Source organism: Corvus moneduloides, chromosome 3 (assembly GCF_009650955.1).
Source record: "Corvus moneduloides isolate bCorMon1 chromosome 3, bCorMon1.pri, whole genome shotgun sequence".
In the NCBI taxonomy this organism is placed as follows: Eukaryota; Metazoa; Chordata; class Aves; order Passeriformes; family Corvidae; genus Corvus; species Corvus moneduloides.
In genome coordinates this window covers 96,743,267-97,005,435 of record NC_045478.1, presented here as the reverse complement: position 1 = coordinate 97,005,435, position 262,169 = coordinate 96,743,267, and the positions used below count along the sequence as shown (strand labels likewise).

At 39.4% G+C, this 262,169-nt stretch overlaps 2 protein-coding genes and 1 long non-coding RNA gene across 5 annotated transcripts; 2 read left to right on the top strand and 1 right to left on the bottom strand.

Moving 5' to 3' along the window:
* Positions 1–14,152: 14,152 nt before the first annotated feature.
* Positions 14,153–29,101, bottom strand: KCNG3 (potassium voltage-gated channel modifier subfamily G member 3). Of its 2 annotated transcripts, none has more exons than XM_032102863.1 (2): positions 28,358–29,101; positions 14,153–19,669 (listed from the first exon to the last, which is right to left on the bottom strand). In XM_032102863.1, exons 1-2 carry the CDS (start codon positions 28,999–29,001, stop codon positions 19,024–19,026), a joined length of 1,290 nt encoding a protein of 429 aa, XP_031958754.1. In that variant the 5' UTR covers positions 29,002–29,101; the 3' UTR covers positions 14,153–19,023. The 2 variants fall into 2 exon arrangements, with proteins under 2 accessions (XP_031958754.1, XP_031958755.1); XM_032102864.1 differs by having other exon boundaries at positions 28,391–29,100.
* Positions 29,102–55,018: 25,917 nt separating this feature from the next.
* MTA3 (metastasis associated 1 family member 3) lies at positions 55,019–191,738 on the top strand. Of its 2 annotated transcripts, XM_032102861.1 has the most exons (20): positions 55,020–55,137; positions 57,267–57,334; positions 59,213–59,306; positions 78,212–78,338; positions 91,676–91,739; positions 92,799–92,916; positions 108,896–108,998; positions 118,381–118,480; positions 123,314–123,502; positions 128,584–128,658; positions 133,646–133,704; positions 136,283–136,407; positions 137,306–137,457; positions 137,956–138,178; positions 146,370–146,456; positions 151,254–151,400; positions 162,855–162,886; positions 170,107–170,261; positions 174,895–174,922; positions 187,378–187,482. In XM_032102861.1, exons 1-20 carry the CDS (start codon positions 55,110–55,112, stop codon positions 187,387–187,389), a joined length of 1,986 nt encoding a protein of 661 aa, XP_031958752.1. In that variant the 5' UTR covers positions 55,020–55,109; the 3' UTR covers positions 187,390–187,482. The 2 variants fall into 2 exon arrangements, with proteins under 2 accessions (XP_031958751.1, XP_031958752.1); XM_032102860.1 differs by lacking the exon at positions 174,895–174,922 and having other exon boundaries at positions 55,019–55,137; positions 187,378–191,738.
* Positions 191,739–202,536: 10,798 nt separating this feature from the next.
* Positions 202,537–212,843, top strand: LOC116442071. The gene is made up of 3 exons (XR_004239366.1): positions 202,537–202,679; positions 204,672–204,674; positions 212,833–212,843. It is a non-coding gene; the product is annotated as an uncharacterized LOC116442071 (long non-coding RNA).
* The last annotated feature ends 49,326 nt before the right edge of the window (positions 212,844–262,169 follow it).

The following is a 262,169-nucleotide window of genomic DNA, read 5'->3' as shown; positions in this document are numbered from 1 at the left end:
CGGCAGCGGGAGGGACGGTGGGGGCGGGATAGCGGACAGGAGCGGGAGGGGCGGAGGGGGCGTGGTTCGTTCCAGCCAATCAGCGCAGGCGGGAGGCGAGGCCCCGCCCACACCGGGTGCCGGGGCGGGGCGGGGGCGGGAGCGCGCGGGGCTCTCGCGCCCCCCGGCCGGGCTCGTGCGCGCCTCACGGCGCTCGGGGCGCGGGCGCTGCTGGGCGGGGACGCGGCGCTCGCCGGGCCGGGCCGGGCCGGGCGGGGACGGGACGGGACGCTGTCCGCAGAGTCCCGTTCGTTACCCGCTGTGCAACAAGCCGGGAACCACAGGCTCACTTAGGTTGGAAAAGACCTCCGGGAGCATCGCGTCCAACCTATGAGCGATCACCACCGTGAACTAGACCGCGGCACCGAGTGCCACGTCCAGCCTTTCCTTAAACACCTCCAGGGGTGGCGAGTCCAGCACCTCCCCGGGCAGCGCTTTGCAGTGCCCAGTCGCTCTTGGGAAGAAATTCCAACCTAAACCTCCCCAGGCGCAGCTTGAGGTCATGTCCTCTCATCCTGCCGCTGGCTCCCGGGGAGGAGAGACCGACCCCCACCTGGCTGCAGCCTCCGTTTAGGGAACTGTAGGGTGACAAGGTCACCCGCGAGCCTCCCTTTTTTCTCCCTCAACACCCCCAGCTCCCGCAGCTGCTCTCATAGGACTTGTGCTCCAGACCCTTCCCCAGCTCCATTGCTCTTCTCTGGACACACTCCAACACCTCAATGTCCTTCCTGAATTGAGGGGCTCAGACCTGGACACAGGACTCGATGTGTGGCCTCACCAGTACTGAGTACAGGGGAAGAATCTCTTCCTTGTTCCTGCTGGTCACGCTATTGCTGATACAACCACGATGGAGAGAGAAATTGAATATTTATTTCAGAGTTGCACAAGCCTGGGTCCTCGGTGGTGTTCCATAAATCAAGGACACCAACAACCAAGACTTTTTACTTTGTATGTATTTTAGCAAACAAAGGCATTAATGTTAATTGGCTGGAAGTTACGTAGTTCACTTATTAATTAGTATTCCATTTTGTATTTGTCATTGATTTTCTTGTTTCCCATAGTAATTTCACGTACGTGTGCTCAGTCTTTCTCTTCTCTTGGGTCTGTGGCTTTCTTGAGTTGGTGGTCTGAGTCAGTGGTCGCCATCTCCCTCTCCCAGGATTACCTTTTACCCAGTCGGAGCTAATTCAGCACAGTTGCCAAGTGGTTTTCCTTATCTTGGGAGCCTACAAAGATCAAACAACATCCTTTCTTAAGAAAATTTTTACATATTTCACATTTTGCAACAGATACAGTAGTGGTTTTGTTTTCTGGAACTAAATCGCTGTGTCTCCACTCCAACAAGTGATTCACATGTCTCTTATAGGGATTCCCTTCTCTCCTGCCATCTTCAGAAAACATCTGACATGTTTAAGTCATTGCATAAAATAGGGCTTTTGCTAAACAAAGCATCATAAACTGGGGGGATGTGATACAGTGCTGCTTCTATTTGTGAATTTAGTGTTGCTGAGAAGTCAGCAGCCCCTCAGCTGCCATGGGACGCAGCGCAGCCTGGCCCTGCACAGAGCTCATGGGCCTGTGGTGTTCCTCAATCCCTCTGTGCCTGCCTTGGATGCCAGGCAGGTGCCATCTGGCATGCAGTTAGTGACCCAGAGCATCCTGCTGGGACAAGTTTAACAGCATGAATTCATGGCTGGAGTTTGTGCTGTGAGTTGGCTAAGACTAAACATACTGAGGCCTGGCTGAAAAGGATCATTTGTTGGTAATGTTTAATCATTAGTGACCCCCACCAGTTAGATCATTGCCTATTGAGAGTCTTCAAAACATGCAGTTTTGAAGATATGTTTGCTATAAAAATATCTGTGGTCATGCACTCAGGGAAAACTATTAAAATCTACTTTGCTTATAAACTGGGGGAAGATCTATTCATAGGAGATATTTTAGAAAGTAAAATACCCATATAAAATATGTGTGATATGATTTCTTTACCCACCCGTGTAACGCCTTCTACTTAGGTTTTAGAATTTGAGTTTGGGAGTGGCAAAAGGGAGCCTTGAGTTTTCTTGGGTTTACTCCCTTTTGAACAGACACATCCAACACAGGATAGCCACTGTTCAGTGACAGGGGAGGCCCTTGGGACCCTTGCATACCCATTTACTTGTGAGAGCTTGTGAGAGCAGGGCCATGCCTGGGTCTTTGCTGCACCAGTTCTTACCTGTGCCTGTTGCCCTGAAGGCAGGTTTTCTTCTTGGTGAAATTTCAAGCCCACAAACCCTGTCTGTGCTGTTCTCCTATTGAGAGAATCAGCCGTGTGCTCCCTACGTGACGCCCTGAGTCGATGTTCTGGCTCTGGGTTAAGAACAATAACTGGAGAGGATATGTTATTTGCTCAGTAAGTAGAAAATTTATGGAAATATTTTGTAAATGTTACAGGAGGAATTGTGAAATCCCTGTAGCTTTTCAAGACTAGGCAGTATTAACGAACTGGAAGACGTGCTGCATAATTTATGGTTGAAAAGAATTTGCTAATCAGGGTTCTATTTATTCCTGAGAAAAACAAACTAAAAGTGGTTTGATTACAAGTCTGCCTGTAATGGAGCAGAAGACCCTGAGGGTGTGGTCCCCATATCCTTTTAGAGTAGAATGATGTGAATCAGGGATAGGTTTGTGTGGTAGCAGTCCTGACCTTTTGAAATCCATGGGATCTAGTTTATATTATAATGATTCTGGGCATATTTGTCTGCAGATGTACTACAGCATTTGCCAGAAGAAATAGGTGTGCCTGGTAAGCTCAGTCACTAAAATTGTGTTGTATTTTGTTCTTCTGTCTTTTTTTCTGGTATGAATGCTTGCTACGGTACCAGAGGAGCACGGGCTTGGTGGCAGGTCATGCCTTGAGATAGCACCATTGAATAACTAGTTCTTGCTTCATTGTTGCTCTTGAATCAAGTTCTTGAAAAGTCGTTCAATATTGACTGAAAGCCACAGAAAGAAAAGGTTTGTGCCCTGGAGCTCCAAGGAAGCTGTGAAAAACGAACAGATTTATTCTCTTTTTCAGTTAATCAATTTAAGTCTTGATGCTTAAAAGTAAGCTGTGAAACTTTGCTGCTGCAAGCTGTTGGAACAAAACCTAGATGTGATCTCTCCCTTGTTTTAGTTCACAAAATTGAAGATGGGGAATTATTTACCTTGCAAGAGAAATGCATGGGAGGATGACATGAATAAAATTACAGTTACACATGGAGGTTCTGCTGTTGTTTGTGTACCATGGGAGCATGAGAACATTCCACGTCCAAAAAAAAAGCATAAAGTCTTTCCTTTAAAGGAAAAAAACTTGGTTTTGTCTTAGACTTCTGGTTCATCATTTGCTTTAGTCTCTAGACTTTTGCCAAGACTGCTTTGCTTATCAGGCTTGCTGACATAGTGGATAATCAGACAAGTAAAACTTGCTGCCATAGGAAGTTATTGGGGCAAAATGAGGCCACTCACCCTGGAAGGGTTCAAAGAAAGATTGGGCATTTTTGAAGACCATAAAACTTCATACAGTTAACATAAACAAAATGTCCTAGAAGGAAAAGACTTCCTGCTTTGGACTTTAACCTGAGGTCTCACTTTTAGGCACAGAGACAAAAAATTCATTTGGCAGTTGGACATCTAGTCTGTTAGGGACCCGTGTGGTATTGGCAGCAGCTAAGGAAGATAGGGTCCTGTAGTTTATTCCCTTTTTTCCAGATTTTAAAGATCACTGGTGTCATACGTGCAAGTTTGTTCCTGGAATAGCACTAACATTATGTTTCAAGATTAGTAGATCTCTGAGAGTGAATGAAGGAAGCAGAGTACCTTGATCTTATTCTTCTTTTTTGTTGTTGTTGCTGTGATTGTTGTATTTATTTTCTTTTTGAGGATAAAATAAACAAAAAACCAAAACCTTAATCAGTTTGCTTAATGAACAAACCCTTCATATGCTGATCATTATTTCAGCACAGATGTCTGTAACTCAAATTCTGTCAATCTGCCCATGCAACTCTGTTCTTGAATTGCTGAGAACAACTGTGTGGGTGGATTTAGAACATAAAATTGCCATGTGCACTTATGTTTTGTTTATGCAGTACTCATTTTTAAGAGTACTAGGTTGGATTTGCTTAATATTTGCTTTGTGTGTGTGTATACATAATATTTACAAACCCCCAAACTAGGAGATGATCTCCAAGATAAACTATATTAGTGCAAGAGGCTGATATTGTAAACATGTTCCATTTGATTTATCAACTGAAATAAATAAATTAAATATGTACACAGACTAATGTGGTAGTTACCTCTAAAACCTGTGCCTGAATTTATTGGTGCTTTTTCACCCATAGGTACTCCATACAGCAGAGATGACTGTTGGAAATGGGCTTCTATTGGTGACTAAGAGATTTCTCTTGCATATATCTATCAATACTGAAAATTAATAAAAATTGTAGAGTTTTTATTTTAAAGTGGTAGTAGACTTAAAATATTAATATAAATTCAACTAAAGTTTTTACTGTGTAACTTTCTTGTAACAGAACTCTTGCCTTTTTCTTGAAGGAGATGGTATTAGGGAGGCAGCCATTTTTATCTTCTCTATAAATTTAGAAATAATTCTGTGTTTCATTTCTGTTTCCTGGGCACTTCTTTGTCTTGCAATAAGGCTTCTACATGTGAAATACTTGATAGCAATTGTTGTTTACTAGCAATTTTGGCAATGAGGGCATTGTGTCCACTGTTGTATGATGGAGAGCAGGAATCTTTTTTAAGGTGTTGAATCTTATCTGGGGGTATCTACCTCTTGTTATATATGTATAGTATTCTTTTCAGGTTCTCATGCAGAGCTTGCCTGAGAAAGTAAATGAAAGAATTGAAACCTTTATGATGTCATTATTGTAAAGCCTGAAGAATGAATAGCACTTCTGGGGCAGTAAGTTGTGTTTTTTATAGACAGTTTCTCTGCAGTTCTGTATTACCTGAATAAAGGCAGAATGGAAACTGTGAAAACAATGCTTTTTTCCAGGTGAGCCATTAAGTGTTCTTTTATCCTCAAGTTTCTGGATGTGAAAAGCATTAGAGGAACCTACTGCAGTAAATATTGATTTTGATACTTTTCAGCTTTGTTGTCACTACTTTTTTTTTCCCCTTGATTTTCAGAATTGCAAAACGAAAGGTAACTTTTTCATCTGATTGAGACATTAATGTTGGCTGTCAGTAAAATAACAATTACCTAAAAGCCCTGTTCATTCTACTTTTGAGAAAGTAAATGCAACATCCCCAGGCCCTATGTCTATGGCTTATAATACTTCCTGGTTTTAAAATGCTGTACTGTAAAGCTGGGTATTTTGCCTCTTGCTGCTGACTTTGACACGGATAACCAGAGTTCAAACCTTCTGTATGCGTCCTTTCTGCTGCAATACATTTTCTTCTTTTATAACCAGTAGGGAAAGCTCATGATTGCAGTACCTTATTCCTGAACTTTTCCTTTAAACACTGTATGCGTAGTGAAATAGGTTCCCAAATAAAATGAGTGCTATCTCTGGACATTGAGAGGTAAAATGCACCTTTGAGGTTTTCTGTTTTCATAGTACTACCAAAATCTTCTTTCCCCTCTTCCTTTTCCCTGCCTGGGCTGTAAGCATTTCTCTCTCAAATAATCTACAGTCCACAGCAAAAGTTTCTTTTACTCAGATATGTTATAGATACTGGAGGAAGATGCATTATCCTTGTATTTAATTTCTTCTTGTGAGCATTTTCATGTGCAAATTCACAGATTAAAGTCCAGAGACAACCACATCCTCAGTGCAGTTTTATAACAAACTTTCCTGAATAAGGCAAGATTATGTTATAGACAAAAAGCCAAACCAACAGAAACCTCCCTTGTGATTATGTTAGAGGAAATGATCTGTTCAAATGTGTCATTTGAAACAGATTGATAGAAAGGTGTTGTGATGGGCTGGAGGAGGATCCCATGCAGTGTTTCTCAGTATTAACAACTAAAATACAGTTGGACTGGAACTGCATGGGACAGTTTATGCCAGGGGGCTTGGGTGGAATACCTTAGTCTTTTGCTTTCTTGGCCCAGTGCCCACTTGTCAGTCATACTTAATTTTAGTTGTTATCAGTCATATTTCAGAACCAGCTATATTTGGACTTAATCTACCCTTTTCCAACAATGACACTGCTCTGTATTTACTCTAGCAGTTCCTTGGAGAAGGAATTAATCAATGAACATGTAGGCTTGCCAACACCAGCTGCTCAAAAATCATGAAATTGGGGTTTTAAAATTTGTTAGTTTATTAATATTTTAGTACATGATCATGTTTTACCACTTCTTTGGCACATCTCAGGATATAAGGAACATGCATAGATGAAAGTCGCCTTTCACATGATGAGTTTTAGTAACAATTTTCGTAAGTAATAAATGTCAAAATTGGAAACTTCTGTGTTGGAATGTCCTGAAGATATAAACTGTTAGAGCTCCCCCCTCAAATTAGGGCAAAGTGATCTCTTGGTTCGTGCTGAGGCAATACTCTTTGATAGAATGCAATGACTTCATGCTGTTCAGGAACAAGCAAGAATAACAGAAGTTTTTCCACCAGAGGATCAGTGTTTCATACGAATTCACCAGCTGGTGCCATCAAGTAGCAGTACTTTACACCTAAGCATCTTTGTGAGAGCACTAGCTATGTCTTGTAAAATGTTTTGGTTGTATTTTAGCTAAGCATGTGTCTAAGATGCAGAGCCAAAGCCAGGGTTGCTCCTGGACACAGTTTTCCATGGGAAGGAAACTCTTACAGCCTTTGGCTGAGTCTCTAGATGCATGAATAGGAAACCCGGACCTTGTGCAGGCAAGAAACAGCCCAAGAAAAGTCTGGACCTGCAACTCTGCTGAAATGTCTGCAGTTTTATGGATCTAAAAATGTAAAACAAAAGTTGTCCAGTGTATTAGAGAGGGGAAACTGAAATATAAGGAGCAAAGGGACAAATTTTCTCCAGACGTATTCAGCAGAGAAGATTCAATCAGAAATATGCTTTTGGAGTGAAGCTCCAAGTCATACTTGTGCTTTGGTTTGTATCCCTGAGCAGGCTTGGAGCTCACAAATGGGGTATCATTTTGGATGAAGCTGGGCTTCCTGGCTGACTGTAAGATGCACTTAAATAACACAATGTGCTCCAGATGGTGTGGGTCTCAGGTTCTCAGCATAATCTCTTTCATTCTGCACATTGCTCCTCTTCTGCCCACTGTTTCCAACAGTAAATACAGCCTAGTAAATTGTGGAAGATGGGATGTGAGGATGGAGTTTCTAGATCCTAATACCTGCCTAGAATCCCATTCACAGCTACTTCCTATAAGCTCTTCTTCCAAGTACTGCCGTGGGATAAAGCCATTCAGAGCTGGCTGAGCTATCACTTTGCTCAGGCAAAAGGTCCATCTTGGCTCAGATTTTTTGTCAGCAGCCTGCATTCTAAGAGGTTTCTATTTGACTATTCACAAACAAAAAGACATACTTAAATTTAGTAATACCAATGTCAGTTGTCTGGTTAGTTGATAAACCTTTCTGATAGAAAACATTCTTTATTTATGAATCGTTTAGCACATCAGACATAACATAAAAATAGATTTCTGCCATGAGATCAGTGTCTCCTGCATTGAAAATAATGCACGGTTTTGACGAAATTTATTTTTGAGGATTGTATTCTGCCAGCAGCAGGAACCATTACCCTATGATATCTTTCAGCTAACAGCCTCCTAATTATCTTTCCCACAGCATCCTGTAGTCTTGCTGACATTCTGTAAGCATGTCACTTTTATGGATTAGTCTCTTCAGATGGTAGTGTAACTCAGGCCTGTTTCAGGAAGCCTTGAAGGTGTTTTGATGTGTCTCCCCTTTGCCTTGCCACATGATCAATGATGGGTTTTCCTTTTCAAATACTCTGTCTGCTGTTGTATACCTGTCTGTGCTTTCTTACTGCCATCAGCATAGTGATACTGTAAAACTGGGAGAACAAGCAGACAAAAGAACTATCTACCTCCTTATCACAGCATTTCCCTGCGCGGGAGAAAGAAGTTCAGAAGATTAGGTAACAGCGTGGGAGAACACTGGTAAACTCCCATGTGAGGGGAAGAGGTAAGCTCAGTAACAGCTCTGCTGGGAAGAGGACTGAAGTGTGCTGGAGTGAGTAGAGTAACAGCAGGGAAAGCTGAAAAGAACTGTTCCTGAGCCAAGTCCTTGCACACATTAAAGGGTTGGATAGTTGCAGAAATAGGGAGCCCTCCAAGTAAATGCTGCCGGCAACATCTGCCTCTGCATTGTGCAGGAACTTTTCTTTGGCAGAACACACACAGCCTTACAGAGCCTATAGATAGATTGGGGTTCTTTGTACTGTGCTTTGCATCTCTATTTATAGTTTCCTCCCAAGGAAGACACGACCTGTGTGAGTGCAGGTTTCTGTAGGTGGATGGAAGCACTTGCTGACCACACAACATCTGAGTAAAAATTTTCCTGGAAATGTGTCTTTTGACAATATCCTCCCTCCTAGATTTTTCACAGTAAATTTTGCTGAACCATATCTGGCTCCCTTGTCTTGCGTAGGTTCTGTGATGGCAATTGCTCACGGAGGGTTTCATTTGGCTCCATATGTAGCAGCCTAGGCTTTTAAAATGGGAAAATCTGAATTCTGTTTTCACAGGGAATATCAGAGCTTGCAGTACCATTGGTGGGGCAGGCATATTCTTTTTAGAGTGCTGTATCCTATTCTACAGCCCTGAGGGAACTGAAAAGGAGTGGTGAGGAGGTGTAGAAATAGAGATTTGGCACCATGATTTTACATGCTTTTTGCTTTACATACTCTTGATTGTTTCCCCTTCCGACAGTTCACTTTTGCAGATTTTTGCAGTGTGGATCTGATGTGATTATGCTTTCCTGAAGGATTCCCCATCTTCTTTAGGCTACAGTGTTTGTTGCTCACTGTTCAAAGGCAGAAGGGAAACGTATCTATGCATCCTCAGAATTGCTAGAAGCACCACTTTGACTCCATTAAATTGCTTGTCCTAGATCCAGTTGCCACCAAAGGGATGTGAGATGATTATAATTTGAACCTACAAACTCAATCTTCCTAGCACTCGCTAAACACTTGCCTTGTAATGCAGAGATTACACTAACATAATAGGAACCCAATTACTACAAGTTCTTTCTTTGCTTTCACAGGTTATTGAATTAATAGAACCATGTTAGGAGGGCTTTAGGGCGAAATGAACTGAGATGAGCTCAGCTGTTTGGAGCATGGTGCTAATAACCACGATTGTGGGTTTGATCCCTGTGTGGCCCATTCACTTAAGAGCCGGACTTTTTGGCCCTTGTGGGTCCCTTCCAACTCAGCATATTCTGTGATTCTGTGATATGTAATGAGATTACATGCTTGCCTTACAAGAAAGTGTCGTGAGTAGAGACAAGGGAAACAGTCTCTAAATGCTATTAAAAGCATTTTATTTGAGATCCCATATACTTTCAGTGTAATCTAGTAGCTGATATTGATTCACACATAAACCAGTTTGACCTTTAGGACAATATCTATGTGTGTTCCCTTTTGCTCCCTTTTGGATGACTGCAGTCTTAAAGTTTAAAAAACTTTCTTAAAGCTGGTTAAAAAAAAAGCATAAAATATGATTTGCACATCTCATAGATAAGGAGAAAACAAAAGACCTAGTAGAGAGTTTATGGATTATTGAAGACTACTGGTAAATAACTGCAGGTTTTTACAATGGACTTGATCAATTTTTCCTCTGAACTGTAACATTCAAGCTGACTATCTTTTCATTCAGGAGAACTGTATCTCTCATTTGAGCAGTGAAAACTGTAGTGCTTATCTTCTTGCTCCAGTCTCCCAGAAAATTTATATTGTTTTAGCTGGGCTTTTGTTTCATGCTCTTTTTGAAAAGCAAAATAGTAAGTATTGTTTGTAGTATATTCTTCTTTAAAATAGTAGGAGAAAATGAATAAGGATGTCACTTTGGAACCCAAGTTGCAGAGCTGAACACAGGAGCATTTGCTGCATGTGTTACTGACAGCCTTGGAGCACGAGGATTTGGCTGACATGGTGCTGGCCACAGCTTCAGTCTGTGGCAGCAGCAAAAGGTTGTGTTTAGGGTAGCAGCTCTCATGATTAAAGGCAGGGTAGGGACTCTCCATGCTGAGATGGCACACTTTCATGGGAGTTTCCAGTGGTCGTCTCTGAAAGGAAAGAGTGTGGCTTTTGGGGAGGTTTTAAGTCAAAGCCCTCTGTATAATTTTGTGTGTATTTTGAACTGTTGCCTGCAGAATTCAGTCCCTGGGACCACCCCTAGTGTGGATACCTTATGCTTTCTGGTAATCATTAGCACTCCACCGAAAGGGAAGCAACTGCTGAGTGGCACAAGACAGTGCCAGAGTCTCTCTTATTCTACTGATCCAAGAGACTGTGTCTGCATGGAGACACATTCGGAAAATGTTTAGAGGGAAGTAGTAAATCATAAGTGTTGGTGATACAAGTTGTTGTCACAGTGTGTAATCCAAAGAAATGGGTCAAAGGTTTTCTTTTTAGCAAAGTAGGCAGGTATTAGTTGGTTTACACTTGCCATGCATGAGTGGCCCGGGGAACTGCTTTTAGCACAGGTCCTTGAGGGACAGGATGCTTGATTTAAATAAGAATATGCCTATGGAAATGAAGGTAGGAGAGCAAAGAAGGGGCAGGACGTGATAGCAGATACGTGGGCTGGCACTGTGCTTTAGTAATACTTGGTGCCAGCACAGAAGCCTGCTGGTGTGGCTGGCAGCAGAAAGAAAATGGGGCAGCTAGGAAAAGGATAAAAACCAAAGGGGAAAGAAACGGGATGGAAAGTGAGTCACTTGGAAGGGACTTCATTGCACAGAGCCTTTTGCATTGTTTGGTTTCATTTTTGTAACCTCTCTCTATCCATCTGCCTTATTTCCTTTTTTCATTAGTCTTCCACCTGCTCTCCATAATATTCCTGTAGTTCACATGACAATCCTGAATTCTAAATAGGGCTAAGTCTCCAAACAGGGAACATAAATATAGCAAGTCTCCTTACAGATATTAAACTGCTTTCTTCAGTACAGCAGTGAAAGCCTAACAGTTTCCAGGACTGGTAGTTGCTTCGAGCATGACTTTATTACATGCTGGTGGAAGTGGATTAGCCACTTAAAGTGTTCTGTCCAAGTCTGGCCAGTTTGTTTTACAGCTTCTTGGTAGAAACAGCAGTTTAGAGTAATCAATCAAAAAAGCAAAGTGCAAATCTGCAAGTGCAACATCCCGTTGGTAATGCAGCTCTCAAGTCCACCCTGTTGGCAGAAGCAGGTGGCCAAAGGCAGATAGGTGTTCTTTACTGCAGAGTTGAGAAGGGATTTGGATGGCACCAGGATAAGACTCTGGACCAAGGATGGAATGAGGATGATTTAGACTATTTTGTATTCTTTGTAAGAGCTTTGCTTTGCATGACTGTTTTTTTCCCATTATATATGACATTTACTGTGGAGGAGGAGAGAGCTTCTTGTCCTACACTGACACAGAGAAATGTATGGATATTTATTCTAAGCTATGTAATGTGAACTGCATTTCAAATGTGAATGAGACAGTCTGTATGAAGAGAAGGCAAAGGTAACAGCAGCCTCAGTCTGTGGATGTTAATATTTAACCTTAATGCTTCTTGAGTGAGGATTAGGTGAAAGCAGAAAGAAAAAGGTCTAAGAAAACAACATAGAGATGCTGAAGATGGAGTCTGCTTTAAAGAGGGGAGCAGATGAGTTCATGGTCCTTGGTCTTGTGTTGAGGGCAACTTGGTATTTACATTCAAGAGTTTGTCTTCCATAACCCAGATGACAAACAGATTTTCTAAAACAAAACAAAATTCATCTTAGCTAAATTTCATTCACTGCTGGTTACCTGGCTCCCTTGGAGAAGATTCTTCCTTTTAGACATACCTGGTTTTTAAGCGTCTTTAGTCAATGGAGAACAAAAGGCTGCTGTGACCTATAGGCTGAGTTTCTATCAGAGAACCAAAGAGGTAAAGGCACTGCACCCAAAGGCAGGGATACTCAAGGAATCCATATAAGTTTGAGAGCTATGAGCAAGAATCTCTGGCTGGAATCCAGATTTGTATTTATTTTAATTTAAGTAGTTTTGTTAGTGCTGCCTTTCGGTAAGCCTCTGCATGACTATACTTAGTGATTACATTGTTGGGATTGTTTTTTTCTTTTAATCTTTAATGGCATGTGTACAGTAGCATCCTTTTATAGCATCAAGGATTCAAGATGCTATAATAAATAATGGCCCTAATAAATGGCCCCAATTTTACTCATTCATAATATCCCATCAAATGTCATCAAATTCAAATATTAAACCCTAATGACAAAAATCCTGGTTAGACACTCTGCTGTCTTGGCACAGCCAGTGCAGCTGACAAGGCCTTTAGCAATGTAGAAAAAACTGCCTTCTAAGTGCTGCATTCTCTGGGAGCCTCTCTGAATTGAGGAGAAAAAAAAAAAGTATTTCAACACTTAGTACTTAACAGTATATCAGGCTCAATAGATAAGCTACACTCATGCTCCCAAGAAATGTCATCTTTCTTTCTTGCACTCTTACCTGCTTTGAATCGTGTTCCAGTATTGAATTGTAAGGGTTTTGGGAACAGCATTGCAATTTTTACCTGTAGCTGTAGAGTCCTTAGTACAACAGAAAACTGGTCCTCTCTGTGGCTCCTGGTTACTACAATATTGGTAAAGGAGCAGTGCAAAAAATATAAAAGCAGAAGTGGAGGATTGCTGGAGTGCATGGGAAAGAATTCCAATATTCAAGTTCTAGATTTCCTAGATTTTAATGATCTTCTTTAGTGTTTTCTTTTCAAAAGTCTTATGGCAAAAACATGTAAAAAATGTTCCCCAAGGCAGAAAGAATCAATCTTATTTGGGGGAGTTCTGTGCATTTTACATTTTGTATCTCAAATTGATGGAAGGTGCAAGTGCTGAGCATATCTGCAAAACAATAACTGTGTTTAAACATTAAAAAAACCCTTCTGCTTCCAAATATTTTAGAAGTCCTTTGAGGAAAAACACTTCTAAAACATACTTCTATGACTATGTGGACATCTGCTTTACTTCTTCTGTTCCTTTGCTGACTGATTTTATGCAAAACTAATAAATAACAGAACTAAAAATGCTCATGGTTTCTAAATGAAAAGTCTGTTCATTCTCATAATAATGCAGAGGCTTGATACCAGAATAGTTTGTAATGCAGTGATCTCTTAAAATATTCAACCTTTTCTTTTTACAAGAACACTAGTTATGAAGTACTTTTTTGTGGAAGTACTTTTGAAATGGCTGCATTTAAAGCATCAAGAGAGTGTCTCATATCCATTCACAGTAATGCAAGGATTGCACTGCTGAAATCTCTGGTTGTGTTGACATTCCAGAATTTACACTGTGTTGATGTTTGGGGGTTTTTTTAATATAAAAAAAATCAGTGGACTTGAAGCCAAATTCAGTCAATTTTTCTGGATTTGTTTTTAAAAATAATCCCTGAGGAATAATATATGTGTTACATGGCTGCTTTTCATTTTGTTTTGACAGTTCTACAGTCCATAGTTATGATAGATCTTCATATCTTACTGAAGAATAACCCTGTGGATGTTTAATTTTAATTTTTGCTTCAGACTTCTGGCTCAAATATTCAAATTTTATATTGATGATAACTCCTGGGTTCTAAATGGCAGACTTCTCAGTAGCCAAAAATTGTTAAAGGAAGAAGTTTTTGCAGAGGTACAGTACCAATATGAATAGCCATAGAATTTACTTGTTTAAAAGAACACATTTTATAAACATTTGTGTTTTGACCACTAGTCCATGAAATATAGCAACAAGACCAGGAAATTTTATTACATTATTTTATCTATTTAAATATGTATTCACATAAAGCCCCCCCATTTATTACCTTTTCAAATTATAGAGTACATTTTTCTTTACAGATAACCAGACAATATATAAAACGAGGGATCTATGAAATTATGAACCTTTGCATTTGTAAAGAATAAAGGACTCTAAAAAGTGTAGTTGCAAACATTCAAATTTTATTGATTTGACCACCACAGATTCATCTTCTGTGCTCTTAACATTTGTTGTCACGCAGATTGTCTGTCTTGGTTGCTCGTTGTGCAGCTTGTTGATGCTTAACCTGTCTGTCATCTGAAACACACTCCCTAATTTGTGTTGAACGTTTTTACTATAAGACCAGTGTCTTGTTATTTTTCCATGTGGGCTGGGCCAGCTCTTTGGCTACTGGAAGCTGTTACAGCTCTAGCAAAGCTGGAAGACTTTTCACACTAAGTCTCTGTATTTTAAACAGGGATTTGTTTTATGTAGCAAGTTTAACTATCATCACGTATCCTGACCTGCATGTTTGCTTTTACAGACAAATAACAGAAAATGAGAGCCAGTTTCCTTTTTTAGAATCAGTGAAAACTTTTTAATAAAGCAGCATCTTTCTTTACTATGCATAGCTTATTTAACTTTCCAGCAAGTGTCTCCTTAGCAGCTCATCTGAAATAATAGTTCTAAAAATTTCAAGTGATCCTGAACCTCTTAGGTGAGATAAAATTCAGAGCACAGCAGACCTTGTTCGTTATGCTGGTTCCCAGGAAACTGGCAGGGTTTGGCTGCTGAATTAGCTGGCTGCTGTGTGCATATGTCCACTTCCTGGAAGGCATTCAGATCTGGTAAGATTTTTGTAGTTGTTACCCAAAAGGGAAGGGGCCATTGTTTTGAACCCACAAGGACTTCAGTTTTACTTTGGAATAGAAATACCAGTTCCTTTAGAGGTATGAATTGCATACATGATATGAAAAAGCGGTGCCTTTTCTTTTAAATACATGGATATCAAGATAGGAATCTTGCATTAACAGCATTTTAATCTTTCTCAAACTTGCTGCTATGCACACCAGTATAAGCCACTGTACAATAAGGATTAATATCACATTTTTATATGGCTCATCCCTATGCTGATGAGACTGTTTAGTATCATCAGTCAACCAAACTAATTTTCTTTTTGGTGGGTACTCATCAAGACAATATTGTTTTCAAGCTTTACATCAAGGAAAAGGATAATCTTCCATTCATTGTGATATTTGGGATGATGCTTCATGTAGAACTGTAGAAGAAAAATACCCTAGAGAGCTTTCCATTTCAGTGACTTCATTAACAATCAAGTGCTTTTAAGTGACACACAGTACTTTGAAGGATTACAGCCAATATATAGTTCCCAATAAATCAGTCGTAGGGTTTGAACTGAGTATATAATGTATGATTAACCTTTACTGCCAGCAAACAGTGGCAGTTGAATGGCAGTTCAAAACTCATTAACTTTGGTTTCCATTTTAGATGAACCAAAGTGCTGGATCACAATTGTACAGTGTGTCTTCATTTTTCTTCAGTTTTATTCTATTTGTATTTCATCTAATTTGTTCCAGATGTGAATGTTTCCAAGAGAAACTGCCCATGAAGTCTTTTATTGTATAGGGTTCAAACTGGCAATGATTAGAGATGAGCCAGCTTGTCTTCACTTGGCTTTTGGCTTTGAAATGCTGTACTTTGAAATAGAGTGCTGCACACCATGTCTGCATAAAACATGGTCTCCAGAAAATTTTAATAAAACAGTTTCAACTGTTTAAAAATATGCTTATTTTTGACTACACATATAATTCATATTTTGTAAAGTTTCACTAAAAAAACCCACTGGTCCATTGAAAATAAGATGATATATATTACTAGAAGTCAGGCATCCTATTTACCCTATAAAATTCTGGCTTAAGGCTACCATGAAGATTACTTTATTTCAGCTTGATTTGTAAGGAAACTAAAGTCTACACACTGATAACCATACAACAATAAAAAGAGAAAGAAAAAAACTAACCCAAAAACCCCCACAAACAAACAAAAAACACAAACAAAAACCCACAACAACCCCACCCCAGGATCTCTCCATAGTGGGTTTATATACAACAGTTTGAAAATATTTTATTATAACTCAAATTAAAAAATACATCAGGTCATTCTGTTCACATTTTGCCATATAAAAATTGAACACAAACTGTTCAAAAAAACATAATAGGACAATCTCCACAGACTTACTCCTTTACACAGTTATTTTCATTAGATTTATATTTTTACACTGGGAAAGGATTCTTATCTGAAAAACACTTCATAAAGTATGAAACATTTTATTTGTATACCATATATAGCCTGGATCATTGAAAACTTCCTGTCCTTAATTGCTTATGCAAAATGATTCATGGTGCAAATTGGTATTCACAAGTTATTATGTGCATTAATTTATATTTTTCCTTTCTAGAGGCATCTAAAGATTAGATTTCTAGGTAGTGCTGAAACACATTTTATGTTGTCTTGAAATCAAGATTGCAACATACTTTATATTCACATTCTGTATGGATTTTAAGCTATCGTCATCATGATGATGGCTTGGGTGTTTTGTGGAAGAGGGTTGTATCTCAGAGTATTGGTTTGGTAAATACAATACATGGACAAAAGACTAAGTACGATTTAAGGAGTTTTATGACAAACAGTATTTTTCCCACACATTAAAAACAGCACATGAAAATCTGTAGGGCTAAGTTCTTATGTGGTATTTTTAACCTAGAGAAAAAAAAAAAAAGCAAAATAGAAAAAACCCTGCAATTTTCTCCTTAGAAATGGTTTTGATACCGTCAAAATAACTTTTCATTAGAAGATGAAAATGTCATTTTCTTCAACATCTGTGTTTGGACTAAAGTCTGAAATTTTAATTTTGTCAAGGAGGAAATTTTTTGTGAGGAATAAAAAAACCCCCAAACATTTCAACTGACTATAATATATAATATATGCAGGATATATATATAGGTACACATGCAGGAATACAGAGCCAGCATCTCCACTGGTGTAAAACATCTAAATGTCTCTGGAGTCACTACTTGCCTAACTAACATCAGCTGTGAATCTCACCTAAGAAAGAAATTTTTGCTGATCTCATATTCACCTCTCTGTGGAATCCTGGAGCAGGTTTCTGAGCAACATGATTTTGATAGAAAAGGCATAAATATAGCAGTGTAGGGAACTACAGAGCTAACCTTCTGAACACACCAGTGGCAAGAAACAGAGGTATGGCTGTAACAGTACTTAACAATGGATTCTTGAAGGGAAAGTCAAGCTTGTCTGTAGGAAGGCTACTAAAGTTCTTTCCAGGTCTTCAGAAAAATTGTGTTTGCAATGTGATTCTTTAAGACTACTTAAGACTAAGACCACTTAAAATGATAATGATTCTTTCAGGTCTCAGGGTAGAACCTTCAATGTATCGGTTACTGATCAATGTAGCAGGTTTATTTGAGTGAGCAATTCCAGAGAAGTGTTTCTAGGTGGTACTCATTTCACAATTACGTGTATAAAAGATGCCTCTACAGCACAGTAAGAGTAAATGCAGTATTTTCAGGCAAGCACACAAACTTCAGCTGTGCTGATGACTCTGAACTTTCATGTTAGCATGAAAGCTCCCTGTTGATGTTTATTGGTACCCAAATTTGTAAAGCTGTACCTTAATGTGTTTTAGTATCTAACTGCACATTTCTACATAGCAGCCTTTCAGAATTATACTGAACAACGCTATTAAGCAGAACTACACAAGAAATGTAGTGAGCAATATTTCAGAACCTAACTCGATTCATTTTCATTTTCTAGTAACGTTGAAGAATACACCATTTTGCCAAGTGCAACTCACACTTCTATATTTTACTTTCTTTGGTATGCTCTGGGCTTTTTACAGTTGTTTCTAAGACTTCCATTGAGGTGGATCCTTCAGTAAGGATTACAGAATTTAAGATGATGAAGAGTCTTACCTGACAGGGAGCAGGTACTCTTGTTTTCCAGTGCTTGCTCCAGGCCGCTTCAAATGATGGAATGTTACAATTTGTCTTAAGAGAACTTTCACTATGGTATCTATGTTTAAGATATGTGGGGCACAGAGGAGGTCAGGGAGGGAAAATCTGTGCTTGAGTATGTAACTTCAGGTGGATGGAGTTGAACTGAAAGCATGTAAAATTTGTAGAGCTCCCCCACTAACCTACCAGGAAATATATATATCAATCCCTGATTTCTTCTGCTGACCTTTATAGAATACAATACTTGCTTCTACTTACAATTGGGTTCTAGAGAAGAAATTAATTGTGACCTAAAGAAGTCCTTGCTTAAAACATTTAGAGGTTCACTTCTTGCACTTCTTTGTGAACTCTCAAATTCAGAGAAATGCCACTGAATTTACTGGTTTACAGAAGATTTGTGTGCTTCCTCAAAGATCAGAATCAGGCCTCAAGGGTTTTTTGTCCTACAGACCCATATCCTTCATCTTTCCTGAGTCACAGAACCAGCTCTACTTTGTTGCAAAGCATAAAAGTAGCAGTGATTCTCCTTCAATATATAATTTGGTTATCTGAGTTAAAAGTGGAGATGCTTCAGGCAAAAAGCTATCAATGCCTCTGTGAAGCATTTAATATTGAAATCTTTGAAAAACTTCTGCTACACGTTGCTTAGAATGGTTTAGGATATAATTACAGGAATGACAGATCTCAGTGTTAAGCCCATTTTTTGTTCTGTTTTTTTGTGGGAAGGCAAACTGAACACCAAACTGGTCTGGTTGAGGACTTCTGAATCCTCTTTTGTTAATTTTGTTCTCTCAAATTTGAAACATCACTCCCTCTCCTTGCAAGGTGCTCAAGGCAGATGGACATCCTTCCTGTCTGAATGGTGACGGGCTTTCTCCAGGCTGGTGAGAATGTTGTTCCACAGGACCATCCAGTCAAGGAGGACACACGAAGGGACCTTCCGCCATTCTCTTCTAAGACAAAGCTTAGCAAGTAAGTACAACAGAATGCAAGTTGGGTCAATTTAGGAATTCAGCAGAGAGGCTTCTACTGTACCTAGCAGATCGGAACTTGAGCTCATGGTAGCATTGCACAAAGCTGTGATAAATGAAAGTGATCGGCAGGGCTAATAAAACGATGCCACTAACCACACAAATTCCTCCAAGAATCCTTCCTGGTACAGTGATGGGACACATGTCACCGTAACCAACTGTGGTCATCGAGATGATCACCCACCAACAAGCAGCAGGAATGCTGGCATAATCCTTATTCTTTGTTCCCAAGTCCAGCCCATTTTCAAGAAGCTGTGAAAGTGCACTGAAAATTGCCATAGCAACACAGATAAAGACAAGTAGCATCACCATCTCTCTGTAACAACGCTTCAGAGTCAGACCAAGTGTTTGAAGGCCAATGAAATGACGGGCCAGTTTAATCACCCAAAAAATTCTCATCATTCTTAAGACCCTCAAGGTGACTCCAGCCCTCTGAAGCTGTGAATTTTCCCCTGTAAAAACAGTCATTAGAACAGAGATGTAGTAAGGAGTAATTGCCAGCAAATCAATGATGTTGAGAGGTCTTCTGACAAACTCACACTTGTTTTTGGAGACGATGAACCTCACAATGCATTCTGCAGTGAACCAGCCTATGCAGATAGCTTCAATTATCCTGCCAAAAGAAACAAAGACAGTATTTATGCTCTGTGCAAAGGCTTCAGGAGATGTTTGGTTTGTTCACAGATATTACCAAAGTGACACCTGGACTTTCACAGACAACAAACAGAAAGCCATGCCATCCTTATCCTGCAGCTGGCACTGGATTTCAGCAATTAACCTGAGAGTCTAGTGAATGTTTAAACTGATAATTGCTGAAAAACTCACTCACTGATCATTTTCTTTGAATTATGGATTGCTACTAATCATAGTACTAGGCAAATATGCCTGCAAAAACTGGAGCCTTACAGGAGACGGTAGGACACCAATGCCAATATGTAACCTTATCTAGAAGAGCTGGGTTTGGGGTTTTGGTGGGTTTTTTTGCTCATTGAGTTTTGGGGCATTTTTTAAATTTTTGTTTATTTTTTTAAGTTTGTGAGGCCTGATCCACTTGGGAATGCCAAGGGTTGTAGATCAGTGAACTGTCTGGTTATGAACAGCAATGTATAGAACCAGACTGCTAAACTAAAATGGAAGCGCAGATGGAGTAAGCAGGAATAAGTATTTGCATTGGGTAATTAATGCAAATTTGTTTTTTAGGAACACACCTAAACCAGTCTACCTGATCTGCATCCCAAACAGGGTCTAACCTAGAACCATATCACAACTATATAGATATTACCACTAAATACAGATGTATTTTATTTTTCATTAGTGCATACATAAAGTGCTAAGCTTGTGGCCTCTCATTTACCACTATGCTCTGCATTACTGAATTTTCTCTTTTGCTTTAAATGTAACTCCACCTAAACTACATTGCAGCAATAATGTCAAGGTAACCAAGTGTTAAGGTAATAGGCAAGATCATCTTCTTGCCCAATGCAGAAGAAATCCTGGAAGGGGATTTCAGTATGCTCTTAAATATTTTGAAGTCCCAGTGCATTGAATGAGACTTGAGAATATCTCAACTTTAAACTGGTGGAAGGTAGAAACAGAAGATAAAAATGTCGCTCAGAGATTATTTAGTAACTGTTGTGCATGTGGTCACAAATCTCCCTAAGATTTCAGACTGTGCTCACTTTTTGTAATACCTGAGGGCATGGAAGCTAATCTTTACCTCCATTTATCTTTTTCACCAACAGTCTGAGCAAAGAAAAAGACCATCCCTGATACCTTCTCATACCAACAGCTCTGAAACCAAAGTGGTGTGAGATCAGAGATTCAAAAATACTGCCAGAAAATAATACAACCAGAGCTTTTTCAGTACTGCAAGGACTCTTAACAAGGTAGTGTCTGTTGAAACATACTGATTTGCAAGTGATAATCCAACTGTCATTTCAAAATTAAAATTTTTCTTCCCTAACACATCTGCATAATTTTTTACCAGTTCTGAAATCTATTGTTATTATTAAGATAGTGGCCCGTTAGAAAGACCGTATTCTTCTCTAACTGATGTAATTATAGACTCTACAAACTAACTTTTTCATAGAAGTTTTACACATTAAAATTTTATTTATTTTTTATTAATTTAATTTTTTGTTTATTCTTTTTAGTTTTAAGCTAAAATTAGAAGAAACAGTAACAATGACTTGATGTAAAGTCATAAGGTGCATTGTAATTTTAGCCAAGTAAATTTAAATGAACATAAATTGATTACTTATTTCTTCACATAAAATTGGACCGTGTTTTTCTTTTTTCATGAATAACAATGAAAGTTCTGTAAGCAAGTGGTCTTTTTTCACAAAGGGCTTGTAGAACACTAGTTCATGTTAGTACCTTTTAATGGAAAGACCTTTGAAATTCAGTTTGCTCTTAAGAATCAGGTGTTCGCTTAGAAATTAAGCTTTTGAAAACTTCCTTATTGTTTGAAAAAAAATCAAGAAAAAAAGCTTAATGGGTAAGTTTACTTAAACCCTTTTTACATATGATGAGGAAATACCTAAGACTTTCCCAATAAAATCAAACAGCAATATGATGGTAATGGACAAACCAATGACATCTAAATGTACTTAGATGTTGGCTAGTTGAGATCTCATGCAATGATTAAAAGAAAAATTGTATATGGATAGAAAGTTGCAGCCAGGAATGTTCAACAATTCCAACAGGCTATTTCTTTACATTTTATGATATTTCTCTGGTAGTGTTGTCTGTATTCTATGATATGAAGGATTTAAATGAAAAAGAAATTTTTAATTATACAATTTAAAGCTTTTTCACTTGGTATTTCCTCCTGATGCCCTGATAATGTCAGAAACATGACTCCTCCATTTTGTCACCCCTTAGACAGGTTATCTCTGAGTTGAGCTGAAAGGAAGTTAAGTCCTGATCGTTGTGATACAGTACAAATTTTCTTTATGGATCAACATTGATTCAGTAGTCATATAACTTTGGGGAATAGTTGTACAAGTAAAAGTCCATGAAATATGATCAATCCATAGTTTTACTCTGGCAGTTCCTGGGACAAGAAATACTGTAAATCAGTTATACTTCAGTAGGAAGGACTGAAGAAGTATTTTATTGTAGAATGGATTTGAAGTGAGCTAAGGAACGTCACTGATGCAAAAATGACAAAGCAAGATCAAGGCAGTGGGGGATACGTTAATGCCACTCCGTCATAACTTGCACTTCCATTTCCCCATTTTGCATCCATCTTTTTTTCTCCTGGCTGGGAAGAAGATAATGAAGAAGGGTGTCCCTTATTTTTTTCCTTCCTCTACTTACTTTTCAGCCATCAGTGAAACATTTTTCATTTTTCTTCTCTCGTCACTCCTTTTTTGCCTGTGTAGATGGATTTTGGCAGTACTGGTGAATCACACAAAAGAGTGCTTTGGTGAGAAAAACTAGAAACCTCTGGCATGTTGGGAAATCTGGAGTGCTACATTCTACATTTCCACTTTCAGATCAAGTCTCCTCTTCTTGCAGTGACTTATCCTTATAGTTAACCTTATTAGTGGATAAAAACATCTAATAAGGAAAGCAATTTTAACAGTTAATCCTTAAGAGAACTTAACAGAGTATGAAGTTAAATAAAAGGCATGTACTCAGAAGACTAAAGTATATGTGTTTTCCATAATCAATTCTTAAAATATTTTCTGGATATTCACAGGACAGATTGCTTTTATTGCCTATGTTTAGAATAATGCTGTATTAAAATCTATAATGATATAATTAAATAGTGACTTTTTTTGGTAAAAATACAGTACCTATTTTATAATCTTTCATCACAGTTTTCGGTTAGTTGCGTTTTTTCAGTTTTAAAATAGCTGGTATCCAAAAAGGAGAGGGGTAGTTAAAAAGAAAGTTATAAAATGTTTCCTTGAAGATTCCCCACAAATTTTATAAATAATCAGAGAAAATACTAAGTCCTAATTTTTATTCAGTTACAGGCTATTTCTGCTCCAACTTACTGTTCATTGTCCCAGACCTAAGCACATGAAAGAGGGTTTTCGTCCTAAAATTTTAAGCTGCTTGACACTTAACAGACTTTCAAGATTGCCCTAATGAGTCTTTTGTCCATAAATGGAAAATCAAGCCTTTGCAAGCCTTGTTCCTCCTGTAATCCCATCACTGTTCGCTTTTCTGTTCCATATGATAACTTTCTCTCAGAATAAGCTACTTTATGTACAATGAGTTAAACCACTTCAGAAATAATTTTTTTCAAACACTAACAAGATTAGTTTGTTATTACAAAAAAACCCCCCATGTTGTAACTATCTTAGAATTGTTTCAACTTAGCAATATTCTTTGCCTCTTGCAATATTCTTGCCATCTTGCAAATTTGTATACTTTCAATAACCCCGGTGAGCTGGTTGAAATCGAGCCAAAATATTCCTTAGTGGCACTATTATCTATTAAGCTTGTAAATAAAACATACACAGCAACAGGATACATGAGGAAAACAGATGATATGATTAAAGACAGTATATGACAGGATTAAAGATTAAAGTCTGTCAGCACTGATTTGTTAAATTGTCGCTAAAGCCTATTTCCATGTAAAGCACATTAAACCTGAAAAATGTCCAAGCAGTAGCCAGAATGATAAAATTCCTGCTCAGGAAGACTCCTAAGTGATTTCAGCAAATGTTCGGGGTTTTTCAATCCTTTAGAAATGAAGGGCTTCCTTCCCACTACAAACTGTGGAGTAAATGCCACAGAACAGCTAGTTTCCCTGAAGTAAAAACCCTGCTGGCTTTTTTTCCATTCTGTCCCTGCTTTGGTAGGAATCATATGTTGTCATGCATTAAACCCTGGTGCTTTGTGTGGGAGGCTGTAATGACCCAGCAGTCCTCAGCGAAGGGGCAAATCCCTTTCATAGCTGAAGGGGAAACCTGAGTACGAACATCTTGAGCCCTGAGATCCTCAGCATCTTTTCCATATGTGTTGAACACGACTGGCACCTAATCCTGGTGAGTCTAAGGCTCTGCTGTGCTCAGGCAGTGATATATAGCTGTTCATTATTTCACCTCTATTTTTCAAAGAGCTGGTAAATTCAATAGAATCCATGTCTGTGTTTTTAACCTAGGTCCGTAGTTCCATTCTTTACCTTCAGCCCACTGTTTTAGCCTAGCAAAAATGTGGTATTCAAGTTAGATCTTGTCCAGAAAAGGAGTTCCTACTGTTTTTTGAAGAGATGTTGAACATGAACATTCAGGTGTTCTGAAATTCCACCACTATGAAGGAATAATAATTTTTGTATGTCTAAAATTCAAATGCAATTTTTTAGGCTGATATTTTGCAGAGATTAAAAAAAGCTCACTGGCACTTGATGAGAGATGCTGTTTGGAGAAACTATGGTGTTTATTTGCTTTTGCTTAAGAACACAGCAATCATGTAGGCTTGATAAGTCAGTGATTACTTCAGTACAAACTTAATCACAATTATTAAGTGGAAAGGGGACAACCATCTCTTCTTACTGCTAACAAGCTACTCGTATTTAGCATTAGAAAAATAGTTTTAAGGCAGGTAGATAGAACTATGCTGTCAGTAAGTCAAGCAGCTTCAAGTGATTTCCTATTACAGGCTCAAGAAGCTCTCCCTAGAAGATTGCGCTCCCAATCAGTGTATGGACAGGTCCCTGAGCAGAGACTCACAGTATGCATCTGTTGGCACAGTTCAGAGGACAGCAAAGATGACTTGAAATTGCCAGAAGCAACAGAAGGCATTCCTGCTGTCTGCTCCTAAACTCTGCAAATCTAATGCAAATCTTTAGCTCTCGTAAGTGGAACTTGCCAAGGCAGGGAAAGGAGCAAAAATCTTAGAATGAAATAAATTTAATAACTCATCCCTTATCCTGAGAACAGGCCTAGGAAAGGCAACCCCTCTGCAATCAGGGAATTATATTTCAGTGTCTGTAATATCTGTGAAATTCTGAGGTCAGATTCCTCATCCATCTCTCCTTGAAAAAAGCTTACTCGCGGAGTTCTCTGTTGCCCTCTAAAGGGTGTTATCACAAGGGATCAGAAATAGCCATAGCTGTTCATCCTTTGAGAGTGTGGTCACCCTGAAAAGGCATAACAACGCACTGGTTTCTGAGAAAAGTTTGGTGGACTCGATTCCTCTTCTGCTGAAGAGGTGTTCATACAAGGAAAACAAACACAGCTGGTGTTAGCTGGCAGCACCAGTAACCCTCACTGCAAACCTCATTAAAGAGGCTGATTTTGTAAATGCCAGAGTTAGTGACCCCCTCACTTGCTGAGATGATGTCCAGGTAAACTGGAGACACACTGCTGGTCAGCTGCTTTCACTACGGCTGTCCAAAGCAGTCTTGGGAATGGTTACCATGGGAGTCAGCCACAGAAATTATCCATGTGCCACCTTTCTGACATAGCACACTGAGGCAAGGGCAGGGAGGCTTACTGTGAGAGACTGAAAATATCAGAGTTGCTGGGTTTTGTGAGGTGGTTCTCACATCACCTCCGTGGCTTATGCTGAGCTGAATAACTGATTACATCCAAATCTACAGCCTAAGGATTTCTAGATTAGCCCATTCAATTTTCACTCCTAAAACTTTTCAAAATACATTTTTGGAATAGTGTACAATCTTCATACTAGTATTACAGTGCCATGCAAGTCAAAACTCACTTGTGTACAGCATTAATGTAACAATTTCTCTTGGGAAAAAAAATTCAAATTTTTCTATTACTATGTTAGATAGAATCTCTTTATTTTGATGAGGAACATTGTTTGATAAACAAGACAGAATTTGGTTTCAAACTTTTAAATGTGTCAGAAACAAGTGGACAGACTCTTAAAAGCCTTCTCAGCTAAGAGGGACTGTATTGCCAGAGTATGCAATCCCAGAAACTTCCATGGGATTTCTGTGGTCAGACTTTCAAAGAAGCCACTTAGCTACTTAGGTTTTGCAAACCCAATTAATTTTAAATGAAATAACTACAAGCAAAAGAAATCATAAGCACATAAAGGAAAATAAATTCAGATGACAACTGGACATGTTAGATACAATCCTGTGGCATGTGTAAGTAGTGATAACTAAACTGGACCACTCACTTAAAAGCAACTGTAGAAAACACACTGTTTCTTCTAGCTATAACAGGCTTTTTAGCAATGATGCAGCATGTGCAAAAAAGAGAGGAGTGGCTCCACCTTGGTGGTCACCTGTGGACAGAGAGGTGCACATTTTGTCTATTTTCCGTGTGTTTGCCATCAGATTGGGATCAGTTCCTGTGCAGTCAGGGTGCATGGGTTAAATGACCCAGTCTGTACTGGTGCTTATATGTGACAGACTTTTGTGACACGGGTAGAAACTTTCCAGCTGCTACTTTTAGTTATCTCTATTTTTTGTTGCAATAACATGGACTACTATAGCTGGTACAGAAGAAACTCACCCCATTATTGGTAGTCGTCCTTTTGGTTCTAAAAGCAGCCCTCACTGCCCTGGGAACTGTTTGGCTATAGTGCATCTTACAAGTACTTAGGACCTAATCCTTCTAACACTTGTTACACAACCTGCAATTGCTCAGAAGAGTGATATTATGATCTTGAAGACAAAGGCACTATAAAATAAAAATTACACATCCTATGCCATGGCTGAATGCAAGCTGAATGCAAGCTGAACTCTTTCAGTATGAGAAAACTTGTTGTTGATTCCCCCACCATGAAGATGTGAACAAAGACGTGACTGATGCGGTTAATGCTATGTAGTTGCATCTATTTTCCTGTGCCTCTTGGGAGTATCTCAGCTCTTTGCTGCTGTACAGAGAGGTCAGCCGCAGAATCTACTCTTTGAAATAACCTTGCAAAGCTAAAGTAAGGTGTTTTAACTGGAGGAACCTCTAGGACCTTCTTTTGACATATCTGAATCAGGAATCAACAGCTTCTCAAACTGCATCTGCCTTCTTTTTGTTCATAGAATTAATTCTTTGGCTCAACTACAATGAGAAATACAGGTACAGTTTTCCATTAAGCTAATGGAAACTATGAAAATACTTTCCAAGGTATTAATCTGGCTACTAAGATATAATATATCACGTTCCAATTAACTCTATGGTAAAAGATGATGATTTCATAATGACAAGGCTGCAATTTCACTGTAGTGCCCTTTTAGCAGAGCAGAAGCTAAAAACTTTTTGTTGAATATCCTGTCTGTTTTAAAAGAAGGGAGAAGCCAGCAAATACCAGAAATGTTTACTTCTTTCTTTATATGTCAGTCTTATTTATGGGAGAAATTCTACAAGACTGGTCTCACTTTTGTTCTCCAGGAAACAGGGAAGAGGAAGGAGAGAGAGAGGGAACAGAAGAGTGAGTGCAAGAGTTGCATCAATATAACCCTAATCTGAGGTCACAAGCAGATGGAAAAAGGTTTGTTCCTACTAGTAAGGCTCAGGAATGAGTCTTATACCCCATGCCCTGTTTTCTGCAACTGTTTTGCAATGTTTATTATGCTTAAAGGATATTAAAGGAAATGTAAACATCTGTTACATTCATACACTGGGGCGCTTGAATGATGCATTTGCAAGAGCTCAATGTGCAGTTTGATCATCTCCTATGTTCCCCACATAGAGAATCTGAGATAGAAAGGGAGGAGGGGGGGTAAGGCTGTTCCCACATACAAGATTTTACCAGAGCAGAATCGTAACAGGCACTGGATCTGCTCCAGCAGAAGGACCTGAACGAATACATGCAGAGTACTTACAGGATTGGTCTTTTCCCAAAGGAAAGGACAACGGAATTGCATTCTTTTGGGGGGTTATTTTCTTTTTTTTTCCACAATCGTAAGGCCTAAATTGATTTTCCGAGTGTCTGAAGTTCTCTATGTGGTCCCGTGTCTCCTTAAAGGGGGCAATAAGAGCTCCAAGATCCTGCACGGAGGGGCACCCTCACTGCGAATAGGAGCCGTATCCCGATGGCCCCGTTCCGTGCCAGCCTGCCCAGACCCGAGCCTGCCGCCGGCCCCGGCCCGCCTGCAGCGCGGCCGCTCCGGGCGTCCCCCGCCCGTCCCCTGCGCTCGGGGCCACGGGTGCCCGGCAGAGCCCGGTGGGAGCCGGAGATGCGGAGCAGCGCCACTCCCCCGACACTCCGACATCCCTCCCCGGCCCCCAGCTCAGGGCCGGAGTTTCAAGGCGCGCAGACGATCTCCGCCGGCGGCGGCTACTGCCACGGACCGTCAAGACAAGGAGCAGGAAGGACACACTGGACGGGACACACGGGGACCGGACAGCGGGAAAATAAAGGATCCTCCTACCCTGAGGGCTCCCTCACTGACTCTGCTGTGTACCTGCTCTGCTCCTCCACGCTGCGGTTCTCCGCCGCCCGCCACTCGGGCAGGGTGCTGGCGCACAGCACCACCATGGACACAATGACGAAGAGGATGGAGACGGTGGCCAGGACCTGGGCGGCCACGGAAGACGTGGGCTCCTCAAAAGTCCTCCTCATCCTCTCGAGCCACTTCCCGCCCTCGGCTCCCGGTGGCCGCCGGCCCTTGCCCTCGAGGCCGCCATTCGGCTCCTCCGCCGCGTAGTAGGTGCACGTCTCGGACATGCGGTCGTCGAGGCGGCGCTGGCAGCAGTAGTCGAGGTGGGAGCCCTCCAGCCCCCAGTAGATCATCTCGTTGTAGAAGGAGAGCTCGCACATGTGCGGCACGAAGCGCAGGTGGCCGTGCCGGACGTACAGCATGATGAAGCCGAAGGCCTCTGAGTGCCGGTCGAAGAAGTATTCGTTCCGCTCCCGGTCGTAGTCGTCGCACACCTCCAGAACGTCCTGCTCCGAGAGGCAGCCGTGCAGGCGGCTCACCCGGCGCAGCGGGAAATCCTTCAGCACCTCCCGGGAGAAGGAGTACCGGGTGCCCCCGACGTTCAACACCACCGAGGGACCGCGGCCAAAGTTCATGGCTTGGGCGGGACGGAGGAGGGGAACGGCGGGCAGGGCAGAGCGGCGAGGCGGGGGGCAGCGCGGGCGGCAGCGGCTGCCCCGGCTCCGGCTCTGCGCGCACCGCTGGCGGCTCCCGCTCGGCGACGGGGCGGGCAGCGGGCGGGGAGGGAGGCAGGGAGGGAGGGACAGCGGGAGAGACGCCGCCGCGGGCGCCCCAGCGGCCGCGCAGGAGCGGAGCGGAGCGCGGCGGAACGCGCGTCCCCCCGGCGATGCCGCTCGCAGGTGCGGGCGCGGCTCAGCGCCGGCGGGCAGACGCCTCCGCGGGGCCCCGCCGGGGCGGGGGCGCGGCCGTGGGCATGGCGGGGCCGGGGAGCTCCGCGCCCGGCGCCGCTCCGCTGCGCTCCGCCGCGCTCCGCCGGTGCCGGCTGGCAGGCGAGCGAGGGGCGGCGCGGCGACGGCGGGGTGGGGACACGCCTCCTCCCCCGCCCGCGCACATGGAGCGGAGCGGGGCTCCCGCCGCCCCCCGCCGCCCCCCGCCCTCCGGGCACCCCTCCCTGCAGAGGGTTTCGGCGCGGAGCGGGGCCCGTCCCCGCCAGCCCCGCTGTCCGCCCCGCGAAACGGCACTTGCTCGAAGTTGTCCGCTAAACGCAAGTAACACTTTGTGGGCGTTCTTCCCCCCCCTCAAAAAAAGCTCGAAGTGAAGTGTTTGAGCACGATGCAGCTCTCTCCTTGTTCGCCGCAGCCGACGGCCAGCGCCAGTCACTCGCAGCTCGTTGGTTCGCCTGCCGGGGCGGCGGGCGGTCCCGGCTCCCTGTGCCCGGCAGGGCTGAGCGGCGGCGGGCAGCGGTGGCCGCAGCGCCGGGCTTCCCTGCAACACGCAGGGTTCTTGTCACAGCCCGTCCGCCCCGGCCCTCCACCGTGCACATCTGGGTAGGGAGACTCTTCTCTTCTTCCTCCTCAGATAGTGCATGGACACCAGGAAGAGCCAGGTGCATTGGGCAGTCTTCTTCCCTGGTTCTGCCCGTCCTGGTCTCAGGTCTCTGCTCCTGCAGCTTCCTGTGTTCCGGTGTCCTGCACCTGTTCACAAGATTAAAGCAATTATTAGCTGCTACGACCCTGTCTGCACTCTAAAGCTTTGATTTTATTTGACTGCATTAAGTAGAGGGAGTTAATTTCTGCTACTGATGTTTTTTTTTTTTAATTGCTTTTTTACCTGAATATGACAGTTTTTCAAGCTGAAGTATTTCCTAGGCTCATTAACATCTGCAGTATCTTGGGCTAAAAGCAGGCAAGACGCAGCTCTCCCTTTCTATGAGATGCTTCCAAGTTGTCAGGAGAAAGGGCAGGTGAGTATGTCTTTTCCAAACCAGTGCCAAAGATTTGCCACTCAAGTGTTGTGTCTTTAAAAGGGCATCCAGGTTAAACAGTGCTTTACCATCCCCATTCTTTGTCGCTCTAGATATATGCACTTTATGAGTTGTTCTTGCTGCCATGTTACTTTATCAGCTGAAATTTCTAAGGCATATTTGGGTGTATCAAAATAAAGGAATCGTCGTCTAATTGTGTAGTAAAAATTGGGGTTTTTTTTTAAAAATGAGAAGGATATTAAGCGCTACTATTTTTAAGCCAATTTTTCATGTTCTAAAATATACTTCTAAAGAGACTCTAATAAATGTCTCCGTTCCCACGAAGAGAATCCCGCCATCTCTGGCTGTTGTACAGTGTGACCACGAGAGGGCGCGGTTAGTCATTGTTCCCTGTTCTGTTTCCCGGTTTTCACAAGAAACCCACCCCAAACTCCAAAATGCTGTCAAGTACACACACCAGCGTGTTGTGACACAGTAAGGTCATTTATGATGTCTGCTTAGTCGTGCTGATGTCTGTTTTCATATAGCTGAAAAGGTTTTTCCTTCCGGCAGCTGCGTTCATAGAACCATCAAATCATTTCCATTAGAAAAGATCTTGAAGATCCTCGAGTCCGGCCATTAAGCCAGCACTGCCAAGTCCACCACTAAACCATGTCCCTGAGCACCACATCTCCACATATTTTAAATATCTCCAGGGATGGTGACTCAACCACTTCCCTGGTACAGTTAATGTATTTTTCTCTTTGTTAATTTTATAAGCAGCAAACGCTATTTTAAAGTTCTTCTCCTCTCTTTGATGTATACCTTCTGTATTTCATTCTTTCATGTACAATCACTAGAAAATCTACTTAAAAAATTAAATAGCAAAACCTGACTGGAACTCTGACAGCGCTAATGAGTTATCCAGGTGCTTTTGACTTTGCAATTTGTCAGGCTTCCTGCTCCATATGTTCTAACCATCCCTCATAGGGAGCTTGCAGAGGAAGAGAGCAGAGTACAAATAACAGGGCTTGAAGACTCATATTTACTATCTGTATTGAAATATTGGTTAGAGTGTATGTTCTAGAAATTTCTTCAAGAGGAACAAAGCTTTTTGTGCTGTGTTTAGAAGCTGTCTGGCAGGACAGGTAAAGTGCTGGCCTGAAAAGACTTTATCATTAAAGTTCATTTCTTGATAAGGCATTGTGGGTTGATTTAATGCCTATTCCTATCTCTGGTTTTCAGGTTTTTTTAAGTGTAGAATATAATTATTTCCTCCTTCAGAATTACATTGTCAAATAATATAAGCAAAGCTAACCTGGAAACAATGATATTTTCTTTTCCTCTGTAGTTTGACATGTTCAACTTTAGTTATTTTAGTTATAACTACTCTCCAATTGAGGAGAGTTTTCCGAGTGAGCTGGTGTCAACAACTGTAAAGTACATCTTCTCAGAGCAGGAGCAGCAATTTACCAGGAACAAAACCTCAGATTTTAGACAGAATTTGCGGGTTTTGAGTAAATGTTCTGATTTCTTGCGTTTTGAGATCCAACCCCATTGGAGTTGTGAAATAGCAGATTTGTTGTTGTACTGGATCTGCCTAATTTTCCAGGAGACTTCACTGAGTGTAAACTATTTTTTTTTTTTGGTGGTGGTGGTGTTTAATTTTGTGACTGAATGGCTCAAGAAATTTGAAGAAATAGGATGCAGAGCCAAAACATTGAAGATTTTGTGTGATCATAAGCAAAACATTTAGTAATATATTAACAGATTTTTTTTTTAAAGGCAATTCTGGAACAGAAAGTGTGTTTGAAAGTTCCATCTGTCATGATTTGAAAAATGGTACATAATTGGTGAAAAAAACAGGTGAGCAAATAAATCCATTGAGGTCAACATAAAAAGGAGCTAAGACTATTCAGCCTATATGTAAAATATTAAAGTATGAAGCATAAAGGCAAACTTTAGAAGGATTTAGCAGGCTAATGATGTAAAATATAATTAAGACCTCTTTCAAGTAGTTGGGTTCAGGTGGTTGTGGTGTTGGTTTGTTCTTGGTTTAGTTTGAGTTTTTAGGTTCTGGATATACTGCCAGGATGCTGAATCAAAGCAATTACGTTTTTCCTGGTGTTATTGTTGTTATCCTTTGCTGCCCAGGAGGAACTTCACAATTAATAGTAATTATGTAAAACTAGCTTTCTTTGTGTCAACATTTATTTTCATGGCTTGCACTGTGCTATTGCATCCTAGGGGTATTTAATGAACTTGAAATATTTTCTACAGCTTCTAAATCTTTCTGGCTCCATGCTGAGACCATTGCTCTGTGTTCTGAGTGCAGCTCTATGGTTGCTTTTAGAGAACAGAGTCTTTACTTGCATTTTGCATGTGAACAAAGTGGTATATTTTGATGGCAGGCATTTTTCATAACTTGGGATGAGATTCTCTTCCTACTGAGGTAGCTACTGAATGCTGTTGACTTCAATGCAAGCAAAATTGGCTTTTAGTGGGTTGTCTTGTCAGGAATCTTGATTATTTTTATGACTACAACATGTAGGAACTCTAGTTGTGGAGCAGGTTGCCATGATGATAGACTTGTAAACACAGAACAAAAAATCTTCCTGGCTGGAGAGTATATAGTATATAACATGTAAAATTGTGGGGGGAAAACCCCAATCTCTTTGGTAATAAACATACTGCCACATTTAGCCATCTCTCTTTTAATTATTTGGAAAGGCAATATATAAAGAACAGAACAAATGCTTCAAAAGGTTCTGCATGCACAGATGGACTATAGTTTGCATTTATCTTACATTTAGGGCTTGGGAAAAAATGGTTTCAAATAGATGATTTTTTTTTTTCTTTAATCTCACTTCTCTGCACCAAATCCCCTCTGGTTTGTGGGCTACATAGAAAACCTTTCAGGAGGTGAGCCTATTGCCACATATAATTACCAAACAAATGGTCTAATGACAGATGCAGGCTTGTCAGTGGCACCTGACATAAGAGTACAAGTTCCCTTGTCACTGAGGCACTTATAAAAATCTGAATAATTTTGAATATAAGTGTTTCTAAAAATGGATGAATGACATTTAGTAGGGAGCTGGGTATTCACATATATATACATGTGCACAGAGTACAATCTGTAGTTGACATTTATAATGAGACTAACTTCATGAAACGTGATAACAGTTTGGGAAATTTGGCTGTGAGCAATTATGATTTGATACTAGAGACTTGATGTATTTGTAGGTCAGACTGTGAGAGACAACTGCCTTCTCTGTTTTCCTTCGCCTCCATATTGAGAAACTACCAGCAAAACTTCTTGTCCCTGATTCTAGGCTAATTACTGCACATTTTCTATGATCATTGAATCAAATGAAGCCCTTTTGGGCAGACATAGTTACTAACTGGGAGGGTAAACCAGTTTGTTACATCTGAACTCCAGGCAGGCAGATACAAAGCCCAGAGAGGACATTTCTCGCCTGAGGAAGGTGATTAGAAGGAGACTTGCTAATGGATAATTCAAAGGCATGAACATATCCTCACAGGAACGTACAAAACGGGAATGTGTTTTCATACCAGAGAGATTCTTTTCTAAATTCCTACCAAGGAGAAGGGAAACAGCCTGAAGAGAAGATGGAGAGAAATATTGGGATTTGGAGAAGCCAAGTATGTGTGTGAAACCAAAGTGAATACCTCAGAATAGGAAGAAAACTGGTCCAGCTAAATATAAGCATTATTTTGTCACAATCTTATTACCCCCCCCCCCCCTTTTTTTTTTAAACTAGCTGACATAAAGGGCTGATGTTGTGCTTTTTTTGCTGTTTGGGTTTTTTTTTTCCACTTGCACCCTCAGCAAAGGCCATGAGCTCAGTTCACTTACCTAAACATACAGGAGTTAATGCCACTTGAGATGCCCTCCTTTTTCTCCCTAGTAACTAGCTAGATGGCAAGAGAAAATGTCCCCAGGTTGCACCAGGGAAGGTTTAGGTTGGATATTAGGATACATTTATTCAGCAAAAGGGATGCTAAGTGTTGGAAAGACTGCCCAGGGAAGTGGTTGAGTCACCTGGAGGTATTGAAAAGACATGTAGGTGTGGCACTTAAGGACGTGGTTTAGGGATGGACTTGGCGGTGCTGGGGTAATGGTTGGGCTCAATCATCTAAGAGGTCTTTTCCAACCGAAATGATTGCAGGATTCTGTGATTTACCCAATTCTCCACCTGCTGCTCCAGTAGTGCATGAGCCTTTTTTGTCCTGTCTGACAGCCCCTGTCAATGTCCAGCATGCCATACAGGGGACACTTGATGCCTCAGTTAGGTAACTGAACTGAGCCCTCGGCATCTGTTAGGCCTCTTTGAAGCACAGGATCAGAAGCTTGGAAGCTGTGTTGGTTGGGTCTCAGGTCAGAAGCCCTGGGGAGTCACCCATGGCCTTTGGGAAGGGAATTAAGACAGCTGGGACACCAAAATTCCATTGCTGGAGACTTCTGCAGAGCCACTGAAAACAGCACACATAGCTCTGACTGCTTATTTAAAGGAGGTGGAAAGCCTGGAGGTCTAATTAGGTGAGATGTAATCACAGTGAGTTAGTGTCTCACAAACAGGGTTTTACTGGATCTGTGGAAAAAATATTCTGAAGTGAAGTTTCTGGAAATGCTGGTTAATTTATTTTATTCCTTAGTGAGAAATGCTATACTTCTTCATTTTAGGTATTGAAACTTTTAGCAGAAGGAGAGGAGAGTTAGAAACTCTGTCTTGCTATTATGCTTCTCTAAACTTCACACTTCAGAGGGAATAAAGTTAAATGAAGCATTTTTGAAAACCGTTTCTTTTTTTTCATTCATTATTAATAGGGGAAATATTTCCTTCTTCTGCTCTTCACAAATGCAGCATTGTTAACTACTGTCCACTTGATTGTACCAAATTACAATAAGTGGTGCAGGATAAGGTCTTGCCTAACACTCAGACATACAAAATTCAGTATTTCTAGCTGTGTAATGGAGATAATGGTGTGAGCACTTTAACTTCCAACTCTGGGACATAACCCAGTCTCTTGCATCATTTAGCAAACATTTTACCTCTTACATGGAGATACTTATTTCTAAAAGGAATTATTCAGCTTTTTTATCATACATGTTCTTTCAGAGGTCCCAGAAACTCTTCCTGTTGACTATACAAGTTTATGAAAATGATCAAGCTTGCTAACTTAGATAAATATTTGGATGACTATTTAGAACTCTAAGAGGATGCTCAGGTTCTTAAAATACTAAATCTGCAGTCAAATACTCATCCAGTTAAAATTAATAAACTCTTAGTGTAAATCCTTTGATTCTTGGAGAAAATGAGATCAGACATCTTTTCAAACACCATTTTTTCCTGAGCCTCTTGGAGCACTGGAGAGTGCAGGGAGCTGTTACCCTTTTTCAGGACACAGGCAGACCTGGTTCTGCAGCTCAATGAGGTGTTAAAACCTTCCTGTTATCAGAGCTTCAGGAACAAGTGGAGCATGGCTCGATTACAGCTGCAGGAGAGCCAATAAAGCCGCTCTGTCCTGAGCTCGCAGCACAGGATGTTAAAAGGCAGCTTGATCCTCGTGGCTGGGCAAAAATAAGCTAAAGATCCCTCACTACTTTCTATAACTTATCTGCAAAATATTGGAGAGAACTCTGGCTTCCAGCAGATAGGTTATAAAACTGGGTTGCAGGTAGGCAATTGCAGGCAGGTCTTCCCAGGTGCCGACATAATCACCATCCACATCTAAACAAATTATATAGATGTTCCCCAAGTTCACTGGTGCAAGTTAGTATTTGCTTTCAGGAGCAGTAACTGCTCACCCTTTGCATCAAGTGACTCTCTCCTAAATGATGCAAGAGACTGGATTATGTCCCGGAGTTGGAAGTTAAAGTGCTCACACCATTATCTCCATTACACAGCTAGAAATGTCTCATAGCCAGAATGAGTGTGTCTTTCTCTGCCTTCATTCTATGAAGGTATAGTGTTCCTCATAAGGGTATTTTTCAATTACGACTTCAAGGTGTCATCACCAATGATTTGGATCAGGTACAAATCCTTGTGACAAAAATCCGCCAGAATGATCTGGTAGATTGAGCACCATTTAGACAGAAGAGATAGTGCAATAGCTGAGAATCTGGCTCTCAAGATTAAAACAACTGCATGAGAACATATTTTTATTTATTTCACACTGTGAAAATATTAATTTGTTTACAGTTTTTATGCTGTATTGTTCTCTGGTATAAGTTACTGCAGCTTCATTTTGTGCAAGTACCGATTTTGTGATTTTTTTTTTTTAAACGTGTATTTTTGCCTATTTCAACACACTTTTGTTTCTCTGCTGGCAACTGCAGATCCTACCTACGTGCAGACCTGCCCCCACATTTTAAGTCAAGTGTCACTAAAGTCACAGATTCTGAGTCATTTTGTGGAAAGCTGCAATATATTGACTAATTGTTCTTTTCCTGCTGGTTACAGGAGGGGAAGGTAAATTCCACATGCTCTCTTTCGGGAGGGAGGAGTGGGATTTGGGGAAGGAGCAGTTTGCCTGTGGTATCCCTCTATAATATGTGTCACATTTATAATAAAATTGCAGTTGAAAAAGACCCATCACATGGTGTGTTGGGAAGTGCTGCTGGTGGACTCTGCAGTGCTCAAAACCAGTTGTGTCAGGCTGAAATCCAACGGCAAGTGGGCCAGCTGCATTGTTGTAATGGCCACCACCTCTCTGGCTCAGCTGCTGATGTAGCTGCAGGATGTAAAGCTAATTAGCCAGCATCAGCAATTTAGTCAGCCCCTAATTCCCCTGCTTCCCGTGGTAATAAACTGTGAAACTGAGCTGCTGAGGCTGGCGTGACTTTGGCACAACTTTGCCATCTAGTTAGGGCTGACTCTGGCCTTGAGAGAGGGGAAAAAACTAAACGTCACAACAATGGTGAGAAAACAGATCTTTTCTGGAAATGATGGCTAAGAAACAAATTGGTAATGTTGTGTGCAGAGCCATGCAAACTTATTCTGATAAAGATTTTTGGTAAATTTGGGTTTTTGTATGTTAAGCTGCCCAGACAGATTTATAGATGTGCCTTTGCGGGAGCCAGAATAAAATAGATTGCTCATTGCAGATTCTAAATTGTGGTTTCCTTTGATCCATGTGAGTTTGTTTTGTGTTTCTTCTTCTTTTTTTTTGTTTTTTTATCTATTGCACAAACAAGGCAGGAGACATCAGTAATCTTGTAATCATAGCAAGGAAAATTTTGTACATGTCTCTTTAGAAAAGCTTAGCATGAATTGATGAGACGCACTGCTTTATGTTGCACTTCAATGAATATGATATTGGACTGACTCTCAAAAGTGGGAAATTATAGTAAATAGCATAGAAGCTTGTTTCAGAAGACTCCAATCCCTTAGCAGCAAGTCTCTGCCCTTAGACTGCAGCATTCAGCTGGAGGAACTTCTTTCTCTTTGGAGGTTTGGACTTTATTTATTTATCTATTTATTTTTATGTTGTATTGTGGCATTATGCTGAAGACTTCAAAACATGACCTTAAGATCGTGTTGTTTTCTTATTTTTCTGAAGAGTATTGTTACCAAATCATTAACACATCTTTCCCTCACCATGTCTGAATGTGACTCTTTCTCTTTCTTCTGTCGTTTTTAGAAATTCTATCTTGTTTAAACATTTGTGCTGCAAAACAGACTTCAAACTGGGAACTGACATCTCGTGTTTGCACTGCAGTTTGTTTGATTGCTTTCCTCCTATAGTTAAATCTTTTATTTGGAGATCTGTCTTTAGTTCACCAATTTATATCACTGGTTGTCTGTGTCTTCTTCCTAACTCATTTTGTAATTCATAGACTAGATTTTTTTTTTTTCTTCAAAAGAGAAGAATAGGGAAAATAAGCTTAAAAAAACCCCCAAAACACAAAATAGAACAAGTTAAAAAAAAATGAACCAATTAAAACCCCCCAAAACTGACAAAAACATTGGACTGAAATCCTGTGCTTCTGTTTTCCAGGAGCTGTACTAGGAACTCTTTTCGAGTCTCCTTTTCAGTAAGCCATACATTCTTCCACTCTCCTTCTCTCTTCTTAGCCCCAGGCATCTTTTTCTAAAAAGAGGATGGTGAGGAATTCCCCAGTCAGCCTGGGCTGTGGTCACCCATTCTAAAATGTGTGCAGTTGCCGTGGTCTCATTTCAGCAGAAATTAAGGATGTGCCAGATCCTGGTGCTTTTTTATTATTTGCAGAGATTATTTGGAAAATGTTCCTTACAACCTCCTCATCTCTCAAATTCAGCATTTCAGTGGCTTCATAAAACATGAAAAACACGCAGCCAAATGTGTAGTTGGATTGTCTGCTCACACAGCTGATTTTTGCAGCATCTTACACTTCTGTTATTTCCTGAGGAGCAATCCTTGAAAGCCGAGAGGAAGACAAGCCTGAGGAGCTGTATTTCTAACCCTGCACTTCTCGGTGGCTTTGTGGGAGTGAGCATGTTGAAGTGTCCCAGTATTCTTCCTCCCAGTGTGCCAGAGAGGCCTGGCAGACCAGTTACCAGCCTGAAGCTTATGATTTCCTATCCCATACTAGGGCAGAATAGACCTGTGCAGTCTTCCTTTCATGGGGTTGGGTCTTAAAAGATTCAACCTACTGCTGTGTTTTGTATTCATGTAACCAAGTTCTTGTGCTTTCCCCAAGAGTGTGATTCCTGTGGATGAACTCAACCATACCAATATAGTTATTCTGAATTTACAGAGGTGTGACAGAGTTAATAACAGATCAGTATTTCTGAGTCTCTGTAGGCAAATAAAATAATACAGTTGCATTGCTAATAATGATGGTCAGACTAGTATTATTAATATGCCAGTATATGCTGTATTTAATGAATTTAGGAGATAAATTGTTGCAGAAATTGTGACCGTTTAGGTCAACTGGCTCAAGAGACAGATATTGTGAGTAACAGAACAATTATTTCTCATGGTAAGTGTAGGCATTAGATTCTTTGATTATCTTTCTGACGTAAAAGCAATCCTCTTTGTCTCCTACAACAGAGAAGTAATTCTATAGTAAAAAAGAAAATAGCTCTTGGGTTCCTTAAACCTCACAGGACAAATTTCAGCCTAGCATGAACTTTTACTGCTGAGTTGTAGACCTTGGAAGAGGGGCTGGTAATGGAAATAGTGATGGAGAAAATTTTAGAGTTGTGAATGGTGATATGATGGATTCTCTGTGTCTTGAAGTTTTGCACTTGTGGGGGATTGCAAGATTGGTGTGTCTGAAAAAGCAGCACTGCCTTTTGCTATTCAGAACAGCAGACTCCACCAGAAAGTGAATACACAATTCCAGAAAGGTTATGAAGAACTGTAGTTACTTTTGTCCTCTTTGGTGGGGAAATAATTTTGGTGAAAGAGTAACAGTGTTTCCAAATGTTTGTAGGAAATGGCTCATCCCTGAACAAAGTTCTTGAACTATGCACTCCATTCAGAAATGTTTTTGAATTTGTTAAGGACTAATACAGCAGCAAATACTCCTTTCAGTCCTTGTGATGCTTTCATCAGAGAAATCTGTAGGTGAATAAGAAAGATACTCACAGCAGAGTTTGTCCATAAAGAAAAAGAGGGACTTAAACTACAAGTTGATACTTTGATTTTTACATTTTGATGTATGAGGAAAGGTGTAAAGGCCTTTCAAAGGGCTTTTTTGAAAGTCCTGATTACTATTAAGCAGTGTGCCTCTTCAAATTTTAAAGCTAGAACTAACATAAACTTCACATATTCAGTGCTTTATAGATTACATCAGGCTTGCTAAAGAGCAAGGTAAGAGCTCAGGTAAAATGTCAGATTAAGTAGTGTAAAGCCCATGGATTCCATCCTATGCAAGGCAACACTGGCCCTGCCCAGACACTTCGCCTCCTGCTTCCCCCCCAGAACAGATCATTATGCTGTATTCAGTCATTTGTTGATTTCTTTTCTAAACAGAAAGTGATCATAGCAGAACACACACTGTTTTGTTCAGAAGAAAATATTCCTCAATCAATCATAAATAACCTTTCTCATCCCAAAATGTTGGGCAGCTGCCAAAGAGGACCCCAATCAAAACATGAAATCTTCTGAAAATATTCATTAAAGATGTTATATCCTGAAAGGCTTGACAGTCACTATGGCTGGGATATTTTTATTGCAACTTTCCCCTCCCTGTCATGGTGTACTGTTTTCAACTGGTTTAATGGAGCAGTCCCTAGGGAACTGATGTTATGAATAATTATTATGAGAGTTATGCAGTGTAAGTACTTACTGTGTGAGTATTCTCCAGCATGGAAAAGTTGGAAGGCCTCCTACCTGTATGGAGTGTTATGTATCACCTGGTTGATGTCCACGAAAGCAGATGGCATTCAGCATCTGTTAGACTGCGCTCCCCAGTCATGGGCTTGCATGTTGACCTTGGTGTATTCATGGACCCAGCCAACCCTCAGAGGGATGTGAGTATCCATTTGGAAAGAAGTGCAGAACTTTTGAAAGCAGATCTGAGAAACACACGTGAGCAGGTTTCTTCTGTCCCAGTGTATTTGTGATTTAGCAGTACGAGCTGTGTTCGTTTCCTCTGTGATGGCTTCTGGGCATTTCACATACACATATGTTTGTACTTTGATTTGGCTGCTGGTGATTATTCTGGTGAAATTCAGGAACTGGTTTCAGTGAAAATAGTCCTGGATATCTTGCTGACTAATTTTGGGGTGGGATTTTTTGGTTCTGGGGTTTTTTTTTGGATGGGGTTGGTTGGTTGGTTGGTTTTTGTGGGGTTCTGGTGGTTTTGTTTTTGTTATTGCTGCACATATTCATTAATTTAACAACTTTTACAGATCCCTAAAGGGGAAGTAGATGTAACAGTATAAAAGGGGATTATTCCAGTGTAGATTATTCTTGTGTTAGAAGAAAAGGAAACCAAGCATACTGTACGCATGGGAGTCCATGATTTCTTCCTCCTATCATGTCTCTTTTAAGGAATTTTTGAGTTTTATCCTAAAGCAGAACTTGCAGGATGGACCCTGAAATTTGCAGAGTTGTGTGGCAGAACCACTGGACGAAGGGCTCTAGTTTTTTCAAAGAGCATACTATGAAAGATGCTTCTTTGGTCATATTCATCTTGAAGAGCAGGAATTTGTGTTTTCCTCTAGAAGTTCTCCCCATTACTGGTTCCTTACATCAGAGTAGTTGGTTGGATAGCTTTGAGGAAGACAGGGGAATAAAACCATTAAATTTTGGCTCTCTGTGTTTGTTAGTCTCAGCTGTATGTTGTACCTTTGCATCCCAAAGGAGCTTCATAAGGAGAAGAGAGCTGATGCACCCTGGTTTTTGTTTATATTGAAATATAAATGATAAAAACATCTTGCTTGCAAGAGTGTAAAATATTCTTTTGTATTCTAGAAAATATTGTAGAATATTAAAACTCAGATACTTTCAGACTCTTAATCTTGGGTATCCAGATTTTACAGGTTTCCATTCCTAGCTGTAACCCAAGCTGCAAAAGGGCTTAGTTGCAGAGGCTAAAGAATAGTGAAAGGCTCATATGATAAATGGGTCTAAGGACTGTAGAGTCAAATATCTTCAGTCTGACAGAGAGAAAATAAAACTTCTCAGCCTGAGGATGGATGTGACAGATCTTCATGTAGTAGAGTTGGCATCTGCCTTTCTGACAAAAAAGAATTAATTGCAATAGTGGGGGGATTTTTACTGAATGTGGATGTTTCAGAAGCAGGTGATATGTTCAGGGTTTTTTTTTTGATTGTGCTTATTTGGTAAAAACAGTCAAATTCGGCACAGATTTGCCTATTGTTTTGTCTGTTTTGGCACAAACAGCCATTATTAAAGAGCTTACTTGCAGAACGTATCAGTTAGGCTCATTGCTATAGGAAATATGTAAAATCTCCTGTTCTCTTGCTGTATTGCGGGAATACTCAGAGTTTTCTGAGTGCACAAGTGTTCTCCATCAGCCCATTGTGTGCTGTGGGGAAGGGGGTTTTCAAGCTGTTTATTTCCTCTTGCCAAGCAAAACATAGCTGATTTAAAACAAACAAAATAATTCCAAACAACAATAAAAACCATGCCAGCTTTGCAACTAGGCATCCTCTAGTTCTTGCAGTATCCCTTGTGTTACCACCTATTGCCTGGAGTACTAACTCTACCTGCAGTAACCTACCTGTCTAGACGCATGTTCCTTGTTCTTTCCACTCATCCTGAGAAAATACTTCATGAACTTCGCTGGTTTGAGACAGGTATTTGATTGTCTCTAAGTAAAAGATTCAAATGCAGCGGCAATACTTTCCAAAATACCAGCAGTACTGCCATTGTGCTGAGTGCTGCGCTCTTTGTCACCATTCCCCAGACTGGTTTTTGGAAGTAAGTCATCCAGTCAAACACCTGTTCATCATGCAGGCAAGCTGACCTCCTCTGTCATACCACCTGTTGTTAGAAATAAAGGTCACTTGAACACAAATTTAAATTCACTGTGTGCAAGCAGGCATGATGCCCTTGATATAAGAGGAAGGTGTGTGTGTTATAGCACTGATAAATGTGTCCCTGAGACTCATCCAGCCTGAATTCAGAACGGAGCAATGAGTGATCGTGTTCTCGCTGCACTGAGCTGGAGACCTGCTACCTGCATAAGGAAATTGTTCTGATTTTCAACACTAAAGGTAGAACTGGTACCTGAAAATTTCAGGTCAAATGCATCTGTAATGGAAACACCAGGCAGTCTTTAGAGACACAGGAAGGCACTGAGGGTACACTTCAATAAGTTGCACTTTGGTGTTGCCTGCCTGAGATCATTCAAGCTCCAGAAAAACTGAACTGAACAGATGCTGAGTCCTTAAATTAATTCTGCTCAGATGAATGTACTGTACTCTACTTAAATAGGTGTCATTAAGCACCTTTCACAGCTTTTTAGCAGGTGTTAAGCACAAAAAATAGATCAGTTGAAAGAAAGGGAGAGATAAAGAGTAAATTTGCTGTGGATTGTTTAATATCTATCCAGTATTGTGTTGAAGTCCAAAATGGCTTCATTTCGGAGTGCTGCAGATGTGTGCAATGCTCCAGTGTGCTTCCAGCTGCTCTCATTAGCAACCTTGCTTGTGTTAGAGATTAAAAAGCTGTGCAATGGTATTGTTTCAGCTCCACTGGAGTCAACCACAAAATTCACTTGGACTTGAACAGAAACTAGACATAAACCTAGGGGTTTTCTACAACTGGCAAACAGAATGGGGTACAAAACTGAATCCTAGAGCTGAAAGCTTTTTCTCCTTTAAGATGTGGATTGGAAGGTAAATTGGTAGCACTAACAAAAGCTCTAGATTGGTAAATCTTATTTTTTCTTTTTAAATCTGATTAAGAAATAAGATATTTTCTCTGTTACTGAGATTGTTATCAAGAACTGAGAGTTATGCCTCTGGAGTGGAAGAAATACGTCTAGCCTTTACTAGAAGATTAATGATAAAACCTACTTTACCATCCCTCCCTCCCTCCCTCAAACCTAAAGTAATTTTTCCATTGCAACAGAATGGTTTTCAATGAAGCAAATTCAGTCACAACAGGAAGACAGGTACATGCAGGTCCAGTTCTGACTTAATTTGCACAAAAAAAAAAAAAAAAAAAAAAAAGGAGAACACCTTGATTCAATTGTATGATTTATAGGAAATGAAATTATGTGTGGTGCCAAAGAAGTGCCTTTTGGTAGGCTACAGCACCAATCTATATAACACTATGATAGTTATTGAAAAACCATTACCTGAGATCTGGTTTTAGCTACCCTCTCAATTAATAACTTGTTGCCAACCATGAGCACCATTTTTATCTGTACATTGATTTAGTGAAGTTCTTACGACTTTAAGATTTGGATTCAACATTTAAATCTGCAGGCTACTAGTAATTCAGCAATTAGCTTTAAGCTATTGTTTAAATCATAGTTAATGAAAATAGTGACATATTTAGCTAAGAATCTCTTGAGAGATCTGACTCAGAGTCAATAAAAAAGCCAACGTTATTTCTGATACCAAGAGAAGATGATTTTTTTCTTGTGAGAGGTTTGAGATTTTTTTTCTGATTTATATAGAAGTTGGTGCGGAAGAATCTCTTAGAGATTGCACCTACAGTTTCTGTTTTGTAGAGGCAGCTATAAGTTTCAATTGCTTGGGATAATAAACCCTGAATTTTGTATTACTGTAAATAGAAAAGCCCCCACCTTATATAATGTTTGTTGCAAAATGGTAGTTCTGTAAGTTTTTTATAAATATAATCATGACTATTGATGTGGAAAAATATTTTTGTTTTGTGACTAATTAAGTGACACCAATATGAATTCTGTCTCTGCTATAAATTCACTAGTGAGGTTTTGCAAGCTATGGTGTGTCTTTGCATTGGTAGGGAAAAAAAAGTGCCTGTAGTTTTAGCTGCCTGTAAGTCAGTCTGATCAGTGTGCAACTGCGTTAGCTGGTATGCTTGTTCACATGAGAGCAAAGTGACTTTGTACAGACTACATCTTATTTTTGAGCTACAGGACAAGTCCATAAACTACCCAAGTCCTTGGTGGTGGCAATTCAGTCTCAGTGTAGCAGTTTAGGCTGATAAGAAATGATCACTTGTGAAGTCCTTTGTATTTTGTTTAACTTTTTGCATGGATTATGTGCACACAGCCAGTTTATTTGTTGTGGGAAAGTTTTACTAGCAAGGGAGCAGGATTTCCTTGGTGTGAACTCATGAACTTGAACTGCTGAATGTTTCCTGTGCTTCAAAATTACCTGTGCAAAAAAAAAAGTCACCCCAAAAACAAACAAACAAACAAACCAACAAACCCTCTAAGGTGCCATAGGTATGGCCCAAGGATGCGAAAGGCCTTTTCCTTCCTATTGCATTAGCATGAGGGTGAGCCTCTGTGAAAACTCCATAGGAAGATGAACATTTTTTATGAAGGTTCAAGCAACTCCTTCTTCAATGTTTCTGTTGATTTCAGTAAGATGTTCCTACCTGTAAGATCCTGAAGTATTTCAATCTGAAATACGCACCTCTATCAATATATTTTAGTTTAGTCCTCTTGACTGTCAGTATAATCATTAATAAACGAGTGATTTAGGAGGATTTGTCTTCAGTTCTGGTATCTGTTGTGAGGAAGCTTATAGGCTGGACATTTTTTGGTGGCGGAGCTGGTGTTGTTGTCCTGGGTTGCAGTGTATTCTATTACCATCCCCATCAGCTGTTGAAATCAGGTGGGGCAGTGTTTCCTTGCCTCCTCCCCCCAGACTATCTTTCTGTTAATTGCCCATCATTGTCCTGCTGCCTGACTCAGAGATAACTCCCTCCGGACTATCTTCTGTTAATGAGCCTAATCAACACTTTGCCTCATGACTCGTTACCCCATTGTGAGATGCTCCACCCAGAGGGAGGAACCAAGCATCCCAGCGTGGATATAAGCTGAGGCTGAACACCAGAGAGAGGGGCTTCCCACTGGATTTCCAGAGGACAGGAGCTACACAGCCACCACTGGACTTCCAGAGGAAGAGCAGACTGTTTCACTACAGGATCACTGCTTCAGAGGACTGCAGCCACCATTCTACCAGACTGCTACCACCACCCTGCCTAACAGGGTGTCAGGTTGTACCTTGACTCTGTCAGTTTGATAGTGTTTTCTTTTACCTTTTTTTTCTCCTTTTCTTTAATTTCCATTAAATTGTTATTCTGACTTGGTGCCTCCCACTGGTTTGTTTTCAAACTAGCACATAATTTGGCGCCCAACGTGGGGCAGCTCTGAGAGAAAGTCAGAATTACAATTTTGTGTTAACGGAAACCTATTCACCATGGTGCTCAGCTTGTCTATGTGGGTACTGTATCTTGCTCTCTATATTTTTCCTCACATGGGGAACTACCTGCCTGTAGTATTACTCCTGTTAAAACCAGGGAATGGTATGAGAATTGCTTTAATGGTTTATTATGTCTACAGCATAATAACCTGTGAGGCGATGAATACCATTCGGAGTATATACTCAGTTTTGTTTGGCTGTCCTAGTCTGGGCTCCTATGTCTGGGATCTCCTCAACAATCGCACCCAGCCCCTGGTGGGAGGAGTAGAGAGTGGTTTCTTCCAGCCTTTCAGGCCAGGCACAGCAGTTTTTGAAAATATTGAATTCCCTCTGGATGTCAAAGACGGCATAAACTTGCTGTCAGTTCTGCTTTGTCTTCTCTGTACAGCCTGCACCATGTACACCATGCTTAGAATCAGAGCTATGGCACAGCATCCTCAGGATGAGGGAGGGAAAAAGAGCAGAGCAACAAACACCATGCCTACGCAGACTGACACAGAGGAGAAAGGAACCCAGATGCAAAGCAACAGCGTCCATGTCTACGCAGACTGTCACCGAGGAGAAAGAACCCAGATGCAAGACAACAGCGTCCATGTCTACGCAGACTGACACAGAGGAGAAAGAAACCAAATGCAAAACAACAGCGTCCATGTCCACGCAGACTGACACAGAGGAGAAAGAACCCAGACACAAGACAACAGCGTCCATGTCCACGCAGACTGACACAGAGGAGAAAGAACCCAGACGCAAGAAAACAGCGTCCATGTCCACGCAGACTGACACAGAGGAGAAGGGAACCAAAAGCACTGTCAGCGTCCCCACGCAAACCATCACTGAACCAGAACAGCCTAAACCGATTGCAGTTGCCCCCGTGCAGAAGAAGAAATCAAAAAGCAAATCAGTCCGCATAGTGACTGACGAGGATGCAGCAGGACCTTCGCACCCAGCAGAAGAGGCAGAGCCAGAGATCATCACTCGGTCGCTATCCCTGGGTGAGCTGCGAGACCTGCGGAGGGAATTCACCCGCCAGACGAACGAGTCTATCCTGACCTGGCTGCTCCGCATCTGGGACGCTGCAGCCAATGACACCATTCTGGACGGAAGTGAGGCCAGGCAACTGGGATCTCTGTCCCGGGATGTGGTCATTGACCAGGGGATCGGGAGAACCCAAGAAACCCTCAGCCTCTGGCGGCGACTGCTTACAAGTGTAAGGGACAGGTACCTTTGTAAAGAAGACCTCCAGGTGCACCAAGGAAAATGGAGCACAATGGAACAAGGTATCCGGTGCCTGAGGGAATTGGCTGTGCTGGAGATCATTTTCTCAGAAGATGAGAGATTTCCTAAGAGCCCAGATGGTGTCCAGTGCACGTCACAGATGTGGCTGAGGTTCGCACGCCTTGGACCAGAGATATACTCCCGTTACCTGGCAACACTGCAATGGAGGGAAGGCGAGGACAGGGTGGGCGTCTTGGTGAACAAACTGAGGATTTACGAGGACACCGTCACAGCCCCGTTTCGCACCCATGTCTCATCCGTGGAAACAAGTCTTTTGGCTGAGCAAGTCCGGAGCTTGATTGAAGAAGGCCATCAGAAACTGAAAAAGGAACTTAAGGAAGAGATTTACCACATCCCACCAGAACCAACAAGAGTCTCTGCCATTAGGAGCCGGCGACCCCCAACCAGGGAGAGAGGATACACCCCACGAGGTAATCTCTGGTTTTTCCTTCGGGAACATGGAGAAGACATGAGTAAGTGGGATGGAAAACCCACCTCCTCCTTAGCAGCTCGGGTACGTGAACTAAAAAGAGGGACAACTACCACAAGAAGCGCATCTAGAGTCAACATTGCTCCGGTCTCCCGCACACAGAACTCCAGACGGTACCGGAATGATACTATGACCGATCCTCTTGAAGGGACCTCAGGAACGTATTCACCGGAAGGGAGCAACATGCAACATGACCAGGAATAGAGGGGCCCTGCCTCTAGCCAGGTAGAGGAAAGGGAGAATCGGGTCTTTTGGACTGTGTGGGTCCGATGGCCTGGCACATCTGACCCACAAAGATACACGGCTTTGGTTGACACCGGTGCTCAATGTACTCTGATGCCATCAAGGTATGTGGGAGCAGAACCCATTTCTATTTCTGGGGTGACAGGAGGATCCCAGCAGCTGACTGTACTGGAAGCTGAAGTGAGTTTAACTGGGAACGAGTGGCAGAAACACCCCATCGTGACTGGCCCGGAGGCCCCGTGCATTCTCGGCATAGACTATCTCAGAAATGGATATTTCAAGGACCCAAAAGGACATCGTTGGGCTTTTGGGATAGCTGCTGTGGAGACAGAAGATATCAGACAACTGAGTACATTGCCTGGCCTCTCTGATGACCCCTCTGCCGTGGGACTGCTAAGAGTTGCAGAACAACAGGTGCCAATCGCCACAGCAACAGTGCACCGTCGGCAATACCGCACCGACAGAGACTCTATGGTTCCCATCCATGAGATGATTCGCAAACTGGAGAGCCAAGGGGTGGTCAGCAAGGCCCATTCACCTTTCAACAGCCCTATATGGCCAGTGCGTAAGTCCAGTGGAGAATGGAGGCTGACGGTGGACTACCGTGGCCTGAATGAGGTCACGCCACCATTGAGTGCCGCTGTGCCAGACATGTTGGAACTTCAGTACGAGCTGGAGTCCAAAGCAGCGAAGTGGTACGCCACTATTGACATTGCCAATGCCTTCTTCTCCATTCCTTTGGCAGCAGAATGCAGGCCCCAGTTTGCTTTTACCTGGAAGGGTGTGCAATACACCTGGAACCGACTGCCCCAGGGGTGGAAGCACAGTCCCACCATTTGCCACGGACTGATCCAGACTGCATTGGAAAAGGGTGAGGCTCCAGAACATCTGCAATACATCGATGACATCATCGTGTGGGGAAACACAGCAAAGGAAGTGTTTGAGAAAGGAGAGAAAATCATCCAGATTCTCCTGGAAGCTGGCTTTGCCATCAAAAGGAGCAAAGTCAAGGGACCTGCCCAAGAGATCCAGTTCCTGGGAGTAAAGTGGCAAGATGGACGACGTCAGATTCCCACCGAGGTCATCAATAAGATCACTGCGATGTCTCCACCGACCAGCAAGAAGGAAACACAAGCTTTCCTAGGCGCCATAGGTTTCTGGAGGATGCACATTCCCGAGTACAGCCAGATCGTGAGCCCTCTCTACCTGGTTACCCGCAAGAAGAATGATTTCCACTGGGGCCCCGAACAGCAGCAAGCCTTTGCCCAGATCAAGCAGGAAATCGCTCATGCGGTAGCCCTTGGCCCAGTCAGGACAGGACCAGAGGTGAAGAACGTGCTCTACTCTGCAGCCGGGAACAATGGTCTGTCCTGGAGCCTCTGGCAGAAGGTGCCTGGTGAGACTCGTGGCCGACCACTGGGATTCTGGAGCCGAAGCTGCAGAGGGTCTGAAGCTAACTACACTCCCACAGAGAAGGAAATCTTGGCAGCCTATGAAGGAGTCCAAGCTGCCTCAGAAGTAATCGGCACTGAAGCACAGTTGCTTCTGGCACCCCGACTACCGGTGCTGGGTTGGATGTTCAAGGGAGAGGTTCCTTCCACGCATCATGCCACCGACACCACATGGAGCAAGTGGATCGCCCTCATCACACAGCGTGCCCGTATTGGAAACCCGAATCGCCCTGGGATTCTAGAAATTATAACAAACTGGCCTGAAGGTGAGACTTTTGGATTATCCTCTGAAGAAGAGGAAGAGCAAGTGACTCGTGCTGAGGAAGCCCCACCATATAATGAGCTACCGGAGACTGAAAGACGTTATGCCCTCTTCACTGATGGTTCCTGCCGAATTGTAGGCGCTAACCGGAAGTGGAAAGCTGCAGTATAGAGCCCCACACGACGAGTTGCACAAGCTACCGAGGGACAAGGTGGATCGAGTCAGGTTGCAGAGCTTAAAGCCGTCCAGCTGGCTTTGGATATCGCTGAACGAGAGAAGTGGCCGAGGCTCTATCTCTACACCGACTCATGGATGGTAGCTAATGCTCTGTGGGGATGGCTGGATCGCTGGAGAAAAGCCAACTGGCAGCGCAGAGGGAAACCCATCTGGGCCGCTGAGATTTGGCAGGACATCGCCGCCCGAGTAGAGAAGCTGACCGTGAAGGTTCGACACGTGGATGCGCACGTACCCAAGAGTCGGGCTAATGAAGAGCATCGCAACAATGAGCAGGTGGACCGAGCTGCCAAGGTGAAAGTATCACAGGTGGATCTGGACTGGCAGCACAAGGGAGAATTATTCCTAGCTCGTTGGGCCCATGATGCCTCTGGTCATCAGGGGAGAGATGCAACATACCGATGGGCCCGTGACCGAGGGGTGGACCTTTCCATGGACAGCATCTCACAGGTCATCCACAGTTGTGAGACCTGTGCTGCAATCAAACAGGCCAAGCGGGTGAAGCCTCTGTGGTATGGTGGACGATGGTCAAAGTACAGGTATGGTGAAGCCTGGCAAGTTGACTACATCACCCTTCCCCAAACCCGCCAAGGCAAGCACTACGTGTTGACCATGGTTGAAGCAACCACTGGATGGCTGGAGACCTACCCTGTGCCTCATGCTACAGCCCGGAACACCATCCTGGGCCTGGAAAAGCAAGTCCTGTGGAGACATGGCACCCCTGACAGGATCGAGTCAGACAACGGGACTCATTTTAAGAACAGCCTCATCAACACCTGGGCCAGAGAACACGGTATCGAATGGATATATCATATTCCTTATCATGCACCAGCTGCTGGAAAAGTTGAACGCTGCAATGGACTACTTAAAACTACCCTAAAGGCACTTGGTGGGGGGACCTTCAAAAATTGGGAAGTGAACTTAGCAAAGGCCACCTGGATAGTCAATACCCGAGGGTCCATCAATCGAGCTGGTCCTGCCGAGTCTGAACCCTTGCACACAGCGGATGGAGATAGAGTCCCTGCGGTACACCTGAGAGGTATTTTAGGAAAGACTGTTTGGATTAATCCCACCTCAGGCAAAGACAAACCCATCCGTGGGATTGTCTTTGCTCAAGGACCTGGTTGCACTTGGTGGGTAATGCAGAAAGATGGGGAAACCCGTTGTGTACCACAAGGAGACCTAATCTTAGGTGAGAACGGTGTGTAGGTTTCACTGTGTATATATATATATATATATGTATGTGTGTTTTAGAGTTTAAGAAGGTATTGATTTGGGATAATGTAGATGGTAATAGAATAAGGGGTGGATAATGTCCTGGGTTGCAGTGTATTCTATTACCATCCCCATCAGCTGTTGAAATCAGGTGGGGCAGTGTTTCCTTGCCTCCTCCCCCCAGACTATCTTTCTGTTAATTGCCCATCATTGTCCTGCCGCCTGACTCAGAGATAACTCCCTCCGGACTATCTTCTGTTAATGAGCCTAATCAACACTTTGCCTCATGACTCGTTACCCCATTGTGAGATGCTCCACCCAGAGGGAGGAACCAAGCATCCCAGCGTGGATATAAGCTGAGGCTGAACACCAGAGAGAGGGGCTTCCCACTGGATTTCCAGAGGACAGGAGCTACACAGCCACCACTGGACTTCCAGAGGAAGAGCAGACTGTTTCACTACAGGATCACTGCTTCAGAGGACTGCAGCCACCATTCTACCAGACTGCTACCACCACCCTGCCTAACAGGGTGTCAGGTTGTACCTTGACTCTGTCAGTTTGATAGTGTTTTCTTTTACCTTTTTTTTCTCCTTTTCTTTAATTTCCATTAAATTGTTATTCTGACTTGGTGCCTCCCACTGGTTTGTTTTCAAACTAGCACAGTTGTTTAGATTCAGGTTTTTTGAAATTAAGGAACTTTTGAAATCGGGAAACTTTGAAATTAAGTTCTGTGGACACAAAACAGGATACTGTAAAACAGCTGCAATGGAAGTTCCCTTATTCTATGACTTCATGGAATGATAAAGTTACCAGAGCTTTGTAAAACTTTCATTGTGCCTCTGCAATAGTGGAAAATGAGAAAATTCAATTTGAAAAATGAAAATTCAGGAATAAAATTCTCTGATAGCAGATTCCCATTACCTTTGTCCACCTAATTCTACATATAAGAAAGAAGCCTTAAATTGCCTATGAAGAAAAGGTGAAACTTTTTGTACTATCTCTAATGGGAAAAAAATTATTTCATAATAGTGTTCTTTTAAATGCATTAAGAAAACTGTATAGCTCCAGTCAGCCTAATAGGTATGTAATGGACATGATTTAGATGCATCTGATGAGGCTAAAGTGAAAAAGCCAGAAAAAGAGGCTGGATAAGTGAACAGACACTGTGTTGGGAATACCATGAAAGGTCCTCAGTCATCTCTTCTCTCAGTGCCTGATGTCCATCTCCTTCAGGACTGCTGATCTAGCTTACCATGGGGGCAATTGGGCAGCCAGGACATGGAACTAGTCCATACTTTAAAATGATCCTTTTAACACTCCATTCTTTCCTTCTTGGCTTTTCTTTGGAGGACCATGAGGAGGAACGATGGGCTGCTCACGGTGGCACAACAAAGAAAATTGTAGAATGAAGCTCTCAGGTAACCTATGTATCTAACAGGAATAATCTGTATCTTCAATTAAGTTGCCACAGAAATGTGGTTTCTTTCGAGCAGCATAAGTAATCTCAGTCTATAGCTAAATACAGTTCCTATACCAGGTTAAGACAAGGCTCTTATCTGTTTCTTTTTTTCTCAAGAGTCTTGTGGTTGGAACAAGTGTTTTCCATTCTATTTAATCTAGAAAAATGGAGATGTTTACATAACTTTAATTTTTCCCATTCTGTACACTGAGAGAACACTGAAAATAAACTGTATCCAGGCTTTTGTCTGTGTTACACCAAAGTAAAATGTGCTGCCAGTCCTGCAGCTCTGTATCCACTAACTAGCTGTGCCCACTCCCAAAGCAGTGACCTTGGACTATGGACGTACGGGACACCTCAGCCTGGAGCTGGCTGTATGAGCCGTGTTACTGTGAACAGTGAGGCCCAGGGATTCAGTACTAAGCTGTATAAATGTCGCTCTTTCTCTCTTTATCTGGTCTGTGGTGCAGCCTTAGGCTGGCAACTGCAAGTAAGGGTGGTTTTCTTACTATTTCAGGCTGTCAGCCTCAAAGGACAGGCTGGGGCCATAGGTTCCCTGGGCTGCTCTCTCACGTTCTGGACCTTCAGGAACTGCCTTCCTCTTCCATAGGCCATGCCTTCAGCTGACAGAAGCAATGGTCTGTTTCTATCCAAATCCACACCTTGCTGGGTGAGGGGAGGTTGTAAACTTCCGAGTGTGGGGAATTCCCCTAATGTCCAAGTGCGGACTTAAAATGAGGAAAATAGCTTGGAGGCATTTTGTTTAATTGATAATGGTTGTGACAAACCAACTATTTGAATTAACTGTTCTCTTGCCTTGAAAGTTTAACCTGTTTCATTTATCCAAGCAGTAAACCAGAAGAGTAAAAAATAACACCTCAAGTCTCTGCTAAGGTCATGTTTTTGTGCCTCTGGAAATACCCGGCTAGACCGAGTTGGTACTTCCCAAGAGTTTCTGCTGACTTTATTTTCAGCTCCCGCAGATATTCAACAGAGGAAAATACCCTTTTTTTCCTTCCAGTGCTTGAATGTGCTGCTGCTTTTAAAGGAAGAATAAATCACTGTATCATATGCCTGTTTCATCTGTTTCAGAAATTTGTTACTCAGTTGCTGCTTTGACACAAAGTTGTAGTCACTTGGCAAATTAAAGGCCTCCTAGAAGTAGACAAAAACTTAAATTCATAGTCCCAGATTTGCTTAAAGGAGAAAGTGAAGAAAGGATATGATCGTTTGAAAAACCAGAGATCATCCTCCTTCTAATCAACACATTTTCCTGCATCTCAGGATGAAGTGAAATCTTAGCTTGGTAATGCTCAAGCTGCACACGTAAATATTCAGGACATAAAACAAACAATAAATCATCCCCTTCCTTGCAGAAAGATGAAAACAAGCATTTCTCTTCCAAGGAAGCAGGCCACAGCACGATCAATTTGTTAGTAAAGTGTATGGATTGTTTCTTATGGTGCGAACTTTGTATAAACGGGGGGGGGAGTACTGATGGTTTTGAAGCATCTCTCTCTCATCGGATTATTTGTAAGCATCTCTTTCGACGCTTCCTAACTCTGAGACGAGCTACTGGATTCATATTTATTCTGTAGTAGATGTTTTCTGCTGCCTGTTGCGAGCAGGCTTCCTCCTGCGAACGGCGGAGAGCTCCTCCGTGCCCGGGGCGGGCTGAGGGCGCCGGAGCCGCCCGCGGGACCGCGCTCCGGAGGCGAACAAAGGGGCCGCCAAACCCATCACCAACAGGTGCTGCGCAAGAAACAAACTTTCTCTGGGATACTACTCGGAGTTGCCAAAGGGGAGAGATCCCTCGGCCGCTTCGGGGACGAGGCAAACGCCAAAAAGCCGCCAGACCCGGAGAGGGCCGGAGAGGAGAGGGACAAAGCGGCGAGAGCCCGCAAAACGTGGCGTGCTTCGGGCACGGCGGGGAGCGCGGCCGCGCACCCGCACCTCCCCCGGCACCGCCCGGCCCGGCCCGGGCCGCCCCACCCCACCTGCGGCCGGGCCCTGCCCGCGACCCGCCCCGGGGCCGGTGCGCGGGGGGAGCGGCGGGGGCGGCCGTTTAACCCCTTCCCCGCCGGCGGCTCCGGAAGCGGCGGCGGCGGCCCCGTGGGGCGCTGTGTCCTGCGCCCGGGCGGGGAGGGGTGGCGGCGCGGGGTGGGGGCGAGCGCGGCGCGGGGGGGCGGCGGCGGGAGCCGCTCCCTCCTTGCCCAGCCCGGCCCGGCAGAGGCGGCAGGAGGAGGAGGAGGAGGAGGAGGAGGAGGAGGAGGAGGAGGGCGGCGCAGAGCGCAGACATGGCGGCCAACATGTACCGAGTGGGAGGTATGTGGGGACACAGCAGCGCCCGCCCGGAGCCCCCCGCGCACGGCCGGGGGGCCCCGCCGGGCCGCGGGCCGTGCGCGCCGCGCCGGGGAGAAGAGCGGCGCCCCGGCCCCTCGCGCTGGCGCGTCCCCGAGCGGGGCGGCCGGGCCCGGGCAGGCGGCGGGAGGCGGCAGCCGGTCCGGCAAAGGGTCGCCGGGCCCTCCGCGGGGCGGAGGGGGAGGACGCAGGTTCCTCCCCCGCCAGCTCCGTGCGCCGGGTGGGAGCCCGGCCCCCGCCGCCGAGGAGAAGAAGGGCAGCGCCGCCCTCCGCGGGGAAGGGGGGAGCGGCGCCGCGGGCTTCCAGCCCCCGCACCGCGGCGCGGCCGGGCACAGCCTCTCTTCGCGCCTCGCCTCCTTCCCCGGAGAGCGGCGGAGGGGCCGCCCGCGGGGCGAGCGAGGGGCCGCCTGTCCGGCCGTGCGCCCCCGGGCCGGGCCGGCCCCGCCGCGGCCTGGCGGGCCCTGCTGGCGCGGTGCGGTGCGGGGCGGTGCGCACGGGCAGCCGGCGCCCACCCCGGGGGGCGCTTCCCTCCGTGCCGCTCCCCTGCCCCTTCCCTCCCTCCCACGGCGGAGTTTCTCCGCGCCTTCCTTGGTCTGCCGGGGATAAATAATTAATCCGGCTGTGTAACCGGGGGATTTCTGTCAGCTTCCCTGCTTACAGCCGTGACCCCTGAGGAGCGCCCTGATACGTGACTGCTTAGCGAAGGGAGGAGGGGAGGGGGCATTTAGGCGGTGAAAAACACTGCAAACGTTTGTCTTCTCACCCGCAGCCTCTCGAAAATGACACGGATAACTTTCGCTCCCTCACGGAGGGAACGAACGTGACAGTGTGCCCAGCTCTGTGGCTCAGGTGCACCGCTCAAGTTAGGTGTGCAGTACTGGGTGCTCAAAAATCGCTCTGTCCTCCTGCTCTCTCCACAGCCAGAGCTGAGAGGGAAGATGTGTGGAAATGAGGGGTGACAATAGTTTGAATCCCTTTCTGCTAATGTTTTGAGATATGATGATAGCCACAAATATTCCATCTTCATGCTTCCTCATTAGGGTATTTAGACTGTAGTCCCATCAGCCTTTACTCAGGAAAGTAATCCTTCTCTGAGCAGGTAGTGGGTAGGGTTTGCCTCTTTGGTCACCAATTCTCTTTTTTTTCGTTGTAATCTAAATAAGCAATCGTGAATATACAGAGATCATATTCTTTCATTAGAACTGCCTGAAGTTCATTTTCATTGTACTGTAGTGTCAAAGCATTGCAGAAGACTTTCCTACATCATTATAGTTTCTCTTTAAAAATAAAGTTTGCAAGGTGCATGGCGCAGAAGTCCAATATCAAATTTAAAGTGTGGCTGGCATTTGATGGGTACTTTTTCATTGAACAAAAATAAGTTTTCAGAAAACTATTGAAGGAAATGTGCTGCATGTCAATTCTTTGTATATTATACGGGAGCAGCTTTCAGGATATGAGTAAACTTCCATACACTCTATGAAAATATTTTTGTTTTGATGCTGGAAGAGATTTTGTCCTGGAAGATCCTTGCTAATCTCATGACAATTGCTGCTTAATATAGTTTGCATTTTACTGGACAGAGATGACAACAAGAGCAAATATCATAAAATACATTATCATACATTACAAATATTACAAATATCATACATTACTCATTGGGACAACTGTACTGCCACATCACCGGATAATAAATGTTAAGTGGCATCTCTTACAGAAATATTAATCTCCATAATACAGAAACTCCCTAAAGTGCTCCCTTTTTAAATCTCCCCTAGTTGATTGAGAGAAGTTGCTTCTTCTCTGTCAAGATTTATGAAGTGTGTGGATTACTGGATTACAGTGTAAGCTTCAACACAAGGCATTTAACTTTTTTTCCAGCATGGTTGTTAAAGCAGGTGTAGTGCAGTTATAACCAGAATTTAGGAACAAATTATGCTAAATCTCAGTGTAGAAATACATCCCTGTCCCAACATTCATGAAGAAATCTCAGTGCTTTGAGAACTTTTAGGTTTAGGAAAAAGTTTTTGCACTAATAATGATACGTCTTTACATATTTTTCAGTGTTTCAGCAACTTTCCCTTTTTTCCTTGCAGATTATGTTTATTTTGAAAATTCTTCCAGCAATCCATATCTCATTAGGAGAATTGAAGAACTCAACAAGGTACAAATATCTAAGATTCTTTCTTGACCTTTGATAGCAGTCAGTGTGCTTGTCAGAAACTGAGAATTATTTCCATCCCATAAGATTTCTCCTGTGGTAGGGTCTTCTGGTCGGGTTTTTTATTTATTTTTTATTTTTTTTTTTTTAACTTCCTTGACATTCGCTATGTGTATGTTTCAGTTACTGAAAACTTGCTATGTGATATCCTGTAATTCTGTGCTGTTACCTAAGGAAACACCCAGCTGCTCATTCCTGGTGAACAGAATTACTCTGCTGCAAAAAATTTCAAACGAATTCTATGAATTCTTATGGAAATGAATGAATTTAATTCTCTGGCTGACGAGGACACTGTGAATCCATCTGGAATGACAGCCATCATGTAATGTGTCTGCTTTTAGATAGATGTGTAAAGAGCTGGAAGGTACCAGCGAGACTTTTCAGTGATCAAATAACAGAATATGTGACTTCTGTGGCTGTTCATTGCTCTGGCAGCTGTGAGTGAAGAATGGGCTTTTGAATACAGACTGTGTTCTCTGTCTTTATCCTGAGTGTATTTTCTTTAAAAATGGAGGCTCTGTTGAATGTCATTTTGGGGAAAGCAAGATTATTTCTCTTCACTCTTACACTACTAAGAATAGTGTGGCGTTTCTATATGTATTATTTTTTTTTCTTACTTTTCCCTCAAGCAGTATTAAAATTACTGATGCACTACATCAAAAGTTAATTGTCAAAATGCCCTTTATGGTATAAATAATGATTAAGATTTTTTTTTCCCAGTGGTTAGAATGTAGATTAAAAAATTGGTGACCTGCATGTGGTTTTCTTCTTATTAACGAAACATAGCACTACTCCATAGCAGACATCAGCCACGTTAACTGTTAGTGCTGTCCAACACAACATCTTCTGAACCTGTGCATGGCAAATCATTTTGGACTTTTATAGGAGAAGAGTATTTTTTATTCACAGTAATTGACGTGATTCCAATCATGTTTTGAATGTAATGTTTATTATCTTTAAACTGCACTGCTGTAATTTAATCTTGCTCATGCAGGGTTAAACAGAGTCATGTATTGTTTTTTTTTCTTAAAGAGAGGTTGGAGGTTGTAGTCCTGACATCTTAAATGTGAATAGTTTGCTTTCAAGTGTTAAAGGTATAGAGCAAACATGGAGATGTTATGTGGATGTGTAATGAAATGCTTTGATTATTGTTCTACCAGGGACAGTATTTTTTGGTAAGAAACTTAATTGAAACATTATACTTTTCAGTTTTAAATAAGTAACTCAAGGTAAAAAAGTACTTTTGTATCCTCCAAGAAGGAGGATATAGTTCTTCAAATATTAGTAAATTCTTTACATCATCAAGCTGAAGAGCATGGTCCCCATAATGAGTCATGAAAACAACATTGAACTAAATAGCTCTTTTATTTTAGGAGCTGTTGTGACTTTTCAAATAAACCTTTCAGAATTCTTTCAAGAAGACTTTTTCAATAAATGTTATATTCAATGGCATGCTGAAAAAATGCCAGAGTACTTTGAAATATACATTTCTGTCTAAAGCTGGTTTGCAAAGAAATGTTCACAAGGTTCTAAAATTTCTGAAGGATTCTTACATTAGCATGATACTGGCATTGCATCTCTGAACAGCTGAATAATGTAGAAATTCTGAGCACTAATTGTAGTTATTCCTCTTGTCTGGTCTGAAATTGGTACTGGCCTCTCTCAAGAAAATTTTATTTATTGGAGTAATTCCATTGATTTCAGCTTGACTGATCATGAAAGAACGACTGATAGAGGAGCACTCCAAGCAGAGAGCATTTAATTTGTATTACTCAGCTGAGGAGGGATACATTCTGACCTGATTTTATCTTTCTTTTGTAGACTGCCAATGGAAACGTGGAAGCAAAAGTGGTGTGTTTTTACAGGCGAAGAGATATTTCTAACAGCCTTATAATGCTTGCAGATAAGCATGCTAGTAAGTAGATGGTACAGGGCATTTTTTCTTACTAACACAGCCTGCTCAATTTCTGCAGCTGCTTAACCTTGCATTTTTTTTGCCATGTGAAATATATATTTATGTTAGGCATTTATTAATATCCAGTTAGTTGCTCAGTATTATCTGATACTATCCTGCTCCTATCAGTTGCTTCTGGGAGTTAAGTTCAGCTGTATCCATGCGATTGAGGCTGTTCATCTGGGAAAAAAAAAAAAAAAAAGAATGTATCTTTTCATCTGGGAGATACAGCTGGATTTCTTGTTTTTATGTCAAAAGTAATTCTTGGTTGTAAGTCAATTTAGGCTTAAGAGCTCTTGTAAATATCTTACATGACTTTTTGGATTTAGACATAAACATGTATTGCTTGACGTAAAGAATGAAATGTATCATTGAAGACTGAAAATCACTGGAGGTTGTAAAAGAGCTGTTATGTGCATTTATGCTAAATGTAGATATTAGTAAAAAAATAAGGGATTTGGGTTTTTTTTCTTTTCCTTTTTTTTCCAGAAAAACAACAAGTGGTAATAGGTGAAAAAAGCCCCATTTTTCAACATGAACCTAACTTTTTTAGTATCTGCCATTTGGTATGCAAGTGAAATACAGTATTGTTCCATAACTTTTTGATGAAAAATATAATTCTGAAGAGAAAAAAATATGATTCTGAAAATATAATTCCGAACCTAAAAATCTGAGATGTTTGAGAAAACAGTGATTTGCAAAATACTGCAGTCATGTTTGTAAATAACTGGTGTGAAGTATGTCAACATCCCATAAATTTCTTGCCATATGCTATTAAGTACCATTTTGATTATATATGATGCTTGAGTTTTCAAAATTAATCTGTGAGTAAATTATGTAGGGGTTATAAATCTGTAATTTTTCAGGATGAATCTCTTGAAAGACATTACGTAATGCCAACTTTTTAATGCAGATATATAATAGCATAATTAGGTGCTTTAAAAATACCCTGCAATTTGTTTAATATCCAGCTCTGGTAATTTTGCTCATCCCAGCATGGTTAGTGAAGAGAAACAGCCAACCTTTGGGTTTTGTTCTATTTTTTATTGGTCCTGGAGAAGGGGAGGTGATTTGAGTACAGAGTATGAAGTACTCGCTTGGCTTTTATAGGAAGATGATACATCTCGTTTATGTATTAAGGGAATGATTTAATGTTTTTCTAATATAGTTGGGTACACTCTAGAGTTATTTGTGACCTATTTTTGGTCATGTTCATCAGCCCCCGCAATCATTACTTTTTGAATTCTTCCACCTGAAATGTACAGAAACGTAGAACTTAAGGTCAGCTTCACTAAACTTTTAGCACTTTTTTTTTTTTTGTTTTTCTTTTCTAATGGAGGGGCAAGAAAGTATGAAAAGGATAACAATTTTACTGGAAATATTTTTTTATTTTAATTTGGCTTTTAAAACATGAATCTTGTAAATTTTTTTTTAGTTGGCTTATTTTTTAGAAAAGGGTATGTTAGTTCTGTGGGTATCATTCCATCTGGAAAAGTGAATAAGGTTTTTCTATTTCCTGTGCGAGTTTTAGATTGCCATTTTGTCAGCACTTTGATATAAAGGATTTGTTGATGGTGTGTTGCTCTTCTCCTATATCATACTAGGGGTTTGTTGGTGTCACTAGAAGTGCCATAGAATCTTCCATCATGTTTTCTCTGTTGGGATCCCCTTGTGGGTTTGTAGTGAGAAAACAGAAATGTGATTTCCAGCTGGTTCAACAATCATCTTTAGAATGCCTGTGTCTCACCGGTTATGAGCCTTCTAACCCAGTGCTCTTATGAATGAGGTTTCTCTGTGAAGGTTTTCTCTGGACACAATGTTTCTGTTCTGACCAATCTCTGGACTCTGTAGTGCCACGTTCTTTTAGGAGATGTTTGTTACAGTTACAGGGGACAGCACACAGTGAAGGATTGCTCGGCTAGAGCTTCCTATAGCTCATAGAGCAGATGTAGTTAAATGTCAAATCACTTTAAAGGCTTTCGTTCTGGAATAACACAGTGTTCTGTTTAGAAATATGGTGTGTGTAAACAAAATATTTGTATATTTATGAATTGAATGTTTTGGAAATGTTTTATATAGCTAAACATGTTGGCACTTCAACACTTCTACCTGGTTTGGTATAATAGAAATGCTAAAAGATACAAGTTTCTTAAGGCATGGAAATTCAACTTCAGCCACTGATTTCTCCTGTGTACCTGTTTGGAGAAGTTTTTTAAATATAAGATCTACTTGATCTTTCCTAATGATATTTTGTATTGCTAGCATTGGGTTTTTTTTTTTTTTTTTCCTTTTATGATTGAGAAAATGGATCTGAGTTATGTACTTCTTAAGATTTTGGCAGGTGGGGGTTGGTGTTTTTTTGACTCAAGGTTATATTTTGAGATGTAGGCATGGTCCCATTTACTAAAAGAAGAAAACAGCTTTGCAAGAAAATATCTTGGAACTTTAAAAAAAATTTTGATCACTTGAAAAAGTTTCAGAATTATTCTAAAGAATGTTTGGTAAAATTGGAATAAAGCTGATCCATGACACTATCACTAGTAAAGAGTCAGTATATTGTTTTCCTAGGGTGTTTTTTTTGTTGTTGTTGGGGTTTTTTTTTGTTTTTTGTTCAGTGGTTTTTTGGTTTGGTTTTTTTTAAAATTTGGTTGGGGATTTTTTGCGCTTTTTTGTTTGTTTGTTTGCTTTTGTTTTAAGTTGTCTTCCAAAATGTTTCAAGATATTGTAACAAATTGAGGGAGGAAAATCAAGTTTTCCTTAGGCCATTCTAAAATGCTCAGGTACAGAGGAGTTCCCTTGTTTTCAAAGAGTGTCACTAATCTGTGAGGAAATTGTATTGCCTTCTTTTTTTCTCTGGTATTCCGGGTGGAATTTAATTAAGGAAATTTTTATTTGTCTACCAGCATCATGTATGACATCAGTCTAGATCTGGGAATAGTTCTAGAAGCTGACTGTAGCCACTTAAATCCAGGATTTTGGAATGTTTTATGGGCAATTCAGGACTTTTATGTTTTTTCACCTTTGATTTATGTTACTATAAAATAGAGTTTATGGTAAGGTCAACTTGAAATACAAACGAAAAGACATTCCAGGATCGGCTTCTTGATCCTGTGCAACCTCCTGAGCTTAGTAAGGGAGTTCTTTTGGGGTGCTAACACTCACCAGCACTTAGGTTATAGTCACCACCACAGGATCACTGTAAGGGGGTCATTCCTTTCTTGGCATGAAAGAAGTGACCAGCAGAGTAAGGCTTACTGTGAAGGGAAAAGAAGGAAGAGATGAGTAGAGGATGGCAAGCAGGACAAGAGCGATTGCAACAGGTACCCAAGTGCGTAAGCGAGTGAACTTGGAGAGGTGGGACAGAAACACCCAGCTCATTAAAATGGGTGAAGCAAACATGGAGATGTTTGCTAACTAAATGGTGTGATTGAGAAATTGCCAGCTGAATCTATAAAATGTAGATGATTCTTTCTTAAGGAGAGATAATCTAAGCATTTTAGGGCAAAGTTTTAATAGCTGTGGAGAGGAGACTGTATTAGCTTTGTACCAGCAGTTTTGGGGTTTTTGGTTTTGGGTTACCGTGAAGGGCTCAAGTTCTGTATTTCCTTCTTTTGCAATAGATTTATCATAGAATCATAGAATATTCTGTATTAGAAGGGACACATGAGGATAATTGGGTCCAACTCCTGCCCCTGCAGAGGGACCATTCCAAGAACCATACAGTATTTGAGGTTTATTCACTACTACTTTCTTGAAGCTGAGTAGGGCGACCTAAGTGCCTGATGCCAGTTTTTGCAGTCCTTTACACTTTGAGTTCTTTATCTGATTGTGTGCTATCATGTAATACTGTGTCTGAAGTCATTCTCTTGTTGCAACTCCTCAGCCAGCTTTTGCCTAGTCAACCATCTGGTGAGGATATAAAAAAAATTACTGTTGTTGGAGTCCTTCATCTTCTGATTTATTAAGAGGGTTTGTTTCATTTAGGTGTGCTGAGATGCTGACTAAATGCCAAGAATATTTCTGGGCCTGTGATAAAGCCCATGCAGAATTTATTTTTTCTCATTAACACAATTGATATTCTTTGTGAATGAGACAGGACTTAGTTAAAAAAAAAATCTGAGATGCTGGTTTCATTGACTGAGATGAAAGATAAAATGAAATTTTTCTAGATTACAGAAGCTGGCATAAAAGAATATTTTTCAACCTCAATTCTTTTTAGAGATCACGTATTGGCTTTACTTCTTGTTGCACATTTTTTAGGACTTTTATTCTTTTGCTCTTGATCAGTCATGTTTCATGTCACATTGCTTTGCAAATGGTGTTTTCTGCTACAGAATTTTTGTACATGGTAGATATCTAGGAGGAAAGGAGTCCTGCTAGTGGTTCCTGGTTAGACAATCATTAGGGTTGGAAAAGACCTCCAAGATCCAGCCTTTGACTGAACACTGCCATGCCCACTAAACTTTATCATCAAATGCTGGAGTCTGTACTCAGTTCTGACCTTTGTATGACATTGGTGTGTTGCAATCAGAAACAAATCCAGTATTCTCTCTGTACTTTAGTTTATTCGCCTGTAAAATAATGCTCCTATTAGAAGTTCTTATTAAAGTTGGGGAAAAATATTTAATATGCCAATACGTTTTTATAGTTGCTGTTAAAATATCTCAAAGCGCCTTACAAGCACTTGGAGATTATTTTCTGTATAATATCAAGAATGCTCCAGCATTCCTGGAAATGGCTTGATCTTGCAGAGGAGTTTAGCTGCTGCTGAGCCTTCTTACCTTCACTTAAAGGTGCTTTGTATTTGAGGGGAGGAATATTTTGCATATCGTCTATGTTAATTGCCAGCACTCCAGATGCATCCAAGAGAATGAAGCTGTTAATACTCCATCTGATTTTTGAGAAGCATTTTATTTCAGTAGAGCAGTAGGCTGGAAGGTATCATAGAAGATGTTAAGAAAATGAGCTTAGCTTGAGAAGTAGTGTTTAGTAGATTACTCACTGATGTTCCCAAATATACACAAAACTGAAATGTGAATTCTTTTCATGTGTTATCAGGTTTTTTAACATATGGTTGCATAGTGGTTTTCTTAATACTCACCTCCAGGAAAAACACAAGAATTTTTCCTGCCCTCTTCAACAATCAAAAAAATACAATTTAAAAACTTGTGTCAAAAAAATTATGGATGTGGAGACCCTTGGGGTTCAGGCAAGAGCTCAAGAGTAAAATGTCTGAAACACTGTGTTGTTCAGTGTTCTGTTATCTTAGTCACATATTTGACTCAGTATAATTCAAAACATTTATAAAATACTATAGCTGGACTATTTCTGTCCAATCAGATTGTAACACAACCAGAAACTTGGTGGATTTTTTTTTTTTTTTGGTTGTGGTTCTTTTTCATCATAGCAGTTCTTGTACATCAAACTAAACAGTTATTAATAAAGAATACAATGTTTCTTTAATCACAATCCCTTTTCTGAAAAATCACTTTAGGATGATTTTTCCTGTTACCTAATTCAAGTCACATAATGTCTTAGCATAAAAAGTATGTTTTGACTGGAGATTTTATTTGAAATCTTAAATTGTCTTTTTTTTGGTTCCAGTACTTCCCTTGATACCTGTTATCTTTGCAGCCTATGTTCAGAAGCACCTTCAGTAAAATGAACCCAAGAGACAAATATTAACTCTTGTACTGCATACAATCCATTTTCTCTACCTTGATAGTTTTAAATGTTGAAATAATTCATAGTTTCTTTAAAAAAAAATCCCAGACAACAAAAATCAACCCCCTGGTGAATGCTTATTTGTATCCTGTGTACAGCTTCCAGGAAATGAATTAAGATAGTTTATTTGCTTTACTGGTGGGCTTGTAGAGACTGGCATCCGTCCTGTAGAAAAGGATGCACTAAGGCATAGAGAGTTCTTAGTTACCCTTTCAAGGGAGTTAAGGTTTAAATAGCTGCCTATTTAGTAGGTGCTCTTTTGAGTGAAAAGACAGCATTGCATCAGTCTTGATACAAATAAAACAGAAACAAAACTCTTTTGGTCTTGCTTGTGGTCATGTGGATGCAAAAAACCAAAGCAAAATAAATCTTTAGAGCTCAAGAGCTCAATTGATTTGTGTCTCTTACAGTAGTGTAAGTAACATTTCCATGGAATTTTGTGGCTTTTGGAAAGTTTTCTGTTAGGTTACAGTTCATTTTTTGTAATTGTACTTGGTGAGAAGGCCTCTCTTTCTTGCTGCTAAGAAAAGAGATCTGTTGATATTACCCTGTGATGAAGGATACCATTTTTCCGGTTGGATAGGAGGGAAAGGAGCTAAGGCCTGGAAAGACAGAGCTGGGAATGAAAGGTAGGAGAATCTCTTGAAGTGTGTATAAGGAAGAAGGCTTGGCTGCTAGATATGCCTGAGGAGTGGGTGAGCAGACTTGTGTAACTGGTTCAGTGAGATACTGCCCTGTTAATCTCAAGGCTTCTGTAAATATAAACTTGTGTTTTGTTGGCAGCTCAGTGTCCCTGGCTCTGTCATCTCTGTCCACACACGCACCAAGAATTAGGAGAAAGTTAGTTTCAACCTCACATAGTTGCCCTCTTTTCTTTGAGGACAAGAAAGGCTTTTCAGAAGTCCCTGTCTGTGAGCAACTCATCAGAAGGCTCTTGGGTTTGTTTTGAAGATGGGGTGTTGAACAGAGACAAAACCAAGTATAGGAAGCCAGGAAATTTAGGTGTATGGGTTCTGATGTTGCTTTTGTTGGAATTTTACATGTTAATACTTATTTACAGACATCTGATAGAGACATGTAAACTAAGCAGTAACAAATTCAGGTATGTTGTGTTGCTTCTGGGAATCCCGAAGTCTGTGATGTGGGAGAGACACACCCTAGGAGGACCATTTAAGGATGATACAGATAACAAATTCTTTAATCAGTGGCAGAGTAGCTTTTATGCTAAGGCCCTTATATTAGTGTAACTATCACTTTCACTGAAAATGAGCTTGGGGTTTTTTGTGAGGAAGACATGATCTCTGATCTCCTGAGACAAGGGAATATCAAGTTTTCCTTCATTTACCCAAGAGGATGCCATCAATTTTAATTTATTTGAAGAGGGGGGAAAAATTCAGAACTTGCTGAAATACAACAAGCCTTGTCAAAAACTACTTCCTTGTCACCAAGGAGAAACTTGTCTCAAGGCTCCCAATTATTCTTTTCAAGGGTGCTTGGGGTAGTCTCATAAATTATGTGTTTTCTTCATTTGATTTTTGTTCAAGAACTTGTGAGTATTTTTTCTCCTCAAGAGTAAAAGCAATAAAGAAGCAGTAATTAGTGTTTTCTTCTGACAATATCTGAGTCTTCTTTTCATGACTGACATTTTAGAATTAGTAGTTATATTGTCTTATTAACAAGTTTACTGTCAGCCCCAAGTATCTTGTGGAATTATTAACTTCTCTATCTGTTCAGGCTCCTCCTTTGGTGCAGAATGGCTTGTCAGATTGTGAATGTTAATGATCTTCTCTTAATGGATGAATGGATTTACAACTAAGTTCATCATTTTAGGAGTTCCTAGATTTTATAGAAAACTTGCATAAAACTTGCCTAAAAAGGGGTTTTTTCTCACCTGAGAATGTGTGATCTGCATTTAGATCATGCATGGATTCTTCACATATTAAAAATTGTCCACTCCATGCAATCTGTATAACTACATCTTAAGTGTTGCATGTTCTGTCCAGCTGTTAACTGCTAGCTTCATCTTTAGACCTCTGAAGTATAAACTTACAATTTGGGCGAGTGTGTGTAGATTAATTTTCTTTCAAATTCAAAAATCTTATTTTCTGAACACACAGTTTAAGAGGTTTGAATACATTGCTGCCAATTTCTCTGAACGTAAAAACAAACTAAACCTAAAATCTGGATTAATTTTAGTGAATTTGCTGTGAGGAGTGGAAAGCTGTAAAATATCAGGTCATATTTATGCTTAAAACTGTTTAATAGATATATGAAGCTCAGTTTTTATTTTTATTTTAAATACCAGAAGTATTTATTTAGTATGTTTCCTTGGTAAGAACTCAGTAGGGTACAAAAGGTGTCATTTTTTTGAGCTCTACTCCCAAAATAAATTTTTCACATTTGAGTCTTTAGAAGGAGACAGTATTCACAGAAAATTGCCAAAGCATTGTGCATTCCCCTATTTCCCTGTGTTCCTAAGGATTCATTTCCTCATGGTCAACTTTAAATACATGTGCCATTGTTACCGTACTTATTCAGGGATTCTTCTGATTTGTGGAAAACATGTAACTCTTTTCTCTCAGCTGCTTTCCTGCCTCTTTTGTGTTTCTTAATTGTGCAGGCAAGTGATCCTACACTGTTTTCTTGGTACCCCCAAAATACTTGTAGTATTTAAACTGATATTATTGATCATAACTTTTTGTCTCATGAAGATAAATAGGATGTTTCACACCTCCTAGATTTCCATAGTCTCAAATGGTTCTACTTCTTCATTTTTTTCCCTTGGCTCCTAATTTTAAGTGACTTTTCCCACTTTCTTCCCAGTGCACCCACACTGTACCAAAGCACCTGAGGCATAAATTTTAGACTACAAAAACATTGCTAGGTTATCTCTATCTGTAAAGCTCCAATTAGAGATGCATTTCACATCTTCAAAGAGTTCTCTGATAGTCTAATTGAATCAGTAGTTTATATAATTTATAAATCTGAATGATGTAAACTCACTATTAATATAGAAAGACTTTTTCCCATCATGCAGTGGCAGTTAAATGTGTGATTTGGGAATCAGGTCTGAAGATTTACAGGCTTTCCAGCAGTAATTCTTGAATGTCTGTACTATGCAGTGGGATGAAATCTGCAATAGCTGCCCTTGGTAATACTCATGCATGCCTGTAACTGCACACATGCTGGTAGAGGTGGAGCTTTTTAGCTTGAGCAAGGCTCTGTGTGAGAATGGGTGTAGTGCTTCCTACCCAAGCTGATTCATGCAGTGCTGTGTGTATATATATCTATGATGTGAGGTATTATGGACTAGGTAGAAGTAGCAGATAAGATTAACGTGTAAAGTGGTTGTGTGGTTTGTCTCTTTCTGTGTGGTAAACTCTCTTTCTCTTAAATGTAGCCTGCACGAGTAACAGGACTCAAAGTTAGCAAATATGTTGAGTTTGTCATGTCCCAAACCACATGGAGTGGGTGGCCAGAATGGCTGTGCTATTTAACAGTGCTGTTTGTCTGTTTGATCAGTACTTTTTTTTTTTACCTCAGCTGCTGTTTGTAACCCTCTCTGATCAAGCAAAGATTTGTAGTGTGAATCTGCTTTGCTTCTGGTTTTGATATGCAACACAAATGATTCTGTGATCCTTGCAGTGACATTGTTTTGTACTAATGCAGAATACAAAAAAAAGATTGAGTAGTAAAAAGCACAATTTTTTCAGTAAAAGCCTGTTCTACATTATCAAATTCCTAAAAGAGTTTGGGGAGCTAAGTAGTTCATTTTGGCTGTCACCTACTGCCTGAATCCAAAACCTGTTTGAAGATTTATCACAGTACATAAGATGCACAGTTGCTGGGCATTATGCCTTCATATATCTGGGGGTTATGTGAGTGCATGTGCCTTTTCTACTTGTACAACAGGTTAAACATCTATCCAAAACCAGCCCAACTAAATTAGCTAACTTCCCATTTTTGATATGCTGAATGATAGAATTAATTTTTAATTTGCCTGTTCTTGTTTTTGTGAAGGATTGTGATAGTGATATGCAATGCTGAAGGGAGTCATGTTTCAGTTTCCTGCATTAAAAGTGCAGCCTTGTTTTGGCTTAAACCAGGGTAGAAATAGTGTTGGCAGAGTCAGTGACCTGTAACCTAGACCTACAGAGTACTGTGGCCCTTGGCTGTGTGGCAGTTCCTTTAGGCAGATCCTTTGACTGGTGCTGCTGTCAGGAGTGAAATCCTGATGCAGTTATTCTCAGTAGGCCCTCAAGAGGCCAAGGACTCAGTTGCCAAGTATAATACAATAAAAAAGGTTTTGATATATGGGCAGCTTTCATATTTATATTTTCCTTCAAATGGGGGCTAGCTTCATATACCTTCATAATGCTCTCCCCTTTCTTTTTGTTTTTAATTTTTGTTTTTAATGAGTGGAAAAAAAGCCGGAATCAGAATACTGAATATTTACCAAGTATGAGATGAATAAGTGAAGATTTTTGATATTTTACTTGCTGCAACAAAAATGGTATTTAAATGTATTGTCTACAAAGCAAAGTACTGAGAGTAGAAGAAAAATTTCATTGGTTTACTTGGGATTGGCATATGTTTTAAAATTTGACCAGTTAATACAAGGTGATGTTTATTCCTACACTGTTTTGTTTGTTTATTTTTCCTCCTGGCATCAGAATTAATGAATTAAAAGGCTTTAATAATTTAAAGTACTACATATATTTACACTTCTCTCAGTTCATATGTATAGTTCCTGTAAATTTTGATCGCATTATCTCTGTACACCAAGGATATAATGTATTCTGGGAGGTAAATCTCTAGCATGGTTGAAGATGGAAAAGAGATGGAAAAAAAATGATCCTTTAAGTCTTACACAGACCATCAGAGTGAATGAACTCCTCTTCCTGGTTGTCTTGTCAGGTCTATAGGCAGAAAAGCTTTCTTACCATGTTGGCATCAAGCAGGCATTCTCTTGGAAAATATTGTTCTCGTTTCCTAATCCCACACATAGAGCCTTAATGTGTCTTTATTAAGTTTACCCAAGAGCAGGATATACAAATCCTTTTCTTTGTTTTTCTTTCCTTCTCATTCTTTTTATTTTCTCCCTAATTCTTATTTCCTTCCTGCAAAAAAATCCAACAAAATTCAGCCCTTCTGTAAGGAGATACTGTAGAAGATAAATAATTTGTGTTTTATAAGCAGAATCATATGCCATTCTGAGTAGGGGTAGGAGAGTGCTTGTACAATCTGTGCCTTTTCATCTCTGCCAACAAATTTTGAAAAGTTGTTTATCAGCTTTGAGGATGTGAACTGAATGTTAGAAAAGCAGTTTAGATCTCTGAAACTCTGTGGTTATTGTCACACAGTGGAAGAAAATGCCAGTGTAGATTTTAAACCTGGACTTTGGATTCTTACAGAAAACGTAAGAGATTTTTTGTGTGCTTAGTTCTTGTGCTACATTTATTATTTTTTATATATTTGCTCTGCAAGGAGAGACAACCATGCAGCTTGTAAACCATCTAGATCAAACAGACCTGTTGCCTATGCTAAAGGGAAGACGATCTTAACAAGATATGAGCAGGAGTTTCACATGGAAAGGGTGGCAATCTAAGAGATGGGAAAAATTATTAATAGCAGCTGTCTCAGGAAAATGAGAGATACAGACCTCCCTTTTCTTAAAGTCAGGTGTAATAATTATTTATGCAGGTTACATGGCAGTGTTGCAGGTAGCCTTTGGATTTCTTGAGCCAGATGATGGATTAAGAAAGTTTTTTCTTGGGCACTGTCAGATTCACCACATACACTTTTGCTTATGGTGGTCTGCCAGCCTGGATTTGAGGGTAGAACTAAAATTTCCTTTCTTTCCCACACAGCTCTAAACATATGTACACTTTGGAAAAACTACTAATTGACTTCTGATTCATCTGATGAGCTGGATACCAGTAATTGGATGTTCATCGTGTTGCAAATAGCAGTGTCCATGGCACAGTTTTGAGTCTGCTGCTTGCTGCTACTAATGAGCTGCTTAAAGAAACACCATACAGGACTGTGGCTTCACACATCCTGCAGCAGCTTGCTGCAGTTCATACAGATGTACACGTGACCAAGCACACCTTGAGCCCTGTAACAGGATATTTTCTCATTTGGAAGAATTTGCATTTGAATAGGTGGTACAGAAGTCAGGTAAAAGGGGGAAAACCTAGTTGAGGTTTATCATATAGAATGCCCAGCTCTTTCAGCACTGCTGGCATATTATTGTTCTCATGAAGGTCTGTGGGACCCTTCTGTTCTGTAGTGTTGTTACAAACTAGCTTGAAGTGCTGAAAAATGGTTAAAGAACTATTGTGCTTGCTCTTGCATTTATTCATGTTATATTTAATTTATTAGGATCTATTTATTATGTAGCACATCATGATTCATACTACTTATGGAGGTAATCCTTCCTTGCTTTCCACCCACAAGCTCCTTGCTCTCAAAAATCTGCAGAACCAGTTATCAAAAAACCACCACCCATCAAGTTTTGGAAGGTGAACTTTTCTGCTAATGAAAGATGTGATGGTTTCCATAAAATATTTTGCTACAGGCCTGTGATAAACATGATATAATTGCTCAATTGCTTGTGGCTGACTATTATCCTGGAAATTGTTATTATTGTAATATGCTACTTGGAAGTACATAAAAAACCATTTTGCATTATTTTGGAAATAATTTTTATTGTTTGAGAGTAGATGTGGCATATTAGTTCTTAATGGCTGTACAGTAGTTATTACTTTGTTTTGTGACCTCCTTTAGAAATATAATGATGAGGTAGTGTGGGAGGATCACCTTGGATAATTGTGTAGGAAAACTGGATAATCCCTTAGAGGCCACATGTATGTCCATGCTATCCAGCAGGAATTAAAAGCAGACCTGTTCCCTATAAACACAAGTGATCACATTTTTTACCTGCCTGCAAAAGTGCTCAGATTCATACTTTCAATAGTAATATTCTATTTAAATGACTTGTAATCCGTACAAACTGTGCTTTGGATTTCTTATCCTATTTGAAAGTAATAGCAAATATCAAATTGATGTTAGATATTCTAACACTCATCTGAACGTTGCCACAGATGTGGTATAAGTAAAGCTAATTAATTCAGCTTTGGGAAATGCTTCCTTAGGCAAATTGACAGTGCATAGTCTAGCTCACAAAGTTGATTAAGTGGCCTTACTACAGCTTTAGGGGTTAAATATCACAACTAAGTTAGTACAGTGAAACATGTGGCAAGAAGCCTCATGCAAATGAGCAAATTGGCCAACTGCTAACTTAAGAGAGCTCTTCATTCACAGCCTGAATAAAGTTGTTCAGATGGTGAGACTTACTGTTTTTCTTTTGTATGAAATTTGGCAGTAATTAGATTTACTCCCTCTCCCCCAAAATCTGTATTTGTAATTGTTGCTGCTGTAGCATCTAACTGCCAAATGTGCACTTGAAGTTGTTGCTGCAACCATCTAAGCTTAGAGAGACTTATGCACAGCCACCTTTCCTTTGATGTGTGTGGTAAACTCGCTGCTCTTCGGCATTCTCAGCTTTTTATCTGTAGGTTTGAAAATATGTTGTTGATACCGGGTATGTGTATAATTTTTGGGCTGAGTGTAGAAGAAAAAGGTATACAGGAAAGGAAGAAAGTTTGGAAAGGTTTCTGAAAGTGATGCTTTCTTTGAATTGAAATTCTGTTCTAATACTGGTCTAATACAATTTTAAAAGTATTTTAGCAAACAGTGAAACGGCTGTAACTCCACAAATGGTGGTGGTGATTTGAATCTCTGCATTTAGGCTTGCATAAGCCAGATGTAGCTAAGCTGAGGTATGGTTTCAACAGTAGAAGCAATTAAGTTTAAGAGGTAGAAAGTTAATGCACTGTAGCTTTGGGTACTCTGCCGTTTTAATTCAGCGTTGGTCTGTCCTGCTGTTGAAAGGAGTAGTCTTGTTTTTTCCCATTATGTCTTTCCAGTCTCCTAGTTCTGCTTTTTTCTCTTTCTCTTGTTCTTTATTTTCTTTTCTTGGTAGATCCACTAGGCCAAGCAATTGGAATTGACCTGGGACATCTGGGTGAATAAAAAACTAATTGCATGGTCTGAGTCAGAGGGTGGTGGTGAAGCATCCAGACTGTGTGTGGAGTCCCATGGGAATCTCTGTGGGGACCTGTCTTTACCAGTGGCTGGAGCAGGCAATGTGGTGCACTCTTATCATGTTTGCAGGTGACACAAGAATGGGGGGATGACCCGGGGGTGGCTTGAGGGAAGGGCTGGTATTCAGAGATTCCTAGAAAGCAGGAGGAGTGGTATGTCAAGAACATGAAGATGGTCAGCAGGGACAAATGCCAAGTCTTGCACCTGGGAAGGAAGAGCTCCTGGTAGGGATATAAGCTGGGGCTTGGGGGAGCAGCTCTGCAGGAAAGGCCCTGAGGCTGCCGGCAGACAATAACTTCCTGACAATGAAGGGAGTTGGCCAAGAGCATCCTGGGCAGTACCACCAGGCACAAATCCAACAGATCGAGGCAAGAGATTATCCTCCCTTTGCATCTCATCGAGGGATATCGCATCCAGTTTTAGGTTCCTGATAAAGGAAAGTTGCTGATAAATTGGAATGCATTCAGCAAAAACCACCATGATGGACACTTGCCCTTCTAGGAGAGTCACCTGGAATTGAACTTGCTCGGCTTGGAGAAGATGTGGACTCCCAGTGCCTTTGGGGAGGTTATAGACCAGAAGATGGAGCTGGACTCTTGGCGGTGACTAAATTGAAATGGGAGTGATTCAGATTAGATATGGGTAGAAGCTTTTCACCATTACTGTGTGATGGAGAGGTTGTGTAGTCTCTTGTCTTCAGAGATTTTCAGTTGCTGAGTTAACATGGGCTGACCTCACAACTGAGCCTACTTGGAAGAGTAGCTTGTGCTAGAGACCTCCTGAGACCCTTTTCAGCCTGTTGTCATGATTTTTGATTGAATGTCCAGATCTGAACTCTAGCTGGAAAGAATGCTGCCAGCATTTTGGTGGCAGTAGAGGGAGAACTTTCTCCTTTCTTTTAATATTGAAGATTTACTCCTCCTCCCTGAAGATAGTCTTCAATGTTTAAACAAATCTCTCTTACTCTCTTCTGCAATACACAAAGGGAGCACATGGGGGCTTATTTTGATTTAGTTAAAGAAGAGTAGCGTGTCTGAGGAATTTACCTTGTTTTGCTAGCTGATGATTAACTATACAGTTCTTTGAGCTGCATTTAAACCTCTAAATGTCTTTCAGGACATTTAAAAAGTTGTTTTAAAAGAAATTTTTAACTAAATAGGAGTATTGTATTTCTAGAGACTTGCCCTCAGTTTATTTTTATTTTAGTTGCAAAAACAAGCAATTCTTCCTCATAGCAAGCTTCACTCATCACATAACTATAAGCAAAGACACTGTATTCAAAATTTAGGTGACACAGACAGCTCTCTCTTCTTCTCAGGCTCACTAACACCACCATTTTCTAACAGTGCATCCTACAAATTAAGTGGAAGAGGGAAAAAAAGAGAGTGTTCATCATGTTTTGAAAAGTGGTGATGCATATGTAAAAAGAATGAGGATTACCATTTCTTTCCAGTATCCATTGCTTGACTGAGTCAGTTAAGTCTCATTTACATCAGATGGGAAAGGGAAAGTTGCACGCAGTCCATGAAAGTATCACCAGATCACTCTGGTTTTCAGGATCACAGTAATTATTTACCATTGATGATTAGAAAACCCACATGTAATAAATAGACCACAAGTTTTAAAAGCTCACTGGAGGTGCCTGCTTTTGCTCACCAGGACTTTTCTTTTAAATAATGAAATATTTCTTGTAAACCAGGAAAAATACTAAAAAACAACATTCTCTTAAATTTTGCCCAAGGCCTAAAGGGGATTGTGTGATTTTTTTCAAAAAGTGATTGTATTCATCTTTGGAGTCATACCTAAGAGTTTCAATATAATATTTAGCTGAGCAATTTTAAATTTATTTTTTTGTCTCTCTAATCATGGAACAATGAGGTCTGTGTATGTCATCGCCATAATCCTGCATAAAAATGTTTGCTTGCTCTGAGCTGTTGCCTCTCTTCCCTTGCTGAATGCTGAAATGTGCTTATCTTGGTGGGTACTTTATGATTTCCTGTAGGTACCTTCTATTTCACTCCTTTTGATAGAAATAATCTCTCCTTGGATGGCAAATGAAATTCACATGTGCTGTAAATCAAGTCAAAAATGTGACAAGATCTCTAAGAGTTCTGCAAGGTTGTTACCACTTTCCTTCTAATGGGTGTTAAGGCCAGATCATTGCAAAAACCTGCTTCAAAAGCAGCTCTCTGAAGGTTTCTTCAGATGCAGAATTCTTTGTATTGCCATCAAGCAAATTTAGCTTTCTCCCTTCTTTATGCTATCCAGTTTCCTTTCCTGGTATAGGTTTGTGTGACTCCTGGGACAAGCTATTACCTGTTTTACAAAATCCTACTGTTAGCATTGGTTTTATATTTTAAAGCTGAAGCAGGAAATTGTAAAATTATCCCAATGGTAAATTGTGTTGAGTGGATGGAGCTGTTCTGTGTCTGGCCGTGGTTTCCTCTACTTAGTACTGAGTTGCCAGATCATCATGTGTAAAACATCTGTTTTATTTCTAAAAATACAAGAGAAAAAGTTACATTGTTTCATGTTTAGGTTTGGAGTGTTTTAAGAGATCGGTCTAAGAGACATTTGGTTTAAGCTTCAGGCTCTTGGATCAGCATTTTCATGTCTTATGTAAGATTAGTGCAATAAATTTGATTCAAGGTGGTGGGTTTTCTTCTTGATTTTTTAATTTAAATTCTTACTTGAGGAAGATATTGAGATGAGTGTAGCTGTCTAAAGCTGTTTTAAACTCTGGAATATCAGCCCATATTGTCCTGTGTTTTGTGCCTTATCTACAGTCAAATGCTTTTTTATATGTTGACCAAACTTGGGTTTGGATGCCTGAATTACTTAGAAAAAAACCCCAAACACAAGGTAACTAAAAGAAACATTAATGCTTGAAATTGGAAATCAAAATGTATCTTGCAATGGTCACTTATTGTAATAAACAGTTGTAGAAATTAATTGCTGGAAACATTGGTGTGATTTAACCCCAACCAGCAGCAAAACGCCACACAGCTGTTGGCTCACTTCCCCCAGGTGGGATGGGGGAGAGAATTGGAATTAGTAAACAAAGTAAAACAAGGAATTATTCACTGCTTCCCACGGGCAGGGAGGTGTTCATCCATCCCCAGGACAGCCGGGGTCTGTGACACACAGCAGTGAGTTGGGAAGGCAAAACATCATCACTCTGAATGTCCCCACTTCCCTCTTCTTTCCCCCACCTTTATATGCTGCTCATGATGCCATGTGGTGTGGGACATCCCTTTGGTCAGTCGGGGTCAGGTGTCCCCTCCCGGCTCCTTGTGCCCCTCCAGCGTCCTTGTTGGTGGGGTGCTATGAGGAGCAGAAAAGGCCTTGGCTTTGGGTAACCTGTGCTCAGCAATAACAAAAACATCCCTGTGTTATCAGCACTGTTTCCAGCAAAAATCCATAACACAGCCCTACACTAGCCACTGTGAAGAAAATTAACTGTATCCCAGCCAAAACCAGCAAAACATGAACCTTTTAACACAAATTTATATTTTTTAAAATAATTACTTGCCTAATTAAAAAATGCTTTGCCTTGGCATAGATTTTTGTAAAGATTTATTCATCATCAGTATTATAGATGCCAAAATAATTCAAAATTGAGTTATAGTCTGGCTTGAACCTGTCCATGTGTCGGTGAAGTTGTGGGTTGTCAGGTGAGATGGGCGAAATTCTTGTTTTCATTTTTGTTCTCTTGTTCTCTCTCTCCACAAAATATGCCAAAACAAGGAAGGGGGTGGGGGTGTCTGCAGCAAGATAGACCTAAAGTAGAATTGGGTTTGAAGAAGTTGGTTATATCAGGGTGTGTTGTTATATCACTTTTATGAAAAGAACTGTTAGAAGTGGAATTGACTACACACAGGCATGATTAAAAAAAGTAGTAGTGTTGCATTTGGAGAGAACTGTGGTTGCTATGAGGGTTCAGGCAGGCTTCATTTTGAAATAGTGTCTGTAGGTTGGTTGTAAAAATGGTTATTATTAGTAGAGAGGGTGAGGTCCTCTGTTGTAGGTAGTTACGTGAAATACTATCTCATGCTGAGGTTCTGTTGTTGAGTTTCTGAGAAATGTTTTGTAAACTACACCTGGTTTTGTAGGTGATGGATAATTTACCAGGCAGAAAAGTTAGAGAAGTTATTAAAAGGTCTGTATTTTTGCATCCCTTATTCAGAGAGACTTTTTGCCCTTTTTGGGATGCTAGAGGAAGTCCAGATTCAGGTTCCACATGTCCCAAAAATCCACTAGGAGGGCAGATTTCAGCCATCAAGATCCCAGGATAGGTCTTTTGGAGAGCCTGCCATTGTGTTACATGTTACCAAGCACTGGGAACTTCAACTCTATATGTGGTTCTATCGAGTATCTGCTTTTATTTCTTCCTGTCTAGCTTAAAAGAGAAATAACTTTAAATCTTATTTAAATATGCAAATTTAACACACTGCGTTTGTTGTCAATATCTAAGAAGGTAATGGAATAATAGAAGACACTAGGCTTTTTCAGTTTTCTTAGACTGATTTTCCAGTCTTAGACTGCAATTATGTGTAGTAAATTTCAGTTCATAGAAAGTGTGCTTTCCTCCAGGACTTCTGTAAAAGTTTTAGTAGTAGTAATACTGGCAAGAGAAAGTCAAACCCAAAACTGGTCAACAAGCAAGAGAAAAAAACAGAGGAAAGAAGACGAAAAAGGAATGAGTAATGTTGACAGGATTGTTCTTAAACTGTGTGAAAGACATCAATGCGTAGTACAGTAGGAGAGGAGCATAATTTTTTTAAAGAGTTGAAGTGTATAATTCAAAATACTTAACATTCTGTCAAGTTACATAAACTGTAGTCTTGTTAAACTCATCTTTTCTTTGAAATACTAAAGGAGGTTGCTAAGGGGTGGGGGGGATGTCAAATGAAATGGTTGCAATGATGTTATGCAACAGAGTTAATTTCGACCTACGCTCTGCTTCTCTGCAGAAGAAGTTGAAGAAGAGTCTGAAACTACAATTGAGGTTGATTTGACTGATAAACAGAAACATCAGTTGAAGCACAGAGAGCTTTTCCTTTCTCGCCAGTATGAGTCCCTACCAGCAACGCATATCAGGTAAGAAGTAGTAAATACAATTTCTCTGTGTGTTCTGCTGGGCGGATTGCCTGCCAGTAGCCCACCTGCTTGAATGCTTCAGCCTTGCAAAAGGGCGCCGTTGGTCTTGGCTGAGTTGGTCCAGGTTGTCCCATGAACTGCTTTGGAAGCGCCTTTGTTTTTTCCTTCTGTTACTTGATGTTTGAGCCTTGACCATTTTGTCTGGCCAGGGAAACAGCAGATGGGTTTGGAAAGGAGGCAGTGGCTCAGTGGTCAGATCTGCAGTTTAGGGCTGCATGCATGTAAAATTAAAATTGCCCCAACTTCAGAATGTGAAGAAGCCATGACTTGAGTTTGGCTAAATGTTGCAGAAACATTTCAAGTATTGTTTTAAATTGCCTTTAATATTAATGTAGGGAAGAAGCTTGCTAAAGGTCGAAAAGTGTTTGTTGATTTCTTTCTGTAAATGACCTAGGTGCTCATGTCATCGTCTATTTAGCAGTCAAGAAAGCTTTTTTTTGTGTTGGGAAGAGTGGATGATGAATCTAGAAACGGAAAAGAAACAGCACAGTGATGGGGGGAGTCTAGTTTAGGGTGAAACAATGCATTCTCACATTGCATTCTTAACGAATTTTCATTTTCTCATTACATCCAGCTGCCCCCAGCTATTTCAGACCATAAATGTCTAAAGGCTACCAAAAAAAAGTAGATATTGTCCAACAGCAGAAACACTTTATATGTGCATATTTATTTTCTCTCTTACTGGCAAATCACATAATCACGGAATATTCAAATCACATAAACACTGAATATGTTGGAATGGACCCACAAGCACCACTGAGTCCAGCTCCTGGCCCTGCACAGGACCATCCCCAAGAGTCACACAATGTGTCTGAGAGCATAGTCCAAATGCTTCTTGAGCTCTGCCAGGCTGCCTGGTGCTGTGACCACTTCCCTGGGGAGCCTCTTCCAGTGCCCAACCACCCTCTGGGTGAAGAACCTTCTCCTGATATCCAACCTAAACCTCCCCTGACACAGCTTCAGGCCACTCCCTTGGGTCCTGTCACTGGTCACCACAGAGATGTTGCTTCTCTCTCTCACTGACAACACAAAAACTGGAAGTTGGAAAATTTTGTATTAATTTTCTGTGCTTGATTCAGCTACTTGTTCTGAGTTTGAGAAAGTCATTTAACTGTCAATTTTCTGCTGCTCCAACTATAGCATGGAGATAATAATCCTGTGCAGTTTCTTTTACTTACTTTGACATTTAGATATTGAAATAAGGTATTCTCCTTGCAGAGGGAAGATTGCATAGAAGAAGTATTGTAAATGTCTTCTCACCTTACAACTCGGGGAGCAAATACAATAGAGGTTCTCCAGTGCATAGTTCACAAAGAAGGCAGAAAAACACGTGAATTCATAGTACATGCCACACAGCACAGCAGGCAAAAGCAGAGTGATGACTTGCATCTACTTTTCAGAACAGATGAATGTTGTAGGACTGTGCTGTCACGTGTTACTAAGACCTTTACCAAACAAATTCTGGAACAAGCTTGATGTAGATAATGACGTTTCAGCAACCTTAACTCTGTTTTAAAAAGAAACAAGAAGGCAAATACACTATAAAATATGCCTTATTTAGCTTTTTAACTTACTGTGTTCACATTCTGTGATTCTCAGTAGTTTTCTTAACTTTTAGTAATTAGCTCATCCTGTAAAGATAATAGAAATACTGAGAAGGTGGTACTCCTCTAACTTTCTTCCATCATTTTTTCACTCCAGAATACTCAAGGATGCAGATATCACGGCCTCTCTGGGTGTCTATTTCAGTGTTTGATGACTGTTGTGAATTTTTTTTCCCTGTCATCTGTTTGGGATTTCACTTGCTGAAATTTAGTGTCTACTGCCTTGTGTCCTATCACCGTACTTCTCCAAAAGGAGCCTGGCTCCATCTTAGTTATCTATCTTTTCATTAGCTAATTGAACAAAGCAGTAGAATTTCTCCCTTTAGTTGTCATACCTTAAGAGTGAACAAATCCAGTTTAATATCGTCTGCAGACTTGTTGAAAGTGTATTCAGGTTAATAAAGATATTAAACTGTTTGCTCCAGGGTCAGCAATTGGGGAATGCCCCCAGTAACCGGGTGCCAGCTGGACTTTGTATCACTCACCACAGCCTTTTCAGTCTGATGTTTTTTTCCAAGCTTAATTGTCTACTTATCTAGTCCATGTGTTTCCAATCTGCTTGAAGGACGCTGGAACACTGCAGGCCTTGCTCAAGTCAGGTTCAATGACATTCTCTTTTGTCACTGGTCTACCAAGCCGGTTGCCTCCATAGAGAAAGCGAGGGGATATTTGTGCAATAAAAAAGCCAGGGTAGCTCCATGATGTGGGCCTTTGCTCTAAGCACCTGCAGTTTAGCCCTGAGATAGGAAAAACTGGATTTACAGGAATAAATGACACTGTGGTATGGAGTGAAGATGGGAGGTTGGAGATCAGTTCTCTCAAGAGTAAGAACACAAAACCTCAACCCCTCTGGAAGGGACAGGAGAAAGTTTTAAGTCAATTTTAAGAGACTGGAGGAGGTTTTTGGCAGCTACAGATCTTAAACTTTTCATGACATCTTCAGCCAAGAAGAGTGTCTGAGTGTAATTGCCTTTTTGTTGTCATTTAAGGAATAAAAGAATTTTACCTAGTACGCTTTTATTTAGTTTTTGCTAATATGGTTTTGCTGCTTTTGTTTTGTCTTCTTAACTTTATCCTTTTTACATTTTTCAAACTGAATGGCAGAGGAAATTATACCTCCTTCCCTCTGAAAAATCCTATCACTAAGGTTGCTTTTATTCTAGTTCACAATTCCAAATACAGTGATGTCTCATTTATACACCTGTTGCTGTTACTTTGTAGTTGAGTTACCTTGCAGTTACTTTAGTGGGTTAGATTTCTTTTATGTGCATGTCTAATTCTGAAGCTCTTTGGTCTGCAATGGTGGGTTTTGAATAATTCTGATGCCATTTGTTTGCTCTTGTATTAGTGAAATACAGTTTCATTCCTTATTCTGATATTTTTATTTTATTGTATATACATTATATGTAACTTTTATTATATGTAATTTGTTTTGTTAGAAATGCTGGGATTTTTTAGACTTCATCTTGTCTTCCCTTTAAATTAGGTGTCACTATGCCATTTCAGTAGCTTTAGGGAGCAGTATAAGTTTTGGCATAAAAAGCACCCCAAGATCCAGATTTAGAAAATAATTAGTAGTAGGTATTGTAGTAGTAATCAAACATGGCAGTGCTGCCTTGTGGACAGAGTTCTTGCAGTGGAATGTATTTCAGAAGGTGGAATTGCCTAGCTGGGTGCAGCACTGTTCTGGAGTCATGGTGTGTGGTACAGTACAAGTTCATGCATCAGTCTGGGGATCAAAGACAAGGCTTGTTACCTTCGTGCCCACTTGTCAAGTTACAAGTGAAATTATTGCCTCCCCTGTCTGCTCAAATGTGTGCAGTCAGTAACACCCCTCCAGTGGATTATCTCTTTCTTTCATAATCCCTGCGTATTACAGGTGCAGTTTTGCCAGACTCTGTAATCCCACATGTCTTTGTCACAGCTGTCCTGCCAGCTGGACTCCCTGAGCCACCCTCCTTGATTAATGTCACGCAGTGAATGCACCCAGGATTGGTGCAGGTGGCTCCTATAAGCAGTGCCATCCCAGAGAGGGGCTGAGTTGAGCCAGTGCTGTGTACATGGGGTTTCAGAGGTTTGAGCATTATCAAATACAGCATTTTGGAAAGGCATGAAAAGTTATGGGGGGAAAAATGGTGAAAGTTGTCCGGAAGTTGAAATTGTTTGCCAGTGTTGTAAAATTCACCGTAAAACTTAGCATGTAGTGAGAGTGGGTCCTTGTATAAAAATCTGCAAATGGTTATCTTTTTGGAGATGCACTGGGTTGTCTGACTTGTGATTTGGGCTTTATATTTATTTTTCACTCTTAAGCTCTCAAGAGTTAATAGGTATTAAACATGTTTAGAGTGTTGTAAAAGATTGCATTAGCTTCTAAGTTAATTTGTAATTGCTCTAAAGTTTAATATTTCTTATGAATAGTGAAGCAGCATTTATTTATACATCAAGGTTCATCTTACCATTTCAATACCTTTGCTTATTTCTTGTTTGCTTATATGGTGTTTTAGTCTTGGGGTCGTGGGTTTTTTTTTTAGGTAAGATGGTGATGACGATTATATTTTAAGTGTTTGGAAAGCATACATAAGTCAAGCACTCTCAGATGTCATAAGAAAATCAGGGGTGAATCTTTTGGGCTGCTTTATACTGTAATAACAACCCCCACCCCCTTCAGAAAAAAAAAAAAAAATACTTGCATTTAATTTTACATGTGCAGGATATCTGTGCATTATGTAGATGTTTGTCATTATGGGGTTTGTTCAAAAACTAGTAAATTTGCACTGTAATCTTTAATAGGGAGTGTTTATTCAATCTGCAATTGGATGAACTAAGTGTTTCTTGTGCTTTTTAGAGGATCATATTTGTTGCTTGACATAAACAGCAAATTCAAGTTTTCTGTGCACCTATGGCCTTTAACTCAGAAACACTTTCTGAGCTTTGATTCTGAAATCTTTTTACACATACCCTGTATTTTAAAAACTGACAAACAAAAGACAAAACCAAGAAAAGAACCCTCCAAACTATCTTAAGATGGTCTAGGCTTGGTTTATTGCTTCTGTTCCAACACAGAAAGGACTTCATGAGCCTTTTAAAAATTGTGATTGCATAAGATAGCTATATTAAAAGCTGATTAATATGATTGGGGAGAATGTGAGTATTTTTGCAGAATGACTGTGCATTTGTGACATTAAAGAGCATCCAAATAGTCAGATCATGAGAAGAGTTCTCCAACTTTGATTAAGAAATTTGGACCTTCTGCATATTTTTATATGCAAGCATACAAAAAAGTGTACTTGAACTTCTAAAATATTAGTCTATAAGGGCCTTGGTTTCCCTCTTTTGACATTATTCTGATCAGTAATGCAGTCCAGAACACAGTGTTAATTTTTTTTTTTAGTTTCGTGTTTTGTTTGTTTTAATTGTTTGGTGATGGTGGTTTTGTGTTATTTTGTTGGTTGTGTTTTTGGCTGTTGTTAAATGGTACCCTTGCTCTTGGGCAGACTAAAGGAACTTTGATTGGTACCACTTTGTAGGCATAGCAGAAAAAGCAGCTTAAGAATGTGCAGTTTATAAGAACATGCCATGCTTACAAACTGTATCAGTGTGATGCTTTTTAGATGTGTTATAAATGACTCAGTTGTTTGAAGTATCAATATTAGTGAGTCCTGATGAGATCATGAAGAAGAAAGAACAGCAAAAAAGAAAGTTGGGTGATAAAACTGAGATTTAGAGAAATACTTTTCTTCTGAATGTGGGATTCCTTCATTCAAAACACAACAAATGATCTGAAGCTCAAGATAGATACGGCAGGTCATTTTATAGTGTTGCTTTTCAAGACAGGCCACTTTAGAATTTAGTGGTATTACCACAGGATTTCTAGGTTTGGCATTCCTGGCAAACTAGACGTTTCTGCATACAGGGTGTGTGGGTATATATACAAATTTTAGCTACTTTTTAAAAGCTTACTATGAGCCTTATAAGCCTGATTATTTTCTGGCATAAATCAGACTGGATAAGGAATGAATTTGTTTTGCATAGGTATATGCTTACCTGCTCATTTGGATTGTTGAGCAAAGTATTCTTCCTTTCTGGATTGAGTTTATTTGGAGGAAAGGGACCTTTGAAGCATGTCTGACTTTTTTTTTTTTTTTTTTTCCCAATAGGATTCAAAATATTCTTACTTGAATTAAAATGAAAATTCAGTCTAGGAGAGAATTCTGTTTTCAGATGTGGTCAATAGCCAGTACTAGTAACAGTGTAAGAAAAAGTATATTTATCAGTGGAAAACTGTCACTTAAATATCTGAAAATCAGTACATATTTCCCTGTAGTGATATAATTACAAAGTAGGAGCCTTTCATATGGTGCAAAACTTTTATGCTCAGTTGCATGGAGTGATGTGTGTTGCTTCTGAGCTGGGCAACTTGTAATGGACTTGATGATCTTAAAAGTGTTTTCCAACCTAAATAGTTTCATGATTGTATGAAAAATCATTCCTAACCAGCCTCCTGTGGTTTTGTTCAATTCATGTGCATCACTGCTGCTGTGCTAAAAGGGAACAATTTTTTTACTTTTAAGCATGAATTAGTCCCTAGAGAAAATATATCAATGACTTGAGTTTGCAACAATGCAGTTTCCAGTTTACAGCAAGTACATCTACAGTTATGCTTGTTTTGAGATATCAAAATATGCAGTTTTACTATGGCTGCATCAAGAAAATATTTACCTTTTAATTACTTTTAAATCCATGTCAGCTGGGCACGATTGCTCTGTAAATGTTACCAATTTCAAGTGGTCAAAATTAGCACTCTAGCTCTAATTAAAACTGAATTTTTTGACTAAAAGCCACACTCAGTATAAAAATCCTGGGCCATGCATATGATCTGTGCATGTGTTCAGATGCCAGGCATTTACTAGTTCATTTAGATGTGCATAAATCAGTTTGCCATGCATTCTATTTTTAATTTTATTTGATCAAGCATGTATTAATCAGATAATATCAAGTTTATTGATTTATCTTTTGGCCACAGATACACAATCTTGTACTCTTCAGAAGATTGGCATTATTTTGTCAGAGGCGCAGATCCCAGTAGTAGTCACCTAGCGAATACTTTTGGTTTTTGTTTGGGTTTTCTTCTTCATGTTTGAGATGGCTCTGTAAATGAACAGAGACAAACTTGAGCCAATTCATTATGAATCAATACAATGCAGAAAATTTTTTTTGTCAATTCCAAATTTTGATTAAATATTTTAAAAGTCAAAATGTAGTTAGGGATCTATTATAGGCTTAAATCACTATGATGATGGGGTTTTTTTTGTTTTTAGTGTTAAGCAATAGCTTGCTCTCCAGTTAATCTCTTTGCAGTCTTGTGAACTTGAAATTTGCTATAAAGACATTGGTATGTGTCTGTCAGCATCATTCTGTGCCCCTTAAACTGTGCTTCAAAGTAAAATGCACAGGTACTCTTAATATTGGCTTCCAGTGACTGGGGAATCAATTTCATATAATTAGTAGAAGCTCTTTGAGCTCCACAGTTCCCACTCTGTGGTTTGGTGATCATCATTGCAATTTAGGCTGCTTGTAAGGGATCGAGACTTGGCTCAAACTGGATGTTTCATTGGAAATCTTCAGGACACTTTCTCATTTAAGAGAGTTCAGGAAAAAAAGTACTGTTATTTCAGGTAGCTCTCTCTTTCTTTACTTAGTATCTGTACCTTTCCCACTCCTCCTTTTCTCCCTTTATGCTGGATACGAGAAAGATTACTCTTGAGTTCTACTCCTGCACCTGCTCCTTTCTACCCCTCTTCATTACGCACCTTCATTTTAGTTTAATCTCTGATTGTCACTGAAGTAACAGCATATGTTAAAATCAAATCAGATTTTTCTCACAAGCATAATATTTCCTAATATTCTTTCCTGTTATTTTATTTTCAGACTGTCTAGCTAGTGACTCATGCTTCTGTGTTCCAAATGTCTACCAAGACACTAACATTTCTTGATGCAGATAATCAAGATACAATTGGTATATATCTGTACAAAATCATCCAACATAATTCTGTCATATTCAGGAGAGCAATTAATAATTGTTATTTCCAAGTCTCTGGGGTCATGCCTGCATGTGTTTTTTTCTTTCTGCCGCTTGTATCTGAATTAGCAATGCATTTAAAGTTTCATTGACTTGGTGGGAACCCAGAGCAATGAGTTCTGAGAGTTCTTGCACTGTGTCATTGTCATAGGCTACATCTTCATTCCAATAGGAGATTTCATTGGCATGGTACTGAACCCATGAGGTTGCCTTTCTCTACTCCTATCATTCATGCTGGTTAGCAGGCAGCAGGTGTTTTGTTTCTCATCATTTCTTTCTGTATTTTTTTTTTTTTGCATACCTCCTGTTCCAAGAAATCCTTGTTTTAAAAAAATTAGTATCTCATGGGCTGTCTTACTCATCTGGTGAAAATGTGAAGAAATAGCCTGCAAGAACAGCAGAACGGGAATTGTAGAGGCTTTCCACTGGTGTGCTGATGATGCCTTTTCCTGGTCTTAAAATCAAGAGTCATACACAGTTAAAAGGGAAAAAGGGATTTTACCTTGGTATTTATTTTAAGGATCCTTAGGTGCACATGTCCAGGTCAAATGCACCGAAATGCACACTCCCAAAAGATCTGGTATAACATTATGGGTTTTACTAATTAGCATATCTATCAAAAATTCCCCAATGAGACGCTTGAATGAGCCCCCCTCCCCAAGGAGCTTTCCCCTGGATGGTTCTATCTTAGTTTACAGAATGTGTTCTGGAGAGGACCTTGGGGTCTGGTCCCCTACCTACGAAGCTTCTAAAATGTTTAGTCTCTCAGCTTGACAAACAAGTCCAAGAATGTAGGCAAAAAGCACTAAGAATACAGAAGTTGTAAAAAGGTATAACAGGGGTATAAAAGAAAAGGCAAAAAAAATCTTCATGGCATCACTGAAACCAACAGGGACTGTAAAAAAATGAAGAAGTTGCTGTTGATTTCGATTCATTTTGATAGTTTTAAAATAGAAATGTTTGCATCAGCTTTTTAAAAATGTAGGTAGAGATTTTAATCTATATTTTTGAGTACTTTGAGAAAAAGGTCTTTAAAGAACAATTACCCAGACAGTGCAAACAAGAAGGCATTTAAGTGTATCTTCTGGGCAGTTTGGTGTTTTGCTCTAGGTTGTTTAACCAGACTATACTGAAGTCTTTTCATAACATTGTCTGGTGTAATTCTTGAGCTGGTTATCATCATCTTTTGCCTTCATTGTAACAGCTTAGTAAGGGCAGTCTTGTCCTTTTCTCATCTAAATGTTGATGTCAGAATCTTGTCTAAAGTATGTTCCCACATTTTTCATTCCTCTATTTGGTCTCACTGAAATATGGTACTTTTTTGTCTTTAGTTTTCAAGATCTCTTAGGTCTTAGCTTACTCTCTGTGAAGTCTCTACTTCAGGACTGGCATGGTAACTGACATCTCACGTAGAATGTTGATTTTCATTAGGTCCTTATTGAAACTCAAAAAGTCTCACAAAGCTGTCATTTATTTGTTAGAATTTAATTCTCCTTTTCTTTGTTCCACAGTAAACAGTCCCCCACCCATCCAAGGTAATATAGTTCCCTAAAACAGGGAGGGGAGGAAAACAAATCCTTATGTTCCCCACAATGAGACTTCTATCTAACATGATGACTAGTATTTCTTACCATTTCCTTTTAATCCTCACTAGTGTCTCTGTGCTTTGAGGTTTCAGCTGTAGATGGTTAGAGGTTTGGTTTTGGGACTGTATGGTCCTAGCTTTCAGCTGTTGAAGAAATCCTTTCCTACAAAATCATTAAGGCACTTTTTCTATAGTATGATTTTTGTGAAGAGAGAGAGTGAGTCTCATTTCTATATTGTAACAGAAGGACTTCCCTGGGGTATGGAAGTAGGTTGTATGCATGGAAAAATAGCTTGTCAGGCATCCCTTAGCTGATGGGTGTAAATGATCAGGAATCGTCAACCCACTGGTGAAGTCACCTGGGACATACAAAAAAAACTTACAAGCAGACAAAAGCTTCTAACAAATGAGAGTGAAGGAGGGTGTTGCATGTGAAAAGAGCTTTCACATGATTAATGCTTTAAAGAAAAAAGTTATGAGTTGTGGCTCTGGCTACTAGGACAGGTGAAGAAATTCAATCCTAAGTGTTTTATATGATAGAAGCTGGCAAATACCATGAGCACATATATACAGTCAAGTTTTATTGTCTCCTTTTACTGCAAGACCTCTAAATTACTTTTTGTTGCTGTCTGATTTAATAATATAATAAGTTTTGTTGACATAGTTGTCAGCTCAATGGAACAACTCTTTATTTATGACCAGTTTAAATATGAAGTACATCTAAGAGCAGAAAGAATTCTGGAGGCACAACTTAATCTCATCAAAATTAAATTGTAATGAAGACATAAAAGCTAACTTACTTTTTTGTTTGCTGTTTGTGTATTGCTGAGGTTGCTGAAACTTTCCCTCAACATTCCTACAAGATAAATTTTGCCTAATTCTGTAGGAAATAAAAACAAATTTTCTGAATATTTTTAATTTGAGAAAAAGGACCAAACCAGATATGTCATCTTAACATCAAGACCCTTTGATGCTGTTAACTAATAATTCACCTTGGTGATACCAGTTAAGTCAAGAATGCTGCTTGTTGGAGGAATACAGCTTAGATCAGACAATCAGAGTCACATAAGAGGAGGAAGGTTTCATACGTGAAAAAACAGTAGACAACTCTTCATTTATTTATTTAATTATTTTTTTAAAGCCAGCTCTTTGTAGTTTTTACCTGAGTTTTGTTCAGTTTAGTGACAGATTTCAGGCAGGAGACTCCAATAGAACAATGAAACTGTGGCATTGTATGCCTTCAGTCTAAGTAATACTCAAATTGCACAGACAGTAGGATTTCTGAAAGAAGAGAGTATAATTTTATTTTGGTGTGTGACTGATTTCATAATCTGGTAAATGCAGCGTACACGCTCTTTCATTTGTTTTTGTAGGTAGCTAGCTCCCCCTTTCTTTTCTCTGTCTAGTTTAGAATAGTCAGATTTTATCCTGTTATATTGATTATTTATTTGATATAGCTCTTTCTGTCCCAATTTTCTGAAATTATTTACAAACATTAAGGAATGAAGCTCCAGAACTCTGTAAGGAGGAAAATATTGGTTTTAAATCCAGAGAAGCTATGGGTTTTCAGAAACATCCCTTAAAGAAATTACTCCCAAGTCGCCTTGTAATGTGGTTTAAATGACATTAACTTTTTCTCCAGGGCTTTTTGATTTTTAGTATTGAAGAAAGGGTGAAAAGTGCAGTGGTGGTAGGAGAATATTAAGGGGCATATTACTGCAAATCAATATTCACTTAAGTTATTTCCTTAGCATCCGTGACTGAGGGGTGCTGGAAACAATACAATTAACTAGATGCTTGGTTCAACCCAGCAGGGCATTTGCAGCTAGACAGAGAAGCTTTTCCTCCGATGGGAAAGAAAGAGAGGAGTTACATAAACAGAAGCTTTTATAAGTTTGGTAAAGATTCTAAATCACTTATATTAAGTATTGCAGGTTTCTAGATTACAGAAATGGGTAACTGTAATATAGAGAATCAAAATTAGAAAAAAATCTGTGATTTACCTGTTTTCAAATGTGAGTTTTGTTGGTTTTTTATTTTTATTTTAGTGTCTGCTGCAGTTCTAGTACTGTCTTTATTGAGACACAAGTCCCTGCAGTAAGAGGTCATATATGCATACAAAACATTACCTCTGTAACCTCTGTGGCTCCAGCCGTTAGATGGTTAAAGTGCTGTACAAAGAAATGTAACATCCAACAGAAATTCACTCACTTAGAAGACATGCTGCAGGGACTAATCTTGTGTCTTAATGAAATAAAATGAATTTTTTAACGGACCAGCAATAAAAGATGAGGTCGGTCAATAAAATACTCTTGCAGTCGCGATGGCAGTGAAGCAGTGAATGCCTCTGTGGTAATTGGAGTTAAAGAAGGGCAGGCTGTAGTGGAGAGAGAGAGCATACTAGACCTCTATGGAATAGAAGCAGACTGGAAAGGTATACTCCTGGTTAGCCTTTTACATTAAAAACCCCAATAAAATATTAAAATAAAGTTGGAAAACTGACTTCGTGCTACAGCATAATTAATTTTTAGAAGTGAAGGCTCTGGAATTATCAAGGCCAAAGGTTTCAAAAGCACCGTCAAGGAAATGGGGTATCGAGGAGGTTTTCTACTTCTCCACTGCAGGAGGCTTTTCCTCCGCTGTTTATTGTGCTCAGGCTTTCTTTCTCCTCTTCCCATCATTTCTCTTTGTTGATGTGGTTCTCCTGACAGGTATGACAATGAGGAGGAATTCCGGAGGTAATGTGTGGCTTATCCCCCTTTCCCAGGATGTGCAGTGGCAGTGATTAAGGCATTAGCTGGCTATGTTCACTTAATGATCGGCCATTAGCAATCGGCTTCTAATGCCTCTGGTTGAGCTTAGAGTCAGCATTCCCTGACTTGAACGACAGGTTTTTTACAATACCTGCTTTGGTGTTATCTTAAAATGAAGATGGTGTCTTCAAACAATTACTTTTTCTCTATTTGTATTCTGGTCTGTTCCCTGAGGGAAGATGGGAGATGGTTGTTGGGGCATAGTTCCTGTAACTGTATGTATAAGGGCACAGGAACCTCCTGGCAAATACCAACTAAACTGAGTAAAATTTAGGTGCATGAAATACGAGGTGCTGTATGTAAGGGGTAACAAATATATCTTCATATATATACACACATACGTACATACATATATATGTATAAAATGGTCGTTCAGTTGTAAATGGTAACATAAAAATGCGAGTTGTTACCAAGACGATTCAGCACACTTTAAATTTTTCATCCACATCCATGAGTGTTTCTTTAAAATACCATTTGTTAAAAATAATTCTGCAGGTTATTCTGCAGAGAAGCTGGAGACAGAGGAATTTGAGGCAAGGCAATGCTGGGGGAGATGGGGATGAGAAGGGGGTGAGGGCGGTGGGGTCAAACTCCCATTGCCTTGACTACTTGTGTTACACATGGGCAGGTCTGTACCACTGCTGAGCAACAGGAGGCTGCACAGAAACGCGGTTGTTAGCACTTTAATGTGGGCATAGAAGAAACTAATAGAGTTCCATGATTCATTATTAAAAATAGTTCCATTCAAAAGAGAAAAGTGCTTTGTTTTTACAGCCTCAAAGGTAAAACCTTATGTTCTTTCCACTTTGGGTTGTTTGTTTTCAGATTATATACTAAAAATACTGGAGATAAGTCACTTGGACTGGTGTTTCTTTAATCCAGGCCTTTTTATTAATTATATGTGTATGTATTGTTTGCCATTGTACCTCTTCTCTTTCTTTGCTTCTCCATTACTGAAACTATATCCCAGTTTGTATGTATTTGAATGCTCGAGTCAATACAGCCATTTATTTTGATGCTTTGATGTTAATTTTGGTATTTTTAAAGTATGGCAATGTTTATTTTTATATTTTATAATATTTTTATATTTTTAGTGTAGAAGATTAAGATATATCTGGATTGTTTTCTTATAAAAAACTCTTTACTTGAAATTTGAACTTTTTACTAAGCAGCTGTTCTTGCTTGTCTTTCTGTAGGGGAAAATGCAGTGTTGCACTTCTGAATGAGACAGAATCTGTGCTGTCATACCTGGAGAAAGAGGTAATTGTGGTTTCTATTAAATATTAGGATGGGTTTAATTTTCTTTTACAGCTGCATTTTTAATAAATGGACAAACAACACTTTGAAGATCTTATTTTGAAAAATAGTTTAGAAAAATTAGTTGCTCAAAACACTGATTTTAAAATGTTATTGGATAAAAAATTAATTGACACTCTTAAATGATAGGTTTCTTATGAATATGTTTGTATTTAGAAAATAATTAATTTAAAGTAATTCAATGCGGCATCTTACAGAAGAAAAATATAGAGATGTTTTCCTGTAGTCGATACTGAAGGGAGAATTCACATGGTGCTTTTTATTCCTCCTTAATCTTTCCTTTTTTTTTCTTTTATTGTATGGAAAGTATCTCCTCACCTTCCTCTAGAAGGTACTTAGGATGCTGAGCTTTACCAGAGAGAAAGAAATTTCCCCAAGAATTTGAAAGATAACTGTATTGCAAAATGCCTTCAAAATAAACATATTTTTCTTTGGAATGTCTTAATATAACATCAGGAAGACAGTGGTTTGTAACTGAAATTAACATGCCTTTATTTTTAAATTCCTACACCAAACCACTGATAATCAGTAAAAATATTTCTGAGAGCAGGACTTGGCCTATACTTATGTGATTGTTCCACATTTGCCAATACTGTTTTAGTGCCTGAAAAGGATTTACACAGGCAGTGTTTTGTTTTTGTTTTTTGTTTTTTTTTTGAGACTAATTTATAATGGGAAGTCAGTATGGTAGAGATACTTATGAGTGGAAACATGTTAAATTCAGAAAGCTGTTAACATTAATTCTCTTCAAATCCATTGATATATTTTTGTGTATGACTCTTTTCATTATTGCTCTGTTCTGAAGTAAGTCCTATCAATGAGAGAAGTTTCAATTAGCTTTTAAAGGTACTCATGAAACATCTGTATTATGTAAAATAAAGATTTATGTACCAAATCTGTGTTCTGTCAAGTGTGCAAATTTCCAAATGGGAGGTGTTACAAGTTAACAAACCTAATTTTAAAAATTATTATGCTGTTGCAAATGTGTCTTTTTTTTTTTAGGATACTTTTTTTTATTCATTGGTGTATGATCCATCATTGAAAACGCTTTTAGCAGACAAGGGAGAAATCAGAGTGGGGCCCAGATATCAAGCAGATGTGCCAGACATGCTTGTGGAAGGTAAATATATGATCTTTGATTAGTGAAAAGAATAAAAGTCCTCATATTGCATTATTGCTCATGCTGACTTTCTGAACTAAATTAATACATAGAGGCAGTCAAAGTAAGATGGTAGGTCTGAGAAAATTTATGAATGCCAGTAGATATGGAAAAAGAAAGGACTCTTGAATAGCTGTTAAAAATATGTCCGTTTCCAGTCTGTGCATGGGCATTCAATATTTGTTTGTTTAATTATATGGTCTGGTTAGTTACTTAACATAGGCTGCATTGAGAGAAGATGTTAAGAACCAACCCATTTTGTAAAATAATAACACTGTAGTAAAACAAGTGAAAAATATATTTCTTCTTTCCCTTTTAAAATGAAGAATGCATAGAGAATGTATGTCTTTGTTTCTTCTTATTTTAACATATTGTCTTTAAAGCCTCTTGTCTGTTTTGTAGCGGGATTGAAACAACTATTTCTAGCCTTGGCATTGCTTTAAAATCACTAATATTTTTAAAATTTTATTTATTTATAATCTAGCACAACTACCTACGCCTTAGTCTTTTGCTATGTACAAACTATTCTTTTAAACAAAATTGCAAGTAAAATATTTATTTAATGTTTGTATGGCATTTAAGAAGTATGAATAGCTATGTCTTGTTGTACTTGCAATTGTATTTGCCCATTAAATTTAAAAAAAAAAAAAGTTTCCTCAGAAGTATCTAGATGTAGATACTATTTTCAAGAATCATGGTAGTTACTCTTTAAAAAGAAAGGATTATGTGAGAAGAACATCACTTGCAGTAAGTCCAAGGAGTTCTGAATGCCCCAAATATATATATTTGTAACCTTAAATGTTGTGTTTTCTACTCACCATGATCTGCTTTTTTTTTTGCTGCTGTACTTTTTCTTTTGCACAAAATCCCCCATTATTTCTGATTTCTACAGAGCTTATTTAATAAATGTATAAAACAAGAATAATTTGGTTTTCTGGCAAGTGGCAGATTATTTTACAATGAATGTTGTTTAATAGATCATCTGCATTATTATTCTGACTCATCTTTTAATAACCAGAAATAAACTCTAGGAAGTCACTTCCGGGTTTGTTTACAAGGTGTACAGACCTGTTTCAGAACATGTTTATGAATAGACTGTGATCCACTGCTATTCTTGCTGTAAAATGTACCTGCCATAGGGAAAAAATAGTCCTGTAGGCATTCATATGCTCAGGAGGAAAGCTTGCCAGAGGGCTAGTGTGAAAATGGCTGTCTCAATGTGTGTGAGAGGTAACTGGGAAGTACTGATCTGATTCCCAAGTACCTGGTTGAACTGTAGGTAGTTTTCAGGATAACTGGGGTTGTCTGCCAGACAGGAAATCTTTTCCTACTGAATTTTTCTTACTTAAATTACTAAAGACAGAGGCTAATTATGAGATAGTGAACATTACATATAAATTTTTTCCTGTTCAAATTTTACTTACTTGGTTTTTTTCTAAAATTAAATTCCATATTCATTTAAACTAAAGTTACCAAGTTCTTCTGGAGCTTAACATTCTGAGTCAAATACTTGATTTAGTTAACATGAGTAGATGATCTCTTTCTCATATCATGGAGATAGGATTTCACTGTGTGTTACTGTCTTCTTTTTCTCACACCCCACTAACCCCCAAAATGCAATGAGTGGTGCAGTCTTCTTGCTGCCTTTAGTAGGAAGTAATAATCCATCAAAGCTGAGAAGCACGAAACTGCCCACAAACCAAGGATCTGTTGGTACATGGAGCACTTGAGCAGTTTAGTTGGATCAATCTGCACTTATTTCAAGTGGCTGGTGGAAAAAAAGAGTTTGGTTTTGGGAGGATAAAAATATCTGAATTATGGTAGTTTGGGCTGATTTTTTTCTAAATGTTTCCATAGCCCTCTGACCTCCAAGGAAAAACAAAAGATGATTCAGCTGTTGCTGTGTCTATGTAAGCTGACAGCCTGGAAGTTAATCCATTCACTGTCAAGCCTTTTCTTTCATGAAAACAAATCTAAGCAATGTTAAAAATTATTAGAAGAGTTATATTTGGAAAATATGGATTCTGTGAAGATATTTAATCTTTATGTAAATTTTCAGCCTGTATTGTTAAAAGTGGCTAGTGATCTGTATCTCCAAATTGTTATGCTCTAATATGTAACTCTTAAGTCTAGAGCCATCACCTGAAATTAAAAGACAGAATTTAGACAACATCCTGTCAGTTTGGAAAAATCAGATTTTATATCATCTAATAATAATATTGCGAAATAAAATTCAAAGCATTGCTGAATTTGTTCACACATAAAAGTTGTCCTGTAATATAAAGGAAGACTACCTTTTTGAAGGTGGTTGGTAGGCATATTTTATATTTACAGAAAATCCCCAGAACCATTAAAAAAAAGTTTAGACAAATCAAAGATTCAGACACCATCAGTTGTTTTATTTTCAAAGTTACTGGCATATAAATCCAATTCAAATGACCAAAGACAGTTCAGATTAGCTTTCAGAAGACCAGTCACAACATGGCAGAAAAGGGAAAAAATGCTCTATAAACGTGAAATTAATTTGTTGAAAATACACAGATGAATTCTAGTAGATGAAATATTCCAGTTCTATCTGAATAGACTATGGTGTTTTTGTTTTGGATTTTTTGGTGTTTATTGGAGAACTCTGTGTGTTTTTTGTAGGAATAGATTTTTTTTTTCCTTGCATTGATGTTGCCATTTTTGCATCCTTGAGTAAAACGTACTGCAAAAGCAGGTGTTTAGGTCAAACTTTGGATAATGCAGCATACCTGTTTCTCCCTGCCCCAGGGGTGTTTTATAAATTTATATTTCTCTTTAATTTTTGAAATGAAAAGAACGCCTACTTTCAAAAGACTAAAAGGTTTATTAAAAACAAGATGTGTAATAAAGTATTCCAGATTCAACTGTTTTCTGTTTTCCCACTTTAAGTTATATTGGGTCATAAATCCTTTACACAATTGCGGTAAACAAATGTAAACAAAGTTTAAATTTGGTTGAAAAGCGTAAACCTTGTAAATCTATGCCACTTTTGTTTGTAATGGTGTAGCTAAATTGCTTAGATCACACATTTAGTGAAGACTGTAACTTTGGAGAAAGACCAGAGCAGATTTCTTTCCACAGTCTCTTCCGACTTTTGTTATCACCATTCTTGGGAGTAAAACTTGGGAGTAAAAGTTGTCAGATTTGAATGATGATATGGTTGTGTGATGTCTTCCATCCCCCCAGTGCCAAGCGTTACAGTCTGTCTACATTCTAGTTTGAAGATTTTTAGGGTCTTTTTAGTTGCTCCTGAAGGCAGGAGACTGTTCTACAGCATTGACTCAAATTCTGGCTAGCAGGATACAGAAGAAGGTCCTTTCTTTTTTTTAACAACACATTCTCTAGTGGCTTGCTTGGTGGATGTAGCAGTTTATTTTCACATCTGTATCCAGCATGGGGCAACATTCTTCTCCTCTGTGCACAGCAAGAATAAAAAGATTTATCTCTGAGAATCAAGAGCATGAATTTGGACAAGTAGTATCTTGTTTTGAGCATCCCTACTGCACAGTACAGGAGCAAGGTATGTGGTTCTCTGCATGTGTGATGGCCAGAAGCTGCTGTGTGGTGCACTCACCTGCTGTATTTGATCAACAGCTTATAGGTGACTAGTAACTTCAGTAAACAAAGCTAAAGACCCTAAACAAGCAAGAACAAAACCCTATACAGTGTTGGTTTGGGCAAGGCATTATTATTATTGTTACTTAGTAACAAGACACTTTTATAGGTTGTTCTGAATATGATCAAATTTTTGTCACCTTTAACAGATTGTATTTAGTCATGTTTTGTGTACAGGGAGATTGCACCCAGGCAAACTAGTTTAGATACTTGGTAGACTTTTATATGACATTGATTCTTACTTGTCTCACAGCTTTAAAGTCCAAATGTTTTTAAATTCTGGCATTTCAACCAGTGTGTCTCAGGCAGTGGAACAACTGATGCAGTGACAGGTTGTTTTACATGGTTGGCTAAAAAGCAGAGAAAGAGAGAGAGAAAAGTGCTGGCATGTCATTAGGGATCTGGTTTATGAAGTAGGATAATGCTTAAGTATGGGAGAAACAGGAAAGTTTCTTTGCTCTGTAGGAGTTCATTTAATGCATTATTGTTTCTGTCACATGCCTGCACTGCTCTTTTTGCCTCATGCATGCCATCACAGGTCTAACTGCAGCTGTCACACAATGTAAATGCGTTGTCACAAAGTAAAATGCATGACAGCTTAGCTGAACAAATACAGTTGTAGTCATGTTGCAAATAGGGAAGCCAATTGTTTACTGTAATCTCATTGGCCAAATCAGTAATTTCTTAAGTAATGCTTATTTTCATTCATTGATGGTGTTGTGAATCAAGTGGAAAGGCTGCAACCAAGTCAGAAAAGGTCCATAATTGTTCTTCTGTCCATCAAAGCTCTATTAAAACTTCTGAAGCAAAGGATATTTTCTAAACAAATTAACAAAATATTTTATCATGACTGCATTCTGGGCATGGTATGTAAGTCTGGTGAAACTGTCTGTAGTAATTCTCTGCCAAAAAATATCCCAACCGAACAATTGTATTTTCAAGAAAATTATAACAATTTGAAATAACAATTTCCTATGGGTTTTTTTTAAAGTAATTTATCAAAATAGATTTTCTTATGTTACATTTGATTTCATGTACCAGGATGTGGTAGAACAGTGCAGTGCTAGGTAATGTAACATGTTTAAGTGTTGAAATCAGCATTTTCAAGAAAGCAGCCCAGCAGTGTAGGAAGGACCATGCTGAGTCAGACCATCAGCTGTTTATCCATGCAGGAGATCTTGTCGTTTGTGGTTTCTTAGTTTTCTTAAAACTTGTTTAAAGCCTACTAGAAATCCAGTAGGCTGTCATCTTGAGCTTCCTTATGTCCCTCTATGATCTTTTTGCAGCACTTCAGGAATTACGTGAGGTGGGATTTTTCTTTATAAAAGGCCTATTGACCACTGTGGCGTTGTTGCAATTTTGACTAGTTTGGCTAGTATAGCTCTGAGCCTTGACTATGCTTAGTTGCCCACATTTTTTCTTTAGCTCACACTCCCTCCTTCACGCCCTTGGTATAACACAACTGGATTTGAGCTCATGTGTCTCGATTAGTAGCTGTTGTATTCCTGAGACCCTGTAGAAATCTGGAGAGGATTCTTGTCCAAACTCAAATAACTTGTTACTGTTCCTAGTGTATAATTTTTCTGTTACTTCTCCTACAAATGCTTCATTTTAAGATGTATCTTTTAGGTCTTTCATGATGCACGTGAACATCTCCACTTCTGTCCAGTCATCACAAATGCAGAAAATTAATTTGATTTCTCTTCCAACAATTAATTTAAATTTATCTTATTTGTTTCCTTTTTGAATAGATCATGTTGTCAAGGTCTTGGACTCTTTGGTAGTTTATAGACCTTTTGACTCTACTGATGGTCTGAGAAGACCTTAGCCGTTTTAATGCCATCTGAAATTTGGACTATGTTGTAGCAAATAGGAGGATAAAAGAAGAGTGACAAGAAAAAAATTAATCCCACATCTAGTAATGTGTCTTAATCACAAAGACGGTTTTCTCCCTCTGTGATGTGAGATGTCCTTAATTTTTGTCTAGCTGAAGGGAAAATTATAGCGTATGAAGTTACCCGTACTCATATATTTCATAAATGTATGAAATTTGTTTGGGTATGAAGGAGGGGCAGCTCTGTGGGAAAGGCCCTGCGGTGCTGGCAGACAGCGAGGGGCTCTTGTGTTATCCTGGGCAGCATCCCAGTGGCAACTGTCCCCAGCCACGGTTATCTGAGCAGGGGGAAGTGTCTGCTAAGAATGTTTACTGTGAGTTAATTGCCTGTGTGCAGCAGCTCCTTTCAGCTCATCCAGCTCTCCCCATCGTTAAAGATTCTGAGTGCATAGCAAGTCAGGTAGAGCCAGACATCACTGGGCAAAATGGAGACATGCCAGGGAGGGACATGCGATGATGGATGCAGGAAGGCTTAGTTTGATTTGGGAAGTGAGTTTTCCGTTTCCATGCAGAGGTATATGGAAGGAGAGAGGCAGCAAGACATTGACAAGTACGATGTGGAATGATTAGGTTTAAAGGTTTATCTGGAGAAGTGGCTGCTAGTCCTGATTGAATGCCCGCATCAGCAATGCCAGACTGTTTGGAAGTTCCTGTTTTAATGGCCTGGAGGGATGATCTTAAGTGACATGCTAATGGTCCCCTCCCAGCTGCAGTCCTGTTCCCTGCCCAGCACTGCATATCTCTTGCATCTGGGTTTAAAAGGAGACCCTAGGGAATTCTTTATGGAGCAGGCATCTGACACAATTGGGTTCTCTCTGGGCATTTAAAGCAATACAAAGAGTGTGAAGTGGGCAAGGAACAGGAGTACCCCCTACTAAGACATACAGAAGAGGAATAAGAGTCTGAAATGGAGGAAGAAGCAGCCTGTAGGAAAGATGTTCTGTTTGAAGCTTTTTTTTTCTTCTCGTAAATAAAATTACAAACTAAAAGCTGGAGTCCCTCTTGCACACCTGAAAATACCCAGTGAGTGCCTAGAAATAGTACTTGCTGTGCAGTTTATTTAGTTTTTGAAGCCAAGGCATTTTAGAATTAATGCAGTTTAAGTAACTGAGTGCTTAGTAGGAAGAAAGGGAGCAGTTGGACAAATTTAAGCAAAATTTGGATGATGTACAGAGAAACTGTATTTTAAGTTTCTAAAATTTTTCTGTTTTGAAAAAGAATAAATTAATTACTTTAAGGGTGGTTTCTAAAGTCTTCACTGTTTTTGTGCTTCTTACTGCAACTCAGTTGTAAGAGCATGTTGTTTTTAATAGACCAGACATACCAAATGGAAACTTCTAAACTCAGAGTTCAAACCTTTTAATGTTTGGGAATATTGGTATTTTAGGATTTTGAGTTTAAACATAGTTACAAGTAAAGAGACAGATGAGAAACTCATCTACAATCTGTTTGGATTTTTAAAATAGTGAAAGTTCAAGATGCTTAGACTTGGTGTATTGTATTTTCTGGTTCTACAAATGCTTCCCATATAACTAAATCTTTTTTTCATGTAATAAATGAAAAATATGCCTTAGAATAGTGAAACTCAAATGTAATCTCATGAGGAGGGATCTGTTCTGTTACTTTGTGGTACATAATGCTGATTATGTGAACATAATGCTTCATTATATGAACCACTGCTGAGTTTGAAAATCATAAAGCCAGAGACCTACAGCAGTAATTTGAATGGTGCATCTGATTCTGTTGTCGAAAGTCTGTGTGCTGGATTATTTCTGTTAGTGTTGATGTAGTTGCCATGATTTAATTCTGTTGTGAGAAGATAATAATCAGTCCCTTTTAAAAACCCTTGATATGAAATATTTTTAGAAGGTTCTGTATTCAAATATTTCAGTTAAAAATTGGACAGGCAGATACTCTGAAGACAGACAGTGCACGTCTGTGGGAAATATCTGACAGGATAAACAAATATTGTGTCTTCATGTCCTATCGATTTCCAGAAAATATGGTCTGTAATTTGTGCTAAGTGATCACTTTTTTGCTGGATATGAACTGGACACATTAATACAATAGGTAGTTCTTAGAAAATAAAATTCGTAAAATATTGCCTCTTTTTCTCCTGAGTTCAATGTTTCAAGAATATTATCCATCTAACCTTTTGTGTTTAACTGGCTTTAAAAAATCGTGAGGGCTGATGATTCTGATTTTAGTGTTTCCTTTGTGAGTGAAACAAATTGCCATTTCAAGAATAAGTTAGTGGGTTTAATGTAAACCCAGTTGCTTAGGTATGATCGAAGGAAGAGCTGCTTTTCTTGTGCACACACAGAAGGTGGCAACGGCAGCACCTTTAGGCTCTTCGATGAGCAGTAGGTGAGGGGAAGAATTACGTGGAAAAAGCTGTCAACCATAAAGTTATTTTTTGGATGGGATTGAGGAGCTAGTGTGTCTACCTGCTTGCCTACCTCCCTTGTCCTACATACAGTAACTTGGGAGTTCACAGTCAGTGTCTAAAACCAGGTTTCCTGTCAATTCAAGGTGACCTCACTGGGACCCACAGAGCAGAAAGCAAAGCTCAAAGTCTGAAATAAAAAATACCTTTAGGGGCAAGTACAAAAGGAGATGGTTATGCCTAACTCAGGTTTGCTTCTAGATGCCTTGGAATCTTGTAAAAATTTATTTCACCAAATTCAGTGTGAAATTCATTTAAATTTTATATTTGACAGAAAATCTGGTAAATTAGCAGCAAAATAAATTATAACTTCAAAATATTGGTTAGAAAATGGCAGAAGTAGAACAATCTTTGTTCAACTATAAGATGGTGGCTTTCTATTTCAATGGATTTTTCAGAAGAAGTGCATGGAACAAAGATATAACAAGCAGATATAGGAGTTCCTATTTGTGGAAGCTGCAATAGAACACCAGATATAACAGGTGTGATGGTGCTAACCCTGTCAGACTTACCTTTATGGTCAGAATAGAAGGAGTTGCTGAGCCTTGATTCATCTCATCTGAAAATGAATATCTAAAATAGATCAGATATTTAGATGAGATGAATCCCAGCAAATAATAAAATTCCTGGTTATATATGCTCAAATATATTTTGTTCTCAAATAGGGTTTCTGTTGGTTGCACTTTTGACTTTGAGTTAACATGAAATTTTTTCTACAATATCTTCTATAAGTAAGAGCTGTTTCTTGAGGGTTAGCCAATTTAAACATGGTAGTCCTTTGTTAGATTTGAATATTTTTTTGTTATTAAGCTCATACAATAAATTTTGCTTAATTAACTGTCAAATGCTTGATCATCACGAACAGTAAAATACACTTTACAATGTTGTTCATGTCAAATTTTAATAGGATTATAATATCCTTTACATCAGTTTTGACCATCTTGCTTCTAGGGAGCTGAGTTAGTGATTTTTGTGCTGGGCAATTAAAAGCATGTTTATAGAATTTTATCAGTTTTACTAGAAATTAAGCAAAACACATGTAACTGGGCTCTTGATGCCTGTTTTCAGTAAAACTTTGCTTCTGATTAATCATGCATTTGCAAGGAAAATCTGTAATTTAGGGCTGTGGCCACATGTACTAGAGAAGCTCAATTAGGTATTTGAAGCTTTTCAATGTAAACCATAGTGTTTTCTGAAGTGTTTTCAGTGATGTTATTTAAAAATACTTGTTGCCTTGTGGTACAATTTGTTGAGGTATTAACTGCATGTATAATTTTGATCAAAGAGACCAAGTATGGTCATGGAAATTTCTGAGCTTCAGTTCTCAGATCATTCACAACTTCTATGTTAACAGTCAAGGATAAGTTAGAAGAGTTGGAAATTGTGCTGTTATCAATTAGATTTTTTAAAAGCTGTGCAACAGTTGAGGTGAGCTATGCAGGTTGTCCTGCTTGGGGATAGTTGGAGTGGGTTTTTTCTGTGGTTGTTTGGTTTCTTGTTTGTTGGTTGCACCAAATTGTAAAAGCATGTCTGCCTTTGTCAAGTGTGATTTATGCTTGAGGTGAAGTCCGTCAAAGTTTTGGTCTTCGTAAAAAAAGAACCATGATACCCTGCTGCCTTTAGCTCCTTGAGGGGACTTAGGCTTCTGTTATCAGTGTTCTGTTTGTTATGAACCTCTGGTTTTTCTACAACTTGAAGGAAATGGTTAAAGTAGCCATCTTATTTTGGCCCTCTGGTTGCAGTGCAGCATGAATGGTTTGTGCTGCAGACCATCGTTGGTGTGGAAGGTTGTGCATGATAGCTGTCATAGAGATTTTGTTGTTAATGATAGCTGTAGAGCCTTGGCTGAGGTTGTTCAAATCCTAAATGAGTTCTGTCGGGTAGTCAGTCTTAGGATGGATACAGTTATTTATGGTGTGCTGTGTATGTGCTTACTATCCCCGTGAGCACTCAAATCACTTTTCAAGCAGCAACGACTTTGCTGGTATTTTCTACCTCAGTAACTTCACCTAAAAGGACTCATTGTAAGTTCAGATTTTTGTTTCTTTGCTGTTTTACTGCAAGTCGGATTTTTCTTCTAAATTTATTCTGTAGGAGATGAAAAACAAATAGCAGATGCAGATGAAATATGGGTTTTTTACATTTGAGTAAGTCAAAATATATTTTATCCTAAACAAAAAGTTCTCCTTTAAATTTTTTGTTTACATTTATTCACATGAGAAGTCTTATTTTTCTTTAGAATCCTTAAGTCACAGGGAATTTGCATATTTTTAACATTAAGGTTTTTAAAAAAAACCAAACCAACCCGAAACTGAAGTACCACAGTTTCATTTTAATTTAGTCAGGGTTTGATTTTGGTGTGTGTTTGTTTCATTAGGTTTTTGTCGTTGGGGTTTTTTTATTTGTTTGTTTTGGTTTTGGATTTTTGTTTGGTTTGGTTTTGTTTTGGTTTTTTTGTTTGTTTTGGTTTGGTTTTTGTTTTGGTTTTTTTTTTTGAGAATGCAATGTCTCTGCATTGTGGCATCCCCTTTTCGAAAGCAAGTATTTTAAATACTACTAATATTCATATGTAGTACAGTACTGCTATTATTAACACTCAGAATCATTTTCACTATGCTTTCCTGAAAACTCTATTGCCTCATGTGTTTCAGGAATTTCAGAAAAACTGAGAACAGTTCTGCAGGGTTTTGAGAAAGAGGCAGCCTCATTTGTTCCTTCCTTCCAGCACTGGGTATTTCCATAAGCCAACCATTCTCGATGCAGCATTATGTAGGAGTTGGTCATTAATACATGGTTATAGTTCAGTTTATTCTGAGCTCAAGTGTAATTATTTCTGTTAATTTCTAGGAATTTAGAACACGATGAATTAAAGCTTTTTTGAGTGTTTTGCGAGCTCTTGTCTTTTGATCATCAGTGATTAAATTATAAGTACTGTAAAGCTGAACACTGAGAGAACTTCAGGTCACAGGAGGCAGTTTTATTTCAAAAGGGATTTTTCAAGTGAAGAATGGTTAAATGTTTTTTATAAACTCAATCTCCAGAGGATAGGTGGTGATTGGACTATGCATGTTTTATTCGCTTTAAAAATGCCCAATAGCAGTTTAAATACTTGTAGACAAGTAACAGGCCTATATTACATTATATCTTTCACTTGTAGTCTCTATACGTAGCCTGTTTTTCATTTCTGGTCCATATACATGTCTTACATTCATAAATTTTTACTATGACATTTGTGTAAGCATGTAACTGCTTATCTGAATAATTGAAATCTGAATACACATCTGTCAGGCAAGCTAAGGCAGAGGGGAGATTGTTTTGAAATTGAAAGGTAAACTGATAATTTTTCTTTTGCCTACACTTTTCATCTAAGCTTTCTCATGTTACTGTGATCAGAGAAGTTATTTGCATGTGACTCCATTATATTTTTTGAAGAGGTAAGTATAAACTTTTGAACTTTTTATCTGGATTATTTTTTATTATCTGTACTGGTGAGAATTGCAAATGATAAAAAAAATTAAATAAAAATGAGTAATAAGAATTTTATGAAGAATGAATATGCTGACTGTTTTAGTGAGGAACTAATGTACTTTTTGTCCAAGGAGAAAGATCAGATGTCACATTAGACAGACAGGCTTAATGTTTGGAAATTCATTCACATACAGTACAAGAAAATTCATTGTGAGTCTATTTTTCTCCTCTGCAAGTTAGAGAAAATGTTTGCAGACTATCTAAATAGCAGCATGAGAATGTGGTTCATGAACTGAAACCTCATTTTCACTGACTAGTTGCCTATTTTTACAGTAATGGCACACAAACGACACATGAAACTATGTTCTAAAAACCATTTAGGATTACCTGCAGATAGCATACTTCCAAGGAGTTCAGGCAAAAACCTGCTAAATGCTTTATCTGCTAAATCCATATTTCAGTGAAAGAAATTTCGTTGTGTTGCATGCTCAACTCATCTAGGGGAGGATAAGAACCAACAAGTACCTCTCTTCACATCCTTGCAATGTTAGCTAAGAGCTATTCTTGTTTCACAAGTACAAAACCGACACACAGAGATGAAGACGCTGAATTGAATTCTTAAATATGTGCTAAGCATTAAGAATATGAGCCTCTACCAGTGCCTTCACATTTATCTGCTTAGATGTCTGGTGAGTCTGAGGAATTAACACATACATCAAAACTGGCTGATTTCAGGAGGTTGTATGAATAAATGAATTTGCTTACTAGGAGGAACTCTCTGGTTGAAATTCTTGGTCTGGTCCATGGATACAATTCTGTCCATGGATACATCTGCTGTCTTACAATGGGCAAAACCCCACAGCTACAGGTTTTCTGTCCCCTGTAATTAAGGATCCAGCATCTGGTATCTCTGTTTTGCATATCCTGAAAGGTGGATTCATTCAGAAAGCTGAGCACTACAGGTGTTTAGTTTGCATGTTTGGATTGAATTGACAGCTAAATTACTTTTTTGAGAAGGAGAGTAAAAAAGTATCTTGAAAAATAGTGCAGATCATGCAATACACAAAAATAAGACTTTATACATCATAACTGTCTTTAAAATCAGATACCTCATCAACTGTTTGTCATTAGAAGTGGAATTTGCATTGTTTCATTGAAAACCATTTTTAAAATAAAACCTAACATATAGATTCATCTTTCAGTTTCTTAATAGCATATGACATTGCAGTATTGTTATGTATTTATTAAATTAAAAGAATTTCACTCTAAGAAGCTGCTCATAGTTTATATTGCAAGTTTTTTTCTTTTAGTTGGATATAAGAAGAACATAGGATCATACTGAATCTGATATCTTTGGGGTATTCGTCTGCAAGAAGTGAAATCTAAAAGACTAAGTAGATCTTTAATTTCTTGTACCTCATCTTAAATGCATTTGGTTTACTTTTTATTTGTAAATTTTTTCTTCCATTTTTTGTTCAGAGGGGCATATCATGCTTTCATTTGTTTAGAAGGACTGACTGAAATACAAAACATTTTTACTTCTTTTTTAGAGAAAAAAATAACTTATGTTTCTATTAGAAGAGAGCCATGAGAAATAAGGAACTGAATGATTGATGAAGAGTAAACCAGACATATTTCTGACCATCTACTAATGTTTTCCAATAAAATTAGTCATCAGGGTTAGACTGGCTATAACAAAATTATAAGCAGTGATTAGAATAAGTTGGATGTACTGGTATGTCATACCAGCTATTAAAAAAAATTGCCTGGCACTTCTCAGAAGCTGGTGGTAAGGGAGGGCGACACACTTAAAACTGAACTTCTCAGATGCATTGCAAATGTTGAAAGTAAAACTCCCCCATTTCTTTGTGACCTGGGTTTTGCAATATAGTGAATTAATACTATGACAACTTTATTATCTGTTCAGTTTGAATGTCTTATACTTTGGCATCAAATTCAACCATGTAGAAGAGAAATGTTGCCGTGCTAACAGAAAAGTTGCATCTTAGTTTTAAAGTGGTCTTCTCCATTAAAAATCCTGTAGGATGTGGCACAGGCATGATCTGCTAAGGACTGACAGCTCAAGTAAAACACAGAGGGTTTATGATTATTATTTGAAAGACCTGTTTGTCTTATGTGATCCTCCTATACTGATGCTCTCAGCACAGGCAAAGGAAGTTAACAAAAAACTTATTCCTGAAATGAACTTTGCAAAGATTTCTACAGCACTGTTTGACTGCTTCCATGGTTTGGTCTGTTTGGATTACTTTCCCTGTTTAAGTGATTATATCGTGCCATGTAAGTGGAAAATCGGGAATTAAGTAGCTTTTTAAAGTGCAGTTTGGCAGACTCCTCTTATTTTCTGGAAACCTTTGCCTACCATTGTTGCAGTGATATTTAATATTGCAATTATTATATGTGTTTAGATTATTTTGGTATAGATATTCCATTGCTTGTATCCTATTTATGTCTACTGCCATTGCAAAATACTGCTTGGCAAAGTTTCAGATTCACCTTCATCAAGAGTTACAACACTTTATGGTAGCAATTGCTCGATTACCTCTAATTGAAGTAAGAATTGTAGTATTGCAATTTTTTTGTTCTTTTTGCAGACTTGATTCAGGAGATAGACATGTTTTGATTGAATACTGGTGCTGTGTTTGTATGATCTTTTATCTTTGTGAGAAGTGTAATCTACCTGAGTGTTGTTATGATCTCCAGAATATGTCCTGAAACAGTTAACTAACATTAAAGATATTTAAAAACTATATATTAACAGACTGAAATGAAGTGCTCAGAGAATATTTATAAAGTGTAGAACATCACCCACAATGTGTCTGTCACAGATGGAAGAAATGAATGTATTGACAGGTGTGCAATCGATACAATAAGTTGATAGACCTAAAATCGTATCCAAGATGCCAGAAATCAAGTTTCTCTCCAGTACTGGATGTCAATTAGCTTGAACAGAAGCTGAAGTCCCATTAGGCAGCCAATCCTTTATTGCCTGTGTATTGGAAGAAAGTAATTTACTGTGTTTTTCTGAGAATGTGACTGTGAAATTTGTTCCTGAAACATTAGCCTGACAGCATGGTGCAGTTCTAACTTGTGTGTTTGCTAGGGATAAATATATACCACATTTTAATTTCTTTCCAGAATCAATGTGCTAGAGAGCTCACCATATATAATATGATTTCAGAAGAGCCAGTGCTTGGTTTGCTGTCTGCTTCCAGACTCTTAAGTGTACAGGTTGTTTCATGTCTTGATGATACTGCGCATGATTAGACTGGCTGTTTTCATAAAGTCAGAAGAAATAGCGCAGACTAAAGTGATCTTCTGTGTGATCAGAGAGGTGCCCACGCAGCCTAGATTTTCAAAGGGAGTGGAGTGGCTGTATCTGACAACAGGTTTTCATTCTTGTAGGAGCGTGTAGAAGTCACAGACAAGTACTGGCAACCAGCTAAACATTAGTGGTTTTCACATGTTCGCTGAGGGAAGAGCACCCTCCTATTCTAAAACAGTAGGGAAAGACAATGATTCTGACTTACTGTTGTCATCTCTTGTGGCCACAAATGTGTTGGCTACATCCCACAGGTAAATCTTTTCATACTGGTAGAATATGTGGTGCTTCCTCCATCAGCCTCTGACATGTTTCTTACTTTACAGGAGAAGTTATTGGTGTAGTAGGCAAGACAAGATCAAGGCTTTCTTATGAACGTGAATCCTTGTACCAAACTCACACTTCTCTGTTCTTCTGTGCAGTACAAATGCCATACTCTTGTAACAATGAATATAGGGCAAATTAAATTTTGGGACCCACCCCCATTGTTACAGCCATGTCCGTGTACACAAATTGTTCTGTTCAACCAAATGAAGATGGGAAATGCTGATGTAGTATATAGTAACTTTGTTGTGGTGCAGCCTTACGTATTTGTTTGTAAGAGGCTAGAACTACTCAATGTACTCAGAAATTTTGATAGTATGGTTTATATTAACAATACAGATAATGTAGTGGCTGAAGAGGTAACAAAATGCCTAAATATAATAGACAGCATTTTTGCATAATGATTTTTTTTTGGGGGGCAGAATACAAATTGGATAGAATTTAATCGCTAAAGCTGGTTAAGTATAAAATTAATTTTAGTATGGCTTAAGTGAAACAGTAACTTTGATACAGTAGACAAGCAATTTAAAGAAGTCACTGGCTACTTAGGTAATGGTTTCAAGTTTATAATAACATTTTATTAAGGTTCGTTGATATTATGCTTCCTAACAATGTCTCCTTAAATTGAAATGCTGATGTTAAGGGAAGATATTTATTTTGGTGGTGTTGCATTATGGAATTTAAATGGATAACTGCTGATTGTTAAGTACTCCGTGTGTATGTGTATATGTTTAAAAATGTACAATGTCTCTTTTAAACATAGTGCATGAACTACACAAAGAAAAACATTGTGAGTAATAAGTGTTTTGTCCCATCTACCTTTTGACAGGAGAATTAGATGACAGAGAACAGGCAAAGCTGGAAGTAAAAGTGTGGGATCCAGATAGCCCCCTTACTGACCGTCAGATTGACCAGTTTTTAGTTGTAGCACGGTAAGATTAAAATCCTCTCATAAAAAAATCCTTTTCCTTTTCCTACTGACTATTTATTCCCCTATATCGTGTTACTCATCCTGTTTGCCATTTTGTGATCCGTTCTCCTTCCCAGAGTTAGCTAAAAGAGAAAAGCAGACCATGACCCTTTGTATATTTATTGAAGCTACCAGTACAGGAGAGAGAAAAAGAAAGTGAGTTTTGGAATAATGCTACACTCCCTGTATTTCAGGTTATAGTCAAATTTGATACTTTGAATGTAGATGTCAGTTTGCTTTCCCAGAGTAAATCATTTCAGTGCTAATAATAATTCAGTTTTGTGTTGCAGTACTTGGAATTTCATGGCATAAAAGAGAGGTTAAAGAGTAGAAATAAAGAAAATGTTAACAAATGGAATGGGTGCAGAACTTGCCACACGTGCATGTAAGCTGAATAATATACGGTACAATTGTTTTGGATGAATGTTGAAATAAAGTTTTGAAGTGATGTATTTTATTAGTGAAAAAAATCAGGTCAGTTCGATTTTATAAATTAACATGATTATGCAGATTTATGAAGGGAACATCAAAGTGCTTTGAATTAATAAATACCTTTAAAAATTATTTCTCTACTTAAAAAAAACCCCAAAAACAAACCTTCAAAAATTTGTAGGTTTCTTACTGAAGAACAATTCTACATTCATGGGATACAGCAGGTTTTGCCTGTCCTCTAATTCATACTTACAAAGGTACTGTTCTAATGATAACAGAGAACACAGTTTACATATGGATTTTATCCTGAATAAATCCATCTCCTGTGTTTTCTGTAACCTGCTTGCAGAGTGTAATATCAAATCTTCTTAGGCAAATAATCCTTTTACATGGTTTCTAGTTTTTGGTTTTTTTTCTTTCTTTTGAATAAAACATTTCAGGAAGGGAAAAAAAAAAAGTTGCTCTATATTTTCCACCTTATGTGTATGGTGATATGGGATGCTGATTTACTGGTTGACAGTTCAGGTGCTGATCCTTTTGGTTTTTTCCTTACTCTCCCCACCTGGAGTGTTGTATCCTTTCTATACAGTACTAATTTTTTTTTTTTTTTTTTTTGCTTGCCCTTGTTGAATTTTCAAGCAAGGCAGAGGGGTTTAGGTGTTAACAGGTGTCCAGAAGGTCACAGGGTCTGGTAGATGTCCCACAGAAACCAGGAATCGGAACTACTTTTTCCACAGGCAGTATAATACATGGCGATGTATGGCCAGTCTATTATGGTGTGCCCTAAAAAACATTTGCATAAAGATTGTGAATTTTGGAAGAGTTCATTCATTGCTTTAAAATTCCTCTGCTTGCTGTTTTTCAGCCACTCTGGGGAACTGAAGTAGTATTCTGTGGAGGCAAAAATGTTCCCAGAGGAGTGTAGCAGTAATCAGCCTGCTGGGAAGTAAAAGGAAATAATTAAATACATAAAGAAGAATATACTTTTCCTGTTATTTAAGACATCCTTTGCAATGCTGTGCCCTGACCAAGACTGAATTTTTTTTACAGTTGATACGTTTCTGTAAAGATGGTTTCTGTTACAGTGGATCATGGCTGATTAATTGTAACTATCCAAGGTCTTGTGGTAGGCGAATGGACATCTGGAATCAGGTGTTACTCAGGTGCAACTTTGTGGATGTTCTTCCACAGAACTCCACTCATCTTTGGAAGCTGCTTTTCAACTGACAGAAACTGTTCCCAAGCTCCCATATACTTGTGTTCACAGAATGCAGTAAGTGGCTTCTGAGACAGATTTTTATGAATTTCTGGAAAAATAGTTCTGTGATGATTTGGTGGCAGCTGTCAATTCGCTATGTTGCGTGCTTGCAGGATTTATACTGGACCATTATATAGGACCATTAAAAGCTGCTTGAGTAACAGTGGAGAGCTGGTATTATGATCTGGTGAACAGTGCTTACAGACAGCTCTGCTGTGGCCTAACTGCACTAGGCATTGGCTGTGCCTGCTGGATTTCCAGTTGGAATGGTCTTTCTCTGGTTACGTTCAGTTCTGCAAATTTGAAAATATGACAAGAAAAATTTTTTCTTGAATACCTTCCCATGTGTGATTTTCGTTAACTATGTGTATGCTATTATGTTTGACATTTCAAAAGCATTTTCAAGTGATCTTTTTTAGATGCTGCATCGAAGGAATTGAGTATTTATTCTAATTTTTTTTCAGTCTGATCTGGTTGAAAGAAGACTTGCTTTTGTCCTGAAATGCTTTAGCTTTTTCAATCACACAAGCAGCTTTGTTGGTTTTTTAGAAAGTGTTTAAATACTTTTTTATTTGTGTTGCCCGTTTACAAGTATATTTATAGTTTACCTTGGGCACATAGCTTTCCCAGTCTTACAAGTTTTGTTTGCTGTCTCAGGAAGGAGAGGCCTTTTCTTCTAGATTTATATGCATGGTCAGTCTGGGCATCTCACTAAGCCCTAGTATTTAATAATTTCCTGGATAGAAAGGTAGAAGAATATGCCTATCCTGTGCAGAAATTAGAGGTAACAGTGCCAAAAAAATGGCGGGGATTTGGAAAAAAGTGGAAGGATTCATAACCTTGGCCTCCCCAAACAGTCTTGCTTGCCATACAAATCTTGAAAGTATCTTGTTACTGCTACTGAAGCATAATTTGGGTAAGGGCTCTTGCTTGAAATAGCAAAAGCATCTTTTATGAGAAGCTTGAGGCATCAGACTAATGTATTCTGAATTTGAGTTCTCTTTTGGGTAATGTTTGTGCTGTGGCAAGGAAAAGTCCAACAGCATTTTTTACTCCATTCAAATAAGATACAATTTCATCAACCAGTTTTGCTTCTGTCCTATATATTGGCCATGTTTCTTTTGTGTCTACCAGCTTCAAAGGACAGGAGTTTGAGAAGCTGCAACAGCCGTTTCTATCTGTTAGCAAATAATTTAGTATAGTAAAAATGGAATATTTGGTGATGAGGGCCTAGTGTCCACACTATGCATTTTGAGCAGTTTTATTTTTAGTGATAACTCTAGCCAGATCCTGTGGACTAAATATCTACAAGTATGTGGAACTGCTTTTATCAGAAAGCCAGTTTGTATGCTACGAGATACTTCTTGTTGTTGGTTAAAGAGCAGTAGATAAAAACGCTGGGGACAGGGGCTTTGAAACTCCGTTGCTAATTTGAACTGATACAGATACAGCCCATTTCCTCCAGTCGTCAGTCTGTTATCATTTCTGATATACAAGGAGTACTTCATTTCACTGCCAGATCTTATGTTCTGTTTCTAATTCTGTCCCAAGTTGCACAGTGTTAGGAAATAAAAGCTTTCCTATTGTCCATATCACATAATAGTCCTGCGTTTTTTTGGTTTGTCAGAGTCAAAAATTATCCTGCCCAGACTCAAATGCACTAGGAGGTGTGAGCTCTGGTCTGGACAGATGCTGAGAGCTCAAGAAATGACCCTTTTTTTTTTTTTTTTAAATTTTCTTTCTGTCTGCTAATTTGGGCTATAATTCATTACATGATACATTTTTGGTACGTTGTAGTTCTGTTTATGTGCTTTATGATTCAGTGAAACCATTAAGAACATAGTTCTTTCGTTCTGCTTCATCTAACTACATTATCAACATAGTCTTCTGGAAGGAATATATCTCTAAATGAAGCAATTTTACAGACATTTGTGGTCCCGGCTTATTTCCAACTAAACCGAAGTTTTGAAATCTAATTAAAAGAGCCTTGAGGCATTGCTTCTCTACCTTAAAATCTTGTGCTTGGATTTCTATGACATTAAAATGGCTTTACATACCTCTATCTGACATATTTCTCTTTATTTGAATGCCACTTATTTTTTGATGTAAAATCACAGAAGAATGGAAAATTACTTGTTAGTCATGTTAAATTAGATCTTGATCCTTCCTGTGTTGTTCCCACTTTTCCATTTGCTCTAGGGCAGTGATTATATTAATTTTCTGTTGGTTACTATTGATTTAGTTATAAGTGGTCACAGTATGCTGGTGTATTTGGAGATGTTCTATGATTTTAAGTGTATTTGTTACATTAATTTATAGTAAGGAAGGGAACACAATGCAGCTTCAACTGACAAGGTATCTTTCATTATACTGAGGAAAATAATATACTCATTAACTTAGAATGATAAATAAAGACATTTACAGGTGTGATCAAACAATAATGCTCTGTTCTTGTGAAATAATTCATTGTAGTCAGTGGCAGTAGACAAGATTCCCAAAGCTCATAAATGAAAATAAATACATAAAAGACATCAGTTTGTATTACTACGCTTCTGGATTCTCTGGAGGTGGTGAGAAGTAAAAGGAATTGAAGTTCATTAAAGAGGTAATTAAATTTACTGGCAGAATTGCAACATAAAATTATGCAGCAAAAATGGTGAAAACTCTTGATGCCAGTGCTGCGCTCACAAAACTGGATGTTTGCTAGCAAGGTGAATTACAGCATCTAATGGTAGGCAGATGGTTTGGCAATAAAAAAGGAAAAATATGTTCACATCAAGTTTACTAGGCATATCAAAAGTTCTATGTTTCTGCCTGTCTGTCATGCCTGGCTAGTATATATTTATTCCCTTGTGCATTTTGTATTACTGTACTTCTTGACTCGAATTCATTTGAAAAGGACTAATTCAGACTTGGAGATGAATTTCTTTTTGTGTCCTTTTTTTTAATGAATTTTGATCTATTGCAGTATAAAGAATAAATTTCTGTAGCAGAGTTTTCATGGACCTGCTTTTAGGGGGCTGTACATTTCCTCCTCTGTGACTGAAATTGCAGGATGGCATACAGATGATGCCTTAAATAACATCCTGTGAATTAAACTACTTTTATCTATCAGATTCTTTTTCTGTTGAAGAAGAAAGATTTCACATATGTTTCATTTCTATTCATCTAGTAATGAATGTGAAGGTTGGTCGTAGCACACACATTTATATATCATGCCACACTTACTCTGAGAGTCTTTCAGCAAAAGAATAGTTGCAGGTGACTTTTCACGTTTATCATGTAATCTCCCTTTGTGCTGTAAATACCTGAAGTGATAATAATGAAGCATAGCGCTGTACAGGCAGTTGCTCAGAAATGCCAAGAAAATGTCTTTTGTGACAGCATCATTTTACTTTGAATATGTTCTGCAGGTCAGATTTTGCAAAATTGGGTAGTGAAAATCTCGGGTGTATTTTCAGTTTTAAATTAATATTTTGTTGCTTACATGTGTCTTCACCGAAGATGTATTTTTTTTCTTCTTTCCAGTATTTTAAGTATCACGATATTTTCTTAAAGAACAAGCAGATATTAATTTGCTGTTTGTAAAGTTCAGAGCAGTCTCAAAGGTCACTCTTTAGGACTGTTTCCAATTTACAGTGAAGAGGAACACTGGAGTAAAAAGAAGGAAAACAAAAAGCTTCCCTAATATGTAGAAAACAACCAAAGATCACTTAATCGTTTTCCTCAAAAATATTAGCTCAGAGGTGAGGCAAAGGTCTCATTCATTAGTTCGCAAGTATCTGTGGAGAATTGTGGATTTGGAGATTCATGTATGCACAGATGTGGTTCACTTCCAACAGCTTTGTCCAGAGTATACCCACTACTTCTCTGGTATCACTGAAACAGACAAACAGTGTAGAAAAGTGAACAGTTTTGAAACAAGCATCCTCAGACTGAGAAGGATGTATGTCTCAGCTGCATTTTCAAGAATACGAGGTAGAAGAAAATTGGGAGTTGCTGGCCTGGATCCAGAACCTTCTGGATCTGTTTTGGTGCCAGACCACTGTTGCTACTGGGAGAAGCAGAGGCTGTTTGTATCCTGGTGTGTAATTGCAGTGGTTCCAGATTTTCTTTGGTAAATAACAGCGTTTTTCAGAACTAGTTACTGATGAGCCACTGAAACTTTGGAAGCTTGTTAGGACAGTCTCTTGTGTTTGTTGCTTCTTAATTTCATTGCCTACCACTAATATTAATCTTACGCAAAAATTTGAACAATTATTTCCTTTACTGTCTTAGACTTGAGCTATAAGAAATTTGGAGCAATGTGCTTAAAGGTAGGGCCCACAGGCATAGCAACTGCAGCGATCTCTCCAAAGTTTTTTGGACATAGACGTTGTTGAGTTTCGCTGAATTTGTGGATTTATTCCATAATCTTAGATCCTGGCACTGGACTGCATCAATTTCTTTTGTTTGTATGGTTGTCAGGTGCAATCTGTTAAAAATCCTTGAGAGAACGTTCTTGGTTCTGCTCTTTAAGATAATTAAACCGAGGAAAACCTAATTAAGATAACACTGGATCATTTGGTCTAACCCTTAAAGCTCTTATAGCTGCTTGCTGATGCAGGCTGTGCAGAGAGTGATCTCCCTGCTGATAATACCAATTGTTTGTCTTGTCCGTCTTTCTGCCACCTGTGTAATTCACTGTCTGTGTGACTTTTGGCTTTAGCTTATTTTGGAAAATGTGGGGAGTGTTGGTTTCTATTTGAAGTCTAAGTATTTTAATTACATGTTCAATAATTCATAAGTAGCTTGCTGAGCACCGTTTTTTGGGTTGTCAGTTTATTATTGTTATTATTGAATTAAATATAATTTCAGTTAACTATTTGCAATTATTCTTTGAATTCTACAAGCTTAACAAGACATTAATGTTGAAAGTTTGTTAAGAAAAATGAGTGGTTAGGGTGTGACTGTTTAGCTTGCGTTGGCTTAATACTGAGTTTTATTTTAGGTAGGTAAAGACAATAGTGTGTCTTCTGAAAATGGCATTGGTTAGTTATTGATTTTGTTCCTTTTCTAAAACAATTATTGAATGGTGGAATTAGAAAAAAATCATGCAAGGACAAATGACAAATACAGTTTTTGACCTTTGCATCAATATGTTCCTCGTGTATGTATTTTTAATTGAAAAACATAAAAATTAAGGTATTTTAGTGATTTCTAAAATTAGTATTGAATTTAGATCTGAATTGCATAGCTAGATTATACAGAACACTGTATATCTCTGTTTAATTTTGAACCTAGTTACTATTTAACAGCCAAATGCTCTAGAATTCCTACACTTATTTGGAAATTCACTGTTTTTCACAAGTTTTGAGGGGAAAGGAGAACTGGAAGTTACTTTGATTTCAAGAGAGCCACTGACATGCACACACCTCACACTTCCACACCCCCCATTTGTGTCCTGTACCATCCCCATCCCCTGTCCTGTCCCCAATGGCACACTGCTTGCATTTTCTTATTTATTATTTATTTGTGTTGCTCTTATTATCGTATTTGTTCTGTTACATTTTATGCTATTTTTTATTATTATCTTTTATTGTTTTATTTATTTTATTTTGTCTTTATGTGTTTTATTTATTATTAATTTGTTTTGCACTCATATACTCCAAACTCCCACACAGCATTCTGATGGCTGCAATCCTCTCCTACTCAGTACAGCACTGGAAGCAATGTCCACTGGTGCATCAGTTCTTACCTCTTTATCACTTATTCAGAATAAACCTAGCTTTATATTGTGTCTTAGTTATGACTTTACATTCTGGGCAGCAAAATACTCTTGGGCTCTGAAGTCAGCCTCAAAAGTTTGATCTGCCAGAGAGTGACTGTGAGAATGTTCTTGTAATGTTCATAGCATACTCAGACTTTATTTTAGAAATGTGGTCCAAAGAAAATCATTTCAGTTATGCCAAAGGAAGATAAGAAGCTGGTAGGTAGCAGCAGAAGGGGAATGCAGTCATGCCACATTCACTGGTTTGAACAGTAGGGACAGAAGGATCACAGGAAAGACTGCTTAGCTACAACCCTTACCAATGCCAACATGTTGAAAGGGGTTGACTGACTATCAGGAAATGTGTTCACAATAGAGCCTTATTCTTGGGAGTGATTTGTGGACAAATAGTGTTTTATGTACTGCCAAGCTTTAAAAAAAAAAAAAGTATAGAATGTGTGTGTGTGTTCTTGTCCCATAGTTGCCATCTCCGCAAAGAAGGAGCAAAGGTCATGGAAAAACATTTGAATATCACTTACGTATTCCACAGCCTTTAGAAACCTAAGCAGTTAATACCAGGGGTCTGAATCACTGCTGTTGAATCTTAACTTGTAAGACTGTGGCAGCAAGTACTGAGACATGTATTCAGTATTAAATATTTTGAGATTCAAGATAAAATTGCAGTAACATACATTATTATCAGTTTCTCCATGATCATTTATAACTTCAGTGAGTTTAAGTCTCAGTGCACATTATTTCATGGTTGAATATCAGATTTATAGGATACAGCAATGTGTGTTGATCTGTCAGTGACATTCACCATTGGTGTAATTCTGCACTTGTAAGTTGTGTGGGGTGTAATTGCTGAGTGAGGCTTGAGTCCCTACACCAGAGCCTTGCACTGCATTACATCTGTTTTGTAACTGGGTCTTTGAATTTAGAAGGGCTTATGTCATAACTGCAACAAATGGGACTTTTCTGATATCAATGTGACACAATGCACTTCGTCGTTATACAACTGCTGGTACTGGACAAACTTCTCATCTGTTAAGTGATAATGTTCTGTGTCACTGCATCTTTGCTCGTTTCCCGGATGATATGCTGGGCCCAGTCAAATTTTCTATGCATTTTTCCCTTCCCTGTGCATGATACTTAGATGTACTTCCAAGAAATGTTTACTGCTCTCCAAGAAATGTTTACAGTTTAGAACAGTCTAAGTATAATAGATGCCATGTACAATTCATCAACTAAAGTGGAAAAAAAATAAAGTTTTGGAAAAAATATTTTCATTTCAATAATGGAATGCTTTTATTGAGTTGATTGAGAGATCCATTGTTTTCATTATTGCTTAAACCCTGTGACAAAAACAGGCTTTTGGCAGTACCTTAGACTAGGCTAATAAGCTTTTTTTGGCTCACTAATGGAAGTAGTAGACATGGACTACTGAAGTGAGTAAAGTGTTTTTCATTTCCTCGTGGGGACATGGTGAACCCCCTTTTTCATTTGAATGATAATTTTTAAGCACTATTATAGCATTTTAATTTTAGAAATAATAGTCTCGATTGTAAACTCCAAACTGTGGAGAACCTTTGACTTTGCAATTAATTGAAAAATCGATACATTAAGAGGTTGGTACATGAGAATTCTGTGAGTACCTTCTGTTTCTGAGCTGCTGTTCTTACATGTCCATCATTACTTTTGGGGGCAGAAGGTCAGCATATTTGCTGCAGTGTTTAGTGGTTTGTCTTTATCAAGTTGTTCTTTGTTAGCAGAGACCTGAAATCTTAACAGTAACAGTATGTGACTTCCATGTTTAAAAGGACACTTTTATAGAGATGATGTAATCTGATATAAGGGATTGCACCTTTCTGTGTATTTACTGTCACTCCTGTTCCTCTATTGCAGTGCGGTTGGCACGTTTGCTCGAGCCTTGGACTGCAGTAGTTCTGTCAGGCAACCCAGTTTACACATGAGTGCAGCTGCTGCTTCCCGAGACATCACACTGGTAGGTGGCTTCTTAAACTTCCTACAACATCTATATCTGTGAATTCAACACTTTCTGTTACTCCAAAGTCCCCCTTCTCTGCCTGTTGTCCTTTAGATACCTGCATGCAAGGGGGTGTGTGTGGGTGTGGGTGTGTGTTAGAAAATCCTGTGTGTTTTCTCTAAGCTTCTCAGTGCTGCCCTTGTAATCACACTGTGCCACACTTGGCTTTAGTTGTGGATCATCCACAGCTGTGGATACCCACAGCAGAATGGATAATACACATATTAGAGGGATTCATTCGGTACAGTTCAACAGTGTCATTTAAAGTATGTCGGTAATAAAGCTGATTGAAAATTGTGTATTGATAATACTTTGCACTTACTGGATATATATGTCATCACATTTTCTAAAGGATAAGCAATCTGACTTTGTAAGCATATTTTTTAAGAACATTTTAATTAGCATGTTCTTACTATGTTTCCTTAGTATGCTGTTCACCGTTAATGTAAGCACCTGCATCTTTTAGAGAAAGTGAAAAATATATTGATTAGAGGTTTGTTTCTGTATAATCATACTAGCTGAGATGAGAAGGTGTTCTACAGTAAATAAAGTATGCCAGGAACACTATGTGAGAACAAAAAATATTACTGTTTCATAGAATCAAGTTTGACTTATATATCCAAAGGCATCAACTGTTGTTTTATTATTTTAGGTGTTTTTGTACCTAAACATTGTCACATAGTTTAGGCTAAAGAAGACCTGCTATTTACCAGATGCTGGAGTATTGGAATTAGAGGAAACTCAATAAAACTAACAGATCAGTTAAAATAGTTAAGGGGCTGCCTTATAGAATGAATAGAGAGTCCCTGGAATTCAGTTGCACAAAATTTTGTGGGAATGGGCAATACCAGCAGGCTAAAAAATAGTTAGAAAAATTATGTACCATAGGACATAAATTAATACTGAGGAGAATAGGGAAAGGCGTACATTCTAAACATCCTAATTCTCAAGCTTTGTAGATGCTAGTCAATGAAATGGTCTAACCTCAGACTGTGGTTAGACTTACCTGAATATTTTGTCTAACATTCTTTGGTGCTACTGTGAGAGACACAATGCTTAGTTAGATGGGTGATTGGTCTGATTCACTGGGACAATTCTTGTATTCCAGATAAATTCATTATTATGGTGAGAAAAATTTTTAATTTATTACTTTTTGCAGTGTACTCAAAGGCTATTGAACAGGAAACTGATTTAGTCTGGATTATGATAGTATCATAAAGGTAGGGGTAAAATGTAGTGTTTTCAGTAATACTCAAAATTAATTTTCTGTTTCACAATTGCTAATATGAATTTTACAAACACAATTCTATTCACATTAAATACTTTATTTAGTTCATCAGAATAGTTCTTTAATATTTTTCATTTTATTATTTCATTTAATTAAGAATTTTGAATAAATTCCACATATTGCATATACCTTCTTTATTTGCATACTGTATTCAGTGTAGAATGGATTTATCCTTATGGCAATTTCTCATTTGAAAGTATATGTGCAATGCTGCTAATAAAGGGATACTTTGTTTGCCATGTTAATGTTTCTTCATTGCAAATGGTCCATTAACTTCCATTACACTTAATGAAAGGCATATCTTGTAATGAGGCATCAGAGGAGCCACCCTAGACTTAATTATTGTGTCTGTCTCTTCTCATTTTTCTACCCCCTCAGCTTTTTAAAAACCTACTTTTTGCTTTTTGGCAACATACTTCCTTCTAAGTTAAGAAAAGACATATTTGTCATTATAATAGTTACTTTTTCAGACATTTCCATGTTAATTGGAGCATATTTTCAGCAGCAGTTAAAGTTAGTAGAGACATTTGCAGAACTTGTGGTGTGTCTCATTTATACTTTGGATATAGGTGCATAACACTAAGAAAATTATACCATCTATCTTCTTAATGCAAGGCAGATAACCCTTGCACCTGAGGTACTATTAATGGGATTTCTGTATGCCACACCTGTGGCTTTCCATTATTCCTAATTAGTTGTTTTAATCAGGCATAACTGTAAACAGGCTGATATTAAAAAAAAAAAAAAAAAAAAGCCTAGATTATAAACATGGATAAATTCAGGGTTTATGTACACATTTCTTGCAGGAGAATAACAACTGAGAGGCTGCTTTCAAGCTCCTTTATTTTGAAAACATCGGGAAAGTAATGAGACGAGATAGGAAACCCCCTGCTTTTAGCAAACCCTACTGAAGACATGAAACAATGTGTTTACCTTCTTAGATGATAAAAAATGTGCTTCTCTTACAGTGGTAAAGACTTGAGACAACCAACTAAAACTTGCATTTCTGGCCTTCCCAAAGGCAGTGTTTTATTTTATAATGAAAATTGATCTCTAAGAAGAGAAAGAGACTGGGAAGACCCTCTGTTTCAGATTCCTAAATATTTCATAGTACATATACTGATCATGAGAGCCATTTAAAGCAAAGCAGGTTGATGGAATCACTTGCTCCTTGTAGTGGATTTGTTCAGAAGAGCTTATGTAACTTTATTGTAGGGACCTCAATCTGATATTGGATGTCTCTTCAAAATTAAAAGGATGAACAGTCTTTTCCTTTGCATTTTGGATGGTGTCTTTTTAATGATTTTTATTAGACTTCCATATATGTGGCTCCTAAGATAAACACACTTAAAATATTGAATTGGAGAATCCACACTCAGTTTCCAGTTTGAGTGCTTTGTTGGAGGCAGTTCAGTCTGAAATTGCAGCTGGTTTTGGAGCTGTGTTGTGTGGCTGGTTTGCAGGATGCCCTCTCAGGCCCTTTCTTTCATTTCCATACAACCCTTCCTTAGCTTTTGGTGGAAAGTCTCTTCCTTTGCTTGCTTATATTTGGATTTGAAGTTGCCTCTTGCGTGTGTGGCTAACGCTTTTCCTCTGCTGGGCCCCCTTGTTGGTGCTGGACAGCATGCTCTGGGCAAATGTTCTTAGGGAAGGTTCTTACTCTGTCCTTCAGGCTTCTGTTTGGGAGAGGCAATGCCCGGTCTCCAAGCCTCCTGCTTCTTAGGGTAAAGCAGATAAAAAGAAGATACTCCAGGACTTTTTCTCTCAGCCTCTACGAATGCCTTCAGGCTTCTTGTGCTTTTGCTACCACAATTTGCACTGCAGTGGGGAAATTGGATGCAGGTGAGGGCTGACAAACCTGTAGAAGGCAGAGTTTTTATCAGAGGACTTGTCAGTGGTCTTCTGTCACAGGACAGCTCAGCAAAGACAGCACTTATCCACAGACTTCAGTATGAATCTTTACTATTATCAAAAAAAGTGTTATGGAGTCAGATGTTTATTATAGATGAAAAACAAACATAAAGCAAGAGCAAGATTCTGATTTATTCACTTCTGTTGTCATTTTTGAGAAAGTTGGGATCAGTGAATAGATCTGGATTCAGCAGCTGCTTGGAAGATGGCCTGTGTGTACTGCTTTTCCATGAGGGCTGCAATTTAAAAAATGATTTAAACCTCAGTGACACATCTTCTGTAAGAGTTCAATTTTTAGTCCTGGTTTACTCATTGCCTGAATGGTAAGCAATAAACCAGTGATTTCAATGTACATTCTTTAATATGAAGCTGATGGATTTTAGACATTATGTTGCATATTTCCATATTAGAATACCTGATTTTAACAATGGCTTTTCTCCAGGCTGGTGAATTTGATTGAACCATAAGTAAAATGATATATTGCAGGATAATAGTGACATTGCTTCTTGGAGACAAAACAGTTCCAGAATCTTGCGCTTGATAGCACTCAAAGACTTTATGGTGAACACTGGAGAGAGACAATAGTCATTCATAGACGATGGCAAAAGAGAAGTAAAATCCATTATTTGCAGTAGATTTGTATGCAGAAGCTCAGCTGGAATTGCTATACTGGCACATAACACAGGAATGTTCCTTCCCTGAAAGGTTTTCTCTTAGCTGGGTTTGTGGCCGTGTGAGAGTTTGCACGCTACACTTGGAGCTCAGCACTGTGGTGGGACACACTGGAAGGAGACTGATACAGTCACAAACATTATTACACTTCTAACTCTGATACCTCCTTCAGCACAGCCAGTTGTATTGTGGTGATGGGCTCTTTTGGGACACTGGGTCAGAAATGCTTCTTGTGTGTTGCTCATTTTCCCGACGGGTGGATTTGTTTACTCTTCATATTCCCCATCATTGGTTAGCAGTGGGAGCGTTCAGTGTTACCTACAGTGGGAAGATTGTTTTCACTTGTTTGTTTTCTGTTTTTCTCTATAACAGAAAGGGAATCAACCAAAGAAACCTTATGTACCAATCTGTGACAACAGGGTTTAGCAAGGGACAAAAATCTTGCTGTTCTTTCGGTATGATGATAATGAAAACAATAAGTGTCTTCCTTCACCAGCAATGAGAAAATATTGAGCTCATAGATGTCCGAGCAGCTGTTTAGTTACTATTTAAAGCTTCTGTTAATTGAAAATGGCCCCTGCAGTCAATATATGCCGCTGTCTTTATTGGGTTCTTGGAACCAATTTCTACCAACTAAAGATTCTTTATAAGTGTTTGCTAGTAATTTGCGGGAACTAATAAACTAATGTCATTTTTGGTAAACGTTTTATCAAGGTATTTCCTTTCCCAGATTAAGTAATAAACCATTTATTTTCCTCATATTCCGCAGCAGAAAATGATGATATCGAGACAGATTCTAAATTTAGTATCAATTGAGGCTCCTGGCTTGGCTTATAGAGAATAATATATTGAATTTGCATTAACTGAAATGGACTACTGTCTATTTAAACACATCTTTATTCTCTCCTTGTCCCTGCCAGTTTCACGCAATGGACACACTGCATAAACACAACTATGATTTGAGCAGTGCCATCAGTGTTCTAGTGCCACTGGGAGGGCCTGTCCTATGCAGAGATGAAATGGAAGAGTGGTCAGCATCAGAAGCTAGTTTATTTGAAGAGGCTTTGGAAAAGTATGGCAAGGACTTCAATGACATTCGACAAGACTTTGTAAGTATGAAAGTGGTGCCCTTTCCTGTAGCTGTGTGTTGCCATGGTTGAGCATAACTGCTTTCTGTAGGTTTGGAAGGTTTAGCTAGGGGAGAAATCTGTGTAACAAGTACGTGTGATTAACATATGTATGCATTTTATCTGGCTGAAAGTCAATGTGCTTTCTTTGTTTGGAATGATGGTGACACAAGATAATCTGTTTAGTGGTTTAATACCACGTAGGATGTTTCATGCTGAGACATTCTGAGAAGGATTTTTACAAGGATTTTACAAGCATCTGAAAAAGGTCCGGGAACTTTGCAGAGTGTTTCCACAATTTCCAGTGAAATTCATTAGCAGCTACATGGCTGACTCCCCTGGGTGTTTTTGGAAAGCTGGGGTTTCCTACTATGGTTAGCAGAGAGAAATTTATATTCAGATAGGTTTTAAAATGTACTACAGGGAGTTATTTTGATATATTAGATGTTTTGGCAGTTCTGAAAAGTGAAAGAAATGTTTTCCAATATGTTCTAACTACACTGGTTTTGGTACTGAAGTATCAGACTATAGAGCAGTAAACCTTTAATTTGCTAATTCTAATGCAGAGTAATGAAATTAAATAGATTCTAACACTGATTGCTGGAATTGCTAGTAATTTGCTGCGAATTTTTTTACACATTTTATGGAGAGCCTTTTTCTTTCAAGGAAAAACATTTCCTCTGTTGTACCAAGTTCAGGTTGGGCTTTATGGAGAGGTTAAGATTTGAGCCAAAGGAATTCCATTAAGACTGAAGTTGATTGAAACATTTCCACATTAATCCCATCCTGCTTGACTCCGAGAGCTCAGATTTTTTTTATTTTCTTTGCAGAAGTTTATTAATGATCTTTGTGAGGGGAAAAAAAAGGTACTGTATGGCAAATGTAGAAGTCCTTCCAAGGTAGAGTGTGGGACAGTGGGAGGAGGCTTGGCAATGAGCTAAGCTGTCTTTCCTTCATTTTCACAGATTTGAAATGGAACAGGTAATTGAATGAAGGTGGGAAGGGAAGGCTATTGTTTTTCTAGTGAACTGACATTTTAATAGGTGTATTATATCTGCATGCTTAATTTTGAGATTCCCAAGGGAGAAAATGTTCACTGCATTCATGACATAAGGTTGAAAGTTGCATCATGGATGAAACAGCTCTTGTAAGTTCAAGAAAATATTATTGAAAAATAATATTTTATAGATTTTTAGAACTGAAATCTTAATGTAAACTACATTCCATATTATTTCTCATACAGACAAATAGTTCTCAGCTGTAATTGTACAATAATTCAGGAGCTATGTCTTCTAATTAAATGGTTCCTAATATATAATATTTGGCTTTTAAAAATGCCTTAAGCATGTAACACATTTTATTGGCTGTTTATGAGTTGTGTCCTAACACAATTTGTGAATAACTATGCAGAAGGCTTGTCTCTGGTATTTATGTAGTATTTTTATTTTCTGTAAAATTTCTGTGTTACCTACTACTACATTAAAGTGATACAGAATAGCAATGCATTGCAAGAATTGCCTCCGCATTTGTAATATTCAAATGATAGGTATTTGAATGATTCTATTAGAAGCTGTTTGCAATATTCAAATTTTGTCTCAGATAGATTCCTGATACCCTCCCTCTTTCACTGAATCTTCCTTCCCAAAATGCAGATACTTTCCCATGGTCTCCTCTTGAAGCAGGAGACACACACAGGTGATAGCTTTGCGTAGCCTACTGAGGGCACCTTAACCATGAGTCAGAGTGCAGCACAAATGGATGTGGAGCACTAATTAATTATAGCTTCATTTAGTTAGAACAGGGATATTATATACTCCTAGTCACTTTTTTTAATCTTTGGAAAAGTGTCATTTTAAAAAATCCTTAGAAGAACATCTATTTTATATCTCAATTTATATGGTACTAATAACAGTGCACAGTCTTTATTTAATTCTAATTTGAAATCTTTCAATTATGCTAATCATTGTGTAGTCTTGGGATATCTTAATTTCTCTAGTGTAAAATATATGTGTTCTCACTTCCTATGTAGCATTCTAAAAGTACAGGGATTTGAAAACACACATTTGCTTTTTAAGTAATCATCGAAAATAGTGCTTCGAGATTTAGATCATGGATATGTGAAAAGTTTCTGCAAGGTGAGGTAGGTATAAATATGTAGCACTTAAGCAGCGATTTTCCATGATAATACTTTTATCTATTGTCATCTCTCTCTCCAGTGGAGAGCCATTGATAAGTTTAAGGACTCGTAGATGTGCTTTTAGAGCAAGGGCAAATGAACTGATAGTGTGTGTGTGAACTTGTTAGACACCCACGTAGGATCTAGTGATAAAATTAAATCTGCAGTGCCTGAGATTAAATTCAAACCTGAGCAGTCAAGCAGTGGTGCCACAGGACAGGCAAGAAAGTCACGTTGCATGGCAGGAGGTGGTTGGTAGCAGTCTCCTGAAGCAGAAGGATGATGTAGTACCTGCCTGAGTCATTACATCCCAGAGGAGTTGCCTCTTCTGAGTCGGCCCAGCTTTGCAAGGCACAGCAGCTGCAATTGCAGCCCTTACATGATAGTTCTGTAAAGGGCAGATTCATTTACTTTTCCAGCAATTGCTATGAACTGCCACTGTCTGATGTTAGATGTGCAGCTCAAGTATTAAGCTACAAACACTAAATATTAGTAAACAGGATTATTATAAATTAAATGATGTAAAGGACTTTACCTTTTTTTCATACATAAGAGATGCTCATTTGTAATCAAGTTACCAGTCTAGCCTTTGAATAATAATTTTCATCAATTGTTGACTGACTTTTATAGGAGAGGTTCTTCTATCTTTAAGACTCTGTGTGAATCCTAATCAACCTAAACCTTGTAAGCTAATTCAATTTACTTGATGTGCTTGAATTATTTCACATCCCAGGGTGGTAGAATGGAAAAAGAATGAATATTTTAAGTTCTCCAACTGTAACTTTTCCTAACAGTAAGACAAAGCTGTTATACTTCTTAAGTTTTTCATTATCAACAGTTTTCACTAATTCATAACTATTACATCTCAGATATGGCAGGAAAGGCCTTGGTAATCAAGACTTGGAACTGTTTGTAGAAAGCAGGAGCAACAGTTTTCCAGCTTTAGAAAATTGTGAAAACATGCCTTAAAATTACCATGTTCATTTTAGGATGATTTATAATCCTAAACTTTTCTTGCTGATCTGATTAGATTGGTTTATTTTTACCCTGGAGAAACTAAAGAAACTTAAAATTCCCCTCTCTCTGTTTTTGTAGAGCTGATAGCTTTTGCTAATTTCCTCCTGCAAAAATGTTATGCAGATGAGCATATTTACTTCTTTCAAGAACAGAATTTGCTAATGACAATATGTTATTCTATGGCTGTTGACAGCTTCACTGGCAGTTCAGTGCATTAAGTGCATAGGTAAATGGAATACAGGTTATCCATACTCAATCTGTCAAACAGGTTTTCCAAGTTTTGAATCAAAGTGCAAAAGGATTGCAGTTATTTGGTCCATGCATCTTAATTATCTTTACTTGTAGATGCCTACTGAGTGAATGAACATACTGGTGTCACAGTCATAGTTAAAATAGATTAAAGTATTTTTTAGAGAAATGGCAAACATTTGGACCATGAACATGTCAGTAAGTATTCAGGAAGGAAAATAAATGTGAATATGCTAAAATAAACTAATTGACAATGGCAGGAGGTTGGGGTGACAGCATTTCACCTGGATGCCAGGAGGAAGGTGGACCTGGAGACTGACAATCATTTCATCTGTCACCTCACACCAAACATATCTTCATGTCACTGGACTTTCTGGGGGAAGATTTCTTTCAAGACACAAATGGCCTGAGATAGCAAAAGGTTTTTAAGAACCTGAAGTGTGTTACTGCTTATTGGGACATCAGCATATGCATTTCATACACTGCTACATTTGAATCAAATGCAAATGTTTGGGGATTTATACACTTTGGTACACTTCTAACTCTGACCCTGAATCAAGCAGCTCAAAAAACTAGTGAGCTTCTGCATGCAGGGAGAGGCACTTTGAGAAGGTGTTCCGCTGGTGTTTTAGGAATTTAAAGTTGCAGAAAACTATTCTTTTGACTTAAGGCATGCAGAAAGCTGCCTAATGGGGTCAGTAAGGTTGGAAAGATCAGTTTCCACACCTGTATTTTCTGGAATCTCCTAAACATCATCCTCATTTCTAGAAAGCAGATAATACTTGCATTAATGCATGCCTCTAGAAAATATAACAGACAAATTAGTAACGTTCCAAGTTATGAAGAAAAATTGCATGAATTTTGGATGAGACATTGTAATTTAAATTACAGGAAGACCTTGTGGAGTTTAATAGGTTATTTGGTGATAATTAAAAATGGTTGCTTAATTTTCTTCCCTAGACTTAGGTTAATACATTTTTATTTTACCGATGAATGTGGGCACCCAAAATAATAGTCATTATCAAATGTACCTTGTTTGTACAGAGAATTTTGTGAAAAATTTATTGTCAGTATCACTCTTGTTGCTCAGGGTAACATTTGTCCCTCACATCCTTTTGTTTCTTGATAATGGTTGAGAGCATGTGGGAGTTTATGCAAAACTAGTGGTAATGTATGAGCAGCTGAGTTGTTATGGGACATGAAAAATCTGCATCCTTTGTGTTTTTTAAGAGCAAAATTATCATGAGACTCGAGCACAGTCTTGTCAAGATGATTTCTTTTAGTCCTAATGTTATTCTCCATCTGACACACTTTATAATAGAGATATTACCTTCTGTGTTTCCTGATGGAAATCTGCATTCTGTTTTGATCATTTTGTTTAACCATATGGCTTAAATAGAATAAATTACATTTAGATTTGGATGTGTGATAATGTAATTCAGCATACTGTAAGGAAAGGTTGTGTATTATTACTTGCAATGTGTTTGTTTACATATGGATTCTAATGTAATTTAATACGTTAATACAGGTTTTAGTATTTGTCTCAACTATACTTGATTTCACAAGAAGTGGATGTTGCAATTTCTTGGGACCACTTTAACTTGTAACAAATGTTTTTCAGCTCCCTTGGAAGTCACTGACTAGCATCATTGAGTATTACTACATGTGGAAAACCACTGACAGATATGTGCAGCAGGTAATTTAATGACTATTTCAGAATGAACCAGTCTGAGACATTCTTAAAAAAATGTGATCTTGTTAAAGCATAAAAATCTGTTTGTCTTCTTGAAAAGATACACGACGGGAGGCCTAAGGTAACATTTTGGGGTATAAACCAATGGTTCTGTGCTGTTTCAGGCTGCATTGTCAAATCCTCTGATGTCTGCTGTACATCCCATAGCTGTGAGGAGCTTTTTAAGCCATTTGTATTGTATGCTGGTTTGAAGCAATGGGATTCCTGGTTCCTACTTCAGTAGCGGATCAGAAGGAAATGGACTGTAGAGCAAATGCTTTAGGCTGGGAAGCTGCTGTGGGACTGAAGGAAATTCATTGTGTTAAAGTGGCTGCTGGTGTTATGAACCTTTTATTGGTACTCCTGAACAAAACATTACTTTGGCATTACCAGCATTTCAAAATTGAGACCTTGTGTTCATCCTTCTGATTGAATGTTCAACTGTTTGGGTTGCTCTGGAGCAAAAACATGTTAAGATTATATTGGGTACCAATACTGGGATATTTTTAGCAGGTTTAGGCAAAATTTCAGTGTTGGTGCTTTTTTATGTCTTGTACTCTTTATCTATTTACTCCTTGGTTTAGACATAAAATACTTTGAAATACTCTATTTTAATTTTTGATTTAATGTTTAAACTGTAGCTCCTTTGCTTGCCACATAATTGATGGTGATGTTATGGACAGCATATTGAAAATAATTTTTTTTGCTGTAGTAACTACAGTTGTAGTTAGATGGATCTTTAGACATTTTTCAGATTAAATGTATCAGAAGAGTAATTGCTTCAGGTTGTTCTGGTTTATTTGAAATTGTTTCTACATCATCTGGTTAGAGTATGGAAAATAAGGGAACAGTCTTTTACCACATAGTAGAATCTTGGACTATCACTAGGGCTTTTTAGTTCTATGGATAATACAAATATAATATAATATGTTCCATATAAAGGCATGTTTTTCTAGGTTTGTCACCATTCTTTTCACTTTTAACACTTTTTTTCACTGTTAATTTTTATCCTAGAACGGTGCTGCCAACAGAGATTTGCTGTGCATCTTGTCAACTCTTAATGATTGGGCAAGATTATCTTTAAGAATCAGATAAAAATGTGACTTTTTTCTGAAATGCTTGCTCTGGAGTGGCTGGTGAAAGGCTAAGATTCCCTTTGTAGTTCTCTAGAGCTCTATTATGATTCTGTTGCTACAAAGATCAAGATGTGTGGTGTTTAAGATCACATGTCCTTCCATAGGATTAGGGTTTTTACAAGAAAAACACATAGGCTTTATGGTTATCTGTGATTTGAATGCTTTTGTAATGCCTGTGTTTTACTTGTAACTAAATAAACTTACCACATCTTACTCAGACTGCGGCAATACACTCAGGATTGAATGCTTTAGATGTCTTCTTTCAGGGTCATGTATGTGATCATCAATAACAAAGCTAGTGTAGGCCAAATGCCTAATTTTTATCCTGGTTAACATTTCTGTAATCCTTCCTAAAAAGGGATTAGAATTTCATCATGCCCTTGTTTAGTTTTTGTGGAATGGTAAAAATTAATACAGTTCAGTAAAAAAAGTATCTGTAGGAATTGTTGAAAAAGAACAAGCAGTGATAATGGAATGCATTTCAGGGAGAAAATGCATTCAGTAAGGAAGTGGCAATTTCAGAGTCATTCTCCTCAAAATCTCATGCTCGAGGGCTAGGGGGACTGGTGGGAATGGGAAGATGAAAAAGGTCAATGCACATTCTTGAATTTTAAAATACAGAACCTGAGTTCTAGATTTGGGTGATTTAATATAAAAATTTGCTTTTAATTATCTTTATTTCTTTGTGTGAATTAGATGTATTGTGTCAGCCATAAGAAAGGTTTCTTTATCATAATTGTTACTAAATGTTGTTCTTGCTAGGTTATAAATATGGTGATTTAATGGCAGTGGAGGTACTGCTACCACCTTGCTTTGAGAACATCTTCCCTTCAAGTCAAAGAGAAGGGAAGATATGTTAAAGTTCTCTGAACTTGTCTAGCAAAATTAATTCAGGCCTTGGGTAATGATTCTTGGTGATATGGCACTTCTCATGACCACTACATTATATATAGCATTTGAGGAAGGCCAGGTTTTGATTGATTGATTCTACTGAATGAAAGGTTGTTTGTGGTGTTCTCCTTAAAAGTCTGATTCAATGCAAAAAAGACTTTACTGAGACTTCATAAGAGGAGAAGAGAGAACATATTAAATGGTAGCTAAATTGCTCTACTGAAACGATAAATTATATTTGCCTCTCGGTTATTTATTTCCACGGTTGAAAACAGTACTAATTTAGGGAAATATTCATTTCTTGGGATATTTGTAAGTTGATATTCATAGCAAATATCCTTAAACCCCACAAACATTCAGTTTCAATGCTAGTTCATTTAAAGCAATAGACCCCAGGTGAAGTTAGTGTACTTTGACCTCCCCTGCAATGCAGTCTGTAAGACCTGTTTGAAACACTGTTTAAGATGTAAATTTTTTTCCAGGTAAAGCATCAGCTCTCTTTGTTGCATTGCTCTAGGGATTTATTACAAACTGGTGCTTTGTTTCTTGTCTAAATATTTTCAGTTTCAGCTTCCAGTTTTTACCAGTTCTGTCTCTAAATTTCAACAGGCAGAGGTTTCATCTTAGAAAATGCAACTATTGGTAGTTTTTTTTCTGCATCCTTTCCTCTCTCTTGGTAGTTAAAAGTTAGTATGTCAGTGTGAATTCAAGCTGTGACATGTTCTGTTGCTTTTAGAGAGCAATGTTAGCCATAGTTTTAAGGTATACAAATATAGCTTATACTGAAATGGTATTGCATGGTTATTTTTTTAGAAGGCAGTGTATCATTCACTTTAGTAAATAAAGGAGGGAAGCAATTGTTAAATTGCATTCCTTACAACCCCCGTGCCAGTACTAAAAGTACACTAAAATTTAATTAATGTGTCTATAGTCACTTCTCACTGACACTGCCATCAGGGCTTAATAAAGCTTCCTACACATGCCTTTACATTCTGACAGTGCTTCAGGGCTACTTTCCTCATTTCTTGCCCCTTTTTGTATTTTCTCTTTTGCTCATGGTAGCTGTGCAGTGAGATTTACTCGATGCTTTTGTAGAACAGAGCCAGTTTGGTTGGAAGCTCTGTGGAATGTGTGTCACCTGTTGACTGGTGGTATCACACGCTTTTTTCAGGCTGAAAACAAATTCTGTGTTGTTGGATATAATATGGAAAGGAAAGAGAGACAGTTGTGGAAAACCTGTGTCCTGCTGTTAAGCAGGGGGAGTTCACCATTGAGAGCTCCTCTGCTGGGGCTGTAAAATGTTCTCAGATTAAAAACTACCAGTTTATGAGGCTTGGAGCATGGTGCTGCTGCTGTTCTTTCTCCTTCCTTTTGTAAAAATTGATCCAAGCAGGCAGAGCAGACAATGTTTGCATTTTTCTATGGGCCTGCTGAAAGCAGAGCAGTGTTGCCAAGCCTGCACTGGGGAAAGATTGCAACTGTACCAGTAGTGTCAATGGGATTCGCTTCTGTAGCTCCAAACATAACTGGGCATCTGTGAACAGCAAAGGACTGTAAGAAAAAAGAAGCCTGTTTAGGAGAAAAACGGAAAAGAACTCGCATATTGCATGGAAATTAATTGATGGTGGCATGGACTGATTATGTCTATTTGTTATACATTGCTCCTTAAAGATGCAAATTTATAAGTAGGAGTTTTATAAATGGACAACACAGAGGCAACTTTATGAAGTGGAAAAGAACAACAGTTTACGGCAGGAGGTTTATTTAGACTTCTGGGCCAGTAAAGCTGAATAACCCTGTAACTCACCTCATGACTCAGGCAAGGGACTCTCAGAGCAGTCATCTAATAATAGTTTTCTCAAGGTGGGAAATATTTTCCTGGATTATAAGCCTTGGAAAGGTTGGATATCAAAAAATAGGAGTATAGCAGAGAGGAGAATTGGCTGGTGTAAGAGAAATGGAGGACTGAATTTTAAGCACCTGATAAAAGAAAGACAGGTAGTACTGATTTATTATTGCTGGATATAAAGGTGTCCCCTCATTTTTTTTCATCCTCTGTAATGAAATTGACCATGTTTCAACTCTTTTTCTCTCTTGTCTTTTTTGGTTTTTTCTCTTAAGTGAGCAGAAGTAATGTTTTGAGTACAGAAATTGCGGAGAAATAATGTTTTCTTCATCTTTTACATACAAATGTTTTGGATAACCTGTAGACATCTGAATGCTGTATTTCTTGTGTCACTGCTGAAAAAACTGTTGTCTTAGTTACTTGCATAATATACGGTAATACCTAAAACTTCTCAACATTACAGAAATGCAAAAGGGTTTGAGTTTGTTGCAAGTATGAAGAAAGCAGCAATTTAGTAAATTCAGACTATCGTGACAGTAGTATAGCTGTCCTGTTACCGTGATGTTCCTGAGCCACACTTGTGATGGCATTTAATGCTAGTAGGTGTTTAGTTATTTCTGAGAGTCAGTGGACTTTACTGCTCCTTGTACTGTGTTATAAAATCCCAGCCTCAGGCTGGACAGAGAGCACACAAGAAGTTTTGTTACATGACTGATGTTCCTACACAATTTCATTCATTTAGTTTCTACTTAATTCTGCAATGAGAGGTAGCCACGATGTTGTACATGTCTATATAGATGTAATTCATGTACACCGTAATTGTTATTTTTACAGTTTTGTTATCATATTTGAGGCCTGTGGGTTTTACTGGGAAGGACAGTATATTATGATTTCAAACTAATAGTAAAAATAGAGAACTTGTTTTTCATGGTTTTCATCTTGAAGATTTCAACACTTGTTTTGGAGGCTCTTGTGAAATCACAAAATAGAAATAATTTAAAGATGGATTGTTTGCAGTTTTACAAAATCTCATGCCTTAATATAATAAAATATTTTAATGTGTTTAATTTTCAACTAGAAACGTCTGAAAGCGGCTGAAGCAGAAAGTAAATTGAAGCAAGTATACATCCCCACCTAGTGAGTATAACAACAACGTCATTTTTTTGAGTCATATACAGGTAAAACTGAAACAGTAACATGCAATTACATGCATGATGTTTTCCTAGTCATCTTTTTAATGGTTATTTCACAGGATTTGTTCTATGCAGAGATATAACTGGAAAATGCTAGAAACTCTTGTCTTAAGTGAAACCTTCATGCTTAACTGATCCCTTTGTCTTTGACCTGCAATCTTTTTGTCTGGAATGAGAAGTTTTACAAAAGCTGATCAAGTGCTACGTGTTGACTGTTCACATGCAAGAAGAGCCTTATCATTTAAAAAGTAGTTTTTCCAAAATAATCTCTTCCAAATCCCTGTAGCACAACACTTCATATTTGTGTAAATGCAATATTTCAAAACAGAAGCAGTTCTTAATTTAGTTACATAAAATAAGATAATTTCCCATTACAGTTTTATCTGGCTGATAAAATCTGTTCTTCATCTAGGGACAAGAGAGGTTCTGGCTGTAAATTAAAGACAGCACACAGCCCCAGATCTTCTATCTTTGACCAAGTCCTATTAATGCAACCTTATTTATTTCTGAGGGTTTATGATCTGTATTTTCTTTAGATTTAAACTCAATGCTATATCTGCTTCTGTTAACATGTGGTTTGCAGAAAAAAAAGATAAAATCCCTCCTTCATATTCATAATTTCCTCAATATTATGACAAGAGAAAGGATTACAAATCACTTTTTTCTAAGCTTTCTGTGGGTATATTCAGTTTACATATATATGGACTTCCCATTGTCATGAGTGTTTGTATAACAGAAGAATGTAATACCAAAGGAAGTACTTTGCAAAGATTTTTGATGACTTGTATAAATTACGTACAATAGAATTTCATTTCCATATTTCATCCTGACTTTTCTCTCTTAAACCAATGTAACAATGAAAGCAGCAGACTGTTAAATTAATTATTTTAATCTTACCTCTGAACAAATTTTGTGAGTTTTGAAGCTCACATCTCTAATAATGTTTAAAAAAAAGCTAAAAACTCTAGGATGAGGTTTCCCTAACCTTCTCAGAGAAGTGGCTGCTTTAGGAAAACCATAAGGTGCTCAGTCTTTACATTATGCTTTTTCAATTAATTTCCTTGGTCCATGTGGACAATTTTAGATTTTCAATATGTTCTCAGTAGGGACCAGCTGTATTGGATGACAAATGTGTTTCAAAATGTGGGATTTTTTGCATTTTTATCTTACTGCCTGTCTTTTGCTTCCATTTCAAGACAAAATCCCTAGTCAATAGTAAGGGGATGGTAGGACTTCTCAAGTCTTTGATACCTGTCCAATCTGGGGTGGTCATGGGGAAGTGGATTGCTAGATGCTGTGCTTCAAGACTAATTGACTGAGTTTGAAATTTGAGTAGAATTGATTCTCAGAGCTGAGTACCTTTTTGAACTTGATCATTAGGTATTTCCTTTAAATGCAAGGTTCTGTCCTTAATACCAGAGAGTGCCTTTTAATTAATGGCTTTTCTGGAAGGTAACTAAACAACATATCATAATGTGGAAGACCTAATTGTCTCTCAATCTCTCCTCTTGTACCTTGGGCCCAAGATAAAGAATATGTGGAAATTGTAAAATTGTCTCTTGCTGGATATAGTGAAAAAGGAAAAGACAGGAGAAAGACTTGTTGGCACTTGAAATAGAGACTTGAAACAGCAAAGGTTTCTTCAACTCTCATTTTAACTTTTCTTCAATGTATTTTATGCTACCTAAAGTAACAAATAATCGTCTTAGGAATAAATGCATCCAGCCTTGCATTGTATTGAGGGTAATTAAGGCTTACAAAGTTGAAACTCTGGAAATAATGCACTTAACCTAATGAGGAGTATATTAATGCTCTCTGAATTAATTGACCTGTAAAGTCCTACTTCACTGAAGTATCAGTAGTTGCAATAATCACAAGAATGATATAGTATAATAATATTAAAAAAGCCAAACAGAAATATCCAAAAACAGTTATTCAGCCTTCTCAGAGAGGAAGTAGTTTAGAAGAGAACCTAGACAGAACGACCTGATATTATATGGGTGAGTTTTGCCAGGGTTATATGACATTTGCATTACTGTAGTTGGTGGGAAGGTGTGTACTTTTTCAGACAGGAGACTGTTTGACCCTTTCCTAGGGTGAACAACCTTGTAGTATTACAGGCACTGTTACTACTCTTACTTGTTATACTTCACCCAAAGTCCAGCCTCGACTTGTAAAGCCTTGTCTGTTGACTAGAACCACCTTCTTAAATTCTGTGCTGTGTCAGATTTTTGTTAATGCTTTGACCCTGAGACTTGGTCTTTTATGAGCTTGCCAAGTAGCTTAGACCATGTGAGCACACTAAAGAGCTGTAAATTGGAGTATCACAGCAGCTCTTTACATAGCAATTCTCTTACAGTGCTGAAAATAATAGAGTACAAAAATTAGTCTTGTTGTTTAGAGAAGATTTTATAGATATTGTCAGCACACATCAGCATTCCAGAATTAGATTTTTTGTGTTCATGTTTACCAATTAGTAAAACCACTTTTTTTTTCAACTTTTGTTTTAAATTTATTTAAAGCAATAAACCAAATCCCAATCAAATATCCAGCAATAATGGGAAACCTGCTGCAGTCAATGGAGCAATGGGAGCCTCTTACCAGGCACAAGCCACAGTAATAGGTCGGGCTTGTGAAAGCTGCTATAGTAAGTAAATATATATTTTTTTTCATGACTGAAGAGTTTAGGTTAATCTTAATATGTGGTGTTTTAAAAAAAAAAGGTGTATGTACTTTTGTTTGCATGTGATAGAGGATAATTTGCAATACTTTTGTCGCAGAAATAACTTTAAAGTTAGAGCTGCCTTCAGTATATTAATTAAAGCATTCAAATTACGTTGTAATTTATTTTCTAGCAATTTATAAAGTACAGAAAGTTTAAGGAGTATAATATGATGGCATTGATATATTATTCCTTCAGAATAATTGATATATCATTGATATATTTGCCTTCAGAATGCTAAATTCAAATTTGTTTTTGGTTTTCCTTTAAGGCTGCAGGGTTTTTGAGCTGGTTTTTTTTTTTGTTTGAATGATTTTGGGGTGTTTCCTCCCCTCTATTGTTGTTGGGGAACAGGGGGAGGGCTGTTGTTTCTTTCTAGTGTTTTGTGTGTTTCTGATAATTTTTATTGAATTTCTTGAAATAGCAGCCCTCAACAGAGGTTATATGAGAGTAGATATAAAATCCAATTTAATAAGCCTGTCTTCCAGTGTGAGATTAGAAATAGTGTTGGGTTTGTTTTTTTTTTCTGGTAGTCCTCTGGAAGAAAATCTCTTCCTGACAATACAAAGTCCCTGGTTTGAAATTTATTATAAAAGCACTTTCAAAATTTCCATTTGGAGTTGACTGCTGTGGTACTTTTGTAAAAAAAATAAAGCAACTAACAATTCAAGTTCTCACTGTCTGTGTCAAATATATTAAATATTTATCCATACAATGCTCTGATACTGCCATATATTATGGGCATATATAGCACACAGCATTTGGATTTACTGTAGTGAATGTAGCCTGCACCAGTTCACCTGTGTTGTTTTCTCCTCCTTAGCTCCACAGTCTCACCAATGGTATTCTTGGGGCCCTCCCAATATGCAATGTAGGTTGTGTGCATCTTGCTGGATTTATTGGAAGAAATATGGTGGCCTGAAAATGCCCACACAGACAGATGAAGATAAACTGTCTTCCAGCCAACCTACAGAGGTAGGATTGTGCAGATAAACTTTTCAAAAAGAAAACATGGTGCTTTCACAAGACTGCTGTGATTTGATTGTTTAATGGAATGGGGTTTTATGTATGTGTTCAACTTTAGTATTACAAAACTCAGTTTATTAATCCTTTTCCTGTGTTAAGTAGAACTGCACAGTGCTCAGGCCTTGCCATATCTTTATTTGACTACATCCTGGATAAACAAACATGCACTTCCTGCATTTTTGGTGTACAAATGTAATTTTGTCAGTCAAATGGCGTGTTATCTGTGAAATGTTAAATTGACTATAAAATATCTCATTTAGAATAGCATTATAGATCCATTCTCAACAGAGTTCTCTGCTCTGTGGCTTAGAGCTTCCTGCACAGGCCTGGTTTTTGTCTAGCACTCAGACATCCCGTTTGACTGTTCTTGCGGGCGTGTCCGACTTGGGGCAGTTTGGGTGCTGTGCGCGAGGCGTGTGCGTTACCTCTCGCTGCTCCTCTCCGCAGGAACCGCACGTGCGGACTCACCTGTCCCGGCAGGCCACGCAGGGCACCCCGGTCCGGAACACTGGCAGCCCAAAGTCGGCGGTGAAAACACGGCAGGCTTTCTTTCTCCACACCACGTGTTGGACAAAACTGGCCCGTCAGGTCTGCAAAAATACCCTCCGGCTGCGGCAGGCAGCACGACGTCCCTTTGTCCCTATTAACTGTGCTGCCATTAAGGCAGAATGTAAGATGTTTTTTTAATTCTTAGTTCTGTGTGCTGTGCTTCCCACCCATTTTTGTCTTTTAATTTTATTTTCTTTTTCAATAAACATTTCTTGTCTATACGCTTTTGCTTTTCATTTTTTTTTTCATTTGTCCAGCATATCACCGACACACTGGATAAAGTCTGGTTGCCTTGAACAGATCTTAGGCTGTGGAAACATTTCAAATTTATTAAAAAGGGGATAAATATTACCTCATTTACTTTCAAAAATTGACAGTAACAAAAATGGGGGGGCAGGAAGGGAAAATCAATGCCATGACATATATGCCTCCTCCCAGGCAGCACAAAAGAAGTGTGCTTTTATGTTGTTATTTTTATTCTTTTGCTGAGCAGAACCTATAGATCTGTACATGTTGTACTTTTTTTTCAGTGGGGTTGTTCAAAGAATCAGGAGCTGGGGCTTCATAACAATTTAAATGTGGTGTGCAATGCAGTCCTTTGTCACTGTGACAATCCGATGGTGGTGATAGCCATGTTTATTATTACATCATAGATGCATCATTTTGGTTTTGTCTGTTCCAGTTTTAAATTTTAGTTCTAAATAAAATTCTGTATTATGCTTGTTCTTTCTATAGCCAAAATATAAAGATCTGATGAATTTCCAGTAGTATGACACAAAGCTATGGGTTTTTGTAGATAGCAACAGTAAGTCTCTTCACCTGCCTATGTAAGTTCTGCTGCAAAGTCACTGAATATTTCAACAGCGTTTTTATCTGCACCAAGCACATTGTTTTACTGTTCACACTGTCTGGTTATTTTTCCCATTCTTCCACAGATACAGTTCTTGGAGCAGATGCTTGGTATTCCAGGATGAGCCATGCTGGCTCATTGTACTGTCAATTGTATTAGAATTGAAGAGAACTTTTAAGATTATTAGATGTGGGGTTTATAACCATGTTCACTAGACTAAAACGAAATGTTTTCCCAGCATACTTATCTGGGATGCAGATGATGTCTGTGTTGTTTATGAGAAATTTACTCCATGGAGGCTTAAAATCTGATTTTGGGTAATTATTTTCCCTTTATGTACTTTAAGACCAGCCATTACGCATATGCAAACTCTTCACCTACTTCTGCAGTCCTCCAAAACTTCCTGAATATTTCTGTTCATTGCCCTTGTCTATTTTTTTAGTTGCTCTTTTGGCCATTTTCTTTCTTCTTTTAAATCTATGCATGTCAGGAGCAACTTTCAAATTTCAGGAAACCATGTGTCCACTGTGTGAATAAAATGAGTTGTTCTTCATGGAAGAAATGTGTCTAAAGCTGGATTAGGAATATATTTTTAATCCTCAATCCAAAATAAAAATTACTTTCTGAGAGAAAGGTATTGTACCTTTAAATTTGTGTTTCTGCTGAATCATGGAGGAAAATTTAGAAGTTCACTTGAACCTTATGTCTTTTTATCCATATCCCTATTTCTTGTCAGTCACTGAAGTAAAAAAATTTCAAAATATGAAACTTTTGTTTAAGGAAAAGAAAAAACAGAAGAAAAAAGTTTCATCATGCTGTTAATCATCATACTAGAACATGTGTTCAGTGTTAAGAGAGAGGACTGAAAAGGTGAGCTTTTCAGCAGGAAATAGTCGTTTTTGCTTCAGACTGGGAGTGCTGTGACTTTTGTCTTTGCTTCTTTGAGTGGAAAAGTTCTGCATCAGATTAACGGCAAGAGTAGAAAGACTTTTTTTTTTTTGTCTTCCCTGTAGTCTCTTTCTTTCATTATTCTTTTTGCTTAAAGCAAATTTTGGACCTTGCGATTTTGCCTCTTTGAATTCTGATGCTTCCTGATTAGACCTAACATACGTTGAAGAAAAAAGCTCACAATTGTTAATGGTGTTTGAACACAACATTAAAATAATGTTCTAATGGTGGAAACCAAATTATACCTCAACTAATTTAACTCATGTTTCTCTGTACACAAACACATATCCACAATCCATGTTCTGTTTCTGGCAATCTCTCTTTCTGTGGAATCATTACAGTGCTCTTACCTGCATTGTTATTGTCATAGTCTTGCTCTAGTAAAGCCAAAAAAAGTAAGTAAAGAAAAAAAATGTTTTTTAGTTTTATTCCTGTACTAACATCTGGTGACCTGTTCTCAGTGCACTCTGTAAATTTTAATGTTATAACTACATAGTCTCTCTTTTCCTGAGAATACCCTGAATCCTCTTCTAAGGTTATCTTGAAGCAAATAATTTTCAGATTTTCAAAGAAGATACTTAATTAGCAGTAATGATTTCCTATGCTGGATCCAGTGTAATTACAGTACTGAATGAATATCTTTGTTGGTGTTAGAAATGTTACAGTTATGCTTAGCTAATAACCTGGCCACAGTATCAGGTCACCCATGATGTGATGTGGCATAAGATGGTTACAATGCCCAAGAACTGATTTGGAATTTGTTTTCCATGTTGGTGTGCTGAAATTTGAATCTAAGAGCTGCTTGGATGCTTTGTCAGACTCACCTGACTCTGTGTGTGCCAAACCAGTTCTTGAAAATGTAACTGCATTTCCCAACTCTATTGCATTAGGCACCATAACAACACTCAGAAACCATAAAACCTGGAGACAGGAGGTTTGGTAGGAGGTCACTTATCCCAGCTGCATACCAGGTTTTATGCCCGCTTAGTCTTGTGCAATTTGTTGAAGTGCCAGGTTGTAAATGAAACTGATTCCCAAATCTGAGAGAGACTGTCTGAACAAGCCTGTCAGAGCTCACTCATAAAATAAATTGGTTTTTCATTCCACCTGTGTACCTGAATGCATCTGCAGGTACTTCAGTTGTCTTGGAGGAGCACGGATACCTCTGAGAATGGTTACCTAAGGCCCAAGCATCTTTTGGGTGAAACAAGGTTTCGACAGAGCATTTTCTATTACTGTACTTCCACCCACATCCTCTCCCTCAGCCCATTATATCCACTGGCCGAAAACGAGCTCCTGTTCTGTGTTCTTTATTCCTTCAGATAGTGCAGAGGATTAGATTTTGCTCATTAATGAAGCCTGTATCATGACCCCTGCTCAGATGCTAGCAGGAGGTAGTAGAGATGATGCATTTACATCCCAGTTCAATCTCGGGATGGCCACGGGGAGGTTGAGAAGGCAAAGCACCTCCTGCTAGGAGCGCAGCCCATCATGGAAAGCTCAAACTTTGTTCTGCCTGAACTTAATAGACTCACTGTGGTTGGTGACAATAAACTTATCTGATGGCTTTTCAGGAATAATTAGAATTGGTGAACTGCTTTGGTAAGATGAAATTCTCATGGTCTAAATCTCATGCACTACCTCCTTTTTAGTTTGAATATATTGCATGGTTTTTTAGAAAGTTAAGCAAAACCGTCCTGTCTGGGGAAGGTCTCTTAATGAGAGAAAAGCAAAGTGAGCATTCTTCTCAGCAGTCACTGATAAGATCAGATCTGTTTGCAGCTCACAGGCAGGTTGATAAATGCCTGGCAGTGAGCCATGTGTCTGTAAACATTATTGCTTCAGCACAGGGAGACTTTTGAGGGATTTTTTTTTTTTTTCCATTGCTTGGATATAGCTTTATCAATATACCTATATGTATTAATTATAGTAATTTAAATCTGGATAACTACACGCTGTCTGTGTAGACATGATTGTCAAAATGTTTTCAGTGCATGGTAATATATTATCTGTATAATATACATATAGTTATCTGGAAATGGGTACTGATCATGATGAAAACTTATCATACATTTAAATCCTCAGATTTATTAACAAATGTGGTACACAGTACGTACTAGTGATCTAGTTTGATGAAACAAAGACAGGTGAAAATAGCAGAACATGCAAAATGTTACTGATTTCTCTTTGTAAGCATAGTTTGTATTTTACTGACATAGAACTACCCATTCATCTGAATTTAGTAACATTAATGGGTGTTAGTTCACAAACTATGTTTTGCATCCTTGATTTGATAGCTATGGAAGAGCTTTTATTTGTATCTAGGATGAAAATATTTTCTCTGTTGTTATATTTGAATACAATTTGTGCCAGATTTTAATAGCCAGCAAAATAATTGACAGCATACTATTTTTTTTCCAAAGTTTCTAAGAAGGATATGATTCAGGGAATACATAGAGCACGTACATGCATTAGATAATCTGCATTTTGACAGAGATATGATGGAATGTCAAAGAGAAATAACTTGCTAATGAGAGTCTCTATAACCTTAAGAGACCTACAAATTAGTTTTTTATAAAAGGAAATAATTAGAAAATACTTTCATATCTAAAAGCACAGCCTCATTTGTTATCATCTTCTTCTTGGCATTACTGATTTCATTCACCTCTGTAATACCGACATCAGTCACCATGCTTGGCATATTTACAGCCTCATAAAAAATGTGTTTCACACTCTGGTTTGTAATGTAATTTCCTAGAATTTTTCTAGTTGTGCTGTATTCTCTGTAGGGTTATGGTGCCCCAAATTATGTGCACTTCAGGATACAGATTTCCCATAATTTTAGAAAGTCACATGTTTTCTATTTTCCTGTCATCGTAATTTCTAGTATTCTGATTTTGATTTCTTTTTAGTATTGTCTAGATATTTTTAGAAAGCTGTTGACACTGACTCCATGAATACTCTTCTGCTTGGTGTAGAAGCCATCATTATAGCCATATATTACAGTTATTTGACCCCTTCGGAATTCATTTATATGCATTGCTTGATACTGCTGCTATCCTTTGCTATCAGTTTTAGCTTTGATTATGCTCAGAAAGTTGTTATCAGGAAATTTTAACTCTCTAATCACCTCTTTTCCTGCCCTTTTATATGTTGAACAGAACAGATCATTTGGGGATTACACAGGCAATTAATTTTAATAAGGTGCTAATTCCTGAAAAAGCCTCTTTTACCCTATAACAGCTGGACAGCAGAGATCTTTGGTGACACACTTTGGTAAAAGTTCACCGAAATGCCAGGTTGGATGCCAGATCAGCTGCATGTGGACATGTCATTGTCCCCTCAGAGGGTCTGGCAGACCTATGAAACTGGCAGTTACTGGTTTATAGGACATGTAAGTAGGAAGGGGGACCCTAGAAGTCTCTAATCCCACCTCATGCATAAGGTTCATGTGCTCACGGGCCTTTTGTCCAGATGAGCTTTTTGATCACCAAGGGTAGAGGCTGCACGACTTCTCTGGGTACCTGCTCCAGTGTTTGATCAACCTCAGAGTAAATAATCTTATCCTTAAATCTAACAATTTCCTGTCTCCTGGCCTGACTGTTGCCACAGACAGGAAGAGTGTGTTGTCCTGTTCCTGTGTTCCTCTGAGAAGTGTCTGGCTCAGTTGTCTCTGTGCTCTGCTACTGGGAGGCTGCAGGTGGCAACCAGGTGTCCCCTTGTCCTTCTCGTCTCAAGGCTGCCCAGACCCAGTTTCCCCAGTGCCTGTGTGTCCTGAACTCAAACACCCAACCAGCTTGGTGAGTCTCCCTCAGCCACGCCCCAGCGTGCCTGTATCTGTTCCGTGGTGGGGATCCCAGAGCTGAACAGGGGGTCTGGCTGTTGTACTCCCATGGACTGAGGGGAGAGGCGAGCTCCCTCCCCCGCCGTGCCGGGCGCGCGTGCGGCTCAGAACGCCATCATCATCCTTGCTGCAAGGACACACCGCTGAGTAACGAGAACACATCCAACTTGTTTTCCCTTCCAAGGTCTTTGTTGGCTCCCCTGATGTTTCCAAATTTAACTGCGTGCCTCTATTAATAATGCAACCTTTTGCCACTCTGCAGACCTACTTACTGATGAATGTTATCACATTTGCCCTGTTTTCGTTCCCTTGAACCAGGACCATTTAAGCATTCATTAAATACCAGCAGCATGTCTGCTCAGCAGTTTGGATGAATTCCACCTGGTCCTGGTAACTTGGTTTTACTCCTTAACCAGTTTGTTTTGAAATATTTCCTATGGACACTTTAATGTGACTCAGTTCTCATACTTTCCTCATAAAAGTATTTTGGAAGTGAGCTTCTTGAAGTGCTTCTGCAATGAGCACTTGCAAAGAATCCATTTTGCTTTTCTGCTGTGCCTTGATCTTTCTTGTGTGTTTGCCTCACACCTTCGTAATCTATTGCTACAGACTCCAGCACACTTTCTGCTTTTGCTATGTTTGAAAATATACTAAAAAATATAAGATTCCCTCCTGTTATAAATGTAGTTTTTTTCTCATAGCTTCTGCTATTTCACTGATCTTACTAAGATTTTTATTGTTCATATAAAAGCTCATATTTGATTTTAGGACTTGCTTTAAATTTTGGGAATTTTGATAACTTCCCACCCAAATTTTATTCTCTGGTTTTACACTAGAGAATGATGCACAATCCAACTTCTGTGTTTTTCTCTGTGTTCTGCATAAAGATCATAAACTTTATTATACTTTTTATGGTAGCACCTTATTGTGGATCAAAGTTTGCTGCTGTTAAACATACTTTACTGTTTCAGCAGATAGGTGTGCTGTGGAATACTCACCTTTGGTGAACATGCTTTATCTCAAGCATGGAAATTGTGCTTTCCTTGCAGTATGTATCCCCAGGCAGCATATTAATACTCCATGATTCAATATATTTTTTACAGTGAAGACACATAGATGGAAAATTTTCTTGCTAATTACTTCTTAGGTGATGCTTTGCTGTTCTCAGAGTAACTGTAAAATACTGTATAGCCTCTGCTTATCTTACTGAGGGAGTCAGTGGAGACACATCATTCTGCTCCACCACTTAAAATATTTCAGGAATATTAAAAATATTCCAGGCAGCAGGTTTGTGCATTTTTTTTTCCCCTGACCACAGTATATTTTGTGATTAAGAAAAAATAATTAAGTACTTCATGTACTCAGCATTAAGGCTCTGGTACCTTTGAAACCCATTGGTATTTCTAGAATTTCAGGTAGATTCCTTAATTTATTAAAGTAAGTTGTGCTTTGACTGCTGCACTGAAAACATTTGAACATCTGAAATACATATTCCAGTCACTTGTGATTTTTGCACAGATCTAGATTAGAATAGGTAAAGCGATTGTAAATTGTTCTATACGGTGTCTTATCCTCTTCGTGTTACTATTTACTCTGTCTCGTGCTGGAATGAAGCAAACAGGAAGAGTTTGGTGAAACACAGGGTGGAGTTGCAATTATAATCTCTTTATAATGTGTCCCTCCTGTAAACCTTGTTAGAAAATGCAGATCTACATGTGCAAAGGAAGGAATACTTATAGGTAGGTATTTGTGGGGACTAATTCCATGTGAGAGAACTCTTGATCTGTACAATCACTGTATGAATGCAATTTTGTCCACAACAAAATACCCATGTTCTAGGGATACTGGAACCTCTATATGAGGATTTTTAGGGGCTCATGGAAGACAGATAACCCAGTCATTCTGAATAATTTAAAAATAAAAATTATATTTCCAGTAGTCTTGAAATTATTTACTGAAACCTAGTGTCTTGTGAATTTTTACCTTAAGTTGATTGACTTCAATGTCTAACCATGAACCTCTTTATGTTAACACTTTGTGTTTGGGACATGTGGATGGAATCTCTGCTTGTGTGTTCACAGTAGCAGCAGGAAATTTAAGGCAGTTGCTGCACTGCTAGTTTTCATGTACTTAGCAGAAAGTTACAATCTTTGAGACCTTTGAGCTCTGTAATACTTGGTTACAACTGACCATTTTGTTCAAAAGTTTACCGTGAAGAGTTGTATGACAAAAATCAGTAGTCCAGCTTTAAATCCTTACCATTTAGAGACAGAGAAGCTTGTAGAAAACAAGAAAGAATTCAATGTAAATTATTTTTAATAGCACAAACTGCATTTCTTTTAGTGCTCATGTTTTCATCTGTGTTTCATTTGCCTGGCTGACTATCTCCAGAAAGACTTTGTAAGCAAAAAATACCATCAAACTGGTTTTAAATCTTCCATTAACTTAAAAAAAAAAAATCGTAACATCACTTGCATGAATGGGGACATGTCCTGCTTTTAAATATCCATGATTAGAAGTATTGATGAAAAAAAGGAGAATCTAAAAGGTGGGCTAAAAGAAAAAAAGAAAATTGTGTTAAAAATGCAACTCAGAAACTGGTTGCTGTGTCCTAAATCTGTTTGTAACGGTAAAATATTTAAACTGAGTTTTATTCTTTAAAATTCTCAGATGCAGATCGACATTGTGAACTTGCTGGGAACCCTCTGAAGATAAAAAGCACCAGAAAACCACTGTCATGTATCATTGGGTATTTAGGTGCGTATCTGCCTCCAGAGAGTAACAACAAAACCCAAATGAACATTCAGTGTGTACTGAAGCTTCATAATCTGGTATGCACAGAGAGATTTATGCTTTTAGTAACACGACAAAACTCTGAAGTTAATAAATTAATAATAATGGTGGTCCACTACCAGTTGCAAAACTGCAGCTTGCAGGATACAGGCAGAAGTCCTGATACCAGTTTAATGTGTCAGAGTGAAACCTCATGCAATTTAGAATCTGAAAAATTGTCTGCCTGTCTAAATAAAAAGAGTAACTGCTCAAAGGAGAGATACTCAGTATGCTCAGGGCTGCTCTACTGTGCCCTTTGAATCCATTTGCAGTACTACTTTTTACTTAAAAGAAGGGGACCTCAGCCACACTAAGACACAGACCTTGTAATGTGATGACCTAAGTTAAAAAGGTGCAGTGAAATGTAGGCTGAGTTCACAGCCAAGAGGACATTGAACCCATAAGTTAATGGGGAGAGGAAAAATTCTAGTAATAGTGATTCCTTGCAAGGAACCATCACTGACTATTAAATATTTGTACAGTCATATAAGAATTGTGGTAACCCAGAGGCTGTTAATCCTCAAATGAATATAGAAATCAATCCATTGATCAGAGAAGCAGTGAATAATTCTGCTGTGTATTAATCCTGTTCTACAGAAGTGAAGCTGAGTGTAGAGCTCAGTCTAGATGTTTTGCTCATAATTTCAATCACCAGGAGGTTTTTTTGTACTAGATCAAAGTGAACAGTAAGTCTCTTGCCTTACTGAAATAGAAATCAGCTATTAATGTAGTTACAACTGTTCTTCCAGAACATCAATTTTGTCAAAATACTACAAGAATGTGGGTAAGAAGGAATTAATGACAGTGTGTTGAAAGGACTACTTCGGTTGACTTGTGGTTGTAAGGGGGGAAGCTGGACGGGGGATGGTTCATCCAGCTGACCTGTCTGTGCATCTAAAGAGGAAATGATAACATGGGCAAACTTAGAAGGCACCACATGTTTTTAGTACCATGTTATGTAGTCTTTGAGGAGTTGTCTTGATCCCTCTGGGAGTCTAAGTCTGTAGGTTTAATGGGAGTAAATGGATGAACAGTGTCAAACAGCATTTTGTGTACTTACATGAAGGTCTGGTAGAAGATTAACAGTGCTAAAATATGCCAGCTATCTGTGGAGTCTGCTTAGTATTTGACTGTATGGGAAGTAAAGGTATCTCACTGCAGCTGAGGAAAATAATGTGTGTTATGGGGATACGAAGTGTTGCAGTTGAATACATGCATCTGAACTAGCTTTAAAGGGATGGCTAGAACATGGCTTTTTGTTTGCCATGTGGCTTGGTGGGATTTTTTTAGTTTAGTTTGTTTGTGATCTTTTTTGTTTATTTGCATGTTTTGGTAAATAAGTAAATCTTGCATTTTTTTCCTCATAAAAATTAGTATTAAATATCATGTCATAGCTTGTATAGGAGGCATTTGTTTTCTTTTTAAGATTCATGTTGTGCTGTTCTCACAGATATTTATTGGCATATGATTAACAGTGTGTCTCAGGGCACTACTGTTTTCAACCTTTCTGGTAAGGCAGAGAGGATTTCAGTCCCCTGCACATCCTGGGTTGTCCCTTCCCTTTATCCCTGCTCTGCATCTGGGCTGCAGGTTCCACAGGTGAGGTAGGCATTAAAATTAGTCCTTGTCCTCTCAAGAGCTGGGGCTAATCCTCTGTAATCTCCTCAGTCATCACTCTGCTCCCTACAACAAAGCCCCTGAAGTGAACCCCTGGCTAATTAAATGTCCTGTATTACCTCCTAGTTATAAGGAAAACGGGCTAACACCTCCAGCTGGGATACCTGTTGAGGAGATGAGGTGAGAGAAAGGTGCAGCTGCCTAAGTCTCTCCAGAATCCAAGATGTTTATTGAGGTGACTCAGTAGAAGACTTCAGCTTCTCTTTGTTTACTTTGGGTTTGGTTTTTTTTTTTCACCCTACTGACAGAGCAGAAATGGGGAAGTTTTTAGCCTTGTTGTTGTTATTCACTTTTTTGAGGCTGCAATCTGGTCCTATAAAATGGTTTCCTAATATGTTACTGAAACATTGTTTCTTACTCCTATTTTATTTTTATTTCAGAATGTGGCTCACTGGTTATTTGTTACACGTGTAATGGGATAATTTGAATGCTATAATCAGTTTTTTGAGTTAGCACACGGTGCAGGTGGCTAGAATATTTTCAGTGAAGTGCTAGGCAATAGATCAAGGATAAGAGCAGCAGGAAGTAAAAGATTTTAATTACCATTATTCCATAATACAATAATATGAAGGGATAATAGGCAAAACCCCTGAAATACCTCATTTCTCTGCTCAGGTATGATGAGGCAGCTGGTTAGTAAGTGCTGATCTAAAGCATGAAAATATTTGAAGCAATTCTATATGTATAGGAGGAGTGAAATAAGATGTAAAGGCCCCTACAGGAAGGACTCAGTCCATTGGGAAGTTGTCCTGGCTGTTTAATTGAGTTCCTTTCTAGAACTTAACTGTAGAGCTTGGTCTTGCTACCTTCCTCTACTGCAGAAAGAGAAAAGACAGACTTTGTGGTAAACTAATGGAGGATTAGTGACTTCAGAACTGAAGACAAGTTGAAGGAAGGAAATGCTTCCTTCCTCAACTGTTTGCTTGCCCTGGAAATATAAAAATGGCTCTCCTATAAGTTGTAGATGAAAGGAGATGGAGTTCTCATATGTTAATGCAACTGCTGGGATTATTGTGGTTGCTGCTGGAGCTCTTTGGCAAATAAAATAATATTTTAGTGTTGTTAGCCCTGGAAATCTACCATTTCCTTCAGAAAACTGGAAAAGATTGCTAAATGAACACTTTAGAATGCAATTTCCAATTACCTTCAGCAAACTGCACAAGTGTTTCTATTTCAGTTTAAAGTTTTACCTTAGCAATCAGTGTTGTTCGTAACATTAAGCATGCCTCAGTTCCCATTTTAGTAAAAAAGCAAAATACAAGATGCTTGTTCCCTACAGCAAGAAAAATGGGACATGCCATGAAATCTTTTCTGTATGCAAAGCAGATGAATACTGCAGTGAATGGCAGTAAAAAGCTCTCATCTAATTAAGTGGTGGGAAATTAAGTGACATCAAATCGACAGGTCTGCCCTGAAGTGGCTGGTTACCTTTACCTTTCCTCTGTGCTGTTCTAAACCTTGCCTGTGCATTTCTCTGCTCTGCTGTTTCTTACCTGGCCTTCTCAAAGCTTCTTGTGGGAGGATGTCCATGCTTGGAGAGTGTGGTTGCAAGCCCCAACCAAACCAGTGGTGAACAATTAAGCAAAGTCTTTCCCAGTGTGAAAATTGCTGGCATTGTCTCCTCCTGGCACTCTGTTCCAGTACAGCCTGGCCAAGGCCATGAGACCAAGAGCTCCAGGCAGGGTAGGCAAGCACTTGGATGTCAGACTTTGGGCATTCCTGAAGGAGGAAAAACATGCTATTGCAGTGGGCTTTGACCTCATGCAATGGTTTCTCTTTCTCCTGCATGATAGCCATGAATGGCAGAGGCTGGAGAGGCTCCTCCTTGGATACCTGGCCTCACTGTAGCTTTTGCATCTTCCCAGCTTCCATGCCCCATTTTATAAACAGAAAAGCAGGAAGAAGCACTTTTCGGGAGGTGTAAACCTGGACTGCAAATGGGAAAGTACTTAGTTTTTGTGTTCTGATTTCACTTGCCTTGGGCAGCTGACTCTGCTGATCTCCCAGCCCCTCTGCCCTCACCTTCTCAGCCTCTTCTGCTGCCTGGGGTCATTGGGGGGCTGCTGTAATTGGGCTGCAAGCACCTCATAACCTGTGCAGTGCAGGCAGCTGGTGCCCTGTGGCTGTGCCAGATGGCTGGGACCTGCCCTTGGGCGGCTGACTTCCCACACAAATTTGGGTCCATCCAAGGTTGTACACAGTGGTGGCATTTTGAACCCAAATGTGTGATGGGAATTAATTAATTGGTTCAGCCAGTTCCTGGTGAGGGATCAGCAGATTCAACTGAGGCTTCCTTTTGCCACTTTTATCTGGCAGATAACTGAGAAATTTCCATGCAGCTGTATCAGCTCCTGGCAAGCACAGCAGCTGCCATCCTGAAATGCGCTGGCCAGATGTGCTTTGCTGCCTCCTATCCTCTTTATTCCTCCTTCTCCAAAATAATCTTGCTCCATGAGATGGATACTCTGGGATGTTTGAAGCTCCCCAGTAATGAGTCTGTATGGGAGTGTTCCCACTGCAGTTTTGGGGTAGTTTTAGCTGCAGAGCCTGACAGTATCTGGCCCCCTGACCTCCTGCACCTTGTGACTTGTGTGTGGGAAGATCCCTTAAAGCTTGTTATTGTGACAGAAAATACGGAATAGCTTGAGGTATTGAGGTGGTTTCACTATAGTAAAATGCTTTTACTTGCTTGCTGAAACCTGTGGGCGTGTAGCTTCAGTACAAACCCCAAAAGGGTAGGAAGATATAAACACACCTGTTTCAGATTGTTTCGTATTTATTAGCTCTTCAACCTCAAATCCTTACATATCTTCACTATGGAATTGAACTTGGGTAATCTAAAGTGAAATAGATTTCTCTTACTTAGGAGGGCCTGTGGGTATGGGGACTTGTGTTTGAAGTGTTTTTCAAGGTCCTGTAAACACACAAGTGCAGAAGGAACTTTCTTTTCACTGAAATCAAGAGTAAATTTCATATGTGGAATAGATTGGTTTATTTCTTTTAAAATCAAGTAGATGTCATTTCTCTCTCTTTTGTCTCAAACAGAGATACATCCTGCTGTGAAACCCAATGTAATCAGGTCAACACCAAGCCTTCAAAGTCCAAGTGCAAAACGACTGCTTGCACCCTCCAATCACTCTTCATTAAGTATTTTGGGAAAAAGAAACTACAGCCATCATAACGGGCTTGATGGTACGTGAAGGAATATAAATGAAATATTCTTTGACTCTCTGAATTGCAAAACTTTCTGTGAACCTGAGATGACATTAAATGAGAGGGTAAGATATGGATGGTATGTTTATAGCAGCACTGCAATGAATGGTGGTGCCTATTCATTGGATAAGGATATATTAATACCATCTCTTACAAAAACTCCATTTACCATTTTCCTTACTGATCTTGATTTTAAAAAAAAGGACAAGAAAAGAATAAAACAAATTTGGTGAAGGTAGAGATGCAGCATGTTTTATTTTGGCTTTTTGCATTGTACCTTAGAAACCACTGTCCCTGCAGAGAAGGAAGTAAAAGGTGTGTCATAGAGGTGCAGGAGAGGCTTTTCCTGTAGACTTTGCAGTGCCAGAGGTGATGTTTAGGCCTGGTGTATCCAGCCACCTCATTACACCTCGGTGCAAGCTGAGAGCAGGAATGAAGCTGTGCAGAAAAAAAACCAAAAAAAAGGATGGACGTTTGTGGCTAAGACTAACTTTTCTCAAATGATCTTTATTTTTCATCCTGAAAATGACTGTGCATTATTGATTTTATTTTTTTTATCATTACCAAACAGAAAGATTTTTCAACTGTAACTGTAAGCAGTTTTATCTCATATACAAATAATAGGAGAATCCAGCAGGATATAATGTTTGCACTAAAAGAAAATGCATGCATGCATTCCTGATATCTCTTTGTGAGATATAACTTCTGTAGGCCATTAGCTTATTTGTTCTGTAATTGAATAAGGTTATTGAGGGTGGAAATCTGTCAGACGTTGAGCTCTCAAACAGACTGTTCAGGAGATGATGTGCACAAAAGAGGTGTCTATCTGCTTTCATGCTTCACAGAATAGGTCAAGGTAGAAAGGAGAGGAATTGCCTTTCAGACAAGCCAATAGAAATAGTATTCCAAATAAAGGGAGAAATCCTTGATTCATTTTCCATCATCTTCCCCATAATTGTGTTTTTCTGTCGTGCAAACACTACTTGTATATTGCAGGGAAAACACCCACTGTTCATTTAATAACACCTAGATAGAAATCATGACATACTTTGACAAGAAGTGGTTATTTAGAATACACAGAAGAGAGGATTGCTTGCACCTCTGCTCAGCGTGAAGCTATTGCACCACAGACAAACAACACTCGTGGCAACACAGGCTCTTTGGGGGACAAAGGTGACAACCAAGGGACTCTCAGTTGGAAGAAAATATGATACCTGCATTAGTAGGCAGAGCCATAAATGCTGAATTTCCACTGCAGCCTTTGAGGGTGGAATTCTGCATGGATGGTTTAGTAGTTGGAGCATGAGAATGTGAACGAAGGCCTCCCCATGCACCAATGCTGGCCATTAAACTGGACTCTCCATGTAAGCTTTGAGCAGTGAATTACTTTTTCTATGATCAAAAGATGATCATAGAATCCTTTCCATTGGAAAAGACCTCAAAGATCACATCCAACCCTTAACTCAGCACTGCTAAGCCCATCACTAAACCCTACATGCCACAACTTTTAAATCCCTCCAGGGATGGTGACTCAACCACTTCCCTGGGCAGTGGTTCCCTTGTTCCAGTGCTTGACAACCCTTTTCAGTGAAGTAGCTTTCCCTCATATCCAACCTAAACCTTCCCTGGCATCACTTGAAGCTGTTTCCTCTTGTCCTATCACTTTTTATCTGTGAGAAGAGACCGACCCCCATCTTGCTACAACCTGCACATTTCTCCTGCAGAGAAGGTTGTAGCAATAAGTTCAAGGTAATTATTATGATTAAGCCCCTCCTTATGTCCCTATAAGGAGGCATGCTTGGAAATCTGTAAAATTTTTCTTCTACTTAGTATAGATGTTCTCTTCAAAGCATAGAGTGTGTAAAACCAGTCATTAGTACATGATTATTTTGTATCAAACAGCCAGCTAACTGTGTTAAGCAATTTGCACAAAATAACATCTAATTTGAAAAATTAGAATTGAGAACTGCAAGTCTTTGCTTTAGGAGATATTTCTGCTTATCTGTTTTCTGTGAAAACAACCTACTGGAAAGCATATATCCTAAATAAGTGAAATCTGTATTTTTTTTAGTGCAAAAATTACTATCTTCGTATTAAAAATGGCTATTTTGGTTATTATTCTTGCTGCTCTAATTAAAATGTGGAAAAGTGTAAATAAAATGCAATGAAAAATTAACAAACCAGTAGTAATGATACTCAACAGCACAGATTCTGATTCTTCTGACTTAACGGTGATTACCTTCAATATTCACCATTTACCTCCTCCTCAGGTTATTGGTAAATATAAAATACAGGGTTTTTTCTTGTATTTTATCCAGCTTCTCTTCAGTACCAGATCAACTTGGGACGTGGTGGTTTCTGTGTCATTTCCCTGACCATAGTGTACTATTTGTGCAGAGAAAGGTTTTGCCAGCCCCCACAGTTTTTATGTTACTATAAATATAATAAAAAGCTTTTTTGGTTCCAAAATACTATCGATTGCTCCAGGGTTAATTGCCTTGTATCAATTAACAGTTTGCAGAAAGCCTGCTATGGAGATGATGACAGAGTCTGCCTTTTGGTGCATGCTTTGATGAAATGAGCAAACAAAAAGGAGCATGGGGGACTTAATATAACTTTCATGTCTTGCTGTTTTCATAATCTTAATGTTATTGACATAGAACTGTCTGCATTTTCAAGTCTACTTTTTTCCCCACAGTATTAGAAATTCGTTGTGAGAAAGCCACATAAATATGTTTACATAAGATATACAGTATTTTACAGCATTCAAGTAAATGTTGCCTAGGCTTGTGCAAATATATATTTAGGTTAGCATAATTTAAGTCAATCTTACTGCCTAGATGAGTGCCTTATTTTGACAGAATTTTTTTTTTTTGAGCAAATTAATAATTATTTGCTTTGAATATAGCAGTACATTATAGAAATGGCACTTTTTAAAGCCTCTGTGGGGAAGTGGGGGAAGATTATGAGAAACATCATTAACATTTAGTTAAATGCTTTTAAGAAAATAAACAAGAATATGATTTGCTTTTCTTATACAAGTCTTACATTGGCTTGAGTTTTATTTTTTAGCCAATGCAGGACAAGATTCCCTTTTAGTTTTCCATGGATGCACCTCCAGAAAGGGTCTGGTGCAATTGATAGGGGTGAGGAAGTCAGGCATTTTTGACTGATTTTGCTCGATCATTGTCAAGAATGATGAGGGAGCTCATTTATCTCTTCATAAATGGGGATGTTGTGCCCTGATATCGTTATTGAGTGTCAGTCATGGGTGTAAGGCATGGACACGAGTGAAATTGCACCGCTTAAGAAATATTGCACTGTATATTGTAGCTAGAGAGAGGATCTAGTAGGTTTTCGTGTCCCTTATTTTAGGAGGAAGACTTTTGCTGGATGATCTTAGAAAAGTGTTTTTCATTTTATTTTCAAACCACAGCAAATCCTGTATTCTGTCAGATGTAGTGAAAAATGCCAGTGAACTGGCATTTTGCTGTTCTGGAAAAAAAAGTCACAGTACTTTGAGCAGTTTTTGTGTAATGTACACGGTGGAGCTTTTAACTACTCTGAGATGCAGCATTTCAATTGCTGCTGAAATTAAAGTCAGCACAAGATATTTAAGTGGTTCTCTGCCGTGAAGATAGCCTCTTTCAAGTGGGAAAATTCCATCTTCAGAAAATCACGATGTTGCAGAAGGTTACATGTATCCAATTTTGTGACTGGAGTTGATGATGGGAAGATTTAGGTGTGACTGTAAAGTGCTTTAGATATTTTGAATCTGATCTTTAAATTACAGTGTCTGAAATTATTCCAAGCAATTACTTTCTCCCACAAGCTGCTTAACTGTGAGGACCAGTGCATCCAAGTAGTCAAGTTTCACATCAGTCTATTGTTTTGGCAGGGTGAGTAATGGTAATTTTGCTTATAGTATTTGGAAACATCAGGTAGAGGTATTTTACACAAGAATAATCTCTGCCATCTGGCAAGCATTTCCATACCTTTCAAGCATGAGAACCAGAATATCAGCAGGATGTCCAAGGCATCATCGTCACTAATGAGGTGCAGAAATCAGACTGTGCCTGTTGATACCATTTTCATGAGTTGTGGGCAAAAATAAAAGATCCAGTTTTTCCTAGTTGAAGACACGATTCAACAGCCCTGATCCTCCTCCTCTCTGCCCTGCCCTTACCTTTTGTGCTGTATTTCAGTCTGAGATGTCCTGCTGCCTTAAAAAGGATTCTTTCAACAGTCAAATTTCTGTTCCTGAATGTACTGAAGTGTGCAGCAGATACATGAAGTATCTAGGAATGAGGCAACAATTTTGGGGTCTGTTTTCCTAGGAACCCACACATCTCTGGGCCAGTAGGATGAGAAGGTGACATGAGAAACTGGGAAATGGAGAAAGACCTCAAAAAAATGTACCTTCTTTCTTAGATGCTGTTCTGGTCAATCCTTCTCTCTGTGCTTATGACTGATACTATTGGCTCTTCAGGAGATGAGCAAGAAAGGCTTAGTTTTCGATCCTATTTTTCCATGGGGAATTTGTGACTTCCTCTTGACAAACAGATGAAAATATAAGCAGCCTAACTGACAAGCAGGGAGACTGAAGCTTTTCCTTTCCCAAATTTTCTTGAAACAGAGAAAACAATTATAATACACGCTTCATTATAATTAAGTTCACATAACTCTATGTGAAAGTACACATAAAAAAAAGAAGGAGTTTTCACTTTAGGTTGAAATTTTTCAGCAGTGAGTGAGTTGTCTGTTCTCAAAGGTGTCTGGTGGTTGTTATCACGATGCTATCTTTCAGTAGAGACAGAGATGTTCTGCTGCGGTGGCAGAGGAGCGGCATGGATTGCGCATGAAAAAACATCTGACACTCTGTTGCTTTAAAAAAGACAACCTTAGATTTTCTTTTACACATTAATAAACTATAAACCAAAATTGTTATAAGCCTCGTTTAACATACCAGTGATTTCTGACTGAACGAGAAGGAATGAGTTGTGACAAACAAGCGCCTATGTGAATCCACTTTTGCCATTTCTTCCATGCTGAAACACAAGGTATGATTAATGCTGGATTGTGTATACTCACTCTTCCCAAAAGTGGGAGACAAAAGCTATATATTGCTCCACAGTCAGTTTTCCCTCTGAAGTTTGCCTAGGACATGTGTGTTCTAGCTTTGGTCTTTAGTATAGGCAGAAAATGCTTTAAAATATTCAGCTATAGATTTCTCAGTCAAATGTGTGCACTGGTATTGATGGAAATGTGAGCATGGAAAATAGATCTCTCAGGAAAAAATGATGCTGTGTTACTGTCATTTACTGGGGAAGCAAAGGACTATGAAAGGATGCTTATGGCTCTTAGTTACTTCCCCAAATATGTTGCTTTTATGCTTATATCATTATAGGAAATACTTAAGAGCTTAGTCCTGCCATTCTATACAAAGTCATTAAAACCATCTCTGACCCTCAAGAGATTGACCTAACAACCTTTTTACCTTTAATTTTTGAAACTTGCACAAGAGTAGACAATTTCTCTCTATTTTCACTGTGCATTTAGAAGCAATCATTTTAAATATTGATTAGAAAACTAAAATGCTCTAAAGCCTACATTTCTGTGGTCAGTAAATTCACTCGTTTTTGCAGAGGTACAAATGATGATACTGAAGATGATGAACTAGTGACAACTTCCAGAGCCCAAAGAATGTGCCCGGAAAATGATGCAAGCCTTAATTACCCCAGGATGCTTCTGCTGACATTGTCAATCCCTTGTAGAACCAAGCTAGTGCATCTCATGTTTGCATATCTTGAGTAATTTCTTTTCTCCTATTTAAATTTTTGTATTATAAAACAGTGAGTTGATGATTTCCCCACTTCCCTCTTTGTCCTCATTCTTCCAAACCCAGTGATGCAAATGATATCATGACGTAACATGAAAAATAGCCAAGTAGGAGGAAAATATTTTTGTTAAAAAAATAGAAGAGAAATATCTTTTCTCCCTAGAATTCTTAAATTTAGAAGATGATTTGTTTTCTCACACTGATAAACATGTACACTGAATTCACATTACAGTTATCTTCCAAGTATTTGAGCTCCTTGGGTGACAAGTAAAAGGACAGTCTTCCATTCTCTGTCTGAAGACTGCTTAAAGTGCAGGGTATTTTTCAGTGAGAAAAGGTAAGCAGTGTAATTTGGTCACAGGAGTGCTTGGGAGGAGCAAAAGCATTTCTGCAAACCCAGGTTTCCTTGGATTTCCTCTGACAAAGAACTATTCCTAAGCAAGTTGTGGTTTTTTTAAAATACAGCCCACCATTACTTTCGTTTTGCCAAAGTCAAAATACAATTTCCATTCAACTGAAATGCTCAGGTTTACTATATCTTGAGAAATGTGATTTATTTCCCAGGGTGAAAGTACATTAGAAATTGAATAAAGGACTATTATGGATTCCTTCTGCATTTATTCCTTTATTTCAAAAATGTATCTTTGGTTTTGTAAGGCTTCTTTGCCTACAATTGATTCACAAGAAAAGCACAAATCTAGAGTCACATTCATGCCTTAAGGCACTGCTTCGAGTGTGCCATAGATCCTTTGCTTTTGCTGTGCCAAGGAAATGAATGCTTATGGAAGATTGGCAGTGTTGCATCCCTGAACTCACCAGTGCAGCACGTGTTTCTGGTAATACTGGTGACAGCAGGGATCAGAAAGAGCAAGATGTGGGATCCCACGTAGAGGAAAGGGCACTTCATGATAAAGTGCCCCATTTCTGCTGTTGAATCAGTGTTTCTTGTTTTAATATGAAGGTAACATGTAGACATGAAACTGCAGTAACCCTGGCTTTTCTAATTGGCAGGATGAATCAGCTCTTAAAACAGCAAACAACACTGTAATTAAGTTAACATTTAAACCACAATGGAGATAGCCAGAGCTTAATTCCTAGAATCACTACTTTCCCCCAGTATGATTTTAAAGAATTACAGTTGCAGAAAGAGAATCCTGTCTGTTGGATAACAGGATTAGCTGCATATTACCGCCTGAATTACGTGTTCTGGATTCAAGATCTGGAGTTCATACTCAAAGCACTTCTGTGTATGATTATTGTCAAGTAGTTTGATTATTTTTTGTAAGCTGTGATTGCAGAGCAATAGTTCTTAACAATTTTAGGACATAATGCAATAGGCAAGGCACCTTCACAAAGTGCTTCGGTAGTGGAACTGGAAAGATCCTGTGTCTGCTCTGTGATAATTTTGTGTGGTTTTTCTTTTTTTCATCTGTATATTCTTTCTCCAGTGTTTAAAATTTCTGTCTTGGGAGAATAAGGGTCTTCCTCAAAAATTATTCTTAGACATAGATACATATTTATTTATTTTTAATAATACTTTTGAATTAACAAAGTCACTTGTTCAGTTGCTACAAACTGGGAGGAAAAAAACAATTATGTTTGGTTACTCAAAACATTCATAACCCAAATGCAGAAGAAATAATGAAGCAGTCTTCTTTCCTCAGCATTTTTATAAGGTGGTCCGTCCTGGGTGAAATGAACCTTTAAAGTCTTATGCACCATGATAAGATGAGAGGTTGCTAGGATTAAACAGCTCTGCTATTGCCAGTCTGCTTTTATTTTCCACATGTCAAAATCAAATTATCTTCAAGCATATTTATTCTGGAAGTTTTAAAAGTAGGACATGTTTCACCCATTAGTATTGTCAATGATCCTGTTACATAAAAACCAGAAATACCAGGTAATTAAGTTTTCTATCAGCAGAAATAAAGAGTATCAAATATACAAATAACATGTGAACAGCTGGAAAAGGGTTCTGATATGGGTTCTGTCCTGACCTGAAGAACTTTTAAGGGAATAAAAAATAACAACAGCAATATTGCTGGGGAATAATATGTAAACTTGAAATAATTATGTAGCTGACACCATCCCTTAGCAGTGTACATTTTCCTGATTTATCCCTAAATGGTTTCACAGTGCGGAAATTTTATGGTCTCCTACTGCCTGGAAACAGGGAGACACACTTGATTGATCAATATGGTTGGTAAAGCACATTCTATTGTGAGGAAATTTCTACTACGGCTTACTCATTCCTATTTGAGCTCAAATAAATATGTTGTAGAAAGGGAACAGGAGCATCTTAGGCAGTTTCTTCTGTTGGTACATCAATTTCTCCCCAACGATAAACTTATAAACATCTTGTCAGCACTGAAGCTGCATTTACTGCAATTTGCCTGCATCACAGCACTAAGAACCCTTGTTAGTGATGATGATGTCTGACCATTTCTGCTTAAAGTGGAGCAATCCACTTCCCTGACACTTCATTGGCCTTAAGGGGAGAATCAGTCTCTATCCTGGAGTTCCCTTCTGCAGAAGTGGTGGAAGTACAGATCATTGTCCTGCACAAAATCCTTTGCTGTAAGAACTAATTTATAAACCAAGTGTCCACTGGTGGCAGTTTCACTAAAATTCGAGCCAGATTATAACAATCCTAAGGCATTCTAGAACATGGCAGATAAAACTGAACATCCAAAGTTTTTTTTTCTGTTCTGTTCAACACCAAGATATTTGTGGTTTTTAAATAAGCTCTGATGCTCTGGAGTTTGCACTGGTGTGCAGACCTTTCGTAAAAGTTTTGAATGCTGCGTGACTGCCTTTTTAAGCAAGGCCTTTCTTCTTTAGTTGCCTTAATTAAAAGTTTTCTGCAAAATTGGCTGGTGTGTCCATGCATAAGTGTTTTTCAGAACCTGCCAAGTCAGGGCGTAATTATTTTCTGGAAGAAATTGGTGTCTCCTCAGTTCTAAAGTCTGAATATTTGTGTATCAGAGTATGTAAGAGTTTAAATTGTGTAACAATGGCACCTCAATTAGTAGTCTCTGCTAGATCCTAGACTCTTTTGACTATGTCTACTTATTAAACAGTTATTTTCCTACCTTTTTTTAATGGATATACTCAGGTCTTTAATGTTTGGCAACTTAGATAATTTTTCAGTATTTACAGCAAGAAAAATACATGCAAAAAGCAGACAATGGTTTTATTGCATGATATAACAGGGACATTTACAAATATAACAGATCTTTCTTCACTTCTTTGCTGGGTTTTATTATTGAGTTATCAATATGGTAATATCCTGGAGTTAACTGCTGCTGGCACTGCATTAACAGTGTCTGTCAGGTTCTTTTCAAAAATACACTGTTTAACAATTTCCAGGAAAATTCAGTTGTTCCTCAGTTCATTTTGGGGAGATCTTCTCAGTTTCACAGACAACTGAGTGAGAGTGTGTCTGAGTTTTTTGGGACAATCATGGCTAAGCATAGTTTTTATAGATTTGGCATATAGAGCTATGCCAAAAGCACAGCACCTCTGAGTAAGAGGGAAGGTTTCAAGTATCTCCACATAAAAAGTATGGATTTTTGTTTGTTGGCTTTGATCATTTTGAGAGTGACTGAAAATGCTGTGTAATTTATCTCCTCTGCATTTCAAGAGACAAGAAGCCCCATTCTTTGTGTTTAACCAGGTAATTCTGCCTAAGTTCAGGATTCTTCAGGAAATACTGTGCTCTTGGTGATAAGTTCATTGGGGTTTTTTTCTGGGTATTTAGGCTTATAAGTGGAATGAATTTTTGTCTCAATTATTCATTATTCCATGAATGCAGTCCCTGGGTTTTCTCAGGAACATTCAGGTCCTGAAATGTTATTTTACTGGGATGTCCAAAAAAAAAGAAAAAAAAAAAGTTATAATAACAAAAATTACTTTTTGAGGATAAAAAATTAACAGATTATAGAGTTCTTCACTCTACTGTGATCTTCTCTTACTTTATAAGAGTGCCAAATATGTTCAAGTATCAGGAAGCAGTAGACTGTCACAATATTTAGTTTTCATACTACCAGTTTAAGAATTGCCTGGAGGACTGGTGACCTAAATGTATTTTTATATATGATAACTTTTGTGTGAAAAAAAAGAGGAAAGGAGGGCTGGTAGAGGAGCCCACAACTAAAATATCACTGGCTTTAGGTAGGTATTCACATTCCAGTACCTCTGTCAATGTGACCTTAACGATATAAATGTTTTTTATTTATAAGTGATTGAGGATGAAGACTTGTACAAATGTAAATGTACACTAGATACAGGAATTTCTGTTGAATGTTGGAGTTTATAGTTTGAGATGTTTAAAATGACTTATCTTTTTTCTGTCAGTGATTGAACTACACCTTCATGCTGGTTAAGGTGACTCTTCAAAATGGAAGAGAAATGCCAGTTTAAGAGTGTAATCATCTTTTTTTTTTCAGAAAGAGATGTGCAGCTGTTCTCATGTCCTTTTAATCTCCTTAATACTACTTTTAACAATAATAATATCACTCAAGAATTCTTTGTGTGATACCAGCTGGAAACCCTGTAAGAGTCACAATTTAGAACCAAGGCAAGAATAAAAAAAATTGTAACTATTTTGCATTTATCTCACTTGCAGAACTAGGACTCTGCTGATTCAATTCATTCAGAATTGTGTACATTTTATGCAGAACTGCATGTAGTGTTGATAAATGTCCCTTCCTTAAGAACTCTGCTATAGCCCATGAGGTGTCCTACCCAAATTTTTGAGCAAGTCTGTGAGACTAGTGGCAGTATCATCTTGCATCTTATAGACCAGCAGTGAGTTTTCTTGCAGGTTTTTTAAATGTTGTTTTTTTTTTTTACTGAAGTTGCACTGCTTTGAAAAGAACAATGTCTCTAATATGTGAACTATAGCATTTTAAAGCCAAAGAGAGTGTGATTTCTGTTCTTGGGGAAGAAAAAAGTGAAAGTAATCTGAGTTAAACAGCAGGGTGAAATCTATGTTAGTTATTGGCTAGTAGTGATTGCTCTGCCATTTATATAAATATAACCATGAGTTCAGTTCACTGACTCCAGATTTACCATATAGGGGAGAATATTTAACATTTCTGCATGTTGCGTTTCTCAATATGCTTTGTCACTTTCAAACTGAGCATCCATCTCAAAATTCTCAGAAAAAGGGTTGTCTAGTTTTATAAAACTTCTTTTGAAATGGGAACAGTAATGGAATTATGTTGATACTATCTGTATTTTTGTCTGCAGAGCTAATCCTTCATGATGCCATATGTTAAATGCAAAATGGAAAAAAAACCCTTACTTCTTCAAACATGAATTATGAATTAGTTCCATTTTTATATTTTCTTGCAGAAGAAGATAATTAAGCAAAGAGGACGGTGCACTTAACAGCATATTATAGCATGCCATATATATTCAGGACCAATGATGGGTCTTATGCTCGTTTCCTGAGAAATCTTTCCAGTCTGTGCATTTTTGATGTGTTCATTGTTGTAGCTGAACAGTAGCCTTCAGGGTGAGCATCAGAAAATAAGGCTTTTGTGGATAAAGAAAACTTTCTAATACGCTGTGGTTCTTTTATTTTCCAGAATCATCCAGCCATACAACAAGAACAATAATGGTAAGTATAGAGGAGATTATAGGTATTGATCTGTCTATAGCTATGATTTTTCCTTTAAAAATGAAGTAGATGTAGTAGTATCCTAAGACATTGGCATTTTTTTATAAAGTCCAATATCACTGTAGAGGTAAAATGAGTCTGTCTTTATTTCATGAGAAATCTTGGCAAAAAATGAGAGGTCGAAGAGCTTAAGAGGTAACAGTGCTATCAGTTTGAATAGCTGAAAAATCCAGTTACAATTCTGTGTTCTGTGTTAAAGTGATTTTTGGTTATGTCAAATTAATGTTGATAAAATTTCTTGCATTCTGTCTATATCACATGAGTCAGAGCACATTTAAAGTTCAGAACAATAGCTGAGTAATTTCTTGCATCACATTCCTGAGAGGCCAGTCTCTGACTTTAGCTTGGGTTTGATAATTTGGGTTCCAGAAATAGGTAAATGTTTAAGGGGACAGATACACCTTCAAAAATGAGATTAGAAAGTTTTATGTAAAAAAATGTCATGCCCTTAGTGTCTATCTTGCATTTTTATAGGGTGAGAAATGTTGTCGGTCTCTTTCTGTTTCAAACTCATAACAAAAGTTAGGTAAGGGCTGAACAACAGTTCACACAAAGAAAACCTTCCTCTGACAGGGAATGATTGATGCCTATCCTGTGGGTGTTTGAGGAGAGGGCTTTCTGCTTCTGGAGAAAGGCCAGTTTTTGGGGCGAGTGTTGAAATTTTAGAATAAACCCCAGCAAATCATGACATGAGCTTGTTTGTTTCCATTCCTACAGTTTTTAGGGTATCCCGTCAAGTTCAGTTACCTCTTCTGTATGTACAGCATTTGTGGGACATGTAAATTCCCACATGGATTTCTTGACTCTGCAGGGCATAAAAGGTTAATATAGTTCATTGTCCTTATCGTCAATGGTCATTAATAATCCAGTGCAAATGAATTATAAATAGGTAAGGACTAGAGATCACAACCTTTCAAAATAGTAGAGATGTCTGGAAAAAGTGCTATTTCTCTTTCCTGCTGGGTGGGATACAATCCTTGTTTGTCATGGATTTGTTTTAAATAGACATTTCAAAAGAAGATGCTCAGTTATTCAAGTGCATTCCTCTGCTATAAAATTTTGGAAGGGATTGAAAAACTTTTCAATGTTTTTTCCATTCTGTATTGGTGTCAGGAAAAGAGCAGGACAATTGTGTTGAAGCTGGTGAACCCTTCACTCTGCTTTACCTGTACTCTTTTTGTCCTATTAATTGTACTCTGAAGATACTCAGTCTCTCTTTTCCATTAATGTACCAGAACAGTTCTATAAACTGACCCAAAAGAGTGGGGGTTTTGCCTATATAATTTCTTTCTCACACCAAAACATGTCCAAACTTTTAAAGAGAGAAGGAAAAGGTTTTTAAATAGCTCAAGTTCTTGAGGTTCCTGTGTTGTGAACCTCTGCAGACCTCTGTGCTGACAACTCAGATGGCTGAGACTTCAGGCTAATGTTCTGCAGTCAGTGTGCAGTAATTGTTCATTGCACTTAAGTAAATAAAAGTAGAAATAAAAATAGGTATTCTGCTTAGTGAGAAATTGTTAGAGCAATGTCCGCTCTTCTCTGCAACTAAAGCATAACTGAATGTGTAAAAGAAAATTTTATTACTCTCCAGTGAGTATGTAGAAATTGTCAGTGAAACCAGAAAATATGCTATTCCTTGAATTACCAACACTATGAGATTATGCATTCAGTACAGATGTAGTAAAGGAATACTGCTGAGAGCCAATGTATAATGGCTGCTGCAATAAATAGTTACTCCGAAATGAAGTCCCCTTTATTCTGACTGATTATGGTTATATTGTAACATAAAAAGTTAAAGCATGACCTTTAGTCATCAGAACATGTAAGTATCACAGCAAATTTGTATTACTGCCTTGGATGCTTTGATCTAAAAAAGCTTTTATCTTACCAAAGTGAAGTATTTGGTCTCTAAAGTTGCATTTATAGGTGGTGAAATAATGTAAGGCATTAAATCTGATCTTGTCTTGAAGATTCAGATTTATGTTAAAGTCAAAGCCAGCAAGGTATAGAGTGTAGTCTGCGAAAAAAACAAAATGCAGTTTTTCTGAGAACATTACAAGAATTTTTCTTCTGTATTTAAATGCAATGATACCCACCTGTTTTTTGTTTCAGATTCTTGTTCATAAAAATAAAACCCCAGAAAATAATTTAAGCATCTGTGTGATGGGAGGGAGAGGGAGGGCATGCTCTATGTTTTAACTATAAAATAAATTTCCTCTTATTCTGTGGATGGTTGCCTAGGTTAGTCTTTCATTACTAATTTACTGATTTCCATAAATAACTGTTTACTTCAAAATGATGCCTTCTGAGGCATGATTTATTCAGAGGTTATATAGCTCTTGTGTACCATCTATGACAAACAGGGACTATAAACTTTGCAGTATTTTGGCTCAGATGCTTTGGCAAGTTAGCTGTCTTTTAGGAGGGTTGTTTCTTTTGGGATTTTTTGGTGGTTTTCCCCCCTTGCACAGAAAAGTCATTGACTTAGATTTTCATCATTACAACAATTGTAGGTGTTTGTGAAAGGTTTGGTAGCAAATCCAGAGGTTCCAAAGTTACACTTGTGATGACTACTTGGTTATTTTCTTGTATATGATCTGTTGTTTGAAAATCTTTCATTTTTAATAGCCTTTGGGTTTTTAAATGAAATCCTATACCCAAAGTGGTTGTGTGCCTGCATGCTATTATCAACATTTGTGACTTCATGCTGAGTTAGGGTATTCATTTTTGCATTAATCTCACATTTCTATGAATAACTAAACCAGCCCCTAACCCTGATGCTCATTAAAGGTATAATGCTAATCCCTTTGGAAATAGGAATACTTCAGGTGTGGCAAAAGAGAATCAATACCTGATTTAAACTTAAAGTAATTCTAAACTTGTTTTAAATGATGTATTGTATAATTAGGTCAATGCAAAATATAGGGAACCATTTAATATGGGTTATTGCCAGTCATCTGAGGAAAGCTGATTTCTTCTAGCGACTTTTTTTCTCCTTGTAAAGAGCTTCTTTTGCTTGGCTTGATTTGAATTGATTTTTTTTTTAAAGATGTAATAAAAAAACTTTAAAATATTAATTTAAGGCATTGGGAATATTTTCATTTTTGAAACAATGGGGAAAACATTTGAAGTCCACTTAGGAATTTATGGTAGTTCAGTTAAACATTCCTTCAGCCATAGTACAAATGTTCACTGTTAGTTTTTACACTTTGAATGACTGTGGGTGTTATGTATTATTTTAAAGCTGGATGTCTTTTCAGACCTCAGTGTCTTTTCAGAATTTTTAGTGGCTCTCAATGAATAAATTCTTGGCCACTTATGTAGCAGTACAAATTGAGCAACTTATAGACAGGAACCTCAATTGTGATTTGGGATCTGAGTCCCATTTCTGAATTTGTACAGGCTTCCTCTCTTGCCTTACCCTCATGCGTCTCAGTATTCTTGTGCTTCTCTGGGAGCCAGTGAGGACAGGAGATTTACCCTTGTTAATAAAAATGCTGTATTCAGTTGCCACTTTAATATAAGGTGGTTTTGGAATGGTATCCAGACTTCATTGGACTCGTAGATGCCACTGCAGCAGATATCATGTGTACAGTGATTCTATACAGCCAATTCCTTGGTTTCCCTGCCACAGCAAAGCCTTATGCCCAGTGCACCTTGTGTTCAAAGACCTGGATTTACAGTTGTAACTCAGTGCTGCTGCTTCCAGAAGATTTGAGAGGGAGGAAGACATGTAACTTCTTCACGAAGGGATCTCCTGCATTCCTTGAACATTGGAAGTATCTCAGTTGCCCACTGTGAAATGAATGCAGATGGGAAATTCATGCCCCTGCCAGGCGAGTTTTGATGAGCAGCACTTGCAAGCAGCAGAGAAATGGATCAGCAGGGGACAGGTGAAGCTGTACAACAAACAGTCTTTACGTAAGCTCCTCCTTGTTGAAGACCCTGAAAAGATTGCCTTTGCTTTCTGAGGGTGTGTTCGGTCTTGCAGCATGGACACCACCTGCTGGACAGGGGAGATTCTCTCCAGAGGTAACGCCCTGCTGACTTAAATATTTGTGTTCTTTACTGGATGTAACTTTGCCTGAATCAGAACTCCCTTTGTCTTGAGAAGTTTTTCTTTCAAGTGCACTCAGATGTTTTTCTCCTGATGTCTTTGAGCATGGAACAATTTTGTCCTAGAGGAACAAGAGATCTCAATGAATGTACTCAGACTGAGATGAAGAACTTGGGAGGAAAGAGTCACTCAGCATGGAGGAAGATTTGTCCAAAATGCAAACTGCTGATGCAGGTGCTGCTCAGTTGTGCCCCTGGTATGCAGACCCTTAGCACCAGTGGCTCTGCTGCAAACTCACAGCACAGCTCACTAGCGATGTACACTGTCAGAATCAAAGCACCAGCAGCTGCTTGCACATGGTGGCATTGCAAGGAAATTACTGAAGCTTGCTGCAAGCAGGGTTTTAAATGAGAAGGAATTCTTTGGTAGCACAGGGAATATTCCCTAGGCTTTCATAACCTTTCTGGCATAACTGTGTGCTAGAGGGGAAGATTTGAATTCATCATCGTCATAAAAGAAAAGCATTTAACGAGTACTTTGTATGAAAGTTCATTTTGCTCTTGGTGGTGATATTAGTGTGACAGTGGCATTGAATGCTCATTTTCATACACACTGGTGAATATATTTTTTGAGAGGAACTAATGAACTGATTGCCTGGTCAAGAGCTTCAATTGTTTTTATTAACTTGAAATTAATGTGGTCCCTAGCACAGACTGGAGAAAAATGATCTTATTTTCTCTTGTCCTTATGTGAAATGTAATTAATTTCTTCAAATAGCTTGAAAGGGCTGGGACAGAAGGGAAATAAAAGAGAAAATTCTAACCAATTTGATGCAACAGAAATGAGGTTATATTGTAAGCGTTGTGTCATTTTCTATAACGTTATTTCTTGCCTGGAATGAGGGTTAGGGGCTAATAAAAGTAGAAAAAACAGAAGTTCAGAATTAGTTGCAATATCTGGCTCTGCCAGGGGAAAAAGTATTGTGAAAAGACAGGTACTTTTTCCATCAGGTTTCACTGTTTTTCAGAGTTTATGCCATAGGAAATACACTTTTTCTAACTTGTATATTTCCTGAACATTTTTTGCCTGCACTTCTTGACTAAAGGAAACATTCAGTGGTGTATTAGAAAGGAGCCTGGGAAAAGATCAGAACCATTATATAAGATAACTTAAACCCATTATTGACTAGGGAAGCACAACAAAAAATATACCACTGGAGCCCTTGAATGTTGTGTGTGGCACTGGCAATTGCCAGCTACAAATCCTGAGTGGGAAATCTGGTGTGTGGCAATGTTTTCCATGCATGACTTCTTACTCTCTTTTTGAGCACTTCCCACTTTGTACAAGAAGAGATCAGCAGTTAAAAACCTTAATGAATTTCTGATTTCATGGCACCTATGTACTTTATCCTGAATTTATTCTAAATAACAGCTGAATTTTAGTAACATGTCTTTTAGGTCTTTTCCCCCACCATAGCCAATACAAAATAGTATGTGAAAGCCAAACTGCAGTCTAGGCACTGAATGAAAAAATGGGAAAAAATTGGGTAAATATTTAAAAAGGCTACAAAGATAAATTTATGACCCTGTGTGCAACAACAACTAAATTCACCCTAAACCTTTGTTTTTAAGACAAAATAAAATAGTTTAGCTCTAAGAGAGATTTCTATGTGAATCACTCACTTTTGATGTCTTGTTTCTCCTCTTCTGGTTTGGTTTCTTTACATGAAATCTAAGGAATCACAGAGGAGATGGCTCCGTTACTCACAGTAGCATAATGAATACTGGAATTTTCTGTCTGATGCATAAAATTTGTCCTGCTGGAGAGAGCAAATGGAGTGGATCAGGGTGTGGTGAAAGTTGTGTCAGAATGCTTTGAATGTGAGTGTAAGAATTGTTCAGAAAAAATGATGCCCTTGTTTATCTTTTCTGGCTTTTATGTTTTTGTGACATGATTTAAGAGATCAGCTCTGTGCTCTGTTCTGCTGGTCTTTGTGGGTGCTACCAGCCCCTTCCTTGCTCAGTGATGGTGGTGTTGGTGCCCTAATTAGGGGGTACTCCCACCAATGTCCAGCACTGTGTGCATTATAGGAATGTTACAAAAACGCTACCAGTAATGTGGAATACTGATATTATTTCACCAAGAAAATAGTACTTCTTCCTAAGAAACACGATGTTGAATCCATGGGAGATAGAGTAAGCAAATTTTCATCTTTGTATAATGTCTCCTATCATATCTGTTTTCATCCAATTTTTGTTAATTAGTCCTGCTGCTAATCAATTATGTGGGAAACAAGATTAAGATTTCCAAGACTAGTATTTTTGTCATGGTGTATTCTTCCAAAACATTTCCTATAAATGATACAGAAAACATTTTCATTCTCTCCTCATGTGTCAGAAGGCAGCTTCTCTTGTTAGATCTGAGTACTTGCACAATTACTCCAGGTAAAGGTTTAGTGGAAAATTAATGCATTGTTTTCTGTTTAATGTTATCAGTTATGGAATGAATGCAGATGTATTTCAGGTAGCTCTAACTACCTAAGTAATTAAACCTAAGAACCATGGCACCAGCATGGTGATATAAACTTTTGTTTTCCTGCTTCCATTCAGGTAAGCAGCAGGACCAAACCACTTGTCTTACTCAGTGACTTCTATTTAAAAGGAAAGACAGGCAGAGTAAGGACATGCAAAGTGAGAAGTATGAATTTTTTGAAATTAGCTGAGTGCCATACTTGGATGAAAAAATAGGTCTTGTGTCTCATTGCTTGGAATGTTAGGGTTTTTTGCTCAGAAAATGTTAATTCTCTCCTAAAAGCAATGAGTTTCTGTTTCTGAACTGCTTAGTTCATAGCATCGATTCATGCCTCAAGATCTTTTTGTATAAAATGGCATTAGCAATAGTTATTTAGTTTTTAAAGAGCTTTAAGACCTATGCATAAAACATGTCAGTGGGCACAGGTTGGTTGTTATCTTACCCCCAGGTACAGGCTGGGGCCGATGAGCCGGGTTTTGAGACGTGTGTAGGCTGCCCTGTACAGCAGAATTTGGTAATGGAATTATACTTCTTCTCAGACAAACACCTTTCCCTTTTATTACCATTTCAGCACGCTGCTCCCCACATCCACATGACTAATGGTAAGGCCTTGCAAGCCAGTGCAAGTGCCATTAAGACAAGCACCATTCCAGTGATCAAGAGACAGAGGCAAAATTGGCTTGATGCTTCAGATGATGGTTTCTTTATAGCTACAGAAGAGACCAGGTAAGAAAAATGAAACCTTAGCAGGGAATGAGGCTTCACTGCATACGTGCTACTGATCCAATATTTCAGTAACAGTTTTGACATTATTATCTGAGGTCACATTACAGCAGAGACCAATTTTTGGTACAAGCCAAACTTTGCATCTTCTATCTACTAATATTATCAGCATTTTATTAATGAGACTTAGTGCTACTTCTCTGTGGCAAAGATTAGACTTTTTAAATTAACACTGATTGTGGTTCATCTACAATGATGTTTAGGGCACCTCTGATCATTCAGCAAAATATAAATGCATCTACAATGTAGGTTATCCTCTAAAATTTTCAGAACTTCAGAAATAGTACACAGTGGAGAAATATATAGCTGATAGCATCTTTCCAGGCGAGAAGTTGATTTCCTTTAAAAGCAACGGAGATAATAATCTCCGTCAGCCTTTCATTTACAGATTAATTGGTAAAATTTAATGAGCTTTTGCTTTTTCCAAAAAGGCTTGATATCATGGAAGAGTCACTAGTTTTCTGGAGGTTCCTCTGTTCTGTTCTTTTCTTCCCCTGTCTGGCCCTTCCCTGATTTATTTCAGACTAAGAGAAGAAGTTGCAGTCTGTTTTTGTAAACTGTGTTTGCTGAGCCTGTTATTTAAAAACCTTTAATATCTTGCTTAATTACAGCAAGCAACATCAGACTGTTCCTCACTTCTGTGATTATTTCACAAGCCTAGAAAAGCTGGTAGTTGAAGAAAAATGTAAATAATAAAAAGAGGGAAGGGAAAGAACATATGCAAATGTAGAGATAACCAAGGAAACTGTGCATGTTTAATCCCATTAATGGCAGATTCAGCTAGGAGAGTTAACATACTAGCACATGATAATTTGGTGGTTATTTCAACATAATTGATTATGGCACCTTTTTTTTTTTTTTTAATGAGGAATGCAACAATTCAGAGAGAGTGGTAAGAGGATGATGAGCTGATGAGCTCTTAGGCTTCTGATTCCAGCCCAGATTGATGGCATTTTGAAAATTGTTTGATACAAAGACCTTAGTAATATCAGCCTAATCCCTAGCAATTGGATCCTGAAAGTGAGACTGGTTACCTTTTGAAGTTTTAGAATTTTCAATTTAATTTTTTCCCAATGTTATAGACAAGCACCTGTCAAAGGATGAGAAGAGTCTTACACGGGCAGTGATCTCCCCACTTATCTCACAGGCAGACCAAATAACTTACCTGGACTAGATGTTTAAATTTTAGGTGGTTGCAGTGTAGTGAGATGAGTCCTGGCTTTGCAAATCACTTATCCATGACAGCTCTGCTTGTTCCCATCCTAGGAAATCCCCTTCCCTGCTCCCAGGGCTGCAGACACCATACCCAGGCCAGGGAGCAAGCAGAGGTACCACTGTTTTGTGGTTCTGCAGCCAGGGTGGGGTGCAAACAAGGGTCTTAGTCCTCAGGGGTCTGTGTCTGCTGCTCTTCTCCAGTAATGAACAGTTTAAAGAGTAACATTTGAAACCTCCTGGTATGGGGAACACAGGGAAGTTGGACCTCACTGATACTCCTCAAACAAGCAGGTACCTGAACATGTGCTGCTGCATCACTCTGGCAGGTGCTGGAGCAGCACAGCAGAGAATGCTTGTTACCCTTTGAAACTCTGTTTCACAGGAGATCTGTTCCTTGTCTTTCACAGGGCTTTTCCATTCTTTCTTAGGTTTTTTTGTATTTTCCTGTCCTCATACCATCCCCAGCGATTCCTTCCCTCAGCTGTGCCTTCTCCTTTCTAATTTTTTTCCTTTGATTCCTTTCACCTTTACTTTGTGATTATTTAGAGATGGGGTAGCTTGTTCTCCTCTGGGCTCTGAAAGTCTCCAGCCTTCAGAGCTTCGAGTGGAAAGCACTGCCTGGTTCTGCTGCTAGGAATGCCCTAATGTCCAAGACAACAATTAAATGCTCTGTTCTTTGAGGGCAGGTGGAGGCAGAGAGCAGTCCCTGACAGGCAGCCTGCCCTGTGATAGGAGATCACACAGCTCAGCACTGCCAGGACAGAGTTGAACACAATATAATTGCAATGGAAAGAGACATCTAGGGAGATGTTTGAAAAAGCAGCACACAATTTACCCAGTCCTGACACAGAATGGAAAAATAAAAAAAGTAGCCAATCAGAATGAGCTGCCAGGGAGAAACCATTAAGTTCTGAACATGTTCTGAACACTCAGCTCAGAAATAATTGCCCCATCTAAGGTCACAACTGGTTCTTTAGGGAACTTTTTTTGTGCTCCATCAGGATCCAATCTGTTTTATCAGATGAATTTTTTCATTAAAAATACATATGAGAGAGACACATGATAATTATAGCAAAAGGAAAAATATTTTTCAGAGTAATTGAAGCCTGCAAAAAGGAATATATTTTTCAGTATAATTTTTTTTTGCAACAGTCCACAACGATTTTCATTTCTCTGTCCTAAAATATTTCTTTTTGTCTAGTGAATTAATGTTTAAGATGCACATTTCTATAAAACATCAAGTAGGGAGTCTAGAGTGTAAATTTTCACAGAAATTTAGCTTTAAGAGCCTATACTATAATAGACTGTTGATATTGGCTGAGAAAAAAAAGAGTAATAATATTGCTTCTAGACTAAATGAAGTACCAGTCTATTTCATGCTAATCAAACCAAAGATGGACATGAGCATTCTAAATGTTACTATTCATCAATAGATAAGGTGAATACATGTATGTATGACTCCATATTAGAAGAAATTTTTAATAATATTAATTTTTAACAATCACCCTTTCCTCTCTGAATTTAAGCAGTATTTCTGTAAAGTTAACTCTTGTGTATCTAATTGCTCACAGATTTGAGATATTTGTAGCAGCAGATATGTAGGGAGTGAAATACGAAGAGCAGTGAAAATAACTCTGGGAGTTATATATCATCTAAGCTTTCCAGGGTAACCCTTGGAGTTACTCTAGAATTTTAGGGCAGTGCCCTTCCCTCTACACTCAGGCCACAGTTCAACAATGACTGCAGGTATCCTCGAAAATTAGTGTGAGCATATGTATCATAGAAACACAAGGACTGGAATTTACATCTGAAGTTCAACAAATTTTTAGGTGCTAATCTGCCCTTCAGAGTAGAACAGGAATGTATTTCACATCAGTTGAAATGCACATCCTCATACATTTCAGCTGTGGGGGTTTTTTTTTGAGTTGTAGCTATTTGAAAGCCATTTCTTCCCCCGCTGTTTATCAGTAGCTGCACATCTGGGGAAAAATGGCAGCAGAACTCCCATTTGTGTTTCCCTCTCTCCCAGCCCCATTGCCTCTGCAGAGCTGGGCTGCTCCTTAACATGGTGCTGAGCCCCAGTCATTACAGCCCACGGCCACTTTGGTGAAGAGACAGAGTTTTTCCATCTGTCTGCATGTTAGTGCCTTGAAGGGATCATCCTTGTGAATTTTGCTGTATGGATATGTGGATGCCCCTCTGAATACCTGTCAGCAGGCTCAGTGAGTTTTGCCAGTAAATACAGAGGTCCCAGTTTTGCTATTTCATCTCTGGTGACAAGCTGCACTCTCCGTTCTAAACCCTCCCCGATGCCTGTGAGACCAGCTCCCATGGGATTTCCCTGCCTCTGTTCAGTCACAAGCTCACAGCAGGGATCAATCTAGGAAGAAAACCACATGGCAGTTCGAGAATGCTTACCTTCTGATATTACATCATAATTTTTGTTGATCTTTACTGGATTTAATATTTTTGTATTTTTCTTTATTCTTATCCTTTTCAAATTAAAAAGAAATTCTCATTCCCTGCTGTGAAATAACTTGCTCAAGATTTTATTCTAAAGTGGAAATCTGTTTACACAATTCATTGAAAAAGTCACTCTTTAAAGAGCCCCACGTTTATCATTGCTCACCAAAAGAATTATTTCTTTTTAATATCCTTAGATATTAGTTGCTAGGGCCCTCCTAGCACTAAGTGTATGCTTTAGGATAAGCCAGAAGTTTCCTAACTATAAAAGCATTTTATTCATTCTTTATACTAAATCACCTTTGCTTTAAGAAAGTTTTTTGGGCTAGCTGTGATGTGGATTCTATTGTAGGCCCAACTAGAGGTCAACAGACCAAAATTACCATATTGTGTGGAACTAGATTCTTTATACAGAATCACTATTCTGGGAGTTAATAATTGAAAAAAATGGAACAGTTCATATTACAGTCTTCAGAAGTTTAATAAAAATGTAATGTATTGGCTTAATATATCTTGAATTATATAAGATATAAACATAATCTTTGAGTAAAATTAATAATATTACTGTTGAACCATTCGATGTCAAGGGGAATATATCTATTGATTAAAACTTTTCTTACCAATTCTAGGTATGCAGTGTGCCTATATTTCCTATACACACGCTCTGTCCCTAACAGAGTGCATGTGCATGCCAATGATCACACTTGTCTAGGGACAGCTAAAACACTGGTTGGTAAATGATTTTTTTTTTCCCAGCGTTTGCATTATAAGAAATGCGTGGAAATGTTTGGCTGACTGCATTATAGCAGCGGATTCTATATGCTTTCCCTTCATGGGCCAAAAAGCATATTTGCATATAGATCTGCAGTTGAATGACTCAATGCTTGTTTCCTTTCAGTGCTGAAGCAGTTAGAAACCTTCTCACGGTAAGTGCATCTCCATTGGGAATGAGTTAACTGCAACTGCTGAAATTAGAACGTGATCTTTAGCTGTTACCAGCAGACATGGCTTCCTTTTTTTGCTGATAAAATGATTTGAGAGGCATCCCTGTGGCAGCATTATGTAGGCAATTTTCGTATCCCTCACTTCATGTTCTGTCTCCAAAAGGAAAAAGCTTCCCTTGATTTGTTGAGATGCTACATAAGGATATCACAATTGCTGTGATAATTACCTGGTACCACTCATTTTTATTTATGCATGTCTCATAGCACACACAAAAAAGCTTAAAAACCAAAGTTGCATGTTGAGAAAGAAGAGAATGTGAGGCTGACAACCAGCTGCTGCAGAATGTTGAGTCTTGCCATGCTGTCAGTGGTCTGCTTCTCTTGCAGAAGAGGGGGAGAGCCATGCTAGTGCTCAAAGCCCTCCGTGCTCCTGCACATGCTGCTGGCCCTCTCTGCAGTGCAGCTTTATCCGTGGAAACCCTAACCTGTACCTTGGAACACAAACTGAACCCCTGCGAGAACCAAAGCCCGAGTTAAGAGTTGTGGGTGACCTGCCCCTGCCCCCTCTCTCTCCCACGTGCGCTGTAATCCATGCACAGTGCTTGCATTGCAGCACGCTGCCGGGAGAAAAAGGAAAGCTGGAGGAGTAAGGCTTCGGTGCCGGGGGTCTGACACATGGTGCAGAGCTGCAGATCTACATCCGAGCCAGAGCTCCAGTGTTAACTGCTCTGCTCCTTCTTCCTCCTCACGTGTGCAATTCCTACCACACAAATGTCCATGGGTACGTTTACTCTTTCTTTTCTAGCTGGCCCCAGCTGTGCAAAAAAATTTGTGCACCAAACCAAAAAACCATATTTTTGACCTCTGCTTTTCATAAAGATGAGGCACCTTGATTTGAATTGGGATCCTGGTTTTGAGCTACACCATACTTGGATCCTGGCCTAGTGTATTTTCACTTCTTTCCTGCATGGCACCATGGCCTTTAGACCCCAGTCCTGTAACCAGCTGCAAGAAGATGCCTGGCTGCACTCTTGGAGCATCAGCTGCAAGCCTGAGAATATGATGCACCAGCTCTCTAACAAAAAACCGTATCAGTCTCTAAGGATGTCATTTTCTGGTTCCTTTACTTCTGTTGTATTATATAGTTGTTATACATCTTGAAAAGTAGGGATTACAGAATATATACCTTAGAATTCTGTTTAATCTCTGCTGATAGGATTGCAAATATCTTATTGATTGGTTATATCTGAGTCCAGGTGAACTAACAGTTCTCTCCAGTCACCATGACGATACTGTGTGAGGAATTTGGGGAGAAACTGGCCTTGCTACTGTTTAGGAGCCATCCTACTTGGTTAACTCCCATTCAAAGCTGTTGTATGCTCATGAGAGAGCATAATATTTTCTGTGAGATGTTATTTTGACCTTATTTTGTGTGGGCTATTCATGAATGCTGCGCACTGTTCACACCTTATAAATCACACTTTTCTGAACCCCAGCTGAGATACTGTGATACAGAATCACAAGCAGCAGTGTAGAAACTAGATCATAATCTCTTGCCATTCATTTCCCATTGAGCAGCTTTCATGGGTCTAAAGACATTTTCTTTCAATATTTACCTTCATGAGTTTCTCCTGTGGGATCCTTTATAGTACCTACTAAATCAAAGTAACACTATTGTGATAATGCAAATGTTTGTTTTTAAAAGCAGGTTCATTCCATGGAACTAAAACAACTCATTTGAAGAATGTGAATATTTTTTTTAATTTAAGGAATCATAGCTATATGCAAGGAAAACATGTACACAAAACCCCCTCAGAGCTCTGTATAAGTTGTGCCAATGGATAGTGCTGGGAGGTTGGAAGAACCCATAGTGTTATGGGGTTTGCTTTATCAGTCCTCAGAACAAATGAAATACAATCATGCTGGTTTGGAGCTATGTATTAATCCTCTCACAGCTTAAAATGGAGTTTCAATGGCATTGCAGTAAGCTACTTGCCCTGTTTAAAGCCACATGGTAGTGGAAGGATGTTGCAGTGTTTGGAGTGCTTACTTAGGACTTGGGAAGACATGATTCAGCTCCCTGCTTCCTCACAGACTTCCCATGAAACGTCAAGCAGGTCTTTTAAGTCTGTATCTCCAAGCATTTATATACCTAACTACTCAAATCAAAATTAAGAATGTGCTTAAGCACTTGCTTGAAGATTTGGAGGCAAAGAACAGGTAACTCCTGTTCTTTGCCTGAAGAGTCAGATGAAGCCTTCTCGTTCTTCCAGAGGGCCGCTCCACATGGAGCAGGTCAGAAGCCTTACAGGGGATCTTCTTTCAGAGAAACTTCTTTACCGGTAATAAAGTCTCATGGAAATGCCACTCACAGGAGTCCAGGAGCTGTTGACTGAAACTGGATGATTTGTTAGTTTCAGAGCTGTCTCCACTGGTTAGCAGGTAAAAATTTATTAGCACACAGCTTTGGTGATGACCGCAGGGAGGCTGAGGCTAGGAACAGATGGCTGTAAATGAGCTAGTTACTGCTGCCTGAAAAGTCACACCTTTGGCTTGTGTGAAATGATCCTGCCCTGTTGTGAGCAGAAATTCAAATATGCTGCCTCTCCAGGGGGGCTTAGATACCAAAGTTTGCTTTGTAATTGCATCTTAGGTCGGAACTTGAATGGGGTTAATTCACACGACTCAGCTAAGAAACAAAGGCACATTTAGAAGGGTCACTCAGCCACGTGCAGTCTTCTCCACTGCCTTTGACAAATGTTCTCTCACATTCAGACAGTAGGTGCAGAAATAGCCAGAAAATTTTATATTTGGGAAGGGAAACACAATTTCTAAAATGAGCCTTTTTGTAAAATTTTGCTGTCTTGGGAAACCTGGGAGAGAAAGAAAACCCCAACAACTTATATGAAATACAGGGATGATAAGTGCATTAAGGATTGTGTTAAATGTACATGTTGGTGGAGAAGCTCCTGTATAAGCACTTGACTCTTCCAAAAACCTTGTTTGCTTTGCTAGACCTTCCAGACCCAATTCAGCAAAGCCCTTCAACCCATTCCTGACTCCCACTGAGCACAGTCCATCAGCTAGAGTACATCACCTAGTCCCCAACGCACCCTGTATGTCTGAAGTTAAACTGGATTGCCATGCAGTTCTTTTAACCTGTTTCCTTATGGTTCTTGACAAATTTTTAGTTTCCTGCAGTTGGCCATTTCAGAAGGTTTTCCTTCAGAAGCTGTCTTTTGTGTTTGCACAGAGGATTTGATGTAGCTGAACCCCATCCTCTTTATCAAATGTTTTAACTGAAAGTCTTAGGGCTTAGCTTTTTGTTAGCTTGCTGCTTAGCTTTTTCCTAAATCCACATGCCCAGTGGGAATGTGTCATCTTGTAATATTTGGCCGTCTTCTATTGTGGGAGTTAAAACCAATTTGGTATTGAACAAGAAGAGATTTTTCTATAAATAAGCATCTTTGTGTGGGGGAAGCCAATTTCTCTGTCAAAGACTTGGGAAACATACAAAGCAACAATAAAAATGTGAACTTGTCAGACCAACATACTTAAGTATCAAAGGAAAGATAGAGACACCATTAATTATACAATTGTTACCTATACCAAGGCTAGAGTAACATCAGCTTAGGTAGACTAAAATTAGTCCAATCTCACCATTCCTATGCCTAAACCATGGAGGTTTATCACATTAGATCTTAGATATTAATGATTGTGATCCCCAAATACTGTACAGTGTCTGTGTTCAGAGATATTTTCCACTTCTTATGATTTCTGTGCTCTGTGAGCAATAGTAGCTCATAGAAGCTGGACACAGAGTTAAGAATTGTTTCATCTGAAGGCAGAGAAATACACAGCAATAATGTACATGTAGGCAGATAAACTGTGTAAGTCCTGTGGTAAACACACTGTTGCTAAAGTTAAATAGCAAAAAAGATTATAGAACTGTACCGGGATGAATATGTTCGAAAATATGGTGTCAGTGATCCTCACAGTCTTAAAATTCACACAGAACTGCCCCCTAAATTTAATTTATAAGTTGTCCTCTATCAGTCTTCATTTCAAATAATAGATAGAGGATCTAATTCTGAATTAGTCCATATTTCAGTGTATGTATTTAATCATTCATTCTTAATACTTTCCCTGATAATATGGGGTTTTTTTAAACTCATGACCCTCTGGCATAAATGTAGGTAAGGCTGTGGAAAAACAAGTGTTAGTTGGTCTCTTTTGGTGAAAATGCTTGCATAAGTAACTACATAGGCATTTTAAATATAAAATACCAAAGAGAACATATTGACTGTGACTGTGAAAGTCAATCACAGAGATAACTAACAGTTCTTGTCAAACATCTCAGGAGACTTGACTGGCTGTTTTTGTAACTTGTGCTATGAGTAGAGGCTAAAACATTTACTTGACAAAATACTATTCAAGTCTTGTTCTTGTGGAGAAAGCACAGATCCAAACTAAAATTCTGAGGTTGCCTCTTGCTTGATGTGAGACACCAGACAAGTAATTTAATTCAACCTTTCTGTGGCTCCACATCTTGTCTGTAAGCTTGAATAATATTTCTGTACACCTACTCTTTAGGATGCTGTGCAGTTTTTAATTAATCAGTCCAACAAGCACTATGAGATACTGATGTGAAAAGTGCTGGACATAAATGTGGAGTGCAGGATGAGTGGCAGAAAATGGAACTTGAATAGACCTTTGGTCACATGAATATTTAAAAAAAACAAATTAAAAAATCTTCAACCCTTGACATGAAAATGACCTTAGAAATTAGCATCAAATCATTCTGTGGCAAAGCTTTCCTCTGCCACACTACAGGTTTCTAATCCATATTCTGCACTGGAGTTTCTCTGTGTAGAGAAATGCTGATTATGCAAGAGATTGATGGTGTGAAGTGGAGCCCCAGAGGATGGGCTTTTGAGGGAACTTTTGTTCTCCAACTGTTTCTGGTAAGACTGAATAATTTTTATATTTCAGCCCTTGCTTAATAGCAAATATCCAGGATGCCAAGAACCTCCTCCAAATATACTCTATTGGTACATATGTTATTCCAGGAAAAGCGTATGCATAATTGATAAAAAGGAAGCATATTGACAATCAAAGAGCCTTACTCTTTTGAGTAATATTATAAGCTGTAATACTGTAAAGCACAGCATTCCAGCCAAAAACTTCAGATGAAGCCTACCCTGAAATAATCAAGCAAGGTAAGAAAAGAAGGACAGAAAAATACTAATAAAAATGAAGAAGTATAATATATAATTTTTCCCCCTATGAAAAATATAATAGGGAGCTTTCTCTTATCTTGGACTTAAATAAGGATATTTAGTTAACATAATATTTTTGAAAGTTTTCAATGCAGTATTTAATGTTGCTGGGGAGATGGCACTTAATGCTTGTAGCCCAAGGCCAGAAGCAGAAGTTGTATGTTCTTTGTCATCTTAGAGTCTGGGATAATGCTGGAATTGTGAATTCATATGCAAGGTGTTTGAGGAGTAGTTGAAAGCAACATTGTGTTCCACTGTTAGCCAGCTCTGATGCACCTCCTCTTCAATTTCTTGCTTGTCTCAGGAAAAATTATATGCTGCCATGTGGGTAATTTTTTCATCTCATGGCAGGTGATGTTTAATCAATGAATGGCCATACAGAATGGCCATCCTGCTGCAGAATAATAGATGGTTTTGAAAATTCCGCTTGGTAGAGGATAGAGTTGCGTAGAGTAGGAATTCATCCTCACCCTGCTGATATAGTTAAGAAGAATAAAGGAGTTGCTTTGAAATCTGCTGGTGTTTGTGCCTGTAAGCTGTGGAAGGCTTTCTGGCTCCTTGGATTCCCAGAGTGCCGGTGTATTGACACATCTCCAGTGATCCTGTATGTTCCTTCCCAGGGATGAGAGGTTAAGCAACCCTTTATTGGATAAAGCAGATTTCCTGCCTTGCAGCCTCTGCAGTGTAAGGTAACTAAGGAGAGGCTAATGAATTTCAGATAAAGTGCAGAGCAGCTGTCCTGTAGCTCAGGTTACAAGTCTGTTGAAGCCTGAGCTATTGTTTTATTTTAAGGAGTATGAATAATTTACTTTTTTACCCATTCCATCGAACTTCCTTTGCTAGGACTTAGTAGTTCTACTCCACTCTACAAAGTTGGATACTGGTGAAATGCCATGAATTCAAAGACAGGCTTTTCTCCCTTCCTGGAGGGAAGGACTGTCTGAGGAACATGGCTCTGTGCATGGCTCTGCCATCATCACTGCTGTGTGTGAGGTGTTGTTCCTGCTGAGCTTACAAAGCTCCACCCAAAACACAGGGCAAGTCCATGTTGAGTCTGTGGTGTCCATCATTCCTGCCAAGTAGATAAAGGTTTTTTTTAACTCTTCCTATCCCTGGTATGGCCTCTGTGCTGCTGGTTTCTGTGAGAAGTCAGCTTTGCACCAAAACTGATGTGTAACCTTTGCTGTCTCAGCAGTAGGTAACCTTAGCTCCTTGGTGGTAAATACCAAGCTCGCAGATGAGCTGTGAGGATAATCTCACTACTGATTGTTGGGATTTAGATTTATTCTGCATGTGATGACCAGTGTATGACAGCATCTCTTTATAATGTTTCTTAGGGGTTAAAAGTTTTTTCAGTTCCAGCATTCAACTGAAAAACGAATAGTGGTGCTGAGAGTAGGACTTTATGTTTCTTTAATTCCTTCTCTCCCAAACCACTTTAGAATATTAATGAAATATTTTCAGGGGAAATGAAAAGATGGAAAAATCTATTGAATTAGTTAATTATTCCAAAAGCTGTGACAGTTGTTTGCAGTTAAACTGGATAGAAATAATTTCAGTAGTAGATAGACCTGTTGTTCCAGGCACTCTAGAAATGCACATAATGAGATGGTTTCTGCTCCAAGGTGGTTTTGATCTGAGTAGATTTTAAATCAGCAGTAGGTAGAAAGAGACAGAGGTGGCTTATGCCATACAATAGGCCAGGCTTGACACAGTCATAGAAGTCTGTGCTTTAAACACTTGACCTGTTTTTTTCCTCCCAATAAAGAAAATGCTTTAACCCCATTATTAGTGCCCTTCTCTATATGCATAGTACCTATAAGCTGTTGCTTTGAAACACAAAACATCAGAGAAGCTCTTAAGGTGATGCAGTACTTGAAAAAATATGTTATCTTAAGATTCTTAGGAAGATCTGACACTGTAATTTTAACTCGTGTGTCTAAAAATTATTGTTCATTGAGAACAGTCTTGTTCCATAAATATTGATAAAAAATTGGAAGATAAACACTAGCAAAGGAAAACATTTCCTTGCTAGGAGGAGAAGAATGAGATAAGCTCTTAAAACATTTAAATAATGTTGGCGTGTCTACAGCAGCACTTCTTTAATCTTATAAAGGTTATATCACTCTATCTGCCATCTGCATGGGTTTTATAAAGCAGCTATGTGGCTCATGGCAACAGCTTTCCAGTAGTCCCATGCTTATTAAAGTCTTCCATTCTGTTTTCATAAATTAACATTTCCTAAGGCCCTTGTTTTAAAAGGTGTATCAGTGTCAACCCACTTCTGCCTTCCAAAACTATTTTTGTTTCTGTCATGTTGAGGTTAGATTAAAATTTTAATGCAATATGGGAAAGATTTATCCTGAAAGCGTTGAGGGGAAAAACAGTCTAAAGCAGCAAGCCAAGCAGTTAAATAAAATACTTCTCATTTCCACACAGGTAGAAAGGTAGGAAGTGCTGTGAGTCCTTCAGTCAGTAGCATATCAGGTTTCTAAGGATCTGTGCCTACAGCTTCATCCCAGTTAAATTCTCTTTGAGCAAGCAGCTCTTCACATATTTTGGCCTTTCATTATGTTTAAAAGCCTGTTGAAATGAATAAAAAGCCTATCAGCTTTCTAGAGATGGTATCCCCTCCTGTAATTTAATCCACTGATCAGTTCAAATGTACCTCTGGATAAAGGAAGCCCTCAGAGAAATAAGTGATTATTTCATCTAATAACTGCCAAGGAGTTATGGTTATTCTTTTAAGTAGTTGGTTTTTTTCTAACAATTTGCACTGAGAATTTACATTGCACAAAATTTATATTGCCCTGGGGCAGCAGCAACTTCACAAACATTTCTCTAAAATACTTTTTTGCCTATTTTTTAGCCTTGTTTTCTCCCTGAATGGCTCTATGGTTAGACTGATTGCAAGTTTCACACAAAATTTGTGCCAGAACACAAAATTCTGCCAGTGTTGGCAGTGTTTATGCATCTAGCACATTTATGTTGCCGTTTACACTTGGCAAGTCATAGCAGAATACTTCACCCCAATGGAGAGATTATGTGGAATTTCAACTATGATTGTGCAGGAAATCAGTTTACTTATGCTTGCTGCCGACCTGGGGGTGTTCCTTGTGCTACCAGCACCAGTTCTTTCATATAAGGATGTTGCTCAAATGGCACCAGTCTAAGAAGGACTCAGGCAAAAATATCAAAGTAATTTAGGGAGAGTGTGGAAAACAAAACTGTGTCCTGCAGCTTCAAACTCTGTAGCCAGGTTTGTATTAGGTCATAACGTATTTTTAGTGGAAACAGAGCACCAAAAGCAATTCTGGACCTTGGTATTTAAGAGTTGTGGGCATCTCACAAGTGCATGTGTGTTGGGGACAATTCCTCTCCCCAGGAAAATTTTTCTTTCAAAACAAGGTTTGTCATCTGCTTAAATATCAGCAGGCTTTTGCATGCAATTAATTTCTTTCACTGTAGAAACTTCTTCCATAATTTGTATTTATTTAATACTGCTTCTTAAGTACTGTTGGTACAGCTGATAAGACCAAAGTCAGTGTAGTCATCACAACTCTGAGTCCAATACTGAGGAGACAAGACTGATGCACAACAGTTTATATACAGCACAGTAACACACAGATACACTCGATATCAACACACCTAAAGCAGGCAGTGCCTTCCAGTCCTACTAGAAAAGGCTTGAAAATACATTCTTGACTAACACCAATTGGAGGCCATCTCTCTTTATTCTATTAAAGTTTAAAAACTGATGCTGTTTTAGTGTGTGGCACAATTAGAGAAGGGAACTTTGAGCCAGCTTTTACAAATGTGAAACTTCGCTACCAGTTATCCTGTTCCTGAGAAATCTGGACATAATAGATTATATAGGATTGTGCTTCACTTCAGCAGATTGTGAGTTACATGGAACACACTTGGATCCTGAGAAAGGGTTGGTTAATTATAATGACTCACCTGATTAAATTTAGGCAGGGTATAAATGTCCTCTAGAGCCTAACCATTATTTCTACCCAGGAGGTCCCAGCCTGTGTATGAAACTTGCACTGAAACAATAGGTCTTCATCAAGACCTTTAGTAAGACTTATGGACATTTCCATATTTCCCTGACTAGGTGGCAAGGGTCTTGTGTACCTTTATCTGCAGTTACAATTGAAGTGTCATGCAGATATAAGGAATCTGTATTATTCCTATGTTACACCAGTGCATCATATTTGACTTGAAAATGAGCACAGCGGGCTTTATATACTGATTCCCTACTAAAAATTTAGTTCATTCTCGTATCTTTGGTCACAGGAAGGGTAGAAGTACAAAGCAAAGGCTTTAAAATACTTTTGAATTTGCATTTCAAGTCTGTAATGCATCATACTTCAAGCACCAGTACAAAAGTCAAAGAAAAAAAAAACCCAGGGGAAATGGCAATTAATCTGCCCTAACAACTGCAAAGGATGTTACCAACGATACAGATATTAAAGCAATTTATTGCCATTGCCACATAAAAGCTTTATGTAATTAAAACATATGGCTGGTATTAAGTGAAAGAGGGACAGGAAATTGAGCATTAAAGTTGACTCTGCCCTTAGTTCAGTGTATCTTTTGGGGGAGGGGAAGTGCTCTGAGTGAAGGGTGATGACAACTTTATCTTTGAATATCCTGCCTTTTGTCAGCTATTATTGCAACCTGCATGTTTAAGTGTTAAAAAGACTCTGAAGAATTATGAAACCTGATGAATGCCTCTCAAAAAGCTAGGCTGTATTTAGATGCTAAATTCTTCAGTGTAAGGAATCCAGTCAATTCACATTCTGTATTTTTTTCAGTAAAAAGAACAGTTTTGGCTTTTGGAGAAATGATTGTTTAAATATAACGTTTAATGTAGTCAGTGGAAATTTCCATTCTTCCAGGTTTATTTCTGAAGGGCTGTATCCCAGAAAGCTAATTTCTGGAAGCATTTTCACAATCCTGTTTAAACAGAAGTGCTGGATTGCCTTTTCAGGGTGCATACCAGATTAGTTTTTTCTGACAGAGTATATAGAGCTACTTTCATTTATACTCAGTGAGGAGCTGACTCTGTTTGTGGCTTGCTTGATATAATAATGTGATGACCTTTTTGTTCTGCCTTTCTTTGTGCTGGTTTTGAACCAGTGTTTAATGGGAATAACCATATCTTTTACTTTACAGTCCATACAAAATAATCATTAATTGTAATCTCAAATACTTTACTGTCCTTACATGTAGTGTCAGTTGCAAATTACTTTCATAAGCAGGAACCTCTTGGCAGTTTATAAAGTTGCCTTATTGAAAATTCAGAAGGATGAACAATTATCTGATATTATTTGAACTTTGGACTTCTCAGATGGTTAATGACCACATTCCTTCTGTAAATAAATACAAAGTTTTGCAAACCAATATATCAAAAAGGATCCAGTTCTGTAAGGTTTTGCTGAGATGATCCCCATTAGTAATCAGCGTGGGTAATAGCTGTCGTCTATTCACATGAATTTATGAAACCCGGCTGTCTCATTTTTTAGAAAGACACAGTTCTGCCAGTCTGAGATTACATTTCTGTGGTCTTACTGTTCTGGAAGGTATGCAATATCTTTGCAATCAATTGAATATCTTCTTTGGCCTAATTTAAGATGACCATGTAAAGTGAATACTCAAACAGTAAGTTTTTTTTCTCAGTGGGACTGTGTGAAAAACTGAAATGAAACTTTCTGGTGATTCCTTTCCTTTTCTTGTGTTGTGCTTATTGCTGAATGTGCTAAACCCTAATTTGGTATTCCAGGCCATGAAGACATCCTTCTTTCAAAAGGAAATACATCTCTGCACCTTTAAAATATATTAACCAAAATAGATGTATTTTTCAGGCTCCCTTTAACCTCTAATAGCAGAGTACATTCTTCTCCTTTTTGCCTGTTTTTTTTTTTCCTTATGTTCTCTTCTGTGGCCCAGTTAGTTAACATGGAAGCTTACATCTCTGGGGAACACTCAATCTGTAACTACCTAGTAACAAACTAGTGTTTGAAACTTAATATGCAAATTGTTATTTTAGAATTCAATATAATTTATTTACAGCTGATCATGTATTTTCAATGTCACGTGCCACCATTTTTCAGTTTCAGAGGTAACAGCCCACTTAGATGAAAGGGAAAAACCACTCCTTGAGTTACCATCTCAGAACCTTGATGCAGGTAGGCACCTCATCACCCTGTAGTTTGTAGGTCACATATTCAAGTCTGAATTAGAAAGCCTGGTCTCAATAAGTATTAGAGGCCCCAGTTTGCTTTAATTCATTTCCATAAGATCAAATCCCTGTAATCTATAAAACTAACTAAATGAAGGCTGGAATTCTTGAGTAAATTTGGAAAATAGGTCATTTTCCAGTAGCATCTAATATTCAGGTCTCTGCCAATGAAGATGATTCTTGGCATACTCCGTGAGTACCTATTCTGTGTTTTCTGATGCCATACCCTGGACACCCTCAGCATTGTGGTTATTGATTTATAACAGTAGAGACAGAGCAGTTGAAACATAGCAAGGATTTATGCTTCAAAATTAACAATTAATTAACTAAAAATTAATTAGATGTTTAAGATTACAATACAAACAACATGGCCACCTGTAGTTACTATATTTGATTTGTCATCTGAAAGTCAAAAATGAAGGTGAATTCACTGTACCTGAATGGCACTAGTAAAAAACCCCAGAGCTCTGGGTCATGAGTTACCTGTGGAAGTGGTACAGTGCAAATAACAACAATTGCTCCCATTTTTACAGAGGTAGCTCATTCATTGGGTGCCAACAGGGTCCTTTCTTCTGTGGTCCTTCACTCCGGTATCAGTATCACATGAGGACTCACTACCCGGGCATTCTGGCCCAAGATTTCATGTAATTAAATATTATTGTTCAAGTATTGTCTAACACCAATTCACTTTTCAATGAATCATTATCAGACAACTGTGAATCATCAGTTGATGGACAGGGCTGACTCTTGCTGACTGCAAGTCTCTTTTCCATGAACTAGCCTTCCTGCTCTGGTAAGAGTATTTGTTATGTTTGTTATTGGCTCTTGAGCAGTCTTCTGTTAGAGACTGAGATTTATCTCTTCTGTTGTCTTTCTTTTCCTTCCCTCCTTTCCTCCTTCCCTCCTTACAGAAAAATCCGTAAGAAGTTCACCAGATCACAGCTGAAAAGAGCTTCCAGAACACCTTGTTCTCCGATCATTGCAAAGACAAAGTCTCTCATGAACAATAGGCAGGCCCGAACAGAGCCAGGATCCATCATACACTGAAGATATAACAGCATCAGCACCATAATAATGTCAAAATCATGTTTAATTGTGAATGCAGACATAACAGGACTTCCCACATCTTTGAGACAGAAACATTGTGTGGACATATTGTGGCTGGGTTCTGTGTTCTGGGCAGGATCCAACAGCAGCCCTTGTTTTCCCTCATCTCTGCAAGGGCTACTTCTGGTTCACTGTGCAGGCCTATCCTGGATTCCCTCCATTCCCAGTCATCAGTGTGGCTGGTCAGGGAGGGACTGTTTGCACTGGTCCCACAGAAGGAGCATGGATGCAGAGTCCACCCATCACATTTATCTATCCCTTCTGGTGGCTCAACAAAAATATGCACCTTTCAAAACTATTGCAGTGTCTTTAAAGCGGGATTTAGCCTTGAGGGGTTGCATTTTCAAAAACAACTGCAAACTTTGTTCATATTTTTCAGTATTGGCTTGAGTCACCTTGGATTTGATTTTCTAAGCTGAATGTCCACAAGGACTAGGTATTGTTCAACAGTTCTTGAAACTTACACTGAATTAGGAAATGCCCATAATTAGTGGCCAATTTTGAAAATGTTGGCCATATTAGCTTTGGTTAAAATCCGGGAAAGTATTATGTGTGACAGTGAATATCCAGCTGGACTAGTTGCATGTGTAGGAACTGGTCTCATTGTCTCTATATTTGAAAGCATCTGCCTATTTCTTTGGGTATTTTTTGCATTTCTTGAAGCCTATTCTGAATAGTGAAAACCAGCAGAACACCATTCCCAGAAAACATGAAGAAATAGATTATTTCCTATTAGTAATGTCTCTCCACAAAATAATTTCTACATTTTTATATGTCTGGATAAAAAGATGTCTTGCAGAATGCTTTGAAGTTCATAAATGTAAGGCTACAGGTGGCTACTTACCATGGAGAGATGATGTGCCTTTTGAAACTACTTGTAGGAAACTGTCAGTCTCCCTGAAGGGAATGGCAACAGAGGCAGGTCTTTTTTTCTACTCAGGTACTTACAGGTGAACAATCTCTGCCCTACTTTGAAATCCAGAGAAAACCAGTGTGTAGCACTGCTGTGTGAACCTAGGTGGGATATGTCAATTGTCTGAGGCAAGTTGTCCTTCAATAGGTTTGGATTCCATATGGCTTTTAAAGATGTGGTCAGACACTGAACATGTCATAGCAAACTGAGATGAGCTTCAAGACTTCTTTTTTTCTCTCTCTCTTTACCAGGTAGCTCTAACAGCATGGTACAGATGTGGGGTTTTCATCCAGTTGGGGACAAGCACCCAGCTTTGTGGTTAGAAAGACAAAGATGTAAGTGACATCTCATACTTCTGGGTGATTCCCCCAAAATTATTTTCCCCCATGCATTTTATTGTTTCAGTCTGAAGGAACATCTGTGATCTCAGCCTAAAACTAGCTATACTCTCCTTGTAAAATTTTGAGCTCCTAAGACAGTGACCCAGATGCTTCTTCAAAGAAGAAAGCACCCTGACCTCTTGAAGGGACTTGCTGACGATTTCCATAATGATGCATCCAGGTCTTGTCCACTGTCCTTCACCAGCAAGAAAAGGGTGGGTATGAAGGAGAGGTTGATGACATGAGGTGCTTGTTCCTAGTGCCCTGAACACTTTTGTGAATGTCACTGATTCGGACTCAGTTGGAGAAGACCTGGGATTCATCTGCCTACAGTACTTTCCAGTAGCCACTGAAATGTGCAGCCCTAGAAGTCTCTTCTAGGCACAGGATCTGCTTTTTCCTCTAAACAGGAGGGCTTTTTATCAGATAACTGAGTGGAGACAACCTACTCTTATTAGTAAGAATTGCCTTTATTAACTGCAACATATGGAAACACCTTCTGTATAATAGCTTCCTCACCCATTAGAATAAAGAAAACATGATTATTAAGCAACCTGTTTGACTGAAAGTATGAAAAACATGAACATAACAAGCTTTGTCTCCCTCAGACATCAGTGAAATCGCACACAGCAGACTCATTTTCCAAGTGTTGTTAGCTGTAAGGTGGTAGATTTTTTTACCCTGCCTTATTAAGCCTGTACTCAAATGATTTCTTTTAGCCAGTGTGCTCCAGTGTCTAGACAGTATTTTGTAAAATCTCTGTGTGTTTCTGCTTTTGACAAAAGTATTTGTATCCGTAATAGTCTGGTGTGAAGTCATTTTTACTTCTTTCCCTCTGAGGAGAGAGAGACTGGTACCACAGCTCCCTGTCAGCAGCCAGCTGCCTGATACCATTATCTTTTGCATCAAATAGCCAAGGTAAGGAAGAATCCTTTGCAGCTTCAAGTTGAGGTGCTTCCTCTGGATACACTGGAAATAATGTTCCACCTCTGCCCAGCAGAGCCATTTCCCAGGTTGGAACAGCCCAGCCTTGGGGTGGGTAAGGCATGGAGGAGTCTGATTGCTGGAATAACTTCTGCTCTGTCCTTCAACTGTTCCGCATGCAGCTGCACTGAGACTTCCTCCCTCCTACACTGCACCCAGTGCACAGAGAAACTGCACACCATGCACTGCACCTTAGTTTTTACCCACTCTCTCTTCACCTAACTTTTCCTGCAAGATGTTCTCTGGAGATGGATGCATGATTGACCTGTGAATTTCGACTGAGAGCGTTGATGGAAGATTCACTGAAGACGTGTTCCTCCTGCTGTGTTTGGGCATAACAATTTAAATTTTTGTAGAAATTGTGAAACTCCTTATCAAAATATCATGCAATTCCATGCTTTCTGTTGAGTTGAAATATTTTTCACTGGCTGTGAGCAAAGACGACACATTCCTGTGTAAACTGAAACAGTATATCCACAACAAATCAGAGCTCTGTACGTTTTTATCAATCTTTCCAAGTCACTTATTTTAAAACCAGCTAACATATATCAGTCTTCAGCAGTGACACTGAGTATAAACATGAACCTTGTAAGCAAGGACAAGAAGTTTGGTACTTATCATGATATGAGCAAGAGAATCTAGGCAGCATCAGCTCTGCATTGACAATATGATTTATTTTTCTGCTAGCTAAATAAGAAATCCTTCTAAAAATTTGCCTCTCCTCTTAAAAATATGGGGCTAGAAAACCATGCAAAATGCACAATCTCTTTGTGTCCAGAGGCCTCATATAGAAAGTAGGAAGATTGTTTTACTGTTTAAAATGTCTGTGTTGCCATTTTTGACTATATAGCTTCCCTGCTCTCTTGAAATACTGTGTATACTGTTTTTAGATTATTTTTAAAGGCCCCTACCTAGTGATGGAAGTTTTGATTCTGTAGGATGGAAAAAGTTTTTGAAGTACTTGAGATTGCCTGAAATGTGTTGGTGATATGAAAACATCTTTAAAACCAGAGTTTTGATTAAAGGCAAATCTAGCCTTCATTTCTGCAGTCCAAACCTTGCAGGATGTTACGAAAAACTGGGAATTGGAACTGAAATGTAGAACAAACAAGGAGTAGAAATGGCAAAATGGAGCCTGCACTTACAGAATGTGCACTTTTTTAGTAATCTAAAGTAAGATTTATTTTTTTTTAATAAATATAATTTCAACAGAGATACTTTCCTAATTATGAAGGCTTAAATAAAATGGAATGGCTGCACAGTAGTTTCTGATATAGTCACAGCATAACATGCCACAGTCTTTTGCAGAGAACAAGTATAATCCTTCAGAAATACTTTATTACTGGATACAGTGTCTTTATGTATATGTACTGCTATGGTAATGGAATTGTTAGAATCCTTTGGAAATTTCAGCAAAATAATATTCATTTTTCATTTTCTTTTGAAGCTTCTTTATATAAACCTGTGTCTTCATAAGCCAGAGGGGTTGTCAAGAGATCTGAGTTTATATAACTGCATAGTGGAATTTTTTTTGAGTAAATCAGGACTTTTTTATTCAAATGTTGCATGTTGAGGGAGGAAACCTAATTTTGGAATACATGGGTTTTGGATAAGAGTTTTGAGGTTGTACTATATAGTGATCAACAAATTTGCAAAATATGCTCCTGTTGCTCATAAAGATTTAACAGATGGTATTGAAATGCAGTATAGATTGAATAAAAAAAAAGGAAAAATTAAAGAGTTGTCTTTTAAAATTTCTGTTGTTTAGACTAAAAGTGAATTTCTCAATGGAATGGTAAAACTGGGATGCTCAGTGTTTGAGAACATGGAGCACCTTAGAATGAAATGGTACTATTTGATTTGCATTAAAGTGTCTTTGTGTACAAACTCTGTGGCTCTTGGCACTTTTTGCAGGAAACTAAATTTCTACATTGGTACTGTTATCCTGTTTTACAGTAGGCTATTGAACAGTCAAAAGACTGAAGATTGGTGAACTACGTGGGAGTTTAAAATACAAGTACATAATAAGGGGATGAGGAGAGAAGACTCAGAAGCTGGGAAAAGTGAGACATGAGGTATTGGTCTTTTCACTGGAACACCAGAAGGCTGGTTAGGGTTGAATGGAAATCGGGCAAGAGGACTCATAATCCACAAAAACAATGCTAGAAGCTACAGAGCATTGCAGCTCCAGTGAACTGGCCCTTCTAAACATCTCAGGTTGGTATTAATGTCAAAAACTTTGTATCTTCTTTTGGTAGCACCTGGAACTGCTGGCTTCTATGTAAATATGGAACATTATCTGAATCCTCTTTACTGACATCTAAGCTAATTTCTGCAAACTAATCTGATGGTTTTTTCAGAGGAGACACACATAAAGGTCTTCTGAACAGAAGTAAGGACTGCTGCTCCACTGGTTTGTTCAAGGCAACTGTTCCCATCTCCTAACTCCCCAGTCTGTCTTGGGGAATGCAGGATGCTTGGTTCACAGGCTAAATATTGTTTCAAATATTTGTTTTAGAGTGGATGATCTTTCTCTCCTCCCCTTCCCTCCACCTCCTCCCCCAAAGACACCTGTGCAGATCCAAGTAGAAAAACTCAAGTTCTTCTGTGGTGTTTGGATTTGATGGGAAAGATGAGTTACATTTACTAGTCCTTCTGGGTGTGTTGCACTGGTATCAGAGGAGAAAATCTCTGGAAGCTGTCCTTTGCTGGCAGAACTGAGGAACTGGGCATCTCTTTAACCAGGCTTGGACAGGCTTTCAAGGAATCTCAGTAAGGAGGAGGTCCAAGATACTCATCGATTTCAAAGTATGGCTGTGAAGCCTTTCCTGTGTCTAGTTGAAATAGGTACTTAAGGGATCACTTTAGTCTCTCAATTCTTTGGTTCACTGTAAAGGTATAAATCACACATACAAAGCCTTAGCAATGAAAGGACATAAAATGTTTTTCTTTCCCTTGCACTAGCAGTCAGAAATAAATAAATGAATAAATATTTTAAAAAGCCTCCACAATAAAAAACAAACAAACCAACAGAAAAGCCCCCAAAAAACCAACAGCCAACCAAAAAAAAAAAAAAAATCCATGGCTTTTCCATCTGCTTGAAAGCAGAAGTTATTGGAGAGGGCATTTTGGTAAGCTCTGAGTTTTGTTTTGGTCCTTGGTATATGCAGAACTTTCAAAAACCACTGTAAAGATAGATAGCTTTTCTGTGAGGCTGGTCTGACATCATGACACTTTTCCATGAAGTCAGATGCATTATGGCTGCTTTATAGAACAAGCAAGTAGTTGATGCATGAATGTTACCAAATTAGCATAAAAATCCTACGTGCGCTTTAGGGCCCTGTTATATGACAGCTTTAGGGCCCTGTTATATGACAGCCACTTGTTACCACTGTGGCAAGACCAAAGGTTCTTCAAATATACATTATCTGTGTACACATTAAATTGTGCTCCTTATAAGCTAAGCAGAGGGATCTTTATGGAAATGAAAACTCTTTATTACTCATTTAAATGATGATGAAACCTAGATGCCAGGCCAAAGGACTGTCTGGGGCCAATAATACTTAAGATACACACTCAAATCAAACTCTACTTTGTATAGCTGGGATGCTCTTTAAGCATTAAAATTGGCACTGATATTCTAAGGACATTTGTTTTTAAATGGCTTAATGGAGTCTTTTAAGGAAGATAATCACCTTCAGGAAATAAATCTTAGTCTGTACTGCTTGGGGCAATAAAATGGGAAGAAAAGGGTTAGAGCCAGACTTTGATGCTGATTCTCTTCCTACCAAGTTGTCAGTTCATGACTGCAGAATTTCTTCACCAAAACTAAGTCCCAGTGAGTCTGGAGGAACATGGCAACTCTCTAATTTATTTGTAGGGATTTTTTTTCCCTGCTGGCTAGCTGTTATTACTTTGGAGGTTTGTTCCTCAATAATCTGAATCAATAGTTTCATTAACGTGGAGGAAGTTGTTCATATCACCTTTGGGTTAAAAGTGGCTCTTTCCCTAGTTTATTTTGCTTAGGCACATAAAAAAAAATTATAATAATAGCAAAGAAAAAAAAATCACAGGCATTTGTGTGAAGCTAAGAAGTATAGAGTATACAACCTTAAACTAGCAGGATATAGCAGAAGAGGACACTGAACATGATTTTCTTTTGTTACGTGGGTACAGCTGTTCATGACTGAAGGATCATTCTTTCAAACAGTCCTTTCTGTTACAGTTCTGTGGACGCTGCACTTGCTTTTCCTGTACCCATCAAAGTCCTCCATTGTGCTGTTTGCTCTGCCCAGTAATCACACTGGAAAAATGAACTTCCCATACTTTAACTTTTCAATAAGTTATTGGGGCAGATGCAGTGAAAATTTGGCTCTATATTTGTTTTTTTTCTTTCAATCTTGATTTCCATTGGAATTTTAATCATTTTTTCAGGCAGTGAATCTAAGAAAATTACACTGAATGCCCTTTATCCTTAGGATATGCATTTAATCCACAGTAAAATAGTTATGTTGCACAGTCTGCTTTCAGGAGCCTGACTCAATCCCAGCTGTTTGATAACCCTGCCCCATTGTTTATTTTCTGTATTAGTAACAGTAAGTCCAGTATTGACTGGCTTTTCCAAGCAGACCTGACTCCACCCTGCCATTTGTACGTGCACAGTTAAGGCATGGTTAAGTATTTTCTCCTTTTTTATGGTCTTTCTTTGCTCTCCTGTTTCTTGTATGTGTTCATAAAAAAGGAGAGCTTGATGATGCTCCCCTTCCCAGTGTGCGGGGGTTTGGCTCAGATGCTGCTGGGTGCCTGGGAGAAGAGAAGGTTGGACCACTGCTGACTATCCCTTTGCACACAGACTGTCCTGAGCATCACAGACCACTCTGATGCTTCTTCCTCTGGAGTTCTAAGTGTGGGGACAGCCTGCCAGGCTGGTGCTGCTGTCACACATAGGATGAGAGTGTCTTGCTCTGCGGCTAAAGCAGGCTCCACGGCGCTGCTGCACTTTGGAGTGTAATGAACGGTACAAGTGGCTGAGCCCTCTGGAGATGCTCCCATTCCACTGCTGCATAACTGGAATACACTGCCAGCCCCCTTATTTAATGGTATATTTGGATCCTGATGGTATATTTGGATCCACTCCCCTTCTAAGCTGCTTCATTAATGCTCAGGCACCCTAAGCCTGCCATATTATGTTTTCTTTGCTTTGTTGAACCCTAATCTCTATGGATTTTCACTCACTTTTCAGAATGATGTCAAGGAAGATTATAATCAAGATGCTATAAACATCTAGAAATTTTTGCTCCCTCACCCCTTCATTTTTCAATTTAAGGCCATTTTTTTTTCCATTATGCTTTCCTTTTCACCTTTCTTTCCACTGCTCTCATTTGCTGATAAAGAATTATTAGACCTTATTTGAAATTACACAGTCTTCAAAATAAAATATTTTTACCTATTGGGGTGAGGGCAGCAAACATCTGATGTGGGTTTATAGCTCAATAAACCTAGACAGTGTATTGACCAAATCATCAGAACTCAAATCCCAATAAATATTTTAAACCTGCTGAGTTTCTTGGCTATTTGGATCCTGTGGGTTTGTATTGTCCCTTCAAAAACCAGGGGCTTGCTTCAGACTTGCAATCTCAATACGTCTGGCTTTTTTTCAGAGGAGTTCTGCTGTAGGGTTTGGCTCGACTGTACCTATTGCACATTCCTTGCTAGTCTGTAATTAGACCAACTGCTTAAATGCTGAGTAGCTTTCTTCTGTTTACTGCTCTTCTGGATTAAATGTGCAAGATTTCAATAGGAGAATATAAATGAAGTGACTGCCTAGCTCTGGATTTTCTCCATCTTTGCTTGATGCACTAAGGAGAATCAATTGCAGTTGCTTATTATTTTTAAATAGCAGTTAATTTGGGAAAATCTGATTCACTAGCTCTTTTCATTTTGCTGATTTGATTTCAGCCTTCTGCCCATCTGGGCCAACCTACATGTACTGTTAAAAATCCAGTGCCTAAACTCATTGGTGCACATAAGCAAAGTCAAAGACACTCAGCCTAACAACCCAGCAAAGCACTGTCTGTGACGGTGTATTCCAACCCTCTGTTTTCTTATTGCTAAAATCCTCAGTGAGAGAAGGGGCTTTACTTTGCAATTTGTGCTGTTGTGCCTGAAAGAGAATCAGAGTGATTATAGAGAAAACCTCCCCCTTATCCATTCAGTTCTCTGTGTGTTCAGATGTGGTGACAGTCTCTCAGACTGTGGAGTTGCATAGTCAGAGAAATGGTTTCCTGAGCAGATGAGTTTATTCTGCCTGGGGATGTTCTGGTGGAACCCCACGCACCGTAGGAACTGTAGAATTAATCTCTGTGAAGTCATGTGGCACTTCTAGAAATGGCCTTCTGGTCAAACTGCTGCATCTGTGCAAATCCCCTTGATGGCAATAAAGAATCCTGAAGTAGGATTGTAGGCTAAGCTAGCTGTAAGCTCTTTAGGCTAGGGCTAATATCCTCCTGTAATTATTTAAAAATTCTTTTTAGATTTATAGCTTCATGGCAATGTTTGGGGTAGAAAAAAGGCTATTCAAGAGATGGTAGTATATATAGGGTCTGTATCTAGACTATTGCAGCAGGGGATGTCACTGCTTTCTACAGAGGATGTGTGGTGTTCTCTGATGTGAGGAAGAAAAAGATGTATTCTCCTTCTCTGACTAAAGGGCTGGGTGAGGGTTACTAGTTCCTAATGGTCCCCCCCCTCACATTTAAATCCATGCTGATTTCTTTTCACAACTTGTTAAATGCTTTTCGTTTTGTGGCAAAAAAAATAGGATAATACACTGCAAATACAGGGTGATTGTATGTGATGAAACATTGTTTTTTTTCATTATATACACACAGGGAAGTTGAAATGTTATTTGTAGAGGATAAAGGTGAACTTTGCTCATGATTTTATGAACTTCTTTATTGCATAGTCCTCTTTGTGCAAACAGCACTTGACACTCTCTTGCCTTTTGTTATTTCCAGCAGATTGGAGCCATTTGTTTTTTAATGTTGAACTGTGACAGAGAAGCAGGTGTTGGATAAAAGGAATCAAGATCACTTTTGGGTTTTGTGATCAAATATTTAGGGGGATTTGTGAAGAACTGTAAAATTCAATTAGTTTTGCTTCCTATGTCCTTTTCTCCTAGACCACTGATTTGCAATTCCGGAATAATTTGTCATGATTTTTCCAAAAGTGAGGCTGGTAGCTGGTCTGGGCTAAGGCTTTTAGCCCAGCTGGTGTTGCTGGGGTTGGTGTTCACTTTGCAAACTGCCATGCTGGCCGAAGATGTCACCCTTAAATAGCTACTTGCTACTAATTCCCTGCTGAAAGTTTCTGCCCTCTCTCAGCACAGAGAATAGCATGGACTGCTGTTTTCTGCTTCAAAGTTAGACTGAAAATTAGGCTTACCCGTGAGGTTCTGAAATGAGAGAAGGAGGATTCAAGTGAATCCACTAACAGTGAGAGAGGAGAGTAGGGAATGAACCTCTGATGGCCATGGAAGAAAAATAGCTTGTGTCAGAAGCATCTGCAGCTACACAGCCAGATCTGCAAGTGTCCATCTGTCTGCAGCCCAAGTCAGCCTCTGGGTTTGCCCAAGGAATTACTAACCCTGCAGAAATAAATAACATTCCATTGAAAAAATAGACAATATCTCCAATTAATCAATGCAATATCAAGAGCCAGATTCAAGCATCTATGTATTTCTGACTAATTTGTTGTCTGCATGCTTGTGACCAGTCCAGCATTGCTGTCAGTGTCTGCTCCTCACCAGTTTTGTGGCCTCATCTGTGTCTGTGACCACTTCTGTTCCATCACTGCCAGTTCAGGAGGGTCTATCTGTCTTCAGCCAGGACTGGACACCTATTGAACAGTGTCAGACTCTGATCTCTCTGCACTACTTGAAAAGAGCCTGATTTGCTCAAAACTCAGACTGTAGTTAGGATAAAGGTCAGTGACTTGGTACACTTGGTATACTTGGTACTTGAAATGTCAAGAAATATGATAACTTTTCCATAAACTAATAGGTTAATCCAATATGATCACTGAGAAAGAAATAATTCTGTTTTCAAATGTTTCTACAAACTCAGTATTGTCATGAACACAGATACTGAATTTCTGATGGCTGGTGAAGTATATTTCAATGCTGTTTGGAGCTGTGTACGTATATTCAGGTAATCCATTCTGCTCTTAGTAAAACAGGATGCTATAAATGATGGCAAAAATTTCATAAATATGCAACTGAAAATCAGGAGTGATTGGGAGCAAAGCCAGCAAAAAGACAGTTTTAGTAAAATGATCAGCAGTCAGGAAGAGGCTAAGGTGAGTGGTCAGTTTTCTCTGATTTCTGGATATAAGTATGTTAATGTATTTTGCTAATCTCATGAAAAGTCTATCGAAGTTGCCATTCATTTTTTAACTTGAGCACCATCTAGTGTGCATGACAAAAATAATTTAAAAAAAAATTAAGGTCAGATCATTATGATCTATTAGCAGTGGAAGTGCTTGCATGTTTTCAATGTCAAAAGGTAAAAAAGCACATCAGAGCTTACATTCTCCTAACTTTCAGTAAAACAAGCCTCAAGTGACATTCTTGGGAGCCCACTCCCCCTTTTAATTTGTGCTTCGCTTGCTTGCACTTAAAATAAATGCAAGAAATGAAATGCACAAAAATAAATTTATTTTTTGACAAGCAGGTTAAATATAAAAAAACCGCAAACAACAACTGTTTTTTTTCTAAATACAAACACATATTTTTATATGTCATGTAACTATAAATGCAGAGTCCTGCACATTGCTGAAAGGTGATACTGTCTGCTCCATCAAACCCCTGGCTTTCAGCTAAATGGATCTTGGCAGATGTTCTCTACATCTACCAGACTTGGAACGCAGTCAGAGATGAGTCTTTCCTGCATGCCTGGATCAGAGTGAGTGCACTTACGAAAAGTTTAGTGTGCTTTAATTTTTCCTGCTAGCATTGCTTCGTGCAGCCTGGGCCCATGGCGTGTTTTGCGAGCAGCCCAGCTGCCATTGCCATTGCTAGGGAAGTTCATACTGCTCTTTGCAGCACGTTTTGTTTGCATATATATATATATGGGAAGTCCCTCTGACAGCAACTTCTGCCCTCTTTCTAATGACCTCGCATTTCCCCGTATAACAAGATTAAGAGCTGCTGCTGGGGAGCATTACTCATTGATCAGTCATTACTCCATCACCAGTCACATTTCTGTCCCTTGCTACAGGAGTTCTTGTGATGAGGGAAAGATCTCTGGCTCCCATGAGTGCTTCTGGCTTCGGAGTAGTTTTAAAATCAGAGGAGATCAAAACCTACCGTTAGATTTTTTCTTTAAAAGGCTTATGATTTGTGCATCAAGTAAGAGACTCTTTTGGGAAGTGGGAGGCAAAGGAAGGGGATATTACCAAGATTTTTTAGAACTTTTGCCTTGAGCATCTACTGATTTTTTGCTGCCATTATTTCATGAAACAAAAGGCTGCTGAGGCATACAAACCAGTATTGTTTTAAGCCCAGAAATGAAAGCCAAAGCTGGTAGAAATATACCAAAGAACAAAGTTTTTTATAAGACTAAGACAAGGAAAAAACTCATTTGGGGCATTTCTCTTTCTCAGTTCAAGCAAGGCTCTGGGAATGGATGTCACTGGCCCTAACAGGCCCATGTGCTCTGGCAAACTTAAAAGCTCCTTGCTCCTATAGTCCTTCTATGAGATCTGGCTCTAAACTTACATAATTCAGGTCAATAACTGCAATTTTTAAAGCTTAATAGCTGTATGTGGATGAAGCTTTCAAACTGGACCTATCATTTGCTGACTTGCTACCCAGACATACGGTCTCTAGTGCAGCACAAACTGCAAACTTTTTACCAAAGCCACACATCAAATGAATTCTCAGAATGCATTGTCCAGATAATAAGTGATAAAAGCTGCATTACGGTGAGTCACCCCTCTGCACACTGGGGTTGAAAACTGCTCATCACCTTGTGTGTGTAAGAGTTGTGAGCCCTACTATCTAGGGAACACATTAATAAACTCTGGTTTTAGGGGGATCTTCTGGTGGGATTACCTTCTCCACCCAGAACAATATTTCTCTGAATTATGCTAAGACTGTGCAGTGTTGGGCAACCTCTTTTGGCAGAAGGAGTTTTCCCTTTCTAGCCATTTGTTGCACTCCAGGAGTGAAATGCCAAATAGAAAATACACTGAGCTAGAAAGAAAGGAGTGCCTCTGTGTATGTTCAAGAGAGAGGGCAAAAATTTGAGAATGCCAAACATTCATGAAAGTAATGTTAAAAAGTTGTTGAAGTTCGATCCCCTACTGTTATTAATGTTATGTTTACTGTCTGGTAGTTTTATGACATTTATTTCTGCTCAGATTGTAATATCAATATTGTTGAATGATTCATAATAGACTAATTCAGTTTTTCTTTTGGAAAGCAAAATCTTGCTGCAAACCAGATGTTGTGTCTGATCTGAATTTTTACATTGATTACAAAAGCACACACAAATGTGTACTTTGTCAGGCTCTTGGAAAGGGACAGGAACTACTTACTTTCCCTTAAGTGGAAATGTGTTGAAGAGAGCAGCAGTAAAGTGATTTATAAGGACTGTGAAATTATAAGTCTTCAACATTCCTCTCCTCTCCTCCCCCCACCCCAACATACCCAAAGACTTCTAGTCTCCTCCATCACTAAGGCATGATTCCCATTCCAATCTTATCAAAGTTCAGATGGAGCTGTTGCTCTCTGGTATGCAGCATAGAATGTATCACCAAGCTAAGAATTAAGCATGTGGTTCTAGCACTACTCAAATTGGTTTGCTCACCTGATACACACAGCACAGAGAATTTGGTGGTGCTGTCTCTGAAAGCTCTGCTTCAGTGGTTCTCCTTTCTTTGTGTAATTTCTGAAAAGTTTAGTTTAAGTGTTTTAATGCTCCTTGCACAGCCAGCTATCAAAGCTTTTAGCATGGAGAAGTACTGCTTCCCATTAGTGCTTTACTGTCCATACAGGATTTCAGTATCTCACAGAGGATTTGGCTTTATCATTTAAGCATGGTTCAAGAGGTTTGTCATTCTGCCTTTTCATCAAAATTTTAATTTGGGATAGGGTTGTTAAATGGAGTATTTGCAACCAGAGATGCATATTTTTTTATTTTCAACAACATGGTTTTAAAAGCACTTTGATTTGGCTTAAGTCCTTACTTCTCCAACAGTAGTTTTGTAATACTTGAAAGTTGTAAAGTTTACTACAAACACACTTTGGCCCCCACTCCCTCCAGGAGTTTCTTTAAAAAATGGATTCTAATGGGTGGGCGAAGCAGCTTGGACAATCATATCACATGGGATGAGAAAGGGGCATCTGAGGAGCCAGCATGAACTGCAGTCTGAAGCCAGGTAGAGTTAACGCCACGGAGCTCACAGTCTGCAAGGGGCTGTGCTTGAGTGCTTGTTGCAGCCTCAATGCTGAAGAATTAACTGTTCACATTTCAAGACACAAATGAAGAAGAGAGCTGCTGGTCTGATGCCAGTGAAGTCTGAACACCAGCACACCAAGTTCCTGGCAGAACAACTGAAATGCCTTTGAAAGAGGTGTTCCGAGTGGTACAGTATAATTCTCTCAAAATGCTGCTGTTTTTCTGTCATTTCAGTCTGTGGAAAAAGTAGCAAGTTGTCCTATTCCCTGACCCACTCATCTGTGTATATGCTAGTGGGACACCACTTGTGAAGTTAATGAGTAGGAGGAGCTCACTGAATTTCCATCTTACCAGATGTTCCTTATTTGTTGACATCTCATGGAAGAAGATGGAATGTCTGACTGAACAAGTGGATTATCTGCATTTTTTGGTGGGTGTTTTTGTTTTATTTATTATTTTCTTTGCAAGTCCAGGGATATCAAATCTTCAACTTTTCTCTTTGATCAGAAGGGAATACTTTTTTGTGTCAGTCTGAGGGCCACACACCTGCACGTTCCCATTTCCTTACCCTGCAACTAACTCCTGCAAGCACCTCCCAAGAATAAAAATCTTGTTGCTCTTATAAAAATGAAGCAGCCTGCCTTAGGAGAATTGCTTGGTTTAACAGGCAGGGTTTATAAAGTGACTCTGATCAGGGAAATTAAGACCAAATGAGAAGTAGACTAATATTTGGTTGTGGTTTTATTGAAGAGCATCCTTTACAGAAAATTCTGTTTATTTTTTTTCATAGAGATCTATTGCATATTGTATTTTCAGGAGGAATTGGATTATATTATGTTAATCATATCCCTGTTTGTGTCTGGACATTATTGTGACCTATAATTTTTTAGTCTGCATGTGTTATTTCTGAAGGTAATGACCTTATGTATCGGTGTGATTTCTTGAAGTGGCTACCTGAAAACAGAGGCTACACAGAATAAGAGAATAAAAGCGAGTATTTATTTGAAGGGCCTTTGAAGGTACACCCTGGGAGTCAAAAGCCTCTGAGGGCTCCACCCAAGATGGACCCTGGGTCACGGGTTCTTCACACTTTTATAAGTTTGGTCCATTTGCATATCAGGGTTAATTTTCCAGTTACAACTTCAGTTAATGATGTAATTACCCCAAGTTTGCCCCCCACTCAAGGCTTTAGTTTACATATTTTGGGGCCTGAGACAATCAAGGTGTCCTTGAAGTGCAAACCTAGAGAGGGTTTGTTATGTCTAACCAGCATGAGAGAACAGTAGTTAACAGGCCACACGAAACTTCAGAGCTACACACTAGGCAGTACAGGATTTTAAAAATATAAAAGTTAAACCCTAAGGCATCAAGTGAGATGACAGAAAATAGAAATAGACAACCAAACATCTTTAAATATATGTATTGCTCATTTTTCTGTTTAGAGGCTTTGCCATCAGCTGTTCTGTAACTCCATGGAATCATGCATTATAGCACCTTCCCTGCCAGCAAGCTTATCATGACATTTCAGACTAATGCAGCCTTATCTAGAGATCTTCAGTGCACTCTTTAAGATTCTTCTCCATTAGCAGGCACAACTGCAGCCTGGGATGGCCTAAGTAGTTTGTTTCAGAGAGTGTATTTACTGTCTGAATATTTTTGCTGGACCACCACAATTTAAAATCCAGCATATGAAAGTAATTTGACTGTAGTGCCTGTTCTCCTAAATATTTTGGACTAATAGCAATGATTCTGTATCTGCTGCATCAACATTTGAGTTGTTCCTGCAGCAGCAGCCACCGTGGTGCAGTGACTGTTCTGCTTGGACTTTACTTCAGTTGGCAGCAGGGGAACTAGAAACTGTTCTTGTGCCAGGTCACATTTCCCTCATGTGACCTTTTTTCTATTAATTCAATGGAACCCTCAAATACTGTGCCAAAGGATGGTTTCTGGTCTGGATGTGAAAAACAGAGGAGAGTTGCTGGAAATAATCACCTGTCAGAGAAAGATGTGCAAGAACGCTCCCACACAGTCGCATGCTCTGGGCTGCTTGTATTTGGAATTTGAATGGTCATTTAATGCATGTATGAGAGTCTTCCCCAAACTGTCCCCAGCTCGTAACCCTTGATCAAGGCAAAACTCCCAGAGATTACAGTGGGGAACAGGAACACGTGTCTCCTTGTATCCATAATACACTTGTCAAAGACAGACTGAAGGGACTCACTTGGTGTGACCCTTGGGGATGCTGCTGTGCAGGGCCAAGAGTTGGATTTGATGATCCTGATGGAGCCCTTCCAGCTCTGCATATTCTATGATTATATTACTCACTCTGGGCTATGACCTGCGAATTGGGTTTCTGTAGAACCCACAGTAATGTATCCATACTCATTATATTCTACTAAGAATACTTCTCCTTAAAAGAATACTTTTATAAACAAAAACAAAAAAAAGAGTAGCTAAAAAAGGGTAGGAACAAGTGGCTATTATAGATAGTGCCCTGGTCCAGTTTTAAATGATCCAAGCCCTAGATCCTTTGTCATGGACTAGGTGCAATCAGTCTGGGGTTTGCTGCTTAAAAAACTCCTGTCTCTGTAGATTTGTCACCACTGAATTCTGACTCCATTTTACACCATCAGACTTGTCTATCATGTCAGATCCACAGCTAACTCTCAGCAGCTGTAAATCAATACATCTTTTCTTATTTCAATGTTGTTTCCTATTCACCAGCTGAAGATCAGACCAAGGATTCATTGACTGACTTTCCCATCTGGGTTGCGATCTGTGTTTCTAGTTAGATACTTATAGGGATGGCAGGTTTTCTTCTGGGTTTAACTTTTGCTCTGGGTTTATTTGCTTTATTAGAACTGTATTTTATTGTACTCCTCTATTCTAGCAAGTTACCTTAAAGTAGCTAATCGAATCAAAAAACAAAGTACATTTTTAAATGATAAAAAAAAAAAAAGGTATCTCCATTATAAAATATCCTGCCTTCAGAATTATTGCAAGTAGGTGACACATTTCTGGGTTTTGATTTTTTTCATCCATCATTTCCAGACCATAGCAGACATGAGGCTGTTTAACTTTGTGTCTTAGGTTCCTTTTGACAGGGGTAGCTAAAAATCTGGAACATGTTTGCTCATGCCATAAAAGCAAACAATTGTAATGGATTAAATTCCAGCTCTCTACTTTTTCAGTTCCTGTATGGAAAAAAAATTAAGCCAGTTGTTCACTCTTCATGACCTCATGTTTCTCCAAAAGTTTTTTTAAAAATCCAGAGATTATCATTCAAGTGCATTTTCCTTGTATTTGAATCATATTCAGATTTGTATTTTCTTGTATTTTGTATTTCAGAAGCATTATCTCAGTAAGTTTGAATATGGAGCTGCCATTCTAAGTGTGTTACTAAGGGTGAATGTTCTCTTTGGGCTTTTACCTTAGAGCAGTTGCTCACGTAGCCCTCCTTTTGACGAGACAGCTCCTCTGAAGAGTGTCTCCTAATATTTCACGTTATCCAGAAATCAGAGTGTCTTGAACTGCTTTCTTCTGTTCAGAGCTTTCAGAGGTGGTGATACCAGCTGGAAAGGGCTTTGTCTTCCACTCAAGAAATGCTTTCAGCAGTCACCATAAGAAATGCCAAGTGTTACTTAAAATAACTTCTGTAGCTGCAGGTAGCAATCTCTGCTCCCTTCTGGATCGTAGGTGCTCCTACAGCCACTGAGGAACATTCCAGTAGAGGTTAAGAGAGGTTTCTGAGAAATAGGGGTAAAACACCTTCCCCAAATCTCTCATCATGAATAGTTGAGATGCTGTGCATAACCAAGAAAGGAACATTAGGATCTCTCTGTATCCCTTTTACTGGTTTGTCTTTAGGACAAACACCTCAAAAGCATAACAAGGAAGTCTCACTTGCCAAGAGTTAACTCTAAACTTCTGAAGGAGGCATGTGGCCCTTGGCAGCTTTTGTGCCATGATGTGCTCACTGTGCAAGGTGATGTAAAGTGTCATGGGTTGAAACTTTAAAGTGTCATGCTCATGGAAGAGGAAATTAGGGAACTCTATTTTAGATGGGAGGGGAGCTTTATTTTTAGGGAAGGGACTGAATCTCCAGCTCCTTGAAAGTAATTCTTTTTAGCAATCCATTTTAATTTAAAATTAAGTAAGTCCACTTACTGTTGTGAAAATCATGCTTCTTGAAATGATCTATCTTCTTGGGTGAGCAGAAAGAAACCAGGCACTTTCAATGCCAGTCATGTTGAAGAATGCACAGGCACACTGTTAAAAATGTCATCACAGCATAAAGCGCATGGCAGAAACACATTCAAGGACTAGGAAATAGCTGGATATGAGAGCCCATGTAACACGATCTCATGACAATTTGTGAATCATTTGTGATGGGTGGAATAGAACCTCATTTTCATCAGTCTTGCAAAGTTTCAAAATGAGAATTTTGATGAAGTTCAAATATGAATAATATTTTCATCTTTGATAGACTGGTGACCTTCCTGGATAATGTGAGGAATAAGTGGTAATTGACTGGTTACACCTTGCATAAAAATACAACTTTGGGCATTATGTCTGTATTCACAGGAAGTGGTTGCCAGCTACTTGTGAAGACTTCTCTTTAGGTCTAAGTGTGCTTATTAATATCTTAATTTTAATTTCTTTTCTGATCGCATGAGGATTAGTAGGATGCCTATTGCAGTTGATTCTGGTTTACCTCTTTTTGATGCTCAGGTATGGCACAGGAGAGTGGTAGGAGAATTAATGAACTCTTAGAGCTGGGAAGTGCTTCCAGGTCCAGAGTTAGCACAGATCAGCTGCTGTTCTAACCAGAGAGTAGATGGAGTGTTCTGGTGTAATTCCAAGGGACAGCTTGGATGAACTGCTCCTGTCCTTAGAGGTAACAATTCTTCAGGATTTCCTGTATTAGGGAAGAGAGGGCAATATCTCTAGTGTACCAAAGACACTAAGTGCTGGATCTGCCCAGATTTCATGAGTAATCTAATATCTGAACAAGACAGAAATGCCAATTAGGACAAACAAACAGAAGTTGAACTGACAAAAATGTTAATATCCCAATCAGTAAAATAGCTGTGGTTTGTATTAGAGCTTTATATTGGCATTTTTTATTAGCATTTATCACAGTATCACAGATAGGTTGTGGTTGGAAGGGACTTCTGGAGGTCATCTTGACCTAAAGTCCTCTCCTGAAGCAAGGCCACCTGGAGCCAGTTGCTCCTGTCCAGATGGTTTTTCAATATCTTCAAGAAGAGAGACTCTGCAACCCCTCTGGGCATCCTGTGTCCCTGCTTGGTCACCCTCATGCTACAAAAGTGTTTCCTAAGGTTCACAGGAAGAATCCTGTGCCTGTCTGTGCCCGTGGCCTCCTGTCCTTAACTGGGCACTACTGGAAAGAGCGTGTCTTCAACTTCCTTGCACCCCTTCTTCATGTTCTTTAACCCTCTCTTCAGGTATTTATATATACATTGGTAAGATGTGCCCTGAGCATTCTCTTCTCCAGGCTAAACAGTCCCAGTTCAGCTGTTTAGTCCACTTCACTCTTTAAGAACCTTATTAGCTTTTAGACAGCTCGTAGCTGCTCAGTCATTAGCTGTGATCAAGAAGAATGAAAATTCTTTTTCCAGGTCTTGGCTTGCTGTAATTGCAGCATTAGCTCTCACCTGGTAATGGCATTCCCTTTTGGGTTCTGATTTCTGCAGCACACTCTGCTTTGGTTGCAGGGAAAAATGTAAAAAAAAAACCCCACATCACAATGAGATCAAGTACTAAATATTGGCCATTGGCTTCCTTGCTGTGGGATGTACCACAGTACTTTGCTCTTCTGTAGCCCGCACTGGCTGGCTGTGCAAGCTGACTGGTGTATTTTACCCTGGACAAAGTCCCTTAGAGGCCCACAGTTAAGGATTGTTGATACGGTATATTAGAATTGATAGGGCAGGTAGGGCATGGGGCAAGTGCTTATGACATTTCTGAGCAAATGGAAAGCAGCCACCAGAAATTACTTCTGAGTGTAATGACAAAAATTGTTAGGGATTTTACCAAGACAGAGTCTGAGAATAGAGCATGCTGTTTCCCCTGCTCTATTAGGAAGAACAAGATGAAGACTTGCTGTGGAGAGAAAGCTTGATGTGACAATCACCAAAGATTGCATTGTAGAATATCACAATTTAGTCTTGAGCGTGTGGGAAATTTAGACACATTTCTCATTTTTTACAGATGTCTTCTTATATTTCAGGACCAGTATGTTTGGAGTAGTGATGAATTTTGTGTGTATAACCTGTGCTGCTGTTAGGTCAGAACAATGGGTTCCTTGTGGCTGGGGTACCTATGCTTCTTTGGACTTTCACAGGACTAGAAAAGAGAGGAGCTGCACTCTGGCCTATGCTGGTATATGTTCTAGGGAGCAACTCTCCTGCCTCAGCTGTCAGAGGGAAGCCCAGCCAGGAAATTTCACACTGCCCAGGCAAGGCTGTTGAAGCAGCTCATCCCATATCCCATCTGCTGGTGACACATCTGTGCAGTCCCAGGGAGCTGCCTCTGGCAGAGCCTCGGTGCCTTCCAGCTGAAGCTGGCTTTGGCAGCCCCTCAAGAGTTCTGCATGAATTTTGACTGTGCCTTTGCATCAGAATATTCTGAATTCCAGTGGAATTGTACTGGTGTCATGGAATTTACATGGTGTCACGTAAAGGGAGAACAGCATCTGCTTCCACTTGCTTTCAAATGGGTTTTTAATGTAGTAGTTGGGTTGGGTGTACTGCAGACTGTTCCATAATAAGCCTGACTGATGTGTAAGTACCATGGCATACAGTGAATTAAAGTGCAAAACTTCCATGAACTTCTTTCAGCATTTTCCAGGAATTAACTTTTAGGTCACACGAATCCCAAACTGATCAAGAAATTTTGTAGTAAAAGATATTGGACAAATTGATATATAGCTCCCCCACCACTCCCCAAAAGTATCCTTACTCTACTGTTGTTTAGAAGTAGAGGGTATAAATGAAATAAAATTATAGAAGAGTAATAAATTTATTATATAATACATTAAATGCAATGTTTAAAGGGACATTTTTCAATGACATCTCAGTAGCAAAAAAACCCGTTAGGGTAAGTATACAAAGTTGGATAATTATGCTCAGGACTGTGTGCTACATTTGTCACTGCCACTGAATTTGCTGCAAGTGATTTGGATTGCTATTTTAAAATTAAATTTGGACTTTATTTAATTTTTTAGAAAATACTACAACAAAAGTCTGAGAAGAAAGAAACAAAGATGTTAATAGGCTATGTACAACCCAAATCAGAAAAAAAACCCTTAAAAAACTGTTTCCTTGTCAGCACCTGAGGCAGTACAGAAATTAATTAATTAGTAGGCACTCTGGAAATCACCTTCAGCAAGAAACTTTGTTTCAGATATATAAGGACAAACAGTGCAACTTCAAGGGTGCAGCACATGGTGGTTGTCAAGCTGCTTGGCATCTCCTTCTCCACTTCCACCGCCTTGCATGGAAAAATTGTAAGGAAGGAGTAGGGATGTAGCTAAGCTCTCCTAGAGGTATTCAGCCATTTTCCCAGTTATGTGAAACCAATCTCCATTATTTCTTGATTTCAGAAGACTTCTTTACCACAAATATGAAATAATCAGCTTCCAAAACCAAACCCAGTTAGAGGGAGGAAAAAAAGGAGTTGTCTGAAGTGCTGGAAAATGGCAAAGATCTTGTTTTAAAATTCAAACTAAAAAATGTTTTTAATGCAAGTAACTTGCACCAAACACTAAGATGCTGTTGGTAAAAGTATAGCTTTAGATATTTTTATGGTACATATTTTTTTTTTTTAGGACATTACAAGCTTGATCTCAAGAAGTTCTGTAGAAATGTACTTGTCATAATATGCAGAATCTCATAATATCTTATCGCTAATTTGTCTCAAAACATAAAAGCAGGCAAAAAACTAATGAGAGAAAAATATTAAATTAAATAATTCCCTCAAATTTTATGCATTTCTAAATTTTTAATCCAGTGATCTTATCTGGTCATAAGCTTAGTCCATGAAAATGCCACACATCTCAAAGTGGATCGCAGCACCTAATCTCATATGCTTAGATTCTCATACTTGAATTTCTAATCCCCATCTTTAGACATAAAAGGAATATAATTAAATTGGTTGATTAAGACTATAAGGTCCTCGAGGCAAAGTTTTTTGAAAAAATTGCTTTTTTAAACATTCTTTAAAGACCCATGGTAGTGTTAAATGCATAAGAACAACAATCCTCACATAAGGTTGCAGAATTTTTATTAGGTAATGATTATGTGAATATCTTTGTACTAGTGTAAGAAATTCCTTGTTTCTCTGTTATTTGCTACAGTAAAGTTGTTAAGCACTTTTAAGAAACAGTTTAAACCAATATTCATTAATTACTTTGAAGTTAAAATATTTGAAGCCAAGCTGGTAAGGTCTATTATTAGCAAGTACCAATAAGTGTTTCCATTTTAACCACTGGGAAGAGTTTTCCACCAGTAAGGTAGATGCCTGAGGAACTGCTGTTACTCTGAGGCAAAGACTTTCTCTCTTCTGTGCTGGAGATCTTCTCCCCCCATACCACGTGTTTGTATGCGTCCAAATCAATTATTTCACGTAGTGACAGTGAAGGGAATGGTTCTGTCATAGTTGGACTATCTCCCCTTTGAAAATTAATGCCTTGTGCTTGCCATGTTTGTTGACAATGTGAGGGAGACCATATTTAATTGGATAACATAGCATTATCTCTTTGCTAAATTACAGGAGCCTTACTTAAGGACAGCTTTTTTTCAACAGAGTTTATTTGCCAAGAAAGGAATGGCTTGTCCTAACAAAGTGCTGGCCTGCACACACAGGCTACTGTCCCAAAATGGTGCATTACTTTTTGTAAGCTTCTATATATCTGTCTCCTACCTTATTTCAAGTAAACAAAAAATATAAAGACACAAACTAGGAAAAATAAAGATTTTAAAAATATTCATTGCAGTTGCAAACCAAAATTCAAATCCTTGATCAGATAGTTATATTTTTGTCTGAGGTTCTTTTCAACCTAAATTATCTCTTTAATTTTAAAGTATTCAAAGTCATATCTATAAAAGTAGAATTAAGCTCCCTTCCACTTGAAGTTTATTTTATTTTGAGATATAGTTACAGCTGCTTTATTGGTGAAATGCTGTTGATTTTCAGAAGTATATGCTGCCCTGGCACTGTTCAAGGCCAGGCTGGATGGAGCCTTGAGCAACCTGGTCTAGAGGAAGGTGTCCATCCCAAGGAAGGGGGCGGGGGGGCTGGAATTAGATGATCTTTAAGGACCCTTCCAACCCAAATCATTCAGTATTTTTATGATCTCCAGATATTTATGCAAATCAGTTCCTGTATCCTGAAATAACCAACCATGGCTTCAGGTGTGCAGTCTAAAAGCATTGATCATGGAGAAACTGAAAGCATCTGTTGCTGGAAGAAATGCAGGGTTTGGTTAGAGCTGGGCCTTGCTGAACTCTTCATCTGCTGAGGCATCCAGAGCTGATAACCCGGGTCCAGGCTGTGTCCACTGGAATGTGTTGGGTGTGCCAGTTCACCTAAATGGAAAGGGAAGGCAGCAGGAAACGTGGACTCAGCACTCTGTCAGCCCCTGGCTTCCAGCTGAGAGTAGCTGTGAGAGCAGGGAGCCCTGAGCACCCCGCAGGGGAGCTGCTCTGGAGGCCAGCAGAGGATGTGCCTCAGGTGGGTCACTTGGGATGGCTGCTGAGGGGCCTGCAGCTGCGGGTTATGACACTGCTCACGGAGACACCGGGAGCCAGCACGGAGCAAACCCTCCACAGCTGGTGATGGATGATTTCTGGGTGTACTGCAGGTAGACATGGTTTGCAGCGGGGTTTTCAATGACTCGGGCAGCCCTTCCTGGCCTCCTGCTTCCTAAAGCTGATGCACTTTCCATCACTTGAGTTTTGTCCTGCCTGCTCCTGCCTGAGGTGGTTCTCATAGACCCCGTGGGCTGCTAATGGAAGTGGGCAGCACTTTATGCCTGCCCTGCGTCCTGGCCCATGACGAATCACTCTCCAAAGTCCATTACAAAGCAGTCAAGGAGAGGCTGTTGCTTCAGCAGAATGTTCTGTAATGCAAAGAATTTCTTTCCTTTGTCTAGAATGGACAAAGTGCCTTTCCAGGACATAATGCCATGAGAGCTGGGCTCTGAACTGCATTAGAGACCCACCCTGCACCTTATCAAATAGCTGACTGCTTTTGTATGAAGATCTGCCAATCAAACTCCTGTAATAAAAACCTGTCAGATAAAAAGCCCTCCAGGGTCAGCAAAAATCATTAATTCTTTTTCAAAAAGCATTCAGCTCTCTGAAACATTAGGAAATACGCAAGGCTTGTTCTCAAGCCTCCCACTCTCTCCATTTATCTCAGAAAGATTGTTAAATTTTTGATATAATCCCAGAACTCTGGGAACTTGGGCATCAAAAATTCACTCATTGTAGTACTCAAGATATGAGAATTGACACTGTGCAGATATTTTTTTCCTGTATAGGAGTTTCACAGTTTTGAATCAACTATGGACAATACAGTTAAGAGAAATGAGGTGGGTCACATAAAAGAAGCAAGAAAAAACTTTTTTTGTAGTTACTTTTTTCCCCCTAATCCTCTGCAAAATTAATTATTTATAGAATGTGCTGTTTTCTGTGGCTGACTTATGAAAAAGCTTTGAATCAATAATGTGGTAAACCCATTATAAGGACCATTTTATAACTATTAAGAACAGTGTTGTTCAAACACATTTCAAATGAAATGAACATTCAGAAGAAGCAATGATAATTATGGCAGATGGCAAGCAGAGACATAACTTGCCTTGAATGCAAAACTGCAGTTCAGGCAGCTATTTTGGTTTTTTTTCAACTCATAGGTTGTCTGCCAGAGGTTCTTGCAAACCAGATGTATGCAGTTAATCCCACAGAAATCAATGAAATTGCATGCAGGAGTGTGAGACTAAAAGATCTTTCTCAAGAAGGTAACCTCTATCTCATAGAGTTCCCTGCTTTATCTGGCTTCTTTATTTCAAAGGCTTCTAAGCAATATTTACCTTCATGGTCAGCCTTTGTGTCACTCACTCTGCCTGCACAGGGTCAGAGGATGCTGTAGCACAGCTTTTCTCTGCCACTGTGCTGCCAGGGCAATATGCTGCCATGAAATCCAGCCTTGACAAGAGAAACAGAAATACTTAAGGACCTCACAGGCAAAGTTAAACACATAAATAATTTCCCTAACCAACGTAGCTATTTGTTTTTACCTCCATTTGCTCTGAATATTTGGAGCATATTTCTTTTATAGACAATAGTACTATTTTGTAGAAGAAATACCGGGTTTTGACAAAAATCGTTTTCACAGATATCTCACTTGGGTTTGTTATTTTCCTTCAAAAATAGAAATGGTTGAATAGGTCAATATTTGGCTGATAATGAGTCATTTAATTAAAAGATTCTGCTACAGTGCATCATGGGAACCACGGTTATCTTTTCTTAGATGGTAAGACTGAGATTTCAAGCTCCATTGAATTGTTTTTGATGTGTTCTGACCAGAGAATTCCATAATATGCCTGGCTTCTCCATGATGCAAAAGATTATGTTGCAACAGTGACAAAATGTGCAACTTAAAAGATAAATCTGCCAGGGAGATTAGTAATAAGAAATATTAGAAGGAGACTTCCTCTGGATCTCCCATTTGGCAATGTTTCTGAAGCGAAATATTTTGTTTTCTTCTGAAATAATTTTTGCAGTTAGGTTTCCTTTGGGGGAAGGGAGAGTGTGTGGATATGGTGGTGAGGAACAGAAATATTTCTTTGTAAAAATGCTGATAGCACTTTTTCTTTTTTTTAAATTTTTATGTCATTTTTCTGGGAAAAGTCCTTTCTTTTCTATCAGCTCCTTTAGTCAGATACTTAGTAGTCATTATTAAAAATGAAGCTATCTAGCAGGTTATATTATGAATGTACATTACTGGGTTTGACTTGACAAATGAAGATTTAAAAATGCCTTAGACTTGAAACAAAAAGATTGTATCTCCTTATGTATGTCAGACGTGGACCCAGAATTCATTTCTGTTCATTTTTGTTCATATTCCTATGAATAAAATGTCAAACATATGGATGTTTTAAAAAGGAAGCAAAAAAGAGTGGTAAAGCATTAAATTACATTTCTAATTAGGAGCCAATTGAATATCTTTGGTGATGTTAATCTTCTCACACTGTTGCATTGGCAACTCTTGGCAAATATTTGGTTTTTTAATGGTAACTAGCCTGTGGCTGCTCCAGGGAATGGACCTGGAAATTGTATTTATTGCTGGTAAAAAGGATATAACACTGAATTGGAGCTGTGAACATGAACTCCAGGTTCAGATGAGTATGCTGGACATTTGCCTTGGTCCTTTCTTCCATAGGTGAAGGTAATCTGGTAATGAGAGGCGGAAAGGTGCTGTGGCTCAGGTCACCAAGCTGAACATCCCATGGAAAACATCTGGGGTTTGCTGAGTAAGGTGTGTGAATTAGACCCCATGGAAGCTGCACAGCTGCAGTAAGTATAAATGGTGAATGCTTAGTGAGATGATATGGCAAGTATTTAGTAGGTAATCCCTGGTCTGATTTATGTTTCTAGAGGCAATTTTCCTCATATTTCAAAAAAGCAGTAAATTAGTAGTTAACAGAAAATCTGCACATGGATGGTTTGCGTGAAGGGAAAATTGTTAAGTGCTTCAAACAATGTAACATCTCACTGATATTGATGAGGAGGGCCAGCAGTCAGATGAAAGGCAGTCTGTTGATATCTTTAACTACTGGTTTCTTATCCCAGCGGGATTTCCAGCTCTGACTTGACAGTCTCTTTAGGTTGTGCTGGCTCTTGGGGAGAGCACTTTTTTTGAAGTGTCTTGTACAGTTCATGAGAACTGTAGACAAAAACAAATGTGTGAGCTATATGCTGCAAGTAGCTCATCTGGCTCCTTTTCCCCTTGTAAAGGACATGTTACGATAGCATATGGAAGGAGAAAGATGGAAATATGTACCAGTGGAAAAGAAAAAACTCCAAAACCTAAAGCCGAACAATAAGGACCATCGGTAGAATAGCAACAGCATGATTTACCAACACATGGAACAGCCATAGTTTCCAGATTAAAGAGGAAAAGTTATTTGTTGGGTGTCAGGATGATGAATAGATTGTTTTTGCATTACATCAACACAGCTTTTATTTTCAGTATGTTGCAGCATTGAATCAACAAGTTACAGTTTCTTTCTGAATGCAACCCCAAAGATAAAAAGGGTTGTTAGGCCAGTAGCAAGAACAGTAATTCATTATCAGTGACACCTTCAATTATTACAATGAATAGGTACCCTGAAAACATATTTTCCAAAAGCTTGCTTCTACCCTGTACTTTGAAGAGATGTTGAAAACTCTCCTGATGACTGTTCCAGCTGTGGATTTGTCTGTCTTCCTGGTACATGCAAATTGCCTCAGGCCTGCTTCAGGGTTTCATTATTGAAAGGATGTAAGCAGCAAAGTCAACAGCAAACAACTCGTGTAGAAGGGAGATCATGTCAGAGAATCACAGGAAAACAATTTGGAAAGGACCTTATAAAATGGAAAGGATCTCTGGAGCACATCTGGCCCAATCCGCACTCAAAGCAGAGATAAATTAGAAAACTTTCTTGAGGCCTTGTCTGGTGGGGTTCACACAGGAGCTTGCTTTAGGAATAGGCAGATCAGCTACTTTTTGATTGTTCCCACAGGCGTTCTAGGTCTGGATGTTTAAGGTGTATCTGGACAAGAAAAATTAAAATGTGTCTGGAGCACGTTGAAGGAACATCTTTGTTCGGATTTTCTGGTTTGCTTCCATGAATGATTCAGCAGAGGGACTGTTAAAGGGAAGATCAAGAGGAAAAAGGGGCAAAGCTGGTTGTCACTCTGCCTTCGTGACCATGCTTTGATTCACAGTTGAGTTTAGTGAGTAACAGCTGACAAGAAAGTGCAACAGGAACAGAGTGTATTGAGCTTTGGCATGGGCCATGGATCAACATGTTATACAAGTGCATTATTTGAAACTGCTGGGAAGATGGACAGGGATATTGCTGGGTACTGACTGACAGCCTGTGCCAAATAGCAGCTATAAAACCCTCAAGTGAGGTCAAGGGAAGCATTGCTATGCAGACATCCACCACTGGATGAGGAATGGATGAGAAGGAGGAGGACGCAGAGTGAAACTGTCAGTTCTGAGCCACTGAACAGAGCCTGACCCTGGGTCTGGATGCACTGGGGTGTCGTGCTGCCTCCAGGAAAGCCTGAGCCAGCCTGATTAGATGGTAACTGGGGTGGGTCTTGCTTTGTGTGTGCATGAGTGAAAAGCTTTTTCAGCCAAAGCTCATCCCTTGCTTGGCTCACTCAATAAGCTGAGCTTAGCAGTGTCACATTGCCTAGTGTTCCCTTTCCCTGAGACACAAATATACACCCGAATCTCAGGATGACAAGGAGTCCAGATGCCTCTGGCTATCATGCAGCTGGGCTCAGAAGCTGAAAATTGCTATTTGGCTCTAAATCTACCATCTCAGATGCTGAGACTGTTTATGGAGGTTTGCTGCAAATAGTGGTCCTTCTTAACAGTTTAAAACACTTGAAATATCAGAGGATTCTGTGCCACCAGTTGTACTTTGGTTAACTTTATGCCTCTGTGTAGCATAGATAATAAAGCAAATGAAAACAGTGCTCAATTCTCTCTGTTCAGTGTCTGGCTACCAAAAATACCATGAGAGGAAATTTCATACTAGAGTGCTACTGCTCTATACCGAAAGGAAGGGGCTAATTCCACACAAAAAGGAAGGGCTCAAGGAGCTCAGGTGTGGCTCTAAACATGTGCAGGGAATGAAATTCACCATAAAAACCCCAATGTGCTTTAATCATGATATTTAAAAAGCTTCTCCCTTTAAAGCATTGGGCCTGACTCTAATGTCATGATACCAGCCTAACACAGATTTCGTTCAGATGAAAAAAACCAGATTAGCCTTTTGTAGCAATATGGCATAGCCTTTCCTTCTGGAATTTTTAAATTAAAATTGAAGCTGTATGATAATTCTGAATATATCCACAATAAGGCTCTGTGATAACAATTACTGGTAATCTGCTACCATCTTCTAGAAGCCTGTCAAGGTACTAATTTTACAACAGTCCCTTAAGGTAGAAAACCTTATTAAAAAAAAAAAAAAAGCAGAGTTAAATTATTTTTCTGAGATTGTTTGAAGAAGAAGAACACCTTGAAGTTTGAAGCTCTTCTTACCATTCCCAGCCATTAAGTGCACTTATTTAGATCTGGAATAAGCATGTGAAGTTAATTATTTTTCTCCTATTGCTGGTGGTTTTTGTACTAATGCTTTCATCTGAACAACTATTGCCTGCTCTAAGACAACTTAGAAATTTTAAATTACTCTTGAACCTTGGCCAGCTTTGTAACTGATATAATCTGCAGTGACTTTGCAATGCTGACTGTCACTAAAGCAAGAGATGACACACGGTTTCTAATGTTTAAGAAGGCAAGAAGAGTTCAGCCATACTCAAAATTTAAATGCTGTGATCTTTAAATGAAGCATGGGAGAATTCTCATTTAATGCCAGGTAAATACTGAGTTAATACCAGGTTAATCAATGCTAATGGAACTGAAATGCTGCTCTAGGAAAATCCTGTGGAACCTGAGCTGGATCTGCTAGTGATACCAATAAAAATGTACTCCCACATTATTTTCTGCATGATTCGAAGATGAGAACACACAATGTGATATATGCTTCCTAAGAGAAACTGGTCTTGCTATTTAGCTGTTTTCTAGAGATTAGGTAATAATGGAAGCAATGGACTCAGACCTGCCTTTTCACAATCTGTTATTCAACAAGAGGTTTGTGCATTGTTCATTCTCTACTGGATACAAAGTGTTGCAAATTTGGATTAAGAAGTTTGACTTGATTCTAGATTGAGAGAATCAAGTCATGGAAACCTGATTTTTTCTTCTTTTCTGGTAACCAAGGCAGAATAAGAAGCCAGATTCTGATCTTAGTATTTGAGTGTCAGCCTGGAGTGCTCCCTTGATTTCGACCTCCTGACCCTCTTTTTTCTGCCAGTGTTCATCTGTTCACATATGATCTCATTTTATCATTCTGTCTTCTGCTTTATACCTCAGTGCCTCTTTTAATATATGTGTTCTCTGCTTGGACCACCCTTTCAAGCACAGAAGCATAGAAGGGTTTGGTTGGAAGGAATCTCAAAGATCATCCAGTTCCAACCCCCCTACCATGGGCAGGGACACCTTCCACTAGACCAGGTTGCTTAAAGCCCTGTCCAACACTGCCTCTTTATTGAAAGTGCTTTTCAAACCTATTTATTATACCTTGGTTTTCATCTCATATCTTGGTTTCTTAAATGAAATTCTGAATTAATTGAAGATAATTGCAACACTTCTATTGGCTTCCTGAGAGACAGATTTAATTTTCTGCATCTGGATTTGTCAAAGAAAGATTGAATAGTATTTGGGACAGACACAATTGGATAGATTTCCTGTACTTATAGTAGTGTACTGGCCAGGTTTTTACTTTTTGTATAGTGCTTAGCTCTTCTAAAAAGATTTTCCCACTCCTGTTAAATGAAAGCTGAGTCCCTCTGAGATTGGGACTTCAGAGGTACTGACATTTACACTCCTGTTCACCCTACCTACCATCAGCAATTCAGCTGAGGTCTCTGTGTCAGGAATTGAGTCACGCTAGATCTCCTCTGCAATCATTAGGTGGAGAGAAGCAGTCTAAGGAGACAGGTCCACTTCTCTATGGTATGTACTACCCTCTGGATGCGGGCGTGGCTCTCGCTAGTGACTACAGTGCTGTTTGTCCTGACTAGACTCCAAGTTTGGGCACCTCAGATTTCACCTGAGACCTTAATGTCACAGAAAATCAAACAAAGCATTAGCTGAACACACATCTAATTAAGTGGAGCCAATTCAACATTCTGACACCACTTGACTTGCCCAAAGTTTTATCTGCTGGGAAAGGACTATAAATGCTAACCAAGGATTTCCTCATCCTCATTTTTTTCTGAACAGCTGGGCCATGATGCCTTATTGTACACAAATTACACATGTATCCATGATGCCATATTATATCCAAAACCACAAATCACCTTTTTAATTTAGTAAATAAAAATCAGGAATAACAGGGTTGCAAACACAATTCTGAAGTAGTTCTGCCTCCACAACATTAATACTCTGAGAGACTGCGGTCTTTGTTCTACATTTCTTGCTGAACTCACATTTTCACCTGTTATATAGGTCTCTCTAAATAGTTGTAGCTTTATTTCCCTTTTTCTTTTTGCATCTATTTATGAATCTGGACTTTAAAAGCAATGCAAAATGTTCAGGCACATTATTTAGGTATGTAAAGGCAATTGAGGCATGGAAGAAGAGACTACAATACCAAGTTTTTGTAATGCTTTCCCCAGTGTCAATCAGATCGAGAAGAAGAAGAGGAAAGAAGCAGGCAATATGTGCAACAATGAACAAAGAACAATGCCTATTAGCACTTTATATCACTTTGGATTCTGTTCCTTTCAGCCAGCTGTTTCAGTTTGAAGGTGATGCAGAAAATACTGAAGAAAACATCTTAAAAAGCAGAAAAGAAACCAAGAACAAAGTTTTATGCCATACTTCATGTGACTGGTTAGGTATGTAATTTTGATAAGATTTGTCATAATGAAAAGCTTTCATGGCAATGACATGGAGGTTCAGAGAACTGATACTTTATTCAGCTGCTGGTGCAGATGAACCACTATAAATAAGCAGTCTAGTGAGATGAAAGCAGGAAATACAATACTCTTGGTTCACTTCAGAGGCAATGGGAACAGATTAAAACTGCAGAGGAGTTCTTTGGAAATCCAAAGTTCTCTTTCCCGGTTGTGCTGCACGTGAAACATCAGACTAATCATCAGTAAGAAATCAGCAACAATTCTGCAGAATAGGTGTATGGTGCTTGATCTCTAGCTGTTCCTATAAAAGCACAAAAGATGCTCAAAGAAATCCCACTGCCAAGCAAGAGTCAAGAATTATCAAAATATATAACATCCACTGTCCTTTTACTTGTTGCTGCCATTCTGGAGTTTTTCCTGGATTCATCATCATTGTCCTTGCTGTCTGTCCCAATCATTGGTAAATTCATCTGTTTTCTAGCCAAGAGTCTGTGAAGTGAGCTGTAGAGGAAGAGCAGTGAAGTTTCAAGATGTGAAATGTTTATATGCAAATTATGAGTCACAGTGAGTATGACAGAACTCTTCAAACTGTTAAGAGAAGCGGCTAATGATTAATTAGTTCAATAAAGCATTCCCATAGAATGCAAAACCTGGCTGTACTGTTTTTAGGTCTCCAACAAAACCACAGGTGCAGTAAAACAAATAAAGTAAATAAGTAAGTCTTGTTCTTATTTTCATTCAGCCTCATCCAGTGAGAACTGGCCCAACACCAACAAGTGCTTCCCTTTACTTGAGGTTCTACATCTGTAGCTCAATGTCTGTTGTCAGTAAGTACAAGGTGGTCCTCGGAGAGACATTTGGCAAAGCATTTAGGCATCTGGCTTGCTTTGGAATACACTAATACACACAGATTTCTGTTCAATTCTTTCTACAAGTGGCACCAACAGCTGCATCAGAGGAAGGAACTCTGTAGCTAGGAAGCCAGGTAAGAGAGAAACACTCCTTGTACTCCCTCACCAGCTGTACCAGGCTGTTCCCTGAGACAAAACGTTTAGTGTTGCAACATCTTTTTAAATTTTTGCTCATTAAACCTATTTTGTTTCCCCATTTAAATATTTGCTTCCCTGGGAACCTTTCTAAGCTGTTCACTTTATTCTTTGTTTCTTACGGCAGCAGATACTGTTTGCATGGATATAGTCTTATCTCCAAAAGGTTCAACGTAACTATGGACTAGGACGTGAACTTAAGTTCTATAGGAAGTCTAGCTATGTCTAGAAGCTGAAGCTATCTAGGAGAAATGAGGTTTACAGGCATGTCTGTCCCTTGTAAAACAATGTGTTCTTACACATTAATTTCAGGTATGTTGTCTTCTGGAATATTCCCTTTTTCTTCAGTTGTCAGAGGAAATAAGAAAAACATTCTTTATTTTCAAAGTATTTATCACAGTATTTCTCTTAATTTCATCTGTGATGCAATGAACTCTGTTTTTTATGATTATATATCACAGCTGTTGGAAAACCAGAAGAAATTCTTGAATAGAAACAAATAACTTTGAAATAGAAAAAAAATTTTTGACATGTTGATTTTTGTCATATAGTGTGAATTAAGACCTCTATTTTGAAGAAATACAAAACTTTTCTACAGTTCTCTAGGTTTGGAACCCCCAAACCTGTGAGTTTTTTAGTTTAACAGCTGTGAAAAGCCAGGGACAGAGGTTCTTGGGCTTCTTCCTCATAGGGAGTACTCTGTGATCTTTGTTGTGCAATGTTATGTGTGCAGGGCTCATGCTGTGCCCTTAAGCCACTTGGAGCTCAGTGTTTCTGTATGGATTTAACTCTTGAGAGGTTTTTGAGATTCAGCAAAAGGAAATTGCAGTAAGTTTGAGCTAACAGTAGTATATTTGACATAAAAGCAACAGAAGGATTAGACTGAATGCTTTCTTAGCATAATCCATGTCCAAAATATACAGCAGCATTTGCCTTTCACAGCACAGCTCAGAACTGCTGCAGAAGTTATTTGTTAATAGACAGCTTTGGATCATCCTTTTAAGGTTTATCGAGTTTAAGAGGATGGTTTCACCTGCACCAGTTCTGACTTTCTTTGAACTGTTTCTGTCTCATTGTATTTTAGGTACAGCAATAATTACCATAGCAGGTAAATTCCATGCATGCAGGAAAGTTACAGCTTAAACAAGATTTCTCAGACAGGTAAAAAATAAATCCCTTTTCCAATTTACTCACAGCTCTCTTTGGATAACATCAGGCTAGATGAAGCACATTTACAATCCAACTAGAATGTATGATTGGCAAGCCAATATCCTGGATGTAAAAATGCAACAAAGCCTTCAGAATTAGGCTCAGCTGACATTTATATGTACTGCTCAACCACTTAAGGTTAATCTTGGGAAAAGTTTAGACACAAAATTATATCCTTAATGGTTTTGGTCAGTCATTGCAGAAGCATGCATATGTGTATTTATAGAATACTTAAATTCATTTACAGGATAGCACTCAGAGTATTTTGTAGCATTGTTGCCCTAAGATTTTCTTAATATTCTTCTTTCTTCTTCCAATATTGCTGACTTAGAAGGAGTGGTGAAGAAATATATTACCCTGGAGTGTTGGAAGAGCTAGCATTAAGCCATGTAAAAACCGGCTAATTTTATAAAAGAGTGTCCCTAATTAACCAAAGGAAGTTACAAAAGAGCCCACATGGAACCATCAATAAGATTAATTTTGTGCACATAAATCCCAGTGAAAGTTTTTGAATGTCAAATTGTCTTCTTAATTGAAATGTGTTCAGTTGTGAAAGAGAGATGGGGTGACACTGATCCAAGTGGCTTCTCTTAAGGTCTAAGTTTTAACACACGCATTGCAAACTTGCAATGCATACAGGGATTAAAGAGTAAAAATACAGATATCATAGAAAGCACATGATAATCCAGTTGGTTTGGGATCCTTCTTAGGCTTTCTTTTCTTCTCTTCTCCTCAGTACGTGCCTGGATGTGAGAGAAAACAGTGATGATCTTTTCTTTCCTGTGCTGGGAACCCTCTGAAGCAATAAGCACCACACGTGGTCTGCAGCAAGGCTGCCTCCCACAGGCCCTAAGGAAGCTGTCCTGTCTTCCTGGGCTCTGGAAAGGCTGCCAGTGCCAAGCAGTGTGAAATTCATCCTGATTTTCTCCAAAACCTGCCTGTAGGATCACCAGTGGAGGTGCTGGGGAGACAGCTTCATGAGCCAGTTTGGCCTCTAAATCAACAAAATGAGTTTAAGCTCCAATTTCATTTATGAAGTTATGAAAGATACTGAAACTGTTTTTTGTTTTTTTTTTTTAATTAAAGAACCTAATGAATTGGGGCAGAAGCCATAGTGAGATGTAAAAATAATGCTTGTCTTGCACTTTTATGGCATGGCTGATTTCTGGTCATGTTTTCTATTGAATATTTTATTTGGGGCAACACATAAATTGAGCAATGCTGTCCCCAGCTGTGTGAGTTTTATGATTTATGATGATACACACTTTAATTATTTTTTTTCCCTTTGATCATGCCAATATAAACCCATGTGAACTTAACTCCTAACCACATTGGGGGCTGTGAACACAAATAATATTGTTTCTGTTTTAATTTTGCATTTTAATTACTTCCCTGCCTTGAATTAATTTGTTTAGATGATGAATTGGAAAGATAAAGTTATCTTTTTTTTTGGAAAACTAGGCTTTGCAACCAACAACTAATATTTATATTTTTGGAAAAAACAAACTAACAAAACCCCCCCAAACATGTTATGGATTGCTTGAAATTGTCACAGAATTTTTTTTCGATCACCTTCTACTGCTGGACAACACAATATGGCAGATGTCTGATGTGTCTAGTTGGTTAGCTGGGTTGTGTCCTCCTGTGCTCATGTCCTGAGTAAAGTTAGGTTAGGTTTCAAATTATTTGTTTGCATGTGTTTTGTGGAGATGGCAAAGAGGAGCTTATGTTTTTCTTGGACCTATAGGGTTTGGAGGGGTTTTCATCCCAAGTTCTTTAGCCTGTGACATAATTTCCTCTGTGACATTCATGTCTCCTTTGACGCCCTGTTCAAAGCTCCATTTGCAGAAGACCATAAAGGAAGCAGTTATTGCAGGAAGATCTTTCTCAGCTGAGTATCTCTGGAGAAGGTGAGAAATTCAGGCCCATGAATGAATGTAGAGAGGCATTGCCTGTCTCTTCTGTTTAGGACCTGCCAGAAGAGGTTGGGCCCTTGCTGCAGTTTGGGGCATCTGTACCTGGTGCCAAAATGCACCGAATACTTGTGGCAGCGAGATACCGTGAGAGCATAGGGCCCACAGCTGTGTTCAGCTGCACTTCAGCAGCAAATTGCCTCAGAGGCAGAAGTGGCTTTTTGGTCACATGTGTGGTTTTGGACTGTACATGGGTTTGGAGCCTGTGTGCTCCAAATGAAGAGACTGACCACCTGCATGTCCTGTCTCGCTTTGCTACACCCTCAGCCCTCCCTGTCCAGGTAGACTCTGTTGTTTTCACTAGGCTTTTGCTTGAGAAAGTAAACAGGATTATTGGACTGTGCCTTGGCTGTATATAACCATTTTTCAGTTTTTCTTCCATTATTGCAACTGTTTACATTAATTGAAATTTTAATAAAAGCCCAAGCAATTCACACAGCAGGTGCTCTCTGAGGCTAGGCACAGTCTGAGGTCATCACAGCTTTCACAGGCAATGCTGCATATCTTTTATTTTTTCCCTGCTGTTCTGTTTTACTTTGTTTTCTACAGGTGCTCAGGAGAGAAATAATTGTGTGTTTTCTTTCTCATTTACTTTGTTTGTGGAGGGTCTGCACCCCCTTCTGATCATTCCAGCACTTCCATGGTCAGTGCCTCCTCAGACCATTGTGATGAAAGTAGTATAATGTGCTTTTCTAACTGCTAGCTCACTGATTGCTTGTTGTAGTCTATTTTCTCTTTTCTGCTATTCATTCCACCCATAATTCCATCAGTTTTTCCAGCTCCCCTTTCTAAATTAGATGTTGACCAATTCAGACTTCTCAAACCTTTTTTCTTCTGCCCCGTGAGACTTTGAGAACTAATCAGTGTAAGAGATTTGACAGGTGTTTTCCTTTTCTTTTCTTTTTAAGTGGTCCTTCCTGCCAGAGCATCATTCAATACCCTCTAGACAAAGTGCCATATTCCTTTCCTCCCCTTTTTGGGGGGAGGGAGAAACAAAAATGAGGCATGGGCAGGTATCTGGAATTCTCAGAACACAGAGTAGTCCCTAGGGCTCAATACCTTTGCCAGCATTTGGCTGCAGGGCTTTGCACCCTGCTGAGCCCTGTGCACATCTCTGGGCTGTGGTACATGCGCTCCCACGTTTCTTCCACTGCACAAAGGCTCCCTGAGGATCTCTGAAAGATCTATGTCTGTGTGTGAGGTTCCTGGCTCCATATATTGCAGCAAACCATAGGGTGTACCTGAGTTTGCTTTCCCATTACTTATCAGATACCAGTCACTTTTTAGTTACCCCTACATCAGTCTCAGAAAGCTCGGTGCCACTGTTTCAGTGTCCCTCATTATTTATGTATTTAGCTGTGCTACCTTGTCCCTGGGGAGGTCAGCAGACTCAAAGGATGTGCTTCAGCACTGAAGCTGCCAAAAACTGAGAGATGGTAGGCAGGCACAGTCTTATAACAGTCCTGATACTGACAGTATATGAAATAATAACCACTTAATGAAAATAATTATCCTCCTTTAATAGTATCTTCATATAGCAGTGAGACCTGAAGATGACTTTCTCAAAGATGAGGATGACTTTTAGGACAAAGATCTTCATTCATGTGCATTTACTTCCATTAATTTTTCTAAAAGGAACAAAAAGTGAAATAAGCACTGATGAGACTTTATAAGTCCCATGTTCTGATGGTTTGGCCTGCACACAGTTTTTCTCCTGGCACTAAAGGTTTTCCTGGGTACGCTTTTTTAATCTTTTCCTCCAACTCAGTTATTCCTGGTGGAGCATTATTTGAATGAAATTGCACTGGTATAATTCAATTTGCTTCTCATCTTGTAATTAGTCTACAATAGTGCTGTGATTGCATCAATGCTCAGAGATGTGAATAAAGCAATTCTTCTATGCTCAGACAGGCTCTAAAACATATATTTCCCCTAACATTTAATGTCATTGGTCATTGAAGATCCTGTTAGTGCTTTGAGAATATTAAAGGAAGCTAGATTAATTATTTTGCCTTTAACATAGTCCTACTGTCGTTCCTTGTGTGCCATGAAAAAGGCCAGCTGATGTTAAGAAATCCTTCTATCTCAGCTTTTAAATTACTTTTTTTTCTTTTTCACTTTAAGTCCTGAATATGTGAAAAACTTTTAGGTCCTCCAAAACCAAATTCCAGTTAATGCCACTCTAGGATTGTGGAGCTATATTACCGCTATATTACCGGTTCCTATGGTATATCACCGTGTCCCGCAGCCATAGGGAGGAGGAGGAGAAAAGATCCAGCAGGCAGGAATTGTGCAGCAAGATTGATTTATTTAATTATTTTACAAACTCTTTTATAGACTTTTTTCTTCATAGTCTAATTGGACAAAGGACCAGCCACCCCTTGGGGGTGATTGGCTAAAATCCTAAAACATCCATTGTCAAAATATTTTTCTACTATACCATAAACAAGACTTTCCAAGGTTGCAGGTGGCTTGGTTGTTTACATTCCCTGCTACCTCTTCTGTGAGAGAGAAAAATCTCTCACGGCCTTAGAAAATAACAAGAAAATCCTCGCTAACAGCATTTTTGTACCTACAATTCCCCCTTTTTGTTTTATAAGATAACTCTACTATTAATCCTAAATAGAAATCTACATCAGTTATTAATTCTAAATATGTCCTTAAGGCTTTAACTATCTGACTCCATAACAAGAAATTTAAAGTTTAGTCTCTGCTTGTGGAAGGACCATCCCAGTCTCTGCTTGTAGAAGGACCATCTGCCTGATGGTTGACATCCTGGTCATCATCAGAAGAGTCATTAGGCTGATGATCTACATTCTGGTCGCCATTTGGATGGTTGGCGTTCTGGTCATCATTTGGAGGTTGCCTGTTCTGCCTCTGGTGCTGCAGGTCAGGGCGAATGCATTTTGAAGGTAGCCACCATACCCCAGTATCTGTGGAAAAGCAAGCATACCCACAACCCCAAACGATAAGCTCATGCAGGCCTTCCCACTGGTTAGTGAGTAAATTCCGTACCCAGACTTTTGCCTGGGCCAGTTGTGTCTCGCCTGCAGACTGCAATGAGAGAAAATGATTCAGAATAACAGGATTATTTGAATTTTGTGGTACTGTAAGGTGATTAATTGTATACAAAGCTTTTGCTAGTCGGCTCTGAGGGGTTTCTCCATGCATTCCCCTTTTCTGTTTGTCCAAAGCATGCTTCAAGGTACCATGAGCGTGTTCGACAATGGCTTGGCCAGTAGGAGAACGTGGGATACCAAAGGTATGGTCTACACCCCATAGGTGTAAAAACTGCCGCGTCTTCTCCGAGGCGTAAGCAGGACCATTATCAGTTTTCACAGAAGCTGGCACGCCCAGGACTGAGAAAGCCAATTTCCAATGGACAATGACATCACGGCCCTTCTCTCCAGTGTGAGCAGTAGCCCACATAGCCAAGGAGAAAGTGTCAATAGACACGTGCACATATTTCAGCCGACCAAATTCTGGGATGTGAGTTACATCCGTTTGCCAAATCTACAAGGCTTTTAGCCCTCTGGGGTTTACCCCCACTGGCAAAGGTGCAGCGAGTCCGTGACAGTCAGCACAAGCACTGACAATGTCGCGCGCCTTGGTTGGCGTTAAATGAAACTGCTTCTGCAGGGTATGTGCACTCTGATGGAAGAAACCGTGCGATGCCTTGGCTTGTGCAATTTTGTCAGGCTGAGGCCCTACCCACGCAGGGTTGGCCAGCATGTCAGCCCTGGCATTGCCTTCTGTTAGAAACCCTGGTAAATTGGTGTGGCTTCGAATGTGCAGAATGTAATACAGATGCACTCGAGCCTGAATTGCAGACCACAAGGTTTGCAACAGTGAAAACAGAGCCTCATTGTTCACCTCCTTCAGAAGTGAACAATCTAAGCATTGGGTGATATCTGCTACATAAGCAGAGTCAGTAACCAAATTCAAAGGTTCCTGTGAGAATCGCTGAAAAGCCATGGTAACAGCCCTTAATTCAACTAACTGAGCAGAGTCTGACTCGGATTGGTGTGTTAATCAACCACCACAAAGGCAGTCTAGGATACTGTGTGCCCTTACACACAGTGACCCCTGCTAAAAATTTGTCCCAATCCGTACGCCCCAAGCTGCCAACACGTCCCGTCCCCAAAGGTTAAGGGGAGTGGTAGCAACATAAGGCCTAATTGTAGCTGTGTGCCCCTCTGAATCCTTCACCACCACAGGCTGTTCACTTAAATAGCTCTGTGTGGATCCTCCTAATCCTGCGATGGCCGATCCCACCGGGGCTAAAGGCCATGAGGGAGGCCATGCAGAGAAGGAGATGATAGTTACATCAGCACCTGTATCAATCAAACCTCGAAGCTGAATCCGGGGCAGACGGGCGTTCGGCAGGATCGGGGTACATGTCATCTGTGGCCTTTGGTCAGAGATGTCTGCAGTCCAGAAGGCCTGCGGAAGTCCCGTAGATCCACTGCCATTATCTTCGTGAGTTTGTTGCTCTATCCTGGGGACACAAGACTTAAAAGGCACTAATTTAGCAAGGCAGGTCTTTTCAGGAATAGTTACAGGGGGTTTTTGCGTGGAGACCATAGCGCAAATCTGACCTTTAAAGTCAGCATCAATAACTCCTGAGTGCACTAAGATTCCTTGATGGGCAACATCAGGTTTTCCCACCAGCATCGCACTGGATCCCTGGGCTAAGGGTCCATATGCGTCCAAGGGAACCTTATAAATACCGCTAGAGTCTAAGACGACTGCGGCTGCGGTGTGGACATCAAACCCGTCTGATCCCTGGGTGCCGTCTGATCCCTGGGTGCTGTCTCTAGGGTGGCTGGGTAGGCCTGTGCCTGTACCTGTGCCACTCTCTGGGGGAGAGACTGCATCGGAGAGCAATTCCCCCTCCTTGCACCCCGGCGGAAGTTTCCCGACAAAGGCCGACCATCGGCATGAGTCTGGGATCTACAGTAGCCCGTGCAATACCCTGGCCTGCCACACCTTTTGCACTGGGGGATCGGTGTGTTCTCTTTTTGGCTCGGCTTAGGCCGTGTCTGTTTCTTCACCTGTTTTGGTTGCTTTGGTTCATGACCAGAAGATGGGTGAACAGGCTGCAGGAACGCAGCCAAAGCAGACCTTCCCTGGTTCCCAGATCCCACCTTAGCGCAGGCTTCGACCATGTCTGTTACCTCAGGATCCCCTGGTAAGGCATCTATGATTCTTCTGCACTCCTCATTTGCGTTATCTCTCACTAACTGCCTTAACAACAACTGTCTTAACCCGTCATCCTCAACCTGGTTCTCGAGAGAAGCAGCGACTTTCTCTACCAAAGAGAGGAATGACTCTGATTTCCCTTGAACTATTTCAGTATATCGCTTTCTGGGTGCTGACAACTCTATGGTTTTCAACAGGGCAGCCATGCCGACCTGTTGAGCTTGCTGCAGGATGCTAGAGGACAAGGTACCCTGTAGACTGGGATCAGAGAAGGGACCAGTCCCCATCAAAGCATCCACTCCTGCTGTCTGTCTAGGATCAGCAGCAGGGAGCTGCATATTCGCTAATGCAGTCTTGCCAGCCAGCTTTCTCCAGGTTTTTTCAAAAACTGTAAATTGTACAGGTTGAAATAGAATTTGGCCTAAGTGTCTGATATCAAATGGAGAAAGCAAATCTGTATTTATCACCCTTATTATCTGCATAACCTCAGCAGAACCTAGCCCATATTGTGCCACCTTGGATTGGAGGTCCTGGGCAACTTTCCAAGCAATTACCTCATGCTTGTCATGCTCCCCTGAATCTGGGAGAGCCTTATACACTGATAAAGCTCGGATCTCTTTTGGGGAACCACTACCATCCTGAACTTCTGGAACAGCCTGTGGATGGAGTGTAACAGCTCCCCGGTTACCCCCAGAATCCTCAGATCTATTTGGCATTCCAAGGGTTTCTAATAACCTCCAGTCACCCTCCTCCAATGCTTGCATCTTAACAGACTCTAAGAAGCGATTATAATGGGTTGGACGCACTGTTACTGTGCAGTCCTGAAAGGTCCAGGGGCGAGACCGGCGCAGCCTTTTTCTTCGCCACACGGCCACAGCTGTCTGATGACCTGGGGCCAGAACCTCATTTGCCTCACTGCTTGACAGTGAGTCATCAGGCAAAGGCAATTTTGGGGTGCTGGGAGTGAACAGAAATGTACGGGGAGGTGAGGCACTTTGGCTAAGTTTGCCAGAGCCAGAACAGGCAGGACAGACAGCAGCTGGCTGCGCGGCAGTTTTTACAGCAGTTTCTTTACGGGAGGCCGTCTCCGCCAGATCCGACCGAGCCGGTACTGAAGCTGCAGCCGCCTGTTCTGGGGCTACGGCCGCACCCGGCGCCGTGCCCAGTGCCACGCCCAGTGCCACGCCCAGCGCCGCGCTTGTCTCTCGCACAGCAGCCGCGTTCGGTGCGGTCACCGCTTCTGCTGCTGTTTCTCGCTCCCTGGCCGCACTCGGTGCCACTGCCCCCGCGGCTGTTTCGCGCTCCCCGGCCGCGCTCGGCGCCGCCATCTCTGGCCGCGTCTCCGCAGCTGCTGCCGCTTCTGGGTTTTCCTGCGGCTGCGCCGCTTCCTGGCTCGGAGCCGCGTCTCCCGCGGCTGGCAGGGGGGGCACGGCTGGCGCAGCCGGTGCGGGCTCGGGCATTCGCCGCTCTAACAGGCTGAGCAGGTCCTCCATCCTTCGGGATAGGTTCGATAGCTCTGTCAGCAAAGGCAGATGCTGCATTAAAAGGTCGATGGCTCGGTTCTGCGACTGTGCAGAACAGTCCAGCGCCAGGGAGGGCAGCGGATCACACCTAGGCAGTCTCGGGGCAGCCACGCCCGGCTCTATGCCGGCTAAGAAATCAGATCCAGGTGCATACGGAACTGAGCCAGGAGCCGCTCTGGGCATCCAAGTTGCTAAGCCGCTGATTTGCGGCCCTGGATAAGCCGTGGCTGCCGTCCAGCCGAACGGCAAGGCAGGCTGTGTGCCCTGCCTCTGCCCTGACCTCCCCGCCTCTGCCAGTGCGGGGTCCCTGGGGGCTGTGGAGTCCTGCGACTGTGCAGGGCGAGCCGGCGCAGGCTCTGCCTGTGGAGCCGGGGGGGGGTTTCCGAATCCACCATCATTTGCCTCGGAAGCCCAGTCAGCGGGACCCCCCTCGGACATTCCTCTGTCACTCATCACCAAAATAGACGATCCAGCCCTGCTATCACAGTCAAGGGCTGTCAGCAGAATAAATAACGACCGCCAGGTTTTGTATAATTCTAATGCTGCCGGCTCCCCAGTCGAGAGCTCGTGTCGGACAGCAGAGCCAAGTTCCTGCCATAAGGCAAAATCCAGGGCAGTATCTCTGTCCATGGAAATCCCTTTTAAAGTAGCCCAGTCTAATAATTCCCAAACTGAGTTTTCAGGAATGGAGGTGTGCAATATGCTAAACACACCCTTCCAGACCAGAATGACAGCGTCGTTCTGAGAGCCGCTGTTCGCCATTTCTCAGTCCTGTCGGACATCCCAGTCCCGGGGGGGAAGGGGAACAGCGTACCTCTAGAGGAATTTGGCTTGGATCGCAGCAGCAGGACACGTCAGAGAGTGCAGATCACGTTGGGCAGCATGGGTATATCACCATGTCCCGCAGCCATAGGGAGGAGGAGGAGGAGAAGATCCAGCAGGCAGGAATTGTGCAGCAAGATTGATTTATTTAATTATTTTACAAACTCTTTTATAGACTTTTTTCTTCATAGTCTAATTGGACAAAGGACCAGCCACCCCTTGGGGGTGACTGGCTAAAATCCTAAAACATCCATTGTCAAAATATTTTTCTACTATACCATAAACAAGACTTTCCAAGGTTGCAGGTGGCTTGGTTGTTTACATTCCCTGCTACCTCTTCTGTGAGAGAGAAAAATCTCTCACGGCCTTAGAAAATAACAAGAAAATCCTCGCTAACAGCATTTTTGTACCTACAGAGCTATCTAAGGAGCTGAGCTTCTTCAGTGCTATAAAATAAAAAAATACTATTGTAGTGGTAAAAGTGAGTGAAATAATCTGAAGTTTACATTTGTACCCCAAACTCTCTATATGCTGATAAAAAATTTTTTTTTTGGTCATGTCTTTACTTGATGGGTTGTATGCAGACAGAAGGGCCCATGAGAAATGCATTTTCTGCACATCAAGGTTATGACTGAGCTACATTTTTTGCATTCAGGGAGTATTTGAAAGATGAGGTTATCTCAATTCTGACCTTGGTGTAACACTTTGACAGCAGCAGTTTTTTAACAGAACTGACCATGGACTTAATTTATTCTATTTTAAAGAATAATTGAGACTCTTTTTGAACAAGCTAATTTGCATTCTTATCTATTCTCCCAAGATTTATGCCCCACAAAGCTTTTGCTTAATAGATACCCAATATTGTCTTCACAGTGTAAGTGTGAGAGCTGACAAGACTGTGGGAGGTTTAGCTGGTCACAGGATGTCTGCACTGAAGGTAGGAAAAGAAGCAGGCTCTTCTGATCTCTGTGAACACCATATTCTTGCTCATAAGAACCTTCTTTCCAAGGGGTGTTGTCATCTGTCATATGGTTTAGCATGTTTGGATGCAATACTGGAGATTTGAGTATTAGTATTACGTATAACCATCCTTGTAGCAAATCTGTGCAGAGTTTTGAAATGAAAGAAATATATTCTGATAGAGAACAAAGTAAGCCAGAGGACAAGTTGTGTGGAAAGTCCCAAGGTTTCATGCAGATTCTTTCAAATGTTTCCTTAGGGTGATTTTGGATGATATGGGGTCTGTATTTTCTTTGCTTCTTTTTTCTGATTGATACTGGTATGGTTGTGGCTGCTGCTTGAGGTAGCATATTTAGATACGTGTCTTTGCTCTCTGTAGGTCAAAGCTGCAGCTTTGCTTTCCATTTCTGTTGAATCGAATGCTTTAAGGAGCCTGTGGTACAGAGAAAGGGTGCACAGCCAAAAAGAGCTGTAGTGTAGGCCAGTTTTGGTTTGGTTGTTTGTTGTTTAATTGCTTTGTTTTTTCTTTTTCAAATGCAGTTTTTGGCCGTGTGCTGAACCAGAGTCCTCATGCTGCACCTTGTGAGCTGAGAACTCACACCTGCACCAGTTCCCCTCCCACACACCTTTGCACTCCAGCTCCTCCATTGCTCCATCTGGCAATGTTCCCTGCAATAAAAACAGATAACTACCTAACACAAAGGAGCAGGGAATATTATATTTTAGTGAAGGTGGGTTATTGAATGTATTATTGTGTCATGAACTTTCAGTCTCTGATGCTGGATTTTTGGAGCATATGGGAAAAGCAGCATAGCAACATAGCTGCTCCTCCTAATTATATAGTATAAATGTCAAGCTTGTTCCAAATTCAAGGATTACACACTGCCAGAAGAAACTCTCTCTTCTGTAGACTGAAGCTTTTTGGCAACAGCGTCTGAAGGAAGAAACACTAACCGTCTGCAATCTCATCAGCCTATTTCTCAAACAGCAGGGAGATGGACAAAAAAGGCATTTTTACAATGGCTCTGCCAAGGGACAAGATAATTTCTTGCTTTCAGCTCCAAAAAATTTCCAAGCTACACAATATTTCAACTATATTAAAATTTAAATATTAAGTTTAGAAAAGTTAACAAATACTGATTGGATGTTTAAGCATCAAAATGTTATAAAGCACAGTCAGAGTCACAGATGGGTGTAACCAGATGACTTTTTGGTTGCTGTAATGTAAAAAAAAGAAATTATTATCTGAGCATTTAGCAAATGGTTATAAATTATTGCTGGAAAGATCTAATAGGTATTATTTTTATAATTTTGCTGTCATTCCTGATCAAACAATATTATACAATACCTATAGTAAAAAGCTATCCAAGGATCTTATTACACACAAACTAGTGGGTCAGAAAGGAAATAGTTTCACCTCTATTGCACAGCAAAGAATTGAAGGTGATATATATGCCAGTTCTTTGCAAATGTTTTGCAAAGAAAAAAAAATGTTTGATCAGCTGTTAAGTGAGGTCTTGGAGAACTTCAGAACTGCTTCTTGTAGAATAGATAATAAATGAGATGACAGGTAAGGGTTTGTGTTGATCCATATTGATTCTAAACAGCTTTTTGGTTATTCATAATCAACTTAGTATTTTCCCAAGTGACAGTTTTATAGTGACAAATCCTATGGATGAACTAAGAAACCTGTTTTGTTTTTTTTTTTAAAGATTTTAGATCATAGCATTATAATGTATTTTAAAAGGCTCTTTCATTCAGTTATACATAAAAAAAAAACCTACAAAAACATTTTACAGAAAAAACCCCAGAATTTTAGGGGACTTAAATAATATTTTTTTTTAATATATAAATGGTTAAGGAAATTCCTACAGGACCTCTTTATTTATTCCCTAATTTGGCTGGATTTAAAACCAGCAAAGCATATATTTGACCAAGTGGCAGAGAACACACATATGATGTATTTAGAATTGGCAAAGGCTCATCTTGATGAAGAGTGCTGTAAATTACTTTTGATAAAAAAATATCAGCAGAGGAAGTGAAAAATCATTACTAGCAGAACAAGAACAATAAAACATTAATGCTCTGTGTAAAAATTGATGGATAGTTTGAGAAGTTGATTTGTAAAAGTCACTGGCACCACAGGGCACGAGTTTATTAAGTGTGAAAGAGGCAGAGTAAAATATGAGATCATACTTTAATCAACAGAAGTGAAAAATAACCAGTTCAATACTTGCAGGTTTTTAAAATTAAATTTTAGTTTGAGGGTAATAATGTGTGAAAAAATCCTAAGAATCTGACCTCTTGAAAACCAACATCCTCCAACCCTGGTTTGTCTGAGGAGCTGAAGACACTGAATAAGGGGGGGATATTGATGATAATGTAAATATATATCTGCTGGATTTGACTGCGATAGAGTTAATGTTCTTCACAGTGGCCAGGATGGAGCTGTGTTTTGGATTTGTGCCGAAGACAATGTTGATAACACAGGGATGATTTCATTACTCACAGAGCCAGGGCCTTTCCTGCTCCTTACCCTAGCAGTGAGGGGGCTGGGAAGGCACAAGGAGCTGGGAGGGGACATAGCCAAGACAGCTGACCCAAGGGATATCCCACACCATGAGCATATAAAGCTGGGGGAAGAAGAAAGAAAGGGGGATGTTTAGAGTGGTGGCATTTTGTCTTCCCAAGTAACCATAGTATGTGATGGAGCCCTGCTTTCCTGGAGATGGCTGAACAGCTGCCTGCCCAAGGGAAGGGGTGAATTAAATAATTCCTAGTTTTGCTTTGCTTGCACATGGGGCTTTGCTTTACCTATTAAACTGTCTTTATCTTCTTTACCTATTAAATTGTCTTTATCTCAGCTTGTGGTTTTTCTCACTTTCCCATTCTCTTCCCATTCCACCAGGAGGAAGTGAGGAAGCGGCTGAGTGGTGCTTAATTGCTGGCTGGGGTTAAACCATGACAGTAAGGAAATAGATGGAAAATCTGTGTATTTGCTTGCAATCCTTTTTTTCCTACATGATTTGTCATTTTCATATCCTAGTGTCTATTATGTGTAGCACCTTAGAAGAATAAATAAATCCTCAGCTCCAGAGTGGGATGAGCTATGACCCGTGCAAAGATAGAGAGGAAAATTAGGGCCCCAGATTTGGAAATTGTTGATTGCTATGGTCATGGCTTCACATCTATTTCTACACAGGTACCCTATAAACTGTGCTACCTTACTGAGGGTCCTGACCACCCCTGTGTTACACAAACTGACAATAGCTTTATCTGCTCAGGAAAGATGTAAAAGGCCCAACAATTCCAGTGAAAACAATTGGCTAAAAGTAATGATCAGTTGCCTGGACCTTCATGGTCTCAGAAACAGCCATCATATGTTTGACACTAATTGTATTTGACGTGCAAGCTGAAAATTCTGAGTAGAAAGCCCAAGGATCCCAGAGGCATAAAATATCTTCTATTTTGAGAGATGAGTCACACAGAGAAGAAAGTACAGAGATGCTGGTGACTACATGTATTTCTGTGTACTGTTTCCACTGTTGATCTAGAATAGGAAACTTTCTTGATAAAAGTTCATGTGCAAAATTATACCCTTGGAAGCTGCCAAACTGACAGTCTTCATACCACTGGCAGAGGTAACATGCATTTCTTATTCTATCAAGCCAGTATACCTATATTTAACTGTTCTAAAAGCACTGAAATACAGTGTAAGGAAGATATTTTATCCTCTTGCTCATTTACGGTTTACTGCAAGATGCTGAGCTTTTCTGGGAGCTGAAGGGAGTCTTTAACTCCCACTAATTTTGCTCAAAATTTGGTGTAAATAGTTCACAAGAATGCCTGCCATTCTGTGGAGACGAACTTCTCCTTCTCACTTCTCCTCAGATTTTATGAAATAATTCAGGATTATAAAATAACTTGATATATCTAAACAGAGGCTTCCAGGTATCTACTTGTTTAGTTAATTTCCCTCTCAGTAAGCTTATTTTGTGTTTGTGAGATTGGATTTCATCAAGAAGTAAGGCTAAATCTAAAAAAGACTTTCAGTGCCTGGTAGGGAAAAAATAAATCCCTTAGCCTTGGAAACACATCAGATTCAGAAGCCAGTTCCCTCTTTGGCCTAAGAGAGAGTAGAAATTATCTCTCTTTTCTAAGAACACATGACAAGGCTGTCTCTGCCTGTCACATATGTGATAATTATATATGACTAATTCAGTTCATACTTCAATATAATTTACAGCTCTTATTAGTGGGGGGGTTATGTGTTTATATTGAGGGGTATTCATTATTGCAATTTATCTCCCAAAGGTCTTCATATTCAGTGTACAACAAGCTTTTACAGCTTGTGGATTACAGTCTCCTCTTTCTAAAAAGCTAAGTATTTAAAAAATGTAAGGGTATGGTAAGTATCTGTCATGTTTATCAGACAGTAAACCAAATAAAATGAGACTTGGGGGAAACAGATACAGTGTTTTCCTAGAGAAGGAGTGCTCTTATGGACTGTCCTGGGTTGCAGTGTATTCTATTACCATCCCCATCAGCTGTTGAAATCAGGTGGGGCAGTGTTTCCTTGCCTCCTCCCCCCGGACTATCTTTCTCTTAATGGCCCATCATTGTCCTGCCGCCTGACTCAGAGATAACTCCCTCCGGACTATCTTCTGTTAATGAGCCTAATCAACACTTTGCCTCATGACTCGTTACCCCATTGTGAGATGCTCCACCCAGAGGGAGGAACCAAGCATCCCATCGTGGATATAAGCTGAGGCTGAACACCAGAGAGACTGGCTTCCCACTGGATTTCCAGAGGACAGGAGCTACACAGCCACCATTGGACTTCCTGAGGAAGAGCAGACTGTTTTACTACAGGATCACTACTTCAGAGGACTGCAGCCACCTTTCTACCAGACTGCTACCACCACCCTGCCTAACAGGGTGTCAGGTTGTACCTTGACTCTGTCAGTTTGACAGTGTTTTCTTTTACCTTTGTTTTTTCCCTTTTTCTTTAATTTCCATTAAATTGTTATTCTGACTTGGTGCCTCCCACTGGTTTGTTTTCAAACTAGTACATAATTTGGCGCCCAACGTGGGGCTTGCTCTGAGAAAAAGTCAGAATTACAATTTTGTATAAACAGAAATCTATTCACCATGGTGTTCAGCTGGTCTGCATGGGTACTGTATCTTGCTCTCTATATTTTTCCTCACATGGGGAACTACCTGCCTGTTTTATTACTCCTGTTAAAACCAGGGAATGGTATGAGAATTGCTTTATTGGTTTATTATGTCTATAGCATAATAACCTGCGAGGCGATGAATACCATTCGGAATATATATTCAATTTTGTTTGGCTGTCCTAGTCTGGGCTCCTATGTCTGGGACCTCTTCAACAATCACAGCCAGCCCCTGGTGGGAGGAGTAGAGAGTGGTTTCTTCCAGCCTTTCAGGCCAGGCACAGCAGTTTTTGAAAAAATTGAGTTCCCTCTGGATGTTAAGGATAGTATAATCTTCTTGTCAGTTCTCTTCTCTTTTTTCTCTATGGCCTGCATTGTGTACACCATGCTTAGAAACAAAACACTACTTAGTGTGGTGCAACGTCTGCTTGAGGAGGAGGTAAAAAGGAGCAAAGCAGCAAATACCATGTCTACACAGACTGTCACACAGAAAGGAGCCAAAAGCAAAGCAACCGCATCCATTTCTACGCAGACCGTCACAGAGGAGAAAGGAACCAAAAGCAGAGCAACCGCATCCATTTCTACGCAGACCGTCACAGAGGAGAAAGGAGCCAAAAGCAAAGCAACCGCATCCATTTCTACGCAGACCGTCACAGAGGAGAAAGGAACCAAGAGCAAAGCAACTGCATCCATCTCTACGCAGACTGACACAGAGGAGAAAGGAACCAAACAAAAAGCAACAGTGTCCATCTCTACACAGACGGTCACAGAGGAGGAAGGAACCAAAAGCACTATCAGCGCCCCCATGCAAACCATCACTGAACCAGAACAGCCTAAACCGATTGCAGTTGCCCCCGTGCAGAAGAAGAAATCAAAAAGCAAATCAGTCCGCATAGTGACTGACGAGGATGCAGCAGGACCTTCGCACCCAGCAGAAGAGGCAGAGCCAGAGATCATCACTCGGTCGCTATCCCTGGGTGAGCTGCGAGACCTGCGGAGGGAATTCACCCGCCAGACGAACGAGTCTATCCTGACCTGGCTGCTCCGCATCTGGGACGCTGCAGCCAATGACACCATTCTGGACGGAAGTGAGGCCAGGCAACTGGGATCTCTGTCCCGGGATGTGGTCATTGACCAGGGGATCGGGAGAACCCAAGAAACCCTCAGCCTCTGGCGGCGACTGCTTACAAGTGTAAGGGACAGGTACCTTTGTAAAGAAGACCTCCAGGTGCACCAAGGAAAATGGAGCACAATGGAACAAGGTATCCGGTGCCTGAGGGAATTGGCTGTGCTGGAGATCATTTTCTCAGAAGATGAGAGATTTCCTAAGAGCCCAGATGGTGTCCAGTGCACGTCACAGATGTGGTTGAGGTTCGCACGCCTTGGACCAGAGATATACTCCCGTTACCTGGCAACGCTGCAATGGAGGGAAGGCGAGGACAGGGTGGGCGTCTTGGTGAACAAACTGAGGATTTACGAGGACACCGTCACAGCCCCGTTTCGCACCCATGTCTCATCCGTGGAAACAAGTCTTTTGGCTGAGCAAGTCCGGAGCTTGATTGAAGAAGGCCATCAGAAACTGAAAAAGGAACTTAAGGAAGAGATTTACCACATCCCACCAGAACCAACAAGAGTCTCTGCCATTAGGAGCCGGCGACCCCCAACCAGGGAGAGAGGATACACCCCACGAGGTAACCTCTGGTTTTTCCTTCAGGAACATGGAGAAGACATGAGTAAGTGGGATGGAAAACCCACCTCCTCCTTAGCAGCTCGGGTACGTGAACTAAAAAGAGGGACAACTACCACAAGAAGCGCATCTAGAGTCAACATTGCTCCGGTCTCCCGCACACAGAACTCCAGACGGTACAGGAATGATAATATGACCGATCCTCTTGAAGGGACCTCAGGAACGTATTCACCGGAAGGGAGCAACATGCAACATGACCAGGAATAGAGGGGCCCTGCCTCTAGCCAGGTAGAGGAAAGGGAGAATCGGGTCTTTTGGACTGTGTGGGTCCGATGGCCTGGCACACCTGACCCACAAAGATACACGGCTTTGGTTGACACCGGTGCTCAATGTACTCTGATGCCATCAAGGTATGTGGGAGCAGAACCCATTTCTATTTCTGGGGTGACAGGAGGATCCCAGCAGCTGACTGTACTGGAAGCTGAAGTGAGTTTAACTGGGAACGAGTGGCAGAAACACCCCATCGTGACTGGCCCGGAGGCCCCGTGCATTCTCGGCATAGACTATCTTAGAAATGGATATTTCAAGGACCCAAAAGGACATCGTTGGGCTTTTGGGATAGCTGCTGTGGAGACAGAAGATATCAGACAACTGAGTACATTGCCTGGCCTCTCAGATGACCCCTCTGCCGTGGGACTGCTAAGAGTTGCAGAACAACAGGTGCCAATCGCCACAGCAACAGTGCACCGTCGGCAATACCGCACCGACAGAGACTCTGTGGTTCCCATCCATGAGATGATTCGCAAACTGGAGAGCCAAGGGGTGGTCAGCAAGGCCCATTCACCTTTCAACAGCCCTATATGGCCAGTGCGTAAGTCCAGTGGAGAATGGAGGCTGACGGTGGACTACCGTGGCCTGAATGAGGTCACGCCACCATTGAGCGCCGCTGTGCCGGACATGTTGGAACTTCAGTACGAGCTGGAGTCCAAAGCAGCGAAGTGGTATGCCACTATTGACATTGCCAATGCCTTCTTCTCCATTCCTTTGGCAGCAGAATGCAGGCCCCAGTTTGCTTTTACCTGGAAGGGTGTGCAATACACCTGGAACCGACTGCCCCAGGGGTGGAAGCACAGTCCCACCATTTGCCACGGACTGATCCAGACTGCATTGGAAAAGGGTGAGGCTCCAGAACATCTGCAGTACATCAATGATATCATCGTGTGGGGAAACACAGCAAAGGAAGTGTTTGAGAAAGGAGAGAAAATCATCCAGATTCTCCTGGAAGCTGGCTTTGCCATCAAAAGGAGCAAAGTCAAGGGACCTGCCCAAGAGATCCAGTTCCTGGGAGTAAAGTGGCAAGATGGACGACGTCAGATTCCCACCGAGGTCATCAATAAGATCACTGCGATGTCTCCACCGACCAGCAAGAAGGAAACACAAGCTTTCCTAGGCGCCATAGGTTTCTGGAGGATGCACATTCCTGAGTACAGCCAGATCGTGAGCCCTCTCTACCTGGTTACCCGCAAGAAGAATGATTTCCACTGGGGCCCCGAACAGCAGCAAGCCTTTGCCCAGATCAAGCAGGAAATCGCTCATGCGGTAGCCCTTGGCCCAGTCAGGACAGGACCAGAGGTGAAGAACGTGCTCTACTCTGCAGCCGGGAACAATGGTCTGTCCTGGAGCCTCTGGCAGAAGGTGCCTGGTGAGACTCGTGGCCGACCACTGGGGTTCTGGAGCCGAAGCTACAGAGGGTCTGAAGCCAACTATACTCCCACAGAGAAGGAAATCTTGGCAGCCTATGAAGGAGTCCAAGCTGCCTCAGAGGTAATTGGCACTGAAGCACAGTTGCTTCTGGCACCCCGACTACCGGTGCTGGGTTGGATGTTCAAGGGAAAGGTTCCTTCCACGCATCATGCCACCGACACCACATGGAGCAAGTGGATCGCCCTCATCACACAGCGTGCCCGTATTGGAAACCCGAATCGCCCTGGGATTCTAGAAATTATAACAAACTGGCCTGAAGGTGAGACTTTTGGATTATCTTCTGAAGAAGAGGAAGAGCAAGTGACTCGTGCTGAGGAAGCCCCACCATATAATGAGCTACCGGAGACTGAAAGACATTATGCCCTCTTCACTGATGGTTCCTGCCGAATTGTAGGCGCTAACCGGAAGTGGAAAGCTGCAGTATGGAGCCCCACACGACGAGTTGCACAAGCTACCGAGGGACAAGGTGGATCGAGTCAGGTTGCAGAGCTTAAAGCCGTCCAGCTGGCTTTGGATATCGCTGAACGAGAGAAGTGGCCGAGGCTCTATCTCTACACCGACTCATGGATGGTAGCTAATGCTCTTTGGGGATGGCTGGATCGCTGGAGAAAAGCCAACTGGCAGCGCAGAGGGAAACCCATCTGGGCTGCTGAGATTTGGCAGGACATCGCCGCCCGAGTAGAGAAGCTGACCGTGAAGGTTCGACACGTGGATGCGCACGTACCCAAGAGTCGGGCTAATGAAGAGCATCGCAACAACGAGCAGGTGGACCGAGCTGCCAAGGTGAAAGTATCACAGGTGGATCTGGACTGGCAGCACAAGGGAGAATTATTCCTAGCTCGTTGGGCCCATGATGCCTCTGGTCATCAGGGGAGAGATGCAACATACCGATGGGCCCGTGACCGAGGGGTGGACCTTTCCATGGACAGCATCTCACAGGTCATCCACAGTTGTGAGACCTGTGCTGCAATCAAACACGCCAAGCGGGTGAAGCCTCTGTGGTATGGTGGACGATGGTCAAAGTACAGGTATGGTGAAGCCTGGCAAGTTGACTACATCACCCTTCCCCAAACCCGCCAAGGCAAGCACTACGTGTTGACCATGGTTGAAGCAACCACTGGATGGCTGGAGACCTACCCTGTGCCTCATGCTACAGCCCGGAACACCATCCTGGGCCTGGAAAAGCAAGTCCTGTGGAGACATGGCACCCCTGATAGGATCGAGTCAGACAACGGGACTCATTTTAAGAACAGCCTCATCAACACCTGGGCCAGAGAACACGGTATCGAATGGATATATCATATTCCTTATCATGCACCAGCTGCTGGAAAAGTTGAACGCTGCAATGGACTACTTAAAACTACCCTAAAGGCACTTGGTGGGGGGACCTTCAAAAATTGGGAAGTGAACTTAGCAAAGGCCACCTGGATAGTCAATACCCGAGGGTCCATCAATCGAGCTGGTCCTGCCGAGTCTGAACCCTTGCACACAGTGGATGGAGATAGAGTCCCTGCGGTACACCTGAGAGGTATTTTAGGAAAGACTGTTTGGATTAATCCCACCTCAGGCAAAGACAAACCCATCCGTGGGATTGTCTTTGCTCAAGGACCTGGCTGCACTTGGTGGGTAATGCAGAAAGATGGGGAAACCCGTTGTGTACCACAAGGAGACCTAATCTTAGGTGAGAACGGTGTGTAGGTTTCACTGTGTATATATATATATATATATATATATGTATGTGTGTTTTAGAGTTTAAGAAGGTATTGATTTGGGATAATGCAGATGGTAATAGAATAAGGGGTGGATAATGTCCTGGGTTGCAGTGTATTCTATTACCATCCCCATCAGCTGTTGAAATCAGGTGGGGCAGTGTTTCCTTGCCTCCTCCCCCCGGACTATCTTTCTCTTAATGGCCCATCATTGTCCTGCCGCCTGACTCAGAGATAACTCCCTCCGGACTATCTTCTGTTAATGAGCCTAATCAACACTTTGCCTCATGACTCGTTACCCCATTGTGAGATGCTCCACCCAGAGGGAGGAACCAAGCATCCCATCGTGGATATAAGCTGAGGCTGAACACCAGAGAGACTGGCTTCCCACTGGATTTCCAGAGGACAGGAGCTACACAGCCACCACTGGACTTCCAGAGGAAGAGCAGACTGTTTCACTACAGGATCACTGCTTCAGAGGACTGCAGCCACCATTCTACCAGACTGCTACCACCACCCTGCCTAACAGGGTGTCAGGTTGTACCTTGACTCTGTCAGTTTGACAGTGTTTTCTTTTACCTTTGTTTTTTCCCTTTTTCTTTAATTTCCATTAAATTGTTATTCTGACTTGGTGCCTCCCACTGGTTTGTTTTCAAACTAGTACATGGACTCTAAATGGCATAAGTATAGGAAACAAATTAGTGGTGTTAACTCTCTAGAAATTAGCTTTGTCTGTGTGTGGTAAATGAAACTTTGGTATAGTAGTGAAAACAAGAACCACATGGGTATTAAGTTGCCAAACCCTTTAATCAGTAAGGAAAATGTAAAAGAAGTTAATTTGGGTCAATCCAGAGCTTTCTTGTAGTAAAAATATGAATACACAACTCTTTTTTTGGCTTATAACAGCAGTTGTAAGACAGAGACAGTTGCATTGCTGTTGTAAACATGATTGTCTGAAGATCCAGGGGAGACAAACCTTGTAGGGAAGGTGTTCTTGGACCTTTCTTCTTGGACCTGTCCATCAGATGGACAAGTAACAAAAAAGCACAGGGGCCCAGACTGTTTTGATTATACACTGGAATCTTGCCAGATTAAATAAAATGATGTGAATTGCATTTGGGATTAATAATTTCTTCTTCACAGCCTTGCTCACCAGACTTCCAGTTGCAATACAATGGGGACTCACGGAACTTGCTTGATGGTTCCTAGTTCTTCAGCTCCTGCCACGCTTGGGTTCAGTCACAATTTTTACTGGGTATTTTGTTTCCAATTTACAAATTCAGTCAACAGAAGAGTTTAAATGTTCTTCTCGTGGAAGGAGCTAAGTAAAACTGCTTTTCCTACTTGTAACATTTTTTCCTAGGAAATCCCACATCTTTAATGCTTTGCTCACCCTTCACTGCTTATCACTTAGAGTCACAGAATCATTTAGGCTTGAAAAGATTGAGCCCAACAATTAACCCAACACTGCCAAGTTCACCACTACAGGATGTCTCTAAGCACCACATCTACCTAGCTTTTAAATACCCTCACAGATGCTGACTCAACCACTTCCCTGGGCAGCCTGTTCTAGTATTGTCAATCCTTACAGTGAACAATTTCTCATAATATCCAACCTAAACCTTCCCTGGCACAACAAGAGGTCGTATCCCCATATCCTTGGCACATTACTTGTGCCTTTGTATCCCATTCATAGCGATCAGAGATCTGACTAAATTTTTTTATCTCTTTTATTGACATAGGAGGGATAGGTAAGAAAGAAAAAGAGAATATAGTATAGCATCTGCTCTTTTAAGCAAATGGTGCTACCTTGGTGTTACAAACAGCTGTAAGTTGCTGTTTCCTTATGGGAATATCATTGGTGGATAACATTGCAAAAAGCAATGACGAAGGGTCTATCTCTGCTGTCATATAACACAGCTTCCTGACCTGGTTGCTGGTTCTCTGATTGTACATGCCTGTGGGTATGTTAATTCACTCCCCAGTTCTCTTCTGGAGGGGACTAATTAGTTCCCTTGGGCTCTGTCTACATTTGTAATTCAGTGCACAAGAGTGGAACAGTCGGTCAAAACAGATGGTGCTGAGGATCCTCATCTCTCTGTCATTTGTGTGATATCAGTGTTGTGAAGGATGTCACAGGCTGCTGCCCTCCTGTGATCAGCCAGCTGGGATTTCCTCTGACAGGAAAGCTGGCCTCTCTCTCCTCTTGCACGGCATTCTCTTATGGTGTGCTCTGCTCTAATGTGCCATTAGGAGCAATGGCATGCCACCACGGCCTCCACTGTGGCTCCCAATAAAACCGTTCTGGGTCACAGGCTGATAGCATGGACACCAGGTAGGAGCTGTGCCTGGCACACCTGGTAGTTTGCGTGCACAACTAATCAAATGGAATGGGGACAGAAGGAACTGAGAGAAGGACCCTACATTTAGTCTGAGGACAGAAAATCACTGCCTTGAGACTGAAGAGTACATGGAGTTTATCTGTGTTTCTCTAATAAAAGATATGATCTCTTCCTATAAACTTCTAATTGAAAGGAAGAACATCTTTTATGAGATACTGTAAAACTCATGCATCATAGGTAAGTCTGAAGGTTGATTTTTAATATCCTGTTCTCCAGGCCCCTGTGTTTTTCTGATATCTCTCTGTTTTCACAGCCAGTTTTCTGCAAGTTTGCCACTCTTATCCATGGATTAATCTTGTCTCCTCTCAGCTGTTTTTGCTCACTTAGGAGGTAACCCTTTGCCCATTCAGGAAGGACAGTCTGTCTTTGAAGAGCAGCATAGGAAATCCCCTGCAGCATGTTGTATGGCAGGATAAAGTCCCTTGGTAGTAGTTCTTGCTGAAGGAATGGCTTCTGTGTGCTTGGAATCCAGAACAGTAACTTCCAGCACCCACAAATATGCCCCCCAAACTGAGACAATTTGTAGTCTATGATTCTGGAAGGAGTATGGTGGTAAAAATATTAATATTTAAGATTGAGGGCTGGCTAAGAAGCAACTTTGACTTAAAAAATATACATTTCAACTAAAAAAAATATACATTTCAACTAAAAGCTAACAGTTTGTGATTGTTTGCAGCTCCTCACTTCTGAGCTAAGCTAATACTGGGCATGCCACTCCTATAGGCTCCACCAAGAGACACCTCTCCATATGCTCATGTTATTTCCTGTTTGACTCCTCAGAAACACGACAGTTAGCAAATGACTCACAGAGTTCATCCCTCCCAGCTTTGGGAGCCAGTACCTGGCTTTACTAACACAGAGAACTGGGAAGCAGAGAAATATGCTGTCCTAGTGTTCATAGTTAGTCAAGCTTCGTTATGACCTGCCCTAAATTGTACCTGCATATTACACCTTTGGATTCCCCAGGTTCTCCAGTGGAAGTTAAATGTCACCTTCTGAGGCAGAAAAACTTGAGTCAAGTGGGTTGATGAAGACACAGGGTCGATGTTGTAACTGCTGGACTCTGCCTAGCAGGCTGCAGCTCCCTGTGAGCACAGCGGGGGTTTCCTAGGGCTGTGTGACCAGTCACATCCTGGAGTCCATTTGGGACAGCCCCGCGATCTGGCTCTAGCAGCCAGCAGCGTTACAACGCAGTGGTGGTAAACGAGGTAGAGAAGGGTCTCCCATGAGGGTTTGAGATGGCTTTATTCACATCTTCTCCCAGCAATGTTCAGAGGTAGAGAGACAGGGTGGTCTGGGTGCGGGGTGGTTTTGTCAGGGGCCCAGGGGTGGTCCCTGGGTGGGGTTGGGGTACAGGAGCAAATAGGGAGAAACCGAGGGAGTGGCCAGGGCTAGGGCAGGGAACAGGGGGAACATGTGAGGTAGGAACAGGAATGGATTAACAGATCCTCACAGGTCGAGGCTACACACACATTTAACGCAGCACATGCTAATAAGTGCTGCAAACATACAGCGCTTTCAGACAGAAGCATTTTCAGAAATGATGTTGCCAGATACTCACAGCCTTAATTTAATTTCTTTCCAGACATAACCAGGAAGAAAAAGGCTAGAAGGATCTCAGGGAAGGCACTCATAGAGCAGATAGAGATTCTTTCAGGACCACACTATTTTTCAAGGAGACACTTCGATGCTGCACAAGTCCAGCATACCTGCTATGCCCTGAACATTAGCAATAATGGATGTCTTGCTATGAAAGCTAAAGAAAGCAGTGTTATGTAGGATAATAGTACAAAATGTGAGCCCATCTGTCTGTGTGAATAATGGAATGAGCCCCTTCCAGAAAATGGAGGCAGGGAGACATTTCCAGAGTTTGTGCTCCGTTTAGCATTACACAGAGGTACAGAAAGGCTAAGAATTCCTGTAGTTGTTGATGTTACCTGGGAAATGTCAATAGAAAGTGCTGGGTGATTGAACAGGAGATCTGATCCCTGTACCTTTTTCCATGAATTGAACAAAAAAGTAAAGGATCCACCAAGTCAAACCCTTTGAAGAGGAATGGGAGGGAAAAATATTAGTAGCAAACAGTATGATAAAATTTTCTGTAGAAAGTATGAGTCACTCAGTTTTCAGTTAACCAATTTAATTACAGAGAGTAAAATAAAACCATAATTTGCCTGGTCATCCATGAGGAGGCAGATGAATAATTTTGCAACTGGCCTGTGTCTCAAATTATATTTATAAATTAATTGTACCCTGAAGCCAGAAGACCCAGACCCACAAACCTGCCACGACTGTTCGATAATATCTTACCCTAAAAACTGCTCCCACTTACAAATGCAGGAAAAGTCTCAATCATTTTAATCTAATCTTTTTTCAATGATACTTAGATGCTTTCCCCAAAGATCTCAATGGGAATGAAGTACCTAGCTTTTTCTGGTCCTTTTCAAAAACTGTTTTATTTTGCTTATTGTGATAGAGACCACCAGCAAGATGAAATCAGTGAGTTGTGTCCAATGACAATATTGATAGACCTTGTGTCTGAGGCTCTCTTTCAGCATGTAGCACACATATTCTGGGGGCAAAACGCATCCCAGTGCCCTCAAGGCTGAGTCACAAGCTCTCTTGCTTTACCATTCCTTGCTGAACACAAAACACAAAGTTCCCTATCATCCAAATCTGTGACCCTGAGTCACAGGTGAAATTCTGAATTTATTAGCATGTTTCTCTGACACATGGTCTTGAACTATTTCTAAGACTCTTTAGTCTTCAACTATTTTAGAATAGTCTATCTTATTTAAAATAAGATATATTTGGCTTCATTTTGGTATCATGTTGTCATCTGTCTCTGAAACATCCCTAGAAGACTGTAGAGGAAATGTGTTCTCTATGGTGCTGTTAATTTGGGTACATGCTGAACATGGTTTCCAGAATAGCACTGTCACTTACCTGCTGGGATGGCACTGGGGCCTCCCACGCTGCTGTCTGGGGCTTGGAACTTGCATCTCTCTTAAACATCTAGCTGCACTTTTCCAGTTCCTGGAGAGGGAACATCTATTCATAGTTATGGCAGTATGACATTCTTCCATATTTACCAGAAATATTTGCTCTCTTCAATGTTATGCCTTTTGCCCTTGTAGGAACCAGTAGAAAAGCCTCTTTTTCTGTAGGTGTAATTGTTTGCAGTGCATTTTTTTGTCCCTCTTTCTTCATCACTTTTGTCTTTTTTAATTCCCTCCTTCACACATTATTTTTGGTCTGTGCTTGTTCTTTTTCTTCAGTCCAACCTTGAATACCATGAACTATTTCCACTGAAAATGTTTCTGGTCTCCTCTCACAAATAAGTGACAAGCATGAAGACAGGACTGTTGGGTGCATTTCACTGTCTTCAACAGTCCTCTGAAAGGCAGCACTTGCCTCACAATGACCTCAGTGGTCTCTTCTGCCTGAGATGGAAGAGTGTGTGTGTGTTTCTTGAAGAAGCAGGTCTTGTCAAGAGAAGGCAGAGTTATTGTGTTTAACTGGGAGGAGGCAGGGTGTGGATGGCAGAAATGGGAGAGTTCTACCTAAATTTAGAGGTGTTTTCAATTTCTTTCCTCTTTGCAAATTTCTTATTTTCTTCCTTTCAGAGTCTGCAGTCTTTTCCTGCCTGAAGACAAAAGCTAATCTGTGAAAGACGAGTAAATTTGGCTTGGAAAGCCTAACTCATCAATGGCAGAAAAATTGCTTTAAGATCTGGACAGCAGGGCTGGATATCTGTTGTTTCTCTGATAGTTCATCATGACAGTACAGGAAAATTTTGATCCAGCCTTGAAGCATTCCTAGTCAATATTATGCTGTCTTTTATCTTTGTGGTAAGAAAAATATGGTTATAATTTTTTTTTTTTTTTGAAGGAGAGAGGAAAAAAATGTCCCTCTAGAAATCCTGCAGAAGGCGTATGTCATTTAGATGTCTTTTAAGCTTTGGTTTGAAAACTTCTGGAGCTCTACATAGTAATTACTTCCATTGAGGAAGTGCACACATTCTGCTACTCATGCTAATTACTGATAAGGAAAAGGCAGGAGGGCTCAACGATGAAATGTTTCAGGCACTTCTCTTTCTTTTACTCAGCCAATTCCTGCAAAGCTGGCAGCAGTTAGAAAGAGTGCCTTCTGTAATCATCGCTCCTCAGTGCAATTTTAAAATTTCTTCTCCTCTTTCCATCAAAAAAGCCAAGGTAGCAACTCATGTCGTGTCAAAATGGGATTCACATGCTTCGTGTACTGCGCAGCAGGCAGGCAGTTCAGCAAGAGGCCACACAGATGAGTAGAAGAAGGGAAAATTGACTCATTTCTTCACCTTTGCTACTCAGTATGAGGGAATAAATGCTGTTATAAACATGGGAAAAGGGTAGGAGCAACAGCTTAGCTCAACCATGGTTTTGAACCCTAGAACTCAGTTTGTCATTTTAATTCTGATAGTTAGGATTGCCAGCTCCTCTTCAGTCATGTAATACTTTGCAGCCAGACAGGGAGGAAGGGAGGAATAAATTCCAGCATATTTCCTGCTTCCTAGATGTCTCTAGCTCTTGTGATAACACTGTAAATTTTGTAAGTGGGATGGGTTAAACCTCAAAGTAGATGAGTAAAAATGGAACTCAATTTTAATTTTTTCAAAATAGGATTTTTAAATCAGTTTTTTCATTAGGAATTTTTTTATCTGAAAGTAGCAATATTGTCTGTTAAGAGTCAAACTCTCAAATTTTTGCAGAAGGCAACTGAGATTATAGCCACTGTATCATATAGAACAAAATCTTGTAAATGTGTCCTTCGTTTAGGAAATGTATTCTGATACAACTTCCTGCTATTGAAATTAGTTCAATTTCCCTTACCTTACCTGACATTACTTTAGATTTCATTAACAAAAAGCTGGACCAAATAGTCAGGCCGAAATGAGACAATTTGCATCTGGCTGTGTGTTAAACTGACATGCCTAAAAATATTTTAGAATCTAGGCACCCTTAATATTTGCAGAGCAGTGGCCAAATGTGCAGAGTCTTGTCTAGATTTTACAAGGTTTTAGAATTAATTTAAAAAGAAGGCTAAATGTCCCTCTGGGAATGAAACAGTAATTTATGTCCTTTTGAGCTGCAGTACCAGAAGTACAAAACTTTTACAAAGATTTTGTTAGAATTCAACATTAACACCGGTGGTGCTTTGGACACTTTGAGGTAATTTTAATTTATGATTCTTGATTTTTGCTTTGAAATGTTGGGTAGAAACAGCTCTTTTCTTGTCTGTTATGACTTCCTTGGTAACTGTGTCAGGGGATGAGTAGGTAGGTCAAGCCTTTCTAATTTGAAGTCTCATTTGAAGAATGACTAAAAGAATAAGCACCTAATACAGAGAGACTGCTTTATTTATCACAGACATTCTGATTTTGACAGCCGTATTTAAGACCAACATTCACATGGATACTTACCCTGTGTTGAATTAACGTTTTTCTCCCAAAACTGACCAGCAAGTTTTTAAAATCTAAAAATAAAATTTTAAGTTTAAAAAAAGAAGCATAAGACATAGTGGGAATTTTTGGGAGGTTCTTTGCTTTATATGAAGACTCATAGATTCGGAACCAGAATCTCTTCCATCTTTGTGGAAAAAGTATTCAGATCTCGCATTTTAATACAAGAACCTAGACTAACTGGGTGGCGTTTGGCAGAGGTAGGGAGGTGTATTGCCCCCTCCCTGCTCAGATGGGGTACTTACAGCTGGAAGTAAGTATTTACCTGCAGCCATGTGAGTCTCCCATGGACTGAAAGGAATTCCTTCAGGACTTGTTTGTGCATCCCTGTGCAGTCTGTTCTTTCCTTTCTAACGTCATGCTGGTGATCCATTTTCATCTTGTGATCTACAAGAACCTCCAGGTGTTTTCCAGCACAACATTTGCAGAGCAAGTTGTTGCCCATGTTTTTTCATTTGTGCTTAAATGTGTTCCTGGTTGTCCAGTTGTCCCCACTGAATTTCACTCTACTACTTTTAGAGCTTTCTACAAATGTATTAATAAAATATCCAACTCTAAGCCTGACTTCTAGGATACTGGAATATTTGGGAGTGTGCATGTTTAGCTTTTCTCAAAGGGAGGTGAGGGGAGAGAAGTACTCTTGCCCTTGTCATCCTTGGGAAAAATGAAATGTATCCTGACTTCAGAGTAAGGCCTAGGAACTCATGATAATAAAATGAGACAAAGAAATTGGCATAAAAGGCAAGATGTTGCTTGACCTGCTAATTTCTGAGTGTGTAGGGAGTTATAACCCTGAAATGTTCTGTGAAACCTAAACATATCATGTTAGGTTAGCAGTGCAAAGAAAGGCCAGACCATGGAAAGCCGTATAGCAAACAGATGATATGTATGGAATGATTAAAGAGAAGGTAATGTGGTATTGATCTCTAAAAGCGTTGTCCAATAAATCTAACTCAATCTCTCCTAAAGTAAAGGAATAAATATTAAGGAGAGTAAAAATCTGGCGTATAACGGTAACAGACCAAGAAGCAATAAGCATCATGAGCTGATGTTGGAGGAAAAATCATGTCAGATAAACTTGATTAATATTTTGCAGATTGAATTACAGATGGTTGCAGTGGAACAGATGAAATTTGTATGGCTGTCAGATCCTGCTCCTATTTTTACAGATGAAAATTGTGACTGACTGTTGACATCCATCGAGGAGATTTTGCTGACTGAACTCAGAGAACAGGGAATAACACATCCCTTGTGTTCCCCGAAGCAATATTTGCGTTGTAAATATGCGTTCAAACATTGCTATGCGTATTTGCACAGTGAGGTCAATTTATACACCACAGAAAGTGGATAAATGTATAGATCTGTGGTTCTGGGAGAAGTAGGAAATGAGCTGTGGATAGTAGTGCAAGCTTGTTTTGAATTGAAAACAAGATGGTCTAAATGCAAAGTTCCAAAAAGACATTGTCTAGAGAGGACACAGTGCACTTGAGGAGCTTGTACCACGTATTATGGTCTGGAAGGTGGTGTGAGGGTATGCCAGAAGTGATGGAGAATGTAATCCATGGGGGGGTAATGCCAGAGGATGGCAAAGGCTGGAGGGAGACAAAACCTCATTCATCTTGCAGGAAGTGGTCCTTGAGAGTGATCTTCCCTCAAAGTACTCCCTAATTTTGAAGTGCAATAGCTGGAGCACCTCAGGACAGAGCTATGGGGTGAGACTGGAGACTGCTCTCAGTCTCACTTCCAGCACTTGCCTGTTCAGCAGCAGAGACACATCCTGAATTACAGAGTAATGCAATTTACCGAATGAACTTGTGCCATGCTCACATGTTCTGAAGGGTGAGTAGTTTCCTCTTTGCAGTGGGAATTAAGATTCCCACACAATGTCTAAACTGCTGATAAAGTACTCAGATTATGAAGAATATTAATGTGCCAAGTAGTGACAGGACAGTAATATTGCAGAAACTGATCGGATTAAAGTAGAAATACGAGTATAAAATGAAAATTGCTTCATCTGAAAGTGTCTTTTTTCAATGCTAAGAAATACTAGGATTATTTTGAACCTGGTTTGGATAATGCTGAATTTCAATTGCATATTCCAGTGGAATATGGGAGAGCCATCAGTGTATAAACACAGGCCTTCAAGTATCATTTTGGCTTACTGACTTCCCATGTTGCTGCTGCCAGCTCTGGCATAGGGTTCTCTCTACAAAATGGAAACAGAAGTGCTGATAATCTTCGAAGTTATGGCATTAGCACAAAGGGATAGAATAACTGGTATTTAATAGTCTACAGCATAGGGGTAGTTTTAAGCATACTCCATGTGCAGTGTGACAAATATTGAGGAAAAAGTAGTAGGACAGGAAAGCACAGAGCTGTTGCCATATAGCTGGAAGGAGTTGCTTGATTGCTATATTACTGCTTGCCCTGAGAATATTGCTAATTTGATGTTTACACATCACGAGGTAATATTTTGGTACAAAAGCAATTAAGTGGCAGGAATCTTTCTCTTAGTCATCTCTGTTCTACTCTAGATGTCTTTTTCTCAGTCAGGCACCTGAATTTTCACATCAAAGTGATTAGAAAAGCCAAGTTTTAACACAATAACTCTTTAACTCAGAAGATTGTGCAGCCTTTGTTTCTCATTGCTGGATATTTAGGATAAGTACTGAGCTTACAGACCTGCAGAAATGCTTCTAGGAGGAAAACAAACATATGCTGTGGGTGAAGGAAATGGAGGGCTAATGAGGCTTTTGTCAGATGCCTTTCCCTGCTTGTTGTGTAGCTCCCTTCCTCTAGCTTGTTGTTTAGCCTACAAGCCTCAGGGAAACAGATTGTCACAATCTAAGTTTTTACAGCGCCTTGCTGATCATGGGAGCCTTACATTGCAGAGTATTTGCTTTAGTGATGACTCAAGTATAGTGGGATTTGCCTTCTGTGCAGCTTTTCCCTCCTGGTCTCCAGCAGCAGCATAAGCCCAAGAAGAGAGAGGGTGAGCTTTTTCCCAGAGAACAGGGAATCCTAAAGAAAAACTCCTCTGAGCACGCAGCAGTAGCACTGTCTCTCCAAGCCACAAGGGACCCTGCTATGTCTTCATGTGCCATGTGGCAGTGAATGTAGTAAAAAAACCCTACACAGAGCATTTTAAGGAACTCAATATTTTCACCCCAGCTCAAGAAAAGCATTCATTGAACTCAGGTGGAACAAAGACAAGGAGAAGGTGTCATTCTCCAGTGCCCAGGTTGAGAGGCAGCAACTGATGAAGGGGACAGTGAGAATAAGTATCCCCTCCCCACTCAGCTCTGGCAGTGGAGTGGTTTTCATGTCCAGTCCCTGCTTGCAGGACACTGGCTGATCAGCAGGTATAGGAATTTGTGCATTAACTCTGCTTTTGTTCTTCTATGGCTCAGCTCATCCTTTTCTTCATCCCATTTGAAGGGCACCCGTAGCAAAGGTTTTGCTGCCTATTGCTGTAATCCTGAGACAGTTTAGCTTAAGGTTTTAAATCCCTTTAAATCTTGCCATCTGCTTTTTGCCCAAGAGAGTAAGAGTTAAAGTATTTTTCAGTGCTAAAATTAGGCAGAGTAGAATTGTAAAGGGAGTTCATGTGGAGCCTGGTTCTGAGTGGCTTCCTCCAGCTGATGTAGCTGCTGAGAGTCTGACTCACTGCTCTTCCTTGACACGTTTCTCCACCATTATTATGTCTTTCACAAATGAGTCCTTAAATGTCCTTTAAAATGAACAATACAGTTTTGTCATTGTTTGGCCAGTCAGAAGATAAGAAGATGAGATGCTGTATCACAGGGAACTTTTATTTCCAGGCATTTTTATTGTAAGAAACTGCCTCTGCGAGCATAGCTTCGGATAATAGCCCTTATAGGAAAAAAAAGACATCCATTCAGGCCTTGCACAAAGTGACAGTAATATCACCCTAATGGACAAAACTTCCAACAGGAGACTATTAAGCTTTCCTGAATAAATTAATGTTATACAGTTTTAATGGAGATCTGAAGCAGATGAGAATTAAAGAGAATATAAAAACTACGTGTTCTGTGGAGTTCTTCTTGAGTTGATATAAAGTCCTCTCTTTCAGATGATCACATAAAGTATAGTTTTCAAGCTGTCTTTAATGCTCTATGTCAACTTCAGTGTATTGAAGAAGAAGAGCTTTTAAATTATGACCTTAAGTGATGAATAAATGTATCTGCCATCATCTCTGTGAGATGTATACAATCATCTGGAACAAGCAATCACCATAAAGACCACAGCTGAGAAGACTTAGTTGGGACCAAGTGGTTTTAGGACTTGTTCCCTATTAGCCCCATCCCATTATAAATTAACCTTGGATTGCGTCTATGCTTTCTGGTTGTGATCTCTAACGGATCTGCAGGTTGGGATTGGATGCAGGTGCTTAATTCCTGTCCCTAATTTGTGCTGGGTAAAATCAAGGCTGCAGCTGGAGGGCAGGGAAACAGGTATATGGGATTTGGCTGCTCCAGTTCTCTGTTTGCTGAGGTAGGTGGCCCTTGTTTTTTTCTTCTTAGCTCTGGAGTAATGCTTACTAATGTAGGTTCTCCTTTTTTCTGCTATATCACAACAAAGCTTCAATTTGTTGCTGCAGCTGTGTTCTACTGGTGAGTACTTTTAAATCTTTTAATGACTGTTGAGTGCTTGTCCTCTCTTTGGAATTTCTTTGCAAATGAATCTCAATAGATTTGGAAAAGTTCTATAAAATCTGGTTCTGTGCCTTTTTGAGTTGATACTGTATAATCTTCACATACACTTTTTATGGACTACCTGATGTATTGCACATTAAGTAATATAAGGAAGTAATTATTTCAGCTATGTGTGCATATGTAAGTGCATTATTTTTTCTTGTAAAAAAATTGATAGAAAACATAAGTATTTTGTTTACAGTTGTTTTGTTTGTTTGTTTTATTAATTTAGGAAGGCTGGTTTTCACACAGGAAAAGAGAAGTTACTTTACTTGGCCCTGAACAAAAGATCTCTGTTTAGGTGGTTTATGTGGTATTATTACCATAACTAATCATGTCCCTGGGCTTTCAATTTCAAAAATGAGCACTTATATCTCTTTAAGTAGTTGCCATGGACATCCTCACAGCATGAACCTCTTCAGTGAGCACCTTATGGTAGATAAATTACGTCTTTTATTTCCATAAACACATCAGAAACTGGAGTGAAAGGGGTTTGAATGTCTTCAAAGCACAGGCACAAGAACTGATACTTGCTTGTTCTAGCATATGTTTCCTAACCTCACTTCAAATCAGATCAATCAATGTCAGATTCTAATAGTGTTTTTCTGTTGTTTGAGAAAGCAATGCAGTGAATGGAAGAAAACTCTTTTCAGCTCCTAGTCCCCCTAAAGATTTTTGAGATTTTTTTTTTTTTTAAATAGAAAGACTTTTCTATATAAGGCTTTTAAGAATACAAGTATAGGAGATATTCCTGGCATTTGCATGCTTTCCTTTTGTCTGCTGTAGAGTCTGCTTCAAACAGGTGTGATCTTTGTGAATACAGGGTGAAATAATAGAAAATATGAATGAACTAACTTTTGTGGTTTGTGTTTTTTGGCTTTTTGATGATTAACAAGCTATTTTTAAGTTGAATATATGGAATGAATATAATGGAATGAAAAAGAAGTTAGTTCACAGACTTCTTTTTTTTTTTTTTTTGAGATGTTCTCATTGTTTTCCAGTGCTGTCTTCTCCATGTAATCAACACTGGAAAGCTGTTCCTTTATATTAGAATGTGGCTAATACTTTTTGGGGTTTTAGCATTTCTGTAAAGACTAACTCAGCTGTAATAAGGGTGTTTAAAGCCCCCCAAATGTTGTTCTATTATTTTGAATAAGGCACGTTATTAGAGTGATGTTATAACCTGTGAATTAGAAGTGTCATACTGGAGTGTGCCATGTGTTAAGCAACCTTCAGGTGCTGATGTAGTCCCACCACCATGTCATGCTTTAGCCATAATTCCTGTGTACACAGAGAACCAAAGTGTCCTCTGTTGCATTACTGTGAGATCAGGGTAATTCCATCAGCTACATATTTACCCAAGTACTGCTGAGAATAACATTTGTCCCAGTATAGACATATAAGGAAATTAATAAAATGGATTCACTGCAAAATGTTAAGAAATAAAAATGGAAAATAGCATTTTAATGACAAAATGCACAGACTGTATAGTATAATTAGTAACATGGGTTTTAAAAAATGTTTTCTACTGCTTTTTTGCCTTGTTTTTATGCAAGATGTATATTAGTAGCTTTCACAAAAAGTATTTTTATTAGTCCTTCAGGACAAGGAACTTGTAGGCAACTGTTCATGTGTTCCTACAAACTGTACTTATCTCTGTCCAGTTCCCATCACATTGATGTTGATGCTCTAGAAGTAGCATCTGTGACTAGTTTGGTGCCAGCTGCAGCAAAAGCCCACCTCAAACATGGGTGGAGATGGCACTCATGGTGGGTTAAAGCACACAGATGAAGAAGAACAGAAAAGTTTTCCTTGCCACTTAACAGCTCCCCCCATAGTAGATAAAAGGAGTTCTTCATTCTCCTGAGCTTTCAGTCTGTCTCTCCATTCACTATGTTCCCTTTTAAAATTGAGTCTGTTTAGCTTCCCCTGCCAGACACTCTGGCACAGTTCCTCAGGCACTTAAATATCATTGCGGATTTGGGCTTCTGAGCCTACATCTTATTTCCCTCTGAGGGGGAGGAAGCTTTGCAAGTAGAGTTAATTTTGCTGTAGAGGAAATAAATGCCATGAAACCTTTCTATTAGATTAAAACTGATGATAAAGAACAGCCTTTGTCCCTCCATGAAGAATGTCTGTGAGCTGCACAGCCCCACTGGCTGGGATGCTGTGAAAAGCCTGGGTTATGTGGAGCATTTAGTGAAGTTGGCTTCCCATGAAGCCCAGTATAGCGCTTCCCTCTTGTCTGATCTGCTTTTTCTGTCCTCCAGCAGTATGTATGGAGTGGATCCAACCCACAGAGAGCACAGATGTAGCTGCTCCATAAAAGCTTCTGAAACATCCTGTGTCTGACATAAACAAAAATGACCTTTAGTATCTCTCTCTCTGACTGCCAGTAATGGGCTAGTCGTGTTACAAACCTCCAAGCACACACGGTATGCTTGGCACAAACTTCACCAGTATGGGCAAGATACAACTAATTAGGGCATAAAAATACTCAGAAGACAGATTATATATATATGTGTGTGTGTGTGTTTGTGTATGATGTGTGTGTATATATGCAGTATATAAATTACCCAACTATGCAATGGCACTGGGGTGATGCAGTACGCAGCAAGGCAGCATTTGCATTATTGTAGTGTGGCAGCCTGATTCTGTTAACACAGTGGCATAAATCAGGGTGGCTTCATCTAAAATGGCAAAGATGGAAGTAGTGAAAATTGCTTTCAGTGAAGAATTGGCTGTATATTGCCTCGTTTATATCCAAAAAATGAAAGAAATGGCTTTAGACAGCTGAACATTGTCATCCATATTGGAAAGAAGCCAGAGTTGCTTCATTTTCATTTTAAACTCAAATTCTGATGGCATATGGCAATCTGATTCCAGTGCTCAACTACATTTTTTTACCTTGGTTTAAAAGTAAGCTATATTAGTATGTTTTGGTAGATAAATATTTAAATGAATCCTTGTCCTTTTATTGTGGAAGTTTTACTTGGTTTCATTCAGTATTTGCCATTTTCCTCTTGGAGAGAATAATGAGCTCTTGTCTGAGGAGTGGATCTGCCCACTGAATGTTGATTTGCCACTCAATAATAGAGCACACAAGGTCTGAACCATGTGGCTTGTTAGTCACCAATATCAGGAAACAATCAGGAACTGTTAACATTCTTCTCAGGTTGTCATAAATAAAGCTGATCTACTGGTGTTTTGACAATTTGGTGATGATTTCTTCTCTAGTCAAAATGTGGTGTTCACGTTCTTTTTGTAATGTATGCCAAGATGCTATAGACAGCTCGGGTCACAAACGTGTTCAGGCAAATAATTGCTACTGAAACAATGGCTTTGTAATGATATGTTCTTTCTGTCAGTACTCCTGTTTTATAGACTAATACCATCAGTAACTGCATTTGGGGAGTCGGAATTCTCTTCTGGCTCACGAGCAACACTGTGGTGCTTCCCGCATGGCTCAGTTGAGCTGTATCAAGTAGGGATGGAAATGCTCTAATGGCATCCCTGTGACTGGAATGTTCCTGCATGACAGCAAAGATTTGAGCTTGACTTCCTTCTCCTGTGCAGAGGTGGGAGCTGATCCTGGGGCTTCTGCTGCTTGTGGAACTGTGCTTTCAGGTCAACGAGGTTATAGATCTCCAGCAGTGGTTTGCATGAAGAGAATGAGCTTTGCTTGGCTCTTGGAAAAAGAGCCTGTGGCTCCTCAGTGAAGGTGGCTTTTTGAGCACCCTGAGAGCAGAGTGTGTGTGTCAGAGTGGCATATAAATATCCTTCCAGGAATTTTCTTGTGGTTCAGCTGTGGACATCTGCACTGTGAGTGCAGTTCTCTGCTCAGCCCAGCACTTATTGTGCAGCCTATTTGGAGGTGCCCAAGTTTCCCTTCTGCATGGACTCCAGATGCTGCCCTGGGGTCTCCTTGGAGGAGGAGACAGTTGACAAAAAGCTAGGTAAGGTGCAATGACTGCATTTCTCTGTGGTATTTGGGAATTGCGTGCTGATGATTTCAAGCTTCAGTTCTACAAATTGGCATGTGTTTTGTTGCTTTACACAACTGAATTGTCAAATTTATTTTCAAACTATAAAGTGCATGGTTTGAACTTATGGGCAACTCATAGTCTAGAAAAGTTTGTCTGCGCTGACACTTTCTAAAGTAGAAACTTTACAAAGTCCATCATCCGTGTGCTTTGGTTCTGACTTTTAAGCAAGCTAGGTTTTTTTTCTTCCAGCAGAAAAACATTAGAACATGTTTAAATAATATTTTTTCTATAGTTGTCCAGCACTTCAAAAGTCCTATTTTTCTCTGATGTAATAAAGATGCACCCAAATTCCTCACTGAATCTCCAAATGGGCTTATGCTTAGTTTACTTTGTCATAGTCATGACATCTTTCTCTGGGGCTTATAAGATTGTATGATAAAGTCTTTTTAGAACTCAAATAATTTTGCTTCAATTTCAGTGTAATTTATCTCCAAAACCAGGGACAGAATTTTTTATTTAGCACTCTAATGGCCATGTATATGTGCCTATTTAGCAACTCTAAAAATACAAAGCAGTGTTCAAATCTTTCAGTATGTGGTTCTCATGCAACTTCTACTGAATTACCAGACCAAAGATCTTGGAGATATATTTAACCTAGAGCAACAGCAACTTGGAAAGAATTGTTCTATCATTTGTAGACCTCAAAAAGGGGAGATGCCTGCAGAAGGGAATTTCATGTGTGCATTGGGAATGATTTCCCTAATGATTTCACAATTTAAGGGCTTATTTTTGGAATACAAACTGTCTGACTGTGTGTGTGTGTAAACATCACTCTAGCTGTCAAGCTTCCATCAAAATTCCAGTGATATTAAAAGGAAGAGTTTTTATTTGCTTCCAAAATTTTTGGACAAGCACTGAAAATATTACTGACTGGATCCAGCATAAGATCTTTCTGTACCAGACAGTGCTAAGAACTGTAGGTCAGGTAATAACTTTGAGCTGAGGGGTGGATATTAAATTTGTCTTCATTATTACTTTAAAAATCAACAATTTTACTTTGGGTCCAATCAGGTTTTATTCTGCTTCTTTGATAGTAAAGAGTAGCTCCACAAGTACTTGTGTATGGAATTGGAAACAGACCACGAGGTGATGATCTTCATGAGTCTGAAGTGTTCATTCAGGTGCATCTGGTTTATTAACTGAAAATAAACTAAATGAAAACACTCCAAAGCCTTGAAATGTCTCTATTATGAACACAAGCTGGTTATGTAGGAATTTGTTAAATAGCTTAAGTATTTTTTTTTCCTTTACTTACATGCAATGATGGTGGGAGGGTTGCTTTCTCTGCATCTGTTCTATTAGATATGTCTGGAGAGCTGAAATCAGTACAATTAATGTTTTTAACAACAGAATAAAAGCATTTGTTATCTTCATGTAGTAAGATAATATTGGTTTACAGGTGTAAGTAAATACTGTGTGGGTCTGAGGGAAAACTTTACTACAACGCTCCTGATTTTACCAGTTTCCCAATCCATCTAGTCAGTTTTATGCCTCTGGTAGGGTTTGCTATTTCAAATAAGCAAGATCTAAAAGTGGAGCAAGCACTGAGGAAGAAGGGTTCCTCTACTGATTTTTACAAGCTGTCAGTTTGTGTTGTGAGCTCAAATGTAGTTAGCATTAGATCATTATCTTCACTCTTCCTTGGGGTTTTTTTGGCTTTGTGGTTTTTAATCGGACAATCTTGTGCTCTTCTGTCGATCTTGGATGTGTTCACTACATGATCTGTGTGGGTCACTCTTTTCTCTTGTGATTCCCTCATAACCATAAACTTACATGTTTTGCATGAACTTGCTGTTTTAAAGTCTTCTTTCAAGATTATAGAAAGGGCTGGTGAAGACTGAAACTTTATTTGCTCTACCAGGATTATTTAATTTTTATGTTACTTCAAGCAATTCTATTTGTTTTAAATGGGTGATGATGGTAACCATGTATCATTAATCATGTAACTTTGCTAATCAACTATTTTTGTTAAGTTTTGGAATATGAAACCATAATAAGGAGGAATACAGTGAGACATACCAATTTATTTCCATCATTCATGTAAGTCAGCATAGTTCAAAATGAGAACATAAGTATCCCACGAGGTCAAGCCTGCCTAGCCTAGTGGCAGTAGCAGACACTAACTACTTTAAATATTTTGATCTATATTTCTAATTTACATGAAAGGCTGATTGTGAATTGCTTGCTCAACGTGAAGTACTATAATAATACTTGTATTACTCTTTATATGACTTAAATGTTATTAATAGAAATCAAAATATATCTATAGCTAAAAAAGAGTGGCTTAACTTTCTCTTTACAAAGCTTATCAGTGATCTCATTGGGATTAAACATTCAAAAGGTGCTCTGCTGCTTTAATCAACAGCTGGCAGGATTGGGCTGCATCACCTTTTCCCATTTGAAGTTAAAGGGAAAACTGCTGACTTGTAGGATAGGTGAAATTCTGCCTTGGCATAACTCTCTGGATGCTTGTAGGTGGGCTCAAACTCCTTTATGTACATTTATAAGCTTTCAAGTCAGCTCAAACCTTTGACTCTGGACAATGCTGCATGTGTTTAAAGGTAATTTACAAAGAATGATGCAGGTATAGTTTTGTATTTGTGTAGGTTTTATTGTAATACTGCTTAGAATATTTATTTGTATAAAGGTTTTTGTATAAAGACTTGAGTCTTGCAGAAGCATCAAGCAGCACCTGGCCTGTCTGTGCAATACTGTGCTCATAAGGTTAGCACAATCCTGCTAAAATGTACCAAGTTTACTAAGCATCAGGTGTCCCGATATCTGCATGATTCAGATAGCAAATGAGTATCCAAATCAGGGTGCAGGGGTATGTTGTATAGAAAGAGCTGTAAAGAAAAGCAGTCATGTATATGTGTAAATCATATGAAGTGCATCATGTGTAAGGCATATGAGGTGTGGCTGGGGTGTTTAGCCTGGAGAAAAGAAGGTCTCAGGGAGACCTTATTGTGCTCCACAACTGCCTGAAGGGAGGTTGTAATGAGGTGGGGATCAGCCTCTTCTCCCAGGCAACCAGTGTGAGAGGAAATGGCCTCAAGTTGTTCTGGGAGAGAATCAGGTTGGACATCAGGAGAAATTTCTTCACAGAAGGCCTTGTTAAGCATTGTAATGAGCTGCCCAGCAAGGTGGTGGAGTCACTATCCCTGGAGGTGTTCAAGAAATGACTGGATGTGGCACTTAGTGCCGTGGTCTAGTTGGCAAGCCAGTGTTCCATCAAAGGTTGGATCTGATGATCTTGGAGGTCTTTTTGAACCTCAATGATTCTGTGATTCTGTAGGACACAGTTTTGTCAGGTGTGTTTCATGGACATGCATGAACAAGCAC

Bases quoted from the DNA above. Each gene is read 5' to 3' on its own strand.
- KCNG3 (XM_032102863.1), bottom strand. From the start codon at position 29,001: ATGAACTTTGGCCGCGGTCCCTCGGTGGTGTTGAACGTCGGGGGCACC. The intron at 19,670-28,357 runs GTAGGAGGATCC...TTCTTTTGGCAG, and splicing joins TCAGTGAGGGAGCCCTCAGG to GATAATTGAAGCTATCTGCA.
- MTA3 (XM_032102860.1), top strand. From the start codon at position 55,110: ATGGCGGCCAACATGTACCGAGTGGGAG. The intron at 91,740-92,798 runs GTAATTGTGGTT...TTTTTTTTTTAG, and splicing joins TGTCATACCTGGAGAAAGAG to GATACTTTTTTTTATTCATT. The intron at 137,458-137,955 runs GTAGGATTGTGC...TCCTCTCCGCAG, and splicing joins CTTCCAGCCAACCTACAGAG to GAACCGCACGTGCGGACTCA.